Source organism: Carassius carassius, chromosome 14 (assembly GCF_963082965.1).
Source record: "Carassius carassius chromosome 14, fCarCar2.1, whole genome shotgun sequence".
Taxonomy (NCBI): domain Eukaryota; kingdom Metazoa; phylum Chordata; class Actinopteri; order Cypriniformes; family Cyprinidae; genus Carassius; species Carassius carassius.
Genome location: NC_081768.1, coordinates 20,299,080 through 20,587,437, shown reverse-complemented (window position 1 = coordinate 20,587,437; position 288,358 = coordinate 20,299,080). Strand labels below are relative to the sequence as shown.

At 37.5% G+C, this 288,358-nt stretch overlaps 11 protein-coding genes, 1 long non-coding RNA gene and 3 pseudogenes across 27 annotated transcripts in view; 9 read left to right on the top strand and 6 right to left on the bottom strand.

Annotated features, from left to right (window-relative positions):
* LOC132157294 (PDZ domain-containing protein 7-like) overlaps window positions 1–4,242 on the top strand; it is a 20,028-nt gene extending 15,786 nt beyond the window's left edge. Inside the window, exon 16 of the mRNA XM_059566580.1 lies at window positions 3,417–4,242. Within this exon, the coding sequence (XP_059422563.1) occupies window positions 3,417–3,566 (150 nt within the window). The 3' untranslated portion in view covers window positions 3,567–4,242. The remainder of the gene's footprint in view (window positions 1–3,416) is intronic.
* A 2,548-nt stretch (window positions 4,243–6,790) lies between these two features.
* On the bottom strand, window positions 6,791–83,836 carry LOC132157293 (leucine zipper putative tumor suppressor 2 homolog). Of its 5 annotated transcripts, none has more exons than XM_059566579.1 (6): window positions 83,527–83,836; window positions 41,947–42,072; window positions 11,705–12,238; window positions 10,119–10,691; window positions 9,752–10,021; window positions 6,791–9,674 (listed from the first exon to the last, which is right to left on the bottom strand). In XM_059566579.1, the coding sequence occupies exons 3-6, from the start codon at window positions 12,209–12,211 to the stop codon at window positions 8,895–8,897; spliced, it is 2,130 nt and encodes a 709-aa protein (XP_059422562.1). In that variant the 5' UTR covers window positions 12,212–12,238; window positions 41,947–42,072; window positions 83,527–83,836; the 3' UTR covers window positions 6,791–8,894. The 5 variants fall into 5 exon arrangements, with proteins under 5 accessions (XP_059422562.1, XP_059422559.1, XP_059422560.1 ...); XM_059566576.1 differs by having other exon boundaries at window positions 41,958–42,072; window positions 83,527–83,835; XM_059566577.1 differs by lacking the exon at window positions 83,527–83,836 and adding an exon at window positions 52,306–52,384 and having other exon boundaries at window positions 41,958–42,072.
* Window positions 83,837–110,095: 26,259 nt separating this feature from the next.
* Window positions 110,096–147,027, bottom strand: LOC132157291 (semaphorin-4G-like). 2 transcript variants are annotated; one of them, XR_009437533.1, is made up of 16 exons: window positions 146,846–147,027; window positions 140,413–140,727; window positions 129,730–129,878; window positions 125,681–125,743; window positions 125,508–125,606; window positions 125,322–125,415; window positions 125,116–125,229; window positions 124,699–124,853; window positions 119,040–119,215; window positions 115,450–115,597; window positions 114,467–114,689; window positions 114,248–114,363; window positions 113,904–114,058; window positions 113,283–113,344; window positions 111,261–112,662; window positions 110,096–111,024 (listed from the first exon to the last, which is right to left on the bottom strand). XR_009437533.1 is itself a non-coding variant. In XM_059566574.1 (15 exons), the coding sequence occupies exons 2-15, from the start codon at window positions 140,546–140,548 to the stop codon at window positions 111,749–111,751; spliced, it is 2,604 nt and encodes an 867-aa protein (XP_059422557.1). In that variant the 5' UTR covers window positions 140,549–140,727; window positions 146,846–147,027; the 3' UTR covers window positions 110,096–111,748. The 2 variants fall into 2 exon arrangements, 1 of the variants encoding a protein (XP_059422557.1); XM_059566574.1 differs by having other exon boundaries at window positions 110,096–112,662.
* A 389-nt stretch (window positions 147,028–147,416) lies between these two features.
* LOC132157601 (SMC5-SMC6 complex localization factor protein 2-like) lies at window positions 147,417–166,142 on the bottom strand. The gene is made up of 22 exons (XM_059566954.1): window positions 166,032–166,142; window positions 165,390–165,431; window positions 165,116–165,202; window positions 164,083–164,483; window positions 162,235–162,519; window positions 162,148–162,181; window positions 161,084–162,039; window positions 160,888–160,967; window positions 159,688–159,798; window positions 159,013–159,180; window positions 156,396–156,498; window positions 154,189–154,276; window positions 153,964–154,105; window positions 153,733–153,832; window positions 153,073–153,249; window positions 152,206–152,300; window positions 152,018–152,105; window positions 151,707–151,814; window positions 150,830–150,907; window positions 149,602–149,688; window positions 149,431–149,499; window positions 147,417–148,876 (listed from the first exon to the last, which is right to left on the bottom strand). The coding sequence occupies exons 3-22, from the start codon at window positions 165,150–165,152 to the stop codon at window positions 148,259–148,261; spliced, it is 3,825 nt and encodes a 1,274-aa protein (XP_059422937.1). The 5' UTR covers window positions 165,153–165,202; window positions 165,390–165,431; window positions 166,032–166,142; the 3' UTR covers window positions 147,417–148,258.
* A 3,265-nt stretch (window positions 166,143–169,407) lies between these two features.
* Window positions 169,408–171,204, top strand: LOC132157600 (hexokinase HKDC1-like; annotated as a pseudogene).
* A 699-nt stretch (window positions 171,205–171,903) lies between these two features.
* Window positions 171,904–183,819, top strand: LOC132157599 (hexokinase HKDC1-like; annotated as a pseudogene).
* Window positions 183,820–188,629: 4,810 nt separating this feature from the next.
* On the top strand, window positions 188,630–204,332 carry LOC132157288 (hexokinase-1). 2 transcript variants are annotated; one of them, XM_059566570.1, is made up of 18 exons: window positions 188,635–188,913; window positions 191,010–191,172; window positions 193,522–193,670; window positions 194,365–194,484; window positions 194,632–194,727; window positions 194,831–194,930; window positions 195,223–195,406; window positions 195,497–195,652; window positions 196,660–196,893; window positions 200,090–200,394; window positions 200,815–200,963; window positions 201,350–201,469; window positions 201,555–201,650; window positions 201,756–201,855; window positions 202,001–202,184; window positions 202,485–202,640; window positions 202,739–202,972; window positions 203,081–204,332. In XM_059566570.1, the coding sequence occupies exons 1-18, from the start codon at window positions 188,851–188,853 to the stop codon at window positions 203,226–203,228; spliced, it is 2,757 nt and encodes a 918-aa protein (XP_059422553.1). In that variant the 5' UTR covers window positions 188,635–188,850; the 3' UTR covers window positions 203,229–204,332. The 2 variants fall into 2 exon arrangements, with proteins under 2 accessions (XP_059422554.1, XP_059422553.1); XM_059566571.1 differs by lacking the exons at window positions 200,815–200,963; window positions 201,350–201,469; window positions 201,555–201,650; window positions 201,756–201,855; window positions 202,001–202,184 and having other exon boundaries at window positions 188,630–188,913; window positions 200,090–200,276; window positions 202,513–202,640.
* Window positions 204,333–206,189: 1,857 nt separating this feature from the next.
* LOC132157289 (neuromedin-K receptor-like) lies at window positions 206,190–210,638 on the bottom strand. Its single transcript, XM_059566572.1, has 5 exons — window positions 210,103–210,638; window positions 208,877–209,071; window positions 208,500–208,650; window positions 207,873–208,069; window positions 206,190–207,699 (listed from the first exon to the last, which is right to left on the bottom strand). The coding sequence occupies exons 1-5, from the start codon at window positions 210,495–210,497 to the stop codon at window positions 207,507–207,509; spliced, it is 1,131 nt and encodes a 376-aa protein (XP_059422555.1). The 5' UTR covers window positions 210,498–210,638; the 3' UTR covers window positions 206,190–207,506.
* Window positions 210,639–214,321: 3,683 nt separating this feature from the next.
* On the top strand, window positions 214,322–243,480 carry LOC132157290 (tetraspanin-15-like). Its single transcript, XM_059566573.1, has 8 exons — window positions 214,322–214,489; window positions 218,211–218,396; window positions 219,197–219,271; window positions 219,862–219,957; window positions 222,506–222,619; window positions 239,785–239,835; window positions 240,465–240,581; window positions 243,125–243,480. The coding sequence occupies exons 1-8, from the start codon at window positions 214,406–214,408 to the stop codon at window positions 243,284–243,286; spliced, it is 885 nt and encodes a 294-aa protein (XP_059422556.1). The 5' UTR covers window positions 214,322–214,405; the 3' UTR covers window positions 243,287–243,480.
* Window positions 243,481–255,641: 12,161 nt separating this feature from the next.
* On the top strand, window positions 255,642–270,686 carry rufy2 (RUN and FYVE domain containing 2). 3 transcript variants are annotated; one of them, XM_059566560.1, is made up of 20 exons: window positions 255,642–255,744; window positions 255,952–256,114; window positions 256,184–256,334; window positions 259,099–259,272; window positions 259,702–259,819; window positions 260,242–260,343; window positions 261,791–261,914; window positions 262,003–262,067; window positions 262,179–262,244; window positions 262,379–262,448; window positions 262,535–262,636; window positions 263,835–263,951; window positions 264,067–264,234; window positions 264,319–264,416; window positions 266,277–266,396; window positions 266,512–266,641; window positions 267,314–267,408; window positions 267,492–267,540; window positions 267,691–267,771; window positions 269,713–270,686. In XM_059566560.1, the coding sequence occupies exons 3-20, from the start codon at window positions 256,259–256,261 to the stop codon at window positions 269,854–269,856; spliced, it is 1,899 nt and encodes a 632-aa protein (XP_059422543.1). In that variant the 5' UTR covers window positions 255,642–255,744; window positions 255,952–256,114; window positions 256,184–256,258; the 3' UTR covers window positions 269,857–270,686. The 3 variants fall into 3 exon arrangements, with proteins under 3 accessions (XP_059422543.1, XP_059422542.1, XP_059422544.1); XM_059566559.1 differs by lacking the exons at window positions 255,642–255,744; window positions 255,952–256,114; window positions 256,184–256,334 and adding an exon at window positions 257,027–257,559; XM_059566561.1 differs by lacking the exons at window positions 255,642–255,744; window positions 255,952–256,114; window positions 256,184–256,334; ... (4 more) ...; window positions 267,691–267,771; window positions 269,713–270,686 and adding exons at window positions 257,027–257,559; window positions 265,638–266,013.
* A 693-nt stretch (window positions 270,687–271,379) lies between these two features.
* Window positions 271,380–272,976, bottom strand: LOC132157287 (uncharacterized). Its single transcript, XR_009437532.1, has 2 exons — window positions 272,548–272,976; window positions 271,380–272,019 (listed from the first exon to the last, which is right to left on the bottom strand). It is a non-coding gene; the product is annotated as an uncharacterized LOC132157287 (long non-coding RNA).
* A 1,694-nt stretch (window positions 272,977–274,670) lies between these two features.
* Window positions 274,671–279,211, bottom strand: LOC132157285 (heterogeneous nuclear ribonucleoprotein H3-like). 8 transcript variants are annotated; one of them, XM_059566564.1, is made up of 10 exons: window positions 279,112–279,211; window positions 278,192–278,301; window positions 277,938–278,093; window positions 277,350–277,493; window positions 276,794–276,932; window positions 276,114–276,304; window positions 275,389–275,594; window positions 275,146–275,281; window positions 274,992–275,048; window positions 274,671–274,870 (listed from the first exon to the last, which is right to left on the bottom strand). In XM_059566564.1, the coding sequence occupies exons 2-10, from the start codon at window positions 278,277–278,279 to the stop codon at window positions 274,800–274,802; spliced, it is 1,188 nt and encodes a 395-aa protein (XP_059422547.1). In that variant the 5' UTR covers window positions 278,280–278,301; window positions 279,112–279,211; the 3' UTR covers window positions 274,671–274,799. The 8 variants fall into 8 exon arrangements, with proteins under 8 accessions (XP_059422547.1, XP_059422549.1, XP_059422550.1 ...); XM_059566566.1 differs by having other exon boundaries at window positions 277,938–278,078; XM_059566567.1 differs by having other exon boundaries at window positions 277,938–278,042.
* Window positions 279,212–280,977: 1,766 nt separating this feature from the next.
* Window positions 280,978–285,109, top strand: LOC132157281 (phenazine biosynthesis-like domain-containing protein). The gene is made up of 9 exons (XM_059566558.1): window positions 280,978–281,132; window positions 282,562–282,658; window positions 282,743–282,841; window positions 282,925–283,034; window positions 283,152–283,181; window positions 283,266–283,354; window positions 283,586–283,761; window positions 284,617–284,679; window positions 284,839–285,109. Exons 1-9 carry the CDS (start codon window positions 281,049–281,051, stop codon window positions 284,949–284,951), a joined length of 861 nt encoding a protein of 286 aa, XP_059422541.1. The 5' UTR covers window positions 280,978–281,048; the 3' UTR covers window positions 284,952–285,109.
* Window positions 285,110–285,212: 103 nt separating this feature from the next.
* The window catches only part of pbld (phenazine biosynthesis like protein domain containing), a 9,238-nt gene continuing 6,092 nt past the window's right edge, over window positions 285,213–288,358 (top strand). Inside the window, exons 1-2 of the mRNA XM_059566557.1 lie at window positions 285,213–285,229; window positions 288,077–288,108. The gene's annotated coding sequence lies outside the window, so the exon portion shown is untranslated. The remainder of the gene's footprint in view (window positions 285,230–288,076; window positions 288,109–288,358) is intronic.
* Window positions 286,058–288,358, top strand: part of LOC132157598 (phenazine biosynthesis-like domain-containing protein) — a 3,186-nt pseudogene continuing 885 nt past the window's right edge.

Genomic DNA, 288,358 nt, shown 5'->3' with positions numbered 1-288,358 from the left:
ATGAATTACATCAACCAGACCATAAAACACAATATTTGAGTCAGCTGCTTCTTTTTAAGGAAGCTTTTGGCACATAAGAACACATGCTGTACATCTCTATTGGAAAGACCTGCTTGGTCCAGGCCGGTTTACTCTGGTTCGCTCTAGTTTGCTGCTGGTCTTGCTGGTAGACCATGATGGAGCTGGTAGATCAAGCATGAAGATAGATGTCACGCTAGTCATTTCAGCTGGTGTACAGACATTTTATGTACCACCGTGTCTACAAAACATCCAGATCTTTACATCTGAAATGAGGCAGAATGAGGGCAAAAGGTCACAGAAGTTAAACGCATGATACCAACAGCACCTCTGTTACCCAGCATAAAAGGTTAAAACCCTGGAATCCCATATATGTATGTGCGCTTGTGTGTGTGTTTGTCAAGAGAAGCCGCATCCTTGTCGATTACAGCCTATCAGGTGACAGCATTTCCCTGGCCTGCTCTGAGAGGCTTGTATTGCCACACTCAGGAGATCTGGTGTCAGGCTCAAAACCCCTCAGTTGCCAAGAACATCCACTCATCTCTGGCCTCCAACTGGACTTGGTGTGAAAGACTAGTGGGTATTTCCATTCATACCAAAGGCAGACTAATTTACATTCCACTCAATTCACTTGTTGTCTCACCCTGAAGCCGTGAGAGTCTTCAGAGCAGTTATCTTCACTGAGCTCTGCAGATTAACAAGCCTGCAGAGGGAAAGTGTGGAGCGCCCTGTTGACATGCTTCCTGTTCCTGATAACTGTATTATCTGAGCGGCGAGTATGCTCTGGCAGCATGGAGGTCAGGTTTCTGTCACACATTGTCTGCAGTCACATCCCTCTTATCAAAAGTTGTTGACACGCATGGCAGACGGAGGTCAGGTGTTGTGTATGTTTTGGGGCTCCACAGAGTCTGCTCTTTCGGTTCGTGTGTAATTAGTCCAGCACTCTCTTTTTCATCTTGATTATAGTCTGTTGTCTTGTTCTTGACAGTCATTCTTCAGCTTATAAATACAGAGGGCTCCATTTTACTAACAGATTTAACTATATTTGGGCATTTTCTGGAGAAAATTTCAAGGGAGTTTTGTCTGTGCAAAACTTGCCACCACAAGGGGGCTTGATAACTTTCACAGTATTTGCTAAGCCATTACTAGGGTGCTCTGAGTGGTTGCTAGAGTGATGACGTGATGGTTAATGACGTGTATATATAATTGCAATTAACTTCTAACCAGCACTGTAAAAAGCCATGCAATCTGAAAATATTTGAAAATATGTTTCTATTCCGTTGTATGTGCACCAAACACATTGATTTCTATTCTTCCGTGAGTCAGCTTCTTTCTTTCTCTCCATGCACACGGTGATGTTCTCTGCTATCCACTGATAAATGACTCCACTTGTCCACTGAAACCATAGAATGCTTTGGTGATTTGTTTTTAGTCAAAAAGGCAGATGGCATACAAAAAAAGACTGATGATGTCCCTGCGGTCTCCTTAATGTAAGTGCTGTTTGAAGAGAATGTCAGCTTAAATAAATCTTAGGCCCCTAAATGTCCATAAAGGGACACAAAAAGAGTGTGTTGCATTAAGTTTTAAAAAACTCTTAATAATGCTCTTTAGTAGTTCTTGTGTTCTACTTTTGGGTTCACTCTCAATGACTGGAATAGTCTTAGCCATGCATTGCTAATCTATAAGGGCAGGTGGGGCCAAAAGTATTCACCCAAAACATAGACCTCTATATAAACTGAATAAATAATAAATTATAAATGTGTTCAGCATTCTGCAACAAATATTTTCATAAGGATCACAAGGGAGCGTATACATGTTCAGTTCAAAGTGCACTACAAACGGCATAGGGAATAAGGGCACATCGATACATCACTTCACAGGAAGTACAGAGGGAATATCACCCAACTAACGATGGAGCACAGCCGTTGAAAGAGATTTTTAAAGGCTCTGCAATGGAGCGGTTGCAATAAATGTTGTTATTATTATACAAATTATTTAAAGTATAAAGTAGCATAGTAGTATTCATAGTATTTATGAATGGTTATGGCGATAAATGTTATATTTGCATAATGTATTGTATGAATAGGTGGAACAAAGTAAAACCAGTGAGAAACAGGCTCTGTCATTTTTTTTTATTTTACTTTATTTCCCACAGGAGAGTTAAATATAAGGCTGCATGTAGGAAAGAAAGCGCACAAGATGAGACCACTACAATCTGTTAACAGTCTAAACATATACATTTTGACTTTATTAGATACATATTCATATATACATTTGAAAGTTAAATAAATTACAATATTTATGTTATATCATAATCTGCGTGACCCTGTCATTGCCTTTCATTGAGGACATCCCAAGGCGTTCCATATGAGCGATTATTGTCAGAGAAGTCTACTTCAACAGATATCACATGTTTAGGGAGTAGCAGCATACATTGGAAGTCAGTGGTCAACAACATTCTTCAAAATATCTTCTTTTGTGTTTCACAGAAGAAATTACACTCTTAGCTGAAAATGATGAGCCAAAATAATATGTTTTCCAGTTCTATTTAAGTGAGTATGAACAGAGAAATATACTGTCTCTATAAGAAGACAGTTTTTTGTGTTTGTTCTGACCAATAAAGAGCATGAAAACAGACCCTGACCGCTAAGGATGGGTGTAGAGAGTTCATTAAACAGGTGCATCCTGGTAAGAGATCGTGACTGAGGAAATGTGCCTACTTTGAACTAAAGTTCGTTTGTGAGCGCAGCTGTACTTTGTACTTTTTTTCCTGGCAGGAAAGATATAATTCCAAAGACACGCTCCTGCATCAGTGTGAGTGTTGAACTTTTGGGTTATGCTCTCCTAGAGACTGGTGTGCATAATTTGGTTCTGCCAAATAATTTGTTTCACTCTTTAACTTAGTTTTATGCTGTTAGTGCTGTCAGAGATGCGTTTAGATGAGAGCTGATGGATATGCCATGTGTTTTTGACCTGCAAGAAACATCTGTGCTTCTGGTCTGCCAGTGGTTACAATCACAGAGAAAAACATCAATTTCTGAAGTATAATAAGCTGATGTCATCCACTGGCAGAGCCTTGACACACACACACACACACACACACACACACACACACACACACACACACACACACACACACACACACACACACACACACACAGTCTGAAACAGGCCAGATGAGATCACTCACAGGTATTAACGAAGGAGAACAAAGGAAACGAGTGGCTTCCTGTGCCTGTAGCATCTGCTTTTTCCTGCCATTCAGACAGCGTGCGTCTGCCTGCGCTCTGCCAGAAATACTCAGGGATGTGTCGGGAAAACAGACATCTGCATTAATGATCAAGTCCTACACCTGAACTTTTCTAGAAATCTCTTTTTTTGTGTGTGTGTGCGTGTAGGCTGGATTCGAGCTGGTGTCGGTAGACGGAGAGTCCCTCCAAGGTGTTACACATCAGCATGCGGTGGATGCCATTCGGAGGGCTTTCAGCAACAAGGCCAAAGACCCCATGGAGTTTATCGTCAAAGTTCCCAAGAACCCGAGAGACTGACTGAAAGCAGCCTGAAACTCAATGAGTTTGTAGTAAAGGCCTCAATATTAATAAGGCAAAGCTCTCTTTCATTCTTCACTTGAGTTAAAAGAAATTTGAAATACATGAGCAGTGGTAAACTGTTTGTAAACATCATGATGCCGCCCACACTGGTGAGAGCAGCAATTAGATGGATATGTAAATATGTGCAGCACACACTTCTCTCAAAATGACAGTGGTGAGAAAACAGCAGTTTAAGGAATAGTTCACCCAAAAGTGAAAATTTGCTCAGGATTTACTCATTTAGCTTCAGATTTACCCTCAAGCCATCTAAGATGTAGATGAGTTGGTTTCTTAATTGAAACAGATTTGGAGAAATAACATTTTAACACTTGCTTATCAATGGATCAGTGAATGGGTGCCATCAGAATGAGAGTCCAAAGCTGATAAAAACATCACAGTAATCCTCAAGTAATCTACATGACTTTAGTCTGGATATTCTGAGGGTTGGTAAATTATCAGCAAATTTTCTGTATTTTTGGGGTGAACCATTCCTTTAAGAAAGCTGCTGATCATAGCGAAGTGGATATGTTTGCACAGGCTCTGCAATTTGGCACTCCAGTCAAGTCATGTCATATTTTTATAGCAGATTTACAGTACTAAACATGGAATAAACAGTAACAGTGTCACTTAGAAATTGGAATTGCAGCTTTAGCTTTCCAGTGTGTTCATGTGTTTACTCTTGACAGCCTGAACAGAAGAAATGAACAGAAGATTTCACCATCAAAGAAGGCAGAGCCCCAGAGCACACTTATCTACTGTATTACATAATCACCATGGACCAATGGTTGTTTGAATGTGTTTACAGCTGAAGCAAACTTTTCTGTCAAGCTACTTTAAATTCCTGAAACAAACTTTAACTAACATTATGCCTGATTTTGTTCAAAATGACATCACACCAGTTCTTGAATTTTGCTTGAAGTATATCAGGGCCTTGGTGCTGCAGGGTATAAACGGTGGCCACTTGCTTGGTTTAAAAGAGAAATCATGCCATCATGTCTGGTGGGGGTCAAGGCAAACCCCTGAGCAAGAATCCAAAAATGGGCTTCCAGAGAGTGCTATTGGCCATTCACAGATGCTGACTTTTCCCCTTCCCGTTGAAAGTTATTTGCTTTTGAATGTATTCCTTTTCTTTTTCCAGTTCATTCTATAAAATCTAATAAAACAGTCATAACTCATCCTTTCCACCATTAAAGGATCCTGTTTAAACATGAGATATCTATTTTTGGTTGCAGTTTAAGCCTGGAGCTAGATAAGAGCACACTGGCATGACATAATCATAAGTCATACCCATCCATCCGGGTTACAGTTATGCCTGAGAGAGATTACACACAGCCACAGTATGGATTGAGATTGAGATTAGGTCTCAAATTGCTGGTTTGGTTTAGTGAATGTCTGGGGGATTATTACAAATGAGGATCCATGTCTCAGTTCACATCCTGTGCTTTAAGAGAATTTCTATTTTTGGCAACTTGTGCTTATGCTTAGTATTTTTTTTTATATTTGTGCCTTAAAGCTGCACATATGGACTGTGCAATTAAGATCTAAACGTTGTGATGATTTTAGGATCAGTGTTATATACTGGACGTTTTTCTCTGTACGCATCTGAAAAGCATCTGGTCTGCATTTTTGCAATTCGTTTTATTACAAAAGTCATTGTGTGATTATAAATAAAAAGGTTAAATATTGCCGGTTTCCAATGCGTATGCTCTTTCGACTCGAATTCTGATTCTAAATGATAAAGTACAAATGATTAAAGATTCGCTATTGTAACCTCAAGTGGTTGAAGCATAGAACTACAAGTTACTGAGGAGGAACATTATTTTGATTACGCGAGTTGTGCTTTGGCTATACTACACGGAAGAATCTGACAGTTTAAAGCACACGGGTGTGCCTGAGCGAAATCAATAAATGATGAAAGACGGATATATGACAAATTTAAAAAATATATAATTGTTTTAAAATAACATTACAAATGCATGCCAGTGTGCTGACATTAAAATTAAACATTGAGATTTTGTATAAGTTCAGGAAAAAGGGTGTAAAGTGTTTTAACTCGGCTAGTAGGCTATTTATAGACAAATTAGTACTACTAGTAGAAAGTACTAGTAATAACTGGTTTGGAGTTTGGTATTGTTACCAGCATTTACCAATGTTGTTTTGTGAACCCAGTCAATGCTCAGCAAATGTAAAGCTTTGTAAACTAAAACCAAGCTGGTGTTGATTCATCTATTATTACACACACTGTCATTTTCTCTTTTTGTTTGCAAAGTTTTTTCAGCTAAAGGTTCATTTGTTGTAGGTTTAAGATACAACTTCCACCAATAGTTTACTTTTATTTGATGCAAACACGCATGGAGGAATGACAGAAACATGCAGTTTCCTGCGAAATCTGTTTTGACAGTTCTAAAATTAATAATAGTAGGGCACAAAAAAGTTCGGAAGACGTATTTATGGTGTACTTGCTCACAATTAAAATTTTGTTCATTTCTAACAACAGTTACTTGTGTTATTATACAGTAGTTCTTCAACATGCATTTCTAAACATTTTATAATTAGGATATGAATATAATAGCTTTAAAGAAAGCTCTAAAAATTGAAAGTAAAATTGTTGACTAGGTAAATTTTTTAAAACACCAGACTCAAAATGAGGCAACATTCTTTAATTAAAAACACATTTTTACAAGAAATTTTTACAGTAGGAAAATATACATACAAGACTACAGATTGACAAAGGAAACATACACAAGCACATACATGAGGGCAAAAGGATTAAACGTTAATTTGCTTTGGTCTATTCACAGTGGTTACACCTTCAAGATATTTTGTGTGTGTAAAAACAAATATATAGAATGTCAATAATACTATAGTATGAGGAATATTTACACATATATTTTTCAAGGGGAGTGATTGACATGTCAGGAAGAAATGCACAGGAGATTGTCCAGGGGTAAGAGAGCTCTTTTCATACACTAATAACATGTCAGTGCTACAGAGATGAACCTGATAATCATGGTTTCTAATAATCTGATAATCTTAGCAGACTGAGAAAAATATGGCATCATTATCTTCTGTTTCTCAGATAGTCAATGATAATAATAAAAAAAATATTGTAAACAGTGAACCAGTCTGACCAATACTGAAGTTAATAATCTGGCCTTGAATGAAAAAATATTAAGATGATTATAACATTAATAAAGTTTCTGTTTTACTGTAAGATCATTGAGAGTCTTGTAAAAAAGAAAAAAGCAAGCACTGAGTGAAAAATATGTATATGTAACTATAAGCTGATAAAGATATTATGGAAAATACATAACGGATTATCTTTGGTTGCAATGGATAAAAATGTGATTTTGCAGTGAGAGCTCCTCATTTCATTTTTGCCATTACGTCTCATCTGCCTTCCCTGATTTCAAAAGGCTCACATCTCAAGCATGGCCTTGTTGTCAGGCAATGTTCTTGATACTTTTCTACAACATGCTCAAAGAAAAACACTAACTACTGTATGAAATACTGTCAGAGCTCCCCATGAACATGCTATGGCAAATGATCCCTCTGGACAAAAAGGTGTGAAATATGCAATTCATATTTATTAAACCAACATAGTTACCTGTGTTACCACAAAATAGCTTGAGGTGCTATGTATAAAAATATACATCATATATATGTTGAATTGTTCCTCTTTTTTTTTTTTTAAAGAATCTGTTCTGTAAAAACAGCAAGTTTATATTGTGTATATATCCCTTTAACAAAATGACCACAAACATTTGATTAGTATTTCTTAGATTGTATGCAAATCTAATAATCATAATATCTATGTATTCATCAACTATGTCATTACAGAGCAGAACTGGTTGGGAAAAACCTACCAGGTGACCTGTGTGATGCCATAATGTGACTCTCTGGCCACACAAATGCTACGGTGTCATGCACACATGCTATTCACTCTGTACAGTGTGCATGGCAATACTCACAAAGAAAAGAAAATATGTATTTGCCTCTATATTTGCTAGTTATATCTGCTAATATACTGTATCATCTAATTATAAAAATAACACTTCTACATCAGTGATTAGTATCAAGTGTAGTGTAAGCAGCTGGGCTGTGAGATGAGAGGTGCCAGTTCTTGCTGCATAGTGCCGTAAATAGCTGATTAGATATGACACAATGTTATTGAGGACTTAACACCAGCACAACTAGAACACCAAGAATGCAACAAAACTGCAGATTCTGTGACTTAACATGAGATGCTCAGTAGAGTGCCTCCAAGTCTCTTCCCATCAGTGTCAATGCTGGTACAATGGGCGAGGCAAGTAGTGTGCTCTGTACTATATATGATATACTATATATTTGATATGAGAAACTCCATGAAACCCTTAGTCTACATGCTGCATTTCTTCCTATTGATTCTTTAATCTCAGCCATTTCAGTATATTTTGTTGCAGGGACAGTCTTTTCTGATTGTGTGTAAGGTATTGGATTAAACTAATTGACACTGCCAATTAAGTACCTGAAGTAATCAAATTAATCATCATTTTTTGTTGAGGAAAAAAATCCAAATATGATTAAATTCGTAATTTTTTTATTTTGATATCATTAAACATAAGCCCATCATTGGTCTGCAGTTCACATCAACCCATTTATAAATTGGATTTGTCAATCTGCCCAAGATAGCGCACAAAGGACACATTCTAGCATTCGCTTTATGCTACAAATGTCTTTCGCCATAATGTTGCATCTTGCTGTTTATATCAACATCTTACACTTCGAAGTAGTTGAACTTTAAAAATAACTTGAGAGCCCTGCACATCTGCACCATTGCGTAGATGCTTTTGAATGGAAAAACACATCTTCTGTTAAAAAATTCATGTTTCAAGTCAACGATCTGATCCCGATATGCGAAATGCGATTCTTGCATGACTTTTTTTTCAAAAGTAAGCTAAATTACAGCCCTAGTTGTACTATAGGGGTTTGTCAGGAACAAAGCACCACCTTTGAGGACATCCTTCCCTTCACCAGTGGCATCAATTAACTGCTGTTCACAGTCATTGTACATTCATCTGAAGTCTCTCACAGGTTTCCGAGGCAGGAAATGATCATAAAGATGTCTAAATACAAACGTTCCATGTTTTATTGGCCTCTGCAGACATTACAACAATAACTTGCCTTGAACATAAGTCTTTCTGAAATATTGTGGAGAAGCATGCCAAATGACACTGCAGTGAAGGCCAGTGCTCCTCACACAAGGACAGTGGAAATTCATTTTGCGATGGCAGAGTGAGAAGTGGGTTAGATTTCAGTAGCAGTGATCTCCTCGAAATGAATCTCATTGCTACGCATGTCAAACTCCTCCATGTCCCTGTTCTCCAGCTCAAGACTAAGTTCCCTCATCACACGTTCTAGGTCTCGGTTTCTGCGGTACATCTGGATGTAGTTCTGCTGCAGCTGCTTCTGGTAACGGATCACCTTGTCTTTCTCCTCCTGCCACACCCTACGTTCATCCTCAAAGGCCTCCAGCTGGTCCTCACTCCGCCTCCTCTCAAACATCAGCTCAGCCCGCAGGCGGTCCACCTGCTGACGTAGACCGTGAAGCACATCCACGCTCTGACGCTGCACCTTCGCTTCATCGCTCTCGTATGCTAGAAACTGCTCTTCACTGCCATTGTCCCGGAAAGCAGGGCTAATCCCATGTGCAATTCCTCCACGGCTTTGGGGAAGGGGCAAGCTCATGCACTGAACCTTAGAAGGAAGAGTTTGGGATGGATGCACTGCCAAGGCCTCTTTAAGACGGAGGGACTCTTTCTCCAAACGGCCCACCTTCTCCCGCAGGAGCTCTGCTTCGCTTTTACGACGCTGCAGCTCATTCTCGCAAACTTCAAGTTCGAGTGTACGAGTGCGGGTTGTGGCATGGGCTTCCTGCGAGTGAGCCTGGCTAGCTTGAAGCTCCGAACGAGCCTCTCTCAACTGGGCCTTCAAAGCAATAATCTCGCTGGCCTTCTGGCCAAGATCAGCCTGTACGTCCTTCAGCTGCTGCTTCAGCAGAGAGATCTCACCTGACTTCTGACAGACCTGCAATACAGAAGCATTCAAGTTCACTGAATGTAATTATTGGTCATTGGTAGATTTAAATGGATATGTGGTCTCACCTCCCACTTTGTCTCTTCTAGACGAGGACCTAGCTGAGTCTGCTCCTTCTCAAATGAGGCACATCTCTTCTCCAATGCCTCCCGTTCCTGCAGCAGTTGGGAGAAGTCCTCTTGCAGTTTCTTCTTCTCCTGCTGCAGCTGAAACACCTGCAACTGCAGGACCTGTTGTGCCCGCTGGGCCTTCAGTTGCACCTGCTTCATTTTTGATGCACAGCTCTGACGAAGGTCCTCCAACTCTTGCTCGCAACGTTTCTGTTTCTCCTCATATACCTGCATGGAAAAGACACATGATTTTACTTATGTTGTATCCCCTATAATATTTCCCTGTCAAATGGAAAAATAGCTGGTAGATAACTATGATTGTCACCTGACAGATGGCTGCCTCATTCTCATCCAGGTTGTCCCTGAGTTGCTGCAGCTCCAGGTCTCTTTCCCTCAGCTTCTCCTCAAGTTCCCGCATGACGCCTTCATACCCTTCTCCTGGAGCTGGGGATCGGCCACACGATCCGTTGTCTGAGAGGGGCTGGCCACGGCCACTTAAAGATCCCGTGCTCTTACTGGATGATGACCGACCACTGTCGGAGTTAGAGTGTCCGTGACCACCGCCGGAGCGTGTGGTTTCCATGTGCCCAGTGGGTGCCTCACTCTGTGCCAGGCTGTACCCTGTGCTGCTGTAGGTGGGTAGGCTGGAAAGTGAGTTACGGCCTGAGTCAGACATAGTGCAGGACTGGCTACTCCGTGCGTTGCGCCCCCCACTGTAAGAGTTACGCTTCTCCGTACAGCCCAACCCTGCTCCAGTGCCAGGGAGTAAGAGGTTGAGGCTTGCTTGGCTTTCAGAAAGACTGCCCCCTGATCGTGGAGACAGGTATTGCACAGAGTTTCGATTCTTGGGCACAACAGGCTTAAAGGCAGTGGGGCGGATCAGTATCTTCTCCATACTCTGTGACCAAACGTAAATGGTATTTTAACTAAACACACATGTATTTCAACTAATACACTAACTACTCTACAGTTCAAAACTTTGGGGTTGGTAAGATTTTACATTTTTTTGAAGGATATGCTTACCAAGAATGCATTTATTTGTCAAAAATACAGTAAAACAGCAATATTGTGAGATATATATGTTATATCCTGTGTTAGCAGCGCAAAAGGTTGTGGGTTCTGTTCCCAGGAAACACACATACCGGTAAAAAATAAAGTATATCCTGAATGCACTGTAAGTTGCTTTGGATAAAAGTGTCTGATAAATGTAAATATTATATAAAGTGAGTATTTTGTATTTTAATATATTTTAAAATAAAATGCATTCCCTTGATGGAAAAGCTGCATTTTTAGTATTCATTACTAAATTGTAAGTCACATGATCCTTCAGAAATCATTCCAAGAGGACGATCTGATGCTCAAGGAACATTTCTTATTATCAATGTCATTATCAATATCTTTGCAGAAACCATGATTTTAATTTTAAGAATTCGTGTTGAATAAAAAGTTTAAATAACTTTTTTTTGTAACATTATAAATATCTTTACTGTCCTTATTGTGTCTTTGCTGAATAATCATTTTTTCAATAAAAAGTCTTTCTGACCCCAAACTTTGAATGGTAATGTGAAGCCAACAACAGCAACCACTGTTTTGGTTAAAGATGTAACTGAGGTGTAATTGATTAAATGTGTACAGTAAGTGATGGCATATTGACATTTTGACATCAAAAATAAATAGCCAATTAGATGTACTACCCACTGTGTGTAATGAACATCAGCAAAACTAAAGTAAAACGAATGAAACCATGACAATATAACAATGGGCAAATTTGAATTAGTTACTAAAAGAAATGGTCTCATTAAAAACAACAAATGTGTAGCTTGTACTACTTTTAAAGCACTTGTGCTTATTCTTGTTAGAGCTGTAATGATTTTTATTTTATGTGTACCTCCCAAACAACCCCAGACTCACCTTTTCCAGCCTGCCTGACACTGGGACGAGTTTGGGAGGAGGGCCACCAATGTTACCATTCATGCCTCTGTTATCAGGAGGCTCTTCGGTATCACTGGACGGGCTGCATGTGGTCACATGATTATCATTCCAGTCGCCCACTGGCTCATCATTCAAATAGCCATAGTTGCCATTGCCAGCAGAGATGAGGGCAGAGGACCTGTTCTTAGCAGGTAGAGGAGGCTGGCTGGTGAGAAGCTGCTGCTGTGAGCTGGCGCTGCGCAGCGTGCCCTCTTGCTGTCTGAAGCAGCTCGTAGCTGGTGTGGGTTTGCGATACTTGGCTCCAAAGTCGCTGGCAGCTCGGCAATGACGCTCCTGATAGGTACGTCCAGAGATGAGGCTGCTGACAGAACCCATGGTGCCTACCGCTGCTACAGTGGGGGAGTGAGACACTGAGCAGCACTGCTGGACGTCAGCGCTGGGTTTGGGATGATCAGTGGGCACAGGCAGTGCCTGAACTAGAGCCATGGCAAACACACACCCAGGACACACACTCTGTGGAGGGAAAAACAAGAAGACAAGGAATATTAAGATTACTTTTGTAACTTTTAAAATGGATCATATAATTTGAGGTCATATGATTGCACAGTTTCTGATTTCAAACACAAAAGAAACATGAATCTTTAGACATGGCCACTTGACCAAAGTTGTGCAATTTCTCCCTGTAACTTTACACAATATTTCCACATGATGAGACTGTGGTCTTATCACAGGTTATTGAGGTTAAGAGTCTTGAGTTATTACAGCAATCTGTGTTTGAAGACCACATGAGATCAAAGTTCAACTTCCGTAGCCTTTAGTCAATGCCGGTTTTCTTTGAGACCATCTATATGGTACACTGTAAAAAAATTTTTTTATCAATGTCATCTAATATATTATTAGTATATAATTACTAATTAGTTAGCTATTCTATATATATTCTAAATAGCTAAATGAAAGGCTATTGGTTATTTAAATAAAAGTATGATATGTCTCACCCCAGTTTTCTGTTTACATAGAAATATGCTAATTACAGGTCCTAGGGCTGTTCATGTATTATTATTATTATTATGTAATTATAATGCAAATATAATCAATTAAAAAAAATGCTTACAAGGGCAAAATGGTAACGGTGCCCTTTGCAGGGATTGAACAGCATCCTTTAAGATTTGGAACTAGTGGGCACTAAAATACTTGTCCATCTCACCAAAGACACTTTTGCTTAATAATGTTCTACTATTACATGCCATAATTGTACAGCCCTTAGCACAGCATAGAATGAATAAGCAATGTAACAGCTCAATTAAAAACAGATAAGCAAGCATTAGCAGTGAGTTATGTGTTTGTGAATCAGTGTTAGAGTTTAATTCTCGGATGGGTATTGAGGGGTATATATTTAGCCTGCTGCAGTGTACTAAGAGCAGTCTGACCCTGTGGAGTAATCTGCAAAAAGCCTGCCAGTCCAATCAATTACACACACCCTCTATGCACTTCAGAACACAATCCCAATGCACTTCAAAGAGCCACATGCAGGAGGAGTCACCAGGTCTTTTGGTCACCAGGAGAGATTAGACCGCCCCACTGCACTCCCATACCAGTGACCTCTCTGCCACTGGAGAAAGCCAGTGCCAGTCTGACTCAAACTTCTCATAAGACATTCCTTGTTCTGTTCACTCATCCACACGCAGCTCCCCACATGCCATTTTAGCTGAGGTTTGAATTCTGATGAAGTCAAAGTAGCAGATTTAAGCATGGGAGGAAAATGTTTCTGCTGTCTCATCCTTCCCTTCCTGTCCATCATACCATTGTACCATGTACCATTACCATCTGTGGGGAAGAATTTGTATTTAGGTGTGTATTATAAACCAATATGAACCTATTTAACCCTTATTATTAATATTTTTCTAACTACTAGAATTGTACATCTAGTCTACTCTCTCCTGCCAGCAACTTAATAAGAGATACCTTGTTGTTCCTTCATACCGAAGCACAAAGTCAGATCAGCTAAAACATTAGCTACATTTCAATCTAGACTCAAAACTCATTTGTTTAGCTGTGAATGAGCACTCTGCTACGTCCGAACTGATTGCACTTTATTTTATATATAATAATTTCCTTTTCCCCCGGAGAACCTTGAACGCTTTAGAGCAGCGGTTCTCAATTCCAGTCCTCCCAACCCCCTGATCTGCACATTTTGTATGTTTCTCATTGTTAACACACCTGATTCAGATAATCAGCTCGTTAGAAGTAAGCTCCGTACATGAACTATGTTCTGATCATAGACTGATTTCGATTGACATGGTCTCTAAACAGTGTTCATTGCTCCCTACTCCCTGAGGAGGGGAAATCTGTTCAAGTTACCTAATGTCGGAACATTCATTCACAGATTTGCGCTGTGCAACATCTGCACACATGGACAAGTGTGACATCATATACATCGGTAAATAAATACAATTTAAATTCACATCTCGCACACTTCAGTGCACTTTGAATGGAACTTATATGTTCACTTCGAACTGGAATCATGGTGGAATATCCTGTGTTTTCCATTTCGCAGGGCACTTACGTTTGAATAGAACAAACGTCTGAAGCGATAAGAGAAACATACAAAATGTGCAGAGCAGGGGAGCACGAGCACTGGAATTGAGAACTGCTGCTCTAGAGGATAGACACTTCTTGTCTACAAGGTTGGAGGGTAGACTGTGCGCTGTTCCTCTAAATAAATCCAGGTGCATACTGACATGGCAACAGGAATTCCTCTGTCAAAGCTGAGAATGTGGATATTAATATTAATAGCAGAGTACTTGGATAAAACAGTGCTGTGAATGAGATTAAACAGAAAGTTTGAGAAAGAGGAGAAAGAGGGATAGCGTGACTCCCTGAGAGTAACAATTTCCAGGGCGGCTCTCTGTGAGTGCTTACGCACATGGTTCCACTAACGGCTATCAGGTATTTCTGCTTCAGCGCTTCTTATAAAGTATGTTCCTGCAGCCAGTCCAGATCTCTAACTGCAATGTGGCTCTGCTGCAGGGCACAACAATCAGTCCTTAAACACCAACTATGACAAAAAAACAACAAGCAACTATTTGTACAAAAGTGTTAATACTGGTTAAGTGTTTGAGGACATTCAGGCTCAACTTACTCTGGAGAGGCATTGTGCACAATTATAATTACCTGCTCACATCTGAATTTCTTGTGTCTGTGGTTTTCATAAATTATGTTGTTTGGTATCTAAATTACATTAAAATGGGGTAATTTCAACCTGACTCTTCAAACTGAAGTCCAATTGCTCATTTCCATTTTAAGAATTTAAAAATGTCAAATTCAGAGTGATTTTAGCTGTTCACTCAACAATAAATCTGTCACTTGAGGGGAAAACGATTTGGGCTGGAATCTTCGAGTGCGTCCAAGAGCAGAAAAAGACAAGGTCACATCGTGCTGGATTCATCGTGCATCACTTCACTCTTTTTAAACTCTCTTCAACTTAATTCCACCCCCTCCTCAAACCCAGACCTTCCCCTTTCTTTAAACCCAACCTACACCATTCCTGCCCAGATTCCATCTGTTACCCTAAAGTTACCCCAAAATGAGCTGCGTGGTCTCCAAACGACTCACAGAGCCTCAGTACATCCTGCACCTCATACAAACACACTAACCCAAACAGAACCCTGGACATTCTCCCAAAGCTATAAGATATGAAGTGAAGTGACATTCAGCCAAGTATGGTGTCCCATACTCAGAATTTGTGCTCTGCATTTAACCCATCCGAAATGCACACACACAGAGCAGTGAACACACACACACACACACTGTGAGCACACACCCGGAGCAGTGGGCAGCCATTTATGCTGCGGCGCCCGGGGAGCAGTTGGGGGTTCGATGCCTTCCTCAAGGGCACCTAAGTCGTGGTATTGAGGGTATAATGAGTAGATCCCCTCAGGATCAGCCCCTTTCAACCCTGTGAACTTCAAACCAGCTGGTCAGTGACCTGTCCCCTGCTGAATGACCCCCAGATATTTCTCTTCAGTTCCTCCTCATTGCAGTCGGAGATCTCTAAGGCTAATTATATTGTGCTCCTCCATCTCTGCTAAGGTTAGTGAAATTCCTCTTCCATATAAACTCCCTCCAACCCCTAACCAGCCATGTGTGAAAACTATTCACTTTGGTTTTGTTTTGTTATATAATGTCTTATCTTTTGAAACTTAAAGGGGTCATCGGATGCAAAATTCACTTCAAAATTCACGCAAAATGTGTGTTGGCGGCAGAGATGTATAAAGTACTAGAGACCCAGACTTGAATAAAAGTACAAGTGCTCTATCAAAAAAATGACTTGAGTAGACTTTAAGCACCACACTTAAGTAGAAGTACTAAAGTATTCAACATTTTTTGTACTTAAGTATTGCAAGTAGTCTATTTGAAAATTTACTACTCAAGTACTGAAAGTAAAAGTACAAGTATTGTGTTATGTAGTTAATAAAGAAAGTAGTCAAAAGTTTGAACATATTGTTTTTACTATTTCAAATGATTAACCTAAAGGACAATCACAATTCCTTTGACTGTAACTTTTTGTAAACAAAAAACAGATTAAAGGGTTAGTTCGCCCAATTTGCAAAATTATGTCATTAATAACTTACCCTCAGAAAGGTAAGAAAAACATTATCAAAGTAGTCCATGTGACATCAGAGGGTCAGTTAGAATATTTTGAAGCATCGAAAATACATTTTGGTCCAAAAATAGCAAAAACTACGACTTTATTCAACATTGTCTTCTCTTCTGTGTCTGTTGTAAGACAGTTCAAAACAAAGCAGTTTGTTATATCCGGTTCGCGAACGAATCATTCGATGTAACCGGATCTTTTTGAAACAGTTCACCAAATCATTTACATTTACATTTATCCATTTAGCTGACGCTTTTATCCAAAGCGACTTACAATTGCTATATATGTCAGAGGTCGCACGCCTCTGGAGCAACTAGGGGTTAAGTGTCTTGCTCAGGGACACATTGGTATCTCACAGTGGATTCGAACCCGGGTCTCTCACACCAAAGACGTGTGTCTTATCCACTGCGCCAACACCACCCCAACCCAACACCACGCCACCCCAACCCAACACCACCCCAACACCACGCCAACACCACAAATCAAACTGAATCGTTTTAAACGGTTCTCATCTCTAATACGCATTAATCCACAAATGACTTAAGCTGTTAACTTGTTTAATGTGGCTTACACTCCCTCTGAGTTAAAACAAACCAATATCCCAGATTAATTCATTTACTCAAACAGTACACTGACTGAACTGATGTGAAGAGAGAACTGAAGATGAACACCGAGCCGAGCCAGATAACGAACAACAGACTGACTCGTTCACGAGTCAAGAACACTGATCTATATATATAACTTATATTATAGATCAGTGGTCAAGAACCGTTTCTGTCAGACGTGTCTGATTCGAGAACCGAGGAGCTGATGATACTGCGCATGTGTGATTCAGCGTGAAAGCAAACTGACGCACAGAGCGTCTGAACCGAACTGATTCTTTTGGTGATTGATCTACAGTTCTGTTTGTAATGGAATGATTCGTAACATTTTTATAATTGTAACGAGTAACGATGCAGCACATAAAAAAATATCGGAGTAAAAGTATTAAACTCACCGAAAATATGTACTGAAGTAAAAGTGGAAGTAGGAGAAAAAATGTATACTCTAGTAAAGTACAGATACCGCCTTTTAGTACTTAAGTACAGTAGTGAAGTAGTTCTACTTCGTTACTATACATCTCTGGTTGGCAGTGTTTGTACACATCAACCAAATAATGATAAAAATACATTCAGTGTTTGTTTTTAATTCCCTATAAATAATAGTACCTTTCTCAAATCAAGACATTCTCAGACATGATTGTTGATTGACACTGGTGTTTTACCTTAGACCCGCCCTGAGTGAGCTGCCATCTGTCCACCATTGTTTCGGTACTGGAGCAGATATAGATAAGAATGGCTCCTAAGTGATTGAGGTGTTTTGTTGTTGGATGTAATAATGTAGATAGGAGTTGTCATTTACTTCTGACATCTGTGCCGCTGAAGAAACAGTAGATTACCTACCTTCTAATCTACCTAAATGTCTCTATGTTCGCGCAAATCATTCGTGATCCAGCCTCACCTACAGAAGAGGTGAGTGTCTGTTTTTTTTATGAATCTTTGTTAATCTCCTTTCCTAATAACGTGCTAGTTAGCAAGTTCTGTGGCTAAAGTAAACAGTCTCTCAGAGCACGGCTCGTCACTCCACAAAAGAGAGGGGCGGGAGGAGCAGAGCTCATTAGCATTTCCACTTCACTGTTTCATTTTACATTTCATTTACATGCATTTCTGTATTTATTTTTCATAAATACAGAAATGCATTGTCATTTTACATATTGCATTGTCATTTTGCATATTACATTCCAAATTGAATATTGCTACCCATACGCTTCCATATAAAACAGGTTGCTGTGTGCAGAGCTGATTTTGACTTTTAATTAAGACCCTAAAGAATCATGCCAACTTATGGAAAATGGTCACAGATGACCCCTTTAAACATCACTTTGTGAAATAATTTCATTAAAAAGTGTCTTTATACTGCTCCACTTTGATTTTGATCTAATTCAATGAAAAATATAATTCACATATCACCCTTCTAATAAATAAATAAATAAATAAATAAATAAATACAACTATCTCTCTCTCTCTATATATATATATATACATATATATATATTATTTATTTATTTATTTTCTGGACAATATTTAGTTTCTATTAAGCTAACATTTTTTCTTCCCACAATTAGAATAGTTAGAAACATAAAACTGGCTGTTAACAAAATTAAATAACTGTGATTGATATTAGTATTTCTCACTAGCCTTCAGAGAGCAGCACAACACTGTCAAATCTGTAAATACCTATTTTATATTATGTATTTAATTATATTATTTATGCATCATATTGCATTATGCATTTTTAATTATGTTTTTTTAATGTATTATTTACCAGAAACAGGCAGTGTTATTTTAGAATTATTGATATACAGCAATATTACAGCATTTATTACATTTTGAATGGACTTTTTATATTTTCAGTTTTTATTTTAGTTTTAGTAATTTTATGAAGTGTTTCTTTAAAAAAAGTATTTCTATGAATTATTATTTTTTTTATAAATGTCAGTTTTAATTTGAGTCATTGTAGTACTTTAAATTAAACTTATTTCAGCCAAGATTTCAGATTTTTGTTTGTTTTTAAATTATATAATGAAAATTAAATTAAAATCAAATTATTAATATACTGACATTTAAATTAATATAATATAATATAATATAATATAATATAATATAATATAATATAATATAATATAATATAATATAATATAATATAATATAATATAATATAATATAATATAATATAATATAATATAATATAATATAATATAATATATACAAAAGCAACCTTCTCACTCCTGCTCAGTCTTTGATCTCTCCTGTCTCGACAGTGAGAGAATAGTGCATCTCTCTTCTCCAGGTGTTTCTAATCAAATTCCACAGTGAGGTGGCTGGTGGCTGAAATCTCATTATGATAAGTCTTAATAGTGCCTCTGCCACCGGAAAGGATTAGCGGCGAGGTGCGAATCCCCTGGGAATCACGGAGCTTCTCTGCGGAGTCTGAAGCAGAATAGGATGGAATGCCAGCTTTAAGCCTGGAACCCAGCAGAGCTCCAAATCTCTGGGCAGAAATCCCTAAACCCCTTAATCACATTTGGTCTCTGTTTGGTTCAAGTGTAGTTGCAGGGGTAGGATATTTGATGTCTGTGAAGATCCCGATCAAAGCCTCTTCCCATGGAGACGTTAGACATGACATTGTGGTATCCAACACCAAAGCCTTTGTTCTGATAACGGCAGGCTTTTCCCTTAAATGTGCAAGTATCCTCCTCACTTCACCAGAAGAGGCCAAGTGAATTTGCTAATTTAAGATTTTTTATGTCATGCAAATCTGTCAAAACCATTTTCAAAGTACCCCAGACAAAATGTAATGAACATTACATTACATAACCCTCACAGGCACATGAACAACCAGAGAAAGACAGGAAACTAAAGAAAAGTAGAAGCAGCACAAAGGAAATGCTGACCTCATCTACCTCATCTGACTGTTGCAAATGCAACAACACATGCTCATTAACTCTGTGTGTGTGCTCCACAAAAATAGAGAGGACACAAGTACATGCTAGGATAAATACAGGCCATGAAAAGTAGACAATTAATCCACAAGAATGAATCCTTGTGTCCTAAATAGGGAAAAGTGAGAGCTGCATAGTCTCTCTGCACTCAAGTGATAACCATAAAGTGATCAGTGAAACTTATATTGTGTTTACTGATTATGAGGCCTCCGGCGGAACAGGAACATCTGAGGACTGAAGCAGTCAACTGTGTTTATTTACATCATTAAGGGATCTCTGTGCCATGATGACCTTCTAGTCTTTCTCATTAGTCACTCTATCCATTCCTTTAGTTTCTTTTAATTATTCTTCTACCTTCCTGCTCTCCTTTGAGTTGCTCATTTTCATTCCGTAAAGGAATGTCCAGGGTTCATTACAACTTATACACATTTGTTACATAATGTTGCCTGTAAACCTGGTACATTTTGCACAATGGATATTAAAAAGGAAGGTATGTAATTTTCTTGTTTGAATGGAACTGTGGGTAGTTTGTTTGTCTTGAATTAGGTGAATGTAAACCTTTTGTTTCCTTTGTGAATGTCTGCACTCTTTCTTGATGTTCAGCAACAACAGCCATTTGCTACATGTTTATCAGATATCTGGCAGTGATATTTAAGCATTATTTATATACTATTACAGCATTTTTAATATATATATTTTATAGCATTTTAATATTTGGAATTAACTGTTATTTTTCATATTTTCAGTTTTCATTTTTGTTAAAGTAGTAATTATTTTGTTACATGATTTTGTAATTTTTTTATATTTTTAAAAATTTTAAAAATTTATATATATTTTTTTTTTCAGTTTTAGCAATTTTAGTACTCCAACTTATTTAATTTATTTTTACATTTTATTTATAATTTTTTTTCATTTGTTTTTTTATCCGCTATTTAAGTTTTATTTGATTTCTTGTTTATTTAATTCACTGAAAACTAATTTTCATATATTTTTAGTTAATAATAACAACACTAATGTCGGAAAAGGTTTGTGTGCCCATAGTAGTAGTCCCACCACAAAAAATGGAGATTTAGACTTTAAATCAGTGAATTAATGAAAGTGCCTTTACACTGTTTTCTAGTTCTTTTGATTTTACTCCTCAGTTGGTTCTGTCACAATTGTGTCCTCTAATCATCTACACTCGATCCCATTTCTCCCACATTTAAACGTTACATGTATATGAGTTATAGATATGCATCAGTGTCGTGTTCTAGAAACACGTTCAGACCCCCAGAGAGCTCTGACCGGCCGCTCTGCAGCCTGTGGCCCCGCTCCTAGACTTCCTGCCAGCTGCACTGCTTTTGTCCCCTCTATCAGATAACACACACAATGATACGAAAACACTCGGTTACATTCACAAACACACTGAAAAAAGCCAACAATCACGTGATGGCAGCAGAAAACTAAACACACTGTTAGTGAACTGAAGGACCTACTTTGAAAAACATTAGGTTGCTGCAATTACAAGGTGTGCGGTGGCTCATTAATTATTCATATTTGCAGTGGAGAGTAATTGTAGCAGTAATTAGGCTTAATTAACAGTCTTTGTTATTTAGGATGAGAAAATTAGCAAGTTAGTTTTTTGAACTATTTGAATGCACTTCACGGAAGCGTTGGACAGTACTTTGCCTCCACGTCATGCATTCAAATCGTTTAATGCACAGCTAGCCATTGATTATCCCTTAAATAAACACCATGGCCCTGCATGCTAGTATTGCAATGTTAATAATAATTAGATAAGCTACTGGTCCCATTTCAGGCTAAATCACAGTTCACATTCTATCCATATATCCTATATGGTTTCAGGATTCAGGACACAGTATGTCAAAGGAGCCTGAATGGCATGTCTTTTCCAGTGGATTTTTGAAGCGTGCATTCATGCTATTAAGACTAATGCAATCCACAACCCCACTGAAGTGTATGTGACAGATCTCTTTACATGCATTTACAGCTGTAGAAATAATTTAGCTAAGTTTACACTTACATATAGGGTTGCACGATTATGACAAAAATCATAATTGTTGATTATTCCCTTGAAACTGTAATTATGATTATTAATAACGATTAACTCAATTTACATTGAATGGTGTTCATACCATTGTTTGATGGAACTGCATACCATATTTTTATATGAAAATAAGCTGAAAACACTAACTGAAAAAGCTTTTCTATAGTATTAAGCCTCAAATGTCAACTAAACATTGGATTGGTTTCTGCTTCAAATTATAAAAAAGTACAAATATTAATGGTATTATAATGTTATACTGAAACTAAAATGAAAATAATGGGAAAAACATTTAAGATAACATGTCGAAAGAAAATAACACATCTCAAGCACGCAGAATAACATACGTGGACTTTGAATGATTAATTGCCGCTTTGAACGATTACGCAATTGTGGAATTCATAATTGTAATCGAGATTATAAATTCTATTAATTGTGCAGCCCTACTTCCATACACACACTTGAGTACACAATATTGTGTACAGTGTACAGTGTTTCTGCATACTAGAAAGTATGCACTTTCCCCATCATCAGCAAAGTACATACTTTTAGTGCATAGTAAAAGTAGGATTCAGCTTCAGTCTTTTTACATACATCCTCCTTTGTCCTTATTAGCTAATGTGCAAGACCGGCTCAAATAAATCAGTTAAAGACTTGATAAATTGAATTACAATGTTATCCAGTCTGAAAAGTCCACTGGCGCCCAAATCTGGAGAAACAGAATTTAGTCATGAATGACGCAGTTGCAATAATAGAGTCAATGGAGCAAGAGAGAGGGAGTCATTGTCGTCATGGACTCAAATATCCTCCTTGGTGTGTGCTAAAATGCTCTGATGGACTGAAATAAATAGATGCAGTCTCCTCTTTCATCCCTTCATTTCTCATTCAGGAGTTTCATTCCTAATGATGACAGTGAGTCACTGATCACACTTTCACAGACATGCTGTCTGGGAATGAGGATTATTCTTTCTGGCACACCTACAAAAAAGTGTGTTGTCATTAATTATGTGTGTAAAATTCTCTGTAAAAACAAGGCAGAATGAGATCACAGGGAGTGTGTGTATGATTTATTGATAAGGTAGATGAGAGTCTTCTTAACCTTGATTTGATGTCTTCGGTAATGTCTCATCCTAAGTTTACAATACTTATTTGGATGTGTCATGGTTCTCATGCTCATGGATATAAAAAAAATAGAAGTCAAGTGACAATTTCCATAGTAAATACAGATTTTTGCAGATATGCACAACACTAAAATGTTTCATGGACGAAATATTGATTTGTGAGTGCAATATCTAATAAATGTTTTTTGAAAGCCTTTCTGCAACAACTGTGAAGCATTGTAATGGTATTTTGATAGTTTTTAAGGCCCCGAAATACTTCAAACAAAATCGAAGAATTAACTGATATGTCGTCATTTCGTACAAAATCAGGTTCAAAACAAACCTAAATCACTAAATCAATTTTCAAATAAAATAATTTCGAAACAGCTGATCAAAGCGAACTTTCTGGGGGAGTTTGTTTTGGTTTCTAACACCTTTGAGCTTCCATTGGTGTGTGGCAATCAGTGGGAGGGTTCGGGAACTCCACCTTCTATGAGGAGCTACCCCCCCCCCCCCCCCCCCGAGTCGTTTCTCATTCCACGGGGGTCAGACAGAAGAACAACATCTAGAACAACACCAACACTAAGTTACTAGCAATATAAATACACTGGAGTGTCGAATAGCTGAGCTGGTACAAAAATATTTGCATGTGTATGATCGCTTACAGAGAGACTTTAAAGATTTGGAGAACTAAAATTCTGAAACAAATTTGCAATGAAGCATGAGTTAAGCAAAGCGACGTGGAGAAACATCTGATGCAAGTTTTCCAAAGCCATTAAAAAGGATGAAAGGAAAGAATGGAGATAAGGTGGCGAGTAGCAAATACACGTGTTTCAAATAAATGTTGTTACACCATACTGCTGCTGCTTGAATTTTTTCTATAAGTGAATTTAAAAGGTATTCAATAAATAAAATGCCAAATGTTGAAAACAGTTCAGCTGCTTAATATTTTTGTGGGACGTGTAATTCAGGATTTTCAGAAGATTTAATTTTGATCTGTTTATCAATGCATCCTGATTAAAACTAATATAAATATATATATAGTTTTTTCATATAAATCATAAGACTATGTGGAAATGTTAATTTAAAAATTATTTTGTCATACTGCAAACTAAAGTAAACTAAAAAAGCTAAATTATAGAAAAAAAAATCAAATTTATACTAAAATATTGATAAACATTAATAAAATGGTCCGTGCACAAGTTATTTGTAAACTTCCCAAACACAAACTTTAATTTTCATAGAGGAAAATAGCAAAAAAGTAATGAAATCGATTGAAATCTATTTTATGCATTTTTTTTTATATATAATCTCTCCATGTAAAGCAACTAAGTTTTCATGGTAAATCCCTGTAGCTCTCCTCCTCAACTAAATTAATTGTATGTTTCTTTGTTGAAATGCTGGATCGAATTAAAAGCGACAGGGAAACACTGCCTGTATAACAAGCATTATTGGCCCTGCTAGTTTCACTGCCAACCTGTTGCTGTTGCAGGCTTTTGGCTCTGTTTGGAGCTGTTGCCATGACACTTGAGGCCTACATGTGCACTGCATGGGGTGAGAGAACAGAGGGGGAGGGAGCCAGAGTTTGCTACAAAAACAGAGGAAGAACTCCACAGAGAAGAGAGGGAAAAGAACGATAGAGCATAAGAGAAAGGCAAATTCAAACCTGAGCAGGTGGACTGTTAGTGAACATGCATAAATCAATCGCAGGCAGGCGAACAACAGAGTGAAGTAGAGAAACCCATAAAAGAATGAGTGAGAGAGGGAAACTCAACTCAAAGTTTAGGGAAGACAGGGGGCTGGTCAGCTTTTTAGCATCTCAAAGCATATGGGCTCTATTAAAGGCCCCCTTGAACAGGGGCCCGAGCCGCCTCACAAACCTCCCGAAGACAATCTCTCCTGTCTCACTGTCTGAGCCTCCCTGGGCATCCCATCCAGTGAGCCTTTCAGAAAAGAGTCGGCTGGCTCAAACTCCAGAATGAGATGCAGCGGGTGACGTTATTCGCACAATACCACACAGGAGCTGCTGCCATCTGGACTGACACTACCTGCCAATCAACTGCGGACATTTTGTTTCACCCAGTGTGCAGCGCTGAGTCCGCTGGCACAGGCCCAGACGCCAGCCGTGGTGCCCATTACTGAGCATCTGCCAGCGGGAACAACCTCCCTTGGCCTCACTGCTATAAAGTACATTGAGTGCAAGCATCTCAGGAGCTGTGTGATCTAAACAAAGCGTTTTTTTTTTTTGTAAAAATCACCTTCAATTTTACATCAAGTTCACACAGAATAGTGGCATGAATATGCAAGTTTTGGAAGTTCATAAATAGCTTAATTATTTTTAAAGACATTAGTCACATTAAATAATGATTTTAGGCAGCAATGCTATATTTGTTGTTTATTATATATTTGCGTATGTTTAATTTAAAATAACTTATGAGCTACGATTTTGAGTAAAGACCACTTGATTTGTCGATTGCACCCAATGTAGATTCTATGTTAATAGAACTTGACCTGTTTGCTAAACTTCAGTTAAGGCAGTTTATAGTAAAGAGAACTAATCTAGGTTTGAACTGCTGAATACTGGATTTAAATAAAGTTTAATGAGTGTTTATAAGGAAGAACTATTCACTGGACTTCAGTTTGACCCATTGCATTTTTGGGCATTTGCGAGCAATAGAAAAACTTTCAGCAGAGCCAGTTGCTTCTGAGTCAGCTGCTCTTTGCCACGGTAGGAATTTCCAACCACTAATGATTATTCAATTCAATCCAGTGGTCAGAAACAGACACTTGGAATAACAGCAGAACGGAGAGGAGCTGTGGGTCCACCGCACTGTTATTACTGTGAGAGTGGCCATTTTTTGAAGAGATGCCACTGATAGGACGGTAATAAAGTGATAAAGAATTTAAAACATACTGAGTATGGTCTGAAAAAATCTCAAATCCAGACTCTCAGTTATGAATGGGTGAGAGGACAGACAGATGGGTTACTGATGAGCATATAAGGACAAGCTGTTAGCCAGTGTGTTTTTTTCAAATTCAAAAGGTTTTGAAATAAAAAAAGATGATCTCAAATACTTATCCAGACTTAACTGAATAAATCACAGTACATAATGTAGCCTGATTGTGTTTTACAAAGGCTCAAAATAAAATGCTTAGAATAAAACGCTTTAGTGTCATATTCTTTACATGGTACTATCAGATAAGTCAATGTAAAAAAAATCTGTTGATATACCACTGAACGTTTTAACTAGGATGTGGAAAACAAAACATATACTTTTTATATTATTTTTTTTATTTTAAATTATTAAAATAATAATAATTATTATTATTATTAATTTTTAAAGGAAAAAAACTTAACTAATTAACTGTAACCTTAACATACAGTGAAAAAAATTAAATGATTTAACATCATATTATAAGGAATTTTACCATCAGATTTATGGGTTTTGGAAGAAAAACTTTTGCTGCATTTACAGGAAAAAGTGAAGTGAAATAAAGCAAAGTATGGTGACCCATACTCAGAATTCATGCTCTGCATTTAACCCATCCAAAGTGCACAGACACAGCAGTGAACACACACCCAGAACAGTGGACAGCCATTTATGCTGCGGCGCCCGGGGAGCAGTTGGGGGTTCGAGGCCTTGCTCAAGGGCACCTAAGTCGTGGTATTGCCAGCCCGAGACTCAAACCCACTAGCCTAGGGTTAGGAGTCAAACTCTCTAACCACTAGGCCACAACTCCCCACCAACCCCGTGTGACATCACATGATTATGCTTTATTTAAATAGTTTTGTATCTTTATTTAGACTTTATTTATACTTTATTTATGTAGTGTGTTACTAAAGCCCCTTTCACACTGCGATTCCGGAAAATACACGGGTAATGTGTTCGGCAATTGTTCTCGGGTCGCTAGATTTTGCACCTTTCACACTGTCAGTGATTACCCGGAGTATGTCCGTGTATTCACAAACAAACCCGTAAAGGTCCCGTAATGACACGGTAGCTTTCACTTAATCTGGCAAACGATCTCAGCTTCAGCGCAGATAGTGAGGAACTGCCTGATCTCTGCTTCATTACAGTTTTTTTTCGTCGCGAACGTTGATCTGCCTTCAAAACACCCAGTAAAAGAGTCGCACTATAACGTGGGCCATCACTACGACACACCCTTTATGGCATTGGTTCTGTCTTTTATTCACACAGAGCTCATTCTGGGACTGAACCTGGCAATGTCACTAGGTCCCCAACCCGGTTCACACAGAAGGCGACCCGGCAATTTTCTGCCAATTTTCCGGGACCAACGTGCAGTGTGAAAGGGGCTCTAGATGATATTTTGTCTGTATGTGTATGGCCCTGCACCATCTACACAAGATTATTGCCCATGTTTTATCAACAGACCTCTTTTGATGAATTCTGGTTCTCTGGGTATCCATTTTAACATAAAAAACAAGATTTTGGTAGATCAATTCGATTAAAATCATTCAATCAATCAATTTTTTTTTACACTGTCAATGAAGATGAGCAATGTTAGAGACAGAAAGTTGTGTTTTGCTACTATCTCATGAGGGAATGATTGGTACCCTGGTCTCTCTTTAAATAGACTGCAGATAACTTTTATGTGCAGTCTCTCTGAGTCCTTCAAGTTAAAGTATTTCTTTACTGGCTGTGGCCATTGATCTTCTCAAAATGGCTTCTCTGCCTCCTCTCGAAGCTTTCTGAACCAAGCATCAGCAGAAAGAGACAAATAAATAACCTTGCAGTATTTCTGACAAGCCATAATCATCAGTCTCATGATCAGACTGAAATCACAGCGCAGAAATGCACTGCAGTCGGGGAGAAAAGTGGCACAGCGCACATACCGGTAAATTAATTCCACACCAGCACTTACATAACCAACGTGGCCTCAGATAAACTATGCCAGCATGAATATGTAATTCATCTTAAAAGTGCAGTGATGGTGAACCACGCAGGAACCGCAAACAGAAAAAAGACAACCTTGGAGCTGGTCATGAAAAGTTGCAGACACGCAGTGGGACCTGCCGCAAGAGGATGTGGATGTACAGACACTGTCCCAACAGATTCCAGCCGAGCTCAGACGGAGAGGAAAAGAGTGGCATGGAAAGTTGTGATTCAGTGAAGTCAGCTGAGACTGAGTCGACGTTAATGAGCTCTCCCTCTGTATATACGTCTGCAGGAAGCTACAGCCTTACATAAATACTTGGCACATAAAAGCATCTCATAAATGGAAACAGTAAAGCAAGGAGAGGAGATGAAATGAGGTGCTTTGGAGAACCTAAACCTGTGAGACAAAGTGAGACACAGCCAGTGAAGCACACACTGTCCTTACAGAGACAGTGAGCTGACCGCACTTACTAAGGCTGTGTTTCAGAGCCCTGTAACATATGAGAGTGATTTAACTCATCTATTATTTTCCGACTCACTGACGCAAGCACCTTTCCACCCCCTTAGGTGATCTCATCTGGAGCGGAGTCTGGACGCTGCTGACACGCAGTAACAGGCCGCTCTATTTCAGGCTTTTACTGTATAAGAATGTGCCATGAGCTGAGTCACATCCACTTTAAACACAAATGGGACTCTCAGTATACTTGGGGGCGTTTCAATCTAAACTTTATCCCCTTCGAGAACGAAATGTCAATAGATCAGGCCGCATGCTGGGCAAGAAGCTTAGTGGTGTTTGACTAGTTTGAAGAAGCTTTGTGTAAGCACTGGGTAAGGAGTGATTGGAGTGTGTGCTGGACGTCGGACGTTCCAATCCAAGCCAGTTGTTCATACGCCAACTTTTAGCTTCATATTCACCATTAAAATAAAGATTCCAAAAGGGGGGTTTTCACTATAATTCTATAGAAGAACCATTTAGAGTGAAATGATCTTACAAAAAAATCAAGTCCTGTAAATCAATTCATTCACAAGGCCCTGTCCCACACAAAAAAAAACCAGTTACAAAAAACTAAGAGCTCAACAAACACTCTTTACAACAGATATAAATTCCTACACACTCTTAAAAATGAAGGTTTCAAAGGAGGTTTTTACAGTGATGTCATAAAAGAAACATTTTTGGTTCTCCAAATAACTATCAGTGAACATTTCCTAAAGTAAACCAATTAAAAAAAATCTAAATGAACTTTTGTGAAATGAAAAGGTTACATGAATCTACAATGAACCATAGATTTCAATAAAGAACTTTATCTTTAAGAGTGTAGGAAACAAAAACTACAAAAGATATCAGAGGACTTTTATCTGAAGACTTTTTTGTTTAAGATTCATGCATCTTAGTTTCTTCTGTGGGAAAAACCCCAGTAATCTCACATGTGCCTCCTCCTGAGTTCCAGAAAAGATTTCAGTTTCAAACTATGCTCAGATTTGACAAGATACCAAAAGTCAGAGATCTAAGTATAAACTCAAACATTTCTCATCAACTTCTTCCAAGATTAAATGATCTGAGCTTTCACATTCATTTGATAGATCTTTGCTCTTACTGTATTTCAACAATCATTTAATGTTGCTCATTTTTATTTCTCCAGACTAGGAATTTCAGAAGAGACATCTGAGACAAAGTTTATTCTGAAAAGAAGCATAAATTAGATCTTTGTTAGGTCTTTTGAGACATATTGTTCTTTGTCAAGACAATAAAAAGCCTCTGAGTAGTCACCAATTTGCTTTATCGACAAAATTATCATTAACTTCGTGCCATGCAATCGTTCTCCCACAGATCTCTCCTCAACAGAAAGGACTAACAGTGCTGCTAAACTTCAAAGAGCTTCTTCTCACCCCAGTGATATCAGCTTTGAGAAAGTTAATCATTCATTTCACATCACTTCAAAGCTCTGCAGTGGTAATCTGAACTCTCGTGCATTCGGAGGGTGTAATAAATAGAGTCATGCTGCTGACATACCCATAATGCTCTGCATGGCTGCCTCCTCGCGTCTCCCCAGTCTGTCCTGGAGATACAATCCCAGTCTGCTCACTGTACTCCTCTCTCAGTCTTACACACACTCCTTCTATCTCTTTCCTTCTCTCTCACATGCTCATTCTTTCTGCTCCTCCTCCTCATGCCAAAGTTAGCTCTCTTTTCTCTGGTAGAAACCCCCTTCCTCTCTGTCCTGTCCTCTCCTCTCTTTCCCTGCTGTTTGCCGTCACAGCACCGCCCCCTTCTCCTGCTACCCTCCTCCCTCTCTCACTTGTCTATGGCCCCTTGCTCCTCCACCACCCCCATCCTCACACACATTTAATCCCTCCTCATGCTCACTCCCTCTCTTTCCCCTCGTCTTTCTTCTACCTTTTTGTTTTCTTCATCTCTGTCCATTACAATGCGAGTGGAAAATAGAAAGGCTGCGTCCTGTTTTTAAGATTGAACCTCAGCCACTGCTTTAATCCTACTGTTGTACTGTCATGTAAGGCCTCTAAATTATTGACATGATCAAAACTTTGCTGTCATTTTACTGATAGTTTATACTTTATTAGCAAGTAAAAGAGTTTTTAGTTTAAGTGTAAAAACACCCCCCTTCTGGTCATGGCACACGTTATTTTGCTCAAGAATCTTTGGTGGTTTTTATAAAGTAAACATAATAATTCTTTTTATATTTCAAGGTGAACACTTACTTGACTGAGTCAGCTTAGGTTTATGTGATTATCCATACATAATTTTTAGAAACAAAAATACTAGGAGATATTGACAACTTTTATGTAAGAAATCTGTCACACTGTTGTTAAAAATAACATTACTTACCATTTTGCCATATAAATATTATTATCTGCAGTAAACTGCAAATTTTTTCCTCTCTTTGCGCCCCTGAATAAAATTGAGGAGCCATTTTCTTTAGTATTAGCTCCATACTCACCTATATCATACTCTAAGAGCAAATCAAAATAATAAATATAATATCCCATCCAAGTGCACACACACAGCAGTAAGAAGTGAACACACCCCCAGATCATTGGGCAGCTAGGGCATTTCAGACATGGGTATTGAGGGAGGAAGACAGCACTGTTCATTCACTCCCCCACACCTACAACTCCTGCCAGCACTGAGACTCAAACCTGTGACCTTCCGGTTCCAAGTCCAAGTCTCTAACCATTAGGCCACAGCTGCCCTCCAGAGCCCTCTGGACTCTGGATGCACTTTACATTTTTATTTTACATTAATTTTTGTTTCATAACAATGTCTATTAGTGTACAGAATATCCATGCATCACAGGAGAATTCAGAGATTTTTTTTTATTTTTATTAACTTTTTTTGAATTAACAAATGTGATGGAAATAATGGGGATGGTAATGGCATAACTGTGTAAAGAGTATGTTGTCCACTAAGATAAGAGTAAAACCCCTCCAATCATGTCAAACTCTTCATCTATTTAGTTTACTTTCCTGGGATATACAGTAATCTCAAGGCATGCTGGGACATAAACGCATGACTTACTCTAAACACTGACTCATCACATGTCCACATGCCCTGTTAATGTAAACACATGCCATCACCACAAATGTGCAGATGAAAAGCATCACAAAGGGTCTGTTGTGCTGTATGACATCACACTGAAAGTTACATTCTTTTACTTCTTTGTTAGAGGACAAGGACTGAAAAACAACAGGGTGTTTGGGCATTTCTTTCAAATATGACCCCTATGGAATTTTATTTGAATGTACTTTACATTTTTATGTTTAATAACAATGTATATTAGTGTACAGAATATCCATGCATCTGTTGCTTATGCACCTTTTCCTACCCAATTTCTTCCTTCCAGTCAACTTTGCATTTAATATGTTTTGATACAGCACTCTGAGAATTCACAGGAGGACAAGGACTGAAAAACAACAGGGTGTTGGGTCGTTTCTTTCAAATTTGGCCCTCTGGACTCTGGATGCACTTTACATTTTTATTTTACATTTATTTTTGTTTAATAACAATGTCTATTAGTGTACAGAATATCCATGCATCACAGGAGGATTCAGATTTTTTTCTAATTTTTATTAACTTTTTTTTATGAATTAACAAATCTAATGGAAATAATGGTGATGGTAATGGCATAACTGTCAAACTGAGATCAGAATCTGTGGCTTAAGGAAATAGTTACACACAAAGCAGTTTATAAAGAGCGGTTTATAAAGAGCTGGTATTGCTCTCGTACTCAAGTGATATTGCTCATATATATATATATATATATATATATATATATATATATATATATATATATATATATACAGGTGCATCTCAAAAAATGTAAATATCGTGAAAAAGTATTTTCATTTATGCAATCAATACTGTTGGAGCTTCTGAACAGCCACCCCTTTCAGTGATGATCTTCTTTGACTTACCCTCTCTGTTGAGGGTGTCAGTGATCGTCTTCTGGACCATTGTCAATTCAGATGTCTTCCCCATTATTGTGGTTTCAAAGAACAAGAGATACCCGGAATTTATACTGAAGGGATGGTCATTTAGTGAAAGTCAAATGTAAATATTCTAAAATGTTGAGATACTGGATTTTTGAATTTCATGAGATGTAAGCTTTAAAATATGCTTTTAAAGTTTTTTACTGGCCATTCCCAGACAAAAGCAAGGAAGCATGATGTGTTATGTTCCTAATCTACATTCATAAGATGCAGTAAATAGAGGGATCCTGAGTGAATGTGGGACTCTCAAGTGAAGTGAAAAAGTGGAACAAGAGGGGTAGAGAAAGACAGACAGAGAAAGAGAGACAGACAGAGGAAAAAGAGCTAATGAAGCATTAGGAACAGATGAACATCCCAGTGATTAATGGACACTTGCCCTACAGGGAAATTATCATAAGAACAAACACTCCACATATACTTACTGGGGGGACTTAACATGATACTCTCAACCACAGTGCACACACATATCTCAAAGTAAATCCGGCCAACTGCACTCTCCACATATGCACCAAGGCTTAAGGCCCAGACACACCAAGACGACTTCAAAGAATGAGCGGCTACGAAAGCTGATGGTGTTGTTGCCTCGCGTCGGCAACATCGGACCAAAAAGCTGCACTGAAACACACAGCACAGACTACAGCCAATGGCAAACTAACATGTGCGTTCTGTGCATGCCTGACAGGAATGAGCTTTTCATATCAGCAGCTATTATATATTCGTCAATCAAAAGGAGAAACCGAAACAAAGATATATGAGAAACCCTGATATATGAAATGTAAACAAAGCAGCGCTTACCATCTTAAATTTCAGTAATGTTGATAACTTAAATGAATTTAAGCGTTTCATGTTGTTATGAAAACATTCACGTATTAGAATGATTGGGAAAGATCATGTAACATGTAAACAGCCTTCTGTCTGTACCGCCTTCATTCACATGCTTGTTTTCATCACTTTCGCTTTAATTCTCGGCCACTGACTCGGGCTAAACTGAACATCCAATCAGAGCTCTCACTCTCGCCAACGGCCCAGACGAGAGCAAAATGTGTAATGTAATAGAAAATGTTATTAACTACAATTTTCATAATGTAATCTGTATTTAGTAATGGACAACAAGTTGTAGTAAAATGCAAAGAACTGCTTTCAGAACACTATGGACATGCAAACTTTGTTTCTTCCAGTACTGTACTGGTTAAAGCTGTTGTTAGCGGGGTAATAAACAGCTTGATTAAGTATGAATGGAGGAAGGGGAATTCTCAGTCCCCTTAAACTTCCCAGTCCCGCTTTCTCTATTCAATTCAGAGGGGAAGAAATGGAACGGAATAGAGTTGGTTAGGAAAGAGAGGAAATTAATGATAGTGAAGGACAAAAGACTGAACAAGAACCTAATCCCCCTTTCACTCCCCACACCCATCCATCCAACCCCCCCACCCACACACACACACACACTGATTTGATCAAGCATGTACACACACATGCAGATGGACACACACAAAATGAGAGGTCCTCAAAACCTCCAACAATACACTTGACCCCTCATCTACTGAGAGAGAGAGAAAGAAAAATAGATGGAGCAAAAATGCAAAACAATTGTTGAGTGGCAGACTGGGGTAGTGCTGGGGGCTCTGAGAGTTTCATTGCTAAAATGAGCACAACTCGGCCGAAATCTACAGATTCAGATGCATATCACCAGAAAATCTGACATATTCCACACCCTTTGCATGTTAATTTAATAAATATTTAGTTCAATTTGATTATGTTTTTAGTTGCCAATAAAACAGCTCAGTTTTAACACACTTTATGATGTTTTAAAGTCAACATGAAACTGTTTATTTTCTAACAGTACTCATTGGACATGATTCATCAGTGCATTTAATACCTAAAAAACTGTGTCTTTGTAATCTTTGATAAGAATGTATTAACATGCTTGGTCTCAAACCTTGGCGTCACTTTTTCTTCCCATCCCCTCCAACCACTTGACACACTTAAACCACTTTTTACAAGCCAATCAAATTTTCAAAGTCTAAAAACCTGCCCAGCATTTTTTCTTGCTGTATAATATAAAATATGTCACAAAATTGGCACTTTTAGGGCATGAGCCAAAACGCATGATTTCCGTTTCTTCCCCTTTAAATGCAAATGAGCTGGTCTGGGGGGGAAGAGGGCGGAGCTTCAAGAGCACAAGCTCTGGCAATATCGGTGCTAGCCTTTGCAAATAAACACTCCACTATTAGTACAAGCATGTTATCATTACAGAAAACGCACTTAGTTTAAAAGTCTGTCATCTGACTGTACTGTGCATAAAAAATGCACTTTATGAATTACATAGACGGCAGCACGGTGTGATAAAAAATAACTCATGGTGCCATCGAATGCTATTACAAACTTTATAAGCCCCACTTGTGATTATAAGCTCGACTAATTCCAGTGGTCGATTTCACATTGCTTTCATAAGCAATTTTGATTCCCACTTTCCTCTTCACAATCATTCTGGTAGCACGTAAAGGCAGCATCAGTTAAAACAGACATACAGTGGTAGCTTTATTAGCCTTACAGAGTGCCAAGAAGGTCTTTCAGAAAGGCAATTTGGAAAAATGAATGCGTGATACTTACTTCTTCTGGAAATGTAGCTGGATCACGAAAAGTTGGCACTTTTGTGCAAAAACTGTTTTATTCTGACCCTCATTCACAAAGCAGTCTGGTGTAAATGACAGACTTTAATGAATTTCAGTAAAGTTGAGGGAGCATCTTCTTCAAAAACAAGATTATGTTGTGAATATTAGTTCATCCAAAAAATAAAACGTCTTATCACTTTCCTTTATTTTGTTTCTTATCCATATGACTTACAAAAAGAAATTTTAGGTAATTAAATAATTAAATGGTGAATAAGAGAGTTTCACTGCCATCTCATTTTGTGTGCCAAATATTTTTATTGGTATAAAATTATTGTATAACTGTAATTATATAATATGACTTTCAAAAGCTGAATTGATTACCTTAATTTATTTGTTAGAATATGTATAACTCAATATTTTAACAAATTGCAAATGCTGAATAATCAAATTTCTACTGATTTTAATCAGCAAAATAATCTGTGATTAGTTGATTAGTCGTTCTAATAATCGTTAGATTAATTGATTATCAAAATAATCGTTTGTTGCAGCCCTAGAATATACACATTTAAAAATAAAAAAATAAATTAGTACATTTAGCAAGAATGCATTAAATGAAAAAAAACTGACAGTTATAACATTTATAATGTTACAAAAGATTTCTATTTCAAATAAACACTGTTCTTTTTAAATAAAAATAAATACAATTTCCATCGGAAAATACTTACTTTTTCCGCACAAACATTTATGCATAGCAACTGTTTTCCACATTGATAATAAGAAGAAATGTTTCTTGAGCAGCAAAGTAGCATATTAGAATAATTTCTGAAGGACCATGTGACACTAAAGACAGAAGTAATGATGCTGAAAATTTAGCTTTGCCATCCCAGAAAACTATTACATTTTAAAATATATTACAATAGAAAACAGTCACTTTAAATGGTAATAATATTTCACGATATTACTGTTGTTAATGTATTTTAGATTTTTTTTACAAATGCAGCCTCGGTGAGCATTTTGACTTCTTTCAAAAATATTAAGTTTCATGTTCACTTTCTACATACTGTACAGTAATCCTATTGATTTTGCCATTTAAAATGAATCCTAAAAATGTTTTTAAAAATCTGCATTGAATTTTGTGCCTCCTAATGAGGAACAGATCACAAAATGTATGTTGGATCAATGCATGATGCCCATGAATCTTTCCTCTTCATCCCAGAGTTCATGAGAGGGCATGATTTTGTCAGCATGAGAGGAGCATGCCGACAAAATCAACTCCTAGCAGAAGGAAAACATGTTTTGCCATCTACATGATCAAAGATTGCAGTGTGGAATGCAGACTAATCTTCGATTAACTTTCTACTGGAGGCAGATTACATAACAAAATCATGGATTCATAAAAGGACATCAAATATGGGACTGTGTGTAATACACCTCTAGCCCTGAGCTCAGACCCCCCAGGATCACAGACCTTCATCACAAAGCACTGAACTTATGCCAAACACATCTGCTGTAATAATACACATCCCATACACTCTCCACACTCTACATCAGTGACACAGAAACACACATTCATACAGTACATCAACATTTACAGTGCCAGAAATGTCACATAGACACACAAGTAGACTTCATAAACATATACAGAGCCCTGGTCTGAGCTGCTGTAATGAATAGCGTGTAATGTAACTGTATGTGTGAAGCTGCCAGCAGGTCTGAGCACTGCAAGCCAATCTACTTTTACTGCTCTGCTCTCTGCCATGGAAAAGTAATAAGACCACTGAGGTTATGTGGAGAGAAGGATGAGAGGGAGCTCTGTATCCTTTTTGTGCTTTGTTGAGTGGGGGTGCATATAACTTAATGTAAAAAATATAATATTAAAAAAACGCTTGGGCGTAGAGTGGAGGACATATGGGCATGATGTACAGCTACACTTCTACTCAGTGTGCAGAAAATAAAAAATGCACAGAATTTAAAGTGTATTTGGAAAGAGGGCTATTTTATTTTAGTTTATATTCTTAGAATCCCCCATGAGTGGACATCAGCTCTACAAAGCACGTGGAAAGACAACAAGCAAGGCTTAGGACTAAAACCAAAGAGGTCTGTAATACCTGGTATCCATCATCACAACACTCACTGACTGATAACACCCCAATAATAGGGGAAAAAACGTACAAAATTACACATATGAATTCCTGAATATCTTAATGATGTTTCCTGGGATTAAACAAAAAATGTGATTAAAAACAGAGCAAGCAGAGATTAGTTTCAGCTCATTAATCATGTAGAGTTCTCAAAACATGTTCAGATTTTCCAAAATCCAGTCAAAATTCAAAGATTTTGATATGAACTCAAATATTTCTGAAAAAAAAATTATTATTATTATTGTTGCTGTATAGATGATAATAATATTAAAATAATATTAAACATTATTATAAATGTTATTATTTTATAAATGTTGTTATTATTATTATTATTATCCCTAAATGACATTTGTAAAATATGAACTAAAATATTTTTTCATTAAAATCTAAAAGAAAATAATAATAATGATAATAATAATTAGTAGTAGTAGTAACAGTAGTAATATTAGTAGTGTTTTTGTTGTTATTAGTAATGAAATACATAACTTTTTATTTTATAAGAATAATAGTCTATGCATAATTATCAACCTTATAATTATAATGTTTTATTACTACACAAAGTTGATATTTAAATTATACATGACTAAGAACTCTATTAAGGTACGTTAGCAATGAAACAGTTACTTCAGAGCAATATTTTATTTTGGACACTGCTGTCAAAGAAAATTAAATAAGGGGATGAATATCAAGACAGATGTCAGAAACACACCTGTTCCTGACACCGGCTGTAACACCCAGGAGCTGCCCATGCTGTTTTATGGGCGTAAAGGGTCAAGTAAGGTCAAAGGTCGAAAGACCAGGGTTTTAAAATAGTTCATGAGTTTGTGGTCTCAGTCGCGACATGACCTCAGGTGGAAACACCAAACATAGCATTAGGTCTCACTGACAAATGAGATAATGTCTTTGAATCATGAAATTTTTTTTGCAGAGTCAGAGGCTTTCATCCACTGTTCATGCCTCTGCACGATAATAGATTTCTTCAAAATAATAAAACAGCTACATATTGCTACAGTATATTGCAGTGTTAGTCATCTTTGCTATGGGAGAGCTGCTAACATAAGCACTGAATGATGTTTTACACAGACAGTTATTTCCCATAACTAAACAAAAGTGATTCATCAGTCTATGGACAGAGAGAGAGTGAGAGAGAAAGCAGGGGGAATCAGAGGGCAGTTAGACATCTGAAGCCTCTTGTGTCATTCAGGAAAAAGGTTGCAAATCACTGATGGGCACAATATCACTGCTCTGGTTTTATAGGACAGAGGAAAAGGAGGTAACATATGGCACCTTTTAATCTGTACACACACAGGTCTCAGGCCTGCCCTGTACTCTCTCAGTAAACCTAAGCAGGAGAGAGATGGGAGCAGGCAATGTGTCAGAGACTCTTTACTCTGCCTGTCTTTTTATTCTTTTCCCATTAACTCCCAGCATGCTCGCTGTTTATGTTCCACTGGCATGTAGGGAGGATCAGAACAGCACTGCCAACACAGCAGCAGCTCCCAGTGTAAAATGCGATGAGAATGACATGGTTTGATGAAACACACATTGATTGAATGAGAATATCTCTGGTGAACATATCCATGTAACACCACCCAAAAATTACATGAAACAAATTTTTACATGATTTTACATGAAAAATTACATGTAACAAACCTTTTTATTTTTTACAAAATATAGACAATAGTTTGAAAGAAAGTATTACTATACTATTACTCAACAACAAATGGTGTCTATTTATCAAAGTATCATGGTTTCAAGAAGAATATTACACAGATGGAAACATTTCAACAATGATATTAATAAAAAAATATTCTTGATCAGAAAATTAGCATATTATAATGATTTCTGAAGGATCATGTGACACTAAAGCCTGGAGTAATGACTGCTGAAAATTCAGAAAACATGTCAAATATATTCAACTGTATTATAAATTAGTCATTGTATTTTAAAGTTTCAAATAAATGCAGCCTTGGTGTGCTTCTTTTAAAAAACGTGTCACAGTAATAATGTACAATAATACAAAAACTCTTATTGGCTAGAGGTTTCATAAGCTAAATAAATAAATATTCTTTATACTGTACATTCTTATAATTTTTTTCTCCCTCTGTACCAATAAGAAACCATTTGTGTATCTCTGGAAATATTCTTAGAAAATAAAGTCTGGTCAGTAGCTAAGCCTCTGATGCCATTTCTACCACAGAGAGGAAGAGAGAGAGGTCGGTCTCCTGAAGGAAACAGACAGCTGCTAAGATGAGTGTGAGCATAGATTGAGAGCTGCAGGGGCAGAGCAGCTGCTTAGACCACACACACACACAAAGTACTGAAGAACTGCCAGTCATGTGCTCAAACTGCTTATAACCAGATGAGTGGAGCCAAAGGGGCCAAATCTGTTATCTGAAAAGAGGCACTCTTCTGGTTGTGGTTTCATGACAACCATGGTAGTGCATTAAAAACATGGTATTACTATAGTGCATGTTCAAAAATCTATTGTCAATAATAAATCCCATCCTCCAAACCCTGCCCTCTGACCCTTACAGCCCCTCCCATCTAGACTCCGCTCGGCCAGTATCCATGCCACTGTCACACTCGGCACTGGTCATCCATCATGAACCTGACCCACGTACAAAATACACTTCAAAGTGCTGGATTGGACCTTTATTCAAATTTCCCTGTGGGGTAAAAACTCAGCCAGACACATATTCATGCCATTAATCAATGTCCAGACTCCCACAGAAGCGATAATCAGCTGTGGAAATGCTTGTTCCCACTGAGTACAACTCTGCTAATGCCTGTAAAATTGACATCAACACAATTTTTGCAGATTATTATGTTTATCCTAGTCAGATGAGTTTCAACAGATTTAAAGCAGTCGCTCAACTTATCAGACAGTGGTTTTTGCTGTTTCCTAAGCAGGTCACCATCACCTGGTAAGATTTTAACATGTAATGCATCTGTATACATTGAAAAGGTCTGCAGCAAGAACCATGAACCACAACACTAGTGTGTAGAACAGCTGTGTTGGAAACACTGCTTAGCGAAGCTTCAATATGTTTACGAATCACTTGTTTCAGAGCACCCAAAAATTAAAATTCTGTCATTAATTAATCACCCTCATGTTGTTCCAAACCTGTAAGGCCCTTGTTCATCTAAGGAACACAAATTAAGATATTTTTGATGAAATCCGAGAGCTCTCTGACCATGCATAGACAGAAAAGTAGTAAGGACATCGATAAAACAGTCAAGAATAATTGTTGTGCACTAAGAAAAGAAAAAATCTAAGTTGTTTACGTTCAGGGGAAAGCGCATGAATGCGTTTTGACACTCTCCAAAATGTTAGAAGATGGTAACTCAGGGAAGAAGAATTGTTAAATTATGTTATTTTTTGTTTTCTTTGCGCACAAAAATAATTATCGTAGCTTCGCAAAATTTAAGTTGAGCCACTGATGTCACATGGACTTTTTTACTGATGTCCTTACTACGTTTTTGTCTGGTCAGAGAGCCCTTGGATTTCATCAAAAATATCTTAATTTGCCTTACGGGTTTGGAACGACATGACGGTGAGTGATTAATGACAGAATTTTCATTTTGGGGATTAACTATCCCTTGAACTCGTACATCATTTCAGCAAACAAGGCTTCTTAAGACACCATTTCAAAGTGCCTAAATATTTGCTAATATCATAGATTAGTAAATAAGATGTAATTTACTAATATCATGGATTACATTGTAATACACTTAAATGTAACCACTTTCAATAGTTTTAAAGAACATGTCATTAAACACTTTAAAAGCATCTTTAATGGGCGTTCATACTTGCTAAACATATACATTGTATTTTACATTTTAACTTTCTTGACACCTCTCAAAACTACATCCTTTTTACGGTTTTCATTGTGGAATCTGTCAAAATATGTTTCTTACCTTCCATAATCAGTCCTCATGCATGCTTGATGTTTAATAATCATGAATATATTGAACATACAAAAAGAGCTGTACTGTGTTCCATGGAGATGTTAAGCCCCGTTCACACCAAGAACGATAACTATAAAGATAACTATAAAGATAACGATATTAGCGTCCACACCAGCGAACGATATCGTCTGTTTATTCTGAGCACACGTGCGTCTGCCGCTTTAAATCCTCGAGCTCGTTACAGCAGGATGGATTCTGATTGGATGTCAATGTTTATATCGTTCATCAGCAGGAAAAAATAGTTCTGAAAATGATTCCAACGATATAGTTTCTCTATGCCTTTATCGTTATAGTTGTAGTGTGGACTCTGCTATTCTTTAATATTGAAAACGATTTTTAGAACTATATCTTTACCGTTATCTTTATAGTTATCGTGCTTGGTGTGAACGGGCCTTTAGAATGGGCGGGGCAACCAAGTATGACTACTGTCAAAAGTTACATCACCTAATTAATATTCCTGAGAAGGGTGATAAGATTTATAATGCATTACCTTAACTTTTCAGATCCTTTGCCCTGATACAAGTCAACTCTGAGTGTATTTTCATCATGCTTTACAGATCATTAGCTTTTAGTGTCTTTAATTAACTGAGTCGAATTAAAACGAACAAGGTGAGAGGTAAAAGTTATGACATTGATGCCAGGGTCCATTAAAGCCTGCTTGGTCTGTCTGGCTGGGCTAAATGAATGATGGAAATCATTTCCATATGTCATGTCTGTTTCTCCAGAACTGACAGCAAGGATAGAGAGACATACTTTTGTCTTACCTTGCAAATAGGCCCAGAGAGCAGCTCCTAAAATGCTGCAGAGACCCAGGACAGATGGAGTCTTTACACATCCCCAGAGTCCCACACCAGCGTCCACCTCGGCTCACACACACTCCTGCAGGGATACACACACATACACAGGTTCAGGTGAAGTTCTGGAGCATGCAAAACACATTCAACAGAGGAAAGCTGAGGGAAAATTCATAATCACTATTAAAAAGTTCCATACGCCTAGTAAAAACAATAATAAAGTATAAGAGAACATCTAAAGAGCCTCTACCATCTGTTCATCTCTACAAGCGATACGACTGAGTTCAAGTATGCATACTGTATGTCACACACCTGCTATGGAGTATTAGTTGCATGGTGTCAAGGTGAAAAGCCTGTTATTATGTTACCATGAAAGCATGATAAGGTCATGGCTTTCTGAGGGGCCAACGGTTTTTCAGACAGTGAGTTCACATGGGTCTCAGTGGACACATAGAGAGCCAAGAGAGATTGCATTTTGTCAGGTACAGTATAATCTGTGAATTTTTCTCCTCCATACATGTTATATCTGAGTGGAGTGGAAGAGTACACTGCCCCCAACTGGATACCAACCAACACTACCTCTGTGTGAGAAACCATAATAACTAAGATTAAACTAAACATTGCCACTTTGACTCAGGACTTTTTAGAAATCCTGAATTTTGGAAGTAAATGAATTTGGAAGAAATTAGTTTCAGCGTGTTGGATCATATGTGACAAAAAGACTAACAGTGTGTTTCTGCTCTGCTATGTCCATACTCTGAGTGTACTGTATGAATGAAACAAAATGTCTAGTGTAATGTTTTTTTCTAAGTGGGCAAATCTGAAAGACTACGGTACACTACAGTTACTTTACAGATCTTTTTGTGATTGTTGTTGCTGTTTTTGTAAGAAATCAGTACCTATTTTCAGGAAGTAAGCATTAAATTGATCAAAAGTGTTCTAGTAAAGACACATTTACAATGTGAAAATAATAATGAAAAAAAAAAACATTTAAATAAATGCTGCTGTTTTGAACTTCATAAAATAAAATAAAAAATCCTGAAAACAATATCATGGTTCACACAAAATGTTTCTTCAGCAGCGGATCAGAATATAAAAAGAATGATTTCTGAAAGATCATGTGACACTGAAGATTGGAGAAATCTTTTTTGGAAAAAAATAATTCAGCTTTGCATCACAGGAATAAATTACATTTTAAAATATATTAAAATATAAAGTAGTTATTTTTATTTGAGATTATATTTCACAATATTAATGCTTTTACTCTATTTTTATCAAATAAATACAGCCTTGGAAAAATTTATTTCATGATACAATTTTTCCTGACCCCAAACTTTTGAATGGTATACCATATCCATATAGTACACCACACCATACCCATATAGTATGGATTCAGTGTACAAACTCAACACACTGGAGTAAAATGTGCTTCAAACCTGCTGCACACTCATTTACAAAATAAATAAAAAACTACAACCGCAATACCTGCTCATAATTGTACAGAGGGATGTGAGATGTCACCACTGGGTTTACCCATAGTCCTCTATGATTGAATCTGCAGGGACTGTCCTCTCTCTACCTTTAAGCAGGAATGCTAGTTACTGTTTACTCTGGTTTTAATAAAACCAGTGAAGAATGAAATGGAGATTAGAGAGGAATGTGTCTGTGGTTATCTCTTGTCTTCAGTTATAGACAGTCTCATCTAGTGTGTGCTACCCCTTCTAAAGTGGGTCACATCTACATGGACTGCCAGCCATGCACAAACACACACTAACCCACACATACAGTCAACGACATGACACACGTGGAGAGGGGAAACGGTGGATCACACATGCCTGAGCCTGCCTGCTTCACAGAAAGGGGGAGTGACTGGGAAAATAAAGGGGGTGGATGGAGATCTAAGACAGTTCAATATAAAACACAAAGAACACTGGTGTGGAAACTATCTTTAAACCGCAGCTTTCCAAGTTACATGAAAGTTGTTACCAACAGTACAAGCTACTAACATAAATAGCAAACTATATTAAAGGGGCAATATTATAATAAATATATAAAACAACTGTGGATTCGTGGCTATGGCCGAATTACAGCTGTACTAGTAATCAAGACTCTTGCTATATAGCCTAAATACTGTATATAACTATTAGATGATTATTTACTAACCAAGTTTCATACAAGTCTCTTATGCTAACTACGGTGGCATTATTTAAAAAAATATATATAAAAAAAAACAGTAAACATACATATTTAAATATATTTTACGTTTCATTTAATCAATTATGATAAAATGTAATAAAAGTAAAAAAAAAAAAAAAAAAATTACAAACTTGACTGACTAAATATTTTTCTAAAAAGTAAGACCTAAACACATCAGTAGAGAGAATAGTTCAGGAGAGTGTTTGATTATTTGTGTGCGCAACACAATGAGACTTTTGAAAACAGCTGAACCACTGTCATGCTGCTGAAATTTTTCTGTACAGAACACTATTATGTATAATGGATTCTTAAATAACTTTCATTCTGACTCATATGCTCCTGTTCTCTCTTATCGGCCACACAGAAACATAAACACATTGTGCAGTAATTAATCACAGAGCCACTGTCTGCAAACTGATACAATATGGCCCATTGATTTTGCCATGACCTCAACTGGCCTGTCGGAGATAAATGTATGCCTGTTAATTGGACCAGCTTTTTTGGTGTCAAGTTACTCTACTATCGTTCAAGCAGATTAATTTCCGTCTGAAAAAACAGGCTCTAGTTCTTGACAGTAAAAGCACAATAAAATTACTTCCTGGACTGATACAAGATACAGAGGATGTTACTGACAGGAGACAGTTTAACAAAAGTCAGCTGTCAATGGTGGCATTGTGCCATGGTGCTCAATGTGCTCATATCTTAAAAGCAAATTTTTCTAAACCTGTACTTGAAAATAATACGATACTAATACAGTAAGTGTACTTAAAGTAAATAGAGACACTTTAATGTTTCTTAACACTTTATAAAGTGTACTTTGTATTAATATCAAATTAAAAGTACATTTTAAATCATTGTTTTAGTACTTTTTTATTATCCTTTAAAGAAGTACATTTATCTTGATGTGTTGACTAACATAATAAATCACATGTAAAGTGCTTGATTATAATTTAAAACTTTAGTTTTAAAGTATTTCAGTTTTACATAAATGCATCTTAGTACATTCAGCAGTACACTATAACCCTATTTCAAAGAAAATAGAACAATGAAATTACATGTAAAGTTGTCCTTAAGTCTGACTTAAGTTAAAGTTCAACTAATTGCAATTAAAATAAATGTAAATTAAATTGTTTTCATTTCATTTCCATTAATATGCAATTAAGGGTCCAAAAACATTACATTATGTTCACACTTAAATACAGTGTATTCTTTTAAAGTATATTATTTCCATAAGTTCTCTAATAAATATGCTATAATGTTTTCATCTTTAAAGCTGTCAAGCTCCAAAAAGGACAAAAACATTACAGTTAAACAACTTGTGCACTAAATTCCAACTCATCTAAACCCACATAATGTATTATAGACTTTCCTATGCAAAGAAAAAGAATGAGAACTATCCTCTTTACATTCTCCCCATTAACCTTACAGTGTCTGGCTGTTCCTCACCTGCTCCCGTAGGCAAATGTCCTGTTAGATGAGGTAAATGTGTGTCTGACCCATTCTGGACCCAGCGAGAAAAAGAGAGAGCCTGCAGGGTGACAGATGGTGAGGGCCAAGCGTCTGGGACTCAAGGACGGAGCGGCATCAGTCCACTTCACTCCTCCACCACCACCTCCTCTCTGACCCCTTTATCCCTCCTTCCAGACTAGGACACATCTCCATTTCTACCATAATTTTCCCATCCCTGAGAACCATGCATAAGGATACACAGCAGGACAATACAAGGCCAGCCGTGCACCACAACAAAGACGCTGACTGACTCGCTTTGACCTCTTAATTCATGGACTGGGAGCTGTGAGGTGTTATGGGGCACCTCCACATGGAGAGAAGCAGCCTGGGGTCACAGACTGGCCTCAATTAATGCTGATCTGAGGATTATGAACTCTAATAAGTTCAGACTGCCAGTAGTTATAAAACTTTCTTCAGTTACTGGATAAAAAAGCTGTTGAATACAGTAAAAAGTATAGTATACTGTAATATTGTTATTAAATAACATTTTTCTATTTTTAAATATGTAATTTATTCATGTGATGTAAAGCTGAATTTTCAGCATCATTACTCCATTACTTCAGTGTCACATGATCCTTCAGAAATGAGTTAATATGTCAATTTGCCTTTAAATAAACTATTGTGCTAATTAATATTTCTGTGGATTTTTTTTCATCCTTGCTAAACGATATATTAATTTCTTTACCATAAGCAAAAAAAAAAAAAAAAAAAAACTACAAACATACATACTGACCCTAAACTTTTGAATGACAGGATAGGAAAATATGACATACAGCAGGGGTCCAAAAGAGACTTCTTAATTTGTTATACAAATATAATATATTATTAAATTAGAAAATAATGCAAAACAGAATCAGTTTAAGCAAGGTATGTGGGTGGAAAATGTTTATATTCCCTAATAAGAGAAAGACCAAACAGAACCTATTTCAGGTATGAGGAAAACTGTGGATTTGTGCTGTTTTTTTATTTCTGTCATGGAGAATCGGATTACTGTCCAACTTGCACTGCCTCTGAGCTTTGGAATGGTATTAGCGTTTTAATTTTCATAAAACTAACAACTGAGCCACATTTGCTGACCTCTGACTGCAGCCTTGCAATTTGGTTCAGGGACAGGATGCTCTCATAGGCTTAAAAGTGTCTAAACCCATTCCAATTTACCTGCTTTGCCTCCTGACTGTATCCTCCTATATTTTCTAATCAAGACCTCTCTTCAAAGTCCTTTCACAAGAACACTCTTCCAAACACAGCTTTGGGTGGCCCGAGTTCAATGCTTCCTTTTAGTACTCTTTACTGTCTTGTCCCATATATGTTTCCCATTTATGTGGTTTCCACTTAAATATTAAGTAACTGTTTTTAAAATTAATAATAATAATTAATATAAATGCAAGTAACAATTATGGGCCAAGCACTACAGATCCAAGCATCAAACCAACTACTGCGATGAGAAATTGAAACCATTTTAAGATGATTTTAATCAAGATGGCTGAGAAATCAAAAATACAACCACTAGTAATATGATTTATTGGCTTATAACTTTTGACCAATAGGTGGCACTGTTTAAAATTTCATTTAATTACTTAATTATTAATGGTTAAAGATTGGTTTACACTTTTGACCAATAGGTGGCGCTGTTACCAAATTGATGTGGTGTGGTCAATGTAAGGTGACGATGGCACATACAAAGTTGGTGTGAATATGTCAAAGCATTGCAGAAATACAGACTCAGATGCAGTTTGGCACCTTTTCCAGCAAATTCGTTGATGTAATAAATGAAAACAGTTTCATATATCGACAAGAAATTCAAAACCTTTTTTTGCCAGCATGGTCTGAAGACGATCCGAGTCAAATTTGTTAAAGGGTTAGTTCACCCAAAAATGAAAATTATGTAATTAATGACTCACCCTCATGTTGAAGACCTCTATTTATCTTCGGAACACAGTTTAACCTGTTAGCCAGCACATTCCATTATGGGATTCACAGGTGAAAGTTCCCTACCCAACTTAAAATTGTAACAGTTCCTTACTTATGTTTGTTACACACATAATTTTGGTGTCTTTGGAAAGAAGACCCTTTGGGCTTTACTTTTTATCAACCAGACTTGATAATCCTCAAAAATATTAAAAGTTATAGACACTAAAGTGCCTTGAATTTTTTTTTACCACACTGAATTATTATTATTTTATATATATATATATATATATATATATATATATATATATATATATATATATATATATATATATATATATATATATATATATATATATATATATATATATATTCACTCCCCGATCTCAAGAGACACACTGGTGACTGACTCTAGGGGCTGCAGTCATTTAGCCTCCTTGTTAGTGCGTCCACCTCCCATGCTGAAGACCCACTCGGAGCGAGTGTGAGGTTGGGGTTACAAGTGGTGGCACTAGAGAGTTTGATATAGAGACTCCAAATTTGCTATTCTTAATGTTGGGACTGTCCTCTATCAGAGTACCAAATTTCACAACTTTCCCGCAAGTGGTTCAATGGGCTGCCATAGACTGGAAGAAGAAGAATGACAAGAACACCAACGGATACAATAGGTTCCTATGCACCTATGCAAGTTTCTGAAAGCTTCAGAGGGGCGTGTGCACCGGAAGATGGTGCTCACAGAGCGTAGGAATATGGAGTTATTTTTCCACTTTATAGGCCTTGAATGGTCAAATACACACACTGTCTGATCCATAGTCTGATTGCGTCTTTGCATTGACTTTGTATGTAATCTACTCGTGCAAATCGTTGAACTCGTGTTAAATCCATAATTTATGTTTCCGTTTGATTTGATGACCGTCAGCGGTTGGGTAGAAGACAACAAATCCCATCATTCCACACTCCTTCTTAGCGTCATCAAACCACGCGATTGTTATTGTTTTGATAGTGCACCCTCTAGTGGCAAGTCCTACAAACTGTACCTTTAAGTGAAAGCAAATATCTGAGAAAGAAAAAGTGTAACACTATATTACAGACGGGCAGCTCTTAAAGTGACAGCAACCTAATATCCCTGCTGTCCATCATTCATGTTAAACAAACAACAAAAGAGAGAAAATCTCTCACTGCTCTTGACTAAATCATTTTAGTAACTAAAATAAGAAGAAATATATATATCTATATATATATATTTAATTTACACAGTGAAGAATAAGCTGTTTTTATACATTTGATTACTTACAATGTAGCAAATCTTATTTATTTGTTCTACTGTAGTAGTTTCTTTTTTTTTGTCCTATTGCTTGTATTTAGTTCACTGACTGTTTACTTGTCTTCATTGAGCTTGAGTTTTTTTTTTTTATTTAGACTAGTAGTAGTTTTTTGTGATACTGACACTGGGAAAAAAAAGTATTATGAAATTTATATGGTATCAAAAAAACTGATTTCATAAGGCCTTTATTTAAAGCAAAAATAGCTATATCGTGATATATATCATTTCCTTGAAATAAAATTACTCATATTGTGATATAAGATTTTGGTCATATCCCCCACCCAATGAAAACGGCAGTAATTATGCTAAAAATTCAGCTTTGATATCACAGGAATGATATATACTGATGTATACAGTAAAGAGTATTTTCTACTCAAAAAAAACTAAACAGAAACACATTCAAAGGCTTACATTTCTCAGCTGAAACTCTGGATTATGACAGCAGCAAGCTGTACTCTTTTCTACAGACGTACTTTAGATTGTCAGTGTCAGAAACCGAACGGCCCACAGCAGTTGATTAATGCCGTTAATCTCCACTGCTGTCTCATTAAGCGGCTGTAATGGGTCTAACAGCAGCACAGTGGTGTCAAAGTCATGCAGCGTCTTCAATCATCTCAGAGACGACTCAAGGACACACAAGAGCTCAACTCTGATGTGAATGATGCTCAGCGCTCAAGCACACATCTGCCATTTCTTTGTTTAAAATGCCGACAAACCTCTAATATGACTCTCAGTGTCAGTGTCCTGACAACTTCAAATGCTGTTTCTCACTGCTGTACATCTGCAGTTATACTTGAGTTCCTAAGGGACCGCATGTGACCATGGAGGCATCCACGATAGCACTTTTCTGTCTTCTGTCTCTGTCTTTTCATTTTTAACATGATCACTGCAGAAACACCTCACATTAAGTCCCAAGACAGCCACGATTTAAGCATGAAGGACACAGCTGCCTGAGAAAGTGTTACATAACAGTCTTATTACACCAACTGAGAGATTTCTCATCTCTTCTCTGTTCTGCTCACTCAGGACTATTTGTAGTCTCAAAACAAGAAAGAATAAAAATATCTTAGTAATTCATAATGCAATTGTAACCCTATAACCTGCATGATAAGTAAAAGCAGTAAATCTCAGCTTTTCTATATTGTTTTCCAGGAAAGTAAAAGCAGCTTTGTTGTCCTAATGCTCTGCTGTCTGTCCTAGTTTCAGCTGTGTTCATTGTGCAAGCACACATACATAAAAGATGATTTGCTGCTTCAATTTTCAGAAATTTTCAGTTTGATTTAGTGGCAGACAACACTTGAGCCCACAAAGCTCACGTTCTACCTGTGAGAGAACAATGTGTTTTAAAACACACTGTGAAAGAATCAAATATGTAACTGTGTAAATATGTTTTCAAATATGAAAAAACATTAAGTGATTATATTTTATGCATCTTGCTTAAACTGACTTTCACATGGCAAATACACAGAAGACAAATATTTACACTGGATTAACAGGACACAAGAGAAAAGAAAACATTAATATGACAAATAAAATAAAATAAAATAAAATATACTTGTGTTTTATTAGTACATTATCAGAAATTTGACTTAATTACAAATAAATTTGTCCTGAAATCAGGTATTTTAGAATAACTGAGAAACTACAACATTTCAATACTTCGAATTTGTTTTTGTATTTCCATTTTTATTTTGTTTGTTTTAGTAATTTTGTTGTGTGTTTTGATTGTTTTACTTCTAGTTTCTTTTTTTTTTTTGTCTGTTTGCTTATTTGTTTATTAAAGTATGTCTATATATAAGTTTTTTTATTTTATTTTATTTCAGGTGAAGTTTATTTTATTTTAAGTAAAAAAAAATGTGTATGGCCTCGGTTTTAGTTAATAATACCTTGGCCTGAAACAACATTTTCACATTTAATTGTACTCAAGGAATAAAATGTAGCTTGAGAGCATAAAGAAATCAAGAAAAGAGACTTTTTCTCATTTAAAGTATCTTTGCTGCACAAACCCTGCAAAGAATTTATTTAATCCCCAGAAGTTTCTTAATAATCTAAGGATCTAGAATCACAGACACTATTTTTCCTTTGAAATTTAATAGCTTAGGAATATAAATATTCGGTAGAAATTCCCATAAATAGTACTTTTAGATTAACTCAGCACCTCTCTCCATTCATTAGCGCTATAAAGGGATTCAGGTTCTTAAATACTAGCAAAAATAGCAGTTCAGTCTCAGACCACAAGAGGGAAGATAACTGAGAATGAGAGACTAGAACTTCAGAGGTAAAGTTCAGTGGTAAAGTTATTATTAGTGGTAAAATTGATAAATAAAGACCAGACAATTCCATTGTAAAAAATATTGACTGCTCTAAAGGATGGATTATGAGGGCATATCAAATGTTATAATAATTCTGTGGAAAAAGACTGCACAATTTAGGAGGATTTTTCCTCTAAGCAGCTCCAGATTATGATATTCCAAAAACATCATTCTTAATTAGGGAATGGAACTCAAAATGTAAAAAAAAAGAGCAGCTTCTCTTAACATCTCTGTCTGTCAAATAACCCTAAGATTATTTTCTCACAAATTTGTGAGAGGGAGTGAGAAAAAACAGGGCCAAGGACCAGTTACACAGATCTCAGATTTGATATTCATTCAGCCATTCAATAGTTTGTTGGAAATTAAGAATTTGTTGATGAAGATGAGAGCAGTCTTTGCAGTACAGTATTTCAGTATGGAATGATAAAATACGTTTATTCATTTTCTCATTCTTAATCACCCCTGTTTGCTTTGAGATCACATCAGAGAGGACACTGAATGCAGGTATTGGCCACTGACTCAGCCCATACATCTGTTTTGATTTCTCATCTGGAGCAGAAAATGAGCAGTATTTGTCTAGGCACAAAGTAAAAAGAACAGACAGGACAGCACTGCTGAACTGGGCTCTTGAGTTGTTTGGGCTTTTATTTTAACTTTGCCTTCCAAACTGAACAATCAGAGCCTTGTATAATCCACTTTCACTGTACTGAGTCTTCCAAGACTTCATAACCTCCCAGATGACTCAATTTACAATATTAATGGCCATTTGATTGGAATAGCCACAATTTGGCAGCCAAGTATGTTATAATTAGACATTTTATTTTAAAAGCAGTCTGTCAGACCTCTCACTTAATGACCTTAGTCTTCGTTTAAATAGCACAGTCAAGATCTAAGTGCCTCCAAAAGCCAAATAAGCATCACATCCTCCTATCAGAAAGTGGAACTGTACATCAGCCAAGACTGAAACAAGATTACAGTACATTACACAGACTTTATCCCACAAATTCAATGGGGAGGCAAGAGATGAGCTTTTTTTAAATAACTGTAAAACCAATATATAATGCGTAACCTCAGTAAATCCTTGACTTTGTCCCAGTGAGTGTACTCCTGAAAAATGACTGCCATTGGACCATGATGAAACACAGTGGAATCCTAACATTCAGTCAACACAAACACAAACAAAACATTGCATGAGTGCGTGTTATTAACAATCATTTTTCAAAAATGTTTGCGGTAAACATTAACATTAGATGTTTTCATCAAAACATATAATATTTTTAACCGGAAGCATGCTGTGAATATTCAAAACAATGCATTCATGCATTCAAAGCTATTCTGGAAATTAAACACTGCAAATTAAACTATTTTCTTCTAGTGAGCAAAACTCTGTCCAATAAGATATCTTACAGAACCTCAGTTTTCATCATTCTCAATATCATCAGATTACAACTTGAATTAACTAACTGACAATAATAACAAATGAAACAACTACTATAAGCACATCCATTTGTCGAAAAATTTAAACTATTCAGCAACAAATTAAAAGCTGGATATACAGTGCATCCTACTTGACCTGCATATATACAGTACATACATATAAATCAATATATATTAAATAGCAAATCTCAGCTGATTGTTTATTGTCACAAAACATATATATGTAATGTTGGAAATACAGCACAGTATTATAACCAACTTTGTTCGCACACATACAGTATACTCACTTAAATTACACTTAATCACAAATCTTAGCAGCCTGATTTTTATTTAATTGCAAACTATACTGGTCACTCAGCTCTTTACATAAAGGTTAATACCTTACGAATGTCCAACTATATCTGCCATATACCTTAGAACACTATTTAGAAAATCTCTACTACTTGATAGTGTCACACCCCTAGACTCTTTATATGTGTTTTTGCCCCTGTGACCCAGTTTCTGTCTCCCGTGTTTGATTTGATTAGTTACCAGGTTTGTCTAGTTTCTTTCCCACATGCTCCGTGTCCCTGGTAATTTAGTTATTCAATGCACTTGTGTTTCCCCAATTATCATAGGCCTTGTCCATTTTAGTTCTGTTTTTTTCGGGTCTACAAACCACATACGTGTGTCTTCCTCCATGTTGCATGTTGGATATACTCTGTGTTGGATTATTAAAGTCTTATTTCGCTTATCCACGGCTCTGTGCTCCTTCCAGGCAGCGTAACGTGACAGAAGACCCGACAAACAAAAGTTTAAATTGCGTGTCTCCCCTCCGTTTATTTTCCGGTTTTCCTCAGTCCTTTTGTTTCCGTAGTGTTGTCCATGGATCCCCTCCTTCACCCCAAATACCTCCTCCTCCTGCTGGAGCAGGGGGAAGAATTCGCTCGGGGGACACACCACCACGCCTGTTCAGGATCATGGCAAGCCTCAGCAACTACCCAGATGACGTGCTCTGTGCGTTCTACAATGCCAGTTTGAACATCGTGCACAGAGCGCTGTCGTCCGAGGATGATCCCCGAGCGAATTTCATTGGATTTGTGGAGTGGACACTGGCGAGAAATGGATCTCCGTTCCCCACCTGTTCCCAGGGATTGATCGCCAGTGCCACTCCCGACCCAGAGCCCAGCCCACCATCTCCCCATGGTACGGAGCATAAGCCCGAGCCCATCGATGACAGAGAGCCAGAGTGCAACCCGTCAGACCAGGTGCGAGAGCCGGTGACAGTGCCCACCATGAGGGAGCAAGCCGTGGATGGTGTGAGTGCAGAGTGGAGCTCCGCCCCATACATCACGGCTGAGGTTGAGCAAAATATGGAATGCCAAAAGGGTCAATATGAAGAGGTGGTTTCTATAGACGGGCAATCTGGACTGGAGGATGTACTGCCCCCTCTCCTCTCTCCGACTTCTCCGCTGGGGGGGCTTTCAATTTACCAGTGCCAGTTCCCCAGTTAAGCCCAGGACCGGCTCGTGTTCCAGAAGTAAAGCCCAGGACGGGCTTGTGTTACAGAAGTTACGCCCAGGACGGGCTCCTGTTCCAGAGTTAAACCCAGGAAGAGCTCCTGATCCCCAGTTAAGCCCATGAAAGGCTCCAGCCCCAGAGCTCGCTCCAGTGTCGGCTCCAGCCCCAGAGCTCACTCCAGTGCCTGCTCCTAGAAGGTACCCTCCTGTGGCCGCTCTTCTGAAATGCCCATCCTCCCATCAGCTCCTGCCTCCTCCACCGCTGTCGTCTGGCAGCCCCTCCGCTCACCCTCAGCCCACCAACATTACGGTGCAAGCTTCGCAGGGCTGCCATCGTTCAGAGCCGCCATTGTCGGAATCTCCGTCACCTCCGCCTTCAACCAAAGAGGCCTGGACTCTGCCTTGCCCATTGACACGTCGGCTCCACCATGGCTCCTAGCTCACTCCTCTGCGCTGTGGACGGGCAGTCCACAAGCTCCACCTGGCTCCCTCATCCCTCCGGCTCCGCCTTGGTCTGGCGTCGTCCATCCTACGCCTCGGGACTCCACTCCTCTGGCTTTGCCTCATCCATCCATCTCTCCAGCTCCGTCAGAGAGCCAGAGTGCAACCCGTCAGACCAGGTGCGAGAGCCGGTGACAGTGCCCACCACGAGGGAGCAAGCCGTGGATGGTGTGAGTGTAGAGTGGAGCTCCGCCCCATGCATCACGGCTGAGGGTGAGCAAAATATGGAATGCCAAAAGGGTCAATATGAAGAGGTGGTTTCTATAGACGGGCAATCTGGACTGGAGGATGTACTGCCCCCTCTCCTCTCTCCGACTTCTCCGCTGGGGGGGCTTTCAATTTACCAGTGCCAGTTCCCCAGTTAAGCCCAGGACGGGCTCGTGTTCCAGAAGTTAAGCTCAGGACAGCTCGTGTTCCAGAAGTAAAGCCCAGGACGGGCTTGTGTTACAGAAGTTACGCCCAGGACGGGCTCCTGTTCCAGAGTTAAACCCAGGAAGAGCTCCTGATCCCCAGTTAAGCCCATGAAAGGCTCCAGCCCCAGAGCTCGCTCCAGTGTCGGCTCCAGCCCCAGAGCTCACTCCAGTGCCTGCTCCTAGATGGTACCCTCCTGTGGCCGCTCTTCTGAAATGCCCATCCTCCCATCAGCTCCTGCCTCCTCCACCGCTGTCGTCTGGCAGCCCCTCCGCTCACCCTCAGCCCACCAACATTACGATGCAAGCTTCGCAGGACTGCCATCGTTCAGAGCCGCCATTGTTGGAATCTCCCTCACCTCCGCCTTCAACCAAAGAGGCCTGGACTCTGCCTTGCCCATTGACATGTCGGCTCCACCATGGCTCCTAGCTCCACCTGGCTCCCTCATCCCTCCGGCTCCGCCTTGGTCTGGCGTCATCCATCCTACGCCTCGGGACTCCACTCCTCTGGCTTTGCCTCATCCATCCATCTCTCCAGCTCCGTCAGTCTCCTTCATCCCCTCGGCTCCACCTCAGTCCTCTGTCTCTCTGGCTTCACTGCGGCCTTCTGGATCCACATCTCTGCATCGGTCACCAGAGCCATCTGTTCCGCCTAGGACCTATGGATAGTCCCCGTCACCCTGGCTCCTCGGCTCTCCCTCTCCGCCTTGGGCTCCTCCTCCACCTGCTCCGTTGCCGTGGTTCGGCCCCCCTGGAATTGGCAGCCATTCTTCCTCCATGGCTCCTCCCACTGTCGGCTCCACCTTGGGCCTTTATGGCTGTAGCCTGGGTCTTGCTGGAATCCGCCTGCTCCATATCCCTCCTGTCTCCTCCCTGGCTCCTTCCTCCGTCGTCTCCTCCCTGGCTCCTTCCTCCATGGTCCTTGTCTGCTGGATCCCTCCCAGAAGTCCGTCCTCCATCAGAACCTCCTCCTAAGTTCCCACCCATTCTCCCTCCACTATGTTGTTTCGACGGTGCGAGGACGCACCTACTGGGAGGGGGGAGTAATGTCACACCCCTGGACTCTTTATGTGTGTTTTTGCACCTGTGACCCAGTTTCTGTCTCCCGTGTTTGATTTGATTAGTTCCCAGGTTTGTCTAGTTTCTTTCCCATGTGCTCCGTGTCCCTGTTAATTTAGTTATTCAATGCACCTGTGTTTCCGCATTTATCATGTCTTTATAAGCCTTGTCCTTTTTAGTTCTGTTTTGTCGGGTCTACAAACCACATATGTGTGTCTTCCTCCATGTTCCATGTTGGATATACCCTGTGTTGGATTATTAAAATCTTATTTCGCTTATCCACAGCTCCGTGCTCCTTCCAGGCAGCTTAACATGAACGATAGCTTATTTTGTCGAAAATGTACTATGGTACATTGTCGCTTAGCTCTAATCTAATAAATGTGACATCATGATTTTTCTGTAAAGCTGCTTGTGAAATTTGCTACATAAAACTGACTTGACATTCAGATAAATGCTTGAATTAAAGCATGCAAATGACTTTTCATTTATTTGTCAAAATTTTTTTGGTTATGCTAAAACTGTCACATAAAGGAGGCATCTACACTACCAGTGTTATAGTGGCACAGAGGATGATTGTAGTTTACACACATGAAACCAGATGTTTGTAAAGGCACACAGCAGAGGAATGTCGCTTTCAGCGTCTGTTTCCAGCCCGGACTAGACTGTTTCCTGTGCTGGAGTGTCAGGATGAGGTGGCCTTCTCTCTCTCCTCTCCTCCAGCCCCAAGGGCAGAAAACAAACAAGGCCAATGAAGTCATCTGCCTGAGCACCCTAAGGGAGGCCTTCAGTTTCCCTGACAGAGCAAGGCGAGAGGAAAACGTGCATCTTTCTGTATGTGTGTTTGAGAGTGAGCCACTCAAAGGCTAAAGGTTAAAACAGACTGCTCTAGTAAGCATTAAAGGACAGAATTCCGTGTGTCTCAACTAGATGCATGTAGAAGCAATGCTGATTAAACCTCAGAGAGATACAGGATGCATTGTGCAGCTCGGGTGAATGCATGAAACATTGATGTCAGCTTTGTCTCTCTCAGTACATAATCTCAGTAACAGATGGGGAGCTCTGCGAGATCAAAGCTATGATGACATTGCTGCGTTACTGCTGTCAAGCACAGGATCTGACATATGCATAAACATGCAACGATGTGCAGCTATCCGAAATAGTCACATAATCAAGACTAATGACTTCATGACTTGCATATGAGGTGATCTTAAGAAAAAACAGCATGGTACAACAGAAATAAAGTGAATGCACAGGTGAAGCAGCAAAAAAGGACTCTTTGGAGCACTTAGTTGAACTCAACAGAAAGCTTAAAATAATGGTGAGAAAGAGGAAGACAATGAGAAATAGATGGACCAAGGAGCATATATTGCTATCTTTTCCCTCTGGTATCATGGATTCCCTCAGGCTATACAAGGCTGCATGTTTAGTGCTTTTATTGAATAATGAGTTAGTGATAAGGAGCATTTGTTTTGTGTTTTTATCCACATTAATAAAATAAGGGAGCTTAATGTATTAAATAAGGAAGCCTGTGCATATGTGTATGAATACAAGGCAACAAAAATTTTTGGCATTTACATTTCTGTAGATTTGTTTTCTAATGCTGTTTAAAGTCACATTATTATCAGTGCTAAGTCTGAAAGCGAGTGTTTTGCATGTCATTTCACATTAAATATCAAATCATTTGAAATGATTCAAACTACTGTATTTAAGACATAGTATACAGAAAACAATATTTATATTCAATTAATATTTTCATGCAGATATCAACACTATTTATAACTCAATTATGATTATTAAATTTAGATTTATGTTTTTTTTCGTATAAGGATTTTTCTTTAAAAATTACCCTAAAATATTCAGTGTATAATGTACATGACCAAGCAAAATGCCTTGTTTTCCAGTAAAAATCCAACTTGAGAAAAATATTGCTATTGGTATTGTTGAATAAAACAATTTTTTTTTATAAAATTGAAAAATAAAATAAAATAAAACTTATAATTAAAAAGTACAAAAATTACTTAAACTGAAATAAAAATAAATTATAAATGTAAAAAAAATTAAAAATGAAATTTACAAAATTAAAACTAACAAAAATGGCAAAATCACACAGCAAAATAACTAAAAACTTAAACTATAAAAAAGAGAATGAAAGCTATTTTTTAGATAAAAGTTAATGTAAAATATATAATCAAAACAACACTAAAATAATATATAAATATTAATTAAAGAGATATAAAATACATATTAGGTTCATGAATTAATCAAATGAAGTAAATACATAATATACAATAAATGAATAAATCGGTAACACTTTATTATAAGGACCAATTCTCATGATTAACTAGCTGCATATTAGCATGCCTATTATAAACATATTGGCTGTTTATTAGTACTTATAAAGCACATATTCTGCATGACCATATTATACATCACTAATCCCACCCAATACCTGAACTTAACAACTAACTTACTTATTATTAATAAGTAGCAAATTAGGAGTTTATTTAGGGTAAACTATTAGTTTATAGTGAATATCTGTTCCCTAATCTAAAGTGTTACCAATAAATAATTTTAAAAGTTTGTAAATTATATTATTCATTATTACATGCTGAATGCTTTATGTCCATTTACCGTTTTTTTTTAATGCAGTTTACGGTTATATCTTACAGTTGTATACAGTTTTATCTTCTTAAAAATAAAATAACACTCAAAGCATGTTTTTAACTAAAAATGTTGATTGTCTTAATAGGAATGATGTAGTGCTCTGTGTGTATCTGAGAGAGCTAGAGTCCATATGGAGATCTGATGGGGTCTGACAGAACACAATGCTTCACTGAAACAGACCGGCCAGCCCCACAGCAGGATACTCTATAAATACCCCATCACTACCTCTTTCTCTTCTCCCCTCTCTCATTTTAGCTCATCAAACACGAAAAGAAGGCAGATGCATTAATTAAACCAAAAGGGACTGTTCAAATTAAGCATAAATAAACCCCAAAATCATTATTTAGATATATCCAGACGGCCATGCGTGTGGAGAGGCTCTGGGGGGAGTTACGTAACCGACTCTAATCGTTTTTTTCTATGCAGCACAAAAACAGGAGAAATGGCTTCACTATTAAAAAAGTCAGTACAGATTCTATCCATCTCAAATTACTGCTTCTCGGAAATTGCATTTATAACAGTGTGATTAATACAGATAAAATGTTAATGACTGGTAGCTAGGGATGGGTACTAAAGCCGGTATTAAAATGACCCCGGGGCTAAATTATGAAAGACCGTAGTATCAGTAAGATCTGACGCTATCGGTTCTGCTTTCGGTACTGGAGGGAAAAAAATTTATGTACTATGTATTTTTGCTTAATAATGTTATCATGCACATTTTATCTCACCAAAAATTTCTAATGTGCGATCATATTAAGACGTTTGTCTGTGAGATCTGCGAGATCTCTCATGCGCGCCGCAGAGGCTGTCTGTCAGTCTGGCTGCAGTTCCTCTAACGGCCACTGGTGTCAGTAACAGTTAGAAATTTCAGAACCTACGCAATGCTCCTTTAAGCATTATCGGTAAGAGTAGGTAATACCGTTAAAACCTTAATGATACCCATCCCTACTGGTAGCTTAATACTAATACTGTACTAATAGACAAACACAACTGCTTCAATATTTTCCATCAAATTTGTGACAATATGAGTCTTATTTTCCACATAAATCATGAAGAATCAGGAACATACCTGACATGAGATTAAAATGCCAAGCAAATGAGCTGATCTCAGTACTGAGATATTGAAATCCTGTATGTACTTTGGTTCTGTAGGGAAACGCTGAGTCACCAAATAATCCGAAGTCTTTTCAGATTAATACTGACACACAACTTTAGTATTCTGCACTAACTTGGCAGCAGTACACATAGTGGCCTTTAGTGGCCGGTGAACACCAACAAAACTCCTGCTGGCTGGTCTCCCAAATGTGCCGTCCTGCTTTTGTTCACCTCTCCGTGCTGCTGCCTCAAAGACAAGCAATGTGAGGCCCAATTAAACCCGACTCATTTTTTCATATTCTCCTCCGAGGTTAGAGTTAAAGTTTAAAGTTAAAGTTCTCACATGCAGGACAGACTCCTGCTTTAGGCATCTGACTTGCATCAAGAGGAGGTCATACTACATGACAAAAAGGTCAAACAAATTATCCCTCTGATTATGATTAGGTTTTAAAAACCAATTTTGCAATAAATGCTGATAAGGTCATCAACAGCAGGTTTGGGTTATTTCGTCATTGTAACCCTCATTGGGGGTTTTGGTTTTGTCTCTTACTCATTGTTTTTGTCTTTTATTTTGTAGCTTGGCCACAGTCATGCTCTCTGTCATGTGATTCCCTTGTCTGTATGTTATGTTTTGATTTGTTCCATGGTTCATGTGTCATCTTCTCATTGGTTGTCTTAGTCATGTGTCTTGTCTCTTATTGGTTGGTCTTGTCATTTGACCTGTATTATTTGATATAAAAAGCTCTCACGTTGCCTTTGATCTTTGTCGAGTATTGATGTTGTAACCCTGGTGTTGGTGAGTCTGTTTATGCCATGTCGAGTCGAGTCGAGTCGAGTTCAGTCAAGTCAAGTCGTCTTTTTGGATTATGTTTTGTCTTTGTTGCAAATAAACTGCACTTGGTTTCTCACTTCAACTCGCTTTCAGTGGACATATGTTCAAATCATTTACTCACCCTAATGTTGTTCAAATCCCAAAAGACTTTCATTCATATTCAAAACTCAAACCCAAAGATATTTGTATTGAAATCTGAGAGATTTCTGTCCAGGTTTTAGTCTATTACACTAAAGTAGTCACTAGGGTAGACCATTTAGGATAGTCCACTCTATTTGTCCGACTTGAAAGGTCCAGCAGGAACTGTCTGAAAAAAACTAGTGCTCTCTCCACCTTCAATACCATGACTGAGGTGAGACCCTTGAGCAAGGCACTGAACCCCCAACTGCTCCCCGGGCGCCGCAGCATTGGGTGCCCACTTCTGTGTGTGTGTTCACTGCTGTGTGTGTGGGTTAAACGCAGAGCACAAATTCTGAGTATGGGTCACCATACTTGGTCACACGTCACTTCACTTTCACTTAAAAATTTGCCACTTTGAAAAGTTCAGTATAATGGTTTAATCCTTTTCTCAAGTCTTCTAAAAACGTTATAGATTTATATAATGAACAGGTATTATCTCAACTTTTGTGGCCTTTTGTTTATTAGGTGTCACTACCAAAGTGAGAAAGAAAAAGCCTTGCTTTTATCTACTCAATGTAATCATGACATTGATAAACAGTTGCAGTGCAATACTAAAGTTTTAGCTGAGCGTTGAGAAAATTAAGTGTCACAAAAAAAATGTATGTATGTTATCCATCTGTGCCTTTTTATTAAGATAGAATCCTATTTCTTTCTATGCGGGCCACAGGAAATCCATTACTGCTCTCTTAGGATAAATTAAATACTGCTGAATTTGAAATAAGGCTGTTTTGTCTTATTCAGATAATAGCTTAAAGGTGTTGTTTTAAAATAATAGATACATTATTACTATTATTCAGCAAGGATGGTGTAATTTAACCAAAAGTGACAGTAAAGACATTTATAATGTGACAAAAAAAAATCAATTTCAATTAAATTATGTTCTACTGAACTTTCTATTCATCAATTAATTTTGAAAAATATATCACAGTTTTTACAAAATATACTGAACAGCACAGCTGTTTTTTTAATATTAGTAATAATAAGCTATCAGCAAATCAGCATATTAAAATGATCTCTGAAGGTTCATGAGACGCTGAAGACTGGAGTATGATGCTGAAGATTCAGGAATAAATTACAGGAATAAATTACATTTCAAAATATATATATACTTTTTTTAATTGTAATAATATTTCACAATATTACTGTTATACTGTATTTTTTATATAAAAGCAGCCCTGGTAAGAATAGACATTTTAAAAATGACGTGAATGCTGTGATTCAGAAAGTCTCCTGGGCCCGGTTTTTCAAAAGTAATCCAGTAGGATTTTGGATAACGGATTGGATCAAATCTTGAAAATTTGTTTTTCAAAAGAAAAAACGGATTACATAATCGGATTAGATCACGTAATCCAATCTTGGTTTTGATCCAGATCAAACCTTTAGTTTGGGTTTTTTAGAACTTTTTTTTAGAACGTCTGATCAGCGGCAGGTGCAACTCATTCCAACTGCCTATTTAACGCCCTGTCTTTCGTCTCCTGTTTGTCAGATCGTTGTTTGCAGGTTCGTGTCTGATGTCTCGTTCATGTGTTCCTGCCTTGCTTTGTCTCCTGTCTGGTTACTGTTGGATCTTTACCTTCACGCACGGATTATCATCACCGCACTTGGAATTACCACCACCGTCATCAGCATCAGCGCACTCAACTCTCCTACTCACCAGTCTGTGCTGCCATCGTGGTTCCTGCGTCATTCTCCGACCTTCCATCATCCCATCAATTCTAATAAACTCTGTTTACTTGCTTTTGTCTACTGTCTTCCATACTCGAGTCTCACAGAACGATCTGACCAACATGGAGGCAGCGAGTACTCAACCATCTGTTCTGGAGGAATTTCTCAGCGCCAGTGTTCGGAGGATGGACTCCCAGGAGAGGAGTCTTAACGACGCTGGTCGCACAGTTCAAGCCCTGGTGACGCAGGTGTCCGAGCTCACCCAACAATTCCATCTTCTTTGAGCTCCCACTGCGCCACCCACACCGCCTGTTCTCCCTATACCACCAGTGACCGCCTCCCAGCCAGAACCACGCCTCCCTATCCCGGAGACATACTCGGGTGAGCCTAACTTCTGTAGAGCATTTCTAACCCGCTGTGACATGCACTTTTCCCTTCAGCCTAGAACCTTTTCTAACGAAAGAGCCAAGGTGGCCTTCGTATTGAAGCTGCTCTCTGGGAGGGCGGCACTATGGGGGACAGCGGTGTGGGAGAGCCAGGACCCATGCTGTGCCTCGTTTCAGGCACTCTCCGCCGAGATGAGGCGGGTCTTTGATCGGGCCGCCGCAGGACGGGAGGCGGCCAGGAGGCTGGCGAAATTACGCCAGCGCGAGAGATCCGTCTCAGAATATTTCATCGAGTTCCGGACCCTGGCGGTGGAGTGCCATTGGAACGAGGAGGCGCAGTGGGACATGTTCCTGCATGGGCTGGCTGACCGCGTCCAGAGGGAGATCTATGCCCTGGATCTTCCCCCGTCCCTCAATGGACTTATTGTCCCTGGGCCTATGCCTTTACTGCAGGGGGCCGGACATCAAGCCCATGCCTGTCCGGTAAAAGGCCAGGCCCGGTAGTACGTATGAGGCTACTATCGGGTGGGATCTCTGCCGAGAAGACCTCATCAACATCATCATCATCATCTACGCTCCTTCCGGTAAGGGTGCGGTGGTCAGCACAGACACACCACTGTCAAGCACTACTGGACTCTGGGGCAGAAGGGAACTTCATGGATAGCACATTAGCTCACAAACTCCACATTCCCCTCCCTTAGTGTCTGCCTGTCCGTCTGTGTCTGTGTCTGTGTTACAGGAGGAGGCGGTGGATTTGTCTAACGTGCCCGCTGAGTACCTCCATCTGAAGGAAGTGTTCAGTAAGTCTCGTGCTGCTTCTCTTCCTCCGCATCGTCCTTACGACTATGCCATAGATTTACTATCAGGTAAGTCTCCGCCTAAGGGCAAACTTTATTCACTTTCTGTTCCAGAGAGGGAGGCTATGGAGAAATATATTTCTAATTCTCTAGCTTCTAAATTCATCCGCCCTTCCTCTTCTCCTGCGGGGGCGGGGTTCTTTGTTGTGGGAAAGAAGGACGGATCACTGCGACCTTGCATTGATTACCGAGGACTGAACAACATCACGGTAAAGAATACTTATCCTTAGCCGTTGCTGTCTTCGGCCTTCGAGAGGTTGCAGGGAGCATCAATTTTCACAAAACTGGACTTACGCAATGCGTATCATTTGGTTCGGATTAGGGAGGGGGATGAATGGAAAACCGCTTTTAACACCCCCAGAGGGCACTTTGAATATTTGGTGATGCCCTTCGGGCTCTCCAACTCCCCAGCGGTCTTCCAGGCACTCGTCAACGACGTGCTGCGAGATATGATCGATCAGTTCATTTATGTCTACCAGGACGACATATTGATTTTTTCTTCCTCTCTCCAGGAACATGTGCAGCACGTCCGACGAGTGCTTCAGAGGTTGCTAGAGAATGGGCTTTTTGTCAAGGCGGAGAAATGCGAGTTTCATGCACAGTCAATTCCATTTTTGGGGTATATCGTGTCGACTGAGGGAATATGCATGGATCCCGAGAAAGTTAAGGCTGTGGTAGAATGGCCAAGCCGAGATTCCCGTAAGGCCCTACAGAGGTTTCTGGGGTTCGCTAACTTCTACTGGCGTTTCATTCGCAACTTCAGCCAACTAGCCGCACCTCTGACCGCTTTGCCTTCAGCCAAGACTGCGTTCAGGTGGTCAGACACAGCTGAGGCTGTGTTTGCCAAACTGAAGAGCCGTTTCATTTCAGCCCCTATTCTGATTACCCCTGACCCTACACGTCAGTTCGTGGTGGAGGTCGATGCGTCAGAGGTGGGGGTAGGAGCGGTGTTATCTCAACGTTCTCCCTTAGACGACAAGGTCCACCCTTGCGCATATTTTTCATATCGTTTATCTCCGGCAGAACAAAATTACGATATTGGTAACCGAGAATTGTTGGCAGTTAAGATGGCATTGGAGGAATGGCGACACTGGTTAGAAGAATCGGGGGTTCCTTTTATAGTATGGACTGACCACAAGAATTTAGAGTACATTAGCACCGCCAAAAGGTTGAACTCCAGGCAGGCTCGATGGGCACTTTTTTTGGACGTTTTGACTTTACTATCTCGTACCGCCCGGGTTCCAAAAATATCAATCGAACACCCGTCTACTCCCGAGTGTATTTTTCCTGAGACATTAGTGGTCTCCACTCTCACATGGGAGATCGAATCGAAGGTCAGAACGGCCTTAGAAGGGGTAACGCCTCCGCCCGGGTGCCCTCCGAAACGTTTGTTTGTGCCGGAGGGATTAAGGTCTAACGTTATCCAGTGGGGACATTGCTCTAATGTAGCTTGCCATCCAGGAGTTAACCGGACTAGATTTTTAGTCAAGCAACGATTCTGGTGGCCACTTATGGCTTGGGACATTCACAATTTTGTTTTGGCTTGCTCGGTTTGTGCCACTGGTAAGACTTCCAATCGGCCCCCTGATGGGTTACTCCAACCGCTGCCGGTCCCTTCGAGACCCTGGTCCCACATCGCACTAGATTTTATTACCACCCTCCCGCCCTCTCAGGGCAACACGGTTGTTTTAACCGTGGTGGACCAGTTCTCGAAGGCAGCCCACTTTATTCCCTTGCCCAAGTTGCCCTCAGCCAAGGAGACAGCATTGACCGTCATAGACCACGTCTTTCGTTTACATGGCCTCCCAATAGACGTGGTTTCTGACAGGGGACCCCAATTTGTGTCTAAATTTTGGCGAGAATTCTGTAATTTACTGGGAGCTACTGTAAGTCTGTCCTCAGGGTTTCACCCCCAGAGCAATGGTCAAACCGAGAGAGCCAACCAAGATTTGGAAAGGGTGTTGCGATGTTTGGTCTCCAAGAATCCTTCCTCCTGGAGCCAACAATTGTCTATGGTGGAGTACGCCCACAATACCTTACCAGTATCTGCTAAGGGGCCTATCTCCTTTTGAGTGTAGTGTAGGTTACCAGCCACCTATTTTTCCCAGTATGGAATCCGAAGTTGCGGTCCCCTCCGTTCACGCCTTCATCCAGAGGTGTCACCACACTTGGACCAGAGCCCGTGAGACTCTACTCCAAGTGGGGGCGCGCACCAAGGCCAAGGCCGATCGCCACCGGTCTAGGCCTCCCGTATACGTTGTGGGTCAAAAAGTGTGGCTTTCTACCAAGAATATTCCTCTCCGTTCCGTATCTAATAAATTGGCTCCCAAATTTATTGGCCCGTTTACTGTCACCAAGATCATTAGCCCGGTAGCAGTTCGACTTAAACTCCCTCCTACGTACAGGAGAATTCATCCCGCCATGTATCCAAAATTAAGCCCGTATTTCATTCTCCCATTAATCCGCCTACCCCGTTTCCTCCCCCGCCGCGTCTCGTAGATGGGGAGACCACCTATTTGGTTAATCGCATTCTGGACTCTAGAAGGAGGGGACGCGGATTTCAGTAGGACTGGGAGGGTTACGGTCCGGAGGAGAGAAGTTGGGTACCTGCTAGGGACATCCTGGATCACTCCCTTATCGATGATTACAATCGACAGGTAAGAGATTCTGGGGACGCCAGGAGGCGTCCTTAGGAGGAGGGATACGGTCACGGTTCGTGAATGCACCTTCTCCAGCTGTATTCATGTTACGTCATGTTGATTGTTTCATGTGGGTGTTGCCGCTGATCGTCTGATCAGCAGCAGGTGCAACTCATTTCAACTTCCTATTTAACGCCCTGTCTTTCGTCTCCTGTTTGTCAGATCGTTGTTTGTAGGTTCGTGTCTGATGTCTCGTTCTTGTGTTCCTGCCTTGCTTTGTCTCCTGTCTGGTTACTGTTGGATCTTTACCTTCACACACGGATTATCGTCACCGCACTTGGAATTACCCGCAATTGGAATTACTTGGAATATCAGCGCACTCAACTCTCCTACTCACCAGTCTGTGCTGCCATCGTGGTTCCTGCGTCATTCTCTGACCTTCCATCATCCCATCAATTCTAATAAACTCTGTTTACTTGCTTTTGTCTCCTGTCTTCCATACTCGAGTGTCACATTCATGGCCAAAATGTAATGAAAACTTTAAAAATGTATCAAATAATACTATATTTGGATCATGCAGTATCTTACAAGATATCCTACTTATTCATAAGGTTTTAATTTTATTTGTTCATCCGTCAGGCTACAGTGATTAGGTAGGCTTTAACGTATTCAGCCTCTCAGTATAGGCCTACAGCAAAGTAGAAAGAGTTCGGCCTCATAAAATAATCCCCAAAACAGCTGTCAAAATTGACCAAAAACAATAAATTTTATTCTGTCACTAATTGATATATATATTCATCACAATCGAAAATATTTTTTTACATTGTCTTTTTTTTTTCAATACATCTATACTTGATACTTGTTATAAATATAAATATTGTTATAATTTTATTTATTATAAAAATACATTTTTTTTAAATGTGTGGGTTTTAATTTCAAATAAAAATAAACTTATATTGACCCCAGACTGGCTATTCTACTTGTTGCTCTTTACATATCTATACAGGTCCTTCTCAAAAATTAGCATATTGTGATAAAGTTCATTATTTTCCATAATGTAATGATAAAAATTAAACTTTCATATATTTTAGATTCATTGCACACCAACTGAAATATTTAAGGTCTTTTATTGTTTTAATACTGATGATACATACAGCTCATGAAAACCCAAAATTCCTATCTCAAAAAATTAGCATATTTCATCCGACCAATAAAAGAAAAGTGTTTTTAATACAAAAAAGTCAACCTTCAAATAATTATGTTCAGTTATGCACTCAATACTTGGTCGGGAATCCTTTTGCAGAAATGACTGCTTCAATGCGGCGTGGCATGGAGGCAATCAGCCTGTGGCACTGCTGAGGTGTTATGGAGGCCCAGGATGCTTCGATAGCGGCCTTAAGCTCATCCAGAGTGTTGGGTCTTGCGTCTCTCAACTTTCTCTTCACAATATCCCACAGATTCTCTATGGGGTTCAGGTCAGGAGAGTTGGCAGGCCAATTGAGCACAGTAATACCATGGTCAGTAAACCATTTACCAGTGGTTTTGGCACTGTGAGCAGGTGCCAGGTCGTGCTGAAAAACGAAATCTTCATCTCCATAAAGTTTTTCAGCAGATGGAAGCATGAAGTGCTCCAAAATCTCCTGATAACCAGCTGCATTGACCCTGCCCTTGATAAAACACAGTGGACCAACACCAGCAGCTGACATGGCACCAAAGACCATCACTGACTGTGGGTACTTGACACTGGACTTCAGGCATTTTGGCATTTCCTTCTCCCCAGTCTTCCTCCAGACTCTGGCACCTTGATTTCCGAATGACATGCAAAATTTGCTTTCATCCGAAAAAAGTACTTTTGACCACTGAGCAACAGTCCAGTGCTGCTTCTCTGTAGCCCATTTCCTGCACACGCCTGTGCACGGTGGCTCTGGATGTTTCTACTCCAGACTCAGTCCACTGCTTCCGCAGGTCCCCCAAGGTCTGGAATCGGTCCTTCTCCACAATCTTCCTCAGGGTCCGGTCACCTCTTCTCGTTGTGCAGCATTTTTTGCCACACTTTTTCCTTCCCACAGACTTCCCACTGAGGTGCCTTGATACAGCACTCTGGGAACAGCCTATTCGTTCAGAAATTTCTTTCTGTGTCTTACCCTCTCGCTTGAGGGTGTCAATGATGGCCTTCTGGACAGCAGTCAGGTCGGCAGTCTTACCCATGATTGCGGTTTTGAGTAATGAACCAGGCTGGGAGTTTTTAAAAGCCTCAGGAATCTTTTGCAGGTGTTTAGAGTTAATTAGTTGATTCAGATGATTAGGTTAATAGCTCGTTTAGAGAACCTTTTCATGATATGCTAATTTTTTGAGATAAGAATTTTGGGTTTTCATGAGCTGTATGCCAAAATCATCAGTATTAAAACAATAAAAGACCTGAAATATATCAGTTGGTGTGCAATGAATCTAAAATATATGAAAGTTTAATTTTTATCATTACATTATGGAAAATAATGAACTTTATCATAATATGCAAATTTTTTGAGAAGGACCTGTAGTTCTACATTGTGATTTCCTATCCTGTTTGAGCACTGGTTATCCAGCACTGGTTACCCAGATTTGGTGATCCTAAAAAGTTCCTATCCGGATCAGATTGATCCAATCCGATGTTGCTTTAAAAAACTGGCTCCAAAAGTAAGATGGATTACGTGATCACGGATCGCAAAAAAAGGATTACTAAATCCGGATCAATTTTATCCAGATTAAACCTTTTGAAAAACCGGGTCCTGGAAATGTCAGGGAAGTTTTCGGACAAGGTGGATGTAATGACATAAATCAGAGTTATGGGTTGGGAGTAGAGGTTTGTGTTTGGGTTGTTGAGGAGAGGGGTGATAAAATTACTGTGGGGCTTGAACTGAACCCCAGATCTCACAGGCAAACAACAGCAGCCAAAGAGACTGTTCTTCATCTACTGGCTCCAGAAAAGGGGTGGAGGAGAGAGAGCCAGAGGGTGGACACTACACCACAGAGACAGAGAAAACAACTATTTCTCTTCATTTTCCAACTGTCTGCAATTATGGTAAAATGTGAATAATCTGCACAGCGGTAACATTCATACAGGCAATTTATGGTACACCCCTATTTTCTTTTCATTTTGGAATTGGAAAAGACATGAGAGAGAGGGAGAGTGGAGGAGAGTCAGCTGATGGAGTGGGCTGAAGAGGGAACAACACCACAGGCGATCTGGCAGAGTCATTCACTAAACTCTATCCACTGGAGCTCACAGTAACCCCACTTCCCACAATTACACTAAGTGCAAACTTTCACAAATGCACATACACATAAATCCTTTATATGTGACCCTGGACCACAAAACCAGTCATAAGGGTCCATTTTATTTTTTATAATAATAGTTTAATTATCTGAAAGCTGAATAAATAGGTTTTGCATTGATGTATGGTTTGTTAGGATAGGACAATAATTGGCCGAGAAAATCTGGAATCTGAGGGTGCAAAAAATCTAAATATTGAGAAAATTGCCTTTAAAGTTGTCTAAACAAAGTCCTTAGCAATGCATATTACTAATCAAAAATTAAGTTTTGATACATATTTATAGTAGGAAATGTATTAAATATCTTCATGGAACATGATATTTACTTAATATCCTAATGATTTTTGTCATAAAAGAAAAATCTATAATTTTGACCCATACAATGTATTTTGGCTATTGCTACAAATATACCCCATTGATTTAAGGCTGGTCTTGTGGTCCAGGGTCACATATGGTGATGTCTTTTAAAGTTTATTTGATTTGAACTTAACTTTTCAGGAAACTTTACCTCTGGAAAATGTATCCTATGAACCACATTTTCCTGAATGTGCTATTTATAGAATTTAAGAGTTCAAAGAATTAAATTTGGAAGTTACCAAGCCATATGCCAAACTTTAAGTTAGCACCACCTGGTTTCCTTGATAAAAGGCCAATAGGACCCTTCCATTGACTTTTTGAGAAATGCCGAAAATAAGTTTGACAATGACCAACAAAATATTTTATTCATATTTTCATCATGATAATATTCACAAATTAACATATAATATTAAGAATTTTAAAGCGTACATGCAAACCACAGAAGCAAAAAAGCTAAAGAACAAGACTTCAGCATGACTTCTATCACTAAGCTTCTGACAACTTTATCAATCTTTATATAAAATCTACGAGGTGGAAAGTCTGAGTTATAATAGTTTGCAAGAGAATGAGTATAAACACAAAGAGACTGTAAAAGCTGAATAATAACTATATGAGTTCCCTGTCAAGGGAACTTCGAACTGCGTCCTCTGAGGGGAACACTCATACTTTGAAAAACGGCCAACGTGTTGGCCGGCGACAGCCTCTGACATCACTACCAGCGCGACTATAAATACGCGCCCGTATGACCCGTCACTTATCTTCTTAGTCTTCATTGACTGTTTTGTTTGAAGCGTGCATCTGAGAAACGACCAAAACGGTAAGAGCGATCTATCATTGTTATCATGGCACCTACTAGCAAGGCGTTTAAACAATGTGTGCATCCATGTCAGCGTTATTTGACACCTGATGACACACACAGTCTTTGCGTCTCTTGTTTGGGCGAAGAGCACGCGCGCGATGTCCTTGAGGGGGCAATCTGCGTGCACTGCGAGCGTTTTTCTGTGATAGAGCTCGTTTGTCTCTCTTTTCGAGGAAAGAGGGACAGCCATCTGGTCCCTGTGGCTCAGGTCCCACCGTTGCCGAGGCACGGAGGAGAATGAGTTCGTGGGGATCACAGGTGGATCTCGCTGAGGAGTGTAGAGAGGGATTTTTCCTTTCACACTCTTCGGCGGCAAACGAGAGTGAACTTCAGGAGGAAGAAGTGTTGTCATTAACCCTTTCTGATACTGAAGTTAGTGCTCTGCTGGGTACTACCCAGAAAGAGCAGGAGATGTCTGAGAGTGGCGAAGAAGCTGAGGCTGAGCCTTCTCAATCCTCCAGCCCTGCGTATGGGGAGCTGTTAGAGGTTATGGATCGCGCCACGGCAAAATTAGATTTGCCATGGAAGCGTGGCAGAAAGGTAATGTCGCGAGGTCGCCTCGATGAGCGTTATTTGTCTGACCATAGCCCTCCAGCCCAGGTGAGCCTTCCATTCTTGCCTGACTTACATGCGGAAGTCGAAAAGGAATGGAAGAGGCCATTTTCCTCTCGCATCCATCGGTTTCAGTATACGCTAATATCGAGGGCATGCACGAAAACGGCTATGAGAGGATGCCCCCTGTAGAAGAGACGCTGGCTAGCTATCTCTCTGTGGGGGAAACATCCTCTCTTAAATCTCCCTCTTTGCCATCTAAGCCCCTTCAGGATTCATCCCGCTTAAATGGTAAATCATACGCAGCAGCAGGTCAGGCTGTGGCTTCGTTGCATACAATGGCAGTGCTTCAGGCTTACCAGGCTGACCTGCTGAAGGACCTGGATACAGGCGAGGGCCTTTCAGCTGACCTGGTAGCCGAGCTGCGCCACATCACAGACCTCTCTCTCCGGGCTACCAAGCAGGCCGCCTCCACCATGGGTAGGTCTATGGTGGCCATGGTGGTAACGGAGAGACATCTGTGGGTGAACCTGGCAGTCATCGGGGGGGGGTTTCTTCTCGATGCTCCAGTTTTGCCTTCTGAGCTTTTCAGTACCTCTGTCGAGATGGTGGTCGAAAAGTTCAGGGAGGCAAGGGCTCAGCTGCCTTTAAATCCTTCATTCCATGAAGGTCCAGGTCCGAGCCCGAACAACAAAGAGGTCTGGCCCATCTCGATCTGAGGATCGAAGACGGGCACAGAAGGCTAGTGTCGCGGCTCGGAATCGCGGGTCACGAAGAGGTAAGCAGGGTCTGAGGGATGTGATTCAGACGAGGCAGCGTCCTCGTCCGGATCGGAGCGATACCTAGGAGTTACTCACTTCCTTTGAATGTTTTTAACTTCTGTTCTTATTCTCCCCTGCCTAATTCCCCCTGTAGCCACCAGCTCTCCACCTGATCGAGGTTAGGTGGAAAGTTTCTCACATAACAGTCTCCTATCCTGGACCTATGATGTTTCTGGTTGGTCCTATATTCATAGTTACCACCTTACTGACGGTCCGGACCAAAAGGGGGCGCCCCGTAAGCGGGACTCCAGTACAGGAGGGTGGGTGAGTATGTAACCCTTTCTTTATCTGCTTATGGGTGTTATGTTGCTGGTGGTTATATGTCTACTAACAAACTCTGTGAGTTTCCTTTACAGTGCTCAGTTCCGGCCTCGTGCTCTGGTATTAGGTGGCCAAGATCACAGGCTTTCGGCAGGCGGCCGTGCCGCGTGGGTTTTGCCCCCCGGGGCGTGACACCCACCGCGGAGTGAGACCCGCGTGTGGGAGGCAAACGCTCTGCGGTTGTTCATCACACACCCCCTCCCGAGGAGCCTGGCTGGCCATCAGAACTGGCACAGCACTGCAGGGAATTTCATGAATGTCCGGCCAGGTCACCCTGAGGGGCCACCTGGCCGCTTGGCGCATCCGGGGAGGTGGTAGTTACGGAAGTCTTCTGTATGTATTGCCTCGGGTGATGCTCCCCTCGCTTGAGGGTTGAAGCCTGCCTCTCCCGTGCGATTCAGCGCCTCTGCGATGCTTAGGAACCTTTCTGTACACACGCTAAGCCTGTGTACTTTCTCAAAACCACATGGTGGTCAGTGTGCACGTGAACACTTTGCGCACTGTCTGAAATCCACGTAAGTGGTAAGTGTGCACGCAAGACTCTGCGCACTTTCTGAAATCCACCTAAGTGGTAAGTGTGCAAGCAAGATTTTGCGCACTTTCTGAAATCCTGTACGGTAGGGGTTACGCGCTCGGCTTCGTTCCCTTTCTTAAGATGATTAACCCTGGGTTCCATGGGCTTCATTCAACCAGTTTGTATTTGTTATACACCTCAAGCATCACTTCCCTCAACATGAGGGGTTGTGTGGACGTACTGTGTACTAGTACTAGTACTAGTTCCAAATTACTTTCAGTTTCCACTTAAGGTGGTTATCTGGTAACAGGTAGTAGGCCTCTCTGTAGGTGAACTCCCACATATTGTGGTTATCAGGTAGTAGGCCTCACCAGGCCTCCCTGGAGGTTTAGCTCCCACATACTGTGCGTTTCCACTAAATAGCATGGGTTTTAAGGTAGTAGGCCCCTCCAGGCCTCTCTGTAAGTGAGCTCCCATGTTTTGTGGTCGTCAGGTAGTAGGCCTCACCAGGCCTCCCTGGAGTTGAGTTCCAGATTACTTTCAGTTTCCACTTAAGGTGGTTGTCTGGTAAAAGGTAGTAGGCCTCTTTAGGCCTCTCTGTAGGTGAACTCCCACATATAGTGGCAGTTTAGCAGCGCTCCCCTTTTCTAAAGGAAAAGGGTCGCCTATGAGCGTGCTACTCTGAGCTCGGAGCCCTCCTCTCATATGAGACTGAATTCTCGTTTTTTTCAACAGAGCACTCCAGTACTACATACTGTTTTTGAGACACACTGTGAGAGCAGACATCCTGCTGAGGCAGGGGCTGAGGCTCGGGGAATGGCGCCTTCGCACCAAGGTGTTGAAATTGAGTTGGAGAAGTTGGCCAGACTTGGGTGGATCGGTTTTGCGGCTCGAGAGAGCATCGCACTATCCCCTCTGGCTTCCTCTGACTCATCCAGCTCCATTGGGTCTGGACACCAGGGTACAGACGTGGCCGAGGCTTCATCTGTACATTCCTTCCTCCAATTGCTCTCCTCCCGGGCCATTCCATCTACGAGCTGCCACGAGAGCCCTCCTTAGAACAGTATTTGTAAATCCATGTTATGGTAAGTGTGCACGTGAAGTATTTGCACACTTTCTGAAATCCACACTGTGGTAAGTTCGCCAGTAGTACTCTGCGTTCTTTCTAAAATCCTATATGGTGAGGGCTTCGCTCGGCTGCTTCGTGCCCTTTCTTGAGTCGGTTAAAGCCCTGTTCATCTTGGGCGCCACTCCACCCAGGTATCCTCTGATACCTATCTAGAACAGGGCATTGCTACTAGAGTACAGTTGGGACAGCTCTTTCAGCAAGTTTTTTGCGAAAGCTAGCAGTAGCCCCTGTGTGACAGGCAAGACTTGGTAGAAGAAAGTGCTAGGTTCTTAACCGTATCCCTTTAAAGGAATCTTTTGTGATTCCAAGCTTTCAGCTCTACCCCGGGCCAAGGCCCTACAGGTAAGTTGGGTATGTAGCTTAGGCCTTTGGCCATAAGGGATAATGTCATAGACAGCCGTCGAACCGTCCCAGGGGCGACTCCCGGTGAAATGGTAGAGTTGGTACTTAGTGTTTGCCATGATTCTGGCCTGCACTCCCCTCAGCATGGCGGCGTGGGTATACTGTTCCCCATAGTGTCCCCTCAGAGGACGCAGTTCGAAGTTCCCTTGACAGGGAACGTCTCAGGTTACGAATGTAACCATGGTTCCCTGAGAGGGAACGAGACACTGCGTCCTCTAGCTCCCTGCCATGCTTCGGACGCAAGCTTCACGAAGAAGATAAGTGACGGGTCCTACGTGCGCGTATTTATAGTCTCGCTGGTAGTGAGGTCAGAGGCTGTCGCCGGCCAACACGTTGCCGTTTTTCAAAGTATGCTTCAGACACGGGTCACGACGAGGCGTTCCCCATAGTGTCCCCTCAGAGGATGCAGTGTCTCGTTCCCTCTCAGGGAACCATGGTTACATTCGTAACCTGAGACGTTTTCCTGTTTAACATGATTTTTTTTAACATGCTGAACATAATTTTTTGGAGCTTGTGTTAACCACAGACCTTATTTCAGGCATTTAAACAATAACTCACTCAGAAAATTCCATTCACTTTGGAAAAATGAAACTGGCAGTTAGAAAAGCTCTAACTAATTTCTTTGTTTTATTGCAGCAATCTATTGCAAGCACAGAAACACAAGCACAAAAATGAAAGTTTTGTCGGCATCTACTCACCAATATTCAATATTCATAGTGTCAATGTCGGGTTTATAAGAAAACTAGATAAGGAAATAATTTAGGGCATAGGAGAAATATAGATAAGGGGATTAGAGCTAATGCTTCTGTTAACCGGCCAAGCCATTATAAAAAGCCAAATTTTGGCCAATTAATCAGTTTGACCAATAAATTCATTACTGAAAATGAGTTTAGCTAGTAGTTGAGCAACAGTGGATTAGCATGCATATATGGATTTATAAAGTGATAGCAATTGCAGAGTATGATACATGCTAATGTAAATGTACAGCTCCACCCAGATTCATGTGTCAGCCTGCAGGATCTCATATAGTCTAATTCCACTTAAAAATGGAAGAACGAGCAAATCAAGATGTGGGGATCCAGGCTTTGTTTGTGTGGCAGTTTAGTACTTCCCAGATAATTCTTTATTTCTCAACACAATGCCTCAGTGCAAGCCAATGGAATGTCAGAAAAATGTGTACTTCATTTAATGGGCTCTCGGCATTCAGATCTGCTCTTAAACAATGCCATCCTGCCAATTGCTTGCTCCATTGGTCAACACATTCCAGGAATACTGGCTTGTTATGGATGCTTTACCCGCTTACTGTCATAATGGACAGCACTGAAATAATATTGTGTCTTCTGGACCATTTCTTGACACTCTGACCTCATCCCATTACCTTCACAGATGCCTCTCAACATGGGAATAGCAGAGAGGTTAACAAGGCCATTGAGAGGGGTCAACAACCTTGCTGCAGTCACTCCAGGCTTTTGGAGATTAAGTGTGAACATGGTGCACTACAAAGCTGCAACTTCCAGACTCAGATCTCTATATTCTAGGCGGCTAATAAGTCTGACTGATGGCCTGCATGTGGGATGGGGGTGATCAAGGACACAAAACGAGAACAGTTTAGATTGCTGTGCTAGGCTGTGTGGATGGTAATCCCTTCACGAGACAGGGCAATCAAAGCCTACACGGCTCTGTAGACATGCCTGGAAGTCTGCCGTCATGGTTCAGCATGACTGGACTGAGCATAAGGCCTCTGGTTTATGCAGCCCGCTGCGTCAAAGATGGAGACACAGAATTTCAAACTATAGATCTGCAATCTTTTAACCAGAGGTTCTCATGCAGCCATCAATTACACAAGCGACAAATTCCACTAAAGATTGATTTCTGGATTATTTTACATAGCCAGTTAAAACCTTCAGAGGGGACGTCAATATAGGATTTCATCAGCTCTATAATTGAATTGCTATCTACATGGCATTTCTTCTTTACGGAATCTCATGAACTTTATGTGAACTTTATGTTCTGAAGAGCCAATTTGCACATGGGTTTTTATGAAAAAGAGCTTGGTAACACTTTAGATTCAAGAGAGGTTCTCACTATTAACTAGTTTCTTATTAGCATGCAAATTACTAGTATATTGGCTGTTTATACTTATAAAGCACATATTAATTCCTTATTCTGCATGACCATATTTTAGATTCCTTGATCTTATCCCAAACCTAAACTTAACAACTATCTAACTATTAATAAATTAGGAGTTTATAAAGGGGAAAGGCCACTAGTGAGACTTGGTCCCCGAACTAAATTGTGACCAGAGCCTTTAATTGAATTATTTTTTATACTATTTTCAAAACAATTTATGATAATGGCTAAAAAATGGCTTTAATACTTCTTTTTCTATTTAAGAAAAATAAAGAGCCTCTGATCTATATGAAGGAGTTCAAAAACAAATCAATTAACAAATAAATATAGAATTAAATTTGAACCTAATTTCTTCTATATTTATTAATTCATTTATTTGTTTAAATTATGTTTAACAATATGTTCACATAAAAACGTTTCAATCTAGGACCACATACTGAAATCACTTTTAATTTATTTTTAAACACATTAAAGAGAGAATAGTATAGAGAACACAAAAATTTGCGTCACATTACTGATTCATCCATCAAATCAGTTTTACTACAGTTTTGTTAATGAACTCTGAACTAAGCAGTAGTACTACAGAGACAGAAAAACTATCTACAAAATACATGTGACTAACATAAATTTAATGTGACAACTGTTGATCAATTGTGACTACAAATGAGAACTAAAATGCTGACAATTATATTCCTTCCCTGTTGGATTGGTCTTGTGTGAAGTCTGTAGACTGGATATGGGTGTTGACCACACACATACAACTGAGGCATTAAAGGGCCGCTCTGTATAAATGGTGATGACATACTGGTTAAACAGCTTCAGTGACTCCAAGCATAAATCTGATTCTCCTAAAGCAGACTGCAAACTTGGCATTCCTTTACCATCGTCTGCTCTTGAACTAATGTTTACACATGTAATTACAGATCAGAGGTTAAAATGCAGGCAAGGTCAGCAGCAGTAAAGCAGGAAACTGTGGCATGTTGCACGGTTTGCTTGTTTGTAGTCAGTGGGAGATGCACTGGACCAGGCCAGCAGCACAGCAGAAAGAGGTGAGTGTCAGAGTAAGCCTCAGGCAGAAGCGAGCGGCTTGTCTCTTATCATAACTCACATCACCATGGGACGCACTGTGCAGTGGAAACAGTTGTGAGCCGAGGACCCCTGCGTTGCATCAGCTTGGAGACAGAGATGGAGAGAAAGTGCAGCGTGCTTTACTCTCGCAAGCCAAAGATCATAAATCAAGGGACGTACAAAAAGGACAGTGTTTTCATAATGTTTCATTCTCAGTGTGGGGGTGTGCAGATTTGCAGAGCCCTTTGACAGGGCAGATTCCTGGCTAATAGAAAGCAGGCCAAGCACAAGACGTGAAGCTAGTTCAGAGTACGCTTTCCTCACAATACTGTATATCAGAGGCCAAAATAGTATTCTTTGATAACTGGGAAAATTTTTAATGTTGGTAATTAAATTACAGCCATTAATTTGTCTTGTTCATTAATAACAGCCGTTAATTAGGTCTCATTCACTAATAATGTAAAGGCACAATTTTTTTTTTTTTGCATAATTCAGAACAAATGCACATGCACATGAATTTGTTCTTAACTCGTTCTAAAGTTAATGAATCTGGATTATTTTAAATGAGCGACCAAGTGCCTAAGGTTAGTAATTTGCATAAAACATGTATAAACCATCTTATGTTCATCTTCACAGTGTGTGAGTTTTCTGGTTTCATTTGTTCCTATATATTTTTATCTTGTTGTTCACTTTTAATACATTTTAGTGTGACAGTTGTTTGTTTCTCATGATTTGTTTGTGAAAATTTCATAGAATGCATGAACAAATTAATACATTTCATGCACAGATAGATTTTATGCACAAAAAGTGCATATGAATGAGACTCGTCCTTTTTTGTATATTCTTTTTTTTTGTAAATAAGCCTCTTTATAGCTTATATGTATATGTAGACATTAAATTTCAAACAGTTGAAACACAAAAAGCACAATTATTACTACAATTATTTAAAGTACAATTAGTACTATTTATCTTCCACAAAAGCTTCTGATTATTGGATCATTCTTGGCTCTAAAATTGCATCAAATTTTTAAATATTATTTAAAAAAACATTAATCACATTATTGCATTGCAATTTTTGTAATTATTTCAATGTATTTTCAAGGTAAATACATCTAAATACATAAATTAAAATGCTGCTTCAGATGCAGCTTCTGTGTCACTTTTGCTGTGCAAAAATGGATTTTATTGATAAATTTATTCATTATATTTCACATAAAAAGAGACCCTACAACCTCATAATGCAAATTGCCAAAGTATGCAACACACCTCATAGTACATATCACTGGAAATCACGTCTTGCTGCTCCAAAGACCTCCACAGAAAAGTGAAAGTTACGTGACATTCAGCCAAGTATGGTGACCCATACTCAGAATTTGTTCTCTGCATTTAACCCATCCAAAGTGTGCACACACACAAAGCAGTGGACACACATAAACCGTGAACACACACTCAGAGCAGTGGGCAGCCATTTATGCTGCAGCGCCCGGGGAGCAGTTGGGTGTTCAGTGCCTTGCTCAAGAGCACCTCAGCCATGGTGTTGCCGGCTCTAGACTCGAACCCACAACCCTAGGGTTAGGAGTCAAACTCTCTAATCACTAGGCCACGACTTCTCAAGTGGAAGTGGATGGGCATTTTTGTGGGAGGAGCTTACAGCCTATCACTATCACTTTGCTGACTTCACTCTCTGAGGTCAGTCGGGAGGCTTGGGTTTGCTTGTCCTCAACATCACAGCTGTAAGCATTACACTGACACCTTGACTATATAGATTTAGCAGAATAATGGCTCCTCACAGTTCTCATTATCACAACATTCAAGCACTGCCTTTGATTCATTTATTCTGTGCAATTCTTCCTGAACTAAAATTACCCTGTGCTTTGTGATTGAGATTGAGGGGTCCAACTGACAGCCACAGAGAGGCCTGTAATCGAGCCGAGAGATGCAGATTGTTCTGTTCCAATTTGTAAATCCGTCAAGAAACTTATTCCATGTGATATATTAGCAGAAAGTGAAAGACAAAAACAAGAAAACAGTGTGGCGCACATTGATTTTCTCTCAGGGATATTAATGGATGGCTTTTCCCCCAACATGATACAGATCAACTGCTTCCATACACACACAGAGCCATAAATACGCACATATGCATATCACAGCAAATCAGCCTCAAGAGCGCTAGATCTACTGTCAGGACTCCAGTCACGTAAAAATGCCATTATTCTTTTAAAATTCAGACAGCAAAGTCTTGGTGAATTTAATAAATGGCTACGTTAGAGCCACTCCAGCAACTAAATCAAAGATTTACGGTATTCTCTGTGTCTGCGCTGAATTTTTCCCACACTAACCATATCAGAGATAACCTCATAAATTTGGTGCCCTAGACTGTCGGTATACTGATGTGCACTTCCAATCAAGACAAAAATGGCAGGCAGGTTGCAACGCAACGCCTGCCAAAAGCCATCCAACACCCTATGGAATTACAAACTCTATCTTCATTCATGCAGCAGATGCCAAATTCATCAATTCTGAAACAGATGCTTTGTTCATTTTATCAGTCTCTATATCCATCAATTAAACACTAAAGAACTTCACATGCCTGGTTTAGCAAGGCTGTCACTGCAGTTGGTTAAAAGTTATATGAGCTACAGTACATGGAATGTATGTCACATGACCTAGTGGTCATTGAGCGCTTACCTCTGATTCCTATTTCCCACAAACTGTTAGCAACAGCTGGGCTTTCACAGTGTGACCAGCCTTCCAGCACATTGACTTGCTTCTCTTAACTCTATAAACACACTGACAGCTCATGTGAGTGATTCCCTTCGGCTGGACTCATAAAAGCAGTCTGTTGATATTAAACGGCCTGCACTTGTGAAATTATAAAAGTGGGTGCAATGCAAGTCCAGCAATGTACAGCGTGCAAAACTGTTTTCTCTTGGGAGGAAAAAAAATTGTTGCTGAGGGATTAAGGACATCTCAAATATTAATAATTTATGTTTATACATTTCATCTTTCTCTTTGGAAACTGTTCAAAAATAACTTTTAAACTGACTCCCAAAGCTATATGTTCTATACTTCAAAGATTCAAGGCCTTGAAATTAAATACAGCTGCCAGGATAATTCGTCAATTCTCATTCATACTGTTATGCAGTATGTCAATTGTAAGAGGATAAACACAATCAATAAACGGTTTCCAGTGTAGAGACTGATTGAAACAACCAGCATGCATTTTCATACAAACACAAGGCACAGAGAGTATATATAAAATATTAAATATCACTTTCATCCACCTACAGTACTTCTATCCTAAATACTTCCAATGGGATGTCTGAAAGCAGCTGGGTATGGCGGTCAATGTGCAGTGCCAGAAAGCAGTGTCAGTACATGGCCATTGGATCCTCCCAATTTTAAAGTTGGCTACAAGTACAAGTAACAGTGGTGCATGAATGCTGCATATCCTGTTTCACATACTGTAGCTTTTAAAGCCCTCAAAAATACAAATAAACATACTGCTAAACATGTCTCATAATAAGAATGAAATTCCAGAGAGGGCTGTTTTTGACAGTGTGAAGAATGTCTTATAACAGCAGAATCAAATCTAGTGTAATATTTCATCTTCTACTGATGGGAACCACAAGTGGGTTCCTAGACTCTGGTGATAAGGGACTTTGTGTTTTCAGTTCATTAGATCTTAATCTGCGTTGATAGATGAAACAGAACTATTTTGAACACGACAGGTAAACTGGTCAAAATTAAGCCTGATTCTTTTAAAGAGGAGGAGGAAAATATTTTTTTTTATTGTATTTAAGCACTGCAGTTTCCTTCAGCATGACAGACACTTGAATCATAACATTAAAATGACTGGGTGTTTAATGCATTTTTTCTTTACTTTTAAGTTGTTCCAATGCAATATGAAAGGCAATATGGAATATTTAACTAATTTATGATTTGACAGTCACTAAAACACTGTCCTAAATTAGCACATCACGTACCATAACTCTTGTCATATAGCGCATAAAACAAATGCTGTTTTAAACAACAACAGCTGGCAGAAGAAGGCTGTAGTACTGAAGTAACATTACAGTAAATGGGTGAATCACACAAAACATAACCAGAATATCACTGAGAATCAAATCTAACTGAGAATAAAAGAAATTTCCAAATAACTCCAGTATTTGAATGTAAATCTAGTACCGTAAATAGACTTAATTTTGGGGGGAGGGGTGTCGGTTGAGATGTTAAATGTGACAGATGAAGACACTTAACCCCAACAAAACCTTTGAAAGCAAACTGTTTTGTGAATCACACACACACACACACACACATTTTATACTGTACAAACTGTATATTCTATCGGCCTTCACCAACCCTACACCTAACCCTAACCCTCACAGGAAACTTTGTGCAATTTTAATTTCTCAAAAAAAAAACTCATTCTGTATGGTTTATAAGCGATTTGAAAAATGGGGACATGGGTTATGTCCTCATAAGTCACCCTCTCCTTGTATAATACCTGTGTCAAACCCATGTCATTATACAGAGTTTTGTCCTGATATGTCACAAAAACAAGAGCACACACACACACACACACACACACAGAGACCGTATTAATTCTCAGATAACATCATTAAAGGCAATAAACAAGTCACAATTATTACCGAGTACATAAAACTAGTCAAAGGTGAGATCTGAATCTACTGAGAATGAATCATGGGGATTTGTGAGAATGTGTTAAATACACACCGAGAATGAATACAAAGATGTGTCTCCAGGAGGGACGCTCCATGTGCTGTAATTAAAAAAGACACTGGGATGCCATAATTACTGTTGCTGGGATAAATTGGTGTCTGCCTACATTCAACAAAATTATGACCTTTGTAAGATAAAGTACTATAGCCAAAATAACAGCAAAAACAATGTACATAAGCACAAACGAAAGCAAACTAAGATGAAATTTATATTCAAAAAATAAGTAAGAAGACAAATTACAGTGTTACTAATACAAATGTTGATGAAACGCAACATTTTACACATGAGGCCAGGAAATTTAAATAATAAAATGTAACTTAATCTTACTAGTATGATTTTTTAACACATTTTAAACATACTGAGATACTATTTAATAGTAACAACTGATGCTAACAAAATGTTACTGGTAAACAATGAAAGTTACTTGTATCTCTCATACTGGTATCATTTTAAAACTGGGAAAGGTCTAGTGACAAAAATACAATTCTAATACAAAAACTGTAATTTGTCACCATTAATGCAACAGTCTCTTGTTGGATTGTGCCTATTAGTAAAGGAACAAATTGGCTACTATTGAGTACTGATTAATGAAAATTCTAGTCAATTTTAACTTATCTAATGAAAAAGTACCAGCGTCTAGTGAATAGTTAGTAGTGAGGTCATAAATACGCATACTGTCACTATACTGTACGATTAATTACTAAATAATAATAAATAAATACTACAATAACAAAAATAGCTTATTGTAAGCATGTTAAAACGACTTTCGATAAACAAAACATAAAAAATACACATGAAACATCTGTAACGCTGTGTGCTTAACTCGCACCAGTTTTCAAGCAGGGTTCAGTCACTCACCGTTGACTGCGTGAAGAGCGCTTGAGCTATCGTCCATAAAGAATCAACGCGTCTGAAGAAAGCGTCCTGGTATTTTCACTGCTTCCAAAGACTGGTGAAGTTCACGCAGATCTGAGCCGCCTTCTCTCTCTCTCTCTCTCTCTCTCTCTCTCTCTCTCTCTCTCTCTCTCTCTCTCTCTAAACTAGGACAAACTCCCTTTGCTGAAGGTTAATACGCGCACTCTGCGTCCATATTTCTGTAAGGGACTGCTGCAAACTGCCTTGAATCCCTGAGTAGAGTGTCTCTGCCCCCCGCTCCGGCTCCGCGCTGGACCGCCGCTGGCCACAGAGAGCCCCCCTGATCTGGAGCGACAAGCAGCCCGGCTGTGGGAGAGTGCCCACGCGCAGGGGCTCGCGACGGCCGACACGCTCAGGTTCAGCAAGCCACTTGAACTCTATTGTAATTAATGTCTCACCGACAGTAAACAGGCACTGCAGAGTCTGTTTATTTGACGCGTTTAAATGCTGACGTTATAATATGGGGACTACAAACATTTCGTATTAATAAAAACAAGAGTTATGATAAAAAGAAAATGTGTGCCTAGAGAGGAAACCGGGGTAAGTTGTCAGAATTGCTGAATCTCCACAGCTATATGGTTCTGACAAGGTTTTAAGTTCACATAAGGCAATATGTTACCTTCTTTTTTGGGGATGTTGTCACATAAGTAATCCTAGCCTATTATTTATTTTATAATATAGTAACAGTATTTTTGTTACAATTTGCTGTTTAATTAATTATTTTATGCTTCATATTTTTTTACTATGTACATCTGAAATAGTTTCAATTGTGACAACATACCCCTATGCCCTGTAAACATATATAAATGTCTTTTTTTTCCGGAGCAATAAAAAAGAAAATAGGTACAGAACTGTCAGGGATCCTTTCAAAATACGTATACTTTATGTTCTAATATTTTAAAGTAATAATATGTACCTTTAGGGTACTAATATAGGGGTAAACAAAGTACAAAGATCTACCTTTTAGCTTTTGTGCCTCAGGGTTACTGCCCCATTGAGAGATTTGCACCTTTTTTTGCTAAATTCAAAAACCAGCAAAAACAGTTGCTGGTAGCCACTGACTTAAAGTATTTTTCCATACTAAGGAAGTCAACTCTTTGGTTATACCAACATTCTAAAAATAAAAAATATTATTTTGTGTTCAACAGAACTGATTTGGAACAACAGATTTGGAACGACATGTGGGTAAGTAAATAATAACAGAATTTTCATTTTGGGATGAGCTATCCCTTTAAGGTATGTGTCTTGGTTTTCATAAACAAATACAACCTGAGAAACACTAAAAAGTGTGACAACTAGCCCTTGTCCTCCCCATTCATCGAGAAATATAACCATCTCCACCCATATTTACAATCCCACATATTGTTTATTGATTTCTGTAACAGTCTATTATAGAGTCCTCTGGCCTGGAAGAGTCTTTGAAATATGACTCAGTACAGTTTAAGTTAAAGAACTAAATAAGCACAAAGGTTGAGGCACAAAGAGCAAAGGAGTGGTATTTGTTATATCATGGAGGTACAACATGTTCTTGTCCAGTGACTCTGGGCTTTTCGGGGAAAAATAGATTTTTTTATTACAATTTTTGTTTTATTATTTGCCCAATCCTTTACATATTCCCAAAAGGTCACATCTGACAGCACATCATTAGAGAAATACTTCGATGAGTATGCATGTCACATCCCTGTCTGTTAATAAAAAATATACTTTATATGTAAATGTCTTTATGATTTACAGCAGTGTTGGGTAAGTTATTCTAAAAAGTTAATTAATTACTAGTTACTAATTACATCTTCAACAACTTACTGTACAAATAACTCTCTCCAAATAGTATTTAATTACTTATTACTAATTACTTTCTAAATCCTACATCAACCTCGACAAGTTAATGATACAAGAATAGACATGAAATATGGTGCAATCTGCAAAACAGACACACCATCAGCCCACAGATAAGCACACCAGAAACCTTCATTGTGTTATTCCTCACCTGCATTAATTTCGACAAGTTAATCCATCTGCAATACCTGTTAATAAACCTTCCTGTTTACACTTACCTGATTTGTGACAGTTCTACAGTCTACAAGTTCAATTACATAAGAAGTAACTATAATTAAATTACAGTAAAATAAATACATAAGAGTAATCCCTTATACTTTACTTTTTCTAGGGAAAGGTAATTACGGTAATACGTTTATACCTATGCAACATATTAGTGTTCTAAGAACCTTTAGTAGTTTGTGCATCAACACCTAATCGAGTTCCATATGCAAATTACCATGTCCTCACACAAAGGGTCGTAAAACTCTCCCCTATTTCCAAGCTCCCGCTTGAAATTTCAGCCTTTCTCATTGGACAAGCCCATCCTGAGAGGCGTGAACCTTCTCAGAACTTAAAGGCCTCACATCAGTGACCCTCCTTTAGTCTGCGTTTTTTTTTAGATACTAAGAGGATGAGGAGGATGAGCTAGAACTCTCTTATACCTCTAAGCATGTGCCAGGCCTTCAGCCTTGACTTTCCATTCACCAAAGATTCTAGGATCTCAGATGATGTCTCTCTTAGATCTTTTTCACTTTCCACTGGGAAGAAACTCCCAATCACCATCGAGTCAGGACATCTTTGGAATTCATCATTCTTCAAACCCGGAAGAATGTGATCGCAACTCCTACACCACCAAATCTCCAAACCATCAAGACTTTCATCTGAGACTGCATCCAGATGCTCATTCCAGGCCAAGGCAATGCATATCTTCATTCACATATATGAGTGATTGTATGTTTGTTTGTTTGTTTGTTTGACTAGTTTGTGTTAGTGTTTAGTTAATAAAACTCTCAATGTCTCTCTCAAACTCTCAATGTCAACTCTCAAAATCAATGTCCCTTACGATTTTGATCCTCGCTATATGCTCAGATGCATTAATACTGTATAAAAGTATTTTCTGTGGCCATGAAAATATCCTTTCTTAGAGTTTATATGAAATTATGATAAATGTTCGCTGGTCGAACATATTAGTTGATGGCAATTTAATTCTGCTACAGTTATACTGGCAGCTCATAAAAATGATTGTAATTAATCATAATTAATTGTAATTATTTAGATACATTTCCCCTTAATTTACTACAACAGTAACTAATTACTTAATAAATAATTACACCCAACACTTGTACACTATATAGAAAGGCTGTGGGGGGCTTACCGGGGGTCTCAGCAGGACAACAAATATGTCTCATCATTCACTGTTTATAACCTGACTCAAAGCCAGAAATATTGTTTAAGAAACCATGACTGAAGGCAGTAATGCTAAACAAACCATAACCAAAACTGAAAGAACACAGCAGATCTAATGAGTAGTCTGTATAGGATCTTTAAAAAAAAAAGTATTTTTTCAACAAGATTTTGCGACATACTGTATAGATCATACATAAATTGCACAAACCTATAAAAAGTTTTCAGCTATTTTAAATATGTTAATTTGTTGCATTTTTTAAATGATCTAAAATATATATTTATTATAAGAGTATATAAACTAGTTACAACTGCAGCTGCAACTGCAGCTTTGGTGTAGAGCCAGGGCTGCCATAAACAAAAATAAAGGCTCTCAGTTCATATGAGTTCATTAAATTAAAACGTCATGGGGCTCAATTAGACATTAGAGCAATGTAGCAAGCCTGAAGGGATTCATTTGCATAATTCAAAACCTGTTAAATCAGCAGCGCGCACTGCAGCATAAACATTCTCAAATGTACTGTACACCCTTGTACTGTATACAACCTCTCATACACAGCTCATCTATTTGTCCAATAATCACCTCCCCAAAACTGGACAAAACGAGGCCAATAACCGTCTATTTTTCTCTTCAGCTTGTTTAAAGCTCTGTTAATTGTTCCATTGTTCTTTTATTAAGACTTGTTTGCTAAATATGAGTAACAAAGTCAAACAGTGATTTCACACATTAAAAACTGTAGAATAATTTACATAAGAATTTAACACAATTAGAGTATATATTCTGAACTTTTCTGTAAACATAAGAAATCATTATTTGCACTCAGACTATTTTTATACTGGGAAGTTAATTTATAATAACTGAAGTTGCCTTTTGCCTGTTGAAATAGGACAACCATCAGTGTGAATTATTATTATACCCTGTAGACTCTCCAGAACTGTCACACACATTATACAGCTGCAAAATGCTTTGAGATAATTGTCCACTGTATACATACATTAAAGATTATTTAAATTACATTAATGCATTCAGCAGAGGCTTTTATCCAAACCAACTCATAGTGCATTAAGGCTAACATTTTTTTACTGAACATGTTGCTTGGGAATCAAACCCACAAACTTTTTGTGCTACTAACACAATGCTCTACCACTGAGCTAAATCAGTTTCAAGCCTTTCAGTATGTATGTTACATACACAACACTGTCTGGCCATCACAGGACAAACTCCTCAGCAGATATTAATATTGCATTATTAATAGAGGCATTAATATTGTCAGGTGGAAATATGTTTTTATCTAATTTTCCTTCTCAGAAACTATTCTACAATCCGTTTTGTCTTAGAAAGTAACAAAAAGTGTAAATGTAATCTGTGGACCTGTTCCAAATAGGACATGAGAGCCGGGGCATCTTATTTCTCCAGCCAATTTCATCAGTACAAAATTCAAGACAAAGATGGATAGAGAGAAAGAGGGAGAGCGAGAGATAATGAGCTGTTTACCTTTTTTCCTGCGGCTTCATTTAACTTTTCAACGAGTCTCAGTTTCAGAGTTTGATGCATGAAGATAGACAGCTTTTGGAGTTGCAAAGTATCTAAAAATAAGTCTGTGGTTCTTACTGCAAAAATTTAAATAAAATAGTCAAATAAAATTATATTATGCAGAATGCAAAAAAAACTAGGCATGTAATGATGCATTGGCAGAATATGAAATGTAAAAAATAGGAATTTTAAAATTAGCTTAAAATCAACCTTTAAAAGGGTCAAAACATTTACCATATCTTTTCAGATCAAACTCATACATTTTATTAGTGCACATTTACCTCTCTCTCGGCCATGTGATTAATACTAAAACAATATTTGGTCCAGGGTTTATTCCATGTGTTATGCTTAATAAAATTAAGGTTGAACCACTGATGTCACATAGACTATTTTAACAATGTCCTTACTACCTTTCTGGGCCTTGAACGTTTCAGTTGCAGAGTTAGAAAGCTCCCGGATTTCATCAAAAATATCTTATATTGCGTTCTGAAGATGAAAGAAGCTCTTACAGGTTTGGAATGACATGTGAGTGAGTAATTAAAAACAGAATTTTCATTTTTGGGTGAATTATCGCTTCAATGACAGTTAGTTGACATATAGTTGCAAAAGTTACTTATAGTTTGTAGAATGTCTAAAGTGGACTATCAGAAGTACAACCATCATTAAATTGTGGTAAATTATTTTTAAGGATGTCCTTGTTTTAAATTTACATGTTTGAGTTGCCACTCTATGTACAATATAAAATCCTAAAGCAGAACCTTTGAGTCTAAGTAAAATGGCAGCGACAAATAATATAAGTGTCATGTGCATCTTAAGTGTCATGAGTATCTTAGCCTAGTGAAGTTTTGGATCAGACTCAAAATGTTATCATATTAACCTATAATGCATCATTTACATCTTGTTCTGCCCATGATACTATGGACTTATGTGGAAGGAAAAAAATTCAATAGCCTGAACACTATACCACTTACCACTTTGTAAACCAGGCGTTTTCTTAGAAACTATCATTCCACCTACAGATAAAAGAGCAAACAAAGAGGCAAAAGTAATTCTCTACATGCAAAATGTGAACAGTTTGTAATCAGATCTGATTGATAAAGACAGGATCTTTAGTCATTCTGTTGGAGAGAGCTTACAGAAATCCCTTAGGGTTTCTTTGGATGAAAATCCTTGCCATATTTTATAATACCTGCCATATTTTCTGGTCATTTGCCCCTTTCACAAATGCTGCAATAATGAACTAGAACAAGGAATGCCATCATGACATTCGTCAAATGAGTACTAGGAATAAACAGAATCATGCTTGTACTAATTTATCATTTATTACAGATTTTCCAGATGGAAAATCGTACCAATGTCCTGGAGGTACTTAGGAGACATGAAATCAAAGAGTTAATTATTGGGAATAAAGCTAAATTGTTCTATTCGTTAGAACACCAAGGGTACTGGGCAGCATACTGTACATTTCAGAGCAAGATCATAAATACTCTATGAATGCAGACTAACACTAATGTCTGCCATACTTTAATTACTTCAGCTCCTCTGGAGAACTCTTACCAGTAGTCTACATTCTTGCCATTTCTATGATTGTACATGGGCACAAAATTGGATTATACATTTACTTAAATGGATGGTTTCCCAGTATGGTTTGCTTCAGTCGGGCACCGTGGAGCAACCTGACAGTGTGCAGTTTTAGTCAAAGTAGACTAGTTCGTAGTCGCTCATTGTGAAGCGAAGCCATTGTGTGGCTAAATTAAGCACCCTTTCAATTCAAAGAACCAGTCTGCAACCCTCACCCGAGCCCCAACCGACCCACAGAGCAGCACCACAAAAGTGTCTTTGCTAACAGAGGACCTTTGTGCTTATAGTTAAGATTATCTGGCCTTTTTCATGGTATGGTGAACTACTTGATTAGGCAATTGCTGTCCAGTTGCCTTCACTTGAGACACCCAAAGAGGGACGAGTGGAGCCTCAGATCAGCAGTGAGCGAATTTCAGACAATAAGCTCCATTGCCACTTTGTTTCACTACTTTACAGACTTGTAGAAGGGGAATGAGTGCAATGCTAAGCAGCTGAATCCTGGTTTGTTTAGATGCCACGCTGTTCCATTACTTTCAATGGTGTGCCCCAGCGTCCTGGATCTGTGTGTTTGTGCAAGTAAAATAGGATGTAGTGGATCTACACTGGCATGTTTTTTTTTAAATGTGAAAAAACAGTGGTGTGTGTGCATGTGTGTGCTGTGTAGGTGCCACCATTACATAAGTGCTCCCTGCTGTCCTGAGGGGGGTGAAAACAGGGAGCTGCAGCTCAAAATATCCTTTAAACAGGCCTAGAATGAATCTGAAAGGCTTTTTCTGCAATGATTTTTGAGCCAATTGAGCTTAATGATATTAAGTTGCATGACTGTAGAGTGTTTGACTGACTAAAATAATAATAATAATAATGAAAATGTAAAAAATATATATATTTAAATTTGGCCAAAAAAATATAAAATATATAAAATGCAGTAAAAATATTTCTAATCATTCTAATACGCTGATTTAGTTTTAAAAAAATCTTATTATCAATGCTGAAATCACTTGTGCTGCTTAATATTTTTGTGGAACTGTGGTTTTTTTTTTTTTAGTTTTTTCTTTGGTGAAAAGAAAGTGCAAGCAAACATAATTTATTTGGAACAAATTTCTTTGATAACAATGTAAAAGTTTTTACTGTCACTTTTGATCAATTCAATGCTTTCTTGAGGAATAAATGTATTGACATCCCTTAAAAAGGTAATGACCACAATTGCTGGTTCCCTCTCATAAACAGAATGCATTTAAAATATAGGAAAATATATAAAATACACACACAGTAAACTTAGCACTCATTTTTCACTTACACTGCTGGTCAAGGACAGGCTGTCCCAGTGCTATATGGGAATTTTCTCTGTGGAGTTGGACCATTACAATTTCTCCATCATCAGCTTCTTTGATACTAACTCATCTCAAAATAGACCACAGCAAGTGAAAGACCAGAATCGTTCTTACATCTCAAAGCGGATGAGGAAATACCTGAGGACTGCTCCAAATGAGACAGTGACAAAATGATTTCATTGTCTTTCTTGAGATGCTGATAGAAGGATTCTCAGTGGAACCTGCAGAAAACTGGGAGGGCGTATAATGAAGAAGCATTTAAAGGGGAAGATAAAGAAATGGTGCCCTAGGAAGGCTAGTTTACATTCATCTACAGTAAAGGTGATAGGATCTAAATTGAGGAAGTGGGGCATAAAGAGTTCTCTCTGTGATGTTATTGAAATCCATGGAGCAAACAGAGATAAAACTGTGCTTTATCACAGAATGAGGCATAATCCATCTGCATCTCACATAACACTGCCGCTATACAACACAGACACACACACACTTTCCCTGCTTGTGTTGAACTTAATAGAGCAGGTGTCAGCATTAGGCCATGATAACAGTTTGCAGCCTCCAAACAAATGCAAGAACATACAAGCACTGACAGCTGTTAACTGGGTGCAAACGCACTTTCAGCAGTTTGCATGACTGACTATAGTGACATTTTGTGCTCACCACAGGGAAAACTCAAGCCATTTCAAACTTTGCTATAATAATTTCTTTTCTGTCAGTGGATTTTGAATAGTGTACAGTGCTGGTGTGCTGTGGACTAGAAACATGGGTGATGGGTAAGTGTTTGTTGTCATAATATTACACCTCTTAATATAATTATAACACATAAAATGGAATCTATAGCTGATAGAATCTATAGCTGATTTTGAGGTGAAATCTATGAAATTCTGCAGAAAAACAAGGTAAAGTGTGCTGAAAGTCTGATTTATACTGAAAATACAAAAACATATGTGATACTAGTGTTACTGTAGTCATATATGAAACAATTTGTGGAAATTTAGTTGCCAAGGACATCTACTATAATAAGTGTAGCAGTCATTGTGTATAATGTACAGTTAGTCAGTCAAAAATAAACAGAATGTAAGATATTCAATTCCACAGTGTGAACTTTTTGTAGCTGAAAAGTGCATGCCTGAAATTGATCAGCACATTAAACTACTTCATGGATTTTCCTCTCTTGCTCATTCGGCAGCATTACAGAATGTTTTGCTCAAATTACATGGGTGGATTCATCAATAAGTGACGTAACACTTGGACTAAAGTGGGCTAAGAATTCGGCCTCTTCCATCCCGTGAAGCACAGGCCTGTAGTGTGCCACTGTAATGTCCCTAAATTCAGCAGGGGAAAGAATGAATGCTTTTGGTAAGCTATGGAAATGTTATGCTTGGCTGAGATGGTACTAACAGCCACAAGTTCCCATGGATGACACATTGATGGCTGCACAAATACTGGTATTGTTCACCAAAATAGGCTTCCTGTTCTTTAGCCAGTTAACTTGTGATGGGCGTATTTTCACACATTTATTCATCTTTTGGTTATTTTTTTTACACTTTTTTTTACACTTTAAATTGCAATTGCTTTTCCTTTTTTTCTGAGCAAATTATAATATATACTAATTGGTACATCTCTCACACCAATCTTCATTGGATTTTCATTAAGATATTATTTAATATATTTATTATCAAGTAATTTATTCATGGGAACTATTGGCTGGCTTTACAATTTTAGTGATTTCAGGGCTTTCTATCTTTGCAGGCACATTTGTTTCAGTATAATCTATGCAAAACCTGACTTACACACAGAATGTAGTTATTGTTCAGTGGCATTTTGGTAAGAGTGAACTGTAAAGCACTGTCATTATGCTGAGCGAATTATAGGTACAACTCTCCCCACTCTCCAAGAAATGTACTCATCCAGAGTGAGCAAAAGGTCTGGCAAAATCACTCTAGACCCTTCACTCTCTCCTTGAACTGTTGCCACCTGGATGACGCTACAGAGCTTCGACCACCAGAACCACCAGACACAGGAACAGTTTCTTCCCTCAGGCAATCCATCTCATGAACACTTGACAATAACTGTGGAACACACAACACTATTTATACACTCAAACACTGATTTATCTAACACAAACACTTAGTTTACACTTCAAATCTGCACATAATTTACCTGTACATACAAAACTGTCTATTGGAATATACCTGCACATACAATTGTAAATTTGTATATTTTTATTTCTTATTTACTTGTTCTTTATTTTTTATTTTATTTTATTTTATTTTATTTTATTTTATTTTATTCTGTGTTTTTGTTCTGTCGCTGTCATTCTGTTGCACTGTGGAAGCTTCTGTCATGAAAACAAATTCCTCGTATGTGTAAACATACCTGACAATAAAGCTCATTCTGATTCTGATTCTGATTATCTGGAGTAAATTCAATTAAATGGGGTAGATTATCATAGTAACAAGCTTTCAATCAATGAAAAATGATTTCAAAATCATCAAAAATAGGGTTTTGTGTGGGGACAGTTAGTATTTTTCTGCTGTGTTTACAGAATATTTGGACTAGTAATATTTAATCATAATACGCAAGTTATAATCACAACAGTTAAATAAAGAAGATATTAATACTGAGTAACATACATTAAAGACAAAATATTACCAGTTACTTTGTGTGTTTTGGTCTTCCAATGAAATTGCAAACAGTTTACTGACATGAGTCTCAGTTGAACAAACAGTTTTTGCATGAATCAGCATTTTGAATGGACTGGTTACATAAATGATTCAGTGTCTCATTAATAAAGTCCCCTTTGTTCCTGATTGAATCAGTACTTCTAAAGAAATCAGATGGGTGAGTGATTTAAATTAGAAAAAAAAAAAATTCATTTTGTTTGTAATTTATTTAAAAAAGTTAAACTTTCATATATTCTAGATTAATTGTGTGTTAAGTAAAACATTTCAAAAGGTTATTTATTTTTTTTTTTTTTTTTATTAGAGCTCACGAAAGTCAAAAATCCAGTATCTCAAAATATTAGAATATCTATATGTGAGTTTCATTAAATGACGATTCCTACAGTATAAATTCCGGTTATCTCTTGTTCTTTACCACAATAATGGGTAAAGCCTGGAACACACCAAGCTGACGCCGACGAACTAGCGCTGATGAAAGCCAACTGTGTTGTCGCCTCACGTTGGGGTAAAAAGCTGCACTTGAACACACGAGAGAACTACTGCCGACTGTTAGGTAGAATGCGCGTTCTGCGCCTGCGTGTAAATGAGACAACTGTCTAATTCTGCAGATATATTCGTCCATATTCGTCATTCAAAAAGGGAAACTGATGCTGCCGGCTGAAGTTATACAAACCGTAAACAAAGCAGCACGTGCTTACTGTTTTGAATATTAATCCTGCTAAACACTTTCTTTATTCCACTCCTCTCGTGTTAATATTGAAATATTCGCTAAGGAACAATCAGGTAAGATGACATATCATTAGAACAGCCTCTATCTGTACCGTTTTGACTTTGCTCACTGTTTTGCTATTATTCTCGTCCACTGACTCGTTCACTAAGCTGAACAGCCAATCAGAGTTCCCTCTTTCACCGACAGCCTGACGCCGATTCAACATGTCGAATCATTAGAAGAAAAGCCGACGAGGACCAATTTCAGCCAACGGTGCGGAACACACTGAGGAAACTGCCCGACGGCCGACCGTCGGCTTGGTGTGTTCCAGGCTTAAGACTGCTGACTTGGCAATGGTCCAGAAGATGATCATTGACACCCTCAACAAAGAGGGTAAGTCACAGAAGATCATTACTGAAAGGGATGGCTGTTCACAGAGTGCTGTATCAAAGCATATTAAATGCAAAGTTGACTGGAAGGAAGAAATTGGGTAGGAAAAGGTGCACAAGCAACAGGGATGACTGCAAGCTTGAGAATACTGTCAAGCAAAGCTGATTCAAACTCTTGGGAGAGCTTCACAAGGAGTGGACTAAAACAGAGTCAGTGCATCAAGAGTCACCACGCTCTTCATCACGTCTTTAGAAAAAGGGTTACCAAGCCACTTCTGAAACAGAAACAATATCAGAAGCATCTTACCTAAGTGAAAAAAACCGGACTGTTGCTCAGTGGTCCAAAGTCCTGTTTTCAGAAAGAAAAAGAAAAAAATTTAGCATTTCATTTGGAAATTAAGGTCTGGAGTCTGAAGGAAGACTGGAGAAGCCCAGAATTCAAGCTGTTTGAAGGACAGTGTGAAGTTTCTGAAATCAGTTTGAATTTTGGGTGCTGTGACATTTGCTGGTGTTGCTCCATTGTGTTTTATCAAGTCCAAAGTCAATGCAGCCATCTACCAGGAGATTTTGGAGCACTTTATGCTTCCATCTGCTGACAACCTTTATAGAAATGCTGATTTCCTTTTCCAGCAGGACTTTAGCACCTGCACAGTGCCAAAATCACTTCCAAGTGGTTTGCTGACCATGATATTACTGTGCTTGATTGGCCAGCCATGTGCATAATGAACATTTAAAGAATTTGAGCTTTTTTTTTTTTGATTGATTGATTTTAGGAAATATTCTAAAATTTTGAGATAATGTACTTTTGACTTTCATGAGCTGTAAGCTATTATAATCAAAAAAAAAAACTTTGAAATGTTTTACTTTAAAAGTAATGAATCTTGAATACATGAAAGTTTCACTTTTTCAAATACTTTTTCATAATATATCTTTGATATGCCCTTAAAAGAATGAATTTGCTTGAGTATGTAGCAGAAGAATAGTCAAAATTTTGGACATGCTACCATAACATGAATGCATAAATTTGCACAGTCAACGTGTAACCTGTCACCATCACCCAAACTTTCAATCATCCTGTCACAGTTACAATCCTCATATACTTATACTTCACTTTTTTTTTTATTATTTAAACACACTACATAAATAATTATTTTGCTATTGTGCTGTTCATATCTTTACAAAAGTTAAGTCTCATCAGATTAGATATTGATTATTAATAACACCTCTTGGGGAGTCTCTTCAACCATCAATCTCACGAATACCTGTCATGTTTGTAATTCTTATTATTTGTGTTTGTAGTCCTAAACCAAAATCTCCTTCAAAACATGATGAGCAATCAGTGATATCAGCCTTTAACCTGTGCATTGATCCACACTTAAAAAATCTAACAAAACAGTATCCGGAGAATTTTTATTTTTATTTTTTTAAATAATGTGCCTTGGGACACATTTATTTGAATCTTATGTATCAGCATTTTTATAACAAATTGGTTGAATAAATGATTCAGTGACTTATTTGCAAAGTTCCTTGTTTTTTTACCTTAACAAAAAAGCATTTTTGAATGAATTGTTTAAATGAATGATGCAGTGATTCTCGCATAAAGTCACTAGTTTTGTTCCTGAATGAATCAGTGTTTTTGAACAAATCAGGGTAAATAATTGCATGACTCATAATGACATTAGTTTCTGAATTAATCTATTTTTGAATAAATGTTTATTGTCTGATAAAATAACTGTGTTGTGTCATAGTTACATTAAAATATGTAATCAGATCAGTGTTAACATGGATGATTCAACTTTATAATGTTTAACAGAATAAATATAACGCTATGACTGGCAAAGATGCACTGTTCTCTCAAGACCAGGAACAGTGAATGTTTTAAAGTACATGAGACAAGGGTGAGACTGAGGGTAAAGGGTAAAAAAAAGCTATTTAAGGATGTTAGGAAGACTCAAGGGAGTTTGTCATTCATTCAAGTATATAAGTTCAAATCTCAGCCCTACTGGTCTTAGGTGGGCTGTTTCTAGAAACCCTTCTGGGAATGGGCAGATGAGGGTGAAGCGCTGGAGTAAGTGCGCTGATCCTTCAATGCACTGATGAGAGGAGACAGGTTAGAGGCAAGGGAGCATCTGTTTTTAGTGTTTCCTCCCTCTGTTTCACCTTCATGTCCCTCCGTTTTAGTACTCAGACCAGTGAAGGCCCATTCAAGCTGTCTTACAGACACTTTAAAGTTTGTAAGTTTGCTTCAGGACAAACAACAACAACAGCAAGAGTTCTGTATCTTGTAGTGTGGTACAGTACTGGGCTGTAAAGTACTTTCTTCATTAGTATACTTAAATGTTTTTTTGGGTATCATTTGTTTAGGGCCCAATTCCCAATTTTTTTACTCTTACTGAGTTGATAGGTCAATTTAATGTTATTTATTTCACGTTTATGTAAAATGTAATTTGTTATGATCACCCATCCCCACACCTCATCAGTCACCATAGCACAATCTTAGAGCTAAAGCAAAACGTTTTAATTATAAGATATAACCGTCACTGAAGATGGATAAACCTCATTATGAACATGGTTAACGACTGGATTTTATACAACTATGACAGATAATAAAACAGCAAATGAAAAGCAATCATGAAAGCAGCTGCTGAAAGATTTCAGGTGTCAGAATGTAGGTTTCAGTTGGACTTCTGGTGTGTCCTAAAGATGAATTACCTCTAATTCAAATCATTTTCAAGTTAATTAGTAAATGAGAAATTCTGTATCTTGATTTCATCAGGCTGTTTTCGAATTCAAGTGAAAACGTTCATCTTTTTAAGCTTAAATAAGTATGATTAAAAGTGCAAAGTTTAACTTATATTTTTAGACATCGGTTATTAGTCATAAATAAAAGAAATGTTAATGATTAATGATAAATGATTATTGTGTAATTAGTGTATATATGAATGAATAAAGCATTATTAGCCTGGACTTTCTAAGTTTGCATAATGACAAATGATCAAAAGAGAGGAATAGAAGTGAAGGGTGTGGGGAGAACGCAGACTCTTCTAGGCACTATGCATTTAAAGATACATTGCCTTACTGTAAATCTACAGACATACAAATATAGTAAAACATCAAACATACTAATCTGTTGTTTGCCAGCTTTTATAATTATCAATTAATCTAAGTCTTTGTTTTTCAATTAGAGCACTCAATTTATTTATAAGTATATTACTTAATTATAAGACGTGATTAAGTATTGTATTGCAGAAGAACAGAGAGTACCTCTTCGTGTGATGGAAGAATGGAAATTATGGAGAACACTTCTGTCTAAATTTACTGTATAAGTACTGTGTCCAGCCACATTAGCACAGCAGACTCATATTTTCAAATCGAGCTTAGGACATTGTACAGAATTCATTCAGCATGAAAGTTAGTAATAATGAAAAAGGACAGAATTGGTGTAAATGGAGAATGGGGAAATGGGGGGTTCAAGACTGAAACTAATTCCCCAGCTCACTGACCCATCATTGAGCACTGCCTTGTGAAGAACAATGATTAAATGTCTTGAGAAAATGACAGAATATATGAGCGTTCATTTAGAAAGTGCAATAAATGAAAAAGTTAGGAAAGATAAAGAGAAAGTAAGTTAAATAGAAGACAAAATGAAAAAACACTTTACAATAAGGTTCCATTTGTTAACATTAGTAAAAATACATTAGTAAACACAAATGAACAAAGAAAAATATGTATAAAGAATTAATTTAATGGAGATTTCAACATTTACTAATTAGTATCTGTCAATATTATATAATGGACAGTACAGTAAACAGTTGTATTTTCATTAACTAATTTGAACAAATGTATTGCATTAACATGACAATGTATTGCATTAACAAATGTTATCGAATGTTGTGCTCTGTATTATATTATAATAAAAAAATATATAACTTTATATAACATTTTTATAGTTATATTATTTTTAGTTAATTAAAAATTACCCTAAGCAACCCAACTCACACTCATTGTCAGTGAGTTTTCCCTCACTAGATCCTTATGTAATCGCCAGTAGGGGATCTATAAAGGAAAACACATTAAAAGCTGTTAAGCAATGTCAGAGCTGTTAACCCGAAATGTTCTCATGCTCTTGATTTAGTGGAGTGGTCTGCAATGGCTTTTAGCCCCGGCTGCATTTGTTTCCTGTCTGTAACTGTGAATGTGTGGAGGTGAATATGCTGTGAACCCAAAACACAACTGGATCTTATGTGTTAACATAGTTATTTATGTGTTTATGAGTTTACATATGCGTGACTTAGTGACTGCAGGGATAGAACTGAGGTTAACCCCTCAACAGCTGTGTGTTTGTCATCCTTGGCATTTGTACATCCACATGGGAAGAAAACTCCAAGAACTCTTCGGTACATGCAGCTGTTCACTTCTTTTTCTTCGCACTATCCACCCACTTCATCTCTCTCCAGTGGGCTTTCATCAGGAAGAAAAACAAACCCTTGCAGTCTCAATCACTCACTTAAAAGCTTTCATTTGTAATAATGAAGGAGTACGGGTGATACGAGACATGTGGAAATACTGAGATATAAACAGCTGCAGGTTGGATCTTAACTTCTGCATTAAAAACCCATCATGGCTGTTTTCACTTTAAGCTACTTTTCCATAAGAAAAAAAAAATCTCAAAGTTTAAATCTCATTTTAATATATCATTTTTTTCTCCTAGACGACAATGAGATCAAACGGAGACTTTTGACAAGGCTTCTGCTTCTTAGATTGTTTTCTCAAAAGATCTCAGTGTTTCATCAATGGCTCTAAACTACAGAACCTCAGCAAACTTTTAGGGGGCCGCAGGATAACTTAAAATCATTTAAATCAATAAATTATTATTAATATCTTGAAATACTCGAATCTAAATGAAATCTGCAAACACAAAGCATGCATTTTACCTAGTATTTACAACCGTTCCCACAATGCCTTAGTCTGTCTCCTGAGCCTCCAGCAGATGTGGGGTTTAGATTCCTCACTGTGTCATTAGTGAGGCCCTGCTTCAGTTCAGAATGACACATGAAGAAAAGAAAACCTCTGTGCCAGGGACAGAGATTATGTGTCTCAGAACATAATACAAGAGTCATGCTCAAATTTCTTAAGCATATGTGAAGCAGACAAGCAGACATTTACATTAAAGGGGTCTTATGATGTGATTTCAGTTTTTCCTTTCTCTTTGGAGTGTTACAAATCAGCTACTGTAAGTATTTGTACTGTAAGTACTGTAAGTAGTTTTGTTCTTAGTTTAAGTATTTGCTATTGACTGTATTGGGCATAGAGGACCTACAATAATGTACAGTATTTGAAAAATAATGTGTTTTTGAACATTAAAGCATGTCAACATATTCTGTTACACCAAATACACAAAATAATGATCTTTTAAAAAGCATCATATGACCCCTTTAAGATAAAGCATTGAGAGAGTCAGTATGTCCTTAGCATTGTACAAGCATTGGTCAGAACTGCTATATTTTATCATTTCACCTTTTAATTTGTATGTTCAGAGCACCGTTACTCTGTTTACTGAAAATTGCTGATGTTTCAGATAACATGGTTCAGTGAGTGGACAAGAGGAAACAGAATAAACGGCTAAACAACAGTCACTAGTTTATCTGATTTGGAACTGAAGCACGGCAAAACATGTAACCAAATATACACAACTATATATATTTAGTTGTGGATATGCATATATATGTCTATACATCTGTACTTTCTCTAAGCTTTTTTATAAGGTGAATTCGTATATACAGTGGTGGCCAAAATGATTAGCTTAAAAATTGTTTTAAGTCAGTAATTTCTATCTTTTGCTGCAGTGTTTCAGTAGTAAATATCTGTTTACATTCCAAATACTAATTTTGCCATTAATTGAGATAATCCAGAGAGACTTTTGTTTGCACAAGGAGTCTGACAGCAGTCAGTGCTCCAGTCCACACAGAGATCTGATCTCACCATCATCAGTCTGTCTGGAATAACATGAAGAAACAGAACAAACTGAGACAGACTCAATCCAGAAGAACTGTCTGTGGCAATGCAAAGCTACCTGAAAAACATGCACAAATGAACCTAGGACAAAAGCTGCTTTAAAGGGGTCCTATTATGCTCTTTAACAAAGTTTGATTTTGTTTGGGGGTGTATTAGAACATGCTCCCATGCTTGGTGGTTCGAAAACACATTATTTTTCACATAATTTACATTATTACCCAGCCTGGCACGAAACGGCGTGATTAGTTACGGTTTTGATGAAGGCACCCCTTTCAAAAAACGAAATGTGTTGTGATTGGTTAGCTGTCCCAGTGCGTTGTGATTAGTGAACAGCTTAGACGGTGTTTCAGTACTGCCTCGCTCCTTGTCTAAGCCAGCTCTGTCTGCTCCGGTATAGTTAAAGGTGGCGTCAATATTGCCATATCAATTTAAGCTGGATTCAGACAACAGAAATATTGAACAAGAGGATCGCACAGAACATTTGCACGCACAGATATCGCAAGACACATTAGAGTTTTAACCATCCATAGATATATATCTATCATGGTAACGTTATTGTTGTTGTTGTTTTAGAAAGGATGTCAACAACCGTTTAAAAACTGCATTTACTATGTACAGATAAGTGCAACGGTAATATGTATTATGTTTATTATTCTTTAATTCTAACATTAATTGCAGTGAAACTGTTATACAGTTGAATTCATTTATACCATAGTCCAGTGTTTTGTGTGACTTGCAGTATATTTGTGGCGGCATATATAAATAAGCAAATTCATTCTCTGCCAGCAGGAGGCGCTGTTGGAGTGGGAGAGTTCAAGGCAAGGTTTCCCTGAATGACAATAGCTTTTTTTTAACCCTTTACCCTCAGTCTTACCCTTGTCTCCAATATCCATGTAATTTAACATTTTTAATGGATTATAAAAGTTTTCTTACTACATGAATTTTGTACTGTAATGCATAAAAATAATAAAAATAATGCATTACATTACATTAGGCACAGTTGTAATTACATTACATTATAAAAAATTACATTATAATAGCCTACTTTATTTTTACACTTTAAGTAAAATGCATTAAAACACATGAATGACCAATGTGCAGCAAAGAATCTTAAAATATCAAAATGCATTTTAACTTTATTAAAATATTTGTTTTATTAAAAATATAAAAATAATATTGCATAGTATTTAAAATGCATTATGCTCACTTAGGCTGCATTTACTGAAGGAAAAATACAGTCATATTCTGAAATACTGCGACTGTAATTAGTGTTTCTATTGTAATTGAAAAATGTAATTTATTCTTGTGATGCAAAGCAGAACTTTCATCATTATTTTATATTCAGTGTCAGGTGATCCTTCAGAAATCATTCTAATATGCTGATTTGCTGCTCAAGAAACATTTATTATTTTTATCAATGTTGAAAACAACTGAAATAGAAATCTTCCGTGACCTTAAACCTCTTTACTGTCACTTTTGATCAAATTAATGCATCCCTGTTGAATAAAATTATTTGAACTGAAATTATTCGACTGAAAAAAACAATCGTAATGACCCTTAAATCGGTGAGTGTGTATTTATACAGGTTTTATAGCAGTCAAGCACTTTATATATCAGTCAAGCCCCTGATACAGGCTCAATCAAGCCAGCAGGTGTCAGTGTATTTGACTCTGGGCTGGTCTCCAGTAATCCTGTGTGAACTTTACTTAACTGTACACGTCTATACAGTTAAGTTTGTGACACACTGCTATCTGCTTCCACTGGCACACTGAGTATGCGTGTATTGTTAACTGGGTTAATTCCCTCTGGAACATCCTCTGAGAGATAAACACCCAGTGAGATGATCTCTAATCCAGGATTTTTTTGCAGCAGGATCATCTAACTCAATTAAAGTTTACTCCATTAGCGGTCAGAACTCAAATAGTAAGCTTGTGTCTGATCTCTCTGGAGACAGGAAGTAGATCACATGGATGGAATGGGTGTGTTGCAGCTGCTTTCACACATGTTCAATAAGTTACATAGTGAAATAAAAATTCTTATTCTAAACTGAGATTTATGTGTTTACCTTATACACAGTAGAGTCTGAGCACTGTGTTTTGAAAAAAAAATTTTCTCTTTTCTTTCTGATGCTTGGTTGAATTCATGCAGAAAAGTAAGATAGAAGAAAATAAGTACCTCACTTTGTCAAGAAAACTATATTGCTGCAAGGATTCAGACTTAGTGTATCGAGTCACAGGTCACAAACAGAAGGATCTAACTTTTGAATGTAAATTAAATTAATAAACCCCAGATGATGCTAACCCTGAATCAACAACAGAACTAATCAATATTGCCACAAGTGTGACTGCATCATATAATAATTATTAATAATATTAATAATGTTCATCATCTGGCTAATAATAATAAAGAAATAATAATAATAAAATTTGCACAAAGCATGAGAATTCTGACTGTAAATAATTTATTGTGATATAATGATATTTGCAAGCTAAGGAACCAGTTCTTTTTGTACAAACCTTCAACAATATAATATATGGTCACAAAATATTTTGTGCAACAGAACTGGCAGAAAACTGTATTGGGTTATTCATATTTTTCAATTATAATATTATTTATAATAGTGCAAACTGATCACCATATCAACAGAGAGTTAAATATAAATTACAAAATAACTCTGACAGAGTTTAAATAATTTAGCACTTTCAGTGATTCCTTTACATGATCCGGTGACATTATTCATTCAATAAAACATTCCTTACCAAAAATGACAGATGTTAATAATTCTAGTATATAAGTATAACGGTTATGACATCTACAATCTTTTCGTTATCAGTAAGATCAAATAGGCCCGATTAAAAATCATACATCCATTACCAACTATCCAAAATGATCCCTCGTCTAAAATCGTCTCATGCAGTGCTTGTATCTCACACGGATGATCACTAGATGTCGCAATGTTTTTATAAAAAAATAATAATAAAATTCAGTGTTAGGAGAGACTTTTTCAGAGAGAGTCTCCTGGAATTTATTGTAGTCAGTGCTATTCTATTACCAAATATCCATGAGAGATGTGATGCTTTGAGATGTAAAAGCACCTTTCTGAAAACATCTCCTCATACTTCCCCCTTATAGCTGCTATAAGGCAACTGTAAGGGGATCCTGCATGTCTATCATCTTCAGAGGAGTGACAGATTCTTATCAATCACCATGCAGTGTCAAAACAATCTTTTTTGAAAATAGATGAGAAAGTACATGTCACTAAATGATGGTGGAAAAAAAAATCTCGTGATGAACAGCCTGTTCCTCTGGTTCAGGGTGTTGCCTGCAAAACAAACAACACATCTGACACAGACAAACAGGCAGAATGAAAAGAGAAAGCAAGACTAAATGTCAATATATTATAATTTGTTATTGCCACGTGTTAACAAGAGGAAAATCTTTACAGACCAGACATGCATATAAACCATGTCAAGAAATGAACTGGTGAGTTAACTCGTATAGGAAACCCTACAGAATAGACAATTACTCCTACACTATCAGCATAAAAGTCTTCTGCAATTCCTCACCTACAATTCACCGCGGCACCTGGACATTTGACATTTAAAAAAACATTGTTTTGTTGCTTGGTAACCCGTATGTTGCACAGCAGGGTTCCCTTCAGACATTGTTTTGCCAGTCACAGAGAGGTTACCTGGAAATGTCCTGCACAGCAGAGCACCGCAATGAGTCCGTGATACCTGAAGTGCACCTGAACGGGTCCAGTGTTGCCAAGTCCACGCGGTCCCGCGAAAACGGGCTACTGTAACACTGTTACCGCGTGTTGAAGTACCCCAATAACGTGATATTTATTACCTAAAGTGCGATTTTTACTGGGGTCCCCGCTCAAAACGCGATATGTGGATATGTGGATTTGAGTTGCAATTGGGTGGGTTTTTGTTGTAATAACTTGGCAGCCCCCATATTACCGTAATTCTAGCGCTCCAGCGGTTTCCACCACGGATCACTGCACTTTAATCTTTAACACAGGACACCTTTAACTTATTATGCACAGCTGGAGATCACCACAGTGAGTCATAAGGAAGTGACATAACAGATGAGCTATAAAATATTCAAGCAAATAAAGGTAGCCTAAATGGAAAGTGCAAAAGGGCATGAATCACGAGTGACACGGTTTCGACGACTTTTGTTTGTGCCATCATAAATGCTATCAGCTGAATAGTATGGTGAGACTGAGAACAAATGATATGGTATGTTTTTCCAGAAGCAATGAATCATCAGTTTGTCAGAGATTAGTCTAACAGAAGCTTATGTTTTCATATAGCCTATTTATTTAATATGATAAATCATGATAAAATTCCCTACTGTCAATATTAGCTACCGTTTCACATTTTAATCATCATTATTCGATTACTGAGTTTTGAATTCCCTAAGGTAGGCCTATTTAGATTTATTTATGACGCGGATAAAATACATATAATCATTTATTAATCAGTTAACATTTTGACTTAACCCTTTTCCTTATTTAAAAGCTGAAATGTGAAATTTACCATTTTAATAAAACCTTTTAAAAGTTTTATTAGAAACTTTTTGTACGTGTTAGATAAAAATGTCATGTTGTCATATAAAATCTGGACATCATTGGTAATGTTAAGTAGTGTTTATGCAAACAAAAAGTTGTTTTTTAATGTAAAACATTTCCAGCACATTTTGACAATACTGTGACAATAGCTTACTTATTACTGATCATTTTGGTCACTATAATTGTTATAAAAGATTTTCATACCATCTAATCTCTAGTCAGTGTGCTATCTGGCTAAACCAGAGCACCGTCGCTATTAATTAAAAACAAAAAAGAAAGGGGACCATTTCTGTTTGCAAACCACTATAAGAGAGCACTGAAAAAATGCGCTCAAATTTACTGTCATTTAGCTAGGAAAGACGCATATTTCACAACAGGTTCACGGTCACATCTGTTGTTGTTTGCCAAATTTTCACAGGGGATGAAAGGCAGTCATTTAGCTAGACTGCCCCATGTGATTTTTAGAGGGTTTAATGCTCATGCAGAATCACCACATTGAAAGCGTTTTGCTTCTGTGTGAGTTGTGCTTCATATATACAGACCTTAGTCAGGGTAGCATTATCTAGCCAAATTTTTGAAAGGAATGAAAAAGAGGCTGTGAGGGACTGTACTGTTGTTTAACAACACAACATATCATTGTTCAGCTGATTAATAATTTCTGAAAAAAAAAAAAATTTGTTTGGAAAGTTGCGAGTTGTGAATATTACACAATCTAGGACCCCCCTTATACAGTGCTTTTAAAGACTGTTAGTCCATCCCTCACAGGCTCACAGGTATCGCCATATTTAATTGTTGACAGGAATAAAAAAAAAAGGCTTCAAGGGTGCATTCAATGGATTGCACCAGTAACAACGTTCCAGTTAACATTTTTTTTAATACCTCTATTAAAATCCCTATGAAACAGTTTTAATAGTTGTGAGCTTATGTGATCTCAAACCTTTATACAGTGTGTGCCATTGTAAAGACTGACCCTCGCGGTCTCATTGTCATCTGTTAAATTCAATATGGTGTCTAACCTCTGAAGGTCTATACAAGTCCAAACCTTAACTTTTGAGGTTACTGAAACGTTTGAAAACCCAGCTAAAACAGCTATTTAGATATAATAGTGATGTATAAGTTTATGTAACACATAGGCTACTTTTAAGACACCTCAACCTTGGCTCGATTTCTTTTTTAAATGATTCAAATCTTAATTTGCCCCATAATTCAAACCATGGATGTCCCTGGAGTGTAATGCTTTCACTGAGACCTTTTTGTAAAGTACAGAACAGAATAATGCAGTCTTAATGGGTCACTTTCTTGAGACTCCAGCAACACAAAACCACACTCCTCCTCATGTACAAACACCGCTTATCTCCCGCTCTCTTATCCTGTATCATTCCACCAGGCGATAACCAACATAATGGCCAGCATAACCGCACCTTCTGTAGTCATGTGACATAATGGGTTACTATGATGCCGTAAATGTTTGAATCTCTTTAGAGATTTGTTTCTCTCCTTGGCTCTGGTTCCAAGACTGACCAGTAAAAACATTCTGAACCTTTGTGTGATGATGACAGATTAATGCATGTTCATGCAGGATGGGTATCATTAGACCAAGTTAGATTATAGCACATTACCCATTGTTAATAAAACAATAAATAGCCTACTCCTTTTTGGATGAACTGGTGATTTGTGACTACCCTCATGAATGAAACACCTCCCACACCCTCTCATATCTGGACGGATACATGACAGAGTGCTTTGTTTCAATTCATTCTCTGCAGCAGATCTGAAGTCAGTAAGAAAGAGAAATGATTCTGTCTGTAGGTGAATTCCGATTGACCACAGATCAACCTGTACCAGCTGTATCAAGTGCTAATAACCTGTTTTGTTGTAGCACCTACACGTCAACACAGGCGAGGTGTGCTAACCTCTTTTTGAATAATATGCTTGACTCGTGCATTTATTTCATGTAATACCAAAAAGCAAAGAGACACTAACAGAAGCATCAATACTGTTTATTAAAAGAATTTACTCAGTAAAATGTAAACATTGATCAAGATATTCGAGAATGTTTCTTGCATGGAGAGAGCGGTAGAGAATTAAACATGAAGCGAATTGATGATAATTCTATGGTGTTTTTCACCATGGTGACAGGCACAGGTCTAACCAGCTTCATTAAATGCAGTTCCAGAGGCAGCCCACACAATCCTACCCACGACTGAAGAGGCATACAACTGTGCACTGAAGTGACTCTGAGACATGGTCGGCTCAGCAGGAGGTTTAACAATATTTTCTGAACACAAAATAAGAAATAGGAAGCATACCATCTTAGTTGGAATGTGGTGTGACATTTTAGCACATATACAACTTGAAACAATTTCAATACAGTAATAATAGAAATGGAATTAGCACATGCTGTATCGGAGTCATTTGGGTTAAATTTTTATTTCTATTATTATTATCAGCATCACGTTTATATTATGTTTTTATATATATCATATCTTTTTTGGTTTTCAAAACTTGTTAGTTCTCAAAAATGCATATCCATGCACCATTAACCAACCACAATTTAGAAAATGCCAGTTAGAAACATTACGAAAATAAATATACACAAAACTGTACAAAGCTATAAAATAAAAAAATCTCATTTATATTGTATACTGGAATAAATATGCATGACAGAAGGGACTAATTAAACATAATATATGTCTCTTCCGGTCATCTTTACAGGGCATAAACCTCTTTAATTTGTCATTATTGAAAATGGCGAATGGCTTAGTACAATAAACAATACAATGTAACACACTCAATCTATAACAATTCTCCCATAAACCTCAACGACTTCATTATGCTTTATGGATTACGCCGCAGATATATTGTTTTGCAAGGACTGAAATGTCTTATAATATCTATCTATCTATATATATATATCTACCGTATGTGTATATATATATCATATATGTTCATATTTTCTTCTCGTCTTGTTCAACATTTCTCTTTTTGGGACTGTGGTCTCTGTCAAAAAACAAAACAAAAAAAAAACCCAAAATGTCTGAGCCTAAATGTTCTGTGTTTCGTTAGTTTACCCAGAAATTGGAATCCTTTCATTATTCTCTCTCCCTCATGTCATTCCAAACCTCTATGCTGCAATTATTTGCTAAAACTGAAATCATTATGCAGCTCTTGCCATTACACAACATTAAAAAAATATCATAAAAATGGTGATATGACTATTTTTTGTGGTACATTAAGTCTTCTGAAGCCATGCAATATGCAAAAAACAAGCCAAAATTAATGCATTGTGTTAAGCTACTACACCCAGGAGAACCAATGGCAATTTAGCCACATTAATTTGCAATTTCTGAATCTGGAATCAGATACAGCACTGCTGAAGGCTCTGTGTAGTTGCTCTAAATGAGACTAAAAGGCTTAATGACCATTTCTCAATCTATTTCATTGCATTCTCTAGACTCTCTTTTGATCTTTCTCAGTCGATCTCATTCTCTCTAGTGCACTTTAAATTCACTTTGAATGCGGGCAGCAGACAAAATATTTCTCATCCACAAACCTGTCCTGGCATGTTAGAACAATCTGCTGGAGTGCCTTTCTCATAGGAATACTGTATATGACTCAAGGGATGTAAACATTGCAGGAACAGACCATATGAGCTGCATGAGGACAAGCATCTAATCACAGATTGTGACCCTCTGGGAGAGTGGAGGTCAGATGTGTATGCAGATCTGTTCTGCTCTCATTAGACACCATGATGGAGGTGTATGCATGCGGATTTGTCGGAAATAAAAAAAATGTTGTTGGGGGGATACAGAGAGAGGATGGAGAAAAAAAACAATGTCAAGCTCAAAAAATGAATAAAGGCATAATAAAATTTGTCCATATGACTTGTGTGCTATATTCATCATAAAAGGTCTGCTCACACAATGTTGTTTATGCGTCAAAGGCAATGCATTTTAAATCTTTAAATATGTCTACACAGAAAAAAATCTTGTTTTCCAGTAGAAATATCAGAACATTATTAAACCAAGACACATTTACTTTAGAAGTGAAATGGCATGCTTTTTCTTTTCTTTTTTCTTTGAAATCTTAAGGAAATCCAATGCTTGAAAAACTAGAAAAAATATCTGTCAATGGGGTAGGAAAATAATCTTAATTCAAACATTCTTTTTCTTGTTTTAAGCATAAATTCACTTAATTGTATGCCATTTTGCTTCTCTATCAAATCTTCCTTAATTTAATAATGTTTAGATATTTCTACTGGAAAACAAGACAAATATTCTGAGGAAGAATTTTTTGTACGTTTATTTGATCCTTTTTTGTCACAACAGTTACAAAGTTTCATTGCATAGAAAGAGCCACGGAAAGATACTTCAAAATGTCTTCTTTTGTGTAAAAAAACAAGATACAGGTTTGTAATAACATGAGGATTAATTTAAATAATGACATTAACTCTTAGAGCGTGTCAGAATAAAATAAGCCCAACTTTACTTAAATCGAAAACAATACGATCTGAACACAAAGCATAAGGAGAGAGAACTGTATTATCAGCAGTGCTCATCTTAGCTCTCTTCTGAACATGTGGCTTTAATGTTCTCCACTTGGCTCCATTGCAATCTGCATATTCTGATCTAAACAGACAGAACCATATGCTTCGCTCTCCTTAAGTAGTGGGAGATACGCTAAAATGCTCTTGTACGCAAGTGTGGGCAGTCGGAGCAGTTGGAGCAGTTCCAAGACGAACATTTACACAACAGTTTAATGGACTTACTGGAAGTGTAGGGGATAATTAATCCCCCCAATATCACCATGTCACAATACTCATTGTTCATCATGTCCCGACTAGAATTGAAGTTTATTTACTGGCAGCAGAAGCCTAATTTCAAGACGCTGCGCTAATTCGCTAATCCCTGTTAAGACTGTATGACCTGACTGTAAGAGGTGCTGTAATAATTGGTCATGTCAAAAGGATAATCTAAGAAGGTCAGCATCAGCTTTACCTCTGCTCTGTGGTTGTCATGGAGACCTAGCAGCCAATGACTCCGAAATTCCGATGAAGGATTCCGACAAAGGAATCATGTCAGTTCTTGTGCATGTGGACTTATCATACTACAAGAGGCATACAGATCTGAGACATAACAGATCTTAAGTCAAACGTATCCAGACACATTTAGGGGTCCATTGCTCAGGGTTAAACAGATACTGTGCACATAGTCTTCCCTCTCGCATTCAGAGTCAATTCATATTGTCGCTTTCACATCTATTGCAAAGGTCCTGTCCTTGTAATACATTTCATCTTGTCCAGATCTGTCATAATAGGCAGCACCTCATGGAAAACAAATGCTACCGGTCCAAAAAGTGCATCGCGGTAGTTAATACTGTCATCTTCCTAGGTTCCCAACCCTGTGAAAATATCAATAATTGCCATATTTACACTATTAGTACCATCAAGTGCACTTCTAATGGTTTTTAAAGTCTGTTATCCCTGCTTTTTTAATTATGCTTATTATTACTAGCTGTTACTGATAAGGTCAGTGTTGGCATAAATTAGAAAATATTAAAATAAAGGACATATCAAAGACAATCAGTGCCCGACAGCACTAGAGTTTTGCACAATTTGCTCCATCCTTCTGCAATACCTCCATTTGAGTCCATCTTGTTGCTTTTTTACAGTGCTGCCTTGTAAATGTTTTTTCCAACTGGTTTGTAACTGAATCATTTACAGTACTTGATTCCCCCAGATGGGCTCTTTTGCTGTGAAGGTTCCTTTGCTGTGTGTCCCCAACTATACATCCCCAACTCTAACTTGAATTTAATGCAAGCATGCTGAAATAAGCCAAAAGCTGTGTAATACAGTTTGCTGAGGTAGAATTTCCATTGTATGTGTCCATTCTTTGCTATTTGTGACCAGTGGGCTTCCCTCAGTCTGTTGAAAGTCATAAGGTCTACATTTGAAATGTAAACGGAGACGGAATTCGTTACTTTTAGAGGAATACCAATGCTTTGTTTATCTTCCAATAAAAGCAGCTGTGGCTACTCATTAGCATGCCGTTAAAGTTAGTCTGGGTGAAGAAGGGGTATTAGACCACGACACTGCCCTTGAACACTTGAGCAGTTCAAAAGCATTTCACACCGAGCTCTCATCAGGTTTACTACACAGCTGCGTGTGCTTCCTCTTCTCCAGGATCCTGTTGAGCTCCTCTGTGAAGGAGTAATAAAGCGGAGACGTGGTGTCTCCATCTGTCTGTCTCAGCAATACATAGCTGTTGCCATTCAATTTGCGTAAGACGCTTGGTAAAGTGGCAGAGAGTCCATTGACGTACTCTGATTCTGGAGGCGGTGGGGGAGGTGGAGCAGGAGGAAGCTCTTTGTTGGGTGATGTTGTTGCTTCTCCCGGGACGATCTGCAGCAGGCCATCGTGAGTGTCCGGTTTCCCGTTGCAGTTGCTGGAGATGGTCTTCAGCTCCAAGTGGGCACCTCGCTTTCTTTCGGTGCGAGCTGCGGCCCGTAAAGAGTATTTACCCCTCCGACCTTGCAAACAGAATCCCACATAAAGCAGGACGACTGTTAGAACAAAACATAGGGCTCCTAGGATAGTGATTAGGGACAGGTACATGACCTTCATGTTCCTCATAGACAGAAACTCGAAGTGAGGAGACATTGGGGTCGGATGGAAGTCCTCCAGGGAGTCACTTGGGGAAGTTTGAATGGTCCAGTAGATTGCTGTGGTCAAGCGTGGCCTTGTTGTCTCCATGGGAGGAGGTGCGAGAAGGTCCTGGCGGACTGTCAAGGTGTAGATTACCACAAGAACATGCACACTATTCTCCAGGGCAAAGCAGCAGTAATTGCCGCTTTGGAAAGGCCGTGCCTCGATGACCAGAAGGCCGTCAGTGCCGACGCGGTAACCAGAGTCCAGTCCGTAACCCCGCAGTTCCTTTCCATTTAACATCCACTCAGGGGTTGCCAGATTGGAGCTGATCTCACACTGAAGCAGCACATCATCACCCGCCATCACAGAGCGAGAGCGGTGTAAAACTTGGTCTATGACAGAGCGATGACATGCACACATCAGTTATAACGACACTTTAATAATTTAGGGTCAGTTAGCTAGATCATATTACCACAGTAACAGTGATTCACTGGACACTCGGAAAACTGGAGTGGTCCCACAACCTTAGATACTGGCTCATATTTACTTCATCTGACTTTTACCATTTAACTCACTGAAGAATTAAAAGACACATTGACTACACAAATTTTAAACATATCTTTACAGTTTTGTTGTTTAATGAAATTAAGTCTATTAATAATCATTTTTGTCAAAGCAAATAAAGCTGAAATACTAAAATAAAACTCACAAAGTCTTAGATGAAATACCTAACATTACTAAACACTTGGCAATTTGGATATGGCAACTAACTGAAATAAAGTTGAATTTGCTAAATGTATTAATATGTAAATAAAACTAAGTTAAATTGACAAAAGCATATAACAAAATGACTAAAACATATCCTAAAACTAAAATTAAACTGAAAACATAAAAATGAAAGCTTATTCAAAATATGAATAAACACTGTAAAAGTATATAAATTACACTGAATACTAAAACAACACTGAATCATCACTGTTACACTGACTATTATAAGAATTATTTTTCATACCATCTGCTGTGGATTCATCACAGCCCTGGTTTCCATTCAGAATGTCCTGTGTCAGATTGGCTCTGTAGACAGAATTTATTATTTATTATTATTAGTTATTATCATGCACCGATATTACAGTTCTGACCCATACCAATACTGATTTTGTTTATATTATGGCCATTAACTAATAAATGTCAGATTGTCTAAATAAAAAATAAAACATAAAAAAAAACTGGTTTTACCAGTGAATTTAGGCATCAAAACGTTATAATGTACGGTATGAAAAATAAATATAAATTTTACAATCTGCATGATTAAAAATTCAATATCCACTGGTGCAGGCAAAGAAAAAAAAAGTTTGACAACCAAAATGATATGAATATATGAATATATTAATGAATATATTCATATCAAAATGAATATATTAATGTTTCAGTGATCAGATTTCACTAGCTCTGAGGCAGACACTTATCCGAGATGCAATGTAGTGGGCGGTTCCATGACATACACAAACAAAATCATGCTATAAGCTCTATTTGCAGAGAACATACACTGTGATATATGTCAGTTACACTGACAAACAATTAATTAAAATGTCAAGAATGGACAGCAGAAGTATTCATGACCACACACACACACCTTCTGTTGTGTGATGTAATCTCCACACACTCCAGTCCATCCCAAGCACAGAAGGGATCACGCGCCATCACACAGTCAAAACACGAGGAGTATCTGCTGCATGTGGACAAGGGCAACTGCACCACTGAGGTGGGCGAACCCACATACACACTCATCTGAAAGGTTCAAGTAAGTAGTAAGATTCACACTGTGGTGGGCTTTGCATAAAATCAAGTCATACATCAATTCAAACAGAATGTAATGGGTTTGGAGACTTTAAAATGAGAACAACCAGCTGTAATGATGGATTTAGAGATATTTTTATTTAATTCAGCTTCCAGGATGTGCACAGGTTAATTTCTAACCTGTTTCTCAGAGATGATTATACTTTCCACTGGCTGGGGTTCCTCAAACAGCTGCAGCTCCTCAATGATGTGCAGCTGACCATTAACCTTCACAGCCTTTTGCATCCAACCTTCATCTGGAAGAACATCAAAACAATTCAGAAACCCAGCTGCACTCAATAAAAGCGTCAAGTGCTTGAGAGATAAGAGCATAAAAAAGGTCACTGTAACATGCATTACCTGTCCCAATGAAGAGCACGTGGTATATCTGATTGTCTAGACCTATTACTCTATGTACAGCAATTTTGGTGTAGTCCACATTCCTCCTAAAAAGCAGGGGGCGCTGTTTTTGAGGAAGGATCTGCCTGTACATGAGCGGATGGCGACGGACAAAGTGAAGGACATCGTCTGGCAGGTTGGTGGATGAGTTGATGCCTTTTGCTCGAAGTTGATCTGTGATGCACTGAAGAGAAAGTGCAGTAACGTTACTTTCTGAAAATAGCTACATAAATTCTGCCATATTTTCACATCATTGAAAGGACAGCAGACACAAACAATACAGGGTCTGAAATTCTCTCTTGTTCTGGCACAGTGTGATTGCATTCTAATTTACAAGAACCTGTTGAGAATGTAGGACATTGAGCTATTCTTGTCATCTTGACTGAAAATTGACATAATTTAACTTTCATTTCAATTATCTGACAGACACTGTTCAAGTGTTCGAGAAGAAAAGATTTCAGGAAATGCTCAAAATAGGCCTGGAAAAATCATTCAAATTTCTGAAAACTTCCAAACAGCAATTAAAGCTGCTTACTCGCATACAGACTCGCTCATTAGCAATACCACAGATTCAAAATTCATAATGCAGCTAATCATCAAAGATTTTCTGCCTGCTGCTAATCTTCATGGCAAAACGCTTTGATGAAATAAGTCCATTTTCTCCATGTGCACTCTAAAAAATTGCTCATCAGCATCTGATTTCTGGATGAAACCAGATCGACGCTCTACCTGTACCTCGCTGTGCACTCTGAAACAGAGACTTTTGCGTAAGGCACACAGTGATTAGAGAGCTTTAGTAGCTCAACTTATGAAGTGCTGACTTGTGCTTCGCCGTCAGAGTCAGCAAGAAGGCACTGTTTCAGAGATGAGGATAATCAGGCCAGTGTAAGATGAAACAGAGGATCATTATTACTGTAATCCAGTATGTCTACTGTTGGCCATACCGAGCCGGGTCGTGGTTCCGGCACCTTCCCTGTGTACTGGGTCCATTTGGAGCTGGAGTCCTCTTTGCTCTCCATATAAGGTCCCTCAAAGGCCCACTGGATATCCAGAATGGAGTACTGACAGATCGCAGACGCCTTTACGTTTTTCCTGGAAAAGAAGCACTGGTTAGTACTCTTTTAAAGCAGTACAAAGGAGAAAAATCCAATACTACATGATGTCAGGTAAAACCCTGAGCCAAAGCTGGGACGGTGAACACCAACACTCAACCATTACTTCAGGATATATTTCAAGGGAGCACAAAAAAAAATTGTGAATAGAAGGTGCATTCATGAAAGTGGTTAATCAGCCAAGGTGTGAGCGCTTTGTGGTCGATCCAGTTTGTACACTTGGGTTTATTATCCGAAGAGCCTCTCAGCCTGTGCTGCGCTCACTGTTTCTCAAGGTCTTGGCATGCCAGCATAAAACCCTCATAAGCCCACTGCGTAACCATGGAAACACGAAAAATAGATTATAAATTTATCAAAAAGTAGATGAGAGAGGTGAGGGGTGGCAGTGAGTGGGTGAAGGGGGCGAGACAGGAACATTGACAAAGCTCCTCAAGTGATGAGTACAACCCTACTGAAAAAAGAGTAAGGGGCACTTGTTAGAATTAACTATAGGGAAAAAAAACAGCAATACTGTACCACTTCCAGTAGTAGCTTAATGGAAAATTCCAACTTGAAATAACAATTCTGTCACTATATACTCACACAGTGTCATTTGAAACTCAAATGATTATTCTTTTTCCATGGAACACAAAAAGAGAAATTTAGCAGAATGTTCAAGCTGCTCTTTTCCATACAACGGCAATAACAGAAAATAAAAAAAAGACCTTTGTCTGCCTATATCCTATTTATATACTTTGTCTGGCTATATACACTTATTATACATTCAGTTAACTATTGCTAATAACGTGACAGTAACAGTTGCTTCAAAACCAAACTGAAAGATTTGCACAACTGAAACTAGGGCTCAGAATGCAATAATCATATACGAATGTCGGAGATAGTGGAAAAGCAGTTGAACCACTGATGTCACATGGACAATTTTAACAATGTTTTTGGGCCTTGAACGTGTCAGTTGCCTTGCTGTCTATGCAGGGTCAGAGAGCTCTCAGATTTCATCAAAAAAATCTTAAATTTGTGTTCAGAAGATAAACAAAGGTCTCACGTGTTTGGAAAGACATGAGGGTGAGTAATTAAGGATAGAATTTTTATTTTTTTGGTGAAATATCCCTTTAAGCTTTGCAAAATTAGTTATTGCAAGTTTTTCTAATTTGAACGTTATCAGTGTATTGTTACATAGTTATTTTTAGTTAGAATATGACAATCCCGTACATTATAGTTTTATCTACATATTAATTATATATTGACAACATATATTGTATAAATAATATATCATATACTTTAAATGTAAAAAAAAAAAACAATTGTTAACACAAAATAAATCTTCATGGAGCCTCACTTTTTATGTAAAAGAGCAGCTTTAACCCCTTAACTGTCACTCACATTTTTTAAGATAGACTTGAATGTGCATGATACAAACCTAAATTTTTATAATTCATGACTGAAAACATTTTGTTACATGATTTTGATGTACCATTTTCGTGGTAATTCAATGTAATTCAATTCAAGATCAACACCTGCTTCTACATCACTGCCTGTTTAGCCCCGCCCACCAATTCACGCACATAGTGTAAATAATGAGAGAGGCAGATGCAGGTCTACACAGAAACAAAACAATAAAGATGTTCCGAAGACAAAAAGACACTGTGCAGTGCCAAGCTGTAGAGAAACAGTCATTGCATTGCCTTCCTTCTGATCCCAAGGTTAGGAAAGAATGGATGAGCTTAATTTGTAATGAAGTTCCAGTCCACATCAGTAAGAGCACGGTCCTTTGTTTACTTCATTTTACTCTAGATTCATTTACAAACAACATAATTTTGACATGGGATTTTACATAATTATTGAAATTAAAAGACGATGTTTTGCCAGCTACATTGGATCAGACAGTAATGTCACAACACACAAGTGTGAGTAACTGTTTTTATTACCTGATCACTATTGCTTTGTCCTTTATTACAGATCGTTTGATAAGTACTGAGTATGTATGCCTTTTTAACCTAAATCACACCAGCATCCATCTATGAAGGATGCAGGCTGTCAAACATACACCACTATTAGCCAATCACAGTCTACAATCCACCACACATATTCAAACAGAGCGTTCTGATGAGGGGGGTCAAAACAGGATAGAAAATAGCCAATTACTTCTAATCTATGATGTTTATGTAACTGTCTTGATAACATTATAAGTGGACCTCAGAGAACAGTACAAAATAATAAAAAAGGCAGTTCATGACCAGTTTAAGTAACTCCTTTAACTGTTTCATAAAAAAAAAAAAAAAAACAACAACAACAACATGAGTAGATAATGTATGATAAAAATGTATATTTTGTGAGAACACTTCCTTTAAGAGAAAATGTCTTTTATTGGAGAATCAGAATTGCCTAACACTCAGAAAAACAAGCACCCTTGTCAAAGTAAACTTTACAACCAAACTGATGAGATGGTGACACCACAGTCATTCAACCTTACCCTGTTAGAGGTCAGTGTGATCAGGCCATCACAGCTCAGCTGACGCACTCATTCTCATTTCATTTGTCTCTTCTTGTCTCGCTCTCGTTCTCTCCTTCTGCCTCTTAATTATTTTCTAACGTAGTAGAAATTATAGTCCTGCCTGTCCTGTCATTCATCACTGTTACTCATATGTTTGCGGTTTGCCCCACAGGCAGCCGCAGCCCACAAATTGATTGTCTGGCAGCTCATCAGAACCGCCCCTCTGGTTTCAGCAGGACGACAAGACTGTCATGTCAGTCAAACCGGCAGACGTTAAGTGTGTGTGACCGATGTGTTACAACCAGTTTAGCTCTGAAATGTGTGATAGGAAACAATTGAATAAAAAGAAATTGCTTGACTGTCATGCTGACAAAAACAGAAATGTGGCCCTCAAACTTCAAAGTACAACATCTTACAGTTTTATCAATGACTAGTCAAAGCTTGGCTCATGGGCCTCTTTATAACATGTCCAGAACATATTCTCTGATCTCCTGAGAGAACGTGACCTGCTTATGAATAAAAATGCTCTTTGCTTCGGGCAGCAAGAGAACGTGTCAGCGATTTTCATTTGATGTAAACGTCCAGAGCGAGCCAGGGCTGACAGATGAACTTACTAATAGACAAAATCAATTTCAACAAACCCGCCAATCACAGTGAGATGACACGATGCCCCCATGCAGAATCCTTTAACTGCTATCGACTGAGGCATCATTTGCATGCCACCCTGAATGCACGGCAGCACAACACTTCTACAAACAACTGCCAAGATCATTTAAGAAAGATGGTCTCCTTCTGAGAAGGAGAACCAGAAGAAGTGACTTTCATCATGACAGTTAACTAATGTAATTGACACCCACAATGAAATCAAAACACTATTGCAAATAGATAAATTGGCAATTATGCAAAAAGGATAGTACAAAAGGCATCTTACCATTCCAGACCAAATATGCCATAGAATACAGAGTCCTGAGGGCCGGAGCCCTCCAGAAAAAACACACTCCGCAACATGTTGAAGTGAAACTCATAGTCAGGTAGAGAACACACCAGGCGGGCCTTCAGGAAGGAGGTCCACTTCTTCTGTAGCGTGAGGAGACCTCCTCTGTCTCTCTACAAGAAGAAACAACAGAGAACAGCTGAAAGAAAATCATAAGATGCAACAGTAGATATCTATCTGAAAGGTCTGCTAACATGTACACTGCCGTTCAAAACTCTGGTGTCAGTAAGATTTTTTTTTTAAAGAAATTATTATTTTTATTCAGCAAGAATATATCAAATTGATCAAAGTGAAAGTAAAGACATTTACAATGTTCCAAAGATTTCTTAATTTTCCATTTATTATTGAATCCTAAAAGAAACCATATTAAGGTTTCCACAAACGTGTTAAGCAGCACAACTGTTTTCAACACTGATAATAATAAGAAATGTTTATTGAGCAGCAAATCTGCATATGAGAATGATTTCTGAAGGATCATGTGACACTGAAGATTGGAGTAATGATGCTGAAAATTCATCTTTGCAGTTACAGGGATAAACTACACTTTAAAATATATTAAAATAGAAAAAAGTTATTTTAAATTGTAATAACATTTCACAATATTGCTGTTTAACTTTATTATCACCAGATCTTGAAAGCTATCGTATCGATTTAAAAGCCATTTTATTGATTTAAAACCAAATGGAAGTAAACAGTTGTCTATAAACATTTGTCTATAATTTTACAAAGGAAGTACAAACCCGATTCCAAAAAAGTTGGGACACTGTACAAATTGTGAATAAAAACAGAATGCAATGATGTGGAAGTTTCAAATTTCAATATTTTATTCAGAATACAACATAGATGACATATCAAATGTTTAAACTGAGAAAATGTATAATTTTAAGGGAGAAATAAGTTGCTCAAGTTTAAGAATAGGAATGGTGTCCCATTCTTGCCTAATACACGCTTCTAGTTGCTCATCTGTCTTAGGTCTTCTTTGCCGCATCTTCCTCATTATGATGCGCCAAATGTTATCTATGGGTGAAAGATCTGGACTGCAGGCTGGCCATTTCAGTACCCAGATCCTTCTTCTATGCAGCCATGATGTTGTAATTGATGTAGTACAGTATGTGGTCTGGCATTGTCATGTTGGAAAATGCAAGGTCTTCCCTGAAAGAGACGATGTCTGGATGGGAGCATATGTTGTTCTAGAACTTGAATATACCTTTCAGCATTGATGATGCCTTTCCAGATGTGTAAGCTGCCCATGCCATGCCCATGCTGCCCCTGCCTATGGAGTTTTAGCCGGCAACGGCGAATGGCACGGTGGATTGAGTTCACCGACAATGTTTTCTGGAAGTATTCCTGAGCCCATGTTGTGATTTCCATTACAGTAGCATTCCTGTATGTGATGCAGTGCCGTCTAAGGGCTGAAGATCACGGGCATCCAGTATGGTTTTTTTTTTGTAATGGCCTTGACCCTTACACAGAGATTGTTCCTGATTCTCTGAATCTTTGGATGACATTATGCACTGTAGATGATGATAACTTCAAACTCTTTGCAATTTTTCTCTGAGAAACTCCTTTCTGATATTGATCCACTATTTTTCGCCACAGAATTGGGGGAATTGGTGATCCTCTGCCCATCTTGACTTCTGAGAGATACTGCCACTCTGAGAGGCTCTTTTTATACCCAATCATGTTGCCAATTGACCTAATGAGTTGCAAATTGGTCCTCCAGCTGTTCCTGTACATTTAACTTTTTCCAGCCTCTTATTGCTACCTGTCCCAACTTTTTTGGAATATGTAGATCTCATGAAATCTAAAATGAGCCAATATTTGGCATGACATTTCAAAATGTCTCACTTTCAACATCTGATATGTTATGTACTGTATTTTTCAGACTATAAGTCGCACCTGAGTATAAGTCGCTTCAGTCCAAAAATACATCATGATGAGGGAAAAAACATATATAAGTCGCACTGGACTATAAGTCGCATTTATTTAGAACCAAGAACCAAGACAAAACATTACCGTCTACAGCCGCGAGAGGGCGCTCTATGTTTACAGTGTAGACTACAGGAGCGCTGAGTAGTATAGAGCGCCATCTCGCGGCTAGAGATGGTGATGTTTTCTCTTGGTTCATTTCTCTCAGTTCATGTCAAGTTAATTTTGATAAATAAGTCGCACCTGACTAAAAGTTGCAGGACCAGCCAAACTATGAAAAGAAGTGTGACTTACAGTCCGGAAAATACGGTATATTCTATTGTGAATAAAATATAAGTTTATGAGATTCGTAAATTATTCCATTCCTTTTTTACTCACAATTTCTACAGTGTCCCAACTTTTTTTGAATCGGGTTTGTAAACAGTTAAAGCAAATATAAAAAAATTAAAATAAAATATTAATAAATTTTATCAATATTTATAAGTTGTAAAAAAAAGTAGTAGAAGAAAGTTTATAGTTTCTTCAACATGGATCATTGGTTCTAGGCATGGCTGATGGCAGCTAACATTATCACCAGTGTGACTGTGGGAAAGGGAAATTTACTGAATTGGATGGGGGGTTTTGTATCTAAAGGGATTCCCATCATGTCAAAGGGATCAAGTAAATTTTCCATGCTGCCTCCCAAGAGGAGAATAAATCTTCATGGAGGAATAACTTTGACAGGAACCAAAAGCATCTTGCAACATTTCTTGGTTTCCGTACTTAGTTTCCGGTAATAACACTGTCTCTGTAATGTTATGTGCCCAGTTGCATGAAACTCCTTAAGCTAAGAAATCCCTTAGATATAAGGTTAAGGGTACCCTTAGTGAAACTTGGGTTGCAAGAAAACCCCTAAGGGTTTCCTTAAGGAACTTAAGGCTGTTATTAAGTTTTTCCCCTTAATTATCTAAGTGTTTCCTTAAGCGTTGCTTCAAAGTTCTTAGTGGCCATTTCACCTTAATAAATTTAAGGGACCAAAACAGCTCCCTTAAGTCAACTTAAACTCAAAATACGATGGCTGATTTAGTGTTAATTGAAGAGGAGGAAATACCAAGGCGTGTTTTTAATGATCGTAATAATCCCTTGGAGACGATGAATGGTTGATGAAAGGCTGAAAAGTATTATTATTATTATTATAACCACTTATGAAAACAATAATTTCCTTTTCCTCCTCTGTCCAGTTTGGTTTACGTTTTTTTGTTTTCTGTTATGTTTGTACTCTCCATAGCAAAAATATATTAATACAAGTGTGATTTCAGCAAAGGTTTGGCTTTGTGGTTCGTTATGTTCTGTTTACTGTTAGAGGTAGTAACTATAGCAACCGCAGCGATCTTTGCCGTATGTTGTCAGAAACTACTGTGAAACGCTTAGTATAAACACTTAGGTAAGGGTGACAGTTAAGAGGTTTCTTGCAACGCTCTTAATGAAATTCCTTACCTCAGGGATTTTTTTTCAGGGAAACCCTCACTTGAGGAGTTTCATGCAACCGGGCAATGGCCTTTAATTTCCACTGTAGAAAAAGAAAACTGGCAGTTGAATGTTGATTTATAATGCCATCATCTCAGCCTGATGATATTCAGAAGCAGATGTATGGTGATATGAAACCTGAGTTTAATGCACTGGCACTGATACGATAATCTCAATCCATCGCTTTGAATATTTTAAAACTGCTAAAGATTTCTATACTACACCAGTATGAAGAAACAGAAAGCTTTTATTAAGTCTTTATACAGACTGCTACTGACAACAGCTGAGTTACTGGGTTTAATTATGGCTTTCCCTCAGCTCAATGTCAGCTAGTGTGCATTAACAACATTTAATCCCTCTATCATGAGGATAATGAACAATAATCTACTCATTAAGGTGATCCTGCTGTGTGAACTGCCACAGAGAAGCTGATTTTACCCTCAGTCCAAACAGCCTGCTTCACACACTGCTTTACCAGCCCCAGCCTCAATACACTGGCTTATAATGCAGTTCATTCTATGTTATCTAAACCGCTTTTGTGTACACTTTTTGTGTCAGAATTTATTCATTTTATTCATTCATTTACCTTCATTCAAGCAAGGATGCATTCAGTTAGTCAAAACTGACAGTAAATGCATTTATAATGTTACAAATGACCTCTATTTCAAATAAATACTGCTCTTCTGATCTTTCTATTTAAAAAAAAATCCACAAAAAGCAGAACAGTTTACAACCTTTATAATTATACTGCAATATTATTTCAAATAGCTACTGTTTTTAGATCAGATAAATGTATCATTGACCATAAGAGACTTCTTTAAAAAAAATGCCATTATCTGGCTCGGCTCGGTGTTCATCTTCAGTTCTCTCTTCACAGCAGTTCAGTCAGTGTACTGTTTGAGTAAATGAATTACTCCGGGATATTGGTTTGTTTTAACTCAGAGGGAGTGTCAGCCACGTTAAAAAAGTTAACAGCTTAAGTAATTTCTGGATTAATGCGTATTGGAGAAGCGAACCGTTTAAAATGATTCAGTCTGATTTGGTGAACTGGTTCAAAAAGATCCAGTTACATCGAATGATTCGTTCGCGAACCGGATAGGACAAACTGCTTTGTTTTGAACTCTCTCACAACAGACACGGAAGAGAAGACAATGCTGACTAAAGTCGTAGTTTTTGCTATTTTTGGACCAAAATGTATTTTCGATGCTTCAAAATATTCTAACTGACCCTCTGATGTCACATGGACTACTTTGATGATGTTTTTATTAACTTTCTGGACATGGACAGTAGACCGTGCACACAGCTTCAATGGAGGGACTGAGAGCTCTCGGACTAAATCTAAAATATCTTAAACTGTGTTCCGAAGATAAACTGAGGTCTTACGGGTTTGGAACAACATGAGGGTGAGTTATTAATGACATAATTTTCATTTTTGGGTGAACCAACTCTTTAAGACCGTAAAGACGTGATCTGTGTCTTCAACAAACTATTAACTTGTATGCACTGATCAGCACACTGAATGTGCAGAAAAACATCAGATGGTAAATAAACACTGTAGAGTTGCATCCTAGGAAAGATGTGAAATTGCAGACATTTTGAATTGGCACTGTGATCTAAGTGTTTAGAGCTAGACTGATGGGTTGAGAAGCGAGACAGAGAGGCGAGTCTCGTGGGAAGGGAGCCGTTAGAGAGTGAGACGCCTGGCAACAACGTCGCTGTAAAACCTATTAGAAAACTTGTAGAATACCACACTTCAAATAAAGGAGCATTTTGAGGGCACAGCCCTTACAATGCTGAGAATGAAACCGTTTAGAGCCTAAAAACGCATTGGTGAGGAACTTTTTAGTATGTGTGCAATTTTCCGGTGCAGGGGCAATGGATGTCTCTTAAGAAACTCAAATATGAGGACGATGTCTTGCCATCTCCCTTTTTTGTGCATCATTATACTGTGGAGAGAATCAAGCCTTTTTTTTTTTTTTTGCTTTCATCGAAGAGATTAAATTCTTAACCATTTTGTTCCACTTTACTATACAAAGCATGTTTACCCCAGTCTGGATTTCTACCCCATAATTTTGGCACTTCAGTTAACCAGCTTTAAGATGCAGAAGAGAATTAACATGAACATGTGCAGTGATGTGTAGAGTGAAGACATCTTCTGTACCTTACACACACGGGCGACCCGTGCCACCCTGCTGTGACTGAAGTATGGACTGAGCTCTTGACTCTTCTCAGTGAAGAAGAAGTAAATCTTATCTTCATCTCCCACTGAGCCACTCACACTCTTCCTCACCAGCGCTGAGCCCACAAAATCAGCCTCTGTACGGGACAAGACAGAAGACTGCAAATCAGCATATTAGAATGATTTCTGAAGGATCATGTGACACTGAAGATTAGAGTAATGATGCTCCTACAACTTTACACCAAGTTTAGATGGTGGTCTCAGATTTGTGAACACCACTGTAGTGTTAAATGGCTAAGGTTTATTAAGCATCTATGAATTCAGAGATCCAAACATAAGGTAATGTTGACAGTGTGGGATGAAATATTTTACTAATAAAATGTGCTGCAGCAGACTGACCTTGTAACCATTGAGTTGGAGCCTCTTCTGTTCTCAATGTGGGATTGGGAGAGTTGCGTCGGATGTCAGGAAAGCTCCGGAACTCATACTGAGATGCTGTGTACATCTGCTGATCTAAGGGAAACAGATGATATGACTGTGATTGTTTTTAATGAAACAAACTAAGAGCATAACATATATTGCTAATTGATTTATTGATGTCATACCAATCAACAGGCCAGTGTAGCCTTTGGTGGGGTCATATGGACATTTCTCTCGACCCTCCTCGAAGGCTGACGAGATCCTAAACTCCCTCCCATCCTGGAAAACACAATAAAATGACTTGGTCCTATATATGAAGGTCCTCATCCTAAAATAATATCTCTTTGTTAAGAGACATCCCAGTTACTTACAATGTATGCACACAGAGGGCTGAAAGCATGCGTGCCACACGTGTACAAGTGTGTGCTGTTGAACCTCTGTAGGAATCGTATGTGGTTGAAGCACTCTGTCTGTAAGGGGGAAGACGTCTACGTCAGTATGTGAACTAGAGATGATAACACAAAAGATGGAGATCGTGACTTACCTTGTTATCTTTCCCTTTGTTCAAGCATTGTTTTTTCTGATCATCTGATGCCTCCCAGTCAATCTGTCCGAGTACAAGATTAACAAGAATTCTTGAACTGTCAAGACTTGTAAAAATGCTCCAGTTTGCAGTACTAAATTGTACCAACTGGTGTTTGTAAACAACTCTCACATCAACTCACTATGCACAGTAGTTGAAACAAAATAGTGAAACTAAATCTGAATTCTCAGGAGGAAAGAATCTACAAATTATATATATATAGATAAGCATCTTTAGTGATCTATAAAAAGAAACAAATATTAAAACAAAATACACCATATTTATATTTCCTCAAGGAATATTCTAAGCTTTAAACTTAGATTATTGGATACCGCAACACATAATTTGACTTTTGCTCTCTCTCTCTCTATATATATATATATATATATATATATATATATATATATATATATAAGGGGTGTAACGATACGCGTATTCGTATTGAACCGTTCAGTACGAGGCTTTCGGTTCGGTACGCGGTACGCGGTACGCATTATGGACCGAATGGTTCGTTGGACTAATTAATTATATTTGGAAAAAAAAAAAAAAAGTGAAATATAATGATATGCATTCAACAAGGTAGCCCAATAACCCAAACGACGTAACAGGCAAAGCCCCTGACACTCCCAAAGAAGAAAAAAACACCAACTTATATGTTTATGTTAGGCTACTCAGTCAGGCGCTCGCTCACTCAGTACGCGCTGAAGGCTCGTTGCAAAATGGCCAATGCGTTTAACAGACCAGAAATAGAAGATCCTCCAATAACCAACAGGTCTGGTGTTTGGGTGCACTTTGGATTCCCTGTAAGCTATAATGGTGATGGCAAGAGAGTGGTGGGTAAAAAAACCGATATGTCGCATCTAGGGTCAGGGCCAGATTAACACTTTGTTGTACCCTGGGCAACAATATTCAAGGGCCCCATCATCACGACCCCAGGATCACCATAATATGGTCATATACAGAATATATTACTGTAATATACAGTAAATATACTCAATACTTCAAATTCTAACTGTCATCAGGTGTATTTTGATTTACAAATATTTAAATGCTCATAGAACTACAAATGCACTACTATGTCCCCTATCAAAGACATTCACTCACATATAATGCTATGAAAACAAAACACATCAGCATCTGTATAATCTGGTAAAATTGACCCACTACATTGAGAGGGAGGGAAATATCCTCCATTTTCACAAAAATGAATAAATAAGCAACCACTTTCAAACCATTGTTTATTTAACAACATTTATTTCCAATAGAAATGTATTGAATTGATATAGCTATAACAGAAGACCACAGACAACACATCAAGAAACATTTTGGTCCTCAGCTCATTTTAAGCAGAAATCACCCTGACAGGGTGACCCTGTCTCCTCAGAATTCAACAAGGCACTCAAGTTATTAGTCCAACACAAACAATTTGAAATCTGCCAGTTTTCCCTCCACAACAATATACAGCATTTTAATAAAGCTGGCACCTCAAGGAAAAAAATAAATAAATAAAATGCAGTATCACTGTTATCTGCTCATAAACATTTTTATCCTAAGCTCATTTTAACTTGTTTTAAAATAGAACAACAACATATCACAGCACAATTAACCAGTTAAACATTTTAGTGCTACATAAACATTTAGAAATCTGTCAATTTCTCTGAAGAAGACAAGACAGAAATAAATGCTACATAATCTGGCAAAACACACAATTTTAGTCCTAAATAATGAGTAAGTGCATGTTTGAATTTGAAATGCCTTCATTTGGCAAACACATCTTACAATGGCTTTTTTCTGGACTTTGACTGTGCAAACTGGTGTACAGTATAACATATTCAAAATCAAGGCCACTAACAAGTTCATGTCCAATAGCTAAAATAGAAAGTGCAGAGCCGTGTCTGTGACACAATTTCTCTCTAGAAGACAAGATAAAAATAAATACTACAAAACCTGGCAAAACACACAATTTTAATCCTAAATAATGAGGAAGTGCATGTTTGCTTTCATTTGGCATCTTGAAGAAAAGTCATGGCTAGCTGAGTTGTCCTCGTCGTTGACGGAAGCTGACTTAACAGAACTGTCGGCAACATTAACAGGAGTGAAGAAATTACCTATTTTAGGTATATACTTTACATTTTCTGCGTTTCTGATGTCCTTTTCCTTTTTTAATTTCCGCTTCGCGCTCCCATTTAGCTTCTCCATGTCAGATTTTTTTCTGTTGTAGCAACGCCTGACGTAACCCGCTCGGCGTAACATTTGACCAACCTCATGCGGACTGACCAATGAGGAGAGGGTCTTAACTTGAGGCCCTCTCTTCATTGGTCATTCCGCATGAGACTGACTCTCAACCGCTCTCAACTCACTTTCAAAGTCATAGGCAGCGCAGCGTCTCTCTGTGCAGCGCAAAAGCCCGTGTTGACAGTTTGTTTAATGTAAAGCGGGAGATTACCAGATACAGTATTTTGCTCGTGCCCTTGCTGCCCTGGGCCCTTTAGAGGTCTTGGGCCCCTGGGCAATTGCCCAGTTGCCCGTATGGTTAATCCGGCCCTGTCTAGGGTACACCAGCGGGAATACAAAAAAAAAAAAAAAACACCAGCGGGAACACTTGAAACATGTCAACTCATTTACGCCGACATCACCTTAGTGTGTCAGTATCTGGGAAAAGACGAAAAAAAGGAGAAACATACACGAAACAAACTATCTCCGCAGCATTTAGACAGACATTTCCAACGGATTCAAACAGGGCAAAAGACATCACCACGGCGATTGGTAGGCTACATTTACGTTATAGCCGCGGATATGAGACCTTACTATTTACCATTCATTCTTTCATCACCATTATAGCTTACAGGGAATCCAAAGTGCACCCAAACACCAGACCTGTTGGTTATTGGAGGATCTTCTATTTCTGGTCTGTTAAACGTATTAGCCATTTTGCAACGAGCCTTCAGTGCGTACTGAGTGAGCGAGCGCCTTACTCTGTAGTGGAAAACGTAGGTTTTAAGAACATGCTTAATGTAATTGAGCCCCGTTACAATATTCCTTCACGAGCCCATTTCAGACAGACCGTAATTCCTGCTTTGTTCCAAAAAACATAAGCCCTATAGAGAACCAATTGAGTAAAAACACACTCAATATAAAGAGTTATAGAGTTCCATATAAAAAGTTACATCTTTGTATTTGTTCATAACTAATATAACATTTTCATTTTTTTTTTATAAGGAGCTGTTTTTGTTTTATACAGTATGCTGCTAAGAAAACACCATAGAAGATGGGTAAAGAATAGCTCCATCATTGTTCAATGTAAAAAACAAAAAAAAAACATACTTTGTTAGTTTTAATAAATAAAAAATTTTTTAAAAATCAAGGAAATTTATCTGCCAATTTTTTCTTTTTGCTGTATCTAAAACGTACCGAACCAAACCGTGAAACCAGTGTATCGTATCGAACCGAACCGTGAATTTTGTGAACCGTTACACCCCTAATATATATATATATATATATATATATATATTACAAAATAAACACATAAATCGCAATTCGGTATGCAAACAAAAAAAGAAAGAAAACCAAAATAATTAATAATTTGAATAATTTAGTAATAAATGACTATTATCAAAATAGTCGAAAAAACTGCATTTATTTGAAATGGAATTATTTTGAAACATTACAAATTTCTTTACTATGACTTTTAATCAAAAGTATAAGTATTCTTTTCTTTAAAAATGCTGTTTTATTCCATTTCCTGCGTGAATGTCCTTTTACTTTGTACGTCGCAGATATTTTCAAATTCCTGCACTTTTTAAAAAGTATTAAGTTTGGATAAGCCTAATATAGATGACACCTAACAGTGAAATTATTCACATAACATTTGAATGGAGTCTGCATCTTGAGCGTTTTTTGCTGAATTAATTGCAGGCTCGGAAGAAGAATAAAAATAGGATATTTCAGGAATATCAATACAGTTCTGCCTGGCAAGCTCTGTAATTAAGTGCTGATTTGTCAGTACGTACAGTTTGCAGAGAGCTGCTGGAGATGTCACTAGCCTGCAGGGCATATAAAGCCCCTCTCGCTCCCACGTACAACAGGCCTGCCTCCTCCTCCAGCAGCAATAAACTGTAGTTCAGTGTCGAGCCTCTGAATCGCCTCAGGCCCAACAGCCCTGAAACACACAAGATAGACCAGTTAAAGAAATACTTATCCATAAAAGGATCCGTAAACACTTCACTAAATTTCTGTGGGTGCTTGGTGTTGTGAAGATGTACTGTTTTCTGTGTCAGTGAGTCCGTATATATATAAAAGGCTAGTGATTCTGAGTTTGACATAGGTTGTCTGCTTACAAACATTAACTAAAGTGTAAAATGTATAATAAAAGAATATAGAAGTTGAACCAGCACTTTAGAGGTTTATGGTACGTATTGTGTACATATAATTACTCTAAGTAGTAGAAGATAGTCATCACTCATTCCATAATGAGCATAGGAAAAATGCCCTATGAAAGCCCTTTTAGCACAAACGTGAGCTGATACACAAACAAACATGACTGGTTTCTTGTTTGCTCAATAGTGTGTTGTGGATCGCACTACTGTGATAATGTGCGCATGACACGTGCTGTATGGTATGTAACACCACATGCTGAAAAACATCAACACACGCAGCCCACAGGCCACACGTCTCCACTTGTGTAGGCAGCAGTGTGTGGCAGCAATGCATGCAGGGACAGGACAGGTTATGCTGCGCAGCCAGATTTGGCTGAAGACCCAGAGTGCTACAATGACAGCAGAGCTGACAAACACAGCTACGGAGAGACAGAGGGGAGTGAGCTGCAGGGACAGCGTATATCAGAGACAGACGGAAACTGAAAAAGAAGATAATTAAGGTGTCCTGTGACTCCCTGCTGACACAGTGCTGCTGTGTTTCGCAAACATGCAGAAACTTCTGCATTTCCTTAATGCTTCCTGCTCTCTCTCACACACACATGCTCAATAGACTTGATTAACCTCTCTCTAATACTCAGGCAGTCTCATTCATTTGCTTTTTTTATTTTGTGCTCGGGGGTGTGTTAGGAATGATGAGCTACTTTGAGATCTTTCATCTCTTAACAACAAACAAATTATATTATTAACGATCAAATCATCTTCATTAAATCTGTCCAAAAACATCAACTCAACTAACTAACTATGATTGGTTCTCAATGGAAAACATATCTTTTTGTCGTCAGGTGATAACTGGACCATGATAAAGACATGTATAATTCAAGGTGGTTCAAGATGGTCCCAAAAATAAAAAAATCTGCCATCATTTACTCAACCTAAAGTTTTTCCAAACTTGTATGGGCTTCTTTCTTTTGCTAAACATAAAAAGAATGTAGTTTGAAGAATGCTGGTATTGGTAAGCAAACAGTTGACATTAGCCATTGACTTCCATTGTATTTTTTCCATACTATTAAAGAATTTTCATTTTTGGGTGAACTATCCCTTTAAGAGAGATAGTGACGTTCACAGCACAACTTTAACAACAACAACACAAAGGAAGGATATCGTTTCAGAACCTTTTTTCGGCTGATAAATGATAAAAACATTGACAGCATGAGCATTTAATGTGGCAGAAAACAAGTCCGCAGTACTTATAATAAACAGAATGTTATTGTTCATTAGTGTGGATGCTAATAAACTATAACAAAGACTCTAGAAGACCCAAGACATGTCACTCGTATAGTATTGAATAGAGAGAAATGCAACGCTCAATATGGCCGTTCAATCGCAGGAAGCCCCACCTTCTGAATGAAAGAGCCAATCGCTAATCGGTAAAGTCATCGCATCACTGCAGCTGCGTTAGAAGCATCCCGGTTGCTATAGAAACTGTCAGCGTTCAGAGACGTGCTCTTAAGACTGTGCATGCGCACTGGCTGATCTAGCCTGAAAAAAAAGCTTTTTATAATGCTATTTGAGCAAAAGTAATAACATTTATGACACAGATGTTGTCATATTTCTTTGTTGATTTCAAATATGAAATTTAATCGTATGCTTAGTGAACAGTTTTGGAGAATTTAATGTTTCCCCATTAAGAGAGACAGGAGCTGCACTTGGATGCCAGAAAGGCATTTCAAAGATGGCCACCAAGTGATATGACTTGTCTTAAAAGGACTTTGATTATAGTTTTTTATTTTAGTGTTAACAGGTTTTTATAGTTAAGAGAGCCATTTGGCTTTTGTTTACTTTATAATGTGCATTAGCACTAAACAGAGAAAAAACTACCAATTTCTTTTGTTTGCACGACTTGAGCACAATTGATTGCTATCAGATTTTTTTCTTGATTTGACATTTAATTTGAATTTCACAAACACTAGATTTCTGGCTTTACTCATTCAAGATATGATCTGCACACTTTGATGGCTGGAAATAGCATTATTCATATGTCCACCAATAAAACTGGCTTGCCTTAACTTGACAATGTTAAGAAGCCAATATTTGACCACTTAAGGTAAGGGTAATACAGTAATAATAATAATAACGGTTACCATTATTCTAAATATTAGCTTATTTCTTTCAATGTCAGTTGTGCTTATGGCACAGCTTGTAAGCTCTGCTTTGGCTGAAAATAATTATAAAATAATAATTAGTATGCAAGAGGTCATGAGACTGGAAGATTTAATTTATTAAACCAATTTCATGAACCTTAAGAAAAGCCATGAGTCTAATCCGCTGTCTCAAAGTAAAACAGCAGAAAGATCCCCTCTGTGCTCGTTTCCAATTGCTGTCATCTTTCCTCTTAACATCTTCACCCTTCATCCCAAGAACAGAGCCTACAATGTTAACAGAACAGATTGATCCACTCAGACATACACTATCAAATCACAATGTTTCCCACAATCCTCCAGAAATTATTCAGGCGTCACTCTTCAGTGGGTCAGAAGCACGGGGTCAATCTTAAACCCAACAGAGCCGAACAGGGCCAAGACTTGAACACATTATTAGTCTGGCCACACCGGAATAAACAATACATATACACAATCAAACATGCATTCCCATGCACATATTTTTTACACTGTCATACTGACACTGTACGTTGTACTTTTCCACTTGGCATCAGATTCATCACAAACATCAGTTCAAAATGGTAAACATATTACAAGGTTATTCAAACAGAACAAAGGTTCACAAGCACATAACACAGAGACCTGCACGATATCCCTCGTTGGGGTGAGCAGAGCAGCTTTGAACTTCAAACGAATGTCAAGAGATGTGTTCAAATGGCTCTGGCCCAGAATGAAACAACACCCATCCTCTCCAGGCCTGCTACAGACACAAGCATGCTTGTCATCCTCAGGCACATGGCAGTGCAGCGGAGACATGCTATCATTTCCCCAAACCAGAATTACTCGTTTTTATGATTGCTCAAATAGAGCTCCTCAGGATTTAAAGCTGCACTAATGGTTGTGTGTTCAAGATGGTCATGGGATCCTACAAGGAACGGATAGAAATCAATGAAACACTGGCAAACTAAAGACACAGTTAGTTGGAAATTAGTTTTGGCTTCAACCTCCACAACATTGGGATTCTCAAGGCAGCTCTGTTTGAAAAAAAGTTTTTTTGGGATATGATACCATACTAATACTACGGTTTTGTATACAAGTGCCATGACAGTATTCTATGACTCAAACTTTAAATATAATTTTCTATAACATGGAAAAATCCACAATTTATTCTGTAATATATGTAAATAAATGCCAAGTACAAAGGGTGCTGTTGTTTTTCCGCATTAATACTAATATACAATGCCAGATGTTTATATACATTGTAGATTAATTTACTGTGGCTATCAAATTTAATTACCATGTCCTTCCTCATGCAATTACAGGAAATATAAATACATTTAAAATAAAAAGACCAAATCCATAAAACACAAGCTAACAACTAAACATCGCAGAGCCTATTTGAAGGGGTTGAACTGATGGCATTACGATTCACTCCCCTATATTTACATTGCTTACAAATATTGTAATCATTCACTACCATGGTATTACTCTCTGACTTCACTGTACAATGCAACCTCCGTAGTGTTTGTTTTTCTAAGAATGTATAAGAACAATTATTCTGGGAATAAAAAACATCATAAACATAAACAAGGATTTAAGTTGTTATTCTAACATTTAGTATAGCGATTATATCTCTGGCCCTATCTCAGAACAAAGACAGCTGATACACTCTCCTGCTTCTTTTATCACAAATACCTGTTTTTCAGTCTGGTATAAGATCCATTGTGAAGTAACAATGAAGCAATAGAGAACAATACCAGCATTTCCTGTTCTCTGGATAAAGTTTAATCCAACCATTGATACAGGTAGGTGAAGCAACAGCCCACTAAAATGACTCAGCACTACAGGGAAACATAAGTGACTGTAGCAGATTGCGTTCGTCATACACTGCCATACAAAATACACCACTGTTCAAAAGTTTGGAGTTTTCTTCAAGAAACGAAAATGTAGTTGCTAGGATTATGTCAGCATGCATGCTTACTAACTATGCCCACAGTAATTGGCTGATAGGGGCAGGCTCTGCCAGAGATTTATACATAGAAATATCGTACAGCACGATTTTATGTTGGCATACTCAAATAAAGGTTTAAAAATAAAAATGTTAATTGCCACATTCAAATAAATATTTTAAAATGCAAGCTTAAAGTCACTAATTAAACAATTATATGTTCAGCTAATTGTCAGCCTCTTATATGTATATGTAATTGTTAGCCTCTTCTTGTAAACAACTTCTTGTACAACAGTCAAAATACCCCTGCAATTAAGGCGATATATCAAATCTTTTGTAAAATGTTTTACATTTTAGAGTCATTTTAGGAAAGTTTGTGGCTTGATCTTAGTGACTTAGGAGTCTTCTTCTCTACTCCTAATGTTTCACACTTTTCGGAGCAAGATTTGGTGCTAAAATGCTCTGTGAAATACTCTTAGAGTAAGAATTTAGACAACATTTTTTGTTTGTTTGTTAAAGATTTTCTCCTAAATCTGTGAGTTATGAGCTACTTTTAGCCTTAAGATGTTTTGTGAATACGGTCCCTGGTGACTATAAGAGAGATAGAAAAAAAAACATCTGTTTATTTAGTTTTTTTTATTTACAATTTTTTTTTTTTTAGTTCTGGTTCAAATATGTAATATGCAATTACAATACAATACGGTCAAAAGTATGTGGACACTCAAACAACACAGCTAACCATTAGTATTAATAGTCTTTTTTGTTTTCAATAGATGTTGTAACACGGATGAAGAGATTAGATCCCATTCAACTGAAACCCAACTCCATGACGTTGGAAGCATTCAATTCTCTAGAATGTAACATTAACATCTGTCTGCACTGGAATTGAGGGCCTAGCTCAACCTGTCAATTAGAAGGGGATGTCAACATAGCCATGTAGTGAATATGCAATTGAGCACTGACAGTAGAATAACTATTATTAGACCTTTACAACTGACATTACAGTAGCTCAAGACACTCCCGTCCAGTCCAGTCCAGTCTGCACACACACACACACACACACACACACACACACACACACACACACACACACACACACACACACACACACACACACACACACACCCTCTGTCTGCTCAACTGCACTGCTAATTAACTAATCAATATGACATTCACAACATGATTCGGATTGTCATCCCAGAGGCCTTGTGCATGTGTGTGCATGCATGTGTATGTGTGTGTGTGTGTGTGTGTGTGAGAGAGAGAGAGAGAGAGAGAGAGAGAGAAAGAGAAAAAGACTTTGCATTTGCTAAATAAACAAGTGAAGGTCTCCTGAGAACCAGCGAGGAACTCTGCGTTCACAGTCATGTTTAAACCAGCCGCTTCATGCAGTTTGACAGCAGTGGGAGCTTTGATATTTGACAGAAGCATGATGAGTGTGCTTAGGGTGTACAATACATACAGTGCAAATATAATTTACACTGTCCTCCCTCAGGTAGCCTGTCACTATCTCGACTCTGTCTCATGTCTCTGAGGGTCACTAATAAAGTACAGCACTCTATGAACTAATAAATGATTAAACAGCCACAGAAAGAGGAGATCAGGGGTTTTAGGATACTTACTCACTCGGTAGTTAAAGCTTTGGGGTTCTTGAGATATACAGTCCACATTAAATATGCACTAGAAAATGATTTCCCAGCAATTTAACAAGATTAAATAATGGTCTTTTATCTCCCTAAAGTGTTTATTTTGCAAGGTTTTTATGTAGTTGTGGAGAATTGTACATAGTGCTTACAATTAAATAAATAAATTGGTATGAAATATTAATGCATTTAGAATATTCCGTAGCTGTAGAATATCAATGCATTTAAATTATTTATTATATAAAATAATAATTTAATGTCATATTCCATCAAAGGCTATATTTGTGGCAAACTCATAAGTAATAAATAACATGATAATAATGCTAAAATTAAATATACAGATTATTATATAAAAATATCCAATTTTATATATATTTTCCTGAATAAAAAAACGTTAAATTATTTTATTATGTGAGAATAAAGTGAGCATGGATTGTGAGAGACAAGTGCCTAGAAAAAACAGCTAATTATACACTTTAGCGGTCATTATATAATATTTCACTGAGAATATTTGGACTATTTTAAGATTTTTTATTTAAAATATATTTTATGCAATATATGTAAGAGAGTTCAAACTTACATAAAGAACTACTAAATTAATCCTACAAAGCATGATCCAAATAAAATTAAATAAAAAATGACTACACAAAGGGTGTCTTTCTTACCATTCTGTGACCAAGAAACAGGATATCAATGTGTGTCAGAGACAAGTATTTTTAAAGGAAATATCAAAAAAAAATTTATTGATTAAAAAGATCCTGCTTAATGCATTCTAGGGGTAAAAAGTGTTTATTCTCCCTTCAGTCATGTCTTATCTCATTTATGGCACCAAGTATGCCAAAAACCCTATTTTAATGTATTCCTTTTTACACTCTCTCATCTCTTGCCTGTTGCTGACCAGGGGATTGATATTAACTCAGAAGTACTGACACCTCGTTTTCCACTCACAGTGCTAATCTGAGCTCATGCCCGCACAGGGATGCTAAATGAAATGATGAGAGGAGAGATGAGCTCATTGGTTTTTGTAAGTACAGCAGAAGCTGCTAAGTAACTTGATGAAAAGATCTGTCAGAGATGTATGCAGGGATGGATTATGGTCCAGTGAGGCCCTCGAGCTCCAGCCACTTGGCTTTTTCTGAGCAGCTCTATGTGCTACACTTCACTTTCTACACAAAAAGTGAGTCAGATGTTCTGTTCCTGCACTTAAATTGTTTTAAATCACAATAAAATGTGAACGCAGGAATCGTTAAGCCGAATTGAAATACACACGTCTTATCGAATACTCAGTTGTTGGAAATTTGAAACCGGTTCTAAAATGAAACCAGTTTTCGATACCCAACCCTAGTTATGAATGAGTAATATGGTCCTTTTTTTTTAAGCAATAAACTGGTTCACGACAAACAGACCTAACTCAACTTTGAATAAAAAAACCCTGCAGAACAAGCACAGCATTACTGTACTGGCAAAGAGTATCATCTAAACATCAAGATCTAACAAAAAACTAACAAATAGTAAATAATATGTATCTTTCCACTAGTGCTTTCAAATGATTAAATAGCATCCAAAATAAAAGTTTTTGCTTACATAAATATATTTTCTACATAAACTTACACATATACGTACTATGTATAATATAAATTATATGAATATAATTATATACTTGTAAATATTTTACAAATATTTACTGTATGTACAGTATGTGTATTTATATATATACATAATGAATATACACAGTACACATGGATATATTATGTAAATAAAAACGTTTATTTTCAATGTGATTAATCGTGATTAATCGTTTGATTGTTTCCACGTATTTAACATAATTAGTTATTTAATGCAAATATCTGACACGTTATTTTTAAAATGACATTCTCAAAAAACAATGTTGAGCGTCTTCTGCATTGACCTGGACGAGTCTTGGAGAGTGAACCTGCTGCACTCGTGTTTTTAAACTCAACACAGGCCTCAAGTCTCTCAGACCTCTGACCTCTCTGCGGTTGTGTAACTAAGCGCTAGAGATAAAGGTAACCTTGGGTTGGCTTATTGTGCCTTCTCTCCTGCACCTCTGCTTCACAGATGGGAGAGAAAGGCGTTTTATTGTTCAACAGCAAAGAGATATAGAAAATTCAAGCTGGCAAGCAGCGAGTCATCTGAACGAGTGTGATAGAGCCCTGCTTACATCTGAATGATTAAGTACAGAGCCATAAACAGTCTGTGAACCCACTCCCCCTCATGTAACCACACAGCAGCTTCTCTGCATCTGCCTGAGCAGCCCTTTTTATTTACTTCAAAATTAACCCTTGAGATGCTTACAGAAATGTTCTGTGGTATAGCGGTCATCTCATAACCCGCGGACGCACTTTATTGCGGGGCGGGTCACTAAAAACTAAATTTAAAAAAATCAATTTATGGTGCATGGAATTTAGTGGTGGAAATTTTGATTCTTTCAAGAGATTCGTTGATTTTCAGTTTGTTCACCAAAATGATTCGTTCAGATTCGTTCACTGATTCGTTCAGTGACCATTTCTTCATATTATACACAAATACGCCACAGCAGGTGGAGAAAAACAGTGTCTTATGTGTTATGTCTTAAGTCAACGAACGTATTTACTTGTGACAAAAACTGATTTGGCTTTATTAAAGTGTGCATGATCGCATAAATAAGTTGTTCAGATGAACAAAGCGCAAGGTTTTCTTGCATAATTAAACATTTTAATTGTTTGGTCAGACAGTTCATATATAATATATTCACATTAATAAATCATGGATTAAACGTGGGGTTATGTTCTGTATGCTAAAATGAAAACAAGCGTATGTGCACCTATAACTGCACTTTGTATCTGCCGATTTCTGATTGAGATATGCTTGGCTCACTGACCCGGTATACTCTCATTCATTTCATTCACGAACGAACTATGTATCAGTTCATTCAACTCATTCACAAACGAGAATACGAAAGATCGTATTCGTTCACTACATTCAACAAATCACATGCTCCGTCACATCTTGAGTAACTCTTTGACAAGAGCTGTTCAAGGGCTGTGCATGCGCTGCTAATAGCTTCGCGCTCTCGCGCTGCTGTGGAGGGAGGAACTTCAGTGAATGAGAAATATGAGTCAGTGGATTACATGAACGAGAACGATTCGTTTACCTAAAATATTCATTCACGGACGAATCATCACTGGTACAATTCTTTAAAGCCTATATTAAATATTTGGAATATATATTTTCATATTTTATTAGGTTCTTTAAAAAGGTTACAATATGAAGGTATAAGTAGCAACGTAACTTCCGTGATTTCCCCGATGCGCGGGGCGGGTCGGGGCGGGTAAAGAAATTGTACTATATTTGAGGGATGAGCTGGGGTGGGCCAAATAATTTCAGAAAACAGGACCCGCACATAACTACTGTGGTAGTACCATGTTACTGTGATGCTAATGGAAAAGTAAACTGATATACTTTGATATACCTTGGCACTGAATGATTATCATAATTAAAATTCCATAATATAGAGTGCAACAGTCACTGCCCACATTTTCAGCCATCTTGGTTCTGGAAGCATTTTTCCAAATGATTCGCTCCATAGGGATTTCAAACAATTCTCCACTAGGACATTCTAACACTTGAATTAAACCAGCTCTAGCTCGGTAGCCTAACACTTTAGTATAGGGACCAGCTCTAACTATTAACTAGTTGCTTTTTAGCATGCCTATTATTAACATATTGGCTGTTTATTAGTACTTATAAAGCACATATTCTGCATGACCATATTCTACATCACTAATCCCACCCAATACCTGAACTTAACAACTACCATCAATCATATTATGAGCAAAAGTTTGGTAAGATTTTGTTCACCAAAGCTGCATTTATTTGATCAAAAATAAAGTAAAAACCGCAATATTATGAAATATTATTACGATGTAAAATAACAGTTTTCTAATTTAATAAATTGTAATTTATTTCTGTGATGTAAAACTGAGTTTTCAGGATCATTACACCAGTCTTCAGTGTTACATGATCCTCTAGAAATCAATTTTATATACATATATATATATATATATATATATATATATATATATATATATATATATATATATATATATATATATATATATATATATATATATATATATATATATATATATATATATATATATGTGTGTTTGTGTGTGTGTGTGTGTGTGTGTGTGTGATGCATTTTTTCCAGGGTTCTTTGATAAACAAAGGTCAAAAGAACAATATTTTTTGTTAACAAAATTGTTTTGCAACTGCCGCATTTGATCAATTTTAAACATCCTTGTTGAAAAATATTAATATCTTTTAAAAAATCATACTGATACTATATAGTATAGTAGTTATAAGTATAGTATATAGTATAATAGTAGTTTGAGAGGATAGAGAGACTCGTTTGAGATATTAGCAGTGCTTTGTGGGTGTGGATGGTCAGAGCTCTTTTTGCCATAATTTGTTTCCATAGTAACAGTGACTTGTCTGATTGGTGGATCTCTCTCTTCAGTATTATGTGAATGAATGAATTAAAAACAAAACATGTGTATCATACCGTTGAAGAGGACCGTAGTTCTGGGGGTCACATCCAGGTCTAGCGGGGGTCTGAATGGGTAACCCCACATAGTGGACACAACACACACCAACAGCAGGAATGGCAGCCATGCACTATGGGTCAACATCTTCAGCATCAGCAGTCTGACCAGGAGGGGTGAGTACCACGAGACTGCCGCTCACCCCTCCTCTCAAGGGAGCAGGAAGTCAATAATGGCGTCTCTTAAGACTGTTTCCTCTGGTATGCACAAATGCTGCTGTTTTACTCTTCTTCACCAAAAAATAAAATGGCTCTCTTTCCCTCAAGCACTTCACTCTGCAAAACAAGAAAAAACAAGAAGTTTAGGACAGGTACAGAAATGACTAGTAAGTGCTGATGTCATAGTTAAGCTGACATATGATCAGGTGAAGTGCGTGTTCTGATGCTTAATTGGATTTCACTAATAACACAATTTAACTGTGGTTCTCTGCCCAGATCGCCCAAGGACAACCAACTATCAAGATTCTCAAGTTTCTCATAGAACAAAGCAACATGGGCATGTTAAAAGGAAACCAGTGCACCATGTGGCACTAAAAGGTTACTCTAATAGAAATATAGTCTTCTATTCAAATCTAAAAAAGATTGAGTGACACATGCACAAAGCACCTGGACACTCAGTGGTATGCAAAGGGAAGATCAAAGGATGCAACTGTGCATCCGGTGACACTGACCTTTCAGGCCTTTAATCCTGAGCTGTGTCTGAGGTGACTGCATTGAATAATAAACTGGTGATTGATGTAGGACAACTGAATAGTCGAATCCAAAAGAGTCAGGACTATCACAAACTCAGACAGAGCTCATCTCTGACTTCTCTCACCTTCTCTCATCAAAAGCAGGTCGGATTAGTCTGGAAATGCTTCAGAGTTTTTAAGTTCATGTTTGGAAATCATGAGAATACTGCTCTGGAGCATACATAAGGATATTTCAGTGGAAATTAGTTAAGTTAGATTTCAAAGTTTTTTTTTTAAGAAATACAACTTTTGTTCAGCAAGGATGCATTGATCAAAAAAGACAAAGTCATAATGTTCCAAAAGATTTACATTTTAAATAAGTACTATTCTTTAGGACTTTTTATTCATCATAGAATGCTGAAAAAAAATGTATCACTGTTTAAAAAAGAAAAAAAGAGAGAGACTTTAAATATTACCAACCCTAATAATTTGAATCATAATGTATAAACAATTTGTGCTTGACCAAAAAATTTATAATAATAATAAAATATATAATAAAAAAATTATATTATTTTATAATAATAATATAATAATAAAAAAATAATAAAAAAATATATAATAATAATCACATGAGGAAAGTCCACGGATTTCATCTGGGCCTGGTTATAAGCAGGTGTATCTGTCACCCATGATTCAGCAGCGGGTTATGGTATTATCGCATTATTAGGGAAGTGAAGTATTATTAAACATGACAGACATTATGAAAGGGTGACCTTCTTACGCAGAATAAAAACGCTTTTTGAAGGCCACTGGTATCTAATGTATCTAATTTTTAAAGATATCTATCAAAATAAATAGTTCAGCCATGAAACTAACTAATTGCTAATTGGTTCATTCAAAGCCATCGCACCAGCCAATCAGGATCGGCACGTTGCAGAGTTATGAACGTTTATGTTACCCCTCCTCCTCCCCAGCACCACCTGTAGAGATCTGCTAAGGGGTTCAACATTCTTGCAGCAGCCATTCTTGGTTATTTTTGACTAAGCTAAACTAATTATTGTATTTGTTCAGCAGCAGCACAGCAGTTCTCATTCGCTAAAATTAAGCTTATGAATATTTCATGCCCACGCCAGTAAATGCCGGTTTAATTTATCACTCCAAGAGTTGTCATGACTGAATTCGCTTCTTTTGATCTAAACCTTTTTAATGGAAAGTTATTTAGTGCATCAGTTAGGTGAAATTTGTCTCCATATTGACACTATTCTTACTATTGTTGTGTTATGGTCATGACTGACCTTTAAGAGAATGGTTGTTTCTTAAAAAGGAAGAGTCATTGTGCTCGTGTGTGAGTCTGATGTGATTTAGGAGGACAGTGGCCTGAGCATCCAACTGTTCGCCTCCCTCTGTCCATTACTCTTACACACTCAGCCCCTCTCTTCTGTAAACACTCCAGACTTCTCCCCCTCTCTCAGATAAACACACTCTCTCTCCCTCATTCCATTAAACAAGCTTGTGCACCAGATGAGCACTGTTTTCTTTTCCCCTCTATCTCCACTTGGGAGAGCACATTCCCAGTGGCTTTCTAGGCCACTGTATTCTCGTTCATTCAAAACTTTTTCACTCCTTTTCTCTATGTATAAAGAAACACACAAAACTCTCTCAAACATAAATGCACAGATGTGCTTGAATTCACACCTGCTGTAGCGCAGGAACCAGCAGTAATGCGCCAGAGAGGGTTATCGGATCAGCATCCCTTTGTTCTTTCAAACAACAGAAACAACGTTAAAGAGCAAAGCTGAAACAAATAAAATGTAAATTATGCTTTGATATTATTATTTTGGTTTATTTTTTGAAAGAAGAACTTATGCTTGCAAAAGCTGCATTTATTTGAAAATATAACAATTTAAGATTACGGTTTTCTATGTGAATACATTTTAAAATTATGTTTTGATGCATTTTCAGCATCATTACGCTAATCTTCAGTGTCACATGATCCTTCAGAAATCATTCTAATATGCTGATTTGCAGCTTAAGAAACATTTCTTTTTTCTACCAATATTGAAAACAGTTGTGCTGCTTAATATTTTTGTGGAAACTGTGATGTATTTTTTTTTAGCATTCTTTGAAGGATAGAAAGTTCAAAAGAACAGAATTTATATATTTTTTATTTTGTAACACATTATATCTTTACTGCCACTTTTGATCACTTTTGCGTGCAAAAAAATGAATTTTGAATTGAGAAATAAATTAGAATTATAGTGTATAGTGTATATTACACAAATAATACATTAATTAGTTTACATATTGTACTATCATTTAGAAAATCAATAAATTGTCAAAGACAGTCAGCATCACACATTTTCTTACATTTGATTACTGAGCAAAGATTGTGCAAATCTGTCATATTTCTTAATTTTACATAATAAAATTACTTTTAGCACTTCTAGTCCTTACTGTTTATGATTCTTTCTTTTTGCACTTAACATGCTGCTCACATCACTTTGACAAATTTAATCGCAGATGAAAAAGCCTTATTAGTTTTAATAAAAAAGTGATATCTCATCACTAAAATATACTTTGAAAAGTCTGTGCAGCCCCTGAAGAAGTTTTCTGTCAACAAAGCATTGGCAGATATGACAGAATATGGTATTAAATATCACTGAAAGTTTCAGGAATCAAATAACTTTTCTGTTGAACCGCTCAGAGAACATCGCGGATTGAGTAATAGCTTGGTGTAAAACTAGAATCCAGTTTAAGTGTAAGAGGTTTATGAAAGAAATCCATTAAAGGATTATAACTACACAACCATCAGCTGTATTATTATTCAGCCAATTCAGATGTCCTAAAGAATGAGAACTATAAAGAAATAAAGAATAGGGCAGACACATGGGAGGCCAAATCTTCCCGGTGAAAAATCACTTAGCACAAAACACCAAGATAGCAAATGAAAGCATATCAATGTAACCTACAGTGACAGCTCCAGATCAGCACAGTGGTCTTATGCTGCGTGGTCACATCAGAAATCACTCGAACACACTGTGACGAGTGGGGCGGGGCCGAGAGACGTGGGAACAGGAACGAGGCCGGTGGAGTGATTGGAAATGAGCGACACCTGCTCGACCCACCGGTCTCGAGTCCCACGGAGGAGATGGAGCAATATTAAACCGGAGCGACGACCAGGCCTGGGTTTTAGTTTGTGTTTGGTTTTTATTTGTGCACGTCAGTCGTCCGTGAGGGGCTGACGCGCTGTTTTGTCTTTATTTTGTAATTAAAGTTTGATTTGATTGTCAAGCGGTTATAGCCTCCTTCTTCCCGTGATCATAGAGTTTTAATTTGTTACACACACACTGCTATTTCTTATTCTGGTTTCAGAGCTCAAGAGATGGGCTAAAGCCAGTTCCATACAATGGAAGATCAGTGCAAGTTGATTTAAAAATAAAGTGTTGAGCTGTACAACAGGATTCATGGTATCAGACAGTAGGATGGACTGAATCAAGTGACAAGAATTGAGCAGCTGCAGAGAGAAAACGATAGCTCTGTTCCTGCAAGCAGCTCAGCTGAACAGTGACTACATGAGACCCTTCATGCATATTTAACCAGCTGTCAGTCACTTTGAGAACATTTACATGCGAGTTTAAGGGTCAGTCGCCTCAAAAGAGAGTGACACTGACAAGCACACCAACTTTATATCATGATTTCATGGATGTAATTGAATGACAGTGATATGCTATATTCCATGCATTAAGGACCTGCAGATAATTTTGGCATAGAAACATTTATAAAACCTTTATATAGAGAGTATAAGTTCAAGGCTTTTTGAGAGTCTAGACAAATCAATCTAATAATCTTCCACAGAAATTTAACAGCACATCTGCCATCTAGTTCATGATCAATGAAACCTGATGCATCAATATTCCACCACAAGGCAATGAACAAAGAAAGTAAATAAATAACTTTTCATAGAGATCACTATGGTTAGTTTAAGATATCAATTTAACAGCTAAATCAAATCAGTGTTTGGCTTATAAAAGAAAACTGCTTAATTATGAAAGCCGTCTTTCACAAAAATGCCGTTCTTGCATACATAGAACCTTGAGAATAAGCGATGATAGTAGCCGATTGTACAGTGAGTCAATGACCGGATGCTAAATCACATGAGGTAGTTTTTTTATCTTCAGTTGAGTATAAAAATGAGATTCTGTTGTATCATAAAAGCAAGCAGTAGACAGAGCAGAAAAATCATTTGGCAGGATGCAACAAAGGAATCTTTACACAACTAAGAAACTCCGCTCCAAATTCTGTTTAAAGACACAATTTCAAATAAATGTAATCGTAGAAAAGGCAGCTTCATCCCATAGTATTTAATGCGGCTTTAATGCAGCTTCAAATGATGCAGCTTAAGAGCTGCATTAAACTTTGTTGAGGCCAGTGAGAGAGCATATATTTTGTAATTTATAGTTTTAATATTTGTATATTATAAGTAAGATAGCATAATATCAGCAACAATTCAGAAAAGCTAAATAAGACTTTCAGAATTATGCATCAATAAGGTATTCACATATTTATGAAACAATTATTAAACATTTCAATTTGTATTATATTACTGCTGGGCACATTTCTGTTTTCTGGTGCATCACTCATAGATTTTCTTCTCCCAGATGTCATCGAACTTGGACAGTTAAATGTGCCAGGAAAAAACTGCAGTGGAAATTCTCACTGTAAGGTGACTAATACTGTGCGCATTAATCTGCTCAAACACGGATGTGTCAGTAGACTAAAATATCAATCAGTTATTGACTTTCACAGTTTAATGGCTAACTTTCAATAAACTGCTTTTTGACAGGAAAAAGAAAGATTATATTTTGTATGGCAAGCCAATCCTATATGCATTTCCTGAAAACGAACTAGCACCTATTTTTATGTTACTGGTGTAATAACGTTTCACTTCCAACTAGTATGTTTTGCAAGTTTTGATGGTGAGTACTAGTTTCACTTATACTATGTATTTTTTAGTTACTTCTACCTATTTGCTAGTACTTAAAATACTTAAAAGCCAATAGTTACAATCCTAGTAACAAATTGCTATTCCATTTTTACTGTAAGAAAAGTGTAACTTTGTGGTTCAGACATTGACTATTCTAATTGTTGCTGGAACTTATTTTAGTGTTATTGGTAGTAACTATTTATTATGTACCATTGCATATATCTTAGTTACTGTAATCTATCTAACTGAATTACACACTAGTTTATAAATAATTATTTTCAAATTATTACCAAGAATACTAGAACATATATTTAAGCAAATTTTTGAATATTTACCAAAAAAAAAAAAAGATTATCATCAATTAAAAAAGAATAGTTAGGCTACTTGTATTAGTAATTATTATACACAACTGAAATTTAAAAGATACTTCTTGTTTACTTCGTAATAATTCAAAAGTACTAGTAAAAACAGATTAAGGAATAAATGTTAAAGTGGCTTGCCATATACCCTGAGGTTTCGTCTATGCAAAATTATAATTTCATTTCAATTATATTTAAGATTTTTCTTGTAGTCTAAATGATGTTAACTTAAGACAACAGTATGCAAAATAGACTTGTTCAAACTGAACTGTCAGAGAATCTTTCGTGCGATGATCAATATTAAGATACAGACGTGCACTGACAACTAATATCCCAAAAAGAATAAGAAAACGTGTACAATATCGAAGTGGTCTACTTACCGAGATGTCTTTGGTCACAAATCGCCAAAAAACGCATTAAAGTCGTCTAGTAGTTAGTGTAAAGCCAAGTAACGTGAGACAGAGCGCAGATGCGGAATGAACTCAGCTGTGATAGTCGCTGTGCTGTGTGTGTGAGCCTCGACACAGGTACTGTACGCCCTCCTGCGCCACTTCCCCATCTCAAACACTGCGCTCCCACAGCAAACACGCCGCTGACGGACAGACAAATAAATAAATAAACATCTGAGCTCCTGGGAAATATTTGGGCTACCGCATTCCTTCGCTATCTATTGGAAAAAGTACACTTACACAATTGTGATTATAAACAAAGAGCCCTGTTAAAACATGCAATCTATTCATTGTTAAATATGCTGAAGAATGGAGATCAGAATAGGAACAGATTAATGCGTAATACGAAATACACACATCTGAATACGCATGTAATAGTTCTTTTTTTTTTTTAAATCGTACATATTGCTCCATTACCACAACCATTTGGAAGAGAAGATTATGATGTAAACACTTGTAAGACCAGGTTAGTCTGGAGTGTGAGTGGAAACACACACAGACCTTTTTTATTAGAACAAGTATTTATTTTCATAGAAATAACCAAAGGATTTTATCTCACACTATTTAAGAAATACAGAAATCAGTTTTTAAATAATCTTTATGACAAAAATCACTCTCAATTGTGTCTTTTTCGAGAAAGACTGGATTGCTTACAAAATAATAAAAACACACTTATATTCACTCTGTACTCAAACCTACTCTGATGCTTTGGAACCCACATAAAAAGTTGACTATTATTAAAGCCCTTGCTTTTGCTGTTAATATTTTATGGTTAAAGATGGCCCAGATTTTTGGAAAAGTAAAAAAAATGGAATAGATTAGACAGCAGCATAAAGAGTAGATCCTGTAAACTATCAGAGTGCACACTAACCAGATAATACAAATAATAACTTATGAAATATATGGATATAAAAATATGTTCTCATGGTCTCATTTTCAGAGACACAGAGGCCAAATATTCAATAAGACACCCTATATCTTAAAAAAGAAGAATCTTGTAAAAAACAACCGGTAAATGCAAAAAACATACAAAATATATTATAAACAACATGTAAACAACTACATGCATGATGTGTGTTATTGAAAGATTCTATAACAATTAATGAATGCAAAAAACCCCACATAGTATTTATGCATGGATGGAGGCAAAGGTGCAGTGTAAAATTCTCTCAAAATGACCTGAGAATAGTTCTGTTCTTTCTCAGACGCCTCCAAACCCATCCCTCTCAAACTCCTTCCTTATTTTTCCTCTTTCATCTCCAACAGCTCTTTGATTTTCTCTAACAAGTTCTCTAGCATCTCTAACCCCTCAGTGATTTCTTATACAGGTATGTACTTTATGATTTACTCATGAGGCTCTTCATCTTTTAGAAGCTCCTCTTCTCTGTTCATGAGATCCTCATCATCCTCATACTCTGAGTCTTCACGAGTTTCATTCAGCTCTTCATCAGATATTGGTTCAAACTTTCTATCGTCCTCAAGTTCCATCATTGGTTGCTTTGGCTCATCCTTATCCTCCTCTACATCACTGATGTCTTCCACACAATCTTCATCACTCTGTTCGGTCTTCTCCTCACTCTCCAGAGGATGAGGTTCCTCACACTCTGAGTCTTCATGAGTTTCAGACAGCTCATCATCAGATATTGGTTCAAACTTTCTATCGTCCTCAAGTTCCATCATCTGTTGCTTTGGCTCATCCTTTTCCTCCTCTACATCACTGATGTCTTCCACACAATCTTCATCACCCTGTTCAATCTTCACCTCACTCTCCAGAGGCTGAGGTTCCTCACAATCTTCCTCTTTGCTCTCAGCATCTTCATCTGAATCTGCACCGCTCCACTCTCCGGTCAGCGTTTCTTCTGCACTCTCTGAATTATCTTGTGATTTGATGCATGACTTGTCTTGAGGACAGCTGGACACCTCATCCTCTGGTGGGGGCTTCCAGTAATCATACAGCTTTCCCTGTGAATTACACAAGAGGCTTACTGAAGCACGGTTCACCCAATAATGAAAATTCAGTCATCACTTACTCACCCTCAGGTTTCAAACCCGTATGACTGACTTCATGTGTCACACTTTAGTTTGGGAACCAACTCTTACTATTAACTACAACTTTTGCCTCAAACTCCTGATTTCCTGCTTATTAACAGTAACGTAGTTGTAAAGTTTTAATATGGGGTATGATTTAGGAATCTAAAATATGGTCATGCAGAATACAGCATTAATATGTGCTTTACAAGTAGTAATAAACAGCCAATGTGCTAATAATATGCATGATAACATGAAACTATTTAATATTGTGAATTGGTCCTCTAAAACTCAAGTATTAACCTTTAATGTTAATAAGTTAAGTTCGCATACCAGTGAACTTTCAATCACTCATGCTGCTTATATTCCAAAAAACACTTGTAAACAAAATGTGGCCTTCACAGCCAGCCAAAAATGACAACAGCTTTTATCAGCATCAGTTAACAGTATTCTTGTATTCTTCAGTTGACTGTATTCTTTCACATTACCTCCTGAGGCCTTGATCGTGTTAGAAGCACCTGCCACTTGGTGTATATCCTTGCCACAAAGTCTTTCACCTACAGAAGAAAAGCCAATCACACTGTCAATAAAAATCTGGATCTCTTTTGATATAAACAGAATGAGGAATTCTCAGAGAACAGAATGAAGCTGCTCTTTACCTTGCTCCTATACAGCATTTTCTCACTCTCCCTTATGTCACACTTAATGTGCTTCTCCAGCTGAGAAGAAAGACTCTGCAGATCGTCCTGACAGTGAAAGAGGGCTCGAGTTAGTCTAATTTAATAATACAATTTATATGAATATATGAAACAATACTGACAAGACAAAGACTAAGGCACAGTCAGATGTGCCTTACTTTATTCATACAATATTGAGGGATTAAATTAAACCTGTCGCAGCAAGCTTTTGTTGTGCACTTGGGATTTAACATGGCAAAAACTACATTAGAAATGGGTAAGTCTGATTTAAAAAATCGATTCAAAGATTTGTTTATTATGTATTAATTGTTTTGCAAGCAATTGTAAGATAATGGACAGTCTGTCAGTCTTTATCACAAAATAAGCCCCTTTGGGATGATACAAGACCTGACAGGTCTTGTTGGGTTTATTTAGCCATATTGACCATAACTTACTTAATAATTTTAGTGCATTTAAAAACAAAAATTATAATATTTCATTATTCCTTGTGTTCATGTAGTTGATATTATTTAACAATTTTACAAAAAAAAATTTTTTGAAACCAAATTATAAAAACAATTAATAAAATCAACCAATCATCTATTCAGATGATTGCCATTCCAGAGAAAATACAAAAACACAGACATACACAGATTAGAATTTTGTCAGAAATCTGAGAATGAATGACACTGATTTTAAGATTTAATGAACAATGAAAAAAAAAAAAGATGCAGACACCCCCCCCCCCCCCCCGCAACATTATGCTATCATGCTTCTAGTCAGTAAAATCATCCCTCATTTAAATTCACACAAGAGCTGCTTTCTAAAGAGTAAAGTTAGTTATGTTCATAATTGGTCCCTGCAGCTGAGCGTGGTACCAGAAGACAGAGTGGGGCTGTGTCCACTGACAGGGTCTTTCTGTGAATGATTCATTAACACTTCTCCTTTATATCTACACTGTAAAATCTATTCACAGAGCTTCTCGATTCTTCTTGATCAATCCACAAAACTCTTATTTCTAAGTCCATCATCAATAATTGTACTGGATGAAAAAGCATGTCTGACCAAACACAAAAACGCATAACAATGACAAGTAAGATACTTTAAGAACAGTTTTGGAATTGGATTGTAATTCCCTGAAATACAATCAAATTGTGAAGATTTCCTCGCTCGCTATACAATAATATAAAAACAGAAAATGAACACTTACTCTCTGAGCTGAGGGTAAAAACTCAAAATTGGAGGCTTCATTTGTCAAAGTCAAAAGGCTGTAGCAGAGGTAATATGCCTGTATGAAAGAAGATCATTTATCAGCTTATTAAACTCAATCAAGTGGTTTTACTGTATCACTCTTGGATATTAAGGGTGCTTTCACACCTCTAGATTGTAAATACAGTCACATGCGAGTAAACTGTGCCCTCATTGGTCAAAGTACCATGGTTAATTTTCCAGAATTCCACTCATAGTGGTCATCCGTCAAGATGGAACGACAACAACTTTGAGCTGTCATTATATTAATTTAAAATTTTGAACAGGAGTTCCGGATTCGTCTGGAAATCATTTAAAATGCACCTAACAGTTACTACGAAGAAGAGCAATAAGACGGCATTATAAAAAGAAAAGGCACACTTTGATTTTGAATTGCGAAGATGTGCTCACCCACAGATATCGCCTGCCTCCCAATGTGCATACTATCCATCCTAAATTCTATGTGATATTAGTAATTTTCAATACTATTTAGGGCAGATTGGGTGGATAGTATGCACAATTGGGATGCCGGGTCCGTCTACTGCTTTCCACAGAACTTACGTAATTACCCATCATACATTGGATATAGCCTGGTTCGCTGGTCCGTTGGATCGGATTTCTTTCTCACTACAACCAAACCGCTCCAGAGTTCGTTTTCAATCGAGTAAAGCCAACCTTGGTTTTGAAGTGAATGTGATTGCCGTGTTCACATATGCCCAAACTAACTGAGCTAAGGGGAGAAACGTGCCAGGTTCCTGAAAAAATGCGCCAGGTGTGAAAGCACCCTAAAAAAGTAATGATCCAATAGCTCTCAGCCCTTTTACCAACTTTTTACTTACTTGTTGGTCTAGATTGGTATCACAATCTTCTGCACTCCTTGCAGACCTGAGGACTTTTAGTAGGGACGAGGGACGCATTTGAGGTAGGAAAGGTTTCAGCTCAGACAGCTGGAAAAATTGTGATAGAAACAAAGATAATTTTTCGTGCATACCTAAAAAAATTAAAGTAATTTGACAAAAGCTTGGCCAGCCAAGTGTAGACAGTGGTTGATACACCTGCATAATTGCACTCATCACAAACCATAAAGCATCTATAGTGCTAAACTGTCTGAACACTGAAAAGCTGCTAATATTCTATGGATTATTCTCACCTTAAACTCTGTCCCTGAGGGTTTATAAGTGCAGGTGTGATTCAAAAGCTTTGAGATGATAGATACACTGAGGTGTCGTTTTAATTGCCTGTTAAAGAAATAGCAGATGAAAAATTACAGAAAGCACTTAAAGTAAAAACAAATTTAGTAGAATAAATATTTATATTGCATAACAGGGTTTCCCTTACTTTCCACGACTGCTATCTGGAAGAAGATAAACAAGTCTCCTGAGATTGTGATGGTCTTCTGACAAATCAGTCAGGGTCTGACAAACTTTAGATATCTACACAGAAGAAAGGGAAATCTGTGTTAAATGTGAGAAGATGATAAACTAATACTTAATGGGTAGTTAAGTAGTTTGTTTTCTGTTTTAACTGTGGAGCACAAAAGAAGAATGCACCCACTTTTTCATTATATAATAACACTGAATTTTTGGCACCAAAATGATAATTCTTTGGGATGGCATGAGGGCAAGTAAATGATGACAGAATGGTAATTTTTTGGCCAATATGAGGCCATGTCCACACTTATACGCTTTCAAATGAAAACTTTTTTTTTCTCCGTTTTGGCCTTTTTTCCCCATTGAGACTGCGTTTTTAATCAAGGAAAACTGAGCTTTTTATAAACGCTCTCCAAAGTGGATAAATCTGAAAACGCTGTTTGCGTGTTGTAGTGTGGACTGGAAAAACGGAGGCTTCTGAAAAAGATGATGCAAGTTTAGTCATGTGACGCATATTATACCAAAAGATATCTTGTGTTTTTACTGGTATTGTACACGTTATGCGCACTTTCACACTATTGCTACAGATGTGTTACTTTGTACACTCTTCATATCACACTCCTGCAAAGATGAAAGTAAATTAACTTGCCATCGCTATTTGCGGCAAAACATGAAAGCGAATTGAAAGTTTTCTGTTGTTTCACTGTGGATGAGACTTTGGAAAATGCTTGAAAACGCAAGTGTGGACGTAGAGCATTTGAAAAATTAAAACGCAGTTTTCAAATGCAGCCAGATTAATGTAGACATAGCCTGAATATTAAACACTCTTCCTGACCTGTTCATCCCAGCCTGTGATATTTTTAAGCAGATTCTGGAGCAGGATGCTTAAGTGTCCAGTTGGCAGCAGCTGAAAATGAGTCTCCAGTCCAATTCTACACACCACTGTGAGAAGCAAGACCAGCTCCTCATCAGTGTATGCTCTCGGACACAATGTAGTACACAGGGAGAGGTACTGAACAAATTAAGAAAATAAATAAATAAAGGCACAAAATAGACTGACTCTTACTACTGCTTTTAAAGTAGTGCTGTCAAATGATTAATCGCATCCAAAAGTCTTTGATTACATAATATATGTGTGTGTACTATATATATTTATTTTGTATATATAAATGCACACACATACAGTATATATTTTACAAATATTTACACATATTTGCATGTATATATTTATTTTAATATAGTTAGTATTATATATAAACATTTAATATACTGAAAAAAAACTCAAATATATACTGTACATGCATGTGTATTTATGTATACATAATAAATATATACAGTACACACATATATTATGTAAACAAAAACTATTTTGGATGTGATTAATCATGATTAATTGCTTGACAGCACTGATTTAAAGCTAAATTACAGTTAAACAAATGAAAAATACCATACTACACAAAACATGACAAACACATTATAAAAATACTCCGCTTACGTTGAGAACACTCTCCAAATTATGTGTCAGTAAAGTGCCATTGTCTTTCATGTCAGATATCACTCTGTCTTGGCTGGTTTCTTCCTGCTGAAAGCTCTCTCTGCCAACACATATATATGCATTTTTATGAAGCTGTTGGTGTAATCATGGCTTATGTCAAATATGCTGAATGATAAAAACATATGACTGGTACAGAATTATAATGCTGCAGACTGGGGGAGAAAAACTCACAAAAGATCTCCTTCAGTAAAAGGGGGTTGCAGAGCCTCAAGAGGGAACAGACTGATGAATGATGCCCCCATGTTCAGGAAAACCAGGGTGATGTCCCGTACAGAGGGTACCCACACTTTAAAACTTTGGCTCTGGTGTTCAACTATAACACAACAGTCAATTTTAGTGCTTTATCAGTTGTACAGGAACAGCATATTTGGCCATTATGAGGTCTTTCAAGCGTACCTATGTGTTGAGCAGCAGACAGAGCAATGGTTTGCAAGGACTGCATGATGTGTGAGGAAATAATTGGGTTTGGGTAAACTGACATCATCTGAAAAAGCATTATAGTTATTAGCTGTATATACATCTTGGCTACTGGACCAAATGAGTTGAGTCTACAAAGTTGTATGCATGTTGGGGTACTAAAAGCATAAACTCTCATGAACGTAATCCAACTGTAGTGTATAAGTTTTGACAGGTTTAAACATAAATGTCTCAAGGGTATACAGGTTTCCCGTGAGAGAATATAAGATGGTGTGAACAAAACGCAATGAGTCAAATAAATATCATAGGAACAGTGAACCTAAAATGTCAATACAACCATCAGGGATTAAAGCAAAAAAATAAAATAAAAAATTTGAAAAATGAACTTTATTCCAGGGGTGGGGCGTCCTTTCTTTAACATTTGAAAGGATACTATGGCAAAGTTATTGTTTTCCTTATTCAAACGGATTTTCCCCCCATAAATATATGGTTGACCTGAAGAATGAAAGCTATATCAAACACTTGGAAAATTACAAGCTATTGACAATGTGTGACAATACAGACAAATGAGACAAAATACAGATACTTGGTTCACTAGAACAAGACAATATTTTAATACTATTTTTAAGACATTTTCAATGACAAAATATTTGTCTTTTAATTACAAAAATAAACCGATGCAGTTGTATTTTAAGATATTTGAACTAATCCAGGGCTGTAACTAATAATTATTTTGGTAATCAAGTAACCTACTGATATGACAATTGAGTAATCTGATATTTTTTAGTAACACAAATCGACCTATGTGAAAAACAGGCTTTAGTATGACTAGTTATATATATATACTGTACTAAAGATGAGGCAATAATAATTGGCTCAAATAAAATACCAGAACCAAGTAATTACATGGTTTTATCGAACAACACTGTTAAAATGCATAATGTAATATTCCTATACAGCAGTGGTTCTCAAACCTGTCCTGGAGTACCCCCAGTCCTCCACATTTTGTATGTCTCCCTAGATTATCACATCTGATTCAACTCATCAGCTCATTAGTGGAGATTGCAAGACCTGAAGTGGGTGTTTCAGATAAAGGGAGACATACTAAACGTGCAGTGCTGGGAGTACTTCATGGAGAGGTTTGAGAAACACTGCTATACGTAATATGAACATAACCAATGTAAGTACATAATGTATTATAACAAATACCTGCAGAGGGCGCCAATGGCCTGGTGACGTTTCACTTTACAGCGTGATTAAACAATGTTTAAATCCATAAAATTATAATATCTGGCCACATGCAAACTCAATAAACATACAATAAATGGCATATTTAGAAACAGGTTGATGTATTCTCCTGTGTTGGCAAAGGTTTATAAATGATTTACGTTACAAATCTAGTGAGATAGTGCTTACTGTTTTCCCGGATGAACGATAAGCAATTCAAATTCACAGCATATACAGAGGAAGAGTTTAGCCCCTTACACACATACAGTCTTAACTGGTAAATCACCAATAAGTTACCATTTAGAGATTACATGTGAGCAGGACCTTTTCAAAAATCCCAGTAAATATGTTCTGGAGATCATATCGTTCTTATGAAGATGGCTTGATTACTTTGAGCTGTTTACAAAGCTCCGCTGCTTTTTTTTAACATGTCAGGCTTCTCTATTCATCAGGGCTTCGACTCTGCAATTGGATACTGTTATGCATGTCTCGTATTTATAAGCAAAAACAATTCTGATTGGCTAGTAAAATTAGTTTGGTTGAGAGTGAATGTTGTGCTCCTCTCATACTATTGGTAGGCAAACTCAAGGACTCGAAAGTGAAATCAACACGTTTTTTTTTTTTTAAATGTAGGATTACTTTTTTTTCTGCAGCCAAATGCTGCATGCTGGAGATCCGGCACGGTGCCAGAGAACTTTAAGCCCCGAACCATATAACAATACAAAAGAAATGCTCAAAATACATATATTACCTAAGACAACTCATAAAAAAATAAACAGCTGATGAGATCAACATGAGACTACAAAGACAGTGGCCCTAAAAAGAGCACTGCAGAATATCAAACCATGTAGCATTCATATATATTTTAAATGTAGATTAATTGTCCATATTTTTTGGCCCACTGTAAAGTACATCCATGTGTTACTGACTAAGCACATGAGGAAAGAGGGTGATTTTACCTGGAAAAGCCAGCGTGTAACCTCAGGCTGACAAGGAAAAGAAAAGTAGGCTTTCCTCAACAAGCCAGCACTGATCAGAGACAGCACATGCTCATTATGGGCCCTATAGAGGACAAAAACAAAACACTCATTTTGAAAAGCGTAATAAATTATACTAATAACAAAAAACACCAAGCCCAATTGCAAATGAACATAACAGAAATAATCACTGATGCATAATCCTATTTTGCTCATTCTTTGAGTAGTGAACTCGCTGTGTTACTACATTTGATATTGAGTTCAAGGTGTCATCAGACAGGTATCATCTATTACTAAAATGGAAAGATTAAATCGATTAGTTTATTGGGGGTGGGCGATATAGCCTCAAAATTATATCACAATATTTCAAGAATATTGGCGATAATGATATTTATGACGATATACAAAAAAATATGGAACAGTGTATTATAGGTAATTGAAGCTGGCAGGCAGCAGCATTTATTAGTGCAAACATAATGAAGGGCATTTTCAATCCTTTTCCAATATGCTTCTGTTATTGATGACAGACTACTAAATTTGAAGAGTAAATCTATTATCATAAGGTGGCAGCAGCAGCAGCATTATAGTGCAATAGTAGTGACACAGTCACACAGTCAAATGTAAGCAAAGTACAAAAGCAGCCTTGGTAGTTTTGGTAGATAACTCCTTATCACTTTAGTTTGACAATAACTAAAGTAATTTTCACCTTGTAACTCTTCAGAAGCCTGCACAATATTGTCACCTAATAAAACTGACCTAAAATTTTAAGTTCAAATGTAAACAAACAGCAGCAATCCAAACAAACCTTCAATATGCAAAACACTCACTGCCTATAAAATTTTTTATAAAAATGCTATCAAAACTTGAGTAACAGTTGCCTTGCATCAATAGTTGCCTTGCTTTGTTGACTTTAAGCAGACTGATCGGTGTATGATGTCAAAATACAGTGAGAGTGACTTAAAGAGAAGGTCATACGGTATTTTAAAGTGTCTTAATATTGTATTGAGTCCCCTACAACAGGTTTAAATACATTTAAGGTCAGAAAACATTGTTATTTTCTCAGAATACACATTTAATATTAGAGTCATTTGCAGATGATTTCGAAACGACTCGTTGCTAGCAAGTTCAGAGCAAACCACTCCCTTCCATAAGCCTACTCTGCTCTGATTGGTCAGCTGGCCAAGTCTGTTGTGACTGGCACAGAGAGATCTCCTCGAACCAGTTAGCCAGCGCTACCATTGACAAAGCACCTTTTAACATAAAACTATAATAGAGTGCACCAATCCATTCTTATAATGACATAAAATACAAAAAAAAAAAGCTCCTAAACTGTGAACACTTAAGACAATAATGGTGGGTACGTTAGTCGAGTGCTAACGTGACTAACTGTTGAAACAATAGTTTGTAAACCAAAATATGTAATGTTTGAAGAACAACAGACAAAAGATGCTGTCTTAACTTTTAATCAGAACACAGAACAGCTTTATCACAGGAGCACCAGCCTTATAACTCGCTCGTCTCTCCCGTATTAACCCTATAACTGCCGGTGCAGCAAACTGTCTGTCTGTCTGTGTGCTTCACTACATTCTTTATTATTAAATTAAGTAATTAGAACAACGTCAGTCTACATTAATCAACACATTCTTAGGAAATAGTGGGTTCACAGTGAATTATCAGAACTATTTCAGTAAGTAATATTGTGCTTCACCTGGAAACCTAAAGCTGCACTAGGTATATATTACATATTAGCACAAAAACCTGATATTTTGAGCGCTCAATTGAAAATGTACACATTACGTATCAATTGTTCTTACAGGTTGTGGTTCGGAGAGCTTGTTAGTACAAATTAAGAAGATTAGAAGCCAACAAAGATAAAAGCCAAGAAGCCAAGAAAAGCCAAAAAGCCAAGAGAAGCAGTCCTTGATAAAATGACGTGCACACAACAAAAGGTTTGAATTGTATTTCTGTGGTATCCTTGAACACAGTGTTATCTCAACATGATGTAAACACACTAATTAGCGGAAGTGTTTGTGGGCAGGTCACTCGTATTCATATTTCTCAGGCAGGCGGTGAATATGCAAATGTGTTACCCAGTGATGTATACCGGTAACATGCAAAAGATTCGAAAATATGACGACTCACTAGTCGAATGTCCTTTTGAGGGACAATATCTTTATTTATTATGCACCTTTTTGATTAACAACTTTGCAGATTGTTTTCATTTAAGCGTAGCCACGTTATAAATTGCAAAATGCATTAAAAAAAACATGCACCGCATATACACTGCAAACGAAGTGGGTATGAAACAGGCGAACACACCTATTGGGTTTGTGCTGTTGTGCGCACGAGGGAATGTAATGTGGCATACTTCATCACCCCGCTATATCATTGATATTGCGAAATGACACTTTTTTTTTGTAATGTAAAAAATTATATCGGTGTGGTCGTGGACGGTATGATATGGCACACCCCTACTGTTTATTTACTTTTAAAAAAATTAGCACAATTTGACATTCAACATAATATTTAAACACCTTTTATCATAAACAGAAACTGAAGTTTAGAGAAAACTAAAAATGACTTATGTTGGCAGTCTTACTTAAAGATAATTTGTTGTGATTTGTTATGCGGCGTCACAGTAATCTTCCTCAGGTCCAGAGTCTGGTGGTTGAAGAGTCGACCAAACCTAGTAGGCAGGAATATTTCCTCTCCTGGGTGGATATCCCTGATGGCACATGAGGCAACCGAAAACCTTTGCAAAAATTTCCTAAAAAAAAAAGTAAACATATATACACATTATTTTTTTTCAGATTAATTATACATATTCACATTCTACATAAAATAAAAAAGAAGCACATATAGACAAACTAGGGATGGGAATATATATGGCATGCGATTGTCAAGCGCATTTCTTCAGTAAAGCCAGTTCCCTGATTAGCGGTAAATCGCCATCACCTGCTTTCAAATGGAGCAGCATTTAATAGACAGAGCCGTAGATCACTGACAAGCTACTCAATATCGCGTTCATTATCGAAGGCGATTCATCTGCGATAATGAACGGGATATTGCATAGCTTGTCAGTTTGTCAAATGCGATATATCGCCCATCCCTAAATCAAACTAAATTTTATCACATATATTCAGACTCCAAACTATTTAAATTGACTACCATAATCTATTTAAATATGCCAAAAGGCTTTAATATAATTTGAAAGACTTAAAAAAAAAAAATTATGAGAATGAAGCCAGCTATTAAGCCAGTATGGAAAAAATACCTTTGCTCAAGTGAGATGTCTTCCTCTTTACTTTCACTGTTCTCAATCTCATCTATATTCAGCAGATCATCTTCACATGACTCAAGTAATTGTCTCTCCAACTCTTTTGACCTGTGTAGTCAAATGAAAAGCAAAGTGTGTCAAGTAATTATTAGACATTCATCAGGGTGAGACTGCAGGCTAAATGCAGCATGATCTGTCTCAACAAATTCTCCCATGGCATAATCACAGGTCTGTGAAACTGACAGTCAGAATAAACAACAATCTGTCAATTTTACACACCCAAAGTGATACTGTCAGCCAGAATGCCAGGCATTAATACACCAAGGGTAAATTAGGACTACAATTTTACATTTTATGGAGTAAACTGTTACTCCTACTAGTTCTAGGACAGCAATTCTCATCCTGAGCTCCGAATATTGGCCTTCAAATATTGTCACAGACACAGGAGGGCCTTGGAGTCCAAAAGGTTGAGAACCACTGTTCTAGTATGTCTGACAAGTTGCTTACTGTTTGAAGTCAAAAGAGTCCACCTTATGTATTACTGCAATTCTTCTGCCATTTTTTGTCACAATTTGAATTCTCATTCATGCCTGTAGTCTATACAGCTAATACTTTTTAAAAAAAAAGTCACTAATACTAAATGCAAGCAATATAAAGGCTGGTTTAAAATGGAAAATTCTGTCATCATTGACTGATCATGTCTTCATGTTATCAAAACATAAATGAAGATCAAATATGGTAAACGAATCCTCAAAGATTTTTTTCTATGTATCAGTGTTTATACATATTTATATACAGATTTAGTCTATATTAAATCTGGACTCTTCAGAAGACTTGGATTCAACTACTTGATTGGTTTTACAATCTCTACGGGTGTCAACATTTTTGTGTGGACTTTCAAAGGTGAGACAGTAATCTCCCAGATTTCATTAAAAAAAAAAAAAAATTGTGTTATGGGTTTGGAACAACATGAGTGTGAGTAAACAATGACAGAATTTTCATTTTTAGGTGAATTGTCCTTTTAATAGCCATGCCTGCCTTGGTAAACACCACTAATAAAAGCTGTCTACATTGAGATTTTGACTTCTCAATCACTGATATCCACAGCACTACAACAAACCAAGGGCTACCAAGCACAAAATGAGTCATGCTGAGAATCAAGTTGGGGGAAAAAACAAATGAGGTTTTCAGACCCACCTCTGATATTGTTCCCTCTCTTGCAGCATCTGCTCCAGTGTATTTCGATAACTAACGGCTTTGGTTTTGACTGCCTCTGGCTAATACAGGTTAATTGAAAAAAAAAAAAACAGGTTCTTGTGAAATTCAGGCTTGTCAAAGACTGATTAATGACACATGAGGTCATGACATGTTTTCTGAACATCCTTAAACTTACTGCTACTTTTGAGACAGGTGTGTTGGGCTCTGAAAAAGCATCTTTTTCGGGAGTAACAGGCACATGGTCTCTCCGACTCATCAGCTTCTCCAGAGATGGCAGCGGCTCATCTTCAAGACCACTGCTGCTGCTGCTCAGACTGATATTGCAGTGCTCTCTCAGCTCATCGCCAGAGTCGTCTCCCAACTCAATATCTAAGGGATCTTTCCACTGGGGGCAGCACTTCTGTTCTCTTGATCCTTCTACATTCAACGACACTGCTGGGACAGGCATGATAGCCTTGGGGCTGCGTGACTGCTCCACTTTCAACTGTATTCTTTCATCCGTTTCCATCTTACATGAACCGGCTTGTTTTGCAATGCAGGGTGACTTTAGATCGAGATGATGGGGGGACGAGACAATTTTATCACTCTCCTTATGGTTGGAAGAGAGGCTTGTTTGTTTGCAAGTTTCTCTCTCAGCATTTGTTTTTTTATTATGCGTTTTGGGCGATGGTAAGCAACAGTCTGGTGTAAAGAGTTGCGTCTCGATGCTGTCGAACATTGAGCTTGACTTCGGAGAGACTTTGCGTGAATGTGGTTGGCTGGGTGGAGCTTTGGGATTTTTGTTGGCATGCGTCACCATAACGTCTTTTTGCTCTGCAATTGTGGGAGATTTAGTGAGTTGAAATGAGTTAGGTTTGTCACTTGCTGCGTTTGAGTCCTTACTTGGTTTAAACAGCTGCCTGGGGGGGGAAGGCAGAAGTCTGGGTTTGTTGTTGCTGATTGGTGCAGCAGGAAGCATTTTATGGGATTTCTCCTTAATGGTTATCACAGACTCATTGCTGCCCTTCATGAAAGCACATTTGGCAGAGCTGGTAGAGGGTTGGAAATCAACACATGGGCGTTTTATTTCCTTCTCATTTTCTGTACTACCCTCCTTTTTTCTCTTTCCAGACAGGGACATCCTGTCCTCTGCTGGCAAAAAGTTGTATTTGATATAGAAAGAGAAACACCTTAGTTTTAAAGGTTATGAAATAAAAAGCTCGGCAAGATCATTAGAAAAAAAAGGGTAATAATTCTTACCTGGATTAGTTTTGTGGTGAGGGGTGCTTAATTTCTGTAAAACAATAAATGAAAATAGGTGAAAACATGTGTGACATCCATAGTCACTTGAAAAAGGTGGAAATCATACATAAAATTATTCAACAAAAATACCTGTACCTTCTGTATGGACATGTTACTACAATAGGAGGTTTTGTGGTCTCTATTCTCCAGTCTTTCTTTTTTCTGATCAGGATGGTGGATGATCCGCTCCCCTGTCTTAACTGATGCTTTAGGTCTCTGCTGGAATAAGCAGGAACTACTACTCTCAGGGTTATGCCTGGAGTGAGATGTATAAGGAAGAGAATGTCTCTGGACTTTCATAGCATCTGACTGAAACAAGCCTCCTCCGAGCTGAACACAGAACATCAGAGGATTATCAAGTTAGAATACAAAAAACAAACACCAACCACAAGATATAAAAATTATATAACAAAATCTAAATGACAGGGTTCCCAGATTTTTTAAGTAATTAAATTCCAGTACTTAGGCCTTTCTGGACATAAAAAAAAAAAATCATATTTGATTAGGACAGATGCATTAATGAATCTTTCAGATTTATTTGACAACCCATTTAATCGATTCACAGAAAAGAACAATCTTGAAAAGCTTACAAATTGGACTCTAAGTTACTCTGAAAATGTAATCAAATTACTGATTACTCCTTTTAAAAGTAATCACATTACTGCTCTGATTACTTCATTTCAAAAGTAATTAGTAACATTACTAGTTACGTTACTTTTTTCTCCATGAAATCCCAGCATACACACTCCCAATAAATATTTGTTATTAAAGCATCAACATTCACAGAACACTGTTATTTTTAACTAAAGCAAGCAGCTGCTGTGTGCATGGTTTGGCAGAATGCCAGCAAAGAGCGCTGCATTCATAATCTCTAAAACACATCTCAGTTCATCGCAATCTCACAAATTTCTGTTATAACACAATAAATATATGCTTAATGAGTATTTCATAAAGTCTACAATTTGTGTGTTTTAATGAATTCGTGAGCACGCAAATTTCAGCATTGCATTGCTCAATGCTGAAAACATGTGTTATAGCCTAAGTAGAAACTCTGCATACACTTGCGCCTGTTGATCGTTTATATTTTATATTAGTTCATGTTGCTTTTGTGCAATAGATGAATAACAATTTATTTGTTTTAGATATTTTATATTTAGATATTTCGATTTTGCAGGAGTCCCGTGAATTATTAGGTTAAATATTCTCCCACATCCCACACAAAAGACTGTCTGCCTGCACCAGCACTAGACCATCTTGTCCCGCACCGCACTTTGTTGCGTCGGGTCTTGCACGAGAAGGTCTCTAATCCACTGAATGCACTTGAATCAACCGTGCATGTGCTACATCCTTTTTACAATCTCTAGATTATAAAACACTGCATTCTGTCAGCAACGTAACGCGTCAATAATGTATAGAGACCTCGGCTTGTAACTATACTCTAATTACTATTTTGAAAATTGTAACACGTTAGATTACTCTGTTACAAACAAAGTAATCAAATTACAGTAACGTGTTACTAAGTAATGCGTTAGTGCCCAACACTGGACATCACAATTAAAATATTTATTATACACAATAGCAAGATATAACTGATAAAACATTTAGATCTTAGCATAAATAGGGGAAAAAATTCAATAAAAAAATTTTTTTTTAAAGGTTTTACGATTTCATTACTTTAAATAACTTTACATTATGTAAAACCCCATTTTATAATTCCATAATATTTCCATGACTGCCAAAGTCCTGAAGTTAATCACCAGAGAGAGAAGATTAAAAAAAAAAATTAACCAATTAACCAATTTGGCTGGGAAAAAAAAGGCTGAGAATCGCTGCTTTACAATACTCTTAGAAATGTGGATAATAACTTCAGAAAAAATTAAGAGTTGCATTTACCCTTAAGTTTTCATTCAGCTCCTTACTGAGTGCATAAGAAAGTTCTTTGTTCTTCTTGTAAGAACTGCTCCTCTGTAGCATGTCCTTTTTAACTGTGTGAATGACAGAGCCATTCTTCCTGGAGTAAATGTTGCCATTATTCGGTTGTAGTTTTCTCATAACTTTGCCACTGAGAATACGGTCCTGTTCTGGTCTCTTGTTGGAGGCTTTGAGTGCAGCTGAAGTGGTCTTGTCCCTCTGCTCCAGCTCACGGTTTTTGGTGGGCTGGATGCAATTAGGCAGTGAGTTCAAGAGTTTTGGAGTCTTCTCAGAAGGTTCAGTACGTGGACTACATGACACAGGATGTGGTGTGGCAGCTACACTGTCACGTCGCGGAGCACCAAGCGGAATTAATTCTTGCACTTAAAATTAAGCAAACACATTGTGAGACATTCAGACAAGAAGTGCAACAGCAACCTCTTTATACCACCATGGCAGCTGAATTACCTCACAAACCTGTATTAAATGTTAGTGCATGCTTATTAAGATTGTTAGCTGGCACAAATAAGACTGACATGCAAATATGAACAAGCATTGACATCAGTTGGCTGGAATATACTAGACGACTTGTGCACAGATTTTTGTCCCGTTCTACAGCATGATGGAGTTGTGGATAGTTGCCAAACGTCAGAGCCAGTCTGCAGATTTTGGGCAACTGGAGTTGTCTGATTTTGCAGAAAATCACATAGTGTATGATGGGCACAGAATCCGATTAGTAGCTTCAGACTTTGATTCAATCCAGTTGGTGGATCAAGCATGTTTGTTTGTTTTTAGTCTGATTTAACACATCTGTCAGTCATTTATTGTACGATGGCTATTCTATTGTAATTTTCATGCAATCATCGTGCAATGCATTCCAGCCTTAAGTCTAAAAAACATGAGGAAAAGTCTGCAAGCTTATGTATCCAGTATTACCATTCGCAGGAAGCACAAGAGCAGATCAACAGCAGCCCATCACCATGCATCCCTATACAAATACCACATATAATCTCACCCATAGAGGTGAAGTGCTGCTTGAGAAAACTTGACATTTTACACTGAAGAAACACAGATAGGTGTCTTTAAAAGTCTTCTGAGTGACCTGAAAAAAGTGAGACGCATGGATCAGGTGTCAAAACAAGTGAACTTACATGTGCACATGCAAAATAGGCTATAATTTGTTTAGAAACCAAATCCTATTTTGAGAAGTCTGTGCCATTACAATACACACCACATATTACAGTACTTTCATAGAAATAAATGACAGTGACAGATAACATTCAACAGACCTGTGCTACATGCTTTCAGTTTCCTATCAGGTGGACGTGTGTCTGTAAAAAGAAAAGAAATGGAGGAAAACTTTGTCGTTGGAAAGGAAATGGAGAAAAATAAATAACTACGTTGAGCGCATCCCTCTCATTTGTATAAACCTATGACTTTCACTATTTGTAATTGAAATGTGTATGGGCGGGAAACGAAGTAGGCTAGTCCCGAGAAACGAAACTACTGGCAAGTTGGCAACAGTTCAATTCATCGAACTAGGCAGTTAAGTGCTTGATGTTTTATGACAAATCCTTCCGTAAACAATATATTAACTACACAGAAAGGCGACCGTCTATCGGAAGACGCTGACAGTAATAAGATGCTCTTAAAGAACGAGACTTTACCGACGTCACAATCAAACGAAAACAAGCTCTCCAAAGAAATCTCTAACATTACAAAAGAGCGTTTACTTGATCAATTCTGACTAATTATAGTGTAACGTTATACATAGTACATTTTGCAAGTAACGTTGGACTAGTAAATCAAAGTTTACTAGCTGTCAAACCGCGTGCGTGAGTGGCGGTGACATTACCATACGCGTCCGTTTAGTTTTGAAAAGAGTAAAACGTATACCTAAACATTATAATAAAATGATATGCGATGCATACCAGCCACTGTATAAATTGTTTCGATACACTCCATGATGAAAGAAAATGCTGTTGTGTTTGTGGGGAGCCGCCATCTGTAGGTAGGAGGAGCGAGTGATGTAGTTCACGGAAACGGCCACTAGAGGCGTTTAGATACGAGTAAAGTAGACCGATTAAATTCTTACAATACCAAAAAATAACATTTATTTATTTATTTATTTATTTATTATTCTGTTTGTTTGTTTGTTTTAGCAAATTTGTTGTTTTACATACACCTTTAAAAAAATAGATATGCAAGGAAAATCTTGCATGTTTTCATGATACCACTGACTGGATGGGTGAGCTTAGAGAAAGTGTTAATTTTAATGTTTAACATGAACATATATATATATATATATATATATATAGATAGATATAGATGTGTATATATCAGAAGTCATGTGACATACATCTTTTGCGACTACACTTGCAGTATAAACATGAAAACATGAAGAAGTCTTCTGTTAACTCTGTACAACACTGTTTTGAAATCAGATTTATTTATTTAAAGGGGTAGTTTTATAAACCGTTTTATAAACCTTTAGGCATATTTTTATTTTATTTTTAAGTTTGCGTATGTGTTTTTTTGTTGAATATTATTTTATGACCCATGTAGTGTGATCTGGTGGGAAGAATAATAAATCAGTTTTAGAGGCTCAAAAGAGGCTCAAAGTGCAAAAATATGCAATTTAACACTTATATGACACAATAGTAAGACAAATTTCTGATACTGAGACTTCAGGATCAGACTTCAGTTGTTGCTCATCTCCCAAAAATTATAACAGTATAATGATATTTAAAAAGTTTTCTTTAATTTTTAATTGTGGGGGTCAAAATATTTAATAGAATGCAATATGATGACTGAAATAATTGAGTTATTTGGCATGTGTTCAATTGTAATGTAATTACATAAATAAATGTATAATAATCAATTAATTATTACAGTTATTTTTACTTACCAAAAAAAGTTTGAACTGTCAATTAGAGGGCAGTGGGCGAGTAGAGAATTGTGTACAATGGTGTTTTTACAAAGTTTGATCGTGTTAATAATCTAGAGGCCTTAGAATTGTATGTGTCAATATGATAGAGCAGGCTTTATATGGTTAATACTTCTCTTGTCAACATAGTCCCAGTCTGCACGGCGTCTATTATGCAATATGGTAGTACCGGGGTCTGGTATTATGTTACGGGGTAGGTACAGTAGGTTATAGGAGAAGGAAAATGCTATGCAAAGAGTGAACGTTTGTGCTGCAATAAGCCTGTCTTTCATCTGAAAATCAGACAGTATCAAATCTGGATCTAACGATTTAAAGCCAATGTAAAATCTGTCTGGGATTGTTACTGAAAGTTTGGACCAGCGGCAATTCTAAGATTTTTGTAAAACAAAATAAATAAATAATGATTGAGTAATAGGGTTAGGTGGTATACTAAACTTATTGCAGTATTCCACCGTATTGCATAGATAGGTATAACATTTGAGTGCTGAATAAGCAAAATACAAGTCTTCCTGAATCCTGATCTCTCTCTCACACACACAATTTTACTATTTGCATTTCTAGTACAACCCTCTTTCTTTAGCTTAAGTATGCAAACCTGTTTGCCACATGCACTATAATTTATATGTTTTATGTTAAAAGTAACATTTTCATATAAAAATGGCAATTTGATCATTGTGTTAAAGGGATAGTTCACACAAAAATCAAAGTTGTCATTAATAACTCACCCTCATGTCGTTCCAAACCCGTAAGACCTGGAACACAGTTTAAGATATTTTAGATTTAGTCCGAGAGCTCTCAGTCCCTCCATTGAAGCTGTGTGTACGGTCTACTGTCCATGTCAAAAAAGGTAAGAAAAACATCATCAAAGTAGTCCATGTGACATCAGAGGGTCAGTTAGAATTTTTTGAAGCATCGAAAATACATTTTGGTCCAAAAATATCAAAAACTACGACTTTATTCAGCATTGTCTTCTCTTCCGTGTCTGTTGTGAGAGAGTTCAAAACAAAGCAGTTTGTGATATCCGGTTCGCGAACGTATCATTCGATGTAACCGGATCTTTTTGAACCAGTTCATCAAATCGAACTGAATCCTTTTAAACGGTTCACGTCTCCAATACGCATTAATCCACAAATGACTTAAGCTGTTAACTTTCTCTGAATACAAACAAACCAATATCCCGGAGTAATTCATGTACTCAAACAGAACACTGACTGAACTGCTGTGAAAAGAGAACTGAAGATGAACACCAAGCCGAGCCAGATAATGAACGAAACATTAACTCGTACACGAAAAAAAAATTACATGAAAAAGACGTCACTCCAACGGCACATTGCACAGTGGGCATGAAATGAAAGAGATGGAAAATGCTCTCAGTTACTAACATAATCTCGGTTCACTCTAGATGAGGGAACGAGTGTTGCATAAGCTAGCTTACGCTATGGGAAAATCCCTTTTCTCAAGAATATCCCTGTGGGCAGCAAAGGCCCTTAGACTTATAAGCCAGAGCGATAGCGTCAACTATCTGTCACGCTGTCTAGTCTCTGTTTCCCTGGGTGTCCACTAGTGGACTCACTTCCCCTTAGGCATTTCACCATAGGCACTAGAATTCCACTAGTCTTGTCCGTTCATAACAGTAATTGCACTCCTGGTAATTGCACCAGGTGCATTCACTTAATTGTCATTAGCCTCCCTATAAATACCTGTCTTTCCATGTTGTCTGTATGGAATCCTTACCCTTCTTGTTTACAGCCTTCTCGTCCTCCGGGATTCTTCTTTGTCTTCTCGTCCTCCGAGTTCCCGTTCCGTTTCCTTTCCTGTTCCCTCTTTTGTTTATTTGTTTGTTTTGGACTGCTTGTTTGGTTTTGACCTTGGCTTGTTCGACCACGATTTGGATAATCCCAATAAACATCTGCAATTGGATCTAACTCTCCCTGTGTTTCACTGGTCGCAATCGTCACACTATCCATCTGGAAAGGCTCTGTTTCGACATGGCTAGTCCCTTAGTGCGGCCACCAAAAGAAACAAAGAGCTGCTCTGAATGTCTGAAAGCAGCAGACATTAAGCCCTTTCACACATACAGACTTTTCTGGAAAATTACCGGTAAATTGCCGTAAAGAGATCATGTGTGAACAGGATCTTTTCAAAAATACCGGTAAATTAGTTCCGGCAATTTTACGGCAATTTACTTGTATTATTGTGTGAAGGAGGCTATTCCGACATATATCCTCAGCACCCTGACCGGGCAGAGGAGGTTCACATCGCCCTCACTATCAGATCTTGGAAGAGGTGACAGTGAAATGACTTGTGCTCTGAACAGAGTGGAAGGCACTTTGGGAACATAACCGTGTCTCGGTTTGAGAATGACTTTAGAGTCGTTAGGTCCAAACTTTGGTTGTGCCATTCCCAGTTTTGAAAAGATGGTAAGTGGGATGTACATGGGAAAGCTTATGAGACTCATTTAGCTGAAGATGGCCAAAAAGGGTCTACTTTTTCATGGCCAAGTATCTGATGCTCTTTGAAACAAGGGAACTTTCCAGACCAAACATATCTGCTTGATTGTAACATTAAGGTTACATACAAATATAAACTATATAAATGGGTTTATGGCTTAAATGGGTTAAAATATGCAATATTTTGTCTATGAGGAATCCTTCTAAGTAGATAAGAACACATCAGCATGAATTTCCGTCCTGGCTCAGTCTAGTTAGTTGTTGTGCTGATCTAGATGGGGTTTAAATGTACATATTCTAACTGGGGATGTTTCCAGGTATACAGACGGTTTGGAGAAAACCAAAGAGATCGTTGAAGACTTGGGTGTAAATCCCAATAAAGATGACTGCATTGCTGTCCAGTATATTTGTACCATCGTCTCCTTCATGTCAGCTACGTAATCTAGTTGCTGCCGCTTTGGCTGCCATTCTTACACGAATCTGAGAAAACAAGAAGCTGAAAACCCTTCAGACCACAGCAGGAGTGGATGGGACGGTCTACAGAACACATCCACAGTACGTCAGCTCACCAGGTTTAGTATGAAATCGGACTGAAGTTTTTTTAAAACCCACAACTTGTTTCTGAAATTCAAAGGTACCCCAAGAGGCTCCAAAAGATGGTCGGTCATCTGGTGCCAGACTGTTGGTTTTGTGCTGTCTGAAAGTGGCAGTGCAAAAGGTGCCGCCATGGTGACTGCAGTAGCTCGGCGGCTAGCATCCCAAAGAAAGGAGATTGATGATGCTCTCACGACCTTCGCCTTGAGGAAAAGACTCCCATTCCACTGCCTCAGTCAAAATGCTGCCTGTCAGGATCCTGCCCTGACAGTCTTGTCTGTCCTATCTTTGTTTAATGTGTCTCTGTTCATTTTGTGCCTGAGCACATGGTTGTGTCTTTGTTTATGTTGGCCGTGTGCTCCCCTTGTCCTGCCTCCTTGTTTCTAATCACCACGCCCCCTTGTTTAGTCCTTTGTTTGTCTAATTGTTCACCTGATCCTTGTGTGATCTGCTCCCTTTATATTGTGCTCATTTCCCTCTGGTCCTTGCTGGTTCGTTTTTGTGTGTGCCTTGTGTACAGTCTCTAGCTTGGATATTTAGTCTTGTTAGAACTCTTTAATCAGTATTTTGCATCTTATTTGGTTCCCTCTTATTTTTTAGTTTTCATTTGTTCCCATGTGTAGTCTAGTTCTAGTCTTTGTAGTTTAGTGTTTTTGTTCTTTAACCTTTTGGGGTTTTTCCCACCTTTTTTATTTTTCTTTCTAGTTTTCAGCAAGGTTGCTGTTTTCTTTATTTTGGTTTGTAGTTCTAGTTAATTATTCCTAGCTTTTTCCAATTGTTATCCTTTTTGTTTTCAGTTAATTCCAATTATTTCTAGTATTACTTTTTGTTTTTCCTTTTTAGTTTTCTTTTCTCCCTAGGCATTGGTTTGCAAGTTTACTTTTATCTGTCAAATTCTTGTCTCCCCTGTTTTGTCTTTGTGTCTGTGTTGGTTCCTGCCCTGCTTCCTGAATCCTCCCTGGTCGCTGGTTCTTCTGACCTGACAGACATTGGAGCACTACAAGGGGTTCCTTCAACCGGGTCAGGCCCTTCCTACTTGAGTTGCAACAAGGTCTCCTTTTGCCACAGAGTCTGGAGCCATCTCCTTCTGATCCGCCTGTTCTCCTGTCGTGAGCCCTGACCTATTCTGGACTGTCTTAGTGCATCATCTGTGTTCCACACTTGTTAATAAACTGTTTCCCCTGTTAATTCTGCATCTGGGTCCTCCCTTGCCAAAACCTGACACCTGCCTACATGCGTTTACAGGACTCCAGATGGGACAGGTAAACTACCTACTTATAGCAATAATGTTGAAAACAGTATATTTTTGTGACTTTTTTTATTTTATTTTTAGCACTACAATAATGATTGACAGCACTTGGCTACATTCTCCAAACAGTTTGTCCTATTTAGGGTTAAGGAGATGCAGACTAAGCAGACTATATATTTTATATCAATTTACTATTTTGATTTAATTTGTATATTCAGTGGGAAACAATAGAGGTGATGTTGTGAATGTCATTGAATGTAGTTACTTTCACAGAAAGAGGGAAATATCTTGCCTTGGATCTTGGCGGAAACAGTTTCCACATGTAGGTGTTTAAGATTCGGTATGCAAAATTCAGTCCGGATGTATAACAAGATTTAAGCCATTCCATTGGAGATCATGCAGGGAACAGGAGAGGAGGTGAAACACTATCAATAAATAAAAATTGTAGTCTAAATAAATACATTAGTATGTACTGTGAAAGGTCAGAAATTGATCAACATTCAGAAAATTTTAAGCTACTTTCATATTTGTTTTAAAAAAAATATATATTTTATTTCAGTTGTTTGAACACATAGTTCAGTGCATCTCAGATTTCTTGAACTATATGGGGATGAAGAACACTTGTCTGCCACTTGGTTTCACCTTCTCTTTCCCATGCAATCAGACAGGTATTGATAAGGTAAAAAAGCACTTTGGGTTATCAGAGGTCACTTCAATTGTCAATATGATTCTCATAAAAAGTCTTAAAACAAACTGTTAAAGCACACAGACAAATGCTACTCTCAATTGATCATCCTTGCCATCCACTTGTTTAGGGAGACCTGGTCTCTTGAACAAAAGGCTTCAAAGCGACAGATTGCGAGGGGTATAATGTTGTGGATATGCTGAGAGAAACTATTAAAATGTGATGGGAAGAAAACATCGAGTTTTTGCACATGACATGTTCATTCACTTACAAAGAAGCACAACTATCTTTCATGTTAATAATGTTCATAATCAGACTTAATCAAACGCTTATTTTTTCATAAATAATTATAATGTAGCCTATAATTCTTTGATTTGAATGAGCCGTTTTGTGTGTATGTGTGTGTGTGTGGTCTCTTGTTTTTGTGACATATCAGGACACCACTCTGTATAATGACATGGGTATGACACAGGTATTACAAGGAGAGGGTGACTAATGAGGACATAACCCATGTCCCCATTTTTCAAAACACTTATAAACCATACAGAATGAGTTTTTTTTATTGAGAAAGTAAAAATGCACAAAGTTTCCTGTGAGGGTTAGGTGTAGGGCCATAGAATATACAGTTTGTACAGTATAAAAACCATTACGCCTGTGGGATGTCCCCACTCTTCACAAAAACAAAAGTGTGTGTGTGTGTGTGTGCTACTGGTGTTTATAGTGGTCATGATTAAATTTCTTCTTTCAGGAATTTAACCCTGAAATTGTTGCTACAGTGAATTACACAGTTGGCACAATGATGACGTGTGCATATGAAGACCCTAAATGTCAGATTGGTCTTATTGCTGGTATGTATTAATGTGGTGTTTCATAATAACCTGTGCTGCATAATAACTGACAACCTCCCTGCTGATTATAAACCAACAAACACAAAGATTATTCTATGCAGCATGTCAACACCTCTATGATTCTTAACTCTGCAGGAACGGGAAGCAATGCGTGTTGCACAGAGGAGAGAAAGAACATTGAGTTTGTGGAGAGCGATGAAGGGCAGATGTGCGTGAATACTGAGTGGGAAGGATTTGGAGAAAATTATAATATTGAGGACATCCAGACTAGATATGACAGAAAAGTGGATGGAGGCTCACTCAATCTAGGAAAACAAAGGTAAAGATATAGCATTATTTTCCATTGTTTATTTAAACAGTTGTGCAAGTGCAATCAAAGTTTTGCATTTGTCCACATGGGGGCAGTATATGATCAGGATTTCATTCAGGAAGCATGAAAACAGTGTTAGCAACCTGTTGTAATGCACTTAGCCTTTTATGGGCAAATGGCATTAAAATATTATTTAATTACTACTTTTACTTCTACTACTATTTTTATTAATTTAAAGTTTTTAAAATATATACAAATTGTCAGGTTTTCTAAATATAATCTGAGGTTATCCTCTCATTTCCAGGTTCGAAATGATGACCAGTGGAATGTATTTGGGAGAGACTGTAAGGCAGATCCTCACTGATCTCACAAAGCGTGGTCTTTTGTTTTGTGGTCAGATCACAGAGAGACTGGAGACCAGAGGCATCTGTGAGACCAAGATCCTCTCATAGATTGAGAGGAACAGCCTGACCTCAGCTCCCTAAATATTTTGGCATATACTTTTTATTTGTTGATGTTGTTAAGCCTACTCTATATCAGGGATCTGGAGGGAGGACTCAAATGCAGAGTGAGGGTTAAAAGATTTATTAGATTTGTAGACAAGACAAGAGATTGTGACGCTAACAATGGAGGACAGGAGGCAGATGCAAGTAAAGGTAGTTTATTGACAGGAGTTGTGATGGATGAATGCTGGTGAGTGACGCAGGAACCACGATGGCAGCACAGACAGGTGGGTAGGTGATTTGAGTGCGTTGGTAGCGATGACGGTGGTGGTAGATCGGTGATCCGTGGTGATAATCCGTGAGTGACTGTGATAATCCAAAGGAGACCGAAACAGGAAACAGGGCAAGGACAGGAACACAGGAGCATGAAACAGACATCAACACATGGACCTCAAACAACGATCTGACAAACAGGAGACGAAAGACAGGGTGTTAAATAGGCGGTTGGAATGAGATGCACCTGCCGCTGATCAGGCGATCAGTGGCAACACCCACATGAACCAATCAACATGACATAACATGACTACAGCTGGAGACGGTGCATTCACGAACCGTGACAGTACCCCTCCTCCTAAGGACGCCTCCTGGCGTCCCCAGAATCTCTTACCTGTCGATTGTAATCATCGATAAGGGAGTGATCCAGGATGTCCCTAGCAGGTACCCAACTTCTCTCCTCCGGACCGTAACCCTCCCAGTCCACCAAGTACTGAAATCCGCGTCCCCTCCTTCTAGAGTCCAGAATACGATTTACCAAATAGGTGGTCTCCCCATCTACGAGACGCGGCGGGGGAGGGACCGGGGTAGGCGGATTAATGGGAGAATGAAATACGGGCTTAATTTTGGACACATGAAAGGCGGGATGAATTCTCCTGTACGTAGGAGGGAGTTTAAGGCGGACTGCCACCAGGCTAATGATTTTGGTGACAGTAAACGGGCCAATAAATTTGGGAGCCAATTTATTAGATACGGACCGGAGAGGAATATTCTTGGTTGAAAGCCACACCTTTTGACCCACGACGTATACGGGAGGCCTAGACCGGTGGCGATCGGCCTTGGCCTTGGTGCGCGCCCCCACTTGGAGTAGAGTCTCACGGGCTCTGGTCCAAGTGCGGTGGCACCTCTGGACGAAGGCGTGAGCGGAGGGGACCGCAACTTCGGATTCCATACTGGGAAAAATAGGTGGCTGGTAACCTACACTACACTCAAAAGGAGATAGGCCCGTAGCTGATACTGGTAAGGTATTGTGGGCGTACTCCACCATAGACAATTGTTGGCTCCAGGAGGAAGGATTCTTGGAGACCAAACATCGCAACACCCTTTCCAAATCTTGTTGGCTCTCTCGGTTTGACCATTGCTCTGGGGGTGAAACCCTGAGGACAGACTTACAGTCGCTCCCAGTAGTCTACAGAATTCTTGCCAAAATTTAGCCACAAATTGGGGTCCCCTGTCGGAAACCACGTCTATCGGGAGGCCATGTAAATGAAAGACGTGGTCTACGACGGTCAACGCTGTCTCCTTGGCTGAGGGTAATTTGGGCAAGGGAATAAAGTGGGCCGCCTTCGAGAACCGGTCCACCACGGTTAAAACTACCGTGTTGCCCTGGGAGGGCGGGAGGGCGGTAATAAAATCTAGAGCGATGTGGGACCAGGGTCTCGAAGGAACCGGCAGCGGTTGGAGTAACCCATCAGGGGGCCGATTGGAAGTCTTACCAGTGGCACAAACCGAGCAAGCCAAAACAAAACTGTGAATGTCGCGAGCCATAATTGGCCACCAGAATCGTTGCTTGACTAAAAATCTAGTACGGTTAACCCCTGGATGGCAAGCTACATTCGAGCAATGTCCCCACTGGATAACGTTGGACCTTAATCCCTCCGGCACAAATAAACGGTTCGGTGGGCACCCGGGCGGAGGCGTTACCCCTTCTAAGGCCGTTCTGACCTTCGATTCGATCTCCCATGTGAGAGTGGAGACCACTAATGTCTCAGGAAAAATACACTCGGGAGTGGACGGGCATTCGGAATGGTCAAAAATACGCGACAAAGAATCGGGTTTGATATTTTTGGAAACCGGGCGGTACGAGATAGTAAAGTCAAAACGTCCGAAAAAAAGTGCCCACCGAGCCTGCCTGGAGTTCAACCTCTTGGCGGTGCTAATGTACTCTAAATTCTTGTGGTCAGTCCATACTATAAAAGCAACCCCCGATCCCTCTAACCAGTGTCGCCATTCCTCCAATGCCATCTTAACTGCCAACAATTCTCGGTTACCAATATCGTAATTTCGTTCTGCCGGAGATAAACGATATGAAAAATATGCGCAAGGGTGGACCTTGTCGTCTAAGGGAGAACGTTGAGATAACACCGCTCCTACCCCCACCTCTGATGCGTCGACCTCCACCACAAACTGACGTGTAGGGTCAGGGGTAATCAGAATAGGGGCTGAAATGAAACGGCTCTTCAGTTTGGCAAACACAGCCTCAGCTGTGTCCGACCACCTGAACGCAGTCTTGGCGGAGGTCAAGGCGGTCAGAGGTGCGGCTAGTTGGCTGAAGTTGCGAATAAAACGCCGGTAGAAGTTAGCGAACCCCAGAAACCTCTGTAGGGCCTTACGGGAATCTGGGCTTGGCCATTCTACCACAGCCTTAACCTTCTCGGGATCCATGCGTATTCCCTCAGTCGACACGATATACCCCAAAAATGGAATTGACTGTGCATGAAATTCGCATTTCTCCGCCTTGACAAAAAGCCCATTCTCTAGCAACCTCTGAAGCACTCGTTGGACATGCTGCACATGTTCCTGGAGAGAAGAAGAAAAAATCAATATGTCGTCCAGGTAGACATAAATGAACTGATCTATCATATCTCGCAGCACGTCGTTGACCAGTGCCTGGAAGACCGCTGGGGAGTTGGAGAGCCCAAAGGGCATAACCAAGTATTCAAAGTGCCCTCTGGGGGTGTTAAAAGCGGTCTTCCATTCATCCCCCTCCCTGATCCGAACCAAATGATACGCATTGCGTAAGTCCAGTTTTGTGAAAATTGACGCTCCCTGCAACCTCTCGAAGGCCGAAGACATCAACGGCAAAGGATAAGTATTCTTTACTGTGATGTTGTTCAGTCCCCGGTAATCAATACAAGGTCGCAGAGATCCGTCCTTCTTTCCCACAAAAAAGAACCCCGCCCCCGCAGGAGAAGAGGAAGGGCGGATGAATTTAGAAGCTAGAGAATCAGAAATATATTTCTCCATAGCCTCCCTCTCTGGAACAGAAAGTGAATAGAGTTTGCCCTTAGGCGGAGACTTACCTGATAGTAAATTATGGCACAGTCGTAAGGACGATGCGGAGGAAGAGAAGCAGCCCGAGACTTACTGAACACTTCCTTCAGATGGAGGTACTCAGCGGGCACGTTAGACAAATCCACCGCCTCCTCCTGCAACACGGACACAGACACAGACGGACAGGCAGACACTAGACAAGACTCATGACACCTTTTACACCAAGACAAAACGGAGTTAGAGAGCCAGTCAATGCTAGGGTTGTGGAGGAGGAGCCAAGGGTGTCCGAGGACAATGGGTGCCAGGGGAGAGTCAAGGATGTGAAAAGAGATGGTCTCGGAGTGATTGCCAGAGGTGATGAGTGTAATGTCTTCAGTGATGTATGATATGGTGGGAAGTTGCTGACCAGTGAGGGCGTGAACCGTGATGTGGTGCCGAAGAGGTCTGAGGGGAATGTGGAGCTTGTGGGCTAATGTGCTGTCCATGAAGTTACCTTCTGCCTTGGAATCCAGTAGTGCCTGACAGTGATGTGTCTGTGCTGACCACCGCAGCCATACCGGGAGGAGCGTAGAAGATGATGGTGATGATGATGATGATGATGAGGTCTTCTCGGCGGAGATCCCACCCGATAGTAGCCTCATACGTACTACCGGGCCGGGCCTTTTACCGGACAGGCGTGGGCTTGATGTCCGGCTCCCCCGCAGTAAAGGCAAAGGCCCAGGGACCTCCGCCTCTCCTTCTCCTCCCGGGAAAGCCGAGCTCGCCCTACCTGCATGGGCTCGTGATCGTAGACTGGGCTGGCCACGTCCCCGCCGCTGAACCGCACGTCTGCCGGTCCCCTGGATGGGGTGTTGAGTAGCCCCCTTCTCTCCATCCGTGCCAGACGTGCATCGACCCGAAGGGCCAGCTCAATAAGTCCATTGAACGACGGGGGAAGGTCCAGGGCGTAGATCTCCCTCTGGACGCGGTCAGCCAGCCCATGCAGGAACATGTCCCACTGCGCCTCCTCGTTCCAATGGCACTCCGCCGCCAGGGTCCTGCGGCGGCCCGATCAAAGACCCGTCTCATCTCGGCGGAGAGCGCCTGGAACGAGGCGCAGCATGGGTCCTGGTTCTCCCACACCGCTGTTCCCCACAATGCCGCCCTCCCAGAGAGCAGGGTCAGAACAAAGGCCACCTTGGCCCTCTCACTGGCGAAGGTTCTAGGCTAGAGGGCAAAATGCATATCACAATGGTTAAGGAAAGCTCTACAATAGTCGGGCTCACCCGAGTACGCTTCCGGAATCGGGAGGCATGGTTCCGGCTGGGGGGGGGCCTCCGATGGTGCTGGTGGAACAGGCGGTGTGAGTGGCGCAGTGGGAGCTCGTAATAGCTGGAACTGTTGGGTGAGCTCGGACACCTGCGTCACTAAAGCCTGAACCGCGCGACCAGTGTCGTTAAGAGTCCGCTCCTGGGAGTCCATCCTCCGAACACTGGTGCTGAGGAAAACTTCGAGGGAGGAAGGTTGATTACTCGCTGCCTCCATGTTGGTCAGATCGTTCTGTGACGCTAACAATGGAGGACAGGAGGCAGATGCAAGTAAAGGTAGTTTATTGACAGGAGTTGTGATGGATGAATGCTGGTGAGTGACGCAGGAACCACGATGGCAGCACAGACAGGTGGGTAGGTGATTTGAGTGCGTTGGTAGCGATGACGGTGGTGGTAGATCGGTGATCCATGGTGATAATCCGTGAGTGACTGTGATAATCCAAAGGAGATCGAAACAGGAAACAGGGCAAGGACAGGAACACAGGAGCACGAACAGACATCAACACATGGACCTCAAACAACGATCTGACAAACAGGAGACGAAAGACAGGGCGTTAAATAGGCGGTTGGAATGAGATGCACCTGCCGCTGATCAGGCGATCAGTGGCAACACCCACATGAACCAATCAACATGACATATAATGACTACAGCTGGAGACGGTGCATTCACGAACCGTGACAGAGATGGTGAGGAGAGGAGTGAACAGTCCAAACACTAGGTAGGGGGGTGTGGAAACGGGAAAAAAGGAGGCAGGATCATGACACTCTGTCATATTAAAGATGCACTCAGTTGCTTATTTATGAGCCTCATGTGAATATAAGATACCAAACTTATATTTAAAAAAAATAAGATTAAAATGAAGAATAGAGGAGTGCAATAATAGGCATTTTTCTTTTAAAGTAATTTAACTTTCTTTCCTTCGACCTTCTAAGTGAATAAATGCAACATTATAAACAGGTGCATCTCAAAAAAATTGAATATCATGAAAAAGGTCTTATTTTTTATTTTATTTAAAAAAGCAAACTTTCTTAAATTCTAGATCCATTGCACACAAACTGAAATATTTAAAGAGACTTTTTTTTATTATTCTGATGGTTACGACTTACAGCTTAAAAATTAAATATCTAAAAAAAATTTGAATATTCCATTTTGAGCTTGATTATTTTTATTAATTTTGAGTGTAAATACTGGGTACCTCTTGGGCTAGTTTAGAACATGCAACCACAATTATGGGAATGACTACGGACTTGACAGTTGTCCAGAAGATGATCATCAACACCCTCCATAAGGAGGGTAAGCCACAGAAGGTCATTGCTGAAAGGGCTGGCTGTTCACTGAGAGCTGTATCAAAATATATTCATAGAAAGTTGACTGGAAGGAAAAGGTGTGTTGGGGAAAGGTGCACAAGCAACAGGGATGACCACAGCCTTGGGAAGATTGTCAGGAAAAGCTGATTCAAGAACTTGGTAGAGCTTCACAAAGAGTGGACTGAAGCCGGAATCAGCGCATCAAGAGTCACCACACTTAGACGTCTTCAGGAAAAAGGCTACAGCTGTCACGTTCCTAGAACCAAGCCACTCCTGAACCAGAAAAAAAAACGACAGAAGCATTAGGAGAAAAGAACTGGACTGTTGCTCAGTGGTCCACAGTCCTCTTTTCAGATGAAAGTAAATTTAGCATTTCATTTGGAAATCAAGGTCTGGAGTCTGGAGGAAGACTGGAGAGGCACAGAATCCAAAGTCCAGTGTGAAGTTTCTGAAGTCAGTGATGATTTGGGTGCCGTGGCATCTGCTGGTGTTGCTCCATTGTGTTTTAAAAGTCCAAAGACAATGCAGCCATCTACCAGTAAATTTTGGAGAACTTTATGCTTGATCTGCTGACAAGCTTTATGGAGATGCTGATTTCCTTTTCCAGCAGGACTTTAGCACCCACACTGCCGCCATGATATTACTGTGCTTGATTGGCCAGCCAACTCACCTGATCTGAACCTCACAGAGAATCTATGGGGTGTTGTGAAGAGGAAGATAAGTTAGGGTGACCATACGAGCCAGTTTCCCAGGACGCGTTTGCACTGTGCAGATTGATCATTGTATGACATTTATAAGAACTATATATAGAGAGCAGAGCAGACAGCTCCTTATGCATTCGCATCCCTCTCTTGGTACTTTGGTGTCATACAAGGCGCGGTTCGCAGAGACGCTTCAAGTTGAACGAACAAACAAACACCTAACACATGCATGTATTTGCATTGCTTTGATCGTTCTCTGTAGATCTCTCTTTAGATTTTCTAATCACCCTACTACTTGCCCGCTTGATCCTATTCCATCTCATCTCCTTCAAGCCATTTCTCCTGCAGTTGTACCTGCACTCACTCTCATCATCAACACATCCCTCCACACTGGTGTTTTTCCCTCATCATTTAGACAGGCACGTATAACTCCACTACTTAAGAAACCAAACCTCAACCCATCTATTTTAGAGAACTACAGAACTACTTCCTTTCATTGCAAAAACACTTGAACGAGCTGTGTTCAAACAAGTCTCTACATTTCTCACAAACAACAACCTCCTTGACAGCAACCAATCTGGCTTCAGAAGTGGGCATTCAACTGAGACGGCCTTGCTCTCAGTTGTTGAAGCTCTAAGACTGGCAAGAGCAGAATCCAAATCTTCAGTACTTATCCTGCTTGATCTGTCCGCTGCTTTTGACACGGTTAACCACCAGATCCTCCAATCAACCCTACTGGCAAAAGGCATCTCAGGAACCACACTTCAATGGTTTGAGTCCTACCTATCAGATAGGTCCTTCAAAGTATCTTGGAGAGGTGAGGTGTCCAAGTCACTACATCTAACTACTGGGGTGCCTCAGGGCTCAGTTCTTGGACCACTTCTCTTCTCTGTCTACATGGCATCATTAGGTTCTGTCATTCAGAAACATGGCTTTTCATACCACTACTATGCTGATGACACTCAACTCTAGCTCTCATTCCATCCTGATGATCCGACGGTTGCTATTCGCATCTCAGCTTGTCTAACAGACATTTCTTCCTGATGGACCATCTACTTCAACTCAACCTTGCCAAGACAGAACTGCTTGTGTTTCCAGAAAACCCATCGTTTCATCACAATTTCACCATCAAGTTAGGCACATCAACCATAACTCCTTCAAAAACAGCTAGAAGCCTTGGAGTTATGATTGATGATCAGCTGACTTTCTCAGACCACATTGCTAAAACTGTCCGATCCTGCAGATTTGCTTTATTCAACTTCAAGAAGATCAAGCCCTTTCTTTCGTAAACATGCAGCACAACTCCTTGTTCAAGCTCTTGTTCTGTCCAGGTTGGACTATTGCAATGCCCTCTTGGCAGGTCTTCCAGTCAATTCTATCAAACCTTTACAATTAATTCAGAACGCGGCAGCAAGATTAATTTTTAATGAGCCAAAAAGAATACACGTCACACCTCTGTTTATCAATTTGCACTGGCTTCCAATAGCTGCTCGCATAAAATTCAAGGCATTAATGTTTGCCTACAAAACTACCACTGGCTCTGCACCCATTTACCTAAATTTGTTACTTCAGACTTATGTGCCCTCTAGAAGCTTGCGTTCTGCAAGTGAACGTCGCTTGATTGTGCCATCCCAAAGAAGCACAAAGTCACTTTTACGGACTTTTAAATTAAATGTTCCCTCCTGGTGGAATGACCTGCCCAACTAAATCTGGGCAGCTGAGTCCTTAGCCATCTTCAAGAATCGGCTTAAAACTCATCTCTTCCATCTTTATTTGACCCTCTAACTTTAACACTCACTATTCTAATTCTATTCTTTAAAAAAATCTACCTACCTTTCTAATCTTTTTGTATTCTATTTTCTTTTCATTTATTATGCAATTGTTTGTGTGTGTGTGTGTGTGTGTGTGTGTGTGTGAAAATATCTCTAACACTAGCTTGCTCTATTCTTTTTTTATTCTATCGGTAATTTTTTTATTTTTATTTATTTATTTTTATTATTTAAAATCCCATGCTACGTGTACTGTGTTAACCTAACTGAGACTTGTTATAGCACTTATATATCATTGCTCTTTTTGTTGTTTTTGATTGCTTCCACTGTCCTCATCTGTAAGTCGCTTGGATTAAAGCGTCTGCTAAATGAATAAATGTAAAAAATGTAAATCTCACCTTCTCACATGCCACGATTGGTCGATTATGTACAATACCTGCATGTTATTGGTCAAACTACTTTGGATGTTTTAGGCAATATAGAAATCCCGGCAAGGACGTGTCCTGGGAAAATGGCTCGTATGGTCACCCTAGATAAGTAACATCTGACAAACAATACAGAGGAGCTGAAGGCCACTATCAAAGCAACCTGGGCTTCAATAACACCTCAGCAGTGCCACAGGCTGATCGCCTCCATGCCACGCCACACTGAAGCAGTAATTCATACAAAAGGAGCCCCAACCAAGTATTGAATGCATAATTAAACCTGCTTTGGAGTTCTTGAACATTTCTGTTTTGTAAATTTTTTTTTTTTTTGATTGATCTTTGAGAAAATATAAAAATTTTCTGAGATACTGAATAATTTTTTCTTTCTAAGCTGTAAGTCATAACCATCAGAATAAAACTCTTGAAATATATCAGTTTGTGTGCAATGAATCTAGAATACAAGAAAGTTAGTTTTTTTTTAGTTAAATTGAACAAAAAATAAAGAACATTTCCATGATATTAATTTTTTTTTGAGGCTCCTGTATTTATTTTGACACATGCTTTGGCTTCTATTATTTGCCTAGTGACCATTTTGGAATCAACTTAATGGTTGTTTCTTCCCTCTAGTGACCATTTGGCGCTACTGCAAGTGAGGTATATTCTAGTCTGGGCTTGGACAGCACAATGACAGTATTATTGTAAATAAAGTGTGTGGGGCTGTTTCTCGCCGGGCTGCCCAGCTCTGTGGAGCAGGAATGGTTGCTGTTGTAGACAAAATCAGAGAGAACCGTGGGGAGGATCATCTGGAGATTACTGTGGGATTGGACAACATGATTTACAAGTTGCATCCACAGTAAGTAAAGATTAGTGGATCATCTTTACATTTACATTTGATTAGTATTTGATCCATATCTTAAACTTGACATGTCGCTTTTCGTGACAGCTTCTCCGCGATCCTAAAGGGCACTGTCTGAGAGCTTGCGCCCAATTGTAAGGTGGATTTCATCCTATCAGAGGACGGCAGTGGGAAACATCAGTGGGCTGATATTTTGCATATATAATTATATCGATTTTTTACATTTAAAAATATGTGCCATCTGGTGCATTGGCAGAAAAGTGTTCATTTATTACTTTTTATTATTATTATTTGATTTTAAATGTATTAATTAGTGCAATAAAGACTGCACTGATGTGCATAGTGTTCAGCATAGTTTTATTCTCACTGTGCATTGCCTCTATGAAGGCCTTTTTTCTTTTGTTCAGACTCAGTGAGTGTTTTGCATGGTCAGTCAGAATGAAAGGCTCACAGAGGCCAAACTAAAGTGGCCAGTGGATGTGTCCAGAGGAATGTCATGACACTATGTTGCTAGGTGATGGTGTCTGAGAAGCTTGGAGACTAAACAACCATATTAAATCAGGAACTGCTACTGCACTTTAAAAAATGTTTCTTTATTTGAGTAGTATATACAAATTAGCATCAAATTCAACATTTTTTTTTCTTTCTTGACTGTGAAAATGACTTTAATATTTTATTTTTAACTGAATATTTTTTTAAGGAACAGAAAGTCAACCTTTTCATTCAGTGTGTGTGAGTTGACCATGTTTATGATATATATATTTTTTTAATTTTGAAGATCCAGTCCACATTCATTTTAATTCTATGGAAAAGAGAGAATAGTACTGTACACTGCCATTCAAAATAAATTTTACTTTATTCAGCAAGGGTGCATTAAATTGATCAAATCCGAAAATGACTGATACAAAATATTTTTATTGCAAATAACTGCTGTTCTTTTAAACATTACATTTAGCTAATAATCCTGAAAAAAGAATCATGGTTTCCACAAAAATGTTAAGCAGGACAAATGTTTTCAACATTGGTAATAATTATAAACCTTTCTTGAGCACCAAATCAGTACATTAGATGATCGTGTGACACTGAAGACTGGAGTAATGACACAAAAAATTTAGCTTTGCCATTAAAGGAATAAATTACATTTTAAAATATAATAAAATATAAAACAATCATTTAAAATTATAATAGTATCTCATGAAATCACAGTTTTAACTGTTTTTTTTTTTCGACCAAATAAATTTTTCAAAAATATAAAAAAAATCAACCCCAAACTTGAACAGTACTGTATATTCTACCTCATGTATGTTTAAGATATATTTGACAGCTTTTCAAAGTTTCAATAGATCTGTTTGGTATAACATTAGCACATTTCCCTTTTGTGTTCACTAATTTAAGCTCTAAAGGGATTTAGCAAAGCAGTTCAACCAGGCCAGCTCATGCTCACAAATCCCCATGAAGCAGGAAGGGAAATGTTTACTCATCGTAATCCTCCCTGCTAATGCTAACTAGCTTCCCTGCTGAACAATAGTAGCTGAAACTAGTAGCCATGCTCTTCAGCACGTCACCGTACCTGCATAGTGCTAGTATTGCATGCAGACATGCTTACTTTGTAAGAATACACTTTTTAGGTTAGTGAACCCTGCTAAATTAAGTGCAATTGACACTTCTCTCTGGTAACACTGCCTGTAGTCTTGATAAAAATAATTGCATACTGTAGCATATTGTTCACCTCTTTAATTAAATTCGATACACGGAACAATATTTAGCTTTTTGTTTGTTATTTGTGTATTATCAGTAAGTATCAAAGGACAGTACAGGTTCAATAACAGTGGCATTGTTGTTATGCAAGAGCATGTGTTTAATCCAACTTGATCTCAAGAAGTCAACTAGCCAACAGCTGACGGTGAGATTCTCTATCCTATTTTTTAAGAGTAACCCACCTGCCTTCATTTATGGAAAATGATAAGGTAACAAAAACTTCCTACATCCTGTGTCTGTTCAAATAGCTGTGTTTAGGAAACCAGGCTATCATTTTGTAGTGTTTAGTTCCTTAAAAATGTCCTTTAAATTTCTGCAAAAGCCTTATGTTATTATAGAATTGGGTTATACATTAAGTCTATTTGAAATTTCAGCCATATACAAGTATACAGTAAAATGACAAATCATTTATCCAGGTCCACAGTGCAAATTCCTGACAGTCATGACAATTATATTAGGCCTAATGCATTTTATGTTAGTTTAAATCATGAGCATTTCTTGTCTCCTGGTAGAGGATGAGTGTTGCTCTGCCTCAGTAAACTAAAGACTAGTTAGAAGTAGACAGATTTTGTGAGTTTATTCCTCTTCTTCTGGATGTTCTGTTAAGGACATGGTGTAATTAGCCTACTTCTTACAGCATTTTAGAAAGCAGCCTTTAAACAGTAAGACTTTTATCCACAAAAAAATGTATATAATTATGCATCTCAAATTTATAGATCCACTGGACTGCCTTAAAGGGTTACTCCACCCTAAAATGAAAATGTTGTCATCAATCACTTACCCCCATTTCTATCCAAAGCTGTAAAAGCTTTGTATGTCTTAGTAACATAATTTAAGGTATTTTGGATGAAAACCGGGAAGCTTGTGACTGTCCCATAGACTGCCAAATAAATAACAGTGTCAAGGTCGAGGAAGGTATGAAAAGCATCGTCAGAATTGTCCATCTGCCATCAGTGGATCGACCGTAACATTATGAAGCATTGAGAATACTTTTTGTACACGAAGAAAACAAAAATAATGACTTTATTCAACAATTCCTCTGACAAAAAGTACCCTCGTCGCTTCATAATGTTACGATTGATCCACTGATGGCAGATGGACTATTCTGACAATGCTTTTCATACTTTCCTGGACCTTGACACTGTTATTTATTCGCCAGTCTATGGGACAGTCTCAAGCCTCTCGCTTTTTATCCAAAATATCTTAAATTGTATTCCGAAGACGAGCGAAGCTTTTACAGATTTGGAACGACATGAGGGTAAGTGATTAATGACAAAAATTTGGGGTTTAATAATATAATTTAATAAGATATTCACACTGATCAAAATGATTATTAAATAATTTTAGCAATTCTCAGCAGTTAATAGTACTTCATAACTGTGATCTCAAAGGTTAGTCATGACCAAAAAACACCCAAAAACTAAAAAAGAAAAATAATATGAAAATAATTATAATGTACGTCTTATATTTTTAATCACTATTTTTTCCACATAGTTCCTAAAAAATAATAATAATAATAATAATTTTGGAAGAATTAGATTAAATGATTTATGAAACTTGCTGCTTTTACTTACCTGGCTCAACCATTTCTCTTTATGAGGAATATTAAAAAGCATATCTAAAAATGAACCTGAATTCATATTAAACTGGTTAAGAATTGGCCAGTGTCCTTGAATAAAAAAACCTGACCTCGTCATGGTATGTGACCGCTCATTCATGCTTGAACATTTAGCTGTCAAGGGGTAAAGTAAGTCTACTGGGTAGGTTATTTGTGAAAATGTCAGACATTATTTATTACGTCATGTTTCCACTGTTAGAGACACTAAGCAAACACAAACACTCCTAGAGCAGTGAGTAAATCAAACTTTATTTTTTGAAGAATATTCAAATTGATGTAATGCAAACCAATTATTTTAGAGCCTCAGTCACTTTTTAATGCTAATTAAATAATGAAATTACATGGTTATTTTGAGATAAGAAATTCACTTCCTTCACACTCACAGTGCTCTGAGTAAATCTGCCTGGAAGTGACATCTTTGCAAAACTATGCAAAGTACTCAACTGGCTGGACATTGTTCCCCTGTAAATGACCTTTCAGGAATGAGAGACATTTGAATGTGTGCCATAAAAGGTGACATTTCTTGCCAGTATGATGCATGTCCTGTAGAAAATGAACAGCACTGTTCTAGGAAACCTTATCTCACTTTGGGTCACCTTCAAGTATTATGATCATACATGGAATCAGAGTGTTCTATTTGCTGTAAAAGTTTTTTGCACTGCCACTGTCTATGACTGAAAATACATTTCAGGGAAATCTTAAAACTGGAGTTGCGAGTTAATTGAAATGTCTCTCAGTATACTTAGGACTGAATATAGTCAATGTGTGTATTGCTAATTAACAACAACAAAAAAAGACTGCTTTATAAAACTGTATTCCTCTACAATATAACCACATTTCAGTACAATAATATGCAAATATGTGCTGTAATATATGTTTAGATATATGAATGAATCAAATCTGTAATCTGTGATGCTTCTTGTGACGTGTCTCAGTGAAATTCGCTGTGATTGGCTCTGCTCAGAAAGAGGATGTTAGGCTCTCAGATTCACGTGCTTCGGAGAGGGGGAGGATGTGCGCAAGCATTGAAGCACGACCCACAGTAAGCTCATCTGGCCTGCGTTACCATCACCTTGTCCGCTTCCACGGAATTTACAATTACCTATTAATTGTTAATTGTTTAATATTAAACAGTGTTGCAGTCCTTTTCAGGAAATTAACAAGTGCATGTATCAAATCGGTGAGATGCAAAATGGCTATTTTAGAGCCTCAGTCATTGTAATGAACATTTTAAATGACAATCAAATCACATAATGACATGGAAATTGTAAGACAACATAATGAGTTAATTTCCTCTGCATTGTGTCATTACGTGTATTTTTTTTCATGTCATGTGCATCCTCTCTTGTTTCCAAATGTAATTAATCCCCAGCTGTTCACACATTTAAGGCCAGAACTTTCCAGACTGACCCCTAATGTAATTTTTACTATCCATTTGACCAAGCCCTTGCCGTCTACCCTTGAAATAACGTCACAAGAAGTCTCCTTTTTTCCGCCAGCATTACACATTTATAACGGCCCTGTCTCTGAACAGGAAACACGGATCTGTGCTGATATTACTTTAGCTTTAGCATTACTCAGCATTTTTGTTTCTCCACCCAAATCCACCAACCTAACTACTTTTAAGATCTCAAACGGTGAGGCTTTGAGTATATGACGCACTGAGAACATGCACTATGTGCCTCCAGGGAAAATCCCCTATTTCTTTTACATTTAAAGTGGAAGACAATGAGGAAGAAGGAAGACTGAAAAGACCTGAGTGGATAGAATGGAATAAGGAGGTGGGATCTGAGGGGAAGAAGGAAGGAGAGGTTGTGGGGGGGGGGGCTTGGCTGTCAGCTGTGCTCTGCCTCACAAGCCTGCCCATAAACTCAGCCAATAGGAGCAGAGTGAGGGGGCAGGGCTTCAGCCGTTCCCCATCCTAGCCTCTGCTGCATCTCATGCGAGCACATTATATGCAGCTTTACTTCCTAGGCCGAGCAGAGTCAGACATTGGTGTAACGCTGGGAGGGAACACCCCTACGTGCCGGCTTCTCGTTTTTCACTTAAACCACGTTGCTTCTGGGCTCAAACTGTTTAGCCTGCTTCATTGGAAAGAATCGTAAGGCTTGTCCTTCTCTCTTCTGTTGCTTTTTCACCAAAGAGGTGAAGCAGGATGATAGCGGCACAGCTTTTGGCCTACTACTTCACTGAACTGAAGGATGACCAGGTCAAAAAGGTGAGTTTCATCATTTGTACTTAACAAGTGCTGCTCAAAATTCGCCCTTGCGAGCATTTGCTAGCTTTTCCAGATGCGTGACAGTAGGTGACACGGACCTGCGTTTTACAGCAGAGAGTCGTGAGACGCGCCTCATCTCACGTCCCTCCATCTGCAGCTTCTGCGTCACACGATGTGCGACGGCGAGGATGAGAGGACGAGGTATACGCTTGCAAATGACGACATTGCCAAAGGTTATAGGGTTCATGCTGCAATGTCCTTGAAAGCAGGATGTGGGGCATTATGGAGCAGTCATGAGGAGAGGAACGATTTTTTTTTTCGTGTGTGTGTCTATGTGTGAAAGTGCTTATTGTAGAGTACTTCTCTGAGTGGGTGAAGGTGGTCGAGCATCAACCCCCTCCCCAGTAGAAAGAGTGTTGGGTTACAACAGCTGACTTATGGTGTGCCTTTGCCGGAGAGTTTTGACAGTGTTTGAATGCAATTGTAGAGGGAGGGAAAGGCCTGTGTGTATGCACATGCCTGTGTGTCTCACTTTGAGGATATGCACTCTTTATATTTTAATTCTGTTAGGAAAAAAAAAAAAAGATTTTAAAATACCATTTTAAATAAAATTGTTAAATTGTTCTACCTTAACTGATTTACTGAGACATATTTGAGAAATACTCTTATATTTGCACACAGATTATGATATTAATAGATTTGCACAAAATTAATTATGCTGATATTCTTTTTGCCTCAAACCTTTGGAATTTAGAGTTTCATATGTGCCACTTTCTCAGGCAGTGTGCGACACAAAGAGAAGTCATCATGGTTTGGATACAAGTCAGATATTTTATAAGCCCCGTTATTAATTTCCACAACAGTAGTATTTTTTTTAGTATTTTTTATATACTATTACAGAATTGTGTAATATTTTTATTAGCTTTTATTTTAATACTTTAATTGTATATATATATATATATATATATATATAAATATATATATATATATATATATATATATATATATATATATATATATATAATCAAATATTTAATTATTTTATTTCAGTTTTAATATCAATCTACAATTTTTAATCGTTTTAGTTAACAGTAACAACACTGTTCCACAGAAGCACATTAACACTTCAGAGTAAGAAGCAACCGTTGTATTGTGTAACATGGTTACTATAACAACATGTAAGGCATGATAGACTGAAATGAAATCCATCCTGGGTGATTCAGTTGTGCACCTGCTACTCTCTCTTGATAAGAGTTTTATGACCCATAGATGCCATTCATATAATTTGATTATAAAAGTTATCTGTTGCTAATGTGACAGGAAGTTGGTGAATATGCGATTAAACCGTGGTGAAGCATGGTGTATATGACATAACAAATGACATAAACAAATCACACAGACAGAAGAACATCGGAGTGCTCTTAGCACATTTAAAGATAAAGCCACCATTCTTTTCACCCTCATTTAGACGGCCCTGGCAGTTTTCCCACTGATCTCATGTTTTTACGAGGAAGTTGGATGTTACTCATGCCAGTTATGCAATGACCCATTTTACACACTCTCCTTGTGTTTTTTTAACAAAACTAAATCAACAGCTTGAAAGATATTGTAGTAATAATGAAAATTGAGATTTTACTGGAATATACTGTTTCTTACATGTGGGATATTTGTAAAAAGTAATACATTTATCAAAATAAAAATGTGCATATGATTTGGAAGACTACTGTATATTGTATACAAACAATTGATAAATAAATATGAACTCACAAATAGAATATTTAATAAATAATATAATGTATAATATAGAGCAGGTGGTTAGGTTTACAGTATAAATAAACTTTTGTTGCAGTGTAACATCTTCAACTAGCCATTGATGAATATCGTCTGTGTTCATAAACAGCATTGCCCATATTTCTGGTATGTCTGCATCTAGCCATATATTTCAAGGACACACTGTCCTAACAACAGACAGGCAATGACTTGACTGCATTCATCATGATCATCAACACTGATTACTAACAAACACCCGGGCGCTTTGGATATTATGGGGGCAAAGGGCACAATGTCATTTGTTTATTTTGTGTCCATTTGTGTAGATTGACAAATACTTGTACGCCATGCGGTTCTCTGATGAGACGCTGCGCGAAATCATGGCTCGCTTCCGAAGGGAAATGGACAACGGATTGGGACGAGATACTAACCCTACAGCTACCGTCAAGATGCTGCCCACCTTTGTAAGGTCCATTCCTGATGGATCAGGTGAGCATTTTTATGGCCATACATTGTAAATAAATGCCTTAAAAGTCTTTTATCTGACAAAAGAATCCTTAAGTGTTTACAAAAGCTTGCTTTGGAAGTAGCTGAGAAAGGATACCATGTATAGAAATAAAAATCAGCCGGGCTTTCCTCATAAATTAGTGTCAAGCAAACTGTGGAGTCTGCAGTTGTGTCTATTAGGTCAAATCAGTCTCGAAAAGAAATGTCAGCTTTCTTCATTGTACTTCTTTGAAATGCTTTGACAAAAGAAAGAACAATAAGTTTGACCAAAATTTAGTTTTTTGAATCGAAGAGGTCAGATGCTTACAACTGAATTAACGCTTTAAGTGAATGCCCTCAGAAATACCTGAACACTATCCATGGAAAGCTGTTTGCAAGCTTTAAAGAAAACTAGTTTAACCAGTTTTTCTGCATGTGTAGATTTCCCATAGAAAAAAAAGTGCGGGCCATCTGTTGGATTTTCATTTTAACCATTTGTTCATTCCATTTTTAAGATGAATATTAAGTACTGCATGCCAGAGTTTACTCGTTTGCAAGAATATGCATCAAGGCTAATTAATTCTGGTTAGATTCTTTTAAATAGCTTTTCAATTAATAAAATTTGCCTGCCTCAAATGTATTTCAAATACAAATGTATTTTGCCAGGATGCTCTTGTAAAAGAGATTTTTAATCTCAATCTACTTTTCCTGGTTAAATAAAGGTTTAAAAAAAAATGTAAATTAAATTTACTATGCAAACTTTCCATAGTATAGAAAGGGGTGAACCTACTCCTGCATGCTCACAATACTGAATTGATTTCCCCATGCCACAACACTTTGAGAGCTGCATTGACAATGTGCTCATGCCTTTTCTACATGCCCTGCAGCATCCAACCATACGCACTAGGTTACATTACGGATTATATGAGCTGTAATCCCAGTCAGATTGGCATGTGAAAATTGATTTCAGTGCAATTTGTTAGCTTCCCTGCTCCGATGTGTTCTGCAAGGCAGTTTCACTCTAGTTAATGATGGCAGATTTATTGCTCATGTACCAATAAGGTTTTTCAAAACAATTAGAACAACATGGAAAAATCTAATTGATTGTGTATCAATATCAATAATCCATTCATCCATCGCAGCAATATATAGCAGAGTATACATGCATCAATTCCAGAATACCTTATCAAGAGCAGCTCTCTAGTCCTAAGGTGCTGGGCACTACAGTATAAACAACATCCCAATGATAAAATGCCTGAGTGTGTACAGTAAGTCTCTCTATATGAAAATGCCCACCAGCGACCACTTACCTGCATTTAAAACAAATGCATCTTTGGCATGTGTTATATAACAGATCGTCTGAGATACAGAGGTTAGGATAGTTTACATTTTGTGAATTGCACTTTACTTTACATTACCCTTTATATTTGTAATCATCTCTTATTTAAATGATATACTTTTCCTGGAATGGCTTTAACGTGTTGTTAAATTATATATTACGTTTGCTACAGATCAATTCAGTCATTAATACATTACAAATACATTTAGGTTGTTGAAACAGTTTTATGTATCCTTTTCATGTGAATAACATTTTACTGTAATAACCTGCAACTCGAGTTAACTGACCTTCCCAGTTGACGCTGAGTTTACAGGATTAAATATATTCACACTCCCAGACACCTCATTTCCAACCTAGAAACAGAAGACTGCAGTGTTGCTTGGCAACAAGCAGTGCACATAATATAGACAATCTGGGCATGTCAAGGAGACTCGAGATCAAAAAAGACTGTTAAAGAGCATTTCTGTCCTAACGCAAACATCTCTTGATATTACTCTTTCTCTGTTCAATCTTTAGCATAAACAGACTTATTAATCACCATTTTACTGCAAATATATTCCAAAGAATCTGTTTGTAAGAATTCCTGTTTTCTCGCTGTGATAGTTCTGCCTGCATGGGGTAATTTGTGTCTGTCTTTGGCCAGCTCAGTACAAAATGCATTCCCGATTAAACCACCTTGATCACGACCAAAATAAATGTTGATGCATTTCACATTACAAGAATGGTACACTATACGCAGTCAAGTTTCTGGCGTGTTGTCATAAGGATAACAGTGGCAGTGTCCTTTAGGTAGCTTAATAAAGCAACTTCCAGAAGGGGAACGTTCTAACTAGTTTAATATAACATGCTTTTAAGTATCATTAAAGGCATAGTTCACCTACAAATGGCATTTTCTGTCATCATTTACACATCCTCATGTCGTTTTGGCTGAACTATGTCTTTAAGTTAACTTGTGAACTCTTAATAGTAGAAAAATATTTGTAATATTGATGATTTCTTTAATTCACTTACAGAGAAGGGAGATTTCATTGCCCTGGATCTGGGTGGCTCTAATTTCCGTATTCTGCGAGTGAAAGTGTCTCATGAGAAGAAACAGACAGTGCAGATGGAAAGTCAGATATATGAGACTCCAGAGGACATAATCCACGGCAGCGGATCACGGGTACATGACCAATTCTTCATCCACCTGAAATCATAAATAACCTTTTTTTGTTGAATAAATATGTTAAATTAAGTATCTAAATTAACATCATCATCTGAATAGCCAATATGTTTGTGTTAACAATCAAAAATTGTGTCTTTAATAATATCATATACTTTTTTATACATTTGACAGTTTAAATGCAAAATTCTGTCATGAAACTCTAGGTGGCACATGCTGAGGGGTCCTTAGCAAACTGACGATATTCACAGAGTAAAACTACTTGGCACAAGTTGATTGGTTTATGTTGCATACACAGCCAACGCATGTGCTGCTTTACATTTAAATGGCTAGTTTTCATTCACAAGAGCAGTTCGCAGCACGCTTTCAGAGTTCCTCTGAAACCCTCCACCTTCCCCAGCTCCACCTGTTATAGATCTACTATGGGTTATTACATATGCTATTGTGAGTATTTAAGATAGCAGTACGTCTTTAATGCTCACAGTTCTGTATGAGCAGCAATTTAGTGGCAGGAGCATACCAGATCAATTCTGCCAAGACCAAATACATTAACATTGTCTTATCCGTTACCATGCTAAAATCTTCCAAGAGTTGTCATAATTGAAGTGGTGTTCTGATCTTTTGTCTAAGCCATCCAGCTTTTGTCTACAATCTTAATTGTCTCCATTTTGTACATGCTCATTATTTCTTGCAGTTGTTTGACCATGTTACAGAATGTCTTGGACACTTCATGGAGAAACAAAAAATTAAAGACAAGAAGCTTCCCATGGGTTTCACGTTCTCATTCCCTTGTGCACACTCCAAACTGGATGAGGTAACAGAACATGACATTAAGACATTTACATTTTATATATTTCTACTACTATGCGTCACAGATCCAGTTTACATAATTGAAATTTAGATTTTTTTATTGAATCCTGCTTACAACTTATGACAATATTTTACTATTGTATTTCTACAGGCTGTTTTGCTAACATGGACAAAACGCTTTAAGGCCAGTGGGGTTGAGGGAATGGATGTTGTAAAGCTTCTAAATAAAGCCATCAAAAAACGTGGGGTGAGTGTAATAAAGTAATCTATTATTTTATGGATTCTATGCAGGTGGATATTCATTTAGACTCTTTCCTGAAGGATTTATTGGTGTAATAATTCACTTACAGGACTATGATGCAGATATCATGGCAGTTGTCAATGATACTGTGGGAACTATGATGACCTGTGGCTTTGATGACCAGCGCTGTGAAGTCGGAATTATTATAGGTAAAAAAAAAAAAATACTAATATCTCTCTATTTTATGCATTTTATCAGACTCCTAAATGGACAACAAATGAGTTTAAAATTAGATTTGTAGAGTTGTAATGCCTATTTGAATAATATAAATTAAAATTAGAAGAAATTTGCTCTCAGCAACAAATTAACGTCAAATTAACCTCCCTCCATGCACAGATAAATGATGAATACCATAAATATATTTGATATGCTAAATATGCTGAATTAAAGCTTCTGGATTTTTGAACATCTGCAATGGCTTATGCTGCTGTGATCCCTCAGGTACCGGCACTAATGCATGTTACATGGAGGAGCTCAGACACATTGACCTGGTGGAAGGAGATGAAGGCAGGATGTGTATCAATACTGAATGGGGGGCTTTTGGAGATGATGGCACACTGGAGGATATCCGAACTGAGTTTGACAGGGAGATTGATCGTGGGTCCCTCAACCCCGGCAAGCAGTTGTAAGTAACAAAACTTTAAAAGCTCAAAAAATATTAGCATATTTTATGCGAATGTTTGAAGAGGTAAAGGTGAATGTTGACTGTTTTCAGGTTTGAGAAAATGGTCAGTGGGATGTACATGGGTGAGCTGGTAAGGCTGATCTTGGTTAAGATGGCTAAGGAAGGCCTACTGTTTGAGGGCCGCATCACCCCAGAGCTGCTTACAAAAGGAAAATTTGAAACCAAGCACCTTTCTGCTATTGAGAAGTGAGTTGTCCTTCATTTCATTCTGGTCATTATTAATTTGATAATGACCATAAATAAAATTAATTTAAGTATATTAATTGAATCGAATCACTAGTAGACTGAAATTAAAGAAATGGTTCATCCTCAGGCCATCTAAGGTGTAGATGAGTTTGTTTCTTCATCAGAACAGATTTGGAGAAATTACAGCACTTGATCACCATTGGATCCTCTACAGCAGGGGTTCTCAAACCTCTCCATGAAGTACTCCCAGGCAGGGGTGTCGGACTGGGGGTAAAACCAGTACTGATTACCAGGGCCCCAAAGGAAGAGAGGGCCCTTGAAAAGTCTGGAATATATAATTTCAGGGGGGGGGGGGGGCATTAGGACTGGGGACCGGGATCTTGTGCAGCGCCCCTGCTCCCAGCACTGCACGTTTAGTATGTCTCCCTTTATCCGACACACCCACTTCAGGTCTTGCAGTCTCCACTAATGAGCTGGTGAGTTAAATCAGGTGTGATAATTGAGGGAGACATACAAAATGTGCAGGGCAGGGGGTACTCCACTGCTCTACAGTGTATGGGTGCCATCAAAACGAGAGTCCAAACAGCTGATAAACAAATCCATTGTTTTCCAACAAATCCATCAGTTTTTTTTTTTTTGTTTTTTTTTTACAGATAAATTTGTTTGTAACAAATATACACCTTTTCACTTCGCTCTTCACTTAAGTCGTGTTGTGGGCTATTTTGATGTTTTTATCAGCTGTTTGGACTGTATCTGCTGGCACCCATTCACAGCAGTTGACTCGTTGGTGAGCAAATTATGTAATGCTAAATTTCTCCAAATCTCTACAAAAGAAAACAAACTTATCCACATCTTGGATGGCCCAAAGATAAGCACATTTTCAGCACTTTTGGGGGGGGGGGGGGCAGAGCTAGTTGAACTATTCCTTTAAAGCCAATAAAGGTCCTTTATAACTAAAAAAAATCATGATATTTTAAACCTTACAACAGTACCACTTCTTTCTTTAGGAGCAAAGAAGGACTTACCAAAGCCAAGGAGATTTTGACACGCTTGGGTGTAGAGCCATCTGAAGACGACTGCATTGCTGTGCAGCATGTTTGCGCTATTGTCTCTTTTCGCTCTGCAAATCTAATTGCTGCCACTCTGGGTGCAATCCTCACACGTCTCAAGGACAATAAGAACAGCCCGCGCCTCCGCACCACAGTGGGCATCGATGGTTCCCTGTACAAGATGCACCCACAGTGAGTATTACAGTACATTCACATCATCGAATCAGACTATAATCAGACGAAAACATGACTTATCAGTAATAGTATGTACACGGCATGCTAAGCATTCTCAGAGGATTTTGGGAATACATCTGCAGGAGCATGTGACACCCTGAGTGAGTGCTGACCCTCTTGAACGCTCTTCAGACAAGGGCAAATTCTATGAATACACATTGAATAGGTTTTCATAGGAGCACCTGCACCTCTTATTTGTTGAAATACTATAATCAATGACCTTATTTCTGGACACTACAGTAAATTGAACCTTAAAAGCTCACAGAGAGATTAGTTGAAAGAGTGAAGTTGATAATTAAATTGAAATTATAATCACATACATTTCTATGCAATTCATGTCACCTATTTACAGCAATTTACAGGCGTCATTGAATGTCATAATACACAGTCTTTAAATAAACTTGAAAGTCATAGCCGTGCTCTGTACTGTGAATGAGATATAACTACAGGACAGTGTGTTGCACAAGAACGCTGTCCTTTAAATAAGCTGGACACACAAAGCCTTAAAATGCTTAACTGTTCAAATAATGCTTTGTTGACTTATCTCTTTTATTACACAATGCTTTGGAATACTCGATTCCAACAGGTCAGTCTCTGCTTTATAAGTTAAATTCTAAGTATTCTAAGTAAACGTTTACACAGAACTTAAAGTTTAAGGCTTGCATGTCATGTAGTTTAACCTCAACCACAAAGAGGGTTGGAATGTGAGCTCATCATAGTAGCATGAGGTCTGACCTTGAAGGCAATCAAAAGCAATAGCAATCGGCTTGAGCAACCTGCACTATTCCTCCATGGCATCCATGAAGTTCTACTTCTTTGAATAATGGAAGTTGCAAGGCAGACAAGATCGCAGGTAGCTTCTCCCAAAGAGCCTACAGAGTATTGCCTTTTTGGCATCAGCGGTTGAAACCAAACTCTGTGTGTGTGTGTGTGTGTGTGTGTGTGTGTGTGTGTGTGTGTGGCACACCTAATGTGGGGTGGTAGAATTATGGCACACTGAAATTTCTTCTCACTCTGGATCAACTGTGATGTATGCAAAAATCCAAATCCTTCACTTCTATCTCATCTTGGTGCATGCTCAAAAAGATGAGTCTGTCTGTAAATGGTCTTAATGATTCTTACAATATCCAGTATCAAACTCCTTTTTGTATTCCTCATATTGCTTTAGTTTGTCATGGTGCTGTCATTTTAAGAGGGTTTTAAAACTGGATGTTGCTGCAAGGGATCCACATATAATGGCCTTTTTTTCTTTTTCTTTTCTTCTTTTTTTTGGTGCACAGCTGAAACCTTTTAATATTGTCTGCATTATCCTCCTTACAAACTTATTGGAGGTCAAGGATAGCTGTTTCCTGTTTGCATTAATTGATTCATATATCACCTTGGTGAATAAAAGCTCTTGCTAATACATTTGTTTTGATGCAAAAATAAATATTGATAGTGTGGGTAAAACACTAACTGGCTTGGAGGACACAACTCACAATATCTTCATTTAAAAAATGATTGCTGCGACAAAATAAGCTTCTGTCACACCAGTGGTCATCATGATGAAGGATTAATTGGCATGCCACTACGCAGTGAGTTCTGACAGACTGTGTGTATCTGGCAGCTCCGAAATCCTAGTTCGGCAACAACCCATATTTCACGAACACACACACACACACAAACATTTGTTTTTGTGAAAAGTATATTCTATGGCCCTACACCAACCCTACACCTAACCCTAACCCTCACAGGAAACTTTGTGCATTTTTACTTTCTCAAAAAAAACTCTGAATGGTTTATAAGCGTTTTGAAAAATGGGGACATGGGTTATGTCCTCATAAGTCACCCGCTCCTTGTAATTCCTGTGTCATACTCATGTCATTATACAGAGCTGTCTCCTGATATGTCACACACAAACACACACACATACACGTACACGTGTAGGCCTGCATGGTGTTTTAATTTTACCATCATTAATGGTTTATCTCATCTGCCCACCAACCCGCAATTAATCATAATGTTATTTTTTAATAACTTGACACACTCGTCCGTGGATATAACTGCGATCCGCGCATAACTAGATAGCACACTTCACTCTTTAGTAAATGAACAAGTTCTAGCGATTTGTGCAAAAAAATGTGCAAGTTTTTCCTATGATGACATTCAGAGAATAATGTATGATAGTATATTTTACTAGATACTTTACCTTCAAGCGGTTTGACTGAGCCCAACAGAATCTTCTTGGATTTGCTTCTTCGGACCTTGTTCGATGCGCGCGCTGGATCCAACAGGATGTGTCACGTGATTTTTGCATCCAGACGGAAAAATGTGGCCGTCTAATTGATAGTCCTATATTATGCAAGGTGCATAAAGTTATTGTAGGCTCTAAAACGACATATTTGAATAAGTATTTTAAATACAAAATAGTCTCTCATTCAAACTGCATTTTATTTTTTTATTTGTCCAGCAAAATAAAAATGACAAAAAATACATATTTAGTAATTAAATAGGCTATGTATTTCAAATACATTTAATTAAAATACTGCCCATCTCTGGCAGCATTAAAGTTAAAATTGTATCCAAACTACAAGCCATTCACACAGAACGCATTCTTGTCCATTCAAAAACCCATTGATGACTGAGCGCAGCATTTTGGGAACGCCGTGTAACCCGTTCCAGACGCTGCCAAAGATTAAAGATGAGCCCAGCGGTCAAACGCGTCGATCGAAAGCATCTTTACATTAGAAAATGACCTATCAGCATTTCATTTCCCCCATTTCTTTTCGTTCTTAAGCGCAAAACGTGTTCTGTGTGAACCGAACTATAAGGTCAAATGGTAAAATGACTGCTAAATGTTTCTGACAACCAGTATCCCTTTTCACAGTCTATGTAGGCAATATCTCAATATTAAGCGTGATATTTATAGAAGAACAATTAAATGATGGCGAAATTAATATTGTGTAGCTAACTTAAATTTTAGACACACTAGCAGTTACTTTTGTGTATTTTTGTTACTCCACGCTTTTGTTTCATTCCTGAACGAAACTGTTTTGAAATGAATGTTTGAATAAATGATTTATTGGCTAAAATGTAATTTACAGAAAGCGTCTCAAAATTTCACACCAGTAATTTACAGACTGACTATTAAATCCACATCCCCTGTTTCTGCCAGGTATGCCCGCCGGTTGCACAAAACTGTGCGTCGTCTGGTGCCGGAGTCTGATGTTCGCTTTTTGCTTTCTGAGAGTGGAAGTGGCAAAGGGGCTGCAATGGTAACAGCCTGGGCTTCCCGGTTGGCAGATCAGACACGTCAGATTGCTGAGACGCTGGCAGAGTTCCGGCTGACCAAAGAACAACTGATGGAGGTGAAAAACAGAATGAGAACTGAGATCCAGAATGGACTGGGCAAGAACACCCAAAGCACTGCCACCGTCAAGATGCTGCCCACTTATGTGCGGAGCACCCCGGATGGAACAGGTAAAAGATCTACAGCTATACAGCATGTCTAAAATCCTCTTGATCCTCTGCAATGAGTAAATTAAATTCTCTTTATCCCTGTTGAATTCCATCATAGTACAATCCCAGATTTACTCAATACAGGCACATGACATTGTTCTGTTTCCCTTATGGTGATTTATGATGTAGAGTTTTAAGATGCAGCTCAGTTAAGAATAGTGCATCCAGAAGAATATAAATTCTGAGCAAATGTGCTGAGAATTCAAAACCATCTGAATTAACAAAATGAGCAATAAAATTAAACAATGGCACAGGAACTTTATGCTATCTAACATCCTGTCATTCTTACCCTAATTTATAAATGTAGCATTTTTAAAAACATTTTTGTATGCTGCAGTATTCATGACTTCTCTGTTTTTCTGTATTTTCTCTTTTACATAGAAAATGGTGACTTTTTGGCTCTGGATCTTGGAGGTACAAACTTCAGGGTGCTCTTGGTAAAGATTCGGAGCGGCAAGAAACGAACTGTGGAGATGCATAATAAAATCTACGCCATTCCCATTGAAGTAATGCAAGGAACCGGAGAAGAGGTGTGTGGTCATTGTGACATTTGCATCTCATTAAAATACTAGACATGAACAAAAAGCATCTTTTATATAGTTGTACACAACCTAAAATATATTGCTAAAATAGCTTTCTATTCATCAGAGAATCCTGAAAAAAATTGAATGTTAATTTTGATAATAATAAATATATATTTTTGAGCACTAAACAAGCATATCATAATGATTTATTAAGGATCTAGTGACAATGAAAACTGGAGTAATGGCTTTATAAAATTCAGCTTTGCATCACAGGAATTGTATTTTTGTTTTTTAAATAGGAAAATTACTAATCAAAAATGAAGTTTTGAAATGCTTATAGTAGGAAATTTCAACACTAAATTATTTGAATTGCTGTTTTTTACCACCTGCAGCTTTTTGATCACATTGTATACTGCATATCTGACTTTCTGGACTATATGGGGATGAAGAACGGCCGCCTGCCTCTGGGCTTTACCTTTTCCTTCCCCTGCAGACAAACTAGTCTGGATGCGGTGAGCTGCCTGTTTGCTATTTCAACTTCACTTGCTCATCTATTGAATGCAATCCTGATGATTTATCATGCTTTCATGAATACAGGGAATACTGGTAACTTGGACAAAGGGCTTTAGAGCCACAGACTGTGAAGGAGAAGATGTTGTTGGCCTCCTGAGAGATGCTATCAAAAGGAGAGAGGTGAGTTATGGCATACTATCAGAAATGTGACAAGGTGATACGAGATTTTATTAAGTAATTCAATTTTAAATCTTGATCCTTGCGTGTGGGCTATATTATGTACAGGAGTTTGATTTGGATGTTGTAGCCATAGTGAATGACACAGTGGGTACAATGATGACCTGTGCATATGAGGAACCCACATGTGAGGTCGGGCTAATTGCAGGTAAATACAATACAATGTATTATAAATTATGATTCAATATATCAAATGTGACGAATAATAAAATCATACCTCTACATTTTAAAGAGTCTTGTATACACATTTGAGTTAAGAGAACATGCTAAGATATTCCTATGTGTGATTTTAGGAACAGGTAGTAATGCCTGCTACATGGAGGAAATGCGAAACATTGAGACAGTCGATGGAGTAGATGGCAGGATGTGTGTGAACATGGAGTGGGGAGCATTTGGAGATAATGGCTGCCTGGATGACATCAGGACTCAATATGATAATGCAGTGGATGATCTCTCCCTCAATGCCGGCAAACAAAAGTGAGCCGTTTTTCCCAGTCAAGTGTGAAGAAAAGAAAAATGTAAAAATAAATTGATGCAAATGTTTTAACGTAAGAAAGCAAGTCTGGAAGAACTGGTCAGATGGGGAACCTACTGTTTGGACCATAGATTGTAAATGTAGCATTATGGTGTGCACAAGAAACTTCTTTTAAAACCATATTAAAGTCTTATCAATCCATAACTTTGGAATGATGATGTATAATATATTTTTAAAAAAAATGTTATAATTTTTTGGCATATTTGAGATCTAAAAATGTAAAGGTTTTTTTTCACTTTTAGGTATGAGAAGATGTGCAGTGGCATGTACCTGGGTGAGATTGTACGGAACATCCTGATTGACTTGACAAAGCGTGGCTTCCTCTTCAGAGGACAGATCTCTGAGACCCTGAAGACCAGGGGCATCTTTGAAACCAAGTTCCTTTCCCAAATCGAGAGGTACTACTCAAATTGCATTGCCATATGTGTCACAAAAGCCAGACAGAGTGAAATGCCTAAATATTTCAAATTGCTTAATGGTTGTTTCTTCTCTCTAGTGACCGTTTGGCGCTACTGCAGGTCAGGTCCATTCTGCAGCATCTGGGCTTGGACAGCACATGCGACGACAGTATCATCGTCAAGGAAGTGTGTGGAGCTGTTTCCCATCGGGCTGCCCAGCTCTGTGGAGCAGGAATGGCCGCTGTTGTCGACAAAATCCGAGAGAACCGTGGTTTGGACCATCTGGATATCACCGTTGGGGTGGATGGCACTCTGTATAAGCTCCATCCACAGTTAGTACATGCAAAATGAATGTATTTTTGAGTGTATTTATAGCTTCAGTACATATTTCTAAGTGAGGGGTGTAAATGTGGTACTTAACTTGTACCTTTCTTTTTCAGTTTCTCACGGATAATGCATCAGACTGTGAAGGAGCTCGCCCCCAAATGCAACGTCAACTTCCTGCTCTCAGAAGACGGAAGCGGGAAAGGCGCTGCTTTGATCACCGCCGTTGGGTGCCGCCTCCGCGAGCAAGAACAAAAGAGCTGAACCCTGCATCGAACAAGCTCTCAGCACCTTCTCTAGCTCTCTCGCAAAGCATATACATTTCCACTCGCAGCTGTGACTCAGTTGTCATCCACAACAATCCAGCACATGCTTCTGCTCATGCCCAGACCCCTATGCTTTGTATTTCACCTCTACATGTTCCTGTCAGCCTTTCTCTGTGTATGTCTTTGTGTGGTATTATTAGGGGTTGGTCCATCTGTGTCCACCCAAACTATATAAAGATGTTAAACTGTTGTTAAAGTATTTATGGATGTATATCGGAAAAAAAGGGAAGAAATGTAAACACATTACAAACATTAAAGTTAAGATATTTGACCAAGCAAATGAAGATATTATTTATTTTATTTTTATATTTGATGGTAGACGTGACAGGAAATGGATACCTGAGGTTAGAAGGTATTTTGTTGCAATTATGCCCAGCTAATTCCAAACCTCTGCGTCTTGTCATTTGTCTGTGTGGCAGTTTGTGGTGTAAATATTACAAAACATTTGAAGTACATTCGCTAAACATAACAGCCTCCTCATTGGTCACGGTCCAAGTGAGGAAGACACAGACACAGCTGCCTTCCTAATAATTCCCTTATACTGGAACAAGCTAATTGCCTTTGCATTTCCACTTTCTCTGAAATAGTCTTAATCTCTCATTACCGAAGAATTTAGCGGATTGTATCATGCGTATTGCTTTTGTCAGCTTTTTGCTGTGTGTGTATGCAGATCTGCGGGTTATCGATACTGATTCCCAGTAAATGTCCTTCTGTGTGCCCTGGCTGGTTATTTGTGAGTGATCCTGTGTAGTTGATGTGAGTGAATCTGTAGTAGCTCAGAGATCTTCTGATGAATGCATGCCTTGTTTGGTAACTGAGTTCTGGCATCCACTAATTTTGTACTATTTCATAGTTGCACTATATAAATAGATATTTCCTGTTCCTGGGAAAACCTACATAGGAGAAAACCATAAAAATGTTTTGATCAACTCAATTTGTGTTCTGTGGTGTCCTTCGCATCTGCCCAAACACTGTAGTGTTTTTTCTTTCAGAATTTAGATCCTATGTGATTGTTTGTGCAATAAAAGAAATTCCTATAATATCTACAGTGGGGGAAATATTTATTTGATCCATTTGAGCAGATTTTTATTTATTTAAATTTTTTGGGGCTTGTCCACTTAAAAATAAATGTTAAAAATAATGTCTGTCATTGTTATGGTAGGTTTATTTTAACAGATAGAGACAGAATATCAACCAAAAATAAAAATAAAACATTATATAAAGGTTAGGATTTGATTTGCATTTCAGTGAGTAAAATAAGTATTTGATCTCCTACCAACAAGCAAGAATTCTGGCTCCCCCAGATTGTTTATGTGCCCATGTGGAACACAGATTAGTCCTGTCACTTTAGGAAGTTACTCCTAATGTCAGATGGTTAGGTGTATAAGACACCTACCTGTCCACACAATCTATATCTTCCATTTCAACCTCTCCCACCACCATGAGCAAGACCAAAGAGCTGTCAAAGGATTTCAGAGACAAGATTGTAGATATGCACAAGGCTTGAAATGGCTACAAGACCATCAGCAAGAAGCTTTGTGAGGAGGAGACAACTGTAGGTGCGATTATTCGGAAATGGAAGAAATACAAAACAACCAACAATTAGCCTCGGTCTGGAGCTCCGTGCAAGATCTTGCCTTATGGGATAAGGATGATAATGAGAAAGGTGAGGGATCAGCCCTGAACTACACGGTAGGAGCTTGTTAATGATCTTGAGGCAGTTGGGACCACAGTCACCAAGCAAACCATTGGTGTAACACTATGCAACAACTGAAATCCTGCAGTGGCCACAAGGTCCCCCATGCTCAAGAAGGCACACGTACAGGCCCATTTAAACTTTGTCAAAGAACATCTAATATTTACAGAGAAGGCTTGGGAGAAAGTGCTGTTCAAATTACTGTAAAATCTTGGATGAGAACCTCCTTCCCTCAGTCAGAACACTGAAGATGGGTCATGGATGGGTCTTCCAGCATGACAATGACCCGAAACATATCGCTAAAGCAACAAAGGAGTGGCTCAAGAAGCATCACATTAAGGTCAAGGAGTGGCCTGGCCAGTCTCCAGACCTCAATCCTTTAGAAAATCTGTGGAGGGAGCTGAAAATTCGACATCCATGAAACCCGGGTCAAAATCCCTCCTGAGATGTGTGCAAACTTGGTGACCAAATACAAAAAATGTCTTGCCTCTGTGCTTGCCAACAAGGGTTTCTGCACCAAGTACTAAGTCACTGAAGCGCAAGTAAATTTCTAACCTTTATATAATGTGTTTTTTTTCAGTTTTTTTGGTTGGTATTTTGTCTCTACATGATAAAATAAACATACAATAAAAATTAAAGACACTTCATTTCTTTGGGGCAAACTTACAAAATCAGCAGGGGATCAAATAAATATTTCCACCACTCTATCTTGAATGAATGTATTGACAGTTGATTTGCAAGGTGATGTGAAAAAAGCATGTCTGAACAATATGGCTCAATTTTAAAATCATCCTCCAATCACTTTTCATATTGTTACAGTGAAAATGCTGGTTATTTTATTATTTTTTCATTTTTTAAACTTGCAGCATATTTATTTACACACTTAGACATTAAATGGGCTACTAATATCACAAAAATCACAAATAAATGATTTAAACTTTATCTGATTTTAACTTTTTTTTTTAGCTTTATATACCTGGGTTGACATACTGTCATACCTGGGTGCATCCCAATCCCTCTCTCCCTGTTCTATTTTACATTTTTGTATTTGACAAAACTCTAGTAATGTGAAGCATTAGTAATGCAGTTCCTGTACAATATCCTTTACTCAGATTTCATACATTCATACAATTAAACAGATCCTACAGATCCTACGCATTCAAAATATGAATTGTGCAATACCCACTGTCATTATATGTGACAGCATAACAAACAAAATAGTTGTATATAGAAAACGTACAGCTTAATTATTACTCAGCTATGTTTTAAAATTTCTCGGATGTTTGAAAGAAAAAAAAATACATATTAACTTTAAATGAAATATTTCAGGGGTAAAACTGAGGCAAACATACTATATTCTCTTTAATTAGTCAAGCGTATGGAAGTACATGCAGATGTGTATTAAATAGAATACATGCTGTAAACACTGAGTACCACTGATATGTAAGCTTGCTTGGCTATTTACAGTACAATTACAACTATTTGGTTTTGTTTACATTTTAGCTTATACACATGATATCTTCTACCACTATAGATATAGTAATTAAGCAAAATGTTTTTCCCACCTAATTTTGTCTCTCTTTTTCGAACGCTGTCAAATCAACCCAACAGTCATCATACTTCTCACACCTCCATGTCTCAAGCAATCCATACTCTTTCGGTACACATGCTCTGATCAATTTAATGTTAATTTTGCGGTTCTGTTTTTACATTTGGAGATGCCACTTGACATTTAACCAATATTTACAGCTTAAAACATTAATTGCTCAATAGTGGTGCATGAATTAACATGGTTAATATTCATTCAGGTTTAGGCTCAGTAATTTGTTTATTTATGTTCTTGAAAGTCTCCTATGCTCAGCCAGGCTGCATTTATATGATCAAAAATACAAAAAAAAAAAAAGTATATTAATTTTAGCATCCATAACCCCAGTCTAGAGTCACATGATCTAGAGTCACATGATCCTTCAGAAATCTTTCTAATATGCACGGATTTGGTGCTAAGGGAAACACTTCTTATTATTATCAATGTTAAAAACAATTGTGCTGCTGAATATTTTTCGTGATACATTTTTCAGGACTATTTGATGAATAGAAAGTTCAAAAGTTTAGTAATTATTTGAAATATAATTATAAATGCCTTTATTGTTATTTTTGATCAAATGAATGCATTGCTTCTGAATATATGTATTAATTTCGTTAAAAAAATTAAAAAAACTTTCTGACCCCAAACCTTTGAACAGTAGTGTATACAGTATATACAAAATCAACTGATCTATACACATACTAGGACTAGTACTGTACTTCAAGCAGCAACACAGAAACAAATAAGGCTTGGTGCTTATGCCATAGGAGTAGATGAATACTCCACCTGTAAAGCCCACTGAATCCACAATAGAGTACAATAAGAGGGAAAATGTAATTCTGTTGTGCGGTAATAAGTGCAAGTATGGTCATGCTCGATTTTAATATTCGCCAACAGGGATGTTTTTCACCCTCATCACTGAAATGCTGTAGAATTCAGACTTTGATTAGTTTGGATGTGGTGTCTTCTGGTTCACTAATATGATTACGGACCACCACGCTGGTGGTCTCAGTGCGATAACTGCGTCTCATGTGGAAGGTTCTCATGTGCTGCAGCTCCATGTTGTCCTCCTCAGAAATCTTGACGAGGGGGCACCACTGGAACGCTTTGCGAAAACCTGAGCGGAATCTAAATAAGGACAGCAGATGCTAGATTTAAATTTCCTGTGCATTAAGAATAGGACTTCCTGAAGAATATATATAAATACAATTTTATGGATCTCTAACTGACATCAGTGCAAATGCTGCACTAAATATCCATGTCTAATTCTTTCTCCTTACTGCGATGTAATGTGCCTTTACCTTTGGTTTAGACAGCAGTAAATGATGGGGTTGTACATAGTGGAACTCATGGCTAGCCAGAAGATGGACAAATAGACCTGCTGGATGTAGTGCTGCTTGTATATGTCCCTGCTGAAGCTCCCCAGGATGAAGTAGATGTGGTAGGGAAGCCAACATATTGCAAAGGTCGTCACCACCACTATCATCATCTTCACAACCTTTATTAAATTACAAAAATTCATTCACCAAAAGAACTATAATCCAAAACCATAAATAACTGCTGCCACCAATGCAAAATCTCTCTAGAGAGGCTTATTATTATAAAGGACACAAGGAAGAAAAATGTGAAAGGAATGAAAAAGCTCATTCTCTGTGCTGCCAGAAGAAAAGCGTTCTGTCCCCAGGGAAGGTTTTACCATTGATTTTAAAATTTTATGCAACTTAACTACATTTGCTCATGTTAATACACTTTTTTTTTTCTTTTTTCTCAGATGTAACTACCAATGATATTTAGTTTAGAAACGTGACAACTGTCTTCATCAGAGTGTGCATGTGGGCACATGGCTTAAGTTAGTTACTAACTTAAGTTAGTAACTATGCAGAGAAACTGGAATTAATAACAAATTACACAACTTACACATCACTAACCTTGCGTTTCGCCTGCATCTGGTTCTGATAGTGGTCTAAAGCTTCTCCAGGGATCTCGCTGCCCCACAGCCTCCGTCCCACCAGGCTGTAGGTCACCAACATCACCAGCAGAGGGAGCAAGTAGATCAGGATAATCACAGCAATCTGATACCTATGGGATCAAGCATCACTTCATGAGTCAAATCTACAAAAAGGCACATTTTTTTAGATAAGAATCCTATACTGTCGTTTTTTTTATTCCTATGATGTGCCTTTGATGGTCCTCAAAATCTTTGAGAAGTGAAAAATTAGGCTACTCTCAATGTTTAACCTCATTTAAAATGGTTTTCTTGTCAGTAAAAATATAAAAGGATACAATTTTTGTCCACTTTTCTTACGAGAGCTGATGTTTCCCTCCATAATCGTCAGGCCATTCCACCATACAAACAGTCCGAGGGAAGTAGGACTTGGTGCTGGCGTAATAACACTGAGGAAAGGCTAGTGAAAAAGCCACGGTCCAGATGACCCCGATCAGAACTGTAGTAGTAGTGGAGGCGAGCCTGGGCTTCAGAGGGTGGATTATAGCCATGTATCTGTGGATTTCAGCCAACAGCATCTTAATGAAAGTGAACGTATGTCTTTAAATGATATACATTTGATATAGGCTATATGAATAACAAAATGGAAAAGGCTGGCAATACCACTTTGTTGACTTCCCCTTTTATTGCCATTCAGTGCATTAGCCTACAGAGTTTTTTGGACGAAATTTACTGCATGCATAATGTTTCACTGGAGCACATCCAGATAGAGGAGATTGATTGGTTGCGTTATTTCCCATATTGTCTTCATCTACTTGTTGGTCACTAAATCAGACTCTTATTTATATTACCAGAACACAATCCACACTCAGCGCGAAGTCTCCCTACCCATTTTGCCCATGAGTCACCAAGTCAACTCAGGAATATCACAAATGCATTATTTGCGCGCAGTAAATATTACGCGCGCAGATAAATTACATGTTCGGGGACGTTGCGCGCTCGAACTACATGCTACGTTCTTATTTAGAACCACTGAAAGTTTAGTGTGGGTCCTAATCAATTCACCATCTTTATTGAGTTTGTCATTAAATCATTAATTTATCATTTAAAGGGGCCAAAATGAATAATAATAATCTAAGATTTTTAAAAATATTAAATATCTTTAATTTTGACCGTCTATGTACGATTGGTGGTGGAGCACAGATAAAAGGTGTAGGCTACTTAAGCCTTACATTGATGGATTTAGAGCTATTTTCCTCTATTTTAAATCTGGTCAGTTGGGTTTATATCCCTGCTTGGAAAAATAGCTCAACCAGCTACATCAGGGTCTGCCAGATGGATGTCCACCAGACTCATCATTTAGATCAGCTCTTAACCATGTATGACCAGCAAAAATATCTCACAGGAATTTACAATCTGTAATTGGTTTATGGCACGATTGATGTAATCTTATCATAGAATGATGATTAAATATCCTAATCCATGGTAACATGTTATGGAGAGTTTAAAAATCTTTATCTTTATAAATTGTAATTGTAGTAAATAACCACTATGATTTTCAATTAAGTGCTTCGTTGTCTGCTTACCTGTCAACAGCAATAGCCGCCATTGAATAAATGCTTGAGAACATTGCTGTTATTGGGAAGAAGTTTTGAAATTTACAGTATCCCAAACCAAAATACCAGTCATTGTGCAAAGCATACACGAAATTAAAGACGGTGTTAAAAGTTGCCATAGATGCATCTGAAAAGGCGAGGTTTACAATGAAGTAGTTGGTCACTGTCCTCATGCGTTTATGTGCCAGAATGATCCAAATAACTGTGACATTGCCAATGATGGACACAATTACGATTAAAGAGTATGCAATCGCCCATAGTGCCACCTGCCAGTCCGGCTGCTCGAATAGATTGGTGGAGGTTTCGTTTCCATCTTCCTCGTCGTAGAAAAGAGATGTCGAAAGGGGGTCCAAAGTGGTATCCATCGTATTTGTCTATAAGTGCTAAATCAATCTGTATGCTTATTCCAGTGAATGACTCACTGTGCTGTCGCTACAACTTGGTAAACTTGTGTAGTTTAGACATTTGCAGCAGTTCATTTTCCAAAGTGTGGTCAGTGCGCCTCGTGTCCAATCCGCCTGCTGAATGAGATACTTTGCCAGCACGCATTGTGACGCACAGCATCCTATACTCCTACTAAAACGCTGGCGAAAAGCAAAATATTGAATTGGCATGCATTAGACGTTAACCGTGGACTGCTTGCTGTCATTAATAATTGCCAAACCCCCCGTAGCGCACACTAATGGAAATATGCACAGTTTAGAGCAAGTTTGAGCTCTGATGGACTTGTTCTGCTGACACGTTGCTTAGATACCCCTCATTTCTCCAATTGTGTGAGGTGATATTTGTTCATTTTGTCAGAGCAGTGAGACAGGTGTCTGGGCAGCAGGTGGAAGAAGTGGATAGTGAACATTACTCTGATTTGGACACTTCAAGTCATGTTGAGTCATGTCTGAAGATCTGTCTTTTTCATTCTTGTGCGAATAATGAAAACCTAAAATTTTTACTCTTAAGATGGCACAAAATCTCATCCCAGCACTTTTGATTAATGGCTATACGATATTTTTATTTTTATTTTGTGTCTCTGGAAAATTGCAATCTGTTCACAATGAGGGAGTTGTGGACACAATGTTTTTGGATTTGTGGAGTAAAAGTTCGTTTTCATTTTGAAGAAAAAAGATCAAATTAGACCCCTATATGATGACGGCACAGAACCCAAGTGACATGTTGTTATTTTTAAATTAAATATTTGTTGTAATTAATAAATTTGATGTACATTTCAGTCATCTGTAAGCTAGTAGAGTGAAAACATTAAATGTGTATTCATATTGTTGCTATTATTATCTACCTTTACTTTTTAATGGACAATTTTCAGATTACCTTTCAAATCAATTTCTTTTACTTGGATTCTGCTTTGTCTGTCATCAGTTATTCAATTATTCAACCAAATTATCAAAATAAAATATTAAACAGAGTAGTTAATTTAGTATGTTACATTAATGACGCTTAAAAATTTAAATATTATTGATAATTATGTCAAAAGCTATTATTACTTTCTTAAAAAAATTAGACCCCTTTCTGTACTTTCTGGGGTGAGGGCTGGTGCAGTTACTCCTCTCACACCTCATTTAATATTTTACACTGCTAAATTTGAAATCCTTTATTATCACATTGCATGGCTGATTTATACTCATTCTCATCCCCATCCTTCTTAGGGAGAGCCATTTTACCCCCATTTTACCCCAAATATATTTAAGACAAAAATGTCTTTTCTTTCTAAATTTTTATTTTATTTCATTTGGGGGGGGGGGGTATTTTGCCTTTATTAAGAGAGGATAGTGTAGACTAGACAGGAAGCGAAGTGGGAGAGAGAGAAGAGGGTGGGATTGGGGAGAGGTCCTGAAGCAAGGATTCGAACACGGGACGCTCACAACGCTACTGCATTTTATGTCTGCGCACTGCCCAAAAGGGAAATTTATGCCAGAGATTTGCATGCTTATTTTGAGGTTCTCTTTAAAATCTAACTTACCTATCAGGGAAAAATAAAAACAACAAAAAGACAACACTTCCTTAATTACCTAGTAAAGAAAAATGGCACCCTCCTCCCTACAGATTATAAAGTACACAATTTAACCAATCTTAAGTAAAGAACTATTAAAGCATCAGCAACATAGAGAGTTAAGTTTAACAACCTAGGTGGGAGCACAACAACAGTACACGAACTGAAACTTTAGCACATATTTGGCATTAAGCCTCATCTAGGCTTACATGCAAATACCAAAAACAACTAGCAACACTTGTCTGGGGTTGCAGAGAAGACCCATGTGGAGAGCTGGCAACAACTGAATCTTTCTCCTTTCCTCTCTCCCTCAACTGTGCTTTCTTCTGCTTTTATAGCTGGTTTCCTCTCTGGAGGAGCCAGTGAATGAGTTAGTTGGTCATCAGCAAACAAGTAGGTGCCAGTAATCAGCTCCTAATAGAACAGCAGCACAGGAGAGAAAAGAAAACTGAGAAAACACAAAAACTCTTGACTGACCCCAGAACAGTACAAATTACATCACAGGACGTAACACCCCCATCACCAAGTTTATAACCCATGGCTTATGAACAGTAATTACTTCACATGTACTGTTCCCATCACAGGCTCTGGAGAGCCTTTCTTGTGTTTGATGTCCAAGTTGTATTCTTGCAGATAAAGTGACCAATGCATCAAATGCTGGTTCCAATTGCACATACAAGACAGGAAGACGAGGGTTGTAGTCAGTGTAAACAACAGCAGGGGTACAACTAGGTATATATGTATATGTGTGTGTGTGTGTGTGTGTGTGTGTGTGTATTTCTAATGTAGACACATTTAACCTCTTTTCTGACTGCTGAGTGTCGTTTTATATATATATATATATATATATATATATATATATATATATATATAAACACACACACACACACACACATTTACATTTAATCATTTAGAAGCAGTGTTGGGGGTAATGCATTACAAGTAACGCGAGTTACGTAATCAGATTACTTTTTTCAAGTAACTAGCAAAGTAACGCATTACTTTTTAATTTACAAGAAAATATCTGAGTTAATTTTTCAAAAAAGTAACGCCAGTTACTTTGTATTCCCATTTTTTGACTGACAAGCCTCCTGTTCCCATATTGGGAGAAATCGAAGTATGGAGGCGTTGTGTGCGCTGTGTGAACATGTTACTGTAGTTCTAGACTAAATGTGAATGTGCATTAATTCATCCCACTCACAAAAAAACAAAAAACAAAACAGATTTAGTATTCATCAAAATTAATCAAAACAGTGAAATGCAAACTCAGAATATGACGCAAACCTGCAATAACTAAATATATTAAATAACACAAATGTATCTATTCCCATTTTATTAACAGTGTCTTTGCTGCTGACCTTTAATGATCCAGTTCAACCATACTAATAATTAAAAAATGACTTTAGATAAACTAACAATTGTGCTTCATTGTTTTTTTTTTATTGCTGAAGAGTGTTGAACCTTCTTCTCCTGTGTTCTACTGTACAGACGTGAATTTACTTTTCCTTCAGCCTGAGGTTTATTCATTACACTTTTTGGTGTGAAAGGGCTTTTACATTTGCTATAAATAGAACTTCTTATATTAAAAACAATCAAGCCCTGCTCATATTTAAAAAGTAACGTGAAAGTAACGCAAAAGTAATGTAACACATTACTTTCCATAAAAAGTAACTAAGTAACGTATTTAGTTACTTTTTTAGGGAGTAACGCAATATTGTAAGGCATTACTTTTAAAAGTAACTTTCCCAAACACTGTTTAGAAGTCACTTTTATCCAGAGTGACTTACAAATGAGGAGAATGGAAGCAATCAAAATCAACAAGCGGGAGTGGGATTTCACATGGCGTGTGTGTATAGTGTTTGTATTTCAGTAATGTAAGAAAAACTCATAAAACATGAACATTTTCATTATATATATATATATAATGCACAAATCTATAATGAAAATGTTCATGTTTTATGAGTTTTATTACATTCGACATATTTAAATATCATTCATATAGGCCTACATGGATATATAACAATAATATATACAATTCTCGTATTAACTGTAGTGTTAAATCAAAAAATAATAATATCCTTTAAGAATATGAACTCTAAACTTCTGAAAACACTATACACGCCATGTGAAATCCCGCTCTCTCATTGGACAAACCACCCATCAATCAAAATTTGTGCGATAATGGAGCGCGTGCTCTGCTCACACAGGTAGAAGATACAAACCAGGAAGTGTCTACTACGCCAACGTATTTCGTGTTATTTATACGTTTTTAACATGTCAAATGAAGTCCGATATTGCGACAGGTGCTCGTACCTCTTTCTCAAGTTCTCGTTAATCGTATATGCAACAATATTCTGGGTGAGTTTGATTTGTTTTTATTATACGTAATAATAAAGCGGTGTTGTAAGTCTATGAGGCTAAGTCAAGCAAATGTACCCAAGCGCGGTTTAAAAAGTCGGAAAGAACAGAGAGAAAACAAATTATATTACAAGTCTGCTAGCAGTAACGTTTGAGTTTGTTTATATATATTTAATTGTGTTATTATTTCACGTATTACCTGTCCCAGTGCTCTTGACCCCACCCTCCTCGAGTAATTAATGCTGCTGTACTCTGAGATCATGGGTTTCTTACTGAATGATCAATCTCCTTAGAGTATGTTGAACACAAGGTTTTATGACGTTGCAAATGTTTATACATTGATTTATAATAAATATCTAAATATCTATTGAGCGAAAATGGCAATTGTATAGCTAGACTAATGAAAAAAAAACTTTAAATAGCAACAACTTTCTTGGTAAATGTAAGTGTTAATTTGTATAAAAAAGGTAATAAAAATATTTACATTTAAACGAAGCAGATAGAAACTGAAACAGACTAGTTAGTGGTTGTTTTGCTTCTGTTTTTGATTGCATGATAATCAGATGACCAAAATACTGTGTGTGGTCATACTGTGCAAAGCCATGCCTTTAAAAAAATCGACTCATCATTTATATTTCATTTGCACATAGGCTAATCATTATTACTTAGCTCAAGATTGAATATGTGTTAAGAATTTACCATACAAGAACTTTTCCTATTTTCATGAACTGTTTGTTTCTTCTTTTGTCTTTATTATGAATTTTGTTTGCTGTATGTAAGACCTGTATTTATAAGGTCAAGCTTGTTTTGAACCTACATTCAATTCTGTAGTTTGTAGTTTGATTGACCCTAAAATAGAGTTGTAGGATCTGGGTGTGCTTTATACGTTGATTATAATATCAAACTATCCTTTCAAATGTCACTAATATGTACACTTTATGTACTAATATTGGCTGCTAATATATACTTTCTCTCTCTGTCTAATATTGTACTTTACTTTAAGTCATTAATGAATATTCCAGTGCTTTTAAATCAAAACATTATCAAGCAAGTATTTCCATATTGTAGTTTTCAAGTTAACTAATACTCTTATTTACTGTTGTCAGCCTGTGACTTTACCAAAAATAAACTAGAGAGTGACTTGGAGTTATATAAGCCCTGATATTTTCAGTTTTAAATTCCTTTGACAGTTCAAACTCAAATCTGATTAAATAGAAATCCAGATCATAATTACTATGCAGTGTTTGTTTTATTGTCCATTTGTTTCTATTCTCCACATTTGATGTTCCTTATTCACTAGACAATAGAGTTTCCTATTGTTTGAATTATTTTGCATCATCTTTGCATAAACTCTGATAATATTCTTTTGCATACATTTCACAGTTGTGCCATTAACACATTCTTTAAACTGTTTTATATGCAAGTAATGCTTTTCATAGAAGTGTTATTCAAGTTTGAGGCACTGTCATGGCATAGGGACTGTGACATTGTGTAGTTATCTTTATTCCCATGATATTGACATTTGAAAAAGATTATTGTGATTAAAAGGCTGGTGTCAAAGCTTAACTCTATGTGACAGCAGAGGTTTGAAATGCTATGGGCTGCACCTTTGTGTTTCTCTCCCTGTTGAACCCATCACACTGACAGCGTAAACAATGGGCCCCATAGGACCCCATTTCAGATCATTATGCCACCAGCTGAAGCTCTTGGTGGCCCATTGGCACCAGTATTACAGTGCTGGCTGACCCAGTGCATGCTTTGTGCTGCTTTCATCATGGGTTTCACAAGAGACCTGGTGCACGTGCCTCACGCAGGGCTGCAAGGGTGAATTATTATGTGTGGATGGCTATTCTGTTCACGAAGGCAAGGCAAGGGAGTACACCATCTCTGTTGATTAATATGCACTCATGTTGATTGGTAAAAGGCATTCTGATGTGAACCGTGTGCAAATTGCTTGACTTGTGATAACTTCATACATTGGCTTAATGGCAGTTCTGGATGTTTAGAAATAGTTTTGAATTGTATATATTTGCAGATGCACGTGCTAGAGGTTTTGTAGATTACTATCCAGAGGCTTTTTGTTTTCTTATAGCTTCAAGCAATATGTTTTGACATAAAGATGCATGAAAATAAATGGATTATAAATTATAAGCAACGAGATTGAGCCAGCTGAGAGAATTTCTGATGAAATGAGGTGGTGGTGGCCTCGGACTCCATCAACCTTTATGCCTTCAGTCTTTATAGTCTGCCAAAGGTCATAACTCTGGTTGACACTTTCTAACCAATTTCCCAGGTGGCTTTCGTAACCTTATTGTGGGATCTAAACATAAAGGCATTTCTTTCAATAACTCACGGAGTTAGTGTCGCCGTTTAAGTTATAACTAATAAATAAATAAAAATTCAGCTTTGCCATCACAGGAATAAATTACATCATTTTAAAATATATTAAAATAAAAAAAAGTCTAATTATAATAATATTTCACAATATTACGGTTTTTATTTTTGATCAAATTAATGCAGCCTTGGTGTGCATAAAAGACTTAAAACAATTTTATTTTTAAATAAAACACGTAGGCTATAGGTAGTCAGAATTAATATTTTAATGTTTAAACATGTAAATTTCATTTTTCAAGTTCATTTTAATTTTGGACAAGACTAAAAGTGGTCCGAGTGGGTGAGTTGTTTACTGTGTAATTAGTCATTTCCACCAGTTTGACCTGTTTACATCCCTCACATTAACTGTACACTTTAGCTGCTTCCTTCTGAAACTTGATCCGTTGATGTCATTGTTGAACAGTACAGAATAATTTTAGAAAAATGTGTAATTTACAGACTATTTGAGTTTATACTTTTTGCTTTATTTTATCTATGCACTGCCAATTATTTTCTCATCTGAATGCTGTTGATAAGACATCCAATCTGTACATACCGGTGATGACTCCATTCATTTGTGGGAAAAGATTACAAGTTATCTGTACAGACTACATGCTGGTGTGATGTTGAATAAGAAAGGAATGCATTAGCACAACAAATGTGTTGTAAGGCCCATATGTACACACACACACACACAGTGAGTTAACAGGCGTGGAGTGGTTTTACTGCAATTACTAGGGCAGCATTATGATAGTTATTATTTTATTATGCCATTAAGCCATGTCACTGGAGCTCAGTGTTTGTTTCTCAGGGTTACAGAAGTGCATACTGTATGCAATGTAAGTTTTGCACAACTTCGTCTGAATATGCTTTTCCCAGATTTACTTTCTGCTACTTTTTATTGTGGGACAGAAGTGGTTTGGGGTTCACACCACCTGCTTTAATTCTACAGTTAGACAATCACAGTAGAGTATGATAATCATGTAGAATATTTCCAAATGGAAATCACACTTGGTGCATTGGGGAGCCATTAAGATTCAAAGTTGGAATCCATTAACCCAGGAGGTCACAGTTTCACATAGCTTTACTTTGCTTTTGTTTGAATCATAATGCGTTTAAATATGAAAAACATACTGAAGAATATACTTAAGATTCAGTATTGGTAATGTCATTTTTTGTGGTTTTTGTGGCACTGAATGTGACTAAATGTACACTTTTGTGTTGTTTTTAACCCATGCAACTTTTTAAAGGTACCAATATAGCTAAAATAGTGATGTTCTTTTCATCTGTAATGTAATGTAAAGTGATGTAATTTTGCATGAAACCCAAATGGTCTGATTTGTTTCAGCTCATAGGGGGCTTTATATTGGCCATTGGCATTTATGCGGAGGTGGAGAGGCAACAGTACAAAACTCTGAAAGGAGTATTCCTGGCTCCTGCCATTATCCTCATTGTGCTCGGTGTGATCATGTTCATCGTCTCCTTCATCGGTGTTCTGGCATCTCTCAGAGACAACTTGTGCCTTCTCAAAGTGGTAAGTTTTCATTTTTCCATGAAAATGTCCTCTTCAGCACACCGCTCATGTCAGCCATATTGATTTCCTGTACAAAGCACTTCATATCAAATTCAAATCCTGTCATTATTTATTCACCCTTTCATGTTGTTTCAAACCTGTATCACTTCTGTTTTTTAGAGGAGTGCAAAATGTATAGAGTTTTCGTCCATATATTGAAAATCAGTGCCTAGAGTTATGTTCCCCACTGATTGTCATTATATGGAGAAAAACGTTTTTTCAAAATTCTTTTGTGTTCCACAAAAAATAATGTGGGTCAATAGTAGAAAGTGGAAAACATTATTGCTTAAATCACATATACAAAAGAAATAGCAAAATAAACCACACTATACTGGTTTATGAGTCATTAGGGATGAGTCCTTTATCAGTTTGAATAAAGGAATCATTTGAATAAAACTTTCTGGCTACACATTCACAAGGTGTCAAACATCAAATCACCTGGTGTAGAATTAACATGAACTTTGCAAACGTTTACTGATATAGCAGTCAAACCGAATATGAAAATTACCACTCTCATTTGCCTAAAGATCACATGGTGACAGCAGGATTATCAGCTTATTAAATTCTTAAAGTGCAGTTATTATCAACAGGGCTTGATTCATGTTATGAGCTTATTGTATTCACTAGTCCATATGCCTTGTGAAAATGTCACTGTGTGCTGAACACACATGCATAGACAGACTCACTGCCCATGTGGGGCAGAAACAGGCTTGCAACTGTTGTGTTTCATTTGAGATTCTCTGTTTACTGTTGCTTTGCAGTTTCTTTACATGCTGGCTCTCTGTCTCATTTTGGAGCTTGTCAGTGGGATTCTTGCTTTGATCTTTAGGAGACAGGTACAGACAATTTTATCTTCTTTCTAGTTTCATTTATGATGTTCTTGACAAATCTCTTCCTTTATATAATATGTTTTTTCGATGTACATTTTCAAGTGGCAGACTGTAACATGGCTCACAAAAAGAAATGTATACATATAGAATTCAATATTGCCGTATTTTGTAGTCATTATCCATGCAATGTCACAATTGTTGGAAGTTTCTTTGTTATTTATTTCATTGGGCAAATGGGATCCATGCTGAAAAAGATTATTATGAGTACTGTTACATGGTTGCTGGGGCCTGACTGTTTTGTGATTTAGTTGAGGTCGTATTTCAGCATCTGCTGGATGTGGAAATTTGTTTGGCTTCTTGGCACTTCAGCAATCATTAACAAAATAATTTTGATGCCAGAGCATAATTACATCATTGTGAACATAATTTTTAAGAAACGATATGTACCAGTTCTCAGATATTACAGTTATATTTAGTTTATTTCTAACTGCAATAACGGAGGCTCAACATCCTATGCTAAAAGAAATCAGACTTGTTACATTTTGTTGCAAAAACAACATCTTCCTGTTATAACACTGACCTTCTTTGTCAATCAGACAGAGGACCTTCTCAACAAAAACATCCGCAAAGGCATGGTCAATTACTATGATGACCTTGATTTCAAAAACATCATGGATTTTGTTCAGAAAAAGGTAAGATATTTATCATGAACACATGAAAGGTACAGATGTAATATGCTGACTCGTTAAGATTGCATTAAAGGGATCTTTAAATTTGATCTGTCAACAACATTTCACATAATGAATTTATGAAGGTCCAGAGCTCTCTGCATGTACTCACTCTGCCAGTAGCAAACCCATTCTGTATAATATTGGTTAAACTTCTACCTATTTTTTTTTATTTGTTTACGAAAATAAAAGAAGCTAGGGTCCTGTGAATGTATTTTTTTTTTCTTCAGTTTTGTTTTAAAGGTTTTATTTTTTCATTCTTAAAATGCATGTCTAATCATTTGAATTTAATAATGTAATAATTTATAAAACAAAAGTGCCTCAAATTTTTCTAGATTTTGGTTTAATACAAATGTATGATTTAATTAAAATTTATATTTTTATCTAATATTATATTTTTAATTTTAATATTACATTTAGAAATGTATATATTTTTTATATTTAAATATATAACAAAAAATATTACTTTAATACGTTTTAATCTTTTAATCTCAAGATTGTATATGAAAATAGAACAGTCCTTTTAACAAAAGGAAAAACTTTTTCCAAAACTATAAAATTTGTGTGTGTGTGTATATGTATGTATGTGTGTATATATATATATATATTTATTTGCAGATCTCAGAGCAGCTTTGGAGAGGAAGTTAATGCGGATGTACTTTAGTCAGCAGACACTGAAAAAACCATGAGCATCAATTGTAGAGCTCTAATTTTGACTTCTTTTCCAAGTTCAATGAAATTCTGCTCTATAAATTCTGTTTTAATGACTGGATAATACAATTTAGTCTGTGTTTTCCACATCATGAAAATCATAAGGCCCTTATAATCATGTAACTTAGATGTTATTGCCAATTCATGTGTACTTTTTTATGACCATTAAAGAACTCCTTGAGTGCCTTCAGAAGTAACACATTGAAAGCAACCATTAGAAATTTCTTTGTATAAATTTCTTTTATAGGACGAGTCCATTTAAATAGCACTGCTTGTACTGTAGTTTAAAATGTTATGGACCCAGCAGACACCTCTACATCATTTCAATGGAAACACTCTAAATGAGCCCAGTGTGCATTCAGGTGCATGAGGATGACTCTGTGCCAGTCCATCAGCTGCACAACCTCACTCTGAGCATCTGCATGTACCTGTGAAATGTGCGTAATTACAGCGAGCTGTTTCAGCAGTGCTCAATTATATACAGAAATATTACAGCAATTTCAATTTATCAACAAGCTATTTTTGACTTGACTTAAGAAATTAATTAGAGCGGCACCTCTAAGAACAAGTCATTTTCAAGTAATCATACCTCACTCTGTGATTGTCAAAAGGAAAAGGTTTTGCAGTTTCTGTTTGGTCCATTGTTCACAAAAAGGGATTATTTTAAATATTTCTGTTTAAACCACATTCAGTGCCTGTCACAGCAGTCTTTTTAATTGTGGTTTGAATGTTTATTTTATTTTTTTCCCTGTCAAACCGTATCCAAAAAGTTCAACATGACACAGTGGGTATTTGTTTCTGTTTCACAGGATAATTATATTGAATACAATTCCGATAGAGGAAAGATGTGTTCAATCTAGCGAGTCTACATCACAATATCAAAATCTAAAAAGATTTAGAGAGAAATAAACCTGATGGTCATTTTGCTCCCCCTTAGTACATCACAAATTTTGCCTAAAATAACTAGTGAAAAGTAAATCTGTTTTTCTATTCAATTTAAGTCATCTCTGACATAGTTTCTACTGTGTTCACACTATAAAATCATTCCAAATGAGTCAGTTTTGTTAAGTGAAGTGGATTTTTACAGATATCCCATTCACAGTAGTGTCGAGAGCAGTGAACAATGCACAAGACCCTGTGAATCTGAACCTAGTTAGTGCTTTCTGTTTTCTGTCTGGCTGCTGTGTCCAGTGGTCCTGTTCATTCCTCATTTATTTCTTTTCTGCCATCCTTTAGCCATCCACCGTAGGATAATCATCAAACATTATGCTCTGTTTTCTTTAAGCTGGTTGTCGTAGAATTCTTGTACATCAGTATGAGATGTGTTTCTTATGAAAGAATCAAGCAATTGCTTAAGCAATTACCTCTAATGTTATACAGTGCCATTTAAATGAGCTGTGTTGCTGGAATATGAATTGTGCCATTCACTGAGGGAAGACAGGAGCCTTATATTTATTCATGCTTGTCCTCTGAAAGTTTGGGCTCAATAAATGAATACAGAGCAGCTCGGATTATTCATTTCACCTCCCGTGTTTCATGCCCTGTCCACCTAGGTGCAATATAGCTGATGACACACTAGAAAATTCAACTCCATTCAAATGTCCAACCATTTGCACATTACCCAAATGTTGTTTTTAAAAATGCACATGACTCTTGTACATGACTCCATTCACCAGTGCCAGATAAGAAAACAACCAACTTTTCAGAATAATATTGGCCTTCATCTGAAACTGTGCTGATATTTACAGCGAGTAAAGATATCTACGAGTGATTTTCACTGCTTTGATTCTTGTTTTTCCAGTTCAAATGTTGTGGGGGAACCGACTTCAACGACTGGCAGGTGAACATGTATCATAACTGCTCTGCTCCTGGTCCTCTAGCATGTGCGGTGCCTTACACCTGCTGTCTGAGCAAGGTTTGTCTAGGACCTACACACATGCTCACACTGCTCATTATGTTATGTTTGCTGTTAACACAAATCTTACAACAAGACCCTAGTGAAAAATAAAAAATACTATTGCGTATTTGAAATACATTTATTTAATGCTAAATATACTACATTGAAAATGTACTTAATATTAATAATAATAAATAATTAATAATATAAATACCCTGTAATTGTACTTTTAGTATACTAAACTGGTATACTTGAAGTCTGCTAAATTAGAACAACTAATTTCACATTTAAAGCACTTTAATTGTGCAGAAGTAGTGCTGAAGTCCAACTAAAGATATACTAAAGTATATCCGATTGTGCTAAAGTGGACAATTTGCAAGTACACTTCATGGAACACTTGACCTATCTTGCATATGTCTCGAGCACTATGTCAGTAAGTATGTCAATAGTTTTTAACTATACTTCAATAAATGTATTTATTTAAAAATATATATTTTTTTACAAGGGGAGTCACATTTATATGACTCCAGTTTGTCATAAGGCTTATGCACAATACCATTTCCATTGAAGTCAGTAAGGGTTTATTGGAGCCAATAAGAGTTTTTGTTTGTTTGTTTGTTTGTTTCTAAAGAAATTAATGCTTTAATTGAAAAGCAAAAAACACATTAAACTGATCAATAATGACATTCTTACATTTGTTACAAACGATTTTAAATAAAAGCTGTTGTTTTGGACTTTGCGTTAATCAAAGAACCCTTAAAAATGCAATTACAGTTTCCACAAAAATATTAAACGGCACAGATGTTTTCAGCGTGAGCAAATTCAAATCAGCATATTAGAATGATTTCTGAAGGATCACGTGCCACTGAAAACTTGAGTAATGGCTGCTGAAAATTCAGCTTTGCCATCACAGGAATAAATTACACTTTAAAATATGTTAAAAACAACAGGAGCAAAAAGCAGCTGTTTTAAATTTTAATAATATTTAGCAATATTACAGGCACATCTTAAAAATATATATATATATATCTGGTGTGCACTTTAGATCAAATAGTCCGGTTAACGCAGAAGGTTTGCTCATGTTATTTCAGAGTCCTCTTCAAGATCTTTTTGCAAATGTTTCATAAACAAATATTGCTGTATATTGCTCTCTCTCTCTCTCTCTCTCTCTCTCTCTCTCTTTCTCTCTCTCTCTCTATTTAACAGCATTAGCTCAATGAAATACGTCTTCCTTCCGTTAGAATGAATGTTTTCCTGCTTGCTAAATGTTGGTCTCATCATCAATAAGTTGTATTCGCCTCAATCTGATTCAATCTGAAGTCAAACCGCAGACAGTGAAGCTGCATCACTGAGCGCGAGTCCTGCGCACTGTGAGGCGGGAACAGAGGACTCCGCTTGGTCTTAAAGCCTTCCGCAAACATCCACGATAACAAATAACAATGATTTTCGTAAAATAATGATTAATTATTAATTGATGATTTGTTATTATCATTATGGTCTATATTATTAAAAATAATAATATGGGCTGCGAGAATATAATGAATACAAAGAGTAGTGCTGCTGAGTGCAGGCATGTTTCAGCCCAATAACACACCATTCCTCAGAGCCAAAACACAGACCGTATCCTGTTTAGCTGGAGGGGGTTGGGTTTTGGGGGTAGTTATGTATGACTTGTGGGCGTTGAGATAAAGGTGTAAATCTCTTGCTCTTTCATATGGACCGTGTATGAGGCTTTCAAAGTTGCTGAACCGGTTTATATAGGACTGTTGTTTTGGTTATAAACTAAAAAATGGTCTGCCCCCACGTAAGATTTTTCTAGTTGTAGTCATTCATTTGTTATATTCAACTAATCAGAGGTTTATATTAAATTTACATAATCAAATCTTAATATATTCCACGCTCAAGCACATGCATTAAGTTTGCCACAAAGTACATGCAGAAGTAGCCTAATAATTGTGAAAAATTAGAAATTTTAATTATTTATTAATAAACAAATGTTTTCTTGTCTGCTGCAAGATGAAATTCACAGTGCTGGCTCTCCCCGACAGAGAAATGCAACATTCACGGATTGTTGAATGTTGAATATTAATGCGCCCTGTCATTAATGCTCATTAATAATTTTTCAACAAATACTTTTTGCATTACAACGTAAATTATTTTTTACATGGAATTATCCAAAATTAAACCAAACAAGATTTGTAATGAAGATAAATTAATTAGGAATAAAAGCTGCACATCTACCATCACACGTGCAGTGCAAATCTTGCACATATTTTACACACCTGCATTTTTCCATTAAATAATATGAAAGCAAGTAGGGCTGGGTGATAAATAAATAAAATAAAGTTCTTTCCAGCATTAAGGTAATAACATTACAGTTTTTTATCATCTTGTCTCAGTTATAAGTTTATAACTATATTAAAACTTGTTTTGAAAAATTTCTTTGTCATTTGAATATTGATTTTAAAATCGATTTAAATCATAAATCAGATTTTTTTTTTTTTAGGCCATATGCTATCGCCCAGCACTAAAAGCAAGTAAAGAAGGCTCCCTTTAAAATCACTTATGCTGTCAGTTAATGAAGCTCTTTTCTTACATCGTGTGGATTTTGTTGATTATAATGAGAGAACTTTAGTTTAATCATGAGGACGGTTTATTAATCCATCTTTAGAGTTTCAAAGATTTAATCGTGCAGGTTTAATTTTATTCGTTTCTTGTTTTAGGCTAATTAGGCATAATTAATGTGAACAAAATTATACAGCGCTTCACGTTTAAACATGCAACAATTTCTTAATCAGTTTACAGACAAATGTCTTTTTTCCAAGAAGTTATCTGTCAAAATAAAGGACAGGTAACGAATAACAAAAATGCATGTTGTTTTATTAAATTAATTTTAAAATATAAATTAAAATATAGGCATAATATATGAAAATATTGACATTGCATATTAATCCATGTATACCCCCCTAAAATAGGCTACCACTTTTAATGCTCAGATGCAAAGTAAACCACAATTTCTTTTGAATAATATAACACATAATTCATATAATATAAATAATACTGCACACCTTTTAAATGTATCAAATCTAAAATATGATTTAATACCATGTAGCTTAGAGAAAATATAATCACAGGTTCAGGCACAGGCTTGACATTTATCCTGCTTGAATTCATTCTATTAAATGCACATAACTTCATAAGTAACAAACTTTCATCTGTGAATATTACATTTTAAATATATTAAATATTTTAACTATAGTCTTTTTCTTTCATTTTCCGTGACTGAAGCCGTCAAATGTAACACATCAGTGAGGCAAAACTGACGTCTATTTGCGAAAATGTGCTGTGATGCGCTTGTTTGATAACTTGTGGTTAAAGCGCCACTCAGCGGTCAAAAGCTGCAAATGCACTTTACAGACGCCGCGACGGCGGCACCCGCGACGGTAAAAAGGGCCTTTAGGCTGTCTACTTAGTGTACCTAGCATTTTTAAGTGTAGTTTAAGCATTGGCACTAAAATTAAATGAAAGCAAATACTTAAATTCTAAATTGAGATCAGCCCTGGCTCAAAAGCATTTATTTATTTTGTGAGTCTTTCAAGAGGTTACTGTTTGCTCACTTGAAAGGAGATCTAAGGGGAGAAATGTGGACAGATGGAAAGCATGAAAAAAAGAGCATTTCTCATTTTGTTTTGTCCCATTTAAGCTCTACTCATATCTGCTTTCAGTTTCACAAATAACTGGCACATTTAAAATGTTACAGGTGCAAAAACAATGGCCCTACATCCAGTGAACTGGGAAAGAACTTTGTCCACACATCATACTTTTGAAATGATGCATGAAGTGTTTTTCTGCTCAGGTTTTCCAGTTTTTATAATACCCACTTGCTTTGCCTTACTTTTGTTCATTTATGGAAAACGTTGAGCTCATAATGATTCTGCGTTATCTGGCTCATTCCTGTGTTGTGTACATTTGAAATCTTTAACTGCTGAAAGTGAATATCCTAGTTATATTTTAAGAAGTATGTCTATAAATGGGTACCAGACTTTCGAAAATATGCTCTGATGTAGCACTGATTGATAGCTTGATGATTTACACAATGGCAATAGCAGGAACAAGCTGTATAAAAGAATGGAAATAAAGAGCCAGAGCTAGCCATTGCCCAGTGAGGGGCTGAGAGTTTGTTTACATGAGTATCAATTTAAGATGAAATATTTATGCTACTTTTGTCATGCCAAAAAGTATGTCACTTCCTAGTGGAAGGGACCTGGCTTTTGTTGTCATGGTTTACCTAAAAATGTTGATAATTCTGGCATAATTCACTCATCCTCGTGTCATTTTAAACTTCTGTGACCTGTTCTGGAACACAAAAGGAGATCATTTGATGAATGCTGGTTTTCAAACAACATTAGATCTTTCATTGAATAGGAAAAAATCTAAATATGTTTTTTTGTGTTCCCCAAATCTGAAATGTAAAGTCCTTTATATGACATATGATAGGGACATGAAAATGTGCTGCTTAACAGGAATTTGCCCATCTGCAAATCTGGAAGAGTCTGGAAGATAATGTAATGTTATAATTATAATAATGTAATAGGGCTGTGCAAAAAATCGAATGTGATTTTCATGCACATCTCATCAGTAAAGACGCTCCTGTAATTAGAAGTATATCTCCAGCACGTGAGTTCAGATCAGGGTTTCCAGGTTTTCACAACAAATCCTGCCCAGTTGCTTCTCAAAACTAGTCCAAAACTAGTCCAATCGCGTTTCCAGGAGGTTCCCCGATAAAAATTGCTTCCCGGGTTAAAATATACGTTTTTTAGCATTTTTTGCACAGCCCCATAATGTAATGCTGATAAAGAAGGAAGCTATTATTAATTTTCTTTTGCATTTATTTTCTTGTCATTCACAACACAAGCCAGAGCATTTGTAACAAGACCCAACTTAAAAGTACATGTACCTGAATATTAAAATGGCCCATTGTTGGAGTTGCATTGGACAGTTAAAAAATATGTCCTCTAAAGTGCCAGAGGTGGAAAGAGTACAAAAATATTCTATTTAAATAAAATTGGCATTACATTAATGAAATTTTAAGTAAAAGTAGTCTAAAAAGTATAGTCTAATCTACTCAAGTAAAAATAAAAAGTAGCTCATTTAAAATTTAGTAAAAGGACCAAATATTGTATTTTAACAGTGGGAGGGAGACAAAAATGGGATAGGTCAAACTCAGTTCCTGGAGGGCCACAGTCCTGCACAGTTTAGATATAACCATAATTAAACACATCTGATCCAGTTTATATAATTATTTAGGCTTATTTGAAAACTACACTCTGGTTGGAAATAAACTCTGCAGGGCTGTGGCACCCCTGGAATAGGCATATAAATCTCAAACAAGTTGTTTTTAATTAATGGACTCCGTTATTTAGAATAATAAGACATTAGGGCCGTTACTAGTCAGTATCAACAAAATTCAGGAAGCATAGAAGCTGCATCTGAAGTGGCATTTAGATTACACACAGGATATCAATGCATTTAACCTGCAGTTAGAAATGCAGAAATAATGTTTTGATATATAAGACATAAAATGTTGAATACTTGTTTGAAATTAAAAAATATATATACTTTTATATGTGAAATTAAACCTGCCAGTAGGTGGCAGCAAGTCAGTGTTGATAAGTTAGTCATTGCGATTAAACCGAATCATTTAAACAGTTGATTCATTCAAGAACTAAACACCGTGATTGCTCAGAGATGCAAAACTGCTATGGTGGCTGTGTTTGAAAATTTTTTTTTGTCAAAATAGAGCAAAAACAGGCATATGTTTATGGTGTCTAAAACGCAAGTCTCTTAATTGTGCTGATTATTGGAGAAGAAACGGTACTCTTCATCTGATTATTGATCTACTATATGAAATGATATAAGTATATACATTTTCTGTCCCTATATCTTCAATTTTGTGATCATTCGAAATGCATTTTATCAGACTGAATCATGCAGTAAGAGAACGCAGTCTAAGCGCACGCACTAGTCTAATCTATAGACTTGCACTCTAGGAATGTTTTGTTTAGTTTTTGGGAAAATACAGATAATATCAAATCACACATTGTTAAAACAACAATTACGATATTATCGTAGATGATATATATCGCACAACCTGTCTTTTTGGCTAATTTGTGCGAAACCTTTTGCTAAACTGCCAAAGCATCTTAAATTGTGGACTAGCCTTCCAATCTCTATTAGAACAGTTGCAACAGAATCTCTTTTTAAAACAAGACTTAAAGCCTACCTCTTTGAGTAGACTTTTAATGTATGAGCAAACAGGAGTTTATTATTTCTGATTATTATTTGTTTGTCTTGTCTTACCATTTTATGTATTTTGATTCTTTTTAAACTATATTGTTCTGCACAATGGTCAACCATTGTTGTTTTATTGTGCTTTATAAATAAATCAAATGAAATGATAGCATTGCATAATTTTAACCACCAATGCAACAATGCAAGTATTTAGATTTACCTCTAAATGCTTGAAAAGGTTTGATGTCGAGATTTTATAAGCTGCTAGTTTGGTCTTTCTAGGCAAACAAAGCTTACACTGCATAATAGTGCATAAATATGGCCGGGGGTTCATTTAATTTCCTTCTAGGTCAGCTTCAGCTGAATACGACATTGTTTTCAGCTGGGTCTGCACCATAACTCCTGTCTTGTCTCTCTTCATCTTTCTTGTGATTTTGGGTTTGATCTCCTGCCCACTATTTACTGCAGTTTTTTTCCAGGGAGTTTTTTTTCTCTCTCTCTGTAATTAATGTGTTTTAAAATGTAGCGAAGTACAATACTTCAAACAATATATATTAAGCAAAGGTAAAATTACAGATTAAAAAAAATCTACTCAATTACATTAACCCAAGTAAATGTAATTCAATACTTTCCACCACTGTGCCACACTAAAGCAGGTCTTCTAGTCAAAAAAGACATTCATTTTTCAGTAGTTTTGGAAAACGCAAAGTGCCTGTTTGCCGACGTCCAGCTGTGTGCAGATTACCTATGGACAAGCATTACCTCATCACTACTACAGTCTAAGACAAAGCAAAGCTGCTGTCTATATATGAAGATTACATTAGAAAGTTTTGTCTAAAATCAAATATCAGAATCTGAGGGCATTATCTTTAATACCAATGAAATTATCTTTAATCCCACTCCATTAAGCCTGATGGAGATCAGTTTGTTCATTGTTGTTTCTTTGCTTCAGATAACCAGATATGAAATATTATATCATATAACCAGCTCAGTGTATGAAGAGATAAATTGTAGAATATTTTGGCAGATGCATCTTCCAAAAACAAAAATCCCAGTGCAAATGCAAATATATTGACATATAATTCAACAAAGAATTTCATATTGTTAAAATGTTAAGGCTTTGTGAGTTCCCAACATGCATTATCATGAATAAATAATGCAGATACTGTTATAGGGTTATTGTTTTTCTGTTTGCTGGCTTCATTTAAACTTTTTAGTTTTGTCATTATTGTTAGTTGTTTGTTGTGCAGTGATTTTTTTTTTATATTTGTTGACTGCCACCGTTCTTGAGGTGTATCAAGTATTGAGGCCTAGAGTATGTTCACCCAGTTAAATCTATATCCCGGATATCTTAGTCTTGTAGGATGCTTAACAAATAAAGACAATGTTGTCCATTATGGTTTTTATAACATTTCATTATGTTCTTGATACCATCTTTATAATTTTACTGAGATAAACTGATAAAAGAATAAGTCCATGTTTCGTCATTCGCAAATAGACGTAAAAATTATAATTTGGTGACTTTTTTTAAAAAGCTGTTTTTTTTTTAATTCATTAAACAGAAAAATAATAAATTGACTCAGCAACAGTAATTGTTGTTTCAGTTGCTGTGACAAGAATATCTTTATTAGCAAAATAAGACAATCCTCATTGCATGAACAAACAAATTTAGGTTGGCTGAACACAGTATTGTTACTGTCAGGAAGATGGACTGTTTGTGTTGTGTTGTGCTCCCCATGACCTAGTTTTCCCTCATGTTTTAAATGCATATTTAATGCATTTAATCCATATTTAAATGCATATGCATAAATCCATATTTGGTTTCCTTCCTGTTCCTAGTGTTTCACTGAGTCCAGGTGTGTCTCGTCATCCCCTTGTTTAGTTGAGTACTTAAAGGGTTAGTTCACCCAAAAATCTAAATTATGTCATTAATAACTCACCCTCATGTCGTTCCAAACCCGTGAGACCTCCGTTTATCTTAGGAACACAGTTTAAGATATTTTAGATTTAGTCCGAGAGCTCTCAGTCCCTCCATTGAAGCTGTGTGTACGGTCTACTGTCCATGTCCAGAAAGTTAAGAAAAACATCATCAAAGTAGTCCATGTGACATCAGAGGGTCAGTTAGAATTTTTTGAAGCATCGAAAATAAATTTTGGTCCAAAAATATCAAAAACTACGACTTTATTCAGAATTGTGTTCTCTTCCGTGTCTGTTGTGAGAGAGTTCAAAACAAAGCAGTTTGTGATATCCGGTTTGCGAATGAATCATTCGATGTAACCGGATCTTTTTGAACCAGTTCACCAAATCGAACTGAATCCTTTTAAATGGTTCACGTCTCCAATACGCATTAATCCACAAATGACTTAAGCTGTTAACTTTTTAAATGTGGCTGACACTTTTCAGTTTAAGTCAGTCAGTCTGAATACACACATTCTGCTCTTATCCTTGAAGTCACAAAAGCTGTTAATACTATATCTGGGTCTATCAAAGCTTCTTCGTTTATCTTTTTTTCCTTGTTATCTATATTGCCACAGTTCAGAATCAATCACCAAAAGAATCAGTTCGGTTCAGACGCTCTGTGCGTCGGTTTGCTTCACACTGAATCACACATGCGCAGTATCATCAGCTCCTCGGTTCTCGAATCAGACGTGTCTGACAGAAACGGTTCTTGACTCGAGAACGAGTCAGTCTTTAGTTCGTTATCTGGCTCGGCTCAGTGTTCATCTTCAGTTCTCTCTTCACAGCAGTTCAGTCAGTGTACTGTTTGAGTGCATGAATTACTCCGGGATATTGGTTTGTTTGAACTCAGAGGGAGTGTCAGCCACATTTAAAAATTTAACAGCTTAAGTCATTTGTGGATGCATATTGGAGAAGCGAACCGTTTAAAACGATTCAGTTCGATTTAGTGAACTGGTTCAAAAAGATCCGGTTACATCGAATGATTCATTCGCGAACCGGATATGACAAACTGCTTTGTTTTGAACTCTCTCACAACAGACACGGAAGAGAAGACAATGCTGAATAAAGTCGTAGGTTTTTGCTATTTTTGGACCAAAATGTATTTTCGATGCTTCAAAAAATTCTAACTGACCCTCTGATGTCACATGGACTACTTTGATGATGTTTTTCTTACCTTTCTGGACATGGACAGTAGACCGTACACACAGCTTCAATGGAGGGACTGGGAGCTCTCGGACTAAATCTAAAATATCTTAAACTGTGTCCCGAAGATGAACGGAGGTCTCACGGGTTTGGAACAACATGAAGGTAAGTTATTAATTACATAATTTAGATTTTTGGGTGAACTAACCCTTTAAGCTCTGTTCTGTTCTGTTTGCTTTGTCCAATGTCTAACGTCTATCCCCATTGCATACGTGTATTTTTTTTTTTTCTTCTAGGCTTGATTGTGTTTATAGGGTGCAGTTCTACAGTGGGATGTGCCACGTGTCTGTTTGCAGTTACTGCCCGATATATAATTCTCCACTGTAGTTCTACAGTTCGTTTTTCTATGGGAGATTAATGATGACCTCCAGCACCTTCTAGGAGAAGAGTTTGGCCCCAATACATCTGACCACTTTGTTTCTCTACATTCCCTCAGAATTGACTGATGAGCAACTTTTACACAAGTCAAATACAATGTTTCTTTTGTGGTTCTTCTTCCACCAAAGCCAAAACGTTAAGGTCAGGAAAAAACTCCTCCTTTATCTCTTTCTCTTCCTCGTTCAAATTTTCTTCTCTTAATTTTTGATGATGAGTAGAAGAAAAAAAAAAAGAAAAAATCCTGATTCCTGTCAGATTACACATTTCTGCAAGGCTTTTCCACTCATCATAATGTTTTAAGTCCATTATCCTTGTCCATCCAGCTCTTGCCATTACTTTTTTGAAAGGCTTCATGAATTAAGCACCTTTACTTGCTTAATGAGATTATTAAAAAGAGGCTCGTTGTTTATCCAGGACTCAGAAAAAGGCTGGTCTCTCTTCACTTGAAAAACTTAAGTCCATGTTCTCAGCATAGTTTTATAAAAAGCAGATGTTTATTTTAAGTCCATTTCTATTAAATGAATTAAAAACAAATGTAAATTATATTTTAAAATGTCAACTTTGTCTAACAGGGTTTTAGCGGTATCAGTCCAGCACCTTTTCGAGTACAGAAACTTTTGTGCTTCCTCCTAAAGAATAACTGTGGCAGTTTTCAACCCCTCTTGACTCCACTTAACACCACCTGGGAGCTCTGGTGGATTTCCATTTACCTATTGTCCACAATAAAAACCTTCACACTTTCCCAATTCACTCTTACAGTTGATGCATTTTCATACATTTTTAATGTTTTTTTTTTAAACAGTCACATCTCTCTCATCCTTAATAAAAATTGTAACATCATCAGCATATGCAACAATCTTAATAGGTTTTTCAATAGAAACCCCTTGTAATGTTTTCCTTCACTTACAAAGTAGGGGTTCAATGGCCAGTGAATACAACATCCCTGATAATGGCATCCTTGTCTAATTCCTCTCAACACTCTTCAACATTGCAGATTCATCATTATACAACAGTTTAATCCATGAAATGAAACTCTGACCAGCCCCAAAAGCTTCAAGCCATTTTAAACAAAAATGCTTTTTCTTGATAAATTGCAAAAATGCGATTTTATTAGGTCTCTTACAAGAAACAGATTTTCCATGTTTGATCTTCATTGAACATACATTCTAAAAAGGGTTTCAATCTATTCAATCTAAAGGTATTTTGCCTACATTTTATAGTCGGTGCATAAAACAGCCACAGGTCTCCCAATTTTTCAACAAACCAAGATCCCCTTTTTTAGGTATCAAAGATAAAACCACTATTTTACAAAATAGTAGGTAATTCAAGTTGTTAATAAAAACAACAACAACAACAACAAATTCCTATAAATCATCTTTCAGAAGGTTCCAAAATAGCTTATAAAACTCAGAAGTCCCTCTATACCAGGTGCTTTTCTGGGTAGAAAGTTTTTGAACCGCATCAGACAGTTCTTTTAACTGCAGGCTAGAGTCAAGCCCTTTACTCTGTTCAGAGAGTTTCAGTAAGTCTTTATGTAACTCCTCAATGCAGTCGACCTCACATTGTCCTTCTCCAAATAAATCCATATAGAATTCCAAAGCCTTTTTTCTAATTTCTTTAAGATCTGAAATCACATTCCCATTTATCTTTTAAATGCAACATCATTGTTTTTCTTTTTCTTTCTGCTCTAAATGAAAAAAGAGCAGAAAGCATCCTTTGCTTTTTCATGAAATAATGAGGCTAAAGCTTTTATTTCTTCCAGCTTCCCAACAGTAACAACATCTCCAACACGTAACTCTCCTTCAATCTGCTTTCAATCAGTTTTTTTTATTCTACCATTTGAATAAAATGGTGTATATATATATATATATATATATATATATATATATATATATATATATATAGTACAGACCAAAAGTTTGGAAACATTGCTATTTTTAATGTTTTTGAAAGAAGTTTCTTCTGCTCATCAAGCCTGCATTTATTTGATCAAAAAAAATTTAATATTGTGATATATTATTACAATTTAAAATAATTGTTTTTAAATTTATTATACTTTAAATTATCATTTATTTCTGTGATGCAAAGCTGAATTTTTAGGATCATTATCACATGATCCTTTAGAAATCATTCTAATATGATGATTCATTATCAAAGTTGGAAACAGTTCTGCTGCTTAATATTTTTTCAGAACAAGTGATACTTTTTTAGGATACTTTGATGAATAAAAAGTAAAAAAAAAAAAAAAGAATGTTTTTAAAATATAAATATTTTGTAATAACAATATACACTACTGGTCAGTAATTTGCTGTCAGTCATTTTTTTTATTTCTTCTTTTAAAATAAAATCAATACTTTTATTCAGTAAGGTTGTGTTAAATTGATAAAAAGTGATCGTAAAGAAAATATATTATTAGAATATATATTATTAGAATTTTTTTTTTTTTTGAATAAATGCAGTTCTTTTTAACCTTTTATTCATCAAATATATTAGACAGCAGAACTGTTTCCAACACTCATAATAAATCAGAATATTAGAATGATTTCTAAATGATCATGTGATAGACTGGATGTTATGCAGCGTTTCCACCGCAGGAACTTTACCCAGGAACTAGGGACTTTGGCCGCTAAACATCCTGATTGGTTGAGTTCACGCAGCATTGGTTCAACCACCATTTATTCGGATCAACATTTTCAAAATATTACTGTTATTGTGTCATGAAATGTAATTTTAAAAGTATTTCAGGCGAGAATGTAGTTGTTTAAAACTCAAATCTGTGGTTTATAAAGACAGCGCCTATTTAAAAATGTGTTTCGCCGATCTCAGAGACGGTCAGCTCCACTGGACCAGCGGGAGCTCAGTGATCATCTATCCGCCGAGAAGCAGCCTCAACTCGGCTAGACCTTCTGATATGTGCCGCTGGCTCTGATGTCTCTTTAGTGGTTAAACATAAAATATAATTCAGCTGCGGGGTAAATCTAACAGGTTTTCTTTGGTCTGTATTCAATTTATCTATATGTTAAAATGAAAATGAAAAAGGCAAATCTATATAATATTTCGTTTCATTGTAATGGCTGTATATACACATATCCCTGAACTAAGTACATTTCTGCAGCTGTTATTATGCTTAAATGAAAACGAAAGGAGGCAGTGGTATTTGATATCCTATTTCGTTTTATTGTAAATATACAGAGAGGAAAATAGTAGCCATGGTCAGCTGACTGAAGTTATCAAGTATATATGCTGCTGTTTGCAGATTTACTGGACTTCCGTCATTGCGGACATCACACTCCCGAGTCGAATGCACAAAGTCCGCACTACCGAGAATGCACGTCCAAATCAGCGTACTTTGTATTGAGAAACGCGCGCAGACCTACGTCACCAGTCTATTTGCCTAATCTTCCCGGTACTTTACACCGCGGTGGAAACGCAGAAAGCAACAGGTCTGGGGGAAAAAAAGTTCCTGGAAAAAAAAGTTCCTGGTACAAATGTTCCGGGTAATTTCGGTGGAAACGCGGCATTACATGTGACACTGAAGGCTGGAGTAATGATGCTGAAAATTCAGCTTTGCATCACAGGAATAATATTTTTTTTTTTTAAGTATATTCAAATAGAAAACTATCATTTTAAGTTGTAATAATATTTCACAATATTACAGTTTTTTCTGTATTTTTGATCAAATAAATGGAGGCATGATGAGCAGAAGAAACTTTTCAAAAACATTAAAAATAGTAATGTTTCCAAACTTTTGGTCTGTACTGTATATATATATATTTGACAAAATATTCTAATTTGTGCTTTTCCTGTATCCACCACTGAACAGTATCATCATAGTTATTTTTTTCCACTCACTCCAAAATAAATTACATTTTTCACAAAAAATACATCTTGTAACAATTTCAGGTTAAAATTCCAGTAATAGCTATGACTTTGTGACTTCCTTACATTTAATTCAATTATACATAAATGATGATCAAAGAACCCATTTGGACAAATTGGAGATTTTAAATGTATTAAATGTATTTACTTTTATCCTTATTAATATAAAATCTGTCTAACCTAGCAGTACTAATATTATCGTGAGAAACCTTTACCCATGTATACTGTTTAACTGAGGGGTATTGTGGTCTCCATACATCAATTAAATTAGAATTACTAATAACATTATGTAAAAATTTGTCAGAAGAGGGATAAGGTTCTTCTCCATTTCTATCTAAAGTAAAATTGACTGTACAGTTCCAGTCACACCCCAAAATCAATGCATAGATTTTCCTCACAGTTTGTTTTAAAAACTAAAAACAAGTTTGTATCCTCTCTGCACCAGTATTTGGTGCATAAATGTTAATAAAAACAAAAGTAGAGCCATTTATAATTGTTTGAACAGCCCAAATTCTACCTCTTTCTATTGCATTGACAGACACCGTGGTTATATTAATCATCTTTGAAAAGTAACTCCTCCGCTAACATTTGTACCATGACTCATAAATAAATAACTTTTCCACCCCATTTTCCATTCCACTTCATTCTTTACATCACTATGCGTCTCCTGTACAAATGTTACAACAATACTCATATTTTGTATGTATTCATTTAAACTTGATCTTTTCCTGTTATTTCTACCCCCATTAATGTTAATGAAACCTATTCTAAAGCTTTCCATGAAAGAAGACAAAAAAAGGAAAACTAAAGAGGACAAGACGAAAAGGAACAGATAGTTCACCCCTTTTGATTCCTTCCTGAATAAACTATGAGTTTTCAAGAACTTTTTCTTTTCTCAAGTTTGTTACCATTTTTTTAAAACAATCTTTTCCTTCTACTTAACTCTTCGTAACTGACAGTCTTTTGTATCCTGATCACTGAAGCCAAAAACTCAGGAAATCAGGAAAAACATATTTAACTTCTACTTTTCTTACATCAAGGAAATCGTTAATCACTTTTACAGTATATAACTGATCTTCACTATAGTTGGAGGGAAGATATGACATTTCAGAAAGACAATCATCATCAGCCATCTCTTCAGTCACATCAGTGCTTTCAGAGAGCTGAGACAGAGATATATGATTTGATCCTCAAAATTGTCTACATCAATATGATCAGAACTCTCAAAATGATTTTTTTTCACATCACTTGTTCCTGCCTCTTCACAATTAATCCTTTTATTTTCTCCATCACAATTAGTAGATTCACTTTTTTCATGAGTACTCAATTTATTATTTGCACTTTGCTCCTAGTCAGTTCCATCTTCTAACTATATTTCTTTACTTTTATTCTCCGCTTCACCAACTACCATATTTTACCTTCATTTGTTTTGTTGGTATTTTCTCCTTTTTGTGGTTTATGTGGGCATTAAATTTTTTTATAACCAAAATTACCACACTCAAAGCATTTCAAATTATTGGTACTCACATAGATCATATATGATTTTTCTTCATGTTTAACCCAAAACGAAATATCTAGCGTCTGTGATTCTAAAACCAAAAACAGCTGCCGCCTAAAAGACAACATGTGTTCACCCTTGTTGACTGCGATACCAATGGTGAATGGAGAAATGTTATCTAATGCTCCACTTACCCAAACAATGCTCACTTTGAAAACTTTAATCCTTTAGAAAAACCATCCAGGTCCTTGTTCATTTTGGATGTGGATACAGTATTTTCAAATCCTGTTTGTTCTCAAATCGCAACGAACATGTCCTCGACCGGCGTCAGTGACAGATGAGGAAACCTCCAGTCCTCCGCCACGAGGCCAAAAAACTTCTAACTGGCGACTGTTACTCCTAAAAAAAAATTATAAAATATTTAAATTAACCCTTTAACTATAGCCTACATAAACATTTAGAAAGGAAAAAAAGAAACAAAAATAGTAAGGAAAACTATCCCCAGAAACGCTCCTCTCACCAGCATGCACCGAGAGAGAGCGAGATGCAGAGCAGGGCAATGTGAGGAACAGAATTTAGAACTGCTGCTTTAGAACATTGATTTTAAAACTTGTGAATCCATTAGAATCATTAGAAGACAGAATTGTGATTCATATATGCACAGATTTTTACTTGCACCCCTAGTTTTTTCTTCCTCTTCTCTAAAGCAGCACAACATGGCTTCGCCCCCTTTGTTGTCTGTTCTCGAGGGTGGGGTTTATATGGGTTTGTTTTATGTGACAAACCCGGGAAGAAGCTCATTGTAGTCCCTTACCAGCTGTTATTGTAGGCATTAAACTGCAAGAATTTTAAAAGATGATATCAATATCTTCATTTGCATTGAACTCTCAGCGCTGCAACTTTGCAGTTTGTTTATGCAACCACCCCTTTAAAAACTGTATTCATGAATTCCCCTACGTCTCCTTGTTCCTCTCTCTTCGCATCTCACAGTAGGAAACTGTGTCAGTTACTTAGAAGAACTATAAAAGAATTGACACAACTATAAAGTCTTACTGCATCAAGTTGCTTTGTTTTTGTTTTCTCAAAAGGTTTTTTTTTTTTTTTTTTTTTTACAGTGCACAGTTGTTGCAAAATGAAACATGATATTGATAACTTATCTGCCTATTCGTTTGTAGACCTCATATTAAATAACACATTTTTATTGTTCTTTTTTATTGTTTTATGTCCTTGAGCTAAATATTTCGAGCTTAAAGGATTTTAAAAATTCTCAATCCACACATCAGTGTGTCTTTTTGGGTTGTATCAGGATACATGTGTTTTCCAAATAACCCATAAGAATCAAGCAGTTCAGTCCAACTTTTATGACGAAACACTATCACTTTATATGATGAATAGATTTAATTCAAGCATCTATTTACTTAGAAACATTTATCAATGAACATACATTGACTGAAAGTTAATTGAACTTTCAGTGACGGGATAGAAATCTATAATTTCATTAAATCTCTTCATTTGGGTTTCAAAGACAAACCAGCGTTTTATGAATTTGGAATGACATTAGGATTAGATGACTGAGTGAACTAACCATTTAAAAGTAATCAGAAAGTGCAGAGTTACTCACAGAATGACTTCAGCTTCATACATAAAGCTTCAAACATCAGTTTGACTAAAACCACTATAACTTAGAATGACAAAACGGGTGATAGGAGTCAAAACAGGTCAAAACTAGTGTAATGGAAACCTGTTATGTATAGAGTAGGATAGTCATTTATCAGCAACAAGTGTAATTTCATACCTATGATACAGCGGGTTGGGAATGTTAAGTGTCTTCCCCATAAGAGGTTTTGCAGTTTTCAGAATCTATACTTTTACATAACTCACAGCTGAAATCCAGGATAAAACCATTAGTAACTGTATGCATCTGGTGTTTTACTTTTATGAAAATATTAAGACTGCATTTGCTTGTGTGTTACAGAATTCTGAAGTTGTTAATACTTTGTGTGGATACAAGGCCCTGGAGAAAGAGGTACTGTACATGACCTTATTCTACATCCCTAATCCTACCCAATGCCTAAACCTAACAAATACCTTACTAACTATTAATCAGCAAATTAGGAATTTATTGAGGGAAAGGTCATAGTTAATAGTGAATAAGTGTTCCCTATTCTAAAGTGTTACCAAATAAGCTATGTTAACCTTCTTCATTCAAGGAGATGTGATCAGGGCACATTCTGTAGAACATGGCATTAATATGTGCTTAATTAGTACTAATAAATGGATAATATTCTAGTAATATGCATGCTAATAAGCAACTAGTTAAATACCCTAAAATAAAGCCACACCATGCATCATGATATTTGAAGAGTGCTGTGTGTCCTGTATCGATCCACCTGTTATAAATGCATTCGTTTGGAGGGGTCAAAGGTCTGATCATCTGAGAAGAGCAGTGTGAACCACCTTAGAATTTTAACAGGCTGTGAGGATATGCAGAACCTCAGATTAATGATAATCTGCCTTATAACTGCATCAAATTATCTCTCAATACATTTTCAATCAATCACTTTATAACGCTAGTTGTTAATGAGTCATTAAGTGATGGCAGTTTTTTTACACTGCAATGTAATAACATTTTTATTGCCTGACCTTCCCCCGCAGAGGCTAGAAAATATAGATTTGATCTACACCCGTGGTTGCACTAATGCTGTCTTCATTTGGTTCATGGACAACTATAAAACCATGGCTGGACTTCTACTGGGCATCTTGGTTCCTCAGGTAAGACTTGTGGTTATCAGTATTCAGACTGTCTGCATAAGACTTTTTAATAATGCAAATGATCTACTTTACATAAAACGTACTTGCTTTTATCACTTTTAATTAAAGGTCTGTAAGCTTGCCAAGAACCAAAATGTATTTTTTCTTTAGCTGTAAGAATCTTTCAAAGTGTTTTAGGAGTTTGAAATAAGAGCAGTGACAGCAATTACTGTAGTTATAAACGGTTTTCACAAGGTTGGTGCAGATTCGGGGGGTGGGGGGTAATGCATTTTTGCATTGAACATTACAGAGTCGATAGTACAACAGCAAAAAGATTTGATCAAAATTCTGTTTAATTTTCACTTTAGTAGGACATTAGATTTAATTGTTTAAATGTGCTATAATTAAAGTTTGTAATACATTTAGCTATTACTAAAAACTACTACTACTTCTACTAATTATTATCATTATTGATACATTCAAATTAAAAGCATATCTATTAATTAATCTCAATTAGTGTTTATGAAAATCCTATTATTCATATTCATGTATTTACTTTGACAGAACTTTCCCCCCAAAAAAGGCAATCATTTTTCTCCTCAAAAGACCAAGAATTTGATTTATGAAGATATTGTCTTTTATTCCGTTTTCATCATTATCTGTAAAAAACACTCATAAATTCAGTGTAATTAAGAACCCTTTTTTAAAGTATCCTCTCATTAAGTGTTTTCCACACTGAGGTGGGTGGTGAGAAAGGCATGGTTTGAATGAATTTAAATATTTCTCAAAAGAGCACCATGAGTAGATGGGTTTTCAACAAATTAGCAGTCTAAAGAAATCCGATTCACTTTCAAAAGCAGCCTCTAATGTGCAGCTGTTTCTGTGGGTCCCCCCACTTTAACCAGTGTTAAAGAGGTGCCTTGATGCACTGAAACACACCACAGCACACTCACAGATGTAGATTATCATAATCACATAAATTTTGAATCCATTTTGTATTAATTTAAATAATGCTGCAACTTTGATAATAACCAACCAACACAGAAAGCACATGCACACCAAATGTAATTTAACTTAAGTCTTTTTTATAAAGGCTCCAGTACATTAAGAGGCACTGGGAACAGGGCTAAGTTTCTATTAGGTCAGACAGTCCCTGTTTGTAGGCTGTTTTACAGGAAATGAAGCCAGAAGATATAGAGCTGTATCTGTGATATGCACAGGTATTGTTGAGAAAGACTTTAATATAACATTTCCAGCAATGACATTAACATTCACATCATACTGGATTGTGATGTTTCCATCTGATTGTTTTTCAGTCTGATCTGTGTGCATGTGTGAAAACAAGTTTATTTGAGTGGGAAAGAGCCACAGGACTCTTTTTTTTTGCAAGAAAATTCTTGAAACTGAGAAGCTTTCATAATTAGTTTCATAGTTTTTCCATAAATGGAGATTCACAGTTGGGGAAAGTCATTAGTCAGTCTGCCCATACTGTGAAACATACCAGTTGTTTATTACAAGATTTATATTACTGCACAAATTGTAAAGCTGGAGTATGAAGTGTGCAGATTAAAGACTTTACTCATCCTTGTGATGTTCTCATTCTGTATGCCCTTCTTTATTTTTCAGACCACAAAAGGAGAAATTTAAAGAAATTTCCCACACGCACTCTACCATTTAATGGCAGTGAATAGCGACCAGTGTCAAGCTTTTAAAAAAAGATGCAGAAAGTATCACAGAATGATGTCGACTAAAAGTGTGACATGAAAACCAGAAAAAAGTATCCATGGAGTTGAATATCTCCAGACTGGAACCTGATAGTCATGAATGACAGTTGACTGATAGGAACGAGTTCATTTGTTGTGATGAACACAGCAGATATATTTACCTAAGTGAAGAGAGTAGATTGATTTTGTCATGCTTTTTTACCAAATCCTATCATATACCCCCAGAACACTTGGAGTTTATGACACGTGTCACATGGGATCATTCTGTGATACTTTTGCATCATATTTGAAGCTTGATGTTGGTTGCCATTCACTGCTATTATATGTACGAGCGTGAATGAGGTATTTTTCTTTGTTTGGCTATTGGGCTAGATTTGATACACAGACCTGTCCACACCTTATATAAACCTCAGTGAACTGGTCTAGTTTGTTCATAAGCATTGAAGTACATGGTATCATTTATATCGAAAAATAAAATAACCACTTGAGCCTAAAAGAAGAAGGACTGTTGAAAGATATGCATCTGAAAAGGGATTGAAAGTAATTGTATGCAAAATGAATGGAGAATGTTTCAGGCCACTGGCAATATGGCCAGGCCAGACCATTTCACCAAATTCTCCCCAAGAGCAAATGCATCAGGAAGTCCCAAAGAACCTCAGGGTGCCTTCAATTGATTCGCAGGCAGCTCTGGCAACAGTTAATGAGAGTGTGCATCAAGCAACCATTAAGAAACAAGCTGCACAAATTGTGCAAAATGCTCATCTGTTGAGGGTTTTGGAAGGCCAAAGTCAAAATTTTGTTGTCCAAAAGTAAAAGTTTTTATTTATTTTTTTTTTTTAGTTTTTTGGTGTGATCTTTACCTGGCTTTATATCACCCGTGTGGAAGATGCCATCGAGGAGTATGGACACTATATGGATGGTCTGCTGGACGGCGGGACCCAGAAGACCAAGAACCAAAGCAAGTGGGCCAAATGCTGCAAATGCATGCCTTTAATTGACTGAGTGCAAACTCCTAAAAAGCCTTAAATTGGAAGCAAAAAAGGATTTACAGGTACTATCATGTGCTGTGGGTGAAATGAACAGTTTGTAGCTCTGTAAAACTCAACCATGCTGTTACATTTGTAATATCAGCCACAGACACACTGATGCAAGCCATTTTTGTACTGTCAATATTGTTTTCACAGTTACTCCCAGGATTCATTACTTCATCTGTCAGCTGAAAATGTGTAGTTTTTTTTTGTGTGTGTGTGTCAAAATTTACTGATGCTAGGACTGACCTTCTGTCTCCAGACTAAATCAGATCTGAAGCAGTACACTAAAGATGCGTCATGTTGACCGAGTCGGAATGCCTTTAGATTTAACACAGTTTAGTTGTGTTTAACAGGCACACCATTTTTAAAATTGGCTCCCTTTCAGTCTCAGGTAATACAATTCAAGGTTTCTTTTTTCCAGTGCAAACAGAGCTATTCACTTGAGTGAACTTCTGCCATTAAAGTCTACGAAAACTCCAGCTACATTGATCATCATAAGAGTGCTGTTTCCTTTGTACATTGCGTCTAAGATGAGTAATAGTATAAATCCTGACTATATATGAGCTGATTATTTTATAGTCTTAGAATCTGGGAATTGTTGTGCTTCTCATTATTAATATATCCTTTAAAGTATTTTTTTCTATTTCTTTTGTTTTGTTGCCAAATGGTGATGGTTTTTATATTCCCCTCTATTCGGTTGTCTGTGGTGTCTTTTTAAGCATGAAAATAATTCAAGTTAACTGCATATTTTGACCTGTCATTTCATTGACAAGAGAATCATCTGATGGCATATTTATTTAAATTCATGAAATATTGGATTCATATGTCACTTTTCAGTAAAAGATAATTGCAACCAAGCACGTTGAAGGTAATAATAATATTAAGACTTGCCATTTTTCTGTTCCTTTTAATGTGATTTCAATGACTATATCTTGACCTGACTGTTTAAGCTTGAGTATTGCCCTGAGCACAGTGAGTGTCCTGCTGAATGAATGAATAAATTATGTTTACAGAGCTGTGTTCTGCTGCTTCAGTGGATCTTCTTATCTGTTCTCTGTCATGCTGGTTGTGTTTGTAGGGAGAATGCTGCACACTCAATATTGCACTTTAGACATGGTCTGGTATCATCAGTTTGTGGCAGTCTGTTTTATCAACTTATTTGTTCCACTTCCTTTATCTCTTTTAAAACCGTAACCAAAAACAATCTGTTTTTATAATAAGTTCTACAGATTTTGATTATGTATGTTTGACTTCATTAATGCTTGTGATTGGGAATCCTTCTGTTTCATAACATTTACAAATATGTAAAGGAGGATAAGTTTGGATTTTAAAACATTTTCTGTACATATAAATATGACCATAAAATATGATAATGTATATGTAGTATAGCTCCTATTTATATATTGAGTTAGATTACAGCTTCCTCAGTCATTTCTACCCATTTTGCATAATAGGTTAGAACATAAAGCCGATCTCTGTACCAGATTTACCATAAAATGTTTTTTTTATATATATATATATAATTTTTTCTGAATGTCAAAATAAGAATCTCAGCAAAGCATCTTATAAAATGTGCCTGTTGATTTTAGGTTTGTCAAAAGAAGGAGGATGGTGATGGTGACCACTGCTGTTTCTGCAATCACAAACCATTGTTCTGATCTGATCACTGTGAGGAAGTACGTTAAAATCAGTCACCCTTGCATACATTTCAAAGAAAAGTGCCTTTTTGATAGGCTGCTTCTATTGCATGTGAATGAAGCTTTAAGTTCTCCTGTGGAGTGAAAAGAGGCTTTTAGGAAAGGTAGTGAAAAAGTCTTGACCACATCCTGGGACTCAAAGGTTCATATTTCTTTTATAGTAAGGGTGAAAGAGAATTTCATAAAAATTTCAACTTTTGAAGTCCAGTTTTCTCTTAATTATATATATATGTATATGTGTATATGTAAATGTATATATGTATATGTGTATATATATATGTATATGTGTATATATATATGTATATGTATATATATATATATATATATGTGTATATATATATATATGTGTGTGTGTGTGTGTGTGTGTTTGTGTGTGTGTGTGTGTGTGTGCATGTACAGTCGTGGCCAAAAGTTTTGAGAATTACATAAATATTAGTTTTCAAAAAGTTTGCTGCTAAACTGCTTTTAGATCTTTGTTTCAGTTGTTTCTGTGATGTACTGAAATATAATTACAAGCACTTCATACATTTCAAAGGCTTTTATCGACAATTACATGACATTTATGCAAAGAGTCAGTATTTGCAGTGTTGGCCCTTCTTTTTCAGGACCTCTGCAATTCGACTGGGCGTGCTCTCATTCAACTTCTGGGCCAAATCCTGACTGATAGCAACCCATTCTTTCATAATCACTTCTTGGAGTTTGTCAGAATTAGTGGGTTTTTGTTTGTCCACCCGCCTTTTGAGGATTGACCACAAGTTCTCAATAGGATTAAGATCTGGGGAGTTTCCAGGCCATGGACCCAAAATTTCAACATTCTGGTCCCTGAGCCACTTAGTTATCACTTTTGCCTTATGGCACGGTGCTCCATCGTGCTGGAAAATGCATTGTTCTTCACCAAACTGTTGTTGGATTGTTGGAAGAAGTTGCTGTTGGAGGGTGTTTTGGTACCATTCTTTATTCATGGCTGTGTTTTGGGGCAGAATTGTGAGTGAGCCCACTCCCTTGGATGAGAAGCAACCCCACACATGAATGGTGTCAGGATGCTTTACTATTGGCATGACACAGGACTGATGGTAGCGCTGACCTTTTCTTCTCCGGACAAGCCTTTTTCCAGATGCCCCAAACAATCGGAAAGGGGCTTCATCGGAGAATATGACTTTGCCCCAGTCCTCAGCAGTCCATTCACTATACTTTCTGCAGAAGATCAATCTGTCCCTGATGTTTTTTTTGGAGAGAAGTGGCTTCTTTGCTGCCCTTCTTGACACCAGGCCATCTTCCAGAAGTCTTGGCCTCACTGTGCGTGCAGATGCGCTCACACCTGCCTGCTGCCATTCCTGAGCAAGCTCTGCACTGGTGGCACTCCGATCCCGCAGCTGAATCCTCTTTAGGAGACGATCCTGGCGCTTGCTGGACTTTCTTGGACGCCCTGAAGCCTTCTTTACAAGAACTGAACCTCTTTCCGTGAAGTTCTTGATGATCCTATAAATTGTTGATTTAGGTGCAATCTTAGTAGCCACAATATCCTTGCCTGTGAAGCCATTTTTATGCAACGCGATGATGGCTGCACGCGTTTCTTTGCAGGTCACCGTTAACAATGGAAGAACAATGATTTCAAGCATCACCCTCCTTTTAACATGTCAAGTCTGCCATTCTAACCCAATCAGCCTGACATAATGATCTCCAGCCTTGTGCTCGTCAACATTCTCACCTGAGTTAACAAGACGATTACTGAAATGATCTCAGCAGGTCCTTTAATGACAGCAATGAAATGCAGTGGAAAGGTTTTTTTGGGATTAAGTTCATTTTCATGGCAAAGAAGGACTATGCAATACATCTGATCACTCTTCATAACATTCTGGAGTATATGCAAATTGCTATTATAAAAACTTTAGCAGCAACTTTTCCAATTTCCAATATTTATGTAATTCTCAAAACTTTTGGCCACGACTGTATGTATATATATGTGTGTGTGTGTGTGTGTATGTATGTATATTTTATGTTGTTTCATTTTTCTCCTAATTTTTTTCCCCTTTCTTCTCACACATAATTGGAAGATGATGGCATAAACATGGCCAGGTCATTTATGTACCAGTAAAATCTTCCAGAAAAACATTTCACTAAGTGTCCCTTTTTAAAAAGAAGCTCATTTTATTTAGGAGAGTCCTAAATAGTGCTGTCAAACATTAATTGCTATTAATCACATCCAAAATAAGTGTTTGTTCACATAATATATGTATGTATACTGTGTATACATAAATACACACTCATGCATCTATATATTTCATAAAAATATTAATTGTATATAATATAAATTATATGAATATAAATGTATACATATAAATCTTTTCAAAATATATACTGTATGTGTGTATTTATATAGAGATAGTTAATATCAGAGGAGCAAACACAGATATATTAAAAACTTTTATTTTGGATGTGATTAATCACGATGAATCGTTTGACAGCACTAGTCTTAAAGGGATAGTTCACCCAAATATGAAAATTGAACGGGATTATGTTGAACACAAGGCACAAGGATCTGTGACAGTGCCAGAGAAGCCACATGCTTGCGTCATGGTACTGTCATGAACACGCATCCACAAGTGAGCGCAGTAGAGACAAAAATGCAGAATAAAGTCAAATTTTTGTTTTCTTTGTGCAAAAAAAAAAATAATTCTCATAGCTTTGTAACATTACAGTATAACCATGATGTCACAGTGATCGACACTAGTTTGTCAATCATCTTGGTACTTTTCTGTGCATTGAACATGGTAGTTACCTTGCTTTCTATGGGAGGGTCAGAGATCTCTCAGATTTCATCAAAAATATCTTAAATTGTGTTCTGAAGATAAAAGAAGGCCATACGGGTTTGAAACAACATGATGGTGAGTAATTAATGACAGAATTTAAATGTTAACTTTAAAACTTCCTAAAAGGAAACCTGAAATTAATGACTCTATATATGCAGTTGCTGGGATTTATTGGGTTTTTGTGTTTATTTTTCATATGGTGTGCTATGCATTTAGAGAGTGCTTTATACTTATTAAAAAAAAAAAAAAATCATGACCTCTTCTTACCACTTTGTGTCTGTGGGATCATGGGAATGTTTATAGGAGGACTGTCAACCCATCATCCAAACTCACATCATCCTTATTAGATAGAAGACAGCTTCTTATTGACTAGGAGCTCATCCGTCCTTAGCACTCCCCTGCTGCTTACTAGTATATAATTTAGCTTCCTCTCCAAGCTATAGGAAATATGAACCAACCCCCCCAACCTGATCTTAATGGCACTACCTCTACAAATCAAGCTGTCATTTGCTTACGCGTCCTGTGAGGTGTTATGAATGGCAGTCCTTAGTGGAGACTGTAACAATGTGGGACCTTCTAAATGTGATCACAGACTACCTGTCATTTTCATTAGGTCAGAAAATTGTGCCCTAGGAGGTACCAATAGCAAGCCATATATACTTGTTTTTTTTTTCAGGAATACTTTATGAGGTTTTATTAACAAGGTTCGGGAGGAGCATGATCAGATTATCATCCAATTTGGCACAGGTGGATCTCGTTTAGCTAACCATCTTAACTAGCACAACAAGTATGTATATATATACATATATACAGCCTTCCTACCTCCTGTCCTATGACATTTTTTCGGCATCCCTTCTCCACCCCAACTACTCACTTCTAATCTATTTTTATCCCAAATTAGGGATAGGGGGAGTTCTTTGGGTTCAGGCTATGTTCCGGGCCCGGACCCCTCCCCCAGGACAGCACGCCAAAATATGCTTACTATTTGCTTTGAGATTAGATGTAAGGGTGAACTTGTGAAGATAAAGTAGGCCTTATCTGTTCAAATGTAACAGTGTGGTAGCATTTGCTGATAAACCAACTCCAGAGGTTAGAGGAATAGTGAATGATATTGCAAGATAGGTCTGCTAAGCCTAAAGTCAAGTCAAGTCTTCTTTAGTCAATTTTTCCACATGCTCCCGTGACAAGAACTCTGTTAACTCGATAGCATATCAGCTGACCAAGAAGAATAGCGCAGTATCCGTGAACACAAAAACACAACAGTCTCTTACAGTCCTCTGAGTTAAGCATAGTAGTTGGATGTAATCTAGTTTATTGTCCAAAGAGCATATGTTAGCCAGTACTATGATGGGGATAGCTGGTTTGTGTGGGTTAGCTGTTAGCCTAGCCCGGATACCTCCACGCTTACCCCTCTTCTGCTTCCTCTCAACCCGCTTGTGGTGCCTCCGCTGTGTTCAAGATGCAGTAGTGGGGGTCGGTGATGGTGTAGGCCTCCGGAGCAGACTGAGATCCCGCAGCTCTTCGGCATGCGCGGCGTTTAATTCTAAAAATGTAGTTTTGCTGACATAGAGCAGAAACTCACGGTTGTATGCAGGCTAATGTTTGCTGTATGGTTAGTTAAGTTGAGCTAAATTCTTGGTAGAGACATAACACACATTGTAATTTTGGTGCAAAACATGTTTTTATTGTTTCAACACTTATAGTATACTATTGTGAATCATTAAACAGAATATTCCTTAAATCATATGTTAACATGATGGGGGGGGGGGGGGGGGTTCAGGAAAATACTTAATTTATCATTTCTCAAAACAATGCAATATAAACTGATTGGCCGGTGTTCCCTTATAGTAATCAAATTGCCCCCTTCATACTGCTGACCCCTTACCCGTCCCTTAAACTTACCCATACCACCAAACCTGAGCCTAACCTTACCCGTATCACTCTTCAATAATATCAAGTGTTGCGCATTAACAAACGGTTTTAATCATTGTATAACATTTAAATGTCGTGTTTAAATGGAATAATCATAATATGAGTTTACCTTATGGTATGAACCCAGAGTCTCCACATCAGTAGGAAAGTGACAAAATGAGCATCTTCTATCCAAAGACTTGTGTAACATTTCAGGGCAAAAAAAATTATAAATTTGTTGAACAACAATATAAAATACGGGGACTATTAACTGGTTAATCTACAATTATTTGTACTATAAATGATACTACAGTTGGAAAAAAACTATAAATTGACGTTTAATGTTTCCGACAGTGCCTGTAGTGCTAGCAACTGGTTAGCAACCATCTTTTAAAAAAATGTACATGACCAGTTTAAAATAATCACGAGTGAGGTGTAACTAGTGTGTTTTAAGTCGGAGAATAGAAGGTGAAAGTATCTTTTATGTATGTACAGGTCCTTCTCAAAAAAATTAGCATATTGTAATAAAGGTTATTATTTTCCATAATTTAATGATAAAAATTAAACTTTCATATATTTTAGATTCATTGCACACCAACTGAAATATTTCAGGTCTTTTATTGTTTTAATATTGATGATTTTGGCATACAGCTCATGAAAACCAAAAATTCCTATCTCAAAAAATTTGCATATCATGAAAAGGTTCTCTAAACGAGCTATTAACCTAATCATCTGAATCAACTAATTAACTCTAAACACCTGCAAAAGATTCCTGAGGCTTTTAAAAACTCCCAGCCTGGTTCATTACTCAAAACCGCAATCATGGGTAAGACTGCTGACCAGAAGGCCATCATTGACACCCTCAAGCGAGAGGGTAAGACACAGAAAGAAATTTCTGAACGAACAGGCTGTTCCCAGAGTGCTGTATCAAGGCACCTCAGTGGGAAGTCTGTGGGAAGGAAAAAGTGTGGCAAAAAACGCTGCACAACGAGAAGAGGTGACCGGACCCTGAGGAAGATTGTGGAGAAGGACCAATTCCAGACCTTGGGGGACCTGCGGAAGCAGTGGACTGAGTCTGGAGTAGAAACATCCAGAGCCACCGTGCACAGGCGTGTGCAGGAGATGGGCTACAGGTGCCGCATTCCCCAGGTCAAGCCACTTTTGAACCAGAAACAGCGGCAGAAGCGCCTGACCTGGGCTACAGAGAAGCAGCACTGGACTTTTGGACAAATTTTGCATGTCATTCGGAAATCAAGGTGCCAGAGTCTGGAGGAAGACTGGGGAGAAGGAAATGCCAAAATACCTGAAGTCCAGTGTCAAGTACCCACAGTCAGTGATGGTCTGGGGTGCCATGTCAGCTGCTGGTGTTGGTCCACTGTGTCTTATCAAGGGCAGGGTCAATGCAGCTAGCTATCAGGAGATTTTGGAGCACTTCATGCTTCCATCTGCTGAAAAGCTTATGGAGATGAAGATTTCGTTTTTCAGCACGACCTGGCACCTGCTCACAGTGCCAAAACCACTGGTAAATGGTTTACTGACCATGGTATTACTGTGCTCAATTGGCCTGCCAACTCTCCTGACCTGAACCCCATAAAGAATCTGTGGGATATTGTGAAGAGAAAGTTGAGAGACGCAAGACCCAACACTCTGGATGAGCTTAAGGCCGCTATCGAAGCATCCTGGGCCTCCATAACACCTCAGCAGTGCCACAGGCTGATTGCCTGCATGCCACGCCGCATTGAAGCAGTCATTTCTGCAAAAGGATTCCCGACCAAGTGTTGAGTGCATAACTGAACATAATTATTTGAAGGTTGACTTTTTTTGTATTAAAAACACTTTTCTTTTATTGGTCGGATGAAATATGCAAATTTTTTGAGACAGGCATTTTGGGTTTTCATGAGCTGTATGCCAAAATCATCAGTATTAAAACAATAAAAGACCTGAAATATTTCAGTTGGTGTGCAATGAATCAAAAATATATGAAAGTTTAATTTTTATCATTACATTATGGAAAATAATGAACTTTATCACAATATGCTAATTTTTTGAGAAGGACCTGTATATATATGTTTTTTTTTTCTCTCTTACAAAAACACAGATTTGCTAAAGGAGGCTTTTTTCACCCCTCTCCCAAAGCCATGTGAGACTGGATGCACTTTATTTCACTACTTATGGACTGTTGAACAAAAACACCTGCCCATGCCATTATAAAGCATTATTTTCTACCAGCTGATTCAATCATTACAACACAACGTTTGTGCACACTTGTAAGTCACTTTGATGAGAACACGTCTGCCAAGATCATAAACATAAGTATGACCTAATTATACTTGCTATGTGACATAAAAGCACGCCTCATCATTCATTGTGAGCCTTGAGGTCAACACTGAAAATGAACCCGCAATCATAAGTCAGTGGACAGTTGCATCGTGCATTCATATCTATGAGTCAACACACAGTGCAGTGGTTCAGAAAGAAATCAAGAAGCATTTCTGACCTCATTAAGTAAGAATATAAATTGTAGTTGAAACTAGATTTTTACATTTTGGAAGAAAGCAGTGAAAGGAAAAGGAGAAAAGAGATGTCTGTGCATGAAAAACTTGCAGTCACAATGCTAAAATGTTAGAGTTATTGCCAGAGCATTGCTATTCTGTTGCTAAGATGTATTAAATGGTTGCTACAGTCTTCACTAATCCAAATCAAAGAAGACCAAATTTAAGAGGCTATTTTATTATCTATCTGTTAAAGTTAAACAATACAGAAGAAAAGACTAGTTGCTATTTCCATTTCATCATCACGTTAATACTTGCATGAAGGCATAAAAAATAGTAGCAGTTCTTAATGAATAAGGCACAAAATTAAAGCACAAACAATGCTGGATAAGTTCCATAACAAACTGTATACTTAGGGTCAGCGATTCTTAAAAAAAAGAGTGGAATCTTGTTTCCTCACATTTCCTTCTTTTTTTCCCTGCTTGTATGAAATAAAAGATTTTTGCAATGGATCTTTATGATCATATTGAATTACATTGTCTGAAGACCAAAAGACAATGTGTATTACGATGCCATCCCACGTTCTTCAGCAGGAGGTCTTTATATATTTAATAAGCTGAGGTCTTTCCTCATTTGAGTGTGTTCCTTAAATAGACAAGATTATAATTAACTCCTTGGGCTCAGTTAATAATGAAGTAGAAGAGGACTGTAGGTCTTGCTGTCTTCAAGACGCTTTCTTGGACTCATTTATCGTGTCCTTTGGCAGACAAATTAAAGTATTACTCAATATCATTATCTGCGCACACACAAATCCTTTTGAGATATTAATTTCAGGCCATTGTCATAACTGATGTTTGAGATCAAGAATCATCACTGTGCTGTCTTGAGTTCTGAAAACACATTAAAATTGCAGTACTAGAAGTTAACTGACCTTGCCTATATCCTATGGTTATAAATGTTACACCAGCCTGTCATCATGTCATGTTGTGCACAGAAACTATGAATATTAAACAACAAGAGCATCTTTAAACTTTGACTCTTTCACAGGAGCTTCACAGTGACAGTCGAGTGCCTCTCTATGGCAAATACCTTCTTCCCAAGGGTATGGAAAGACAAAATATGCACTCATTATACTGATGTGAAAGATCAGTGCTATTTAAAACCAACCGAAATCTTTTAGCGAGAATTGACTGAAGGGAGTGCCGAGGAGTCAGCAGTTAATCAAATGTTGTTGCCTGGTTAAATGTCTGAAGAACCCATCAAACTCAATCAGATGTGATTTACTATTTATGGCATTGCCAATGATTCTTGGTCCCATGCCTGTGGCTTCTTTTCAGGCACCTTTGAACTGATGTCAAGTGTCTTGAAAGATGGAACCAAATCCAACAAGGCCATTGGATTCTGTTCAACAGCAAGATTATCCAGTTTGATGGTTCTTGTGATTTTCACAGGAAGGCATCCATGCTGAAGGCTCGTGTGATTATGAAAACCCTCCTCTCCCTTTATAATGATGGCTGTGAGATCTACTTTTACATAATGTATATTTTCTATTTGTAACATTGCATAAAATAACTACTTGGTGGAAAGCTAAAGTGTGTAATTACATGTAAATTTTGAGGCATGTAAATTTTAAAGGGTTAGTTCACCCAAACATTTTATTTACACCATGTTTTACTCACCCTCGAGGTATCCTACGTGTATATGACTTTCTTCTTTTTAGATGATAAAATAACTCTGATTGGGTTAGTCTGAAAGAAGAAAGTCATACACACCTATGATGCCTTGAGGATGAGTAAAACATGGACCAATTTTAATTTTTGTGTGAACTAACCATAATATACATTTTGAATATTTTATTTGATTGTTTATGCTGGAAGTCCTTGGAATTGGTTGAAGCCATCCAAGATATTATTCAAGCATATTATATTACTACATAACGAATGAGTGTTACGAGTGGAACTACCTGTATCAACTGTGGTTATTATTTTTGGCTGGTTCTATCTACAGTGAGCATACTTAAACACACACCCTTTCTACATTATCACACGCAGTGTATATAAGCTTTTGATTTGTTTGCATGAAAGGCATGAATGTAACTATTCAAAAACTCAAGGAAGTTTAAGTGTATTAGTTTAATGTAAAGCACTTGAAGACAGTGAATAAGATGAATGCTCTTTACTGCTTGCCCTCTATTCACAACAATTAGCTTCATGCTTTCAGGAGGTCTACAAGTACAAAATCCACTTGTGAAGACTTCAGTGAAGTCTGAAGTGGACGTTTATTTAAAATTAAAGGCAGAAAATGTAGATAAAGTAATTGAAGAAGTAATGATGAGATGGATTCATTAATGATGATTTAGTAAGAGTGACCCAAAGATTCATGCCTGTCTGTGACCTGCTTCAAATTATGAAAAAAAATAAAAATCTGAGTGTATCTTAGAAACACACTTAGTTTACATTTTGGAAAGACCACTTAACAACTTATAATAAAGTATTATTGCATGATCCAAATTGATAAAAGACCAAATTAATACAGTTTATGATTTTTTTTCTCCCTCTCTCTCTTTTTGGAAGACACTGCCATCTTCTGGTTAAAGATAAGGCATAGAAAGAAAGGAATTTTGTACTGAATTTCAGGGAAGTCACTGAATAAGATAATGGCATTTTATTAATATTATTTATTTAAAGAAAGACTGAATACAGGTAATGTTGTACAAGATCAGATTAGTTGAAATAAGGCCGTCCTGAGAATTTCCCACCTTTTCAGTTTAATTTTGACTCAAAATGAAAAGTCTCTTATGTACACCAAGACTACATTTATTTTTATCACAAATACAGTAAAAAATAAAAGTAAAAAAATAAAAAAAACTTTACAAAAAAATACAGTTTTCTATTTTCAAATATTTTAAAATACTATTTATTATTACTGCAATGGCAAACCATATATATATATTCATTCTGATATGCTGATTTGGTGCTCAGGAATCATTTCATATTATTAACAGCATTACAGTTATGCTGCTTCATATGTTTTTAATTAGAATTGGTGCTAAACACTGCAGATCAGTGTTCCTCCAAGAACAGGGTTGAATATATCCTTGCTGAATAAAAGTATTCATTTCTTTTAACACTAGTGTATATTCATGATTTTCTCTGAAATGAGCATGCATTTGCACAAAATCATCACACAAAATGCAGCTGCAATAAGCATTGTAGGTAATACTTAGTGGTACAGTATGCCTGTCACATTCATGCTTCTTACTCTTGCAGTGCAGTATCCTTCAGAATCCCACTTCCTGAGCAGCCTGCAGCTCCACACTTATTGGCTGGCAAGTATGCTCACATGTCCCACCCCTTTGTTTGACCGCCTCTGCTACCCTGCACTCAGCTGTTCCAGCGAGAGACATCTCCTCCCAACTGCCGGCTAGTGCAGCAAATGGTTGCACCTCATCTAATCAGCTTTCGCAGCCCAATAGTGCCAGAAGAACACCAGCACCTGGTATTGACTTAACAGGGGTAAGTGTGTGCATTATTATGTTGCTGCAGCACCACTGAGTGATGCAGTTACATTTTAAAGCAGAAGTAAGTGCCTAAGCAAGATGACAAAGCATGAGATGTTTGAATTCATTCTTGTTATCAGCTCTACAGGTTTACTGCACTGAAATCTTAAGGTGTTTTTTGCTCAGTATGAATGTGCAATGCATTTTCTCACATGTGAGCCGGGGAGTGGTGCAGGAAATCAGAGTCATATGATAGCCAGATCCTGATCTGCAGAAATCTAGAGAAACATGTTGAGTTTGTGACCGAGTCTGGATGTAGGTCATCAGCTGTATGCAGCAGTCTGCTTTTATTTTCTGCAATTTCAGTTAGTTACAAATAAATCACAATAGGTATGCTCTTAGTTCAGTTAGCCATAAGTAAGTGATGTTTAAATGTTAACCGCCTTTGTATGTGTTTAGTGTATTCAGGGCTCATTCAGAAACAAGACGTTAATCTTCAGCCTTCACCCTGAAAGGGGTTGTGGAGCAGCAGTCATGTATTCCCCTCAGAGCCTCCACCGCTGGGGCATCACCCATAGCGAAAGTATGGAGCGTTTGGCCTACAGTCAGGGTAAGCTTCTAGAACTTCAAATACAACGTTAAACAATACAAATTATATAAGTTATATTTGTTTGGAACTGCAGACCCATGCCATTGTAACTAGCACTGTATGGTGACACCCTACTCTACAAGGAGAATAATCCTGACTCAGCACCAGTGAGGTATTGTCAGCAGAGGTTAGTGTTTATTTTAAAGCACAAGTTTAAATTCCTCACTGAAGAAAAGAAGTTACTTTTATTTTCATTAACTCAAAATTTATCGTGGGGATTGTGATTGATTCCAGTGACTTTTATCTTTTTGAAAGATTTCACCCCCTTCACTGAAAAAAATGATTAATTGAATTTACTAAAAATTAAGTGGTTGCAATCAATTTATTTTAGCTATATTTAAATAAACTAATTTAGTTGATTAACTAAATTGATTCAGCCAATTTTTGTTTATTTAAATGTAGCTAAAATAAATTGATTGCATCCACTCACTACCATAAAAATGTTTAGTAAATTTAATGAACCATTTTTTCAGTGTTTCACGCCAAGAACGATAACTATAAAGATAATAAATAGCCTTTATATAGCCTATTATATAATAATATAATAAATATAATGAGTTAAGGCTGGCTAAATATTTATTAGTTCAGGACAATGTTCCATACAAACGGTAGAGGGTAGTATCCATACTACGTATTTCTTTTACATTATGACACCACCCCTTTGCTGCAGACGGATCGTGCTGGAGTGCTCGATCGGGTGTAAACAAATCTACAATCTAGCTATTTGATCGCTGGAGATATTATGATCATATGAATGGAAAACATATGTCGTCTTTGGGGCGTTGACAAGCAGCATCAGAAGGGAACGCGCCCGAATTACGTCATTAACTGTTTATCAATGCCGCTCAACACATCACCGCCGTGGTTAGGTGAAGCGTTAACCTAAACTGTAGGATATTGTCGTTGACGATGGCGACACCTGCAGAACAGGACCTCGTGTTGGCAGAAGCAGAGAACAACAAAGAGAGAGCGCAAGTGTTCGGTATCCTCAGATTGCAGGAGGATAAATCAGCCGCCGGTGAGAAAGTGAGCGCCGCTGCCATGAAATCTGGAGACGGGAGATGGCAGGCGCCTATATTCGCGTTAGCCAGAAAAGCGTCAGAAACCTTCTCAGGTGGCATTCACGTCTTGCCCAAAGTGCCAGAGCCCAAAACGTCGCCTTTTTCCGAAGAATGGGGGGCCAAGGGTAGGTTATGATAACATTAAAGCCCGTGGCTGAGGTCGGGATTCAGTTGTTCAGATGCGTGTATGTATACGTGTATGGCAAGCCGTTTTAACATTGTCTGCTTAAAACTGTTGTTTCTATTACTTATTTTAAATGACTAGTAATATATATATATATATATATATATATATATATATATAAACTGAAATTTATTTAGTCAGTTGCCTTAAGTATTATCCCATTGCTACTAGTCAGCATCCCAATAGTGTGTGAAGTAGGCTAACTAGTCCATTATCACTGGTAACGAATTGCACCTTTTTCCATTGAATTTAATTTGGATCTGTGCGGTTATGTATCAGCTGTTCACGTCTGATTAGAAGGTCTATATAAACGCAGTTGTTGCTAATAGCAGTTCCATTTTTACTAGTAAGATATATTGTATTGTTTAGTTACCTCTCACTATTCAAATAGTCATGTGTTCTGATTGTTACTAGTAACGTTTTTAATCTTGCTAGTGAGATTTTTAATTGAACTATAAAGTATACATTCAGACTAAGGATAATTTTTTTTTTTTTTATAAATGTGAAATTATTAACACAGTGCCTAGTAAATAAATAATAAGTATGATTATATAATAATTAGTCAGTAGTGAAATTGAAAAATAGTCATGTACTAAATAATTCTTCTGGTAATTACTAGTAACAGTTACAAAAATACATCATAGTTATATTAATTTTAAGACTTTTATTATACTGGCTTGCCATACAACATTTTCTGCATGATGTCATAGTGGTATCATGAAGAGTGTGCCTTTGTGCATCTTATAAATCTTGGTGTTTTAAGATTACAAAGCACCAGTTAATTTGTACAGTTACTGTAAGAAAAATATTTTACTGATGAGATAGGCCTATCAGCCAAATTAGTATGCCTCTTGTTTTTTTATATGATTGGTGTTTACCCCCCTCCCATGATCATGACAAATGACCAAACTGATGGTGAATTAGTTTAAATATAACAATAAGAAGAGATGCACAGCTTATGAAGTTATTTACCCCAGAAGTCTGAGAGCATAAGGCTTCATTCACAATATCCAAATAAATTGGAAATGGGAACGAGCCAACATAAGTGGGAAGTAGATTAACACATTGTCAGTATTGTTCGACACATGTTTTCATTATTCAGTATTGTTCTGAATATGTTTGCATAAGAATTATTGATTAGCCTGATGGTGAAAGCAGAGTACTATGTAACACTGACAATTCAAAACTGATAAGTATACAATTTGTGTAATATTTGTTTTTGAAACACAAAACAAAAAGTGAAATGCTGCTGTTAAGGACTTGTGAATGACAGTACAGTCAAAACCAGTGAAAGCACTTTCAGGGTTTGTTAAATTTTAAACTCAGCCATGCAAAGTGTGGTCACATGTTAGTTCTAAAGAAACAGCCAGAGGTTAAAGCACTGTGATGAGTTGCGGTTGATATTTTTTATTGACGTCCTTCTACGATAATAATGCTATAATCTTTGGAGAAATGAGTCTGTGGGCTTTGTGTCTTCCAGCATTTCGAGATCCTATGGCAATGGAACGAGCGAATCTGCTTAATATGGCAAAGCTTAGCATCAAAGGCCTGATCGAGTCGGCTCTGAGCTTTGGACGAACTCTGGACTCTGACTATCCGCCTCTGCAACAGTTCTTTGTTGTCATGGAGCACTGCCTAAAACACGGCCTCAAAGGTACAGTATGTTCAGCTATCACCGAACAGCCAGCCACAGAGAACCATCTGTTCACCACAACTGCTATAAACAATCATCATAATCATTTAAAGTCTTTATATGCTTGCTTTTTTGGTAGAATATCTGATTAAGTGTTAAACATTCTCTGTTACCAATATCTCTTTTATATTACCTATAGCCCTATGTTAGTGTTATTCTTAGGCACCAAACAAATAGCAGCCACTGTTATGCCATGTTTATCTATTATAGGAAAAGAAAATGAGGAAATGCTTTTTTTTATTCATTCTCAGATGACAGATCATCTGAAGTTGTTGTCCAGTGAGCCAGTTCTGCAACACAATTTGAACGTTTTATCAAAGCTTTTGCATACTCCGTAGTACATAATGGACCCTGAGTTGCTTAACAAACTTGTTTGTCTCGATCTCCCAGTGAAGAAATCGTTTCTTGGATACAACAAGTCATTGTGGGGGCCTCTGGAGATGGTTGAGAAGCTCTGCCCAGAAGCAGGCGAAATCGCAGCCAGTGTGCGAGACCTTCCTGGCCTTAAGTATGTTCAGTGCACTACGTTCAGCATTATTGTTACATTGATTACACTGCACACTGCACACACATCTGTAGCTTTTCAGTTTTGTTAATATCTTTCAAATGCTCTAAATAGCTATCAAGCCCACTACTATATAAATATACAAATGCTTTCTCACAGTCATTGCTCAGTACAATAAGAAATGTGCCATTCAGAAAGGGAAGTGCAAATTTCAGTTCTAGTTCCCTGACAAAACTGAAACTTGCAACTGTAAGAGACCAGAATCAAGCATATCATTATCTGTCTATCTATCTATCTATCTATCTATCTATCTATCTATCTATCTATCTATCTATCTATCTATCTATCTATCTATCTATCCATCTATCTATCTATCTATCTATGATTTTTAAATCAAGCCGAACATGTCTGTACGTGTTTGTTAGGACGCCTCTGGGCAGAGCCAGAGCATGGCTGAGACTGGCACTGATGCAGAAGAAATTAGCAGATTACCTACGTCTCCTCATCACCAGGAAAGATATTCTTAGGTCAGTACTTACCCATGATTCATTCTTTGTTCCTTTGTCACAACAGTTGTGGTGATAATTTGTGTTTCTGAGACAAACTAGTGTTTCCTGCTCAGGCCATCTGAGTGCAGTGAACAGTGCTCACTAGAGGGTGTGCATCACATGTAGCCATCTAAAAAAATCGTTCTGCTTCTACTGACTGAGTATAATTTAATATGCACCACCATTCAAAACTTTGTGGTCAATTATTTTGAAAGAAGTCACTTATGTTCACTAAGGCTGCATTACAAAAAAAAAACATTATAACAGTATTATTGTGAAGTATTATTACATTTTAAGCAATTTTACATTTAGATTTAGTCGTTTAGCAGACACTTTTATCCAAAGCGACTTACAAATGATGACAATAGAAGAAGCAATCAAAACCAACAAAGGAGCAGGAACATGCAAGTGCTATGACAAGTCTCGGTTAGTCTAACGCAGCACACGTAGCAAGGTTTTTTGGATTCTTTGATGAATAGAAAGTTTAAAAGAGCAGCATATGACTATTATGTATTAACTGTCACTTTTGATCAATTTAATGCATGCTTGGTGAATAAAAGTATTCATTAAAACAAAAAATCTTATTGACCCCACATTTTTGATTGGTTGCTCCACAACTATAATAAAGAGAATAAATATTACTTAAAAATGTATTAACTTTGTGCATGCTGTCAAAAGGCATTTTAAGGCTTTAGGAATACAATAAATTATATATAATTGAATTATTTTACAATGAAATATCGACACATTGCAATTTAATTCCTTTGATCAATATGGGGAAAAGATATTTGTGACCCTGGACCACAGAACCAGTCTTAAGGTCAATTTTATCGAAATTGAGCTTTATACATCCTTTAAAAGCTGAATAAATAAGCTTTCTATTGATGTATGGTCTGTTAGGATCTGACAATGAAAATCTGTAATCTGAGAGTGCAAAAAATCTAAATACTGAGAAAATCACATTTAAAGTTGTCCAAATGAAGTTCTTAGCAATGCATATGACTAATCAAAAATGTAGTGTTGATATATTTATGGTAGGAAATTTACAAAATATCTTCATGGAACATAGTCTTTACTTGATATCCTAATGATTTTTGTCATAAAAGAAAAATCAATAATTTTGTTTTTTTTTGGCTATTGCTAAAAATATACCTCAGCGAACTAAGACTGGTTTTGTGGTCCAAGGTCACATTTATGTTTTTATAGACCGTGTGGCTTATTTTTTCTTTTCTTGTTTAGACTGAATAAATGGAGCTAGAATTTGGACATTTATATTGAAGTGATCATGTTTGGTAGCATCCATATTTAAGCTGCAGCATTCATAGAAAATGTTCTTTTTCTATCAATCTAAAGTATTTATATTTTTTGTTTTGATACTAATAAACCAGTGATAAATGTCAAAGCATTTGTGTTTGTGCATTTGCAGTGAGTTCTATGAGACCTCAGCAGTGATGCTGGAGGAGGAGGGAGCCGTCATCGTTGGTCTTCTGGTGGGACTGAACGTCATAGATGCCAACTTATGTGTGAAGGGCGAGGACCTTGATACACAAGTATGAGCATTGTGTATTGGACATTTTAAATAACCTGCCATCTGGCTTATATTTGAGAAATATTACTACCTTGTATTGGGATCCACAGGTTGGTGTAATAGACTTCTCCATGTACTTGAAGAATGACATTGATGACTACAGAAGTGAAGAAAGGTAGGAAGTATATTTGGTAGACAATAATTGTTTGCATTAAATCAATATAATAACATTGATGTGTTATTGAATCTGTTTGAATAACTCCCTCAATAAATATGTTTTTAATAGAAATGGACAAATTGCAGCTATTTTGGATCAGAAGAACTATGTTGAAGAATTAAATAGGCAGCTGAAGTAAGTTCATGCTCTTTTTACAGCTTCTGTGATATATTTAGGATGAGTTTAAAAACAGATTCATCTACCAAAGCACTTTAAAATTTTGCTATGACTGCTTATGAATTTTATTTAAAACTTCGTCTTGGTCAAAGTTCTACAGTTCAAGGCTTACAAGGACGTGTGGAGTCCTTAGAAAAATCCAACTCCAAACTCATCGAAGAGGTACTGTTTGATTTCTGAAGAATAAGTCTCATCTGTGAAATAGAGGTATTTTATACCAACTTGTTGCTGTCATCTTTTTATTACAGTTGGCAATTGCAAAAAACAACATAATTAAATTACAAGAAGAGAACCACCAACTCAGAACAGAGAATTCAGTCATTCTTATGAAAGCACAGCAGCGTTTGGAGGTATTGTTGTGTGATTTTAATGTGTTTGTATTAGGCTTGTTGCGATAGTCGGTGTTACCGGTGATACACGGTGTTTAACCCACCTACCGGTCATAGCACTTGACCACCGGCACCGTCCCCATCGTGTTGAAGTTTTAGCCTATAGCAATAAAGCACTTAATTCAGTTAGTGACTACGTGCCTTCGTAATTTAGCGTAAGCGGAACGAGGGCCGCAGTAAAGCAGCAGGTGTCCGATTTCATTTATCATTTGTGGAGAGTGAGGCGAGCTAACTGGCAAAGGATGGCGGAAGATCTGGTTTCAAAGCGAACTGTTGCAATTTAAAATGAAGGTTTTTCGTTTATTGTTTCTCATTTAGCCTGTTTATAATTTTTTTGTACGGTGTATGCAGTTAATAGGCCTACCTCTTTTTTTAACAGCTTAACGTGAGTTTAATTTTTATATTAGTTTTTTTTTTTTTTTTTGCACTTAAGTGTCCAGTGATTATTCGGGTAGGCTACCTTATTTAACGAAGTTTTTGATGTTCGTTTGTTTCATATTCGATGGTTGTGCGGTGTGTTTTTTTTTTCTGAAAAGGGCAGGCACTTTATTTAACGAATAGTGAATTTTTGTATATAATTTCTTGTTTGATACTTGTGCAGTGGTTCGTTTTGTTAATAAATGCACTTTAAAGGTGTTTCATAAGTGCTTTTGTTTAGTTTTTGCATGGTGTTTTAAGTTATTATTCATTTTGCAATAAAGATGTGTGTAATACAAGCGAGTGTCTTATTGTTTTGTGTATTTTTATTAAGAATAAAATAAATTAACCCATGATTAATTCAAACAAATGCTACTGAATTGCCGCTAATTAAAGTGAAAGTAAATTGAGACGTGTGCACGTCTGCACGACCGCATTTTCGGCCACCCGAAATCCTCGACACGCAACCCTGGTGACACCGGGATTACCGGTTTTTTTACATGATGATTAACCGGTGGAAAAAATCCGTCACCGCAACATCCCTAGTTTGTATACAACATACATCAGACAGATAGTAGTCATGCACACAAACTTATATAGTTCTTATAAATTTTATAGTACGTTTTTGGGATCCATTTATGTTTAAATAAAAAAAAATATTATAAATATTAAAAAACATGTTTGTAAGATACACAGTATTCAGTATATACTATAATTGCTGATTTTGCTGTACTCTATTCAGATTGCAGAAGGAGATTTGAACTGTGAGCTCGACACGTACAAGCAGTCAAGGCAGGGCCTGGATGAAATGTACAACGAGGCAAGACGCCAACTCAGAGAGGAATGTCAACTCAGGCAGGTCTGTGTTAAAATAAAAAAAGAAACCTGCTATTCAGATATTTTGCTATTCAATGCAGTGGCACGCTGGCACTTAGAAGAGGTCAAACCTGTTTTTGAATGTATCTGTGCTTAAGGATGTGGAGAACGAGCTGGTTGTGCAGGTGAGCATAAAGCAGGAGATGGAAATGGCCATGAAACTGTTAGAAAAGGACATCCATGAAAAGCAAGACACTCTGATTGGACTTCGGCACCAATTAGATGATGTTAAAGCCATCAATGTGGAGATGTACCAAAAAATGCAGGTAAAACATCTTTTTTTTTTAGTTTTTTTTTTACTGAATTTGTGGTTAAAATGAGCTGTAATCAATCGATTTATTCATCAATAGTCTTCAGATGACAGCATGAGACAAAAAAATGACATGATTGCACGTTTGGAGGAGAAGACCAATCAGATAACAGCAACTATGAAACAACTAGAACAAAGGTGAGAAGCAGTTTCTAATTAATTTTGAATTTGTGTCGATCATAACATTTAGACATCATACTCCTGAAGTGCATTCAAAACATTTTCAGTCACTTTTGAGTGTTTCAAGGGTTTATTTGAATGAAAGCAGCCAGTTCAAAGTTTAAGTAAGGCTTTGTTTAATTATAATTCAGATTTTTGTTTCCACAAAGTAGCATATACTTCCATTCGAAAGTTTGAAGCCAGTACGTTTTTTTTTGCCAGCATGGGCACCTTAAAATGATCAGTAAAGACATTTTTAATTATACAAAAGATTTCTATTTCAAATAAATGTTGTTCTTTTGAACTTTCTACTTTTGCTGTATTTTTGAACATATAGTCCTAAATGCATCCTTGTCAAGCCTAAAGGCTCGTTCACACCAAGCACGATAACTATAAAGATAATGATAAAGATACAGTTCTAAAAATTGTTCTCAATATTAAAGAATAGCAGAGTCCACACTACAACTATAACGAAAAAGGCACAGAGAAACTATATGGTTGGAATCATTGTCAGAACTATTTTTTCCAGCTGATGAACGATACAAACATTGACAGCCAATCGGATTCCATCCTGCTATAACGAGCTCGAGAATTTAAAGCGACAGATGCACGTGAATAAACATGATATCGTTCGCTGGTGTGGACGCTAATATCTTTATCTTTATAGTTATCATTTTTGGTGTGAATGGGGCTTAAGAGACTTCTTTCAAAAAACATGAAGACACCTTACCATTAGTGTACAAGTGTAAATGCATTTCAGGATATGATATCTGCTTTTCCAGGTTAAATCATATTAGTGTGCATTGATGGCGTCCAAACCATCAGTGCTTTTGTTTCATCAGTAGAAGTGGTTTTTCAGAGGGTCTAGAAGTGTCGGATACATGATAGCATGCAAAGGACTTATTATGCATGTATTCTGAAGGCGCATTGAATGGCTTTCTCTTATCTAACCGCATTTGTGTTATTTTCTTGTGGTGACGTGGTGCTATCATGTCCACACGAATCATCCTTCCCTTTCTTCTCTGTTGATTTACCGCCATCGTATTTCTGATGTTTTATGACTGCACTGCTTAACAAGTTCTTTGAAATTTGAAAATCACTGATATTTACATCCTCTTTCCCTTTTTGTTCCCCTTTTCATTTCTTTTTTCTCATCTTGTCCCTTCCTATAATTCCATTGTTTTCTCTATCAACAAATAGCGACAAAGACCTACTCAGCCAGACAAGAACTCTTGCTATGTCATTTGTAAAATGCGCTAGCACCGATACAGAACACCAATACAAACTAGTCAAAGATATTTCCTTCTGATATTAAGATAAATTTGCTCTGTTACTTAACGCTAATTGTGTGGAGATACGCAGTGTTCTTAAAATTAACGAGTTGATCATTCTTTACTAGCCCCTTTTTAAGTTTTATTTGATGATGGTTATTGTTTTTACACTTACTATTTAGTAAGCAAATCTTTCTTGTTGTTCTATAGCATAAATATTTACCTGTAACATCTAACAGTCAAAGAAACCACAAATATGACATGCCTTTTATCACCATCTTCAATAAATTTGATGTTTTCAACTACTGTGACTGTTTATTATTAGTCAAAAAAAACATTAGAAAATCAAAGTAGCCTCGACCCTTATGAAATTACCAGCTCGTTTCAACTTTCTGGCTTTTCCCGTTGCGCAACATTTGTCGTCTGGCTCTGTATTTGTTCCCGCTCTATTGTGGCTGTTGAATTATGGCCATCTTTTTATTTTGTTTCCCATATGTTCCCATACATTCCCGCTCATTCCATTACATTCAGAGCCGTAGTTTTACCCAGTTGGTTTGAATTACACCAGATTGCAGGATGCCGAGAGGGAACGTGCCAGTGCTGAAGACGGGGTGCGCAAATTCAAGCAGGACTTCACAAACAAAGCTGACAGTCTCCAAAAGCAGATAACCCAGAGAGAGAAGCAAATGTAAGTTTTGCAAAAGGCTAGAATAGAATCAGAATTTTAGAATTTGTATCACAGCATCTCATTAATGCTGGAGTGGAAAATAGGAAGTGGGTTTTAATTGACACTTTTTGTTTAGGATGCAGCTGGAAACAGATTTGAAAATAGAAAGGGACTGGCGGCAGACATTACAGAATGAATTAGAAAGAGAACGAGAGACCATCGCCCAACTCACTGCTGAAGCACAGCAAATCAACGGACTCAAAAAAGTAAGATGAATTAAAGGTTTGGTTGACTGTTTTTTTTTCTAGGCTTGATTGTGTTTATGGGGTGAAGTCTAACATGTGTTAATGCTTCGTTTTAAAAAAAACACATTATTTTTCACATAATTTACTTTATTCCACACCGCTCTGTCCCTTCTCATTTGAACGCTTAGATGAGTTCCTGTTTTATGAAGCCCCTCCCTCAGAAAATACGAGATTGGTTAGCTAGTCCAGTGTGTTGTGATTGGCTAAACCGCCAGTGCTCGTCTAAACGTCCTGCCCCTCACCTCAGTGGCATGTACTCCGGTTGTAAACATTGGCGTCGTCTATATTGCTTATCAGTTTGAGCTCGATTGAGATGCATAGGATATTAGAGAAGATTATCGCGCAGAGGCAACTTACATAAACTTTCGATCATGCCAAACATTTTTCTAATTGACAGTAGATCTCTATCTTTAAGCCCTTTCAAGCCACAAGCTTTTGATGTCAAAATACAACAATTTTTCCAAAAAAAACCCTGGCGCCTTTAAGGGTTAAAAAAGTGAAATCGCAATCAACCACCCATTTAATAATAAATCTGAATGAGAAATAGGGGCTGGTGTCATTTAATGTGCTGGATATTTTTGTTTTGCTGAATGCCAAACATTCTCTGTTGGGCATGTCTTTGTGTCCTTTCAGGAGTTTCACAGGTTGCAGGATGAGAATACGCAGCTGAAGGGAATTTGTGAGGAGCAGGAACAGGCGCTGGAAGAGCTGGGCTGCAAACTCAGCGAGTATGTATGATTTAAACATCAGTGCCATTTGGGAGCCTTCAAATCATTTTATTTATTTACTCATACACATTTTTCTTATTCAGGTCAAAGTTGAAAATCGAAGATATAAAAGAAGCCAACAAGGCACTTCAGGTTCGACACATTGCTTGAGATGAACAAGAATGTACCTGGAACTTGTTTATAGACATGTGGCTTATACATTAGATCAAAGTACTACTGGAAACCACCAGGGTTTTTTTTTTTTTTCAACTGTGTGTAATTTAACATGTTCATATTAAACAGGGTGGACAGGTCTGGCTGAAGGACAAAGATGCTACGCATTGCAAACTTTGTGAGAAGGAATTTTCAATCTCCAGAAGGAAGGTCAGAGCCAAAATGCTATTCTGTAATACACAATGGTGTCTCTATCACAGCTTGCTGTCCATTCTCACACATACACACTAACTCAACTGCTCTAAATAAAGAAATTTACTGGCACAAGGAGCATACTGGATTTATGCACTTGAAAACATTTCCAAATAAGAATTAGATGATGCCTGAATAAAAGACTGCTTTTTGAAAATGATGCTCTGTACGCTTGAAGGCAAAAATTCTAAATGCATCCATCCTAGTGTGAACGAATCAGCCATACATTTTTTTTGGGACCTCTTAATTTTTAATAAAATGTCATAACTTGATCCTTCAGTGAAATGACAGACTTCTTTCTGGTGACGTATGCCAGACTTCTCCAAACATTTAAGCTATGTTCCAGTTCAGAGGCTGTATCCTATGCAGGCTGCATTCCAAGATTGTGTCACAGTGTTACGACAAATGTTGTCCCATTTTGTAGTCTTCTTCAAATGTAGCCTCAAATTGAGTCCTTTTGTTTCCTGATCTAGAAGGAAACAATGTGGCAAGGTTTAAACATTGTGCCCTGGAGATGACAGGACTTTTTTGTTTTATTTGAGCGAGAGAAAATGGCAGATTACTCATTTAAAGGGTTAGTTCACCCAAATATATAGTAAATATATATAAATATGATAAAGGCCTTCTTAAGCCAATCAATGAGTTTGTATAAGAAATACATCTATATTTCAAACTTTATAAACCATAATCTATTGTTTCTGGTAACTGTTGAACACACTTTCACAAGAGAGTGTCATTCCAGCAGATGGCGTAAGATGTAGGCGAAGCGTAGTCTAGCGAGAACCAAGTTTTGTTTAGAGCAAAGAAAAACCTTTGATATTTTGATATTTCTATTGATATAGAACTCCTCTGATATTTTTCTTTACAAATCCTCATTTTGTACCATTTTTTTTTTTTTTTGTGCTGGAATGCAACCCTTTTGTGTATGCCCATTTAGTGGAAGCCAGATATTATGGTTTATATAGTTTTAAATTTTGATCTTTTTCTCACACAAATACATGGCTTCACTTTGGATAGCCTCTATTATCACCCTGGAGTTGTGTGGAGTTTTTTTTTATGCACTTTTTAGGCCTTCAAAATCTCGACCCCTATTCACTGTCATTATAAGCTTGGAAGAGTCAGGACATTTTTTATTTTTGTCTTAAAGAAGAATGTCATAGACACCAAGGCTGGCGTAAGGGTGAGTAAATCATGGGGTCATTTTTCTTTTTGGGTGAACTGTCCCTTTAAGAGTTCATATTTGGTGTTAACTTACTCGAACATGTAAAGATACAAAAAAAACATTGTAAAAAAAGAAATGTTGACATCTTACCGAGATGTTATTTTATTGGTTTATAGTTTATTCTTTTTATTAAGCATATAATGGACCAGGGTGAACATTTAGACAGGTTGTGAGCCCTTGTTTGTTTTCAAGTCCTGTTCGAATGTTACTGCTGCTCTTCAAATGCCTGTCCCAGTTGCTAGGCGACAAGAACACTCTTTAGTAGGCTAGACTTTTCCATTTAACAGTGTTCAGTTCGACATTTGTGGACTTCTTAGGATGCAGCCCCAGAATTTGGATCTAGATATAGCCTGGCCCCTTTTCATGCAATTAAGCTGACTTTCATATTGCCTCTATCCAATCAACAACTGACGCATAGAACCATTATTCATTTCGATAATCCATTTGACTGATGTATTTCACAATACAGGAAAAAACTATACTGTTTTATCATTAAAGGGGATCTCACTCTGAAAACTTCTGATTTATGTATTTAACTCCCATGAAAAACAACTAAAAGGAAATTCCCCAGAGCAACTGTTTGGATGAATCCCAGAAAATCAGTAGTGAAGATTTATTTTTGAGTCAAGAATGGGCCCTTTAATTGAAAGCTCTCTTGCTTGTCTTTGTTTGAACAGCACCACTGCAGGAACTGTGGGGAGATCTTCTGCAATGCCTGCTCAGATAATGAGCTGCCGCTCCCCGCTTCACCCAAACCCGTGAGAGTCTGTGACCCCTGCCACGCTCTGCTCCTCCAACGCTGCTCCTCCAACGCCACGTAAGATAGAAATGACAGCACATCGTCACCAAGGGCCAAAATCAGCTTTAACTCAGACTGCGCTGTCCAGCATCATCAAAGTGACCAAAATGGATGCACTCATTTCTGTGTGTTTGAAGTTTACATTTTGCATAGGCCTGTTGTCTCAGAGAAGACTTAATGGCTCTTGTGCAGATGGCCAGTGCAGTGTTCGTCACAGAGCGTGCAATGAAAGAAAATGAGTTTACAAATGGATTAATGACTCTTTGAGTGCCAACATCTGGGCTGCAAGTAGACAGATTTAGATTATTTATACTAGTACAACACTCCCATGCATTGTATGTATACTTTTGATATATAAGGGTGAACAGGTTTCATTCCTCAAGAGTCAAAAGTAAGCAAATGCAGTTACTTAAAGGGATATCATTTCTTGAGCAATTATATTTCACATTCAGTTGAATCACATAACCTTACATTCATGTGTGCCTGAATAACAAGCCAAACTGACAAATAGGGATTTGAAATGTTTCTCAGAATCTAGATGCGCAAAACATGTATGGGTATATGTAAGTAAAAAATATGGTCAGTGCTGCTGGAGAATGACTGAGGTGGAGTCACATCAAATAGCACAGAAATAATGTTCTGAATATGGTGTTCAGGTTTCTTGTCTGCTGATGGTATTATTTCACAATTGCAGATTTACTTTGGTACAGAACTGAAACACTACTCGCTTTGAGTATTTGTGCTAATGTTTGTCTGTATGATTACTCGAAATACAACTGTTAACTTAAATGTGAAGTTTATGTATGAAAATATACATACGCCTTAAACTACTAAAGTTGATTATAATTTCAAGACTCGTTTGATGGATCTTAGCATTTATGTGATGCAGTACACACACTGTTAATCAAAGGTTTGGGGTCAGTAAGTTATTTTTGGGTTTGTCTGTTTTGAACAGATGAATTCTGCTGTAATTAAGCAAACCTAAGTTTCCAAAGTCCAATAATTGTTCATCTTAAATGTATGCATTTAGCAGACACTTTTATCTAAAGCGACTTACAGTGCATTCAGGCCAACATTTTTACCTAACATGTGTTCCCTGGGAATCTTGAAATATTACAAACAAGTTAATGTTATGTTTGCTTCAAAAGTCAGTACAGATTTTACAGCTGAAAGCCGTACCACAGTCTGAAGATGGATGTTTCAAATTGCATAGAATTACTTGAGTCTGAATTACTGAAGACTTGAGTAATGGCTGCTGAACATTCTGCTTTGCCAGCTTTAAAATACATTATTTAAACTGTTAGTTTATTTAAATGATTACATAATATTACTTTTATAGTATTTTTTAAAAAAAATAAATATTAAATAAATGCCAGGAAAACATTTTAAAAATCTTTCTGACCCTGAAGTTTTAAAGATACTGTACACAACTCTAGGCTTCACAAATCTTACGGTGTATAAAAAAAACATAATATGACCAAAAGCAAGATATAACAGTTTATTCTTTACATTACATGTCTTCAATGAACATTCTTAGGTCAAAAATAAAATATATCAATAAAAGATTTTATTCCACGGTTGTGTAAATTTCACAGGTTTCAATTAGAAATTTTACTAAGCAGCAAAAACGGGTAAACATCCAAAATGATGTTATTGCTCTGGGAAAGAAAATAAAAGTGCAGTCTCACACACGCAACTTGGGCTTCAAACTATTCACTCTTCATTCAATTCTGAGTCAAAATACATACAAAGCGCATATCTTTAGGGTTCTTTTACACCTGCCTCATTTAGATTTGTCGAATCGCTCTGGAGTTCGTTGTCCTTCTTGGTGTGGTTCGTTTGGGCAGGTGTGACTCGGGTGCGTGCCTAAAGTGGACCAAATAAGTGTACAGAGACCTCCTTGAAGAGGTGATCTCAGCGTGATTGCAAACAGACTCTGGATTGGAGATCACTCATGGTGAGAAAGCAATCCAACCCAACAGACCAAAAAACCAAGCAGTATCATAATTCATAACAGTAAATATGCTATATTAAAAGCAGCACTCAGTTTCTGATTCTGTGAGAATATTTATTGCAGTCAAAAACCAAAGAGTAGCTCTCCATATTAAAATGTGTAATTAATTGCTATTCTCCGCGCATTACAGGAATGCTGTCTAGATGAGGCCTTGATACCCGCTGGCTGTAACTTTTATATATATATATATATATACACACACACCGTATTTTTCGGACTATAAGTCACACCTGAGTATAAGTCGCATCAGTCTAAAAATACGTCATGATGAGGAAAAAAACATATATAAGTCGCATTTATTTAGAACCAAGAACCAAGAGAAAACATTACCGTCTACAACCGCGAGAGGGCACTCTATACTGCTCAGTGTAGACTAAAGGAGCACTGAGCAGCATTAGAGCGCCATCTCGTGGCTGGAGAAGGTAATGTTTTCTCTTGGTTCATTTCTCTCGGTTCATGTCAAATTAATTTTGATAAATAAGTCGCACTTGACTATAAGTCGCAGGACCAGCCAAACTATAAAAAAGTGTGACTTATAGTCCGGAAAATACGGTATACATGTATATCTGTGTGTGTGTGCGTATATATATATATATATATATATATATATATATATATATATATATATAATCTATCTTAAAATATAATTATATATAGATAGATATATTAGAGCAGGAGTGTCAGTCAGATCAGGTGCACATAAAAATGCATGTGCTCTTATTTCAATGTAGTTGTTTATGTTGAGGTTAGTCAGTGGATACTGAGAGCGGGAGTAACAGCTACATTCATAGCTATAAAGCTACAATAAGCACGCGGAGCGAACTTATCAATTCATCTCGATGAATGATGCAGAGGAACGTTAACAGGTGAACTCTGACCAATTAGATGACAGTTTTACTCACATGTGACCTGCGTAAACAGTTTTGTACGCTTTGCAATGTTGCCTCTTGAACAAGAACCAAATTTAGAAGAAAATGCAATATTGTAACAAATTAAGTCCCTGCTTCGAAACAAAGCAAACAATGTACAGGTCTGAAAACACCCTTATTTAGACTTCAACACAGAATGTCATATAAAATTCATTAAGCAAAATGTACAGTAGCCGGTCAATCTATATGCAACAGCTTAAATATACAGGTCCTTCTCAAAAAATTAGCATATTGTGATAAAGTTCATTATTTTCCATAATGTAATGATAAAAATTAAACTTTCATATATTTTAGATTCATTGCACACCAACTGAAATATTTCCGGGTATTTTATTGTTTTAATACTGATGATTTTGGCATACAGCTTATGAAACCCCAAAATGCCTGTCTCAAAAAATTAGCATATTTCATCCAACCAATAAAAGAAAAGCGTTTTTAATACAAAAAAAGGCAACCTTCAAATAATTATGTTCAGTTATGTACTCAATACTTGGTCGGGAATCCTTTTGCAGAAATGACTGCTTCAATGCGGCGTGGCATGGAGGCAATCAGCCTGTGGCACTGCTGAGGTGTTATGGAGGCCCAGGATGCTTCGATAGCGGCCTTAAGCTCATCCAGAGTGTTGGGTCTTGCGTCTCTCAACTTTCTCTTCACAATATCCCACAGATTCTCTATGGGGTTCAGGTCAGGAGAGTTGGCAGGCCAATTGAGCACAGTAATACCATGGTCAGTAAACCATTTACCAGTGGTTTTGGCACTGTGAGCAGGTGCCAGGTCGTGCTGAAAAATGAAATCTTCATCTCCATAAAGCTTTTCAGCAGATGGAAGCATGAAGTGCTCCAAAATCTCCTGATAGCTAGCTGCATTGACCCTGCACTTGATAAAACACAGTGGACCAACACCAGCAGCTGACATGGCACCCCAGACCATCACTGACTGTGGGTACTTGACACTGGACTTCAGGTATTTTGGCATTTCCTTCTCCCCAGTCTTCCTCCAGACTCTGGCACCTTGATTTCTGAATGACATGCAAAATTTGTCCAAAAGTCCAGTGCTGCTTCTCTGTAGACCAGGTCAGGCGCTTCTGCCGCTGTTTCTGGTTCAAAAGTGGCTTGACCTGGGGAATGCGGCACCTGTAGCCCATCTCCTGCACACGCCTGTGCACGGTGGCTCTGGATGTTTCTACTCCAGACTCAGTCCACTGCTTCCGCAGGTCCCCCAAGGTCTGGAATTGGTCCTTCTCCACAATCTTCCTCAGGGTCCGGTCACCTCTTCTCGTTGTGCAGCGTTTTTTGCCACACTTTTTCCTTCCCACAGACTTCCCACTGAGGTGCCTTGATACAGCACTCTGGGAACAGTCTGTTAGTTCAGAAATTTCTTTCTGTGTCTTACCCTCTTGCTTGAGGGTGTCAATGATGGCCTTCTGGACAGCAGTCAGGTCGGCAGTCTTACCCATGATTGCGGTTTTGAGTAATGAACCAGGCTGGGAGTTTTTAAAAGCCTCAGGAATCTTTTGCAGGTGTTTAGAGTTAATTAGTTGATTCAGATGATTAGGTTAATAGCTTGTTTAGAGAACCTTTTCATGATATGCTAATTTTTTGAGATAGGAATTTTGGGTTTTCATGAGCTGTATGCCAAAATCATCAGTATTAAAACAATAAAAGACCTGAAATATTTCAGTTGGTGTGCAATGAATCTAAAATATATGAAAGTTTAATTTTTATCATTAAATTATGGAAAATATTGAACTTTATCACAATATGCTAATTTTTTGAGAAGGACCTGTATGTATGTATGTATATGTATATATATATATATATATATATATATATATATATATATATATATATATTATATATTATATATTAGATATATAGATGGATTTAGATGTCCTTTTCTTCAATCCTGCAAAATAGTTTGGGCATATTTCATAGGAACATGTGAAAACATTTTCATATAAAAAGACCTTCCAAGCTGGAAGTTCCAACTTTGGGTTTAAAAGTGCATGATTTGTAAGCATCCTCAATACATCCCCCTTTGTCCACTTCGAGAGCCCATACCAGCAGAGTTGCTATAGAAACCTCCTCCGCGGCCTGTAGTGTTTTCTTTCCCCAAAACAAAAGACTTAGATTTGAATGCTGTCTTCACACCTTCTCACCCATACACTTCAACAAAACTATTACACGAGAACAATCTCCACGCAGTCATACTAACCCATTTCGGACAGCCCACTTGAAGTTGAATTCAGGAAAAGCTCAATGTAACGATGCTCTGCAGGGAGGAAAACGGTGCAAGGATAAATGTGATATTGAAAATAATTAGGACAGCGGTACAGTTTGACTAAGAGAGAGGTTTGGAGACAACTTACGCATATGATTCTTGTCTTTTGACATGACAGATACAGCATCTTCGTGAGATCCGAACTCAACGTCTGCCTCTCCTGTAGACTTTCCATTAGGTCCTACATCAATGTGCACCCTCACAGGAAGGAAAGGGGCAAAGAACTGAAAAAGAAATGAAACACTCACACAAGGGCAATAATACTTCACTGTAAAACAAAATATTGTAAGAATATATCCACAAGAAATGACAAAACTGTGGTGTTTCTTACATGTGCGATGTCTGCCTCTGAAGCGCGGAACGGTAGGCCTCTCATGTGCACAAAATGGCCACTGTGAAAGCCTGAGTTTGACTCGCTGCTGTAGCCTTGACCCCCCATTTTTCCTCTTCCTCTATCATCTCGCACACGCTCTTCAAACATGCCATTACCAAAGCAGTAGTTGTTAAAGCCATTGTAGTTGTCAAACCCGCCATATCCTTAAAAAGGAGAGTCAAGTTAATCTTCTTTAACATCACTTCCAGTCAGTGATGCACTGTTTAAAAGTTTGTGATCAGTAATTTTATTTTATTTTTTGAAGGAAAGCTTACCTAAGCATTTATTTGATCAAAAATAAAGTAGCAATATTGTCAAATTTTATTGCCAATACTTCAGTCTTCAGAGTCACATGACCCTTCAGAAATTATTCTAATATGCAGATTTGCAGCTCAAGAAATTTTTTTTTTTTTTTTTTTTTTGGAACGGGTAAAACATTTTTTACGATTATTTGATGAATCAGCTTTTATTTAAAAATATAAATCTTTTGTAACTTTTGATCAATTCAATGCACCTTCACAGTTTAAAAAGACCCATTTCCATTTTAAAAATATTCCGTCTGAGCCCAAACTTTCGAACAGTGTGCACATAGCCATTCAAACCCAGTGATTATTTAATAATCAGTTAGTTAATAAATAAAAGATTAGTTAATAAAGCTACAAAGCACTATTAAAGTAGCATACCACTGCTGTAACCTCCTCCGCTGCGCATCTGGTCCAGGACAGCACCTCCCCTTCCAGGCCCGGGCCCAAAGAAGCCTCCGCGTCCCATCATGGGTCTGTCGTATGGACTAGGCCTCTGTCCCATCATCCTCCGGGGTACTTCATAGTATGCACGCATTTCATTTCGGCTGCTTTTGAATATTTCTATGTACCTGAGTTTATTTTGAAATGCAACAAGTTAATAAACGTACAGGCTGCTGAATGTTTAACAGCAATGAGGAAGATTTCAGGGAGGACAGTATTTGGGGCCCACTATCTAAATTCATTATGGCATCACAATAACTGACAGTTTATTGCCAGTTACTGACCAGAGGGTGAAGTGGTAAGTGTTTGAAATTCTGCCCAGTCATAACATTTAACTGTATCTAAAGGCCAATTTCAGACAGAAACAGAATTTTTAAGTATTGCTAAGTGCCAGTTCATTAAAAGGCTCCTTTGCTTCTGCAGTATGTTACCCAACGATATATGAAATCATATTTCAGCCTATTTTTTGTCCCCTCATGACAATGTAATGTAAAATTGTAAATTTCAAGTGTAATAACATGATCATACCAACTTTTTCCAGAGCAGAAAGATGCATGACCCCCCCACCCCACATTTAGAGATAGCATTAGCACCCAGCCCAGTCCTGCCGGCCCCACCTGTGCCCTATTCTTTCCTTGTGTTTCCCCAGAGCCTTTTCTGCTATCTCCTTTGAGGCAAACTGCACGAAGGCTTCCCCTGTGCTCCTCCCCTGGTAGTCCATCGGCAATGTTATCCCATTTGGCACGATTTTCAACCCTTTAACCCAAGGACAAATAACCCCACATGGGGAGACATGTTAAAGAGCCGCAACATTCTCATCTGCAGAAAATAATTTGAGCCCTCCCCCCCCAACTGAGCCCCTAAATCAATACCTATGTCAGACAAAAACCCTAGAGCAAACCACAAAGGATAAATCCATGAAATTAAAATCAAGAAAAATTATAGCACAGCCACATCTGTGACGCTGGCGACATATAAATGTTAAATACAACCAAAACATGCTAAATAATCTGCTGAATATATAAAAAGGAAAAACCTTCAAAATGTGATCTAACTATATAAAGACATAAAAAAGAACTGACAAAAAAAAATGTAAGTTTTTAAAAAAAAAAAAAAGATGTCCTAGCATTATCTGCAAGTCTAGGAGGAGTTGAAGTGGAACAATAGATGTACCTGAAAAGAACTGTAAAATTTCTTCTTTACTGCAGCCGAAAGGCAGTCCTCTTAGACGCAGCATACATCCGCTGCAGCTGTCATAGTCTGTGGGACCAGAGCGTTTCAGCACCCAATCCATCTCACTACGGTTCGACTTGAACACTGTGGAAGCATCAAGAGGCAGGCAATCAATTATTTTATATTTTAACAAACAAATGTATAAACATATCAACTTGTGCTATTTAAGTCTGCATGAAACAGTCATGTTTTCTTTCCTATAGTGATGCATATCTGAGTAAAGTGACTTCTCGAAAAGGAAAAAAGAAACAGGACAGAAAAAAGGACAGGACCTAATTTTGTACAACCGAAATTGACTTAATCATTGTCATTTTCTAATTGTTGCAATTGTGAGAAGAGGGGGAATGTTAATGTTTTTGATTACAAGGGCACGTGAATTTAATTACTTTTAAAGAATTAAAAGACAAAAACTCATACTGGTTTTGGAAGTGGAGGGTGAGTAAAAGACGACAATTAAAATTTCTGGGTGAACTATTCCTTTAAATACCATAATGACCATAATTTTCTACATTGTGTACAGGAATGTACCTTCGATGTAACGATGACCCATGTATTTACGATCTTTTGCCAAAGCCCTTTTAATGTCCGCTGATGTCTTCAGCTCCACAAACGCCTCTCCATTCGGCCTTCCCTCTTTGGAGAAGGTAAAACACACCCCATTCACTTTCCCTATAATGTCACAATCTGTAAGTTAAAAAAAGGCAAATCACATCTGCAGCTCCTTTTCTGTAAACTCACACAGAGCGCTACAAAAGATGCTTTCAGTTTGAGAGTTTACATACCAGAGAAAAAGGAGGCCACTTCCTCTTGTGTGCATGACCAAGGCAAACCACGGATCCGTACCACATATCCTTCATCATTATGAGACATGTTTACCTTGACAGGACTGTATCTGAAAACCAAATTAATGTAACACATATGCTGTGCCTCATATTAGGCTTCTTTTTTTTTTTGTCTTGACGACCTTGGCAGTGTATCAAAACCAGTAAGTGCCTACCTAGACAGCACTGTGTTCGATCAAAATAGTTTGTAGTGTTTTCTTTGAAGTGGCAGTGCATCAAACCCAGGAAGATGCCTACCGGTAACGTTACTTAGAATTTCTGGGCATTTCAGGAAAGTACGTATGAAGCCCAAAAAATGCTATCCAGGTAGGAATGTCAATAATTTTGAGACACAGCCATGTTGTCAAGAGCCAGAGGCTTCCTTTAAGAGAGAAAAAGACAAACAATAATGACATTTCACACAAACGCAACGTTTTGGTGTAACGTTAGTAACAATAGTGACAAGCTTGCCTTGCACCTTATATTAAACGTAAATTTAAGTTAGATAACGTTTGCTAGCTAGACAACCACTACCGGTAGGTCAAAACACGGGAGGGTTTTAAACTTGAGACCGAGCTAACATGGTACATGTTATATATAGCATCTGGAAAATATGTCGTCATGTGTCATGAGGTCGGTCATGTGTCTAACAAACCGACAACCGAAACCGATTAACTTTATACACAACGACTGTAACATTAGCGAGATATTCTTCTGACAGGAATCAACGACAGACAAGTTGACAGTTTCTAGAACATAAAACAGCACTTCAGCGGTCCAAAGTACACAAAATATATTCACCATTGCGTGTAAATTATCAGCTTATAATAAAAAGTTAAAAACGAAGAAATATATACATGAATAGCGAATAGCTTTCTCACTGTCAAGCGCCGTCCTCTCAGGTAACCCTGAACGATAGTCAAGTAACGTTAGTCCAGGGGCGAAGTCTCGCGAGATCGCGGTCGGTCAGAGGACACTGAGCTCGCTCTGGCTCCCTGCAGGCGCACCGAACGGTCTGAGGTGTGAGCCGAGGCTCCAAGCGTGTGGGGTGCATGCAGAGGCGTCATGCATTCATGATCTTTGAGGGGGCACATTTGGGGGGGGGTCATTCTACGAAAGCACTGTATAACTGATATAGGCATATTTATTTATTTATTTTTCCTTTTTATTCAAAACAATTCCAAACATGCTTAATATATCAAGAAATATCTCGTTTCTCAAATATGTGTAGGTAAACGCATTTTGCACCTTTATAGATTGTTATTTGATCAATATATGGAAATGTAGTGTAATCTATTAACTACACATAAAAACCCGATTTTATACTTAAGTGCCATATCATGCCATAAAATATTTTTAATACGACTGAATTTGCATTTAATGTAAATTTTAATAACAGCATTGTAAGTTACTTATTTTAACACTTTCATTTTACAGAGAGTAAAGAACATTTACATTATCAAAAAACATTTTCATTCAGTCTAGCCAGAGTTCAGGCACTCTCAAAAACTCCCATTAAAATAACTGAAGCACTTTACATTATGAAACGAATATCTTACTTACATTCGTACGCACATCTGCACTTTTTGTTGTTTCTGATGAGAGAATTCGCTAAATAATTCAGTCAGCGAGCAAGTGAACAAAACACAGCGTTTCAGTGATGACTCTTCTGGACATCTCTGATTGGCCATTGCATCCATAAGCGCAACAGAATCGTTTCTGATTGGTTATCATGAATTGTTGTACGAACGCGTCTGTCTCTGGCTCAGCGCCAGCCAGCGAACGCAGATTTGAATTTAGAAGCTGATGCTGTGCACTGAACGATCTAATCACACCGCTGTGATTGTATCAAATATATAAAAAATATTACTCGGCAATTTTTTTTGTCGTTTGGAAGCTGCATTTAAAATCCACTTGGCTCAGAAATCTGAGGCGGCACGTGCCCCCTCACTTCGAATGGGCATGACGCCCCTGGGTGCATGCATCACGGAACAGTCATCATCAAACTTAGTCACTAGGCTTATACTTAATCCAGTATAATACTGCATTGTGGCACATTATTACGCTCCAGACACATAAAGGGCCATATGTATTACTGCGAGAGACTATCTGCAGTTCTGTACAAACAAATAACGGTACAGCTATGGGAAGAGTTAGAACTCCCACTTCGATTTCTCCCTCCTACATAAGTCATGAAGAAAATAATTTTTTTTAGTAATGTACATTTTTCAGTTTTTGACTGTGTTGACAGTGGAAAAATTCAACAGTGCAACAATGCAGAATAATATCAATATTGCAACTGATTACAAATTAACAAGTGTCGTTTAACTATGTCGCTACTAACGGTTTAATTAATTATTTGATACAATGCACTTATTATGTACAAACATTTTACTTCGTATTCATATTTTAAAAAGGTAACACTTTATTTTAAAGTGTCCTTGTTACATGTACTTTCTATAATAATAATAATGCATAATTACATGCAAGTAACCCAAGACCAAACCCAAATCCTAACTCTAACTATATAGTAAGTACATGTGGTTAATTAATATTACACAGTACTTAAATGTATAATTACACTGTAACAAGGATACATTAAAATAGTGTAAAAAATAAATAAATAAATAAATAGGCTATTGGCATGTAATTACAATGAATTTGTGTAATCATATTTATAATTACGTGTTGCCTGTAACTTTAAAAAGGGGGTTACACTACTGGGTCAGTTTCAGCAAGCCTCAAAGCAGCACTGTACTGTGACTTGCTAAATGTCACGCTATACTTGTTACAGCTGTTTAACTCTAGAGTAGAAGCAATGGAGATTCCAATATTTACTGTTGATTCTTTTACTAATTTGCCATACAAAGGTAATCCTGCTGCAGTATGTCTTATAGAGAATGTAAGTATTACACTTTTTCTTTTACATTTCTGATTTTTTAAACTAGTGCTGTCAAAATTAGTGCATTAACGCATGCAATTAATTTTTCCAGTTCAACAGCATAAAAACTTTGCATGTTTGTTAGTATTTGTTATATATGAGTCAGATTTAAGAACATGTCTGTGAAATACAGTACTTTTCAAAACTGTCATGGAGCTTTCCATTACTGTCCTCCTCATCTAACATACCCCATTCAACTTGTCAGTTAATTAAAACTTTAGGTTAATTAAAACTTTCATTGAAACTTTAGGACCTGAATCATGCCAGAAAAGGTAAAGAGTTGTGCTCCCCACAAGTATATGTCTCTGCAGGAAAGTAATAGGAGTTACTAGATCAGTGGGCGAGGCCAAAACAGAGGGCCATTACCCGATTGGCCCACTTCATAGTGACGGTATGTTTAGGGGTGGGGTCAGGTAAGGGGAATCTTTTTCATTGCATGATTTAGAAACATGCAGCAGTTTGAAAACACCCACAAAGTCAGAACTGCCCACTTTTGCTCTGCAGAGACCTCATTGTCATATGGAAGGCCGTTAGAGCGGAAACATGTGATACTAACGTTTTAACACGTAATTGCGGCTTAACACTTAATTTACTTATTAACTCACAATTTACACGTTAATACGTAAATGCACAGTAACTCATAATTGCTTGCGAACGTGATGTGTTAACGCGTTAGTACCACATGTTTTGGCCCTAATGGCCTTCCATATTCTATAGTCTCGAGTTGTGAGAAAATAGATGCATGCCAGATCCGCATCAAGTTGCAGAGCCAGTAAAGTAATAGCAGCCAACAACCTAATAACCCAGCTGCTGTGATGTCCACAAAGAACAAAAGAAAAAAGAGAAAGGTGTTTTTTAGATTTTAGTGTTTGATAGCCTAACTTTAGTCATTTTCTGTATTTTTCCTACCTGCTTAAGGGTACAGGTAGCTAAATAAGACATTTATTATAATTGGTTTATGTGAAGATTGTTTTACATTCACTTTAATTAGAATTATTTTTTTTTTAATTGTTAAAATTGTTAGCTCTCAATTACGTATACTAATGTTTAGTGGCTATAGTCAATGGTTAAATATTAGGGGGGAAATTCTATTTCATAGAGACATCAGTAGTAGTATTGGTATCAGTGATACTCGCCTTCAATAAAAAAAAAAAAAATAGATGCCACTAAACAAATATTAAAACACTGTATTAATCTTGTTTTTACATTAATTTGAAGATTACATGTGAAATTATTGAATGTACATTTAAAAACCTTAATGTTAGGAGGGATTAATTGCGAAAATGTGCAATTGTATTATTATTATTTTTAATAAGTTGACAGCACTCATTTAAATATTTAAGCAGCTATAAAGATCAGAATGTGAAATGTTTCTCTGTAATACATTTAGGAGCTGAGAGATGATCTTTATCAGAGCATTGCAGCTGAGATGAATTTATCAGACACTGCTTTCATAACAAGACGGAATTCTATGGATTTTTCCTCAGGTATTCTGCTGCTGAGATGAATGTTGAGATATTCAAACAACTCTGATTTACATTTCTGCTTTTGGTTTTGATATATCTTAAAAGGTGCAAGGTTTGGATTACGCTGGTTTACTCCCACATGTGAGATGCCACTTTGTGGACATGCGACACTGGCCTCAGCAGCAGTGCTCTTTTACATGAAAAGTAAGAAACACTTGTTCTTACATTAATCTTTTACCAAAGACAATGGACTGTGGCTATTCTAAAAGCACAATATCATCACACAGAAAATGTAAACCCTGTACTGGTTTTTGAGACGATGCGTGGAGAGCTATATGTGCGTCAGCATGAAGAATCTCTTATAATGGACTTTCCCTTAAACAAACCGAACCCCCAGGTATGACCAAAACACACATCGTAGATGCTTTCTTCAACAAAATTCATAGTCTCTCATGATTAATCAAGTAATGTTTTTCAGTCAGAATTTAGTGCGTTTTGTATGTTTTATTTGCAGGATCAACATGAATTCAAGGATCTTTTGAAAGTAAGTTAGCCAGTGAGTACTTTAACATTATGTTAGGTTTTTAAAATGACATATGGAAACACAAGCTTTTATGTGCATTTTCAGGCTGTAGTAGGAGATGTACCCATTCAGGATGTGTGCTACAATCCATCCACAAGGAACCTGATGATTCGTCTTACTGACACATGTAACAGGTACTGCTGGACATCCAGAGGCTGAATATAACAAGGAAGAAAATAATATTGAGGATGGCATTGCATTAGAATTTATGCATAGAATTTATTGCAAATTTTAAATCAAATACTTTTTAAAGCAACATATAGTCACACAATAATTAATAGTATGTTGGTAATATTGTCCAAAATGGCCATTTATTTTTGTATCTAGATCATCATGCAAGGTTGTTGACTGTTTATTGTTGGCAGATCTGAACTTACATCTTTGAAGCCTGAAGCAAAATCTCTGCTGAAAAATGAATATACTGGGAAAATTAATGGTGTCATTGTTACAATGAAAGGAGATTCAACTGCACAACCTGGATATGACTTCTATTCCCGTTACTTTTCTCCTTGGTTAGGGGTCCTTGAAGATCCAGTCTGTGGTGAGCTGAAATGATCACATCATTTTCAAAATGCAGCAAATTACAATACCTGAAGAGAAATCTGTAGAAGCTTCCTCATGTGAAGGCCATGAATTCAAATGGAAATGCACAATAAGGTTGGGGGGCGGGGGGGGGGGGGGGGGTCAAATTAATGCATTTGTTAGCCAGTGAGGTTTCATATTTAAAGCTGTGGCGTGAGAAAGCAAACTGTGGGCTGTTAAATGATTAGAAAAGCGGTTATTAAAGTCCAAAACCTGACTTGAAATAACCTAACAAAGCAGTCAGGGCTAAAGTGGTTCTATAAACGACAATTTAAGTTCACGCAATCATACTAATTTGATCCTGGTTCAGTGAATCTAGATAATTTGATGTGCACACTATTCCTAAGCAGCATTTAATAGTCAATCATGACTGAATGTTACCCGTCCGGTTTAACCTGACGGAATACATTACCTGCGAGTGAGAGTTCTCCTAGACTTGGTGCTGTCCTTTTGCCCCGTGTGACTGCTATATTTTGTTATTTTGATTAGAAAATCCTTGAGTGTCCTAGAATAGAAGCAGTTAAAGTTTGAAAGTATACATACAGTACAATATCCATATGCATGTCATTTCAATGCTATGGCCTTTGTGTGTATAATATTTAAAGATGGCTATCTTGTCAGAGTGTTAATTTCAACATCATCTAGTATGGCTCAGTTTGAGTAGTACAGCACTATTTTAGTTTTCATTCAGTATCTATTTTAAGAGCTATCGGTTGATTATCGGTATGAGCAAGTGTGGTCCAGCCTAGCTATTGGTAAAATCCACTATGACTTTGTTTCTTGCTTTAAAAGACTTAATAATTATTTCTCAAAGGGTCTGCGCATACAGTTCTTGCTGGCTACTGGTCTGAAAAGCTGAACAAAAAGAAAATGTTGGGTAAAGACCTTTTCTTTCTATTTATCCCCTTCACTAAGGAATCAAAAGGACCCATTCGTTCACATTAATGATTTAATTAAATAGTTTTCATATAAAAACTTACAAAACTTTAAATAAAATGCATAATAAGGTTCTATTCTCTCCTATTTGTTTTCCCAGCATACCAGTGCTCCAGTCGTGGGGGAGAGTTGGGGCTGGAGATCAGGGATGATGGTCGACTCAACATCATTGGTCAGGCACAGATCATTCTCCAGGGAACTCTTAAAATCTAGACAACCTGCAAAACCTTTTTACTGAATTTGATAATAGCTTAATGGAAATAAGTCAATTTTCTTTCTTAAAGATCTACAAACTGATGTTTTGTTCAATGAATGGACAAATGTGGTTACTTGCATGCCAAAATACAATAAAAATGTTTGGTTTTTAAAAATCTGTAGATCTTAATTGATGTTTTATAAATTTTATTAAAGAATATTAATGAAATTGTCTATTTTACAGCCATAAGGAGAAACTGAAGCAAGAGATCTCATTTACAAGAAAATACCAATAGGTAAAAATGCAACAAACAACATGGTGATGGATATGACAATATCCATGTACAGGTGCATCTAAAAAAATTAGAATGTCGTGGAAATTATTTATTTATTTCAGTAATTCAACTCAAATTGTGAAACTTGTGTATTAAATAAATTCAATGCACACAGACTGAAGTAGTTTAAGTCTTTGGTTCTTTTAAATGTGATGAATTTTGGCTCATATTTAACAAAAACCCACCAATTCACCATCTCAACAAATTCGAATACTTCATAAGACCAATAAAAAATTTGTTTTAGTGAAATGTTGGCCTCCTGGAAAGTATGTTAATTTAATGCACATGAACTCAATACTTGGTAGGGGCTCCTTTTGCTTTAATTACTGCCTCATTCGGCGTGGCAGGGAGGTGATCAGTTTGTGGCACTGCTTAGGTGGTATGGAAGCCCAGAATTCTTTGACAGTGGCCTTCAGCTCATCTGCATTTTTTTATCTTGTTTCTAATTTTCCTCGACAATACCTCATAGCTTCTCTGTGGGTTTTAGGTCTGGTAAGTTTGCTGGCCAGTCAAGCACACCAACACCATGATCATTTAACCAACTTTTGGTGGTTTTGGCAGTGTGGGCAGGTACCATTAGCCTGACTACGTCAGAGTTCGTACTTCCGCTCAATTTCAGTTCGCTTCTGTACTCAGTCTGAGATAGCAAACCATCTCCCAGTTTTCTTCCGGCTCTAAAACAGCTGGCCAATCGACGAACAGAGGGCGGGCTAAGAGCCGTGATGTAGACGCTAAGCGCCAAATTTAGGATCGTAGTTTAGGTTAGGGAAATCGAAAACGACAGCGGACATGGAGAAATGGGATGCTATTCGCAGTGTTTGTTTCACAATTTGAATGGAGGTGATGTTGTGGCCCTACTCGCGACAGGTTTTGGGGAAAGTTTAATTTATTAACTGTTACCGATCATCAGCGAGAAACTGGGGAGGCCAAAGTCTGGCAAGGTGATAATTGTGATTGTTTCCCCCTTGGTTGCTCTCATGCAGGATCAGGTAAAAAGGGGCAGCAAAACTTGCTCCATGGTTTTGTTTTCGCAGCATTCCTGTGTTTACAGTGGAAGTTTGTGGCGGCTGAGCTGGCAAATAACACACGTCATAACCAAACATTATGTAATTGGCTTACGGGTAACCAATGATTTTAAACTTAAGACAAGCGCCCCTCCACGAGAAAGTAAACGCTTGTCGATTATGCCCTTCCAGACTCTGTCTACGAAGCAAAGCGCTATAAGCTATGAGCTTCTCCACCCTTCCTCTAGACTCTAGGACCTTGGATTCTAAATGAAATACAAAACTCGCTCTCATCTGAAAAGAGAACTTTGGACCAATGGGCAACAGTCCAGTTCTTCTTCTCCTTAGCCCAGGTAAGATGCCTTTGACGTTGTCTGTGGTTCAGCAAATTTCTTGACACGTCTGTGTGTGGTGGCTCTTGATGCCTTGACCCCAGCCTCAGTCCATTCCTCGTGAAGTTCACTCAAATTCTTGAATAGATTTTGCTTGACAATCCTCATAAGGCTGCAGTTCTCTCGATTGGTTGTGCATCTTTTTATTCCACACTTTTTCCTTCCACTCAACCTTCTGTTAACATGCTTGGATACAGCACTCTGTGAACAGCAAGCTTCTTTGGCAATGAATGTTTGTGGCTTACCCTCCTTGTGAAGGGTGTCAATGATTGTCTTTTGGACAACTGTCAGATCAGCAGTCTTCCCCATGATTGTGTAGCCTAGTGAACCAAACTGACAGACCATTTTGAAGGCTCGGGAAACCTTTGCATGTGTTTTGAGTTGATTAGTTGATTGGCATGTCACCATATTCTAATTTGTAAAGATGGTGAATTGGTGGGTTTTTGTTAAATGTGAGCCAAAATCATCACAATTAAAAGAACCAAAGACTACTTCAGTCTGTGTGCACTGAAATTATTTAATACACAAGTTTCACAAAATTGAGTTTAATTACTGAAATAAATTAACCTTTCCACGACATTCTAATTTAATAAGATACACCTGCATATATATCCATATCCATTTGGTATTGGCGGAATAGATCTTCTTTACTGCTGCTCAATTGTTGTTGTTGGTTATTGCTGTAGTTGTAGTTTATTGCTGCTGCTGCTGCTGCTGCTGCTGCTGCTGCTGCAAGCAAGTACAGGGCTTGCTACTGCCAGTGCAAATGGCAATACAGTGCTGTGAGTATCTAAAACATACTACTGCTGCACATAAAATTACCTGTAGCAGATCTACACAGGTGGAGCTGAGGAAGGTAGAGGGTTTCAGAGAAACTCTGAAAGTGTGCTGCAAGAATCTCAAGTGAATGCAAGCCAGACATATAAATGCAAGGCTGTAAGCTCATTGGCTGCATATGCAACATGAACCAGTCAGCTTGTGTCAAGACGTTTATTTCACTGAATATTATCAGTTATGTTAACAACCCATCAGCCTGTGCCATCCACAGTTTCATGACTTAACTAAATATATACACAAACAAACACACACACACTCACACACACACACACACACACGTATATACATACATATATATATATAAAAAATAATAAATTACCATTATTATATCTTCCACTATTTTACAGATCACATCAGTACAAAGTCAGCCTAAAAAGACATTTCGAAATCTTTGAGTCTGTACTTTTAAAGCTAAAGTGAGCTGCTATGTCATTAAGGTCAAAGTCTAACTTGATCTCAAATACAGCTCTAAAAATACTTAAAAGGTACTAGAAAAAACCCTAGAGCTGAACAGCTGTAATCAATGGAAATTCCAATATTTACTGTTGATGCTTTTACCAATGTGCCTTTTAAAGGTAATCCTGCTGCAGTATGTCTCATAGAGAATGTAAGTATTACACTACATAGGACAGTCTTCTATATATGTGATCTACACAGTGTATAAATATTTTAAAATTAAGTTAAATTTTAGTAGGAGATGTACCCATTCAGGATGTGTGCTACAATCCAACCACAAGGAACCTGATGATTCGTCTTGCTGACACATGTAACAGGTACTGCTGGACATCCAGAGGCATTTCTGAAAATAAGGTTATTGACTGTTTGTTGTTGGCAGATCTGAACTTACATATTTGAAG

What these genes read in the sequence shown, in the direction of transcription:
- LOC132157290 (XM_059566573.1), top strand. Translation starts at nt 214,406, where the DNA reads ATGTCAAATGAAGTCCGATATTGCGACAGGTGCTCGTACCTCTTTCTC. An exon ending in ACTTGTGCCTTCTCAAAGTG is followed by an intron (nt 218,397 to 219,196) that starts GTAAGTTTTCAT and finishes GTTGCTTTGCAG; the next exon opens with TTTCTTTACATGCTGGCTCT. An exon ending in TGGGCATCTTGGTTCCTCAG is followed by an intron (nt 240,582 to 243,124) that starts GTAAGACTTGTG and finishes TTTTTTTTTTAG; the next exon opens with TTTTTTGGTGTGATCTTTAC.
- LOC132157293 (XM_059566579.1), bottom strand. Translation starts at nt 12,211, where the DNA reads ATGGCTCTAGTTCAGGCACTGCCTGTGCCCACTGATCATCCCAAACCC. An exon ending in TGTCAGGCAGGCTGGAAAAG is followed by an intron (nt 10,692 to 11,704) that starts GTGAGTCTGGGG and finishes GTTTGGTCACAG; the next exon opens with AGTATGGAGAAGATACTGAT. An exon ending in TAGAAGAGACAAAGTGGGAG is followed by an intron (nt 9,675 to 9,751) that starts GTGAGACCACAT and finishes TCTGTATTGCAG; the next exon opens with GTCTGTCAGAAGTCAGGTGA.
- LOC132157285 (XM_059566562.1), bottom strand. Translation starts at nt 278,327, where the DNA reads ATGTGTTACATTAATTTGGTTTTCAGATACAGTCCTGTCAAGGTAAAC. An exon ending in AATTTTACAGTTCTTTTCAG is followed by an intron (nt 276,933 to 277,349) that starts GTACATCTATTG and finishes CTTGGGTTAAAG; the next exon opens with GGTTGAAAATCGTGCCAAAT. An exon ending in AAGGAAAGAATAGGGCACAG is followed by an intron (nt 276,305 to 276,793) that starts GTGGGGCCGGCA and finishes AAATAAACTCAG; the next exon opens with GTACATAGAAATATTCAAAA.
- rufy2 (XM_059566559.1), top strand. Translation starts at nt 257,283, where the DNA reads ATGGCGACACCTGCAGAACAGGACCTCGTGTTGGCAGAAGCAGAGAAC. An exon ending in AGGAATGTCAACTCAGGCAG is followed by an intron (nt 263,952 to 264,066) that starts GTCTGTGTTAAA and finishes TCTGTGCTTAAG; the next exon opens with GATGTGGAGAACGAGCTGGT. An exon ending in ACCCAGAGAGAGAAGCAAAT is followed by an intron (nt 266,397 to 266,511) that starts GTAAGTTTTGCA and finishes CTTTTTGTTTAG; the next exon opens with GATGCAGCTGGAAACAGATT.
- LOC132157281 (XM_059566558.1), top strand. Translation starts at nt 281,049, where the DNA reads ATGGAGATTCCAATATTTACTGTTGATTCTTTTACTAATTTGCCATAC. An exon ending in AATTCAAGGATCTTTTGAAA is followed by an intron (nt 283,182 to 283,265) that starts GTAAGTTAGCCA and finishes GTGCATTTTCAG; the next exon opens with GCTGTAGTAGGAGATGTACC. An exon ending in CTTACTGACACATGTAACAG is followed by an intron (nt 283,355 to 283,585) that starts GTACTGCTGGAC and finishes TATTGTTGGCAG; the next exon opens with ATCTGAACTTACATCTTTGA.
- LOC132157289 (XM_059566572.1), bottom strand. Translation starts at nt 210,497, where the DNA reads ATGGATACCACTTTGGACCCCCTTTCGACATCTCTTTTCTACGACGAG. An exon ending in GCGGCTATTGCTGTTGACAG is followed by an intron (nt 209,072 to 210,102) that starts GTAAGCAGACAA and finishes TGAAATCCACAG; the next exon opens with ATACATGGCTATAATCCACC. An exon ending in GGAGGGAAACATCAGCTCTC is followed by an intron (nt 208,651 to 208,876) that starts GTAAGAAAAGTG and finishes TTGATCCCATAG; the next exon opens with GTATCAGATTGCTGTGATTA.
- LOC132157288 (XM_059566570.1), top strand. Translation starts at nt 188,851, where the DNA reads ATGATAGCGGCACAGCTTTTGGCCTACTACTTCACTGAACTGAAGGAT. An exon ending in AAGCCATCAAAAAACGTGGG is followed by an intron (nt 194,728 to 194,830) that starts GTGAGTGTAATA and finishes ATTCACTTACAG; the next exon opens with GACTATGATGCAGATATCAT. An exon ending in CTGTATAAGCTCCATCCACA is followed by an intron (nt 202,973 to 203,080) that starts GTTAGTACATGC and finishes TTTCTTTTTCAG; the next exon opens with TTTCTCACGGATAATGCATC.
- LOC132157601 (XM_059566954.1), bottom strand. Translation starts at nt 165,152, where the DNA reads ATGTCAAGTTTTCTCAAGCAGCACTTCACCTCTATGG. An exon ending in CACCTGTCTCAAAAGTAGCA is followed by an intron (nt 160,968 to 161,083) that starts GTAAGTTTAAGG and finishes AACCTGTATTAG; the next exon opens with CCAGAGGCAGTCAAAACCAA. An exon ending in CACGATCAAGGCCTCAGGAG is followed by an intron (nt 148,877 to 149,430) that starts GTAATGTGAAAG and finishes TGTAATTCACAG; the next exon opens with GGAAAGCTGTATGATTACTG.
- LOC132157291 (XM_059566574.1), bottom strand. Translation starts at nt 140,548, where the DNA reads ATGCTGAAGATGTTGACCCATAGTGCATGGCTGCCATTCCTGCTGTTG. An exon ending in AACTACGGTCCTCTTCAACG is followed by an intron (nt 129,879 to 140,412) that starts GTATGATACACA and finishes TGTGTGTTTCAG; the next exon opens with GGCTGTTGGGCCTGAGGCGA. An exon ending in ACAAAGGGAAAGATAACAAG is followed by an intron (nt 125,607 to 125,680) that starts GTAAGTCACGAT and finishes TCCCCCTTACAG; the next exon opens with ACAGAGTGCTTCAACCACAT.